At 41.1% G+C, this 243,094-nt stretch overlaps 5 protein-coding genes and 3 long non-coding RNA genes across 20 annotated transcripts; 4 read left to right on the top strand and 4 right to left on the bottom strand.

Annotated features, from left to right (window-relative positions):
• The first annotated feature begins 6,460 nt into the window (after positions 1-6,460).
• STX16 (syntaxin 16) lies at positions 6,461-20,034 on the top strand. 6 transcript variants are annotated; one of them, XR_014573081.1, is made up of 9 exons: positions 6,461-6,774; positions 10,553-10,660; positions 11,811-11,951; positions 12,480-12,642; positions 13,413-13,504; positions 14,666-14,809; positions 15,342-15,422; positions 16,947-17,137; positions 17,665-20,034. XR_014573081.1 is itself a non-coding variant. In XM_083801797.1 (9 exons), exons 1-9 carry the CDS (start codon positions 6,640-6,642, stop codon positions 17,767-17,769), a joined length of 960 nt encoding a protein of 319 aa, XP_083657923.1. In that variant the 5' UTR covers positions 6,463-6,639; the 3' UTR covers positions 17,770-20,034. The 6 variants fall into 6 exon arrangements, 5 of the variants coding, with proteins under 5 accessions (XP_083657923.1, XP_083657921.1, XP_083657922.1 ...); XM_083801797.1 differs by lacking the exon at positions 16,947-17,137 and adding an exon at positions 9,157-9,200 and having other exon boundaries at positions 6,463-6,721; XM_083801795.1 differs by lacking the exon at positions 16,947-17,137 and adding an exon at positions 9,189-9,200 and having other exon boundaries at positions 6,463-6,774.
• A 2,835-nt stretch (positions 20,035-22,869) lies between these two features.
• On the top strand, positions 22,870-36,968 carry NPEPL1 (aminopeptidase like 1). Its single transcript, XM_083801786.1, has 12 exons — positions 22,870-23,120; positions 24,392-24,577; positions 25,723-25,893; positions 28,416-28,505; positions 29,153-29,234; positions 29,422-29,564; positions 30,104-30,181; positions 33,492-33,592; positions 34,237-34,360; positions 34,629-34,805; positions 35,487-35,597; positions 36,075-36,968. Exons 1-12 carry the CDS (start codon positions 22,971-22,973, stop codon positions 36,231-36,233), a joined length of 1,572 nt encoding a protein of 523 aa, XP_083657912.1. The 5' UTR covers positions 22,870-22,970; the 3' UTR covers positions 36,234-36,968.
• A 6,008-nt stretch (positions 36,969-42,976) lies between these two features.
• LOC310882390 lies at positions 42,977-47,108 on the bottom strand. Its single transcript, XR_014572935.1, has 4 exons — positions 46,267-47,108; positions 45,676-45,863; positions 45,048-45,146; positions 42,977-43,125 (listed from the first exon to the last, which is right to left on the bottom strand). It is a non-coding gene; the product is annotated as an uncharacterized lncRNA (long non-coding RNA).
• Positions 47,109-73,733: 26,625 nt separating this feature from the next.
• Positions 73,734-225,721, top strand: GNAS (GNAS complex locus). Of its 5 annotated transcripts, none has more exons than XM_083801792.1 (13): positions 128,586-128,755; positions 129,675-129,772; positions 132,336-132,408; positions 164,927-164,981; positions 165,062-165,181; positions 184,299-184,396; positions 213,565-213,619; positions 216,410-216,483; positions 217,202-217,260; positions 219,097-219,217; positions 219,748-219,878; positions 220,920-220,987; positions 221,875-225,721. In XM_083801792.1, the coding sequence occupies exons 3-13, from the start codon at positions 132,374-132,376 to the stop codon at positions 222,019-222,021; spliced, it is 963 nt and encodes a 320-aa protein (XP_083657918.1). In that variant the 5' UTR covers positions 128,586-128,755; positions 129,675-129,772; positions 132,336-132,373; the 3' UTR covers positions 222,022-225,721. The 5 variants fall into 5 exon arrangements, with proteins under 5 accessions (XP_083657916.1, XP_083657917.1, XP_083657918.1 ...); XM_083801789.1 differs by lacking the exon at positions 128,586-128,755 and adding an exon at positions 128,925-129,199; XM_083801790.1 differs by lacking the exons at positions 128,586-128,755; positions 129,675-129,772 and adding an exon at positions 73,734-74,122.
• On the bottom strand, positions 98,372-125,755 carry LOC310882692 (uncharacterized protein). The gene is made up of 3 exons (XM_083801810.1): positions 103,875-125,755; positions 103,473-103,749; positions 98,372-100,110 (listed from the first exon to the last, which is right to left on the bottom strand). Exons 1-3 carry the CDS (start codon positions 104,058-104,060, stop codon positions 100,046-100,048), a joined length of 528 nt encoding a protein of 175 aa, XP_083657936.1. The 5' UTR covers positions 104,061-125,755; the 3' UTR covers positions 98,372-100,045.
• LOC310882697 lies at positions 192,407-213,558 on the bottom strand. The gene is made up of 2 exons (XR_014573086.1): positions 198,712-213,558; positions 192,407-196,051 (listed from the first exon to the last, which is right to left on the bottom strand). It is a non-coding gene; the product is annotated as an uncharacterized lncRNA (long non-coding RNA).
• Positions 224,742-231,821, bottom strand: LOC310882698. Its single transcript, XR_014573087.1, has 2 exons — positions 231,707-231,821; positions 224,742-229,831 (listed from the first exon to the last, which is right to left on the bottom strand). It is a non-coding gene; the product is annotated as an uncharacterized lncRNA (long non-coding RNA).
• A 112-nt stretch (positions 231,822-231,933) lies between these two features.
• Positions 231,934-241,604, top strand: NELFCD (negative elongation factor complex member C/D). Of its 4 annotated transcripts, none has more exons than XM_083801785.1 (15): positions 231,934-232,326; positions 232,726-232,838; positions 232,998-233,107; positions 233,802-233,911; positions 234,234-234,341; positions 235,402-235,554; positions 236,224-236,354; positions 236,799-236,964; positions 237,564-237,698; positions 238,075-238,214; positions 238,880-238,994; positions 239,319-239,414; positions 239,639-239,779; positions 240,152-240,281; positions 240,681-241,604. In XM_083801785.1, the coding sequence occupies exons 1-15, from the start codon at positions 232,261-232,263 to the stop codon at positions 240,713-240,715; spliced, it is 1,749 nt and encodes a 582-aa protein (XP_083657911.1). In that variant the 5' UTR covers positions 231,934-232,260; the 3' UTR covers positions 240,716-241,604. The 4 variants fall into 4 exon arrangements, with proteins under 4 accessions (XP_083657911.1, XP_083657910.1, XP_083657909.1 ...); XM_083801784.1 differs by having other exon boundaries at positions 232,723-232,838; XM_083801783.1 differs by lacking the exon at positions 240,681-241,604 and having other exon boundaries at positions 240,152-240,666.
• Positions 241,605-243,094: the final 1,490 nt, after the last annotated feature.

Genomic DNA, 243,094 nt, shown 5'->3' with positions numbered 1-243,094 from the left:
ACAAATGGAGCAGTTTCTTTTTTGGAGTTGCTGTTCTTCTGTTCCTTGCAACCTCCCCCCCCACCTTTTTTTTTTTAATTTTATTTCAGGTGTATGGCTTGCTCTTCTTTTTTACTATGATGCTATTTAAGGCAGAAAGGGGATTTCATCATCTCCCCGTAGCCATTCTCAGCTGCAGTTCTTACACCACCACCCCAACCTTGCTCCACTTTGTCTAATAAACATTTTTTTTTTTGCTTGGTCTAGTTTCCTTCCTTGCACTCTTACATCATCTTTGTACTTATCTCAGATTCTAGCATTTCCCATTTCTAAGTACCTCTGAGAATAGCAATAAATACCATGTAAGGCAGTATCTTGGCATAATATGTCAGCTGCAGGCAGCAATCCTAGGGTCAGAAAACCAGTCTGGATATACATTTCCTTCTTTAAAAGATACCCAATTGCTAGCCACTTGGCACCAGTTCATTAAAATATATATATATATATAATGAAAAAAAAAATCAGTATTTACAGTTTCTGATGCTACAGGAAGATCTAGGCCAAAAAAAAAAAAAAAAAAAAAAAAGCGAAGATTTGTTAACTAGGAAATTGTTCTTACGTGCCCTCTGCTGCTTCCAAATGGCATTGAAATTAGCAGGGTCATTCCTTCTTTCCCTCTTGTTTCAGAATGATTTATGGCTAAATGCTCTTCATTATGAAGCAGAGTCAGACTACTTCTGTGCAAGATAATATTCATTATGCAGACTTTCTGAGCAGATTTTATTCAGCATTTCACTGATTATTTTTATGTTTTAATGTGCAAAAACTATTCATGTCTTTATTAGCCTGACTTATTTCCTACATTTATGAATAAGATCTTTCTTTGATAACGGTTGTTATTGCTGGAATGAATGTCAGATCATGGTCTACTGTAATACATCTTTCTGAATTGCCTTCTCTAATTTTATTAGCTAAAAAAAACACCACCTAATTTAAAGAGATAAAACCTTCGGGAAGTGGAACATTGCCACTAATTAGGATAACAAGAACATAGGTATGAGTTGCTGGCAACACTGAAGTGCAAGCTTCTCTTTCTAACACAATCACAGACGTCTTTTTCTGGAACAGTCTCCCTTCTCTCTCTGAAATTCTGCTGCTCTTAGGGAAGCTATTGGCATCAAGCTCCTTATCAGTGATTCCCGTGGGAAAAACACTGACCCGGACACAGCAGCTCTAGATTTGGGTCCTGGGCTTACTATAAATGCCCTGTGCAACCTTGAGCAAGCCAGTATTGTTCGTGACTTGGTTTTTCCATCTGTAAAATGGCAGCAGTGATGAATCCTGTGTTTTGTAGCCAGCTCTTACATTAAAGCATATGTGCAAGGGAACTGCTCACTGAATCTCTTCATAGACTGGTTCCTCCTCTCCATAATATGAATAATAATACTTCCCTAGTCTGCTTATTTTGATTATTATCTCTTTATGTATGCATGTACTTGAAGCACGATGGGACTCTGCCACGATGTGGACATTTCCCTCCTCTCTTACTCCAGACTTGGTACTGTCAGACGCTCGAGGCTGGATTTGCAGACCGTCTCAGGTGAACTCCTGCAGCACTCCAGCATGTCAGCTCTGGCACCCTGACCTCTCAAGGAAAGCTGCTACAGGAATAACTAAACCGATTGTCTTGCTATAAAGCACGTGAGAGGCACTCGCAGAGCATACTGTACCAGGGTAACATCATTGCTATGGTCACAGCCAGCAAACAGCTAGGGGACAGAAACACCTTAAACTCACACTGCCATTTCTGCAGATGGACATCCGATGACTGCCGTACATCCAACCCCAAAACTTTTGCTCAGCTAAACTGTACATCCAGAACAGCTAGGCATCCCATCTTGATCTAAAATTTTTGAATATATATCGTACAAGAAAGGGACCAGTGATTAATTTTGACATTTGATACATCAGTTTAAACACAATATTTTCATCTTCTTCTCCTTACTGGAGAGGTAACTAGGATAAGCAAAGATACAAAAGCCTACAATGAACAACCTTTTATCTTTACTACAGAGGTGACCTGACACTGTGGTGACACAGAAGATTTAATATAGTCCCCAGCTGAGGAAAGGAATTTTGCACAATATTAGATGACAGAGTTGTTCCATTGTATAAGTACCACAGGCATTATTAGCCTGTCACAAGGCTAGGGTAGGAGCTCATAGACTGTAACTCTCGCATCTGCCTTTGCACAAGGTTGTCTGTCTTATTATGTATGTGACACATCTCTGCCTGCAAGCAGCAGTTTTTGCAGCTGAATTTTGATTTAAAAATTCCTCCCACCCCTCCGAGCAGACACAGTAGTCTTCACTGCCTACCCCAGCTTTAAATAAGACTTGGGTCCACCCGAGTTGATTGCATTTCAGTAGCAGGGAAGGAGCACTGATACATTTGCACAATCCATTCTACTGTTTTTGTGCATGCAGAAGAGCAGCTGAACTCAAGGGAACCTCTCAGTGTAGAGCAAAAGATGACAGAGTCCACTTAGATACATGAATTTCTTTCTCCTTATAATGTAAACATCCATTACTTGGGTATCTGTGTGGCCAACAAATTATTTTTTTTCTCAGATGTTCTTCTCTAATTCATTATATTCTACATCCTGTTGTTAAATTTGCAGTAAAGTTAGATCAATATGAAAAGACGGTTTCTTCAATGGTATTTCCAGGAAAAGTACATAATGTGAACAGTTGGAACCCAGAGAAAATAACAGTTCTCCTCTGTTTGTATTCCCACTGGGTGCATTTAGATTATAGCTCAGCAAAACAAAGAAATTATGGGCAACTATGTCTAATTTTCTTTTAAGAAAATTCAAATGCCAGGAGCTGGTAAGAAACCAAGGGACTTAATTTCAAAAATACCTTAGACAATTCTTACTCACATCTCATTGCCTTGTAGCACCACCTACAGAGAGGCTGTCAGAATCACATCCATTGCCAAAATTCAGGAAACTCCCAGTTCAATGGCCAAACAAATCCTGTTCCAGTGATTAAAACACTCCAGACACTGTGAGTTTGACAGCCTTGAAGCCTGAAAATCTTCTGCTACAGGATAAAGGCAATAATATGGCCAATTTTTCCAGAGGCCCCTCAATTCCCATGCAGAAAAAGTTTCTCTAGCAATGACAAAGCTAACCCAGTCACTTTGCTGATTAGTTATTTAGAAACTTTCCTGCAGAACTATTCTAGCAGCCAAGTGTCCCAGCTGCTCAAGGATGGTGGGATTTGCCATGGCAAAATGCATTTAATGGTCCATTAATCCTACCTTTGGCAAAAGCCAATTGTTCGAGCTTCCAAGGACGGCAGTATTTCACCTCCTCCATTTATCTACTCAATTACATAAGATAAAATGTCATGGGGATTGACTTGCATCTGATCACTGAAGCATAAGATTTGTTTGCCCTTGATTCAGCCTGAGTAGCTGGAGTGGGGATACAGACAGCCTTCTGCTAGGAACTGGACAGAGAGAAAGGAGATCGCAAGCACGGTGTAAAAGCTGGCTTTTGAAATATGGCCCTGATTATCTTCCCATTAAAAAGAAATGCTCAGCTATTCGCCTCAAAATAGAATTCTGAAATCTGGAGTGCTTTTGTCTTCCTTCGGAAACTTGATCCAAATGCCACAGTAGCAACCAGAAAGTTCCCTCCATTTTGGATCAGGCCTTAGCTGTGGGAGGCAGTGGCTGCAGGAATGTGTGCATGCACACAGCATTGCTACCTCATTGTTCATTAAGAACAGCAGAAAAGAACATTAAAAAATAAGATAAGAAGTCAAAGGAAAGCACAGCACTCCAAACAGAAGTAATATATATGGCAGTGAACTCTAGCACCAAGAAACAACAGCCCAAAATATTAGCAGTATATGCTTAGAAAGATATATTCAGGGATATGCGATGTTTTAAGATGAGAAAATATGATCCATTTTATTAACGGAGTGCTACTTCATAACATATTTGTTTGCCCTTGCCATGCACATAAGAAGGATATGCCAGTCCTCCAAAGGTTAGACATTTTCTTCTAATTTCTAGCTTGCATTTATTCATTACCAGATAGATTAGATCTACTATCTCTTCTCTGTTTAGAAAACTAATTTTGTCACAGAGTCATCAGGTTAGTCTAACACTATCCACCTTCTGTAAGTGCACGTTGTATTTCAGACCATTTCTATCTGTCATCATGTCTTGTATTATTCTTTCCTGCTAAATTTATCCAAAAGTCTTGTATATTAGTGGGATCAGACTTGAATCATTTTTCCCGTATTTAGATTCTGGAACAATTTTTCCTGCTCTCACATTGTGTTCCGCTGCTCCTGCAGCAATGTTGTTGCATAGCCAGACACATTCTTGACAGGCAAGCACTGTTAGGTGTCTGGGTCAGAAATTATTGTCCCATTTTCATCTTTATGTTTTGTTCCACTTGGATGAGAAAATTTCTATCTCTGTGCCTTCATTTCCTTTATGTACATTTCCACTATATATTAGGCATTCATTTGTGTCCTGCCTCTCCCCCTGTCATCACCCCTACTTCTTCTCTACTTCATCTCCTGGTCTGTATGCCTGAAGAACATTTTGCTATTTGTTTTAATTTCCTTTGCAAGGCCTAACTCAGCTTTACTTCTGGCAAATTTCCCTTTATGCCTACACTTCCTAACTTCTAAGATGTAGTTTTCTTTGATTAATCTTTTTTTCCATTCCTTCTAGTCCCTTTGCTTATTCCTAATATCCACTTTGAAGTGGTTATTCACTGAGTTAGGTCTGGACTCCTTCCTTACAGAGTTTTATCCCTTTGTGTACTGGTCCCAAACACTTTTTACACCCTTTGCTTCAGTTCCCAGCCTTCCCAACATTCAAAACCTTTTAAGCTGTCAAAAATCAGGAAGTAAAAGACGCAAATGGCCAGTGTGCACCAACTTCCAGCACATTAGGGGCGTAAGGCTTCCCATTGGGCACACAGTTGCTAAATGAGATATTCCAACCAGTTTTCTCTGTGTAGGCATCCAGAACCAAAAGATTGCTGGAAGACCTCTGGCTGCATGCAAAATTCCACTCAGCTTATAGCCACAGTAGCGGTGCCAAGAGAAGGCTGGAGGATCATTAGCTGAAACTGTTCTCATAGAATAAAAAATTGTTACAGTAGATTAAAAATTAGCATGAAGAAATGAAGTATATACATATATTTTTAAAGTCTCTGTAAGGCAGCCAAAGTGAAAACACATTTCACCAGACCACGAAAAATGAAATGCATGTGTTGATCCTTGTAAGGCTGGAGTTTATTTCCTTGCTAAATTCCAAGTTTTTGTCTCTCCCACTGAGGCAGAAGGGCTGCTCAAATAAATGCCCAAAATGTCTTGCAACAGAAAAGGGATACTTCTTTCTATTTCTCATTGTACAAATCTGTCCAAGCGGTTAGATAAAATGGGGTAATGTTTCCAGAAAATGTGGTTGTGATTACACTCACTGTTCCTTCCATATGTGTAAATACTAATTTTTGATTTTTCTGGTGAGAATTTAAGCTGGAGATGCTCCTGGTGACCAGCATGCAGCAGCTGCCCTGACAGCCCCAGGGAACAGCTGATGCGATGTCCACAGAGGCCGGGCAGCCATCAGCACAGGCCTGGCGCCGGCAGCAGCGGGAGCTTGTCTCAGGGGTGAACAGCTGCCAGGCTGTCCGGTACTGAGGTGTCAAAAAGCAGAGAAAAAGATAATAATTTCAGCCACAGCCTTATTAAAAAGCCTCTTTTGGAAAGTCAAACCCAGTGCTGTCATTTTAAATGGCATGTTTATTTTGGGAGAATGTCCGGAGTTTTCAATTGTCTGAGCTGACATAAAGACCTGTGTGAGTTTTTTGTTGTTTGTTTGTTCGCTTGTTTGTTTTGGGGAATACAGAATTCACTGAAAGCAAAGCAAATTTGTGGTAATGTTGGGGACTCAGAGGAAAAAAGTGAGGGAAGAGAAGCAAATCAAAATGGTCATGCTACAATATTATGCTTTGAACCAAAATTGTTTCTGTTAGAGATGCATCAAGCAGTGAGATAACTCTGTAAATGTACAGAGTTAACTGGAAACTCTCTGGAAATGTTAGGTCTTTTTTATGCTAAGACATTTTGTGCCATCACCAAGGGAGCCTGGTGATGGGTGCGTAAAGACGGATGCTGCCCTTTGAGACAGCGACCGCCACAAGGCACTAACACCCCTCACCACCACCGCCAAGGCCAGGACCCATAGGGTTTTGGGGTTACGTCAGCCCTGTGAGAGGGGTTATTTCCCAGCTGTTTGGGCTGATCGAGGGGCTTTCTGCTCTTCCTGCCCTAAGAGGGCGGCGGGGGGGGCCGGCAGGGAGGCGGAACGTTAGTGCTGCGGCCTGCGGGCCCGGGCGGAGCGGGGCGGACGGCGGCGGGCGCTGCACAACGCGGAAGCGGGCCGGGCCGCTGCCGGCGGATCCGGGGGCATGGCCGCGGCCGGCGGCCGGGGGCGCCCGGTGCCGGGGGCCTTTCCCCGGGCCCTCTGAGCGGGCCCCGGGCGGGGCTGGGGCCGAGGGCCCGGCGTTGAGGCGCTGAGCGGCCCCGGGGCTGGGGGGGGGGAGTGGCGCCGGCTCGGGAGGCCATGGCCACCCGGCGCCTAACGGACGCGTTCTTGTTGTTGCGGAACAAGGCGGTGCAGAGCCGGCAGCTGCTGGCCGAGCAAGTGAGTAGTTACGGCTCCTCCAGCCCTCTGAGTTCACGTAGCATGGCTGCTGCGGTGAGTCTCCTCCCTTCATCCTACCGTACCGTGCTGAGCCGAGCCGGGTGCCCGCTCCCCAGACCCCACCGAGCCCCCGGTGCTGCTCCCCTCCCCTGTCCCCCCCGTCCCCCCGTGCTCCCCTTTCCCAAAAAGCGAATAGAAGAGGCCTGGCTCTGGGCTCGCCGCGCCTCTGTTTAATTCAGATAACTTCATGGCGGTGTTGACATGAGGTTTTTGTCCATTGCTTATTTTTTTTCTGCTGTCTCCCCAGTGGAAAAAAAAATAATAATTTGTTTCACAGAGCAGAGCTCTTCTATCCGCTGCAGTGTGGGCACCGTTAAATACAGTACTGTAGATTATCCCTGTTGTTGCTTGACTTTTTCCATAGTTTGTTCCTATGTCTGTTGTTTCCCCAAATGCGAGTAATACCCAAAGTCATCTCATCTGCAGCAGGGGGACGTCAGGAGGTTCTAGTGTGATCCCTCTTAACAGAAACTTCGAAAAGCTATTTGTTCTGTGGCACTGTGTGTGGCTTTGTCCAAGTTTTGAGCTGGTCACACTGGGATGGCAATCTTAAAGGTTGCTTTGAAAGGTTCAGAATTTTTGAAATAATTCTTCCCAAAGTAGGTAAAAAAAGGTGTTTATAAACAAGCAGTTTCCTTAGAGCAATTTGAAGGGTGTTTGAAAACTGTTGATTGCAGTAATGAAAGAGCCTGGCAGCTCAGCTTTACCAGTTTTTAAAGCTGATTCTTCAAACTTACCATTTGTAATAGCCTCCAGTAAATATCTTTTGGCACTCCCATCTTCCCATTAAAGATTTTTTTTTTTTTTTTAGGAAAAGCAGTGCTTCATGCTGCAAAACTTATTTCAGCTGATGAGTTGCCACTGAACAGTCTTTGTTCATTTTTAATTTCGTTACATCTGTATCTATACAAGCTATGCATCAAATTGCATTTATAGATCCGGAAATATCACTAGTGATATGTATTATGCGTGCTTCATTAGGCATTGCATTTGGTTCTCAGTAATTTTTCTTGCCAATATCATTTTTTTGATCTTTGAAATTTTTGGATCCTTGAACTTGCCTACAGGCTACCGAGCAGCGAAACTACTTTTACTCAACAGAGAGTGCAATAACACTGAGCACTTGCATAAGATGTTTGTTTACAGTCTTTGTTGATACGAACTGAAGCATTTTCTAGGATGCTGATTCAAATATAACCAAAGTGAAGTGTTTGGAAATTGTTAGGGCCTTGTCAAGCAGATGAGTCAGTGGCTCAGCCGTGATCTGGTGGACAGAGTTCTGTAGCAGCTCCCTGTTACAAGCATGGCAAGAAGTGTACAGGTGGTACTGTGAGCTCTTCACCTTCATGTTTCCAAGGTGTTTATCACTATTAACTAGTTACTTTTTCTTTTGGGTGGTATTCTCAGAGCAGAGCCCCTGTATACAGGGCAGTGTTGCTAATTCTAGCTCATAGTGCTTTGATTTAGCTTCGTTCATTCTCTAGGCTTCTCCTGAAAAGTCCTGTGTTATGAGAGCTGTATGTCAAAACCTGCTTTCTGCCCTGGAAGATGTGTTCATCTGTCAACCACCCCTTAAACTCAGATAATCAAAATAGCATTCTTGACAATATGGTAGTATTTCAAGATCTTGGTATAGGAAAAAAGAGGTCATTGATGGAAGCCTTCTGCTTTGTTAAACCACAAATACGTTGTCCTTGTTATAGATCTCAGTGCTCACGCATACTCCCTACGCTACAAGGAGTGATGAGTTACAAAGGTGCAGATACATTGCAGATGCTAATTTTTGGGGGGTTTGGGGGTGCACATAAAACTAAGGGTATCTGAAACTAGAGCATAATTGAAGTTTATACATAAGTGAGCAGAAACTGTGTTTGCTTTCGCTTTTCGTCATTTGCTGTCTGTTTTAACCTGTGATGACTGGGATGCTTACCAATAAATGTCCTACTGAATTCTGTATGTGGATCCTCCAATCAGAGTCAAACCTAAATCACCAGTGGATGTTAAATACTACAGTCAAATTACCCTTGCTGTCATGCTTCAATATATTGCAGCTTTTCAATTTGAAATTTTAGTAACTAGAAACTTCACTGTGCAGCTAGTATGGAAATCAAACGGGTTCTTAACCTGATCTCTCTGTTAATCAAGCAGCTGAAATACAAAAAAAAAAAAGTTTGTACATCAAGCAAAATGCTTACTCAAATATATCATGATACTGAACTTCTATTGAATAGTGTTTTAAGTCAATTTGTTTTGTTTTTTTGTAAACAATCATGTTTAATAAATAAAAAGCCTAGGATATGGTCAATTGAGAAAATACTATATCTGTCCTATGTCTCTTTGTTTTTTCTTTTATTTTTTTTTGCTGTCTCTAACTGGATGGGGCTGATGGGATCCACAAATTGCTTCAGGAGTTGGATGAGGTATTGTTTTTCACATTTTATTTTGTCACGGTGCATCAAGCATACATAACTGAGCTAAAATGACCCTTTCCTTATTCTGCAAGTTTATTAAATCCCTTTATATAGGATGGGGCATCCTCATATACAGTAGAAGGACGAGCCTGCATGGAGAAGACGAGCATTTTGTGAAATAATGTTATAGTATTTATATGTATATATGTATAAACTAGTCTGACTTACTGTATGCATATGGGACACGGTACAGTGAAACTATTGACAATATTTTATGCTATGCATAAATTATATAAACTTTGCTCAGGAAACAATGTCAGGGATAAAAAAAACCAACAGGCTTTCAGGAGAGAATTGTTAAGGAAGGAATAAATATTGGTTTTTAAAAGGGGTGGGGGACTGCAGAGATTTCAAGTCTGATACAGGAAAAATAGAAATCTGAGAGAACTAGGAAGAGAGCTTTTGTGTGAAATCTTTCCCTGAGAACAAACAGTGAAGTAATTAGGTAGGTTTTAAGCAGTGTCATTTATGATAACACCTTCTTCTGTCTCCAGTAAAGGAAGATATCTAATCTCTGGAATTACAAAGCTTGGTTCAACTGAAAACCTGAAAAAAAAAATCTATACCATCTTCCAATTCCATCCATTTTCCTGCCTTCCCCTCAGAGGAGGAAGATGACTGAACATATGAGGCCCCAGCACTAAATGTTGTGGCACTGGAGTTACTCAAAATTCAGGCTACTATTAATTGTGATTTTATGTTTCTTTTACTCTTTTTTTTTTTCATCTTTTTCCTGTCCCCAACACTGCTGTGAATCTGTGGAAAGCGGTGTGAAAGCTGGCTGGCACTTTGTTTTATTTTACTCTCTGACAATCCCTGGAATTTTTTTTGAGAATTATTCCACCCGTTTTCCTGCAAGTTTATTCTTGTACATACAAAACATCTTTATTTGGAGATTTTCCAAAATGAGATTGTCAGACCTATCTGGCTCAGTATGAACCATGGTAAACCATTGGTAGGGTTCTGTTGGCTGTGAATCACTTCCGAAAATGAATGTACCAGTGCAAGAATTACTCGAATTCTCACTGCAATAACATCTCTTCTCCTTGAAAATCTGTTAAGAATTTACCCTAACTTTCATATCCTGTAGGAAGTGGGAGAATATAGATCATTAGTATGTGGGAGAGCTCGTTAGAAAAAGTGGATCGTGATTATACTTGCATCATGTGCAAACATTTTTGAGGTTTTAATTGGAAGGGAAGGCATACAAGTACCTGTTTTTTTGGTCAAGGATTTGCATCTAGTGTGAGTAAAGTTGATTTGCTGTCTCTTTTTAAGGATATTTCTTGTATCTTTTGTAGCTTGCTGATGATCGTATGGCACTGGTATCAGGAATAAGTCTAGATCCTGAGGCAGCAATTGGAGTAACAAAACGCTTACCTCCCAAATGGGTGGATGGAGCAGACGAAGTAAGTTGTATGGCAAATCCAGCCCTGAGTTTTTCTCATGTAGGAGTTTGTTTGTGTTGTCAGTTGTATTGCCAATGCTGTAACTTTTATGATAGAAGTGGTTTTAGAAGAAAGATTAAAGCAAGCACTTTTTCTAACTCCTGACACCCCTGTTTAGAGAAAATATCAGGCAAGCTGTGATTTATTGTTTTGAAAGATATATTGCAAGTGAAATAAAGGGAGGTTGTCCAAGAGCAGAGATTCCAGAAGACTGGATGTGTATCATCAACGGGAGCCCAGCACTGGCACTGTGTGTACCTGGGCCATTAGGGCAGTCGTGCTATAGCTGAGCATTTAGACTTGAGACTTCAAGAAAGTCCTAAAGCTCTCAGCAAAGAAAAGTTCTCAGATATAAATGCAGAAAGGAGGGTACAAAAAATTCAGCATATTCTTTAGTCTTTTTTTGAACCCATTGAGGAATCCAGTTACATAGATTAGCAGTTTACTATTTGAAAACAAGAAGTGTTAGTGTCTTAACAGGAGAGGTTTTCCTGCTTGTGTAGCACAGATGAGCTGCAAGTTACAGAAGTATTTGGACAAATATGAGGGAATGATTCTGGAGGCATCCAATTAAGAGACTTTTCCAGTATTTGGAGCGTGAAGTTCTTCTTGACTTTCAGAAAATGCTTTTAAAATCTCAAACAGGTCAGCTCATCAGTTTGCGTGTTCAGAAAGACAGTAATCGTCCTTACAGATCTATTGTAATGACTAGTTGGAAAGCAAGTAATTTAACTTAAACTGTAAAGTTTAGTCTGTAGCATGTTTGACAGAGTTGAAGGTGTAACCTGAATTTTCATTTATGTTTTTGGAAGTTTGTTAAACCTTTCTTACTAAATTATATAATGATAAATACATTAACTCCAACTTAATGGAGAATATCTGAAAACAGCAGTCTTCTCTTAGATTAACAAGAGGAGGTTTAAAAATGGCAAACCATACTCTGAGTTTTCAGTTACTAAGACATTAGCTTTTTGTGTGGTTTTTTTTTATGATCTTTGGTACACTTTTTGTTAAAGATTTCTTTCAATATTTTTGTGTAGCATTTGTCCGAACCTTTTCCCCTGAAATATTAGTCACTTCCCTTTCCTTATTGTTGGCTTTGCTGTTTTAGATTCAGTATGATATTGCCAGGGTTAAACAGAAGATGAAAGAATTAGCCAGTCTTCATGATAAACATCTAAACAGACCAACACTGGATGACAGCAGTGACGAAGAACGTGCAATAGAAATAACGACCCAAGAGATCACACAGGTACAGACAGCTTTTGTTTCTAAACCAACATTGACATATCTGTAATGCGTATCATGATAAGGCAGCGGTTTCCTTGGGATAAAGCATTTCTTCTCTTGTCACTATTAGAGTGAGCCAGAAGTCCTGGGCTCTTATGCTAGGTACTGCACTTACCATCTCAGTGAACTTTTCAATGAGTCAATTGCTTGTTTGCTTTTCTATCTTGGAATGGGATTGGAAGACTTAATTAAATCACATTTACAGCTTCCTCACAGAAATCCTCGAGTGTATTATATGACTTCCAGTCCAAACAGTTATGAAGAAGAAAATGCCTTTGATTAGAAGTGCTTGTGTAACTCTATCCTGTTAGATTTAGGTTGTTAATCTATATTCTGTGTTTCTGTGCCTTTTTAAACTTTGCACCGGGCAATAAGAAATTCATTTTAAAATCTAGAGGTCAAAAGTGTTAGTCTTTGGAACTTGGCAATGTGATATTTAAAGCACGTGTGTTGCTGTATCTTTTCTATACTAATGCAATTGTTTTTTCAGTTATTTCACAGATGTCAGAGAGCAGTCCAGGTCTTGCAGAGCAAGTCACGTAGTTGTACAGAACAAGAAGCACGTGTTCTCAGGAATGTAGTGTCTTCCTTAGCACAGTCCCTTCAGGACCTATCCACCAACTTCAGGCATGCACAGTCTGACTATCTCAAACGTAAGCATAAGAGATGCATGGGTACTTTCTGTGGAAAGCACTAATTAAGGTTTACTTATTTTCTTGTTGGGGAAGGTACGGAAAAGTTTGGTTAGTGATGGTCACAGGACCACCAGAATTATATTAGATTGGTAGTTTATGATAGATTAAACTTTAAAAGATGGTCTGTGATAAATTAAAATTGTGCATCAGTAAACAGATTAAGAATGGAATATCCTATTTAAAGTCTAACATTGTGTTCAATTCTATTTTTGGCAAAGTAAAGTAAGCTTATTTATTTAAAAAAAAATCTTCAGATGTAATGCTTCAATTTCTTCCTCCCCTGGTATAAATGGTACAGGTGGAACTGAGGATCACAATTCAGAAGAGGGATGTTCCTGAGAGAATCCGTTAGAAAACAGCCCAGTGATCACACTTTAAGGCTCTTAGCTTGCTCAAAATCTTTTAACTTCATGGAATGTAATGACTTAAAAATGCTGATACAATCAATGTTTTGTAAGTGTGCTAGAATTTGTAATGCTTTGTTAAATAGTAAGCCTATGTGACAATTAGAATTTAGACACTTTGTCATTTATCAGGTAGATTTTTTTCATATGCTTTTCTGTCTAGTGCTTCAGATGTTACTCTTACTCTCCAGTATCTATCATGTTTCCTCCAAAAGCTGTTGGAAAATACTGTCCTACTTGCGCACACTTTTGAAAAGTGCTAGGAAATCTGAATGACATCAGCGTGTGTAAACAACGTGCTCCAACACAGTTTGTCTTTCACAGGCATGAAGAATAGAGAGGAAAGATCCAAACACTTCTTTGACACCTCAGTCCCACTGATGGATGATGGGGAGGATGATACGCTTTATGACAGAGTAAGTTATTATTATGCAAATTCAGTACAAAGAATCATCTAAATTTACTTTTAGTATGAAAATATCAAAATGGTACACTCTGAGTACCAAACTACATGGGAATTCTATTTCTGCAGATTTGTGATGCATTTTCCTAATGAGTATTGCTGTTGATGTTAAGACGAGTGTGCCATTGGCCTTAGTGTTGCAGTGTGAGGGAACTCAGTGCAGCTGCTGAATTCTCATTGTATGACTGACAGGGACTGGAAGGTCTGTAAATACAGTGCAGTCCTTTGTCAGCCTACCTTTCTGGCCATACGCAAGAGTAATTATTTGAGAATTGTGTCGGTGTGATGCTGAGTTTTGGTGGAAGATGGCACTCTATAAAGTGAATTTAAAGCGAAAATCTTCAGTTACAGTATTACAAATTGTTGCAAGTAATGGTGTAAGGATTTGTTTCTGTGCACTTATGTTGAACAGTAGTATGAGGCACCCTCTGTTTTATTTTGTTGCAGAGTTTGTGTATGCTACATTTCTAAGCAACCTTGGAATTTGTTCTGTGGTGTCCCATCCAATAGTGCAGCAAAATACTTGTATCTGTAATGCTTGCTTTTCAACTGAAAAGTTATGGAAAAAGGCAAGACATATCTAGCTAACCTACTGTATAAGACTTTTCACTTGATTTCTAAATAAGAGTGATGGGGATGTGGAGGGGGAGGATAGTGTGCAGTTGTAAATGGCCTTGGGAGACAAACAGTAAGGTCTGTACAGCGTAAAAGAAAAAAAAATCAGAATTGCTGCATGTCTTTACACGTATTAATGATCATTGACATTCTGGGACTTTCTGTAATGCTGATCTATCAGTAGATGTGCCATAAATACAAGACACCTACCTGTATCTGTTTTGTAGATCAATAACAAACATTGTTTTAGGACAGATCTTATTTTAAAACAAGTTGTTTGTGTGATTAGGCAGGATGCAAGATTTAAATTTTCTATGCTAAGACTATAATTAGCTGACCTAAAACTGTTTTAAGAATACAGTAAAATTTTTCTTAAATAGTTGTCTATCGTTGAAATTCCAAAAGGAGCATTGTGTTATTGAGTCATGTAACTGCTATAATTCTTTCTAGAGGTTTCACTCAAGAACACCTGAAAACCACAAATCTGTTATTTTAACAGGGTTTTACAGATGACCAGCTTGCGTTGGTGGAGCAGAACACATTACTGGTGGAAGAGCGGGAAAGAGAAATCCGTCAGATTGTACAGTCAATCTCCGATCTCAATGAAATATTTAGGGACCTGGGAGCAATGATAGTAGAACAGGTACCTCAACACCACAATGTTAGCAAGAGATGGGTGATTCTGTGCAGCATTAAGGTTTCTAGACTCTTCCTGTTGTAATGGCGTATTTTTATGCACTCCTTACTTTTCCAAACACGGTAATTCAGGCGAAGTTTCTTCTGCTTGAAATCTGCAAGAAGTTGAATTAATGAGGAAAAAGTAATAACTCATCTGTTTATTCTGCAGATGTTCTATTAGTTATAGAGTTCCGTTAGTTATTTCTTCTAGACATTCAGCTTAGGTTAAATATGTCAGCCAAAAATACCTGAGCTAGGATTATGGCAATTCCAGGTTGTGATGTGAGATTGTGACAGAGCTGCCAAGTTAGGCATTAAGCAAGGAGGTCCTCTAGAGAAGTCCCAACTAGGTCTTCTAATGAACTATGTAAGCTATGAACATTTCAGGCTGCTTGCTGTGAGCATTGTTTATTACCCTGCTGCTCATAATGGTATTTTTTTCATGTAGTTTGTTTAGGTTTAACTTGGTGCTCATTCTCTCCCTCCATTTCATTTAGGGAACAGTTCTAGATAGAATTGACTACAACGTTGAACAGTCATGTATCAAAACTGAAGAGGGTTTAAAACAGCTACATAAGGTAAGCTGACAGAATATTTAACCTGTTTTGCGTATCTAATTATCTTTTATTCAATAGCCATTATGTTATTCAGTCACTTTTCATTTATATGTAATCCCTGACAGAAGTGATTGCTGTACAGTATGATATGCCCTACTGTGCTGTAGTAGGAACTTTCCATGTAACTTCTGGTAACATCATGCTTGTTAATGTCAAATAGTTTTCTGGGCATCCAGGTAGCGTGCTTTGATCTTGAGTTGCTGACCTGGTGGAATGTATCTACAATTTCTTCTCACTGCACTGTTTGTTTTGAGAGCTCAGCACTTCTGAAAGGGGACTGGTTATTGGATACCTTGCTATTAGGTTTCAGTCACTCAGTTAATGCATTAAAGTTTGAAAATGTTATCTCAATAGCATGAGCAGCAAGAAAAAAAATAATGTTTTCTTTTACCATGTGACATTTGTTAGAAGTTAAGTGCAACCTTTTGCTTTTAATGTGGAGGTTTACTATGAACATCTGAAAAGTTTCAATTGGCAGAACAACACAGATTTCTGTGGTTGTTTTGCTGGCTTTTTTGTTTTGTTCTGATTTTAAGCTAAGTTCTGACTTGTCAGCTCAGTTCAGTCATTCCATTACTGGAAAAATTAGAATGAGAGATTTATGTAAAAACTTCTAAGTAGAACAGTTTGTTTTGGAAATGCGGACATCTTGCTGCTACACATTCAACTTTATATTGTGGCAGACTTGTAAAATATGCACAGGAAAAACTGTCACTTGAGGAAAAGCAAAATAAATTAGTTCTAGGTTTCTTCTTTTTATACGTAAAAGTAAGTTGGGGGTTGCTAAAATAAGGCATTGACCATTAGCAAACAAGGCTTAAAGTAATTGCAAGCAATTTGCACAAACTGAACTGGAAGTAAATGAATCAGTTGGAATCAATGCTATTTCTCATCGAGTGGTAGTTAATGAATTGTCAGCAAACCCCTGCTTGGAATGCTGATGAGAGTATGGATTTTTGATGCAATATATACTGGAGATCAGGTGTTTTCAGCATAGCATAAAAATTCTTTCACCTATCAAGGAAAACATACATGTCTGAATAGTAATATAAAATACAGATACCCCGCTGGTTTTAGTACTGTTGTTAACCCTATTCTGATTTAATAAATGTCAATTTTCTTTTCTATTTTAATTGGCATAATTATTGTAAACTACCTAGATAGCACTTTCATAGAAATTGCATTAATTCATTCCAGAAGTCTGGTGTTGTGAATCACTAGTTATTAATTTCTGCTTCAACTGGAAAATAGGAATTATTAGTGATACTTTGTCAGGCTTTGTGATACTTAAAGCCTGATTAAGTAAAATAACTGCAGTGATTGTGTATTACATCGTTTCAGGTCAAAAATTCCACCTTAGAAGATCTGATAAAAATATCTTTTTTTACAGGGACTAGAAAGGAAAAGAATTAATATCTTTTCCCTTTAAATTTTTAAAGGTTTATTAATTAAAAAAGAATTAAATGCAAGTTTTGTTTTGTTTAGTTTCTATTAGGAGACTTTCATTTGGCTTTAGGAGAATTTTCTCCACGTTTTAATTCCCCTGGGAAAAAGAGGAAAGGGATGAGAAAAGGTGGTTAGAAGAAAGAAGGAATGAAGCAGAAAACTGAGAACCAAAACAAAATGAAAGCTTTCAGTTCTAATTGAAATTAAATGAAAATGCACAGCTGAATCAGGTACAACAAAATGCCTATTAAAAATGAAGTATTGTTGTGAATTTTAATGTCCTCCAGCTATAATATAGAAATGCTCTATTGGCAAAATGATTTAAAACATCTTGCCAATTTTTACTGTTCAGACTTTCGCATACCCTGTTGCTTGATTTTTGTTTCCACAGTCCTCATAGCTAAGAGTTCTTGCAAATAATATCATTCTTCTGTATAGCTCACGTGTCCTGTGGAGGCATAGGACCTTCTTGAGAACTGCTGAGAAGAATTCACAGTAAGGTTGCATAACCAACATGAGGATGCATTCTTTATAGTCTCTTACTTAATATGGATAAATATGACTTCAGTGTATGTTTATTTTCACTGAAGTCTTCGGATTAGAGTTATTTTGTGGGAGTTGCTTGCAATATACTGCACATGAAAAGTCAAATTGCCAAAGGAAATGAGGTACATGTACTTAATTATATTGAACAAGAGTCCATACTTAGAGCTTTGCAGAAATCTAAGTATTAACTCTTTCTTTTCTGTTTCTATAGGCAGAGCAATATCAAAAGAAGAATCGGAAGATGCTTGTTATTTTAATTTTGTTTGTTATAGTAATTGTCCTTATTGTTGTTCTTATTGGTGTAAAGTCACACTAGGTTTCACTTAATTTTCTTATTTTTGGAGTTTATGTGAACTTTTTTCCCCAATGTGAATGGATGGATCTGCACTCCAGAAAGCTGCCTTTGAATGTATAAGCCCTTGTGGTACAAAGTCTGTGCAATGTTTCTGTAGAATTCTTCAAAGTACAAGTTTGGCAATTTGGTGAAGTGTTTGTTTAAAAAAAAAAAAAAAAGTCCGGAAATTTGATGCTTCCAAATGGATAATTTGGTTCTTTGTCCAGGGGTACTTGGAAACATGTTACTTAAATAATTACAAAATTGAAGTTTACCAGTGAGTACAGTAATTTCTTTGTTACTGTGAACAATAATGCATTGTCTTCTATATTATGTCGCAATTGTTATAGGCTTCAAATTTAAACTGTGTTACTGAGTCATGGAACTAGATAACAGAAATTGATCTAGATTTAAAATATGTTTAGACACAAGAATGTTTGACTTAATTTCTTTTCTTCCAGACTCAAACTCCAATGAATTAGGTGAAAAAGAAGGCTTTTAACAACCAGAACCTAGTCCAATCCCTCTGATCTTAATTTAGATATTGCATCATCACTAAGAATCAGAAAGCTATATAGTCTTGTAAATAATAAGATTTAATCACTGGCATAATTTAACACAGTTAATTAATTTTTTTTCTGAGCTTGAGTAATCATGGGAATGTTTTCCCTCACTAGAATGATCATATATATACATGTACATTTTTTTTAAATACAGCCATTACATTAAAGATGCGATGAAGTTAAAACTAAAAAGTAGAGATTCTCCATTTGGCTTTCTACACAATCTGGCCTGCTATAGTGGTCTTGGATGTTTCATACTTTAGTTGTTGTGTAAGATGTTTATTTTACAGTGCATCTGTCCAAATGTTAGTTTTTTATATAAAAGTGATTTCACTACAGTATACATTACATCCATTTTCCCCTGACAGAAGATTATTTTTTTCTAATGCCTGCCTAGAAAAGGACGTGTTTATGGTCTTTTATTGACCATGATAGATGTCATACAAGTGACATGTACTAGGCCTTCAGTAAAGAAGTTTCTTTTTTTCCACTCTTTTTTTGCAGTGGAAAACTTTTGCTGTAGGCCATAAAAGAGAAATTAGAGAAACATCTAAGTAATAGAGTATTCATGTTTTAATTCAGGCCTGAAGTGGTGTGCAATTGTAGAGGCCTTGCCTTAATATTTTTAATATGGCTTTTCTGTATGTACTTTTCCCCAAAGGGACTGTAACTTATATTTCCTTCATTTCTGACTGATGCCGTGCTCCCCATAAAGCTGCATAGATGTTCTGCTCAAATCCCCTGAAGTGCAGTTTAAATAATATTATGATTTTCATGTTGCACATGTGAAACAGGATTCCTCTACCTGCACTGAACTTGTCTTTACTATGTACTAAGGAGGACCTAAGATGTGGGTTTACACTGACTCGGTGCAGGAATGAGCCTGAAAGAAAAGACTACAAAGAAATGAAAGCTGTGGCTTTTGGGCTTATTGTGAAAAGCTTTGTACCACTCCTGTTACCTCTAGACAAAGGGGATGTTGAACTTCCAAAACTGCCAGTTCAAGCCCTTCATTAAATTCATAAAATAAATCATTAAAAGAAAGAATGATGCTTTTAGGTGGGTGTGCAGTTCCCCTGTTCTGGTAATAGATCTTTTCAATGATCGTGAGTAAAACTACTGTCTCCCTAGTGTGCTGTCTACATCAGTTGGTATGAAGCAGCATATTGCTATAATTTAATATACTGTATTTGCAACTTTCTAACATGAGATCGTGTTATTTATTTCTGTCTTGACTGGTGCTTTTGACATTTTATCATGGCTAATGAATTCAAAGAAGTAATAAAACACTTCCAACCTTATTGGTCAATTACTCATTTTTTAAAAAAATAGTATAAACTGAAGCAAATATTTGTGATGTTAATGTCTCGTATATTTTTTGAATTTAAATAAAAGCAGCAGTGACATGAAATACCTGATTTTTTTAAACTTTATGTAGCACTATGTAATTTATATTGTCAAAACAGTGATTTTTTTCCCATGTAGTTGCCATTGAAATGCCAGTGATATCTTAACTCCACTAAGGTAAATGGCTATGTATTTCCTATCCAAATTCTGTGAAAGGAAATGCACTTTTTTAATATGCACTGCACAAGAGGTTGAACTCTGATGTGAATTGTCCTGTGTAACTTGAGCTAGAATTTGAGGCTGAATATTTAAAAAAAAAAAAAAAAGGCAAAACAAACTTCTAGACTTCTGTATCACTTTGGATATCTAATTTGTTACAATTCAGTCTAAATTATTGATAACTAAACCATAAACCCTTATGCAATGCTTTGGAAGAATAACTTTCTATGTAGTGTTATGGAAGGGGTAGCCTCAGTGTCCAAAAAAGCCACTGCAAATGAGGAGAATCTTGGCTTCAATAGTGGCTGCTACCTACTCAGGTGTTACAGGAGCAAAAGCTGTCTGAACCAAGTGACTGCTTCTGTCCAGCCCTGTAATCACCTCTGTGGGCTGCTGCAGAGAAACAGGGTTCTGCGGACTGTGGCCTCTTCATGGTTGCTGGATTCTTCTCAGCTTGTACTGAGGCTCTGCCTGACTGCTTACCGAACGCCACGGGGAACTGCACAACGTTGCTAGAGCATCTCCCAAGAATCTGTGGTTCCCCACTTGATCTGAACGACTTATAAAGCTGTTGGCTTGTACAGACTTTCTCCATGAAAATGTATGCAAGCATACAACAAGAAGCTGCTATTCCTTATTAACAGAAGTTAATTCTAGTGATATCTGAAAATGACAGTATTATAAGCGCTGCAACAGTAAATTAATATCTATTGCGAGCGTTCTCTAGAAACTCTGAAAAGTAAAATGGAAGAATTTTTCTTTTAAGAAACTTTACATTTAAGTTTAATTAAAACAAGGAATCCATTACGCTTTTGCATATTAATTACGGTGGAATATGTAATATTGAATGGCTTAATTCCGTTAATACTTGCAACTTCTTGAGGAGTAACAATTGGAGTGGCCATGGAAGATTAGTCCATGCTGCAACTTCCTTTGAGGCTCCCATGAGTAGAAATGTTTGCAACTACTATTAGTGGAAAATAAGTGTAGTTTCTGTATCATAGATAGAACTGACTTTCCCAATCATTCTGTTGTTTTGATTAGGACGCCCCTCTGCTGTCCCTAACTTAATGATGGAAGGTTCTAGATTTAGATGAGCGTTTCCTACTGCTTTGTTTCTTTTGAATAATACAGATTGGGGCAGTACTGTATTATGAATCTTGCAGTATTAGGAATGGCAGAATCTGTACTAAATGATAAGGAGTTTACCTGGTAGAATCTTCTGAATGTCTCAATTGAGAAATAATAATTGTTCTATTATTCTCTTTCATATTTTGCTCACTGTCCATATGTAATGGAATAATAGTGAATCCCTACACAGCTTATGTTCTTTGGCTCGGTAAAGAGACTCATAAAAGTTGCCTTTCATATCTCTACATGAAGTGTTATCAAGTGTTGGAGTTTGAACTTGTTTATTGGGTTATCCTGTCCAGTCTGTGATGACGCGTGATTGACCTCTGCAATAGATTTTGCTAGATCTTTTATTCAAGCTAATTTTAAGTGTATTGGGCAATAAAGTTTCCATAATGTTCCATCAGGGACCAAGTAAGAGTTACTCTAAGAAAGCCTTTTTTTCTGGAATTCAGCCTAATATGTATTTTTTTCTTAGATGTACTTCCATTATTTGCATCTGCATTTACTTTTCCATTATAAATGGAAGTGCACTCCCTTTGAGATATTTAGACTTTTCACATAGCTGCAGATTAATGAGTATTGATTCCCTCCTGACCTGACATTAATAGGAGGTGCTTGACAAATACAAAAATGTAAGGATAACAATCCTATTATATTTAAAACACAAATTTACTATTAAAGTTGGAGCTCGGAAAACAGTGTTTCCTTTAAGTGACTACCCATATTATAGTTTAGAGTGTATTTTGGCTTTTTCCTCTGTTTCTGTAATGTTTTTAGAAGCACATTTTCTCTGATACTTAGCTTCATGAAGGAAAGAATTTGGCTCTTTCCATTTTTATCCCTGTATGATTCTACACTTTCAAAATGTAGCATTTCCATCCTTAAATGGAGTTATGAGAGGCAAATAAGAGTTCCAGCTTGATTAAAATTGCATGCATTTTAATTGTACATGGAGGTGGCTGGAATTAGTACAAATACCTTTACTGAAGAGGCAGAAAGACTCTACGAGTGTCACACTGTGCACTGCAGTGTTGCAGCATCTTTTTTCCATTGTTGTCTATGAACTGTGAAATTGTAGAAAACCGAAACGATCTACATGTGTGTTTTCTGAAACTCGGGTCAAATACAAAAGGCCTATTAATATCATCTAATAATTCTTCGTTCAGAGGGTGGGGAGGCACTGGAACAGGTTGCCCAGAGAAGCTGTGGGTGCCCCATCCCCGGAGCTGTTCAAGACCAGGCTGGATGAGGCCCTGGGCAACCTGACCTAGCGGGTGGCATCGCTGCCACGGCAGGGGCTTGGAACTGGGTGGTCTTCGAGGTCCCTTCCGACCCGAGCCGTTCTGTGATCTAGCACAAGTGTTGCTTTTTGTTATGTGTAAGGTTCCCAGCAGATGCAAGGGGAACACCACTCCTCTGTGTGTGTGTATTATTTAGTGGCTTCCAAGTAAGAAGGGGAAGAACAAGCTGCAAGATGTGGCGGGGTGGTTATTAGTTAACCATCACCGTACAGTAAACCACGCTTCCTTCACGTTTTATTTACAGCTTATCAGGTTATTTCATGTAGATATTCCACACAAGCAAAGCTTCCAGACGAGCTTAAGCGGCCCGTACCCCTACGCGTATTTACACATCCCCGTCGGGCAGCCCGTGCCCCCCACGCGTCAGGCGGAGGCCCCGGGGCCGGGCTGCTTCCCGGGGCCGAGCGGAGGCCCCGCCGTCGGCCCGGTGCCACCTCCGGGCCCCGACCCACATCCGGGTCCCGCGCCCGCCTGCGGTGCCCGGCGCGGCCGCCGGAGGCCGCCCGCCCCGCCGCGGTGCCCGCCCCGCCGAGCCGGCGCTGGGCGGCGGGGCGGAGCCGTGCGGACGGGCCGGGCCGGGCCGTGCCGAGCCGGGCCGGGCCGGGCGGCGGGCAGGAAGATGGCGAACGTGCAGCTGGAGTTCCAGGCCAGCGCCGGCGAGGCGGACCCGCAGAGCCGCCCGCTGCTCGTCCTGGGCCAGCTCCACAACCTGCACCGCCTGCCCTGGGCCCAGCTGCGGGGCAAGCTGCAGCCGCGGGTCACCGAGGAGGTGAGGCCGGGCTGGGGGAGCGCGGACCCCCCCACATACACACACCACCACCGCCGCCGCCCCTCCATCACCGCCGCCCCGCCGCCGCCTCCCCCGGCTGCCCGCGGCCCCTCCCGAGGCCGCCTCTCCCCGGCCCGGCCCGGCCCGGCCTCGTGGTGCTCCCCGCGCCGTGCCGGGGCTGCGGCCGGGCGGCCTCGGGGCGCTCCCCGGGGGGCTGCGGACCCGTCCCGGGGGCTGGGGACCGCCCGGCTGCGGCTCCGGGGCCTGCCGCGGTGAGGGGCCGGGGCCTGCCGGGCCTCGCTCGGGGGAAACCCGGCTTTGCACGGCCTCGGGAGCGGGAAGGGGCTTTGCTTTACCCGGCTGAGCGGTGCCCTAAAATCACCCCGAGGGGGCCCTTACGGAAAAATGAAAAGCGAAACCCGTCGGGGGCCCGCTCGCCTCGGTGCTGCAGGGTGTCCCCGAGGCCCTGGGGCAGCCGCGGGTTGTGGCCGGAGCCTGTCGCTGGAGCTGTGGGCAGCGCTGCCCCTTAAAGCGTACGGCTCTTACCTTTTACCCGCTTTGACGGGTGAAAAGTGCTTTGCATTCCTCCCAGATGACAAGCTGCTGACTGCAATTAAAATAATTCTCGAAATACACGTTCTTAGGTGGCAGGTGGCAAGCTGGAGACTAAGCCTGGCTGCCTGCAAGGGGTGAAAGATATCGCATCTCTTTCCTCCTCCCCTGCTTTCAGCTACTGCTGGGGAGTATGTGGATCTATTTTTATTTAGATGGTGTTGATGGCTTGTGGCAAAACGATAGATGTTTTGCATCGCGGCTTTTAGGTTGCTAGATGCTTGGCAGTTTTATTTGTTGGGCTCTCGAGTCTCTTATGACAATATCTAGCCTTCTTTTTTGTTTTTAATTAAATTGCTGTATGAAAGAATAACACGGGACCAGTAAATCAGTCCATCTATTTATCAGTAGCAAAATGGTCTTAACTTAAAAGGGTCTGAAGCAGCCTGTGCATTAATGGTGTGTTTTTAAATTATAATTCATGTGGCTTAAGAGACACTTGTAATGGAAAGCACATTTGTATTTTCTGATTAATAAACGGGTTCATCATATTTCCTGCCTCTTTACTGTCGTAGAGGTTATTGCATTTAAAAGGGTGTGCATAATGTCTTTCCGTCTCATTCCAACTATGTTGAGGCATTCTTAAATAAAGGATTTTAAGTATTGGAAACAAAGTCTGATACAGTTCTTTCTTTTTTAATTCTTTTTTTTCTCCTCAGATATGGCAGTCTGCTTTAAGCACTCTGAATCCAAACCCTACCGACAGCTGTCCTCTCTACCTGAATTACGCCACTGTGGCCGCGTTGCCTTCCAGGGTCAGCCGACACAATAGTCCATCTGCAGCTCAGTTCATCACCCGCCTGGTCAGAAACTGTCTTCCAGGAGGTGTCAACAGATGTATTGTTGTAAGTGGCTGTTGGAAAACGCTTCTGGTGAAATGTCTAGTATTTTGTTGACTTTTCAGGATTTTAGCTGTATCCAAGGAGACAAGAGGTGGATGAGTGTTACCAGTATAATTATACCAGCATTTATAAATGGTTTTGCTCTGGAGCATAAACAAGACTTAAGTATAATAGCTTATGCATGCTCAAACAGTTGGAAGGAATTAAGGATGGATATGTATGGAATGTTTTCAACCAGTAACGTCCATGCAAAGGGAACCAGTAGTGGATTTATTTGAAAAAATATTTAAGGCATTAGCACATGGTACATGTCATGCTTTAGAAGATTGACGTGGACTGCATACAGAGTGCTATGTCTATATTGGATAGCCAGTTTTAGGTGACTCAAATTAGTCAATAAGTTTTAGAAATCTTAATGTAAACTAGTACTCCAGCACAAATCCTGTGCAGGAAAAGGTCTTGCACTACTTTGGTCATCTTCTGCATGAGCCTGATGAATTTGGTGGTTTTTCTTTCTATGGCTTCTCCAGATTAATCCAGAGTTCTAGCTTTCTACAGAAAGCTCATATAGTCGGTGTCAATAACAAAATCTAATTATACTCTTCACCTGGAAAACTTATTTGCAAGAATATTAACTCTACTCATATTTTTTCCCTTGTAGTTAAATGTGGAGATGTTTAACTAAAACTTCTTTCCATTGGTAATTTCTGTAATGAACTTCAGAAAAATATTTTATATGTTAAAAAGGTTTGGGTTGATATTAACCACATTCTCATATCATTACTCTCATTGTTTTATTTGTTTTGAACACATACTGATGGTTCCCTTGCTTTTTTGTCTCAATCCATAGGCTAACCAGTGTTAATTAGACAAGTATAATTAAAGCAGTCTAGTTCCCTTATAAGGACAATTAATTCCTACACAGTCAGGTCCAGCAATGTAGTTCATTTCTGTATGGGAACTGAACTGACTGAGTTCAGTTTGGTGCTGTTTGTACTGCTCCCCCACCCAAGCAAAGTGCAACGTGTGAGTGTGTCTCCGTTCAGACATCAGTTCTTTTCCTCTTTCCCAATTAATTAATCTTTCTAAATGTAGTCTTCATGTCCCTGATGTTACCTGACTTGGTTCTCTACTGGCTGTTGTTTCAGATGGTCTGTGAGCGGTCTGAAGTTTTCGCTTCTGCTTGTGCGTTGGCCAGGGCTTTCCCACTGTTTACACATCGGTCAAGTGCATCAAGACGCACAGAGAAGAAAACTGTAACGGTCGAGTTTTTCCTGGTTGGACAAAACAATGGACCAATAGAAGTGGCAACGCTTAAAGTAGGCTTTTGTTCCCCCCTTCCCCTTGTGATCAGTTGTTTTCATTATTCTCTGAAATCTTTTTTTATTTTATTCAGTTTGTTGCATGCACAGATGTGTACCTCAGGCTACGTACAGCGTAGGTGTTGTATCTAAAGTAAGAAATGATTCTAGATCAAGGTTCCTTGAAATTGTTCAGTTCAGAGCATGCGTGAGTAAAAATATTGAACATATTATTGCAGCAAAGGCTGAAGATGTTATTTAGAGTGTACGTTTCAGGGGTGAAAAACACCAAGCAAGTAAAACAGAGATTCCTCTTTTCTCACATTTATCATAGATGCAAATAGTAGGGTTTTAGTGTTTAATATTGTTACCTTCAGTGTGTGGGCTGCTCTCTTTTATTTGGGCACAATCTGTGGTTGTGCAGGTGAGTATCACACTGATGTCACTAAAAACTTGTTTATTCTGGGATCATGTGTGGCTTCTGATATTTGTGTGATGTACCTCTTTGGCTGAGTTTTTATAAAAAAAAAAAAAAAAACTGTAGCCAGAAGGAAAACCCCTGAAGAAATGCTCTAGCTTGGGGATGAGCTATACATAACACTTCAGTGTTTGTCTAAGTCGTCTTTCAGTAGCAGGTAGTCAAAGATCGTTTCCCTTGCACCTGACTACTTTAGAGAGGAAACTACACGTCAGGTAACCTTTACTATTGTAGGCCATTAATCTTCAAGACCCTAACTTAAAAGCTGTTCCAAGTTTTGAACTTGAGCTGTTAGGCAACTTCCAGGTCAGTGCTCCAGATCTGTATTTCAGTGCACGATGACACTGTGATCTGATTGAGGAGACTGTTGCTACATCTGAAATTCGCAGAATTGCAGCTTTAGTGGTTTTTTTCCTTCTGTAACTTTTACTGCATACTTTGCTCTTATTCTACTAAATGAGTTGGATACAGCAAATGATGCCAGACCAGTCTTCAGGAAAGTGAGAGAGATGGATTATGAGTACAACAGTTGATCATTGAATTTTCCCTTACCCCAAAATAATAATAATAAAAAAGATTTCTTTCTTTAAAAAAAAAAAAATTCTTTCTCCCATTCTTCCCTTTGATGTCAATGCCAAAACAACCGCTGGCTTCCTCCAAGCTAAGTTTTCCCCCCTTAAATTCAACCAGCACCAGACAGCTAGTGTAGAGCGTGGAGGAGGCATGTGGTAGCATTTTTTAGCTAAACCTCTCCCTAGGCATGCTGCCATATTCCGCACCTACTGCATTGTCCATGGTATTTTATGGTGAGGTCTAGCAGGGATTGTCACAGTTTTATAGGGCAATTACTAAAGATTGTTGTTTTCCTGGTTCTCTTCAGTAGCCTGGAAGCCAAACGCAGGCACAGCTTATTTCTGTGAGTGTCATATTGATTCCCTTGGACTTGTCGTTTAGGTTAGAGCACCTCCTTTTACCTACATGACCCTAGTGGTGAATCACTCCCAGCTTAGTCTGGCTCCTGAGGAGGTTCTTATCCCTTTAGGGGAAGTAAAGCAATCAAAGTAATTGTAGGGAATCAGGCACCACTCCAAAACAAGCCAAGGTTTATGAGTCTGCTGGGATACAGAATATATAGAGTCCTTAGGCCAGTCTGGCCAAGCCAAACTTCGGATACCTCAGCACAAATAACTAGCCAACACATCAGATTCTTTTGAAACCCATCTTGACTCACCCTTCTGCCGTGTGTGTGGTCTTTGGTGTAGTGTGGCTACTGGAAAACTTGAACAGAGTTCCCTTCCACCTGGTCTTTTTTGCTTCAAGTTGTTGGTTCCCAGGAGCTGAAAGTTAAAGCTTAGCCTCTGGTGCCTCCATTGTCCTTTTTGCCAGGAGGATGCTTCTTTAAGGGAACAGCCTCAGCGTGCTTGCTGTGGGCCATTTTGATTCAGTCCACTCTTGGGTAGGTACGTCTTCTCTCGGTCCAGGCGAAGGGCGGTCAGTTCTGCCACAGGAGCGAGGTAGTCGATGCCTGCATGTTTCACACAGATAGCTCATGTTTCAGCTTCCCCATGTGCCTGCCATATAGAACGTCTTATGGTATTAATCTCTGTTGCACTGAACCATTCTGCCTGCTGTATTAAAACATGTTGTACATTATGTAATTGCTGCAGGTTTCCAGCCCAAGTAGACTACAAGTTCATTGTGGTTTCCTGAATTTGTTTTATCTTGTCTTTCCAGCCCTCCACCTTGCTCTGCATTCTTGGTCTTGCTTTTAAAGTGGAGAACGCTACTAATTTTGCAGAATCAATTCATTGGAAGGAATCCAGTTGCTTAGAAATCAGAGCATAGGAAAAAATATCTTCTGTTTAACACATGTGGAAAATAAGTTAGCTTGGTTGGCATTAGTTAGTACTGCTCAGCTACCTGCGACCAGTTGCAGTTAGGCATTATTGTGCTCCACGGGAATCCTACATCCAGTGTAGGCTGCTTAGGACTAGGTGCAAAGTTATGCAGAAAACCACCTAAACCAAGGCCAGTTCTTAAGTGTCTTCGCTTCTTTTTATAGTGCCTGGCAAGTGCTACAGAAGGAGTCAGACTGGCTGCTCGAATCGTGGACACCCCTTGCAATGAGATGAACACAGATAACTTCCTGGAGGTGGGTAACACAGCTGATGAGCAGGAGTTACATGTCGGAAGTCTTGACTACAGCAATAAAGAACTAGTGTTCCTATCTCTGAGCAAAACCTCTTTGTCAGTGTAGGAGATGCATTAAACAACCTATTCAAGGATGCTCATGCTATTTCTTTAGCCGTTAATATTTAGGACAAGTTACCAAAGTTGGAAGGAGTTAGTGTAATGCTTGGTGTAAGGAACCGGGAGTCAGAAGAGGTGATGACACTGGCTCCTTTGCCAGTGCTAGTGCTTTCTTAAGCCCTATGGTGGTAAGTTTCTGAAATTATGGGACAGAAGTTGACATGCTTGCAAATCAAAATCTGGAAAGCTGTTGAGAGTGAAAATATTTCTGCCCTATTTCATCGTGGTTCAGTAGAGTGAACAGCTGGCTTTTACCTATGAAGATTTCTCTTCCTGGCAGAGCTTAAAGGTCAGATTTGCATTTCATGCAATACTAAATAATCAAGGGTGTCAGTGAAATTAGACCATTGGAAACCAGCATCAGTCCCAAAATAGTGAATGTATGTGTGTACTTGCAAAATCATATAAAACCCGCATGTGGGTTTTATGACACAAATGTGTCCTGATGACTGACTGACTGACATTGTCCTTTTTCTTTTAATGATGAAGGAAATCAAAAAAGTTGGCAAGGATCTTGGGATTACTCCTACCATTATTCGAGATGAGGAGCTGAAGGAGAGAGGCTTTGGAGGTATATCTTGTTGAAAATTCCACTTTTTTCCTAGCAGTTAATAGGAATATTGCATTGTCTCCATTGTGATATTTTATTTATGCATTTCTGAAACAGTTTTATAGCCCACAGTATTCCAAGATATAGCCAGAGATTGCTTTTTGCAGTCTTTCTTGCTTAATTGTGGCTTAATTGTCTTGTTTTCCAGGTATCTACGGGGTTGGCAAGGCAGCTCTGCATCCTCCAGCCCTAGCAGTTCTCAGTCATACTCCAGATGGTGCTACACAGACCATTGCATGGGTGGGCAAAGGTATTGTGTATGATACTGGAGGACTCAGCATTAAGGGAAAGGTACATAAACACTTCTGCTGTCTTTGCTTACTGTGTTGTTTCCTTACGGAAATAATTCTGTTAATGTTCACAGAAACCAAAGAGTATCTGTTTGAGTAAACACTTGATTTACCGTCATCTGTGCAGACACAAAATACCATGAGAAAAGACCATATAGAATTTAAGGAACATTTTACAGAGCTACTGGGTATTTTGCCCTTTAAGTATGGCACACTGCTAGCAGAAAGTGAGAAACAAAGATGTTTCATTTCTGATTTTGGGGAAAGATCCAAAACCCATTTGAGGTGACTTCAATGCATGTCTTGTAATCAATGTTTTTCTTTTTTCTAACAAACTAGCAGTAGAGGTTTAGTATTTTCCAGTTCTAAGGCAAGATCCACTAAAAAGTAGACGTGCATGTGTTCCTTGCGTTTGTTATGGTACTGTCAAAAGCAGAGTTGTAGAAGCATCAGAAATACTAGTTTTATCAGGATGCACTTTGAAACTCAAATCATAAATTTTCTTTTTTTAAAAAAATCTCTCTCTCTCTTTTTAAATAGACTACTATGCCTGGAATGAAGCGAGACTGTGGTGGAGCAGCTGCTATTTTGGGTGCCTTCAAAGCCACTGTAAAGCAAGTAAGTAAAATGTGTTAATTGATATCATGTAGCCCAGCATTGGCAAGGAGCAGGCTGGCTTTTGGATATATTCCCAGATATGGGGGTCAGCCTAATCCTAAAGTTCTGACCTGCCACTGCCTTTAGTGATCTTGGGCCACTCTGCTCTTTGTGCTATTTCAGGAAAGCATTTCAAATCTTTGCTGGTATCTTGGGAATTGTGAGAAGTTGCTCACGTGCTAATTTTTCCTTATGAGTCTTTGTTGAGCTTCAGGGTCTGTTCTGAGGATTGAGTTGACTGTAGTTCCTTGAATCAGATTCATACCTGAGTTATCCAGGTATAAAGCTTTTGTTTAAGCTTTGGGATTTGGGGCAACTGTTGTCCCCTTAGCAAAGAAAGGGATGAGCAACTCAGGGTATGAAGTCTATCCATATTCCACATCCTGTGCCAGTTCTAATATTAACCTACTAGGGAAGTGGCAGTTCTAGTCTCATCAGGAGCTGCTTGTTGGGCTCCTGTGGTCAGAAAGTAGTAGGGGAGCTGAGAAGAAGCCAAGCATTGAAATATGAAGAATTTTTTGAAAGTACGTTATGCTTTAACAATATGAACTGGGGAGATGAAGTAGCTGCTGCCAATAAAACTCTGCCCTCTCCACAAATTCAGTCACTGAGTCTTGCTGACAGAGCAGCTGTTGCCTCCAAGGAGTATCCAAAGTTCAAAGAACTTGCACTGCTGCAGATTAATGCATAGATCTGATGGAAGCTTTGTCCAGGGGATGATCATTGCCAAATTCCCATTTCTCAACAGTTTAGCTCTGTGCCTTGGCCTTAGCAGTATGTTTGATGTGGAAGAATTGTTAACTTCAGTTATCTGCAGAGACTTAAAATTGAAAACACATTTCTGAGCAGCATCATAGGAAAACTGCTAGGTTTTCATAACAAAGTTCTTCAGAAAGTTAGATCACGTGTTTGCAAGGAACAAAAGCTAGAACTTCTACAGTGCTTTGGGAGAGTCTGGGAAAGCCATGCATGTGGTACATTCAGTGATTCAGTCCTTGTTTCAGAAGTATGTGTGCATGTAATTATCTGCACTGACAAGTTGCGTTCACAATCCCAGTAGCTGTGAATGTAAGTCATCAGTTATTTCATATACACGAATGAATAAACTGGTAGTAATATGTTTGGACAAACTGAGCCTGAAGAGGCTGTCATACCTCACAAGAAGTCTGTGCCTTCGAATGTAAAAACAAGAGAATGTTATCACTGCTTAATATTACAACCCCGTGCAAGAAGACTTGTTAATTAAATCCTTGCAGAAAATGTATTCAGGTAGGCAGTGGAAATAATTTGTCTTTGTTACTGTTTCAAGACCTTTTTTTTTTTAATGCTCTTAAGAATAATATAAATCTGGAAGAGGTTTAAATTGGCTGCACTTTGTCAAAAAGACTGAAGCTTAAACTTCTGTTGGATAGAAAGCTCAGTAGGAAGAGGGGCAAAGGTTATTATCCATCTTCAGAAAATATCATCTGCCTACATGCCGTTCAACAATTTTACAATGTGATTTTAAAAGCCTTTGGATAGCAAACACGAGTGAGTGATTTTTTCCTTCAGAAATGCATTTTATCCATTGTGAGCTTTCCAACACAAGGAAGAAGAGAAAATACTCACATTTTCTAAATCCTTTCACCTCCTGCATGTTAACGTAGGGAATCCTGCTTTTAAAAAGCTGCAGGATGAGATTCAGTAAAAGGCAGTTGATAGCAGAAGTAGGTTTATGTTTTTTGACAGTAGATTAACCGCATCTCCCAATTGGAGGAGGAAAATTTGGTGCAATTCAGTAAGAGATTCTTAATAGAGTGTTTTTTTGTTGCAGACAATTTTGGAAAAGGAAAGGATCGTAGATGGAAGGGTATCTCATCTACAATGCTGTTTTCCCACTGGCTGGACTAGCAGCTGTAAAGTTATTTTATGGTTTCTAGAGGTTGCGTGTTATTTTTGAAAGTTTTTGATTGATGCGTTTCTCCTTTGGACTTCAGAACATGGGCTGATTCAGCAAGCCCACATTACTTTGGCTACAGGACTTTTATCAAGAGATTCACAGTAAAACTGAGCCTGTTTTCCCTAGGAGTTTGGTGTTTTTAAGGCTAGCTATCCCAGTTGAGGAGGAACGATGCTTTTATTTGTTAAGTGCTGCTGCCTCCCTTTGTGTTCGTAGGATCTCTCCACATAATACAGTCATTGTACAAACAAAATCTTAACATTTTAAAATATCCATAACTATATAAGTGCTTGATTTTGAACCAAAGCAAACTAGATGGGATCTGGTAGAAAAGAGAAGGTTAAGGGGTAAGAAGAGTTTGAAAATGCTGTGTCCTTCGTAGCAGGAATTTTATATTTATAAAAAAATTAAAAATGGAAAACAACTAATACTAGCCATGGATAATTTTTACTTTCACATGTAAAGAGAGAAGGTAGGTACTGGTAGTATGTATCTTACGTGTGTTCCAGGCTTGATTCTGGGCAGCAAGCTGCGTTGCTGGCAGTTGATAGATCCACTGAGACGTGGAGGAGTACCATGTTCCAGGGTTGCCATGGTCAAAGTTGCTTTCCAGCAAAATTATCAGAGATGGAATCTGTTCATCTGGGGTTGTTTTTTTAGGAAAGTGTAGAGTTCACAAATGGCTGCATATTAGCATTTATTATTTCCATCCTTTTCCATTAGTACTGTAAGCTCTCCTGCAATGCTGAAGAAGTGATGGGAAGGAGCTCAGTTTCTCAGGTGGCCCCAATTGTGTCTTTGTTGTTATTGGAAACTAAATAAAAGCAGTGGAAAAAAACAGGGTTTGGAAAATAATCCCAGGCATCCTGACTGGCTGTGTAACATGCTGTCACAAACCTTTCTAATTGTCATGATCAAAGCATCTGTTACTTGGATCTTTCCTTTCTGACTATGAAAGGTGAAGGGGTTATAAAGTTCACATCTCTGTTGTGAGTCTATGTTGGAGTTGTACTGAAATTAAAGTACCACATCTTTGGAGATGTATTCAGCTGATTTCATTCAGGGGTACTGTAGTTCTGTGACTTAACGGGTGTTTTTGGTGAGCCCAGCAGTTTTCTGGTGAGTTCAGAACTCTAAAGCCAGGATTGCATGTTTTCTCCTTGCCTGCTTTCTGTAACTTTTGTCCTCAGCTACAAGATAAGACATTTATCGTAGATTTCCTATGTAATTAGTGGCATTGCTGCCATAAAATCGTAATCCCATGTTGATTTCAGTCCAAATAAATAAGCTTGGTGTGAATTGAAACCCATTTCTCTCCTATTGTTATTACAGGGTTTTAAAGACAATCTTCATGCTGTTTTTTGTTTGGCCGAGAATGCAGTTGGACCACGTGCAACAAGACCTGATGACATTCATGTTCTTTACTCTGGAAAGTAAGTTTGTGTCTGTATCTTTCCCAGAAACATTGAGAGGAAACAATCTTTGGTTCTATTTGTCTGAGTACTGTATAGATCGTGAACCTCAACAGCTTCCCTAAGGATTGCTAATAGGATTTCAGATGGCCGTAATAGCGAGTTTTCTGTGTGCTTAGAGTGACCTGTGTGGTATGTAAGTGCACATCAAGATACGTATCATCTGTCATGAGATGAAGTTTCCTTAAAGCACTCAGGTTCCTGTGTTTGTTCCAGTACGACCAATTTTCTGTGACCATCTGTAGTCTGTACTGTCTCAGTTGCAGAGGCAGGCTTGGACTGTCTAAGAATCTCTTGTGGTTTTAAACCAAGTGTGGTACTTAGTGGAAAGCAGTAATTAATAAAATTCCAGCCAGACATGCTGGGCATTATACAGGCCTGACAGGTAGTGACAGTACCGTGCCGACAGTACTATTATTACAGTTTTTCAGGTTTGTTCTGTCTGGATGCTTACAACAGTGGAATATGTAGCAGTGCAGTCTTGCAGAGTCAAGTAAGAAAGTACATAAGGTTTGAGTCTGCTTTCTAACCCAGTGTTCTAGTCAGATGTGTCTTAACTTGCAATCTGAAGTATTGTTGTATTAAATGCCCTCTTTTCTTTCTAGAACTGTGGAAATCAATAACACTGATGCAGAAGGGAGGCTGATACTGGCTGATGGAGTAGCTTACGCATGCAAAGATCTTGGAGCTGATATCATTCTTGATATGGCGACTCTTACTGGAGCTCAGGTACTGATACAGACCTGCTAGTGGACAGGGGGTACATCCTTCTAGTGTCTGTGCATTATATGTACAATTTTAAGAGATATAGCCGTAGCTGCAATGTCTTTGTCTCTGTTTGTAGCACTACCTTCTTTTGTCAAGTACTTTTAAGATGTTTTTTTTTTCTTGGTGGTTCTGTTAGATGGAAAGCAGCTATTCATGCCGAGAGTACAGAACTATCCTATGCAGCACTGTCAGGGTGAATCCTTCCTGATTTTGTTGTATATCTCATTAGGGAATTGCTACAGGAAAGTATCATGCTGCTGTCCTTACCAATAACGAGGAGTGGGAAAAAGCATGTGTTAAAGCTGGCAGGAACTGTGGAGACCTGGTCCATCCTCTTGTGTATTGCCCTGAGCTCCACTTCAGTGAATTTACCTCTGCTGTAGCTGATATGAAGAACTCTGTTGCAGTAAGATTTTTTTCTTCACATTTCTGTTATTAGATAAAAATATGCTCCTATGTGTATTCTGGATCACGTATTCATCTGTTGATAGCTGCCTGAAAGTTCTTCCTGTGGGTTGTAATCTTTTAGAAATGGATCATATTAGGACCTCAAAGACCATTTAATAGGGGATTTTGCAAGTTAAATGCCACTCCACTGATATTTAGCATCCATTTTAAACAGGGTAGCCTGCTGCAAAGTTATCTATGGGCTGCTTGCCTTTTAAACATAACCTTAAGATGAATGCTAAATTCCTGGATGGAGACCTTTTAAGAAATAAAATCAAGCATTCCTCAGATCATATATAACCATTGGAGACAGTAACTGGGAATGGAAAAAACAGGAAATTGAGGACAGAGACCTCAGGGATTTCTGCAGCTGCTTTTGCAGAATTTGAGAGTTACAGTGTGCAGTAAGTTCCAAAAACACTGCAGAAATGAGTTTGGGCAGAAGACGAAAAAAGTAGGACCAGATTCCTACCCAGGAATTAACTCCATGCATCTACAGTATACATGACTAAAGACTGGGTTTATAGCCATCCATTAAGCTTTGAATTAGATTTGCACAACTGTCTTTTGTATAGTCAAGAAGACAACATTGACATTTTCTTTTCTTGCAAGACCAACTGTATTTTTACTGTTTCTACAGGACCGAGACAATACTCCAAGTTCCTGTGCTGGGCTCTTCATCGCTTCTCACATCGGTTTCGACTGGCCTGGAGTCTGGGTCCACGTAGACATTGCTGCCCCTGTTCATGCGGTGAGTATGTTCATAGGACTTCTGACATTTTACCTACCTCCCTCACACAAAACATTTATTTGCTCTTGGGGTTGTTCCTCTGTTGGATGGAACATGTGCGATTTTTTCCCCTAAAAAAAATTTGCCAATTTATTCCTCATCCCCCAACCCACCTTTGTTTTAAACCCATCTTATTCAGCTCATGCTCCAAATCCATGGTCCTGTTGGATGGAACATTCTCTGCCTTGAAGAATGCTAGCATAAGTCCATCCTCAAGTCAGTATGAGCTCTGTTTTTGTGAATCAACTGATGTGTTGGTTTAATCTAACAGGGAAAGATTGTAATAGCAGTAAGGATACAGAAGTGTAAGTCAAGCAGGCTTGACAGTGTCTCCAAGTATTTGTTATGGCCATGTGCTGTCAATGCTTTTGATGAGTAGCTAAATTAAACCAGCCCATATTATACAATCTGAAATGTGAATTGTTTTGTGTTTTCCAGGGTGAACGAGCTACTGGCTATGGCGTGGCTTTGTTGCTGTCCCTGTTTGGAGGGGCATCTGAAGACCCTTTGCTAAACATGGTGTCCCCTCTAGGGTGCAATGGAGACTCTCCCCCTGAGGATATGGAGAGGGATTCCAAAAGGCGGCGCCTGATATAATGCGCCCCCAGCCCTATGTGACGGGGTGCATGTGTTACCTCACTTTGCACTGATTTGTTTTCAAGCAATGAAAATGTCACGTCAGAAATTGCCATTTTTTTTTACTATCATGATAAGATTTATTACTTGTTTCTGATAAAAACAGCCTGATTCTTTTTTGTTAGTGTTTTTTTAAATTATTGGTGCAAGCAGTTGCTGAACAGTATCAGTGGTGCAGACTCCAGGCTCAGCTAACTGTACCAGGAGGAAGGCACATCTTCCTCTGAGCACCTCACAAAACCAAACTAAGTGCATTAATGCATGAGAAGCTCTCTCTATTCTGAAGAAGCAACTGCAGTTCTTGCTTACAAAGCCTTCTGAATTACTTATTTTACATGAGGTTTTATCAGATGTTTCTGCAGGCCCCACTACATCTCTGAACACAGGATAAGGAAAAGAAAACTAGTTTTGGTATATTCAATGACAATTTAACTTAGTAAAGGAGATATAATGAGAAAAGGCCTTTAGTCTTAATACGGTGCTGTTTCCGCATGTGTAATGTATTTCTGACCAGTAAAATCTGTAAGTGATCCAGAGCATATCTCTACATAAATCTTTCACGTTCAAATTACAGAATGTATTCATGTTAAATGAGGAAAAAAATGGGGGGCTGTGATTGAGTAAAATCCGTTTACAAAGCAGAGTGGCTTCTTGCCACTTAATAAATTTATTATTATTAAATCATCTTACATATCCCATGTGGTGCTTCATAGTGTTATTTACATTTCTGAGAAAACTGAGTGTTCCAAAGATTTGTGTGCGACTTCATTGCTCCGTTCAAATTCCTTTTGCCAGCACTCACACATCTGAAAACAGACCCTAACACAGTAACAGCTTATACCAATTGGTATGGTGCAGTTCTGAAGAACTTACACTGATTCATTTCATTTGTTTGATTCAACAGTAGTCGGGATGCGTAATATTAGTTTCTGTATAAATTAGTCTCAAAGAGCTTCCAAGTAATAGCTTGGCTTGGGCACACATGGGAAATGACTTGTCCCAATTTATATAATGTCAGCAGCAGAGTTAGGAACAGTGTGACCAACTCTTAATCAGTGCTGGTCCCTGCCTGGTGAATTCAAGCATCAGCCTTTGGAAACATTTCTTGGCTCAAACAGCGTCGATGTTGAAAAAATCCAACCCAGCACACACTTTTGGCTGCTTTGAAGATAAAGTCAAGCCGAGTTGTGACAAATTATACCTTTCCCTGTGTTGGAGGTGATCTCTGGGGAGAACTGGTGCTGGGATTTAGATGGAAGTTCTAACAGTGATGTACACATCTGGTTTTGGCTTTGTTTTTTTCATTAAAGACCTTGTGAAAAGCCTAATGCAGAAGGTAGAAAAAAAATTTCATTTTGTTTTTGTGGCTATATTTGATTTATAGGCAGAGTGTAATTTTTTTTCCTAGAACTTCATTATTTCCTATATTTTCCTATTGCTGTTTCAGTTTCCTTGTCCACTTGAACACAGTTTTAGGAAATCTAGATAGAAGTGAAAGTTCAGGCTTCAGTCATTCTAGACACTCAGTATAAAGCACTACCTGCTACCAAAATCTGTTGTAGGAAATGTGTCAAAGAGCTATTTTCATTTCTGATTCAGTCTGACCACTGAAGCTAATGGCAAAATGTTCTAATTTCAGTGCTCTGAAATCATCTGAAATCTCCATGCTGTAGAAACACACTTCAGATTAATTAGTTCTAACTTAGAAATTTACAGTGTTTTGCCAAATGAGGCAGGTTTTTACATACACAGTAGCCTGCAGTTTTGTGGTGTATAAGATTCTATTATTCACTGAATGCTGCAAGTCTAGATAAAAGAGAAATGAGATTTTAATAACTTACTATGGTATTCTCTTTTGCTGTTTCTCAAAGCACATCATACTGCTGGATTTAATTTGGAAGGCACTTAGTAGAAGCCATCTATTAAAATTAATATTGAAAAAATCTAATAGGAAATACTTGAAAAGGAGTAGAAGAGATAAATATCTAGGAAATCAAAAACTGAAAAAGAGTTTAAATTTGCTTAAGCAGAGTAAAATAAATCAACCCAACACCTAATAAAGAGAAAGAGGTTTGATGCTTTTTGAGAAGGAGCTGTTCCAACGATGAAATAAAAGTCACGTTTTTGTTTTGTTTTAATTAACATCTCTAGCTATTCCCCATGCACATTGTTATTTCCTTTTGTTTAGATAAGGAGTATCCACTACAACAGAACTTAGTACCTATACAGGAAAGCGATTTGTGATCTCTAGATCAAGTTTCAGATTTTCTTTGAGGTTTCAGATCTCATGCTTGTTAAGCTCACAGTCTATCTTAGCCCTCTAATGGACAGAATTTTAGTTCCACTAAGGCATGCTTCTACTACCTCCTGGATTTGCTTACCTACTCTCAGGTGAAGGACAATTTTAGCTTCTGCTGCAGCATTTACCCTGAAGTAGCCTGCTGTGAGGTCTGGAAACAATCTAAGAAAGGGGAGATATCAAAACTGCCTTAGAAGTAGCAGATAACCAGTGTCAGAAATTATACATAGGATAGTTACCAAGCAGAAATAAGCCTGTATCAAACACAACTGGAATTTGCAACTGACACCCATTTCTGCTAATAGCTGAGCAGATTAAAAAGCTGTTTGATGTTCTTACTGCGTCTATTACTGTCCTGACCAAGTGCTTTGTGGTTATGAACATATTTAACTGTGCAGTCCCCTCCATGTGACAAAGCAGTGTGTTACTCATGGGGAACACTTTCAGACAGCAGAGGTTTACCTCAGTGGATTTAGGTGACCACACCTGAAGTATATTCTGGTACCACTTAAGCAGCTTTAAATAGAAGCACTTTATGCTGGGCAGTGCGCACCTATGTAGCTTAACAAAACTTCAGTAGGGCCTATGTCCTCCAGGGTACCCTGGAGCAAGCCATCAAAGATACCAAAGTTCCACAGGGCTCACTGGGTTGTGGAAAATAACTTTAATATCTAAGTAAAGAAGTAAAATTTGGGGGCTCCTAAGCTCCAGGTTCCCAGCTGACCTACTACACCTCTGCTACCTTCTGAGCAAGTGCTAGAGACAGAGCAAGGTTGTGCAGGGCCTGACACCAGGCTCCAGAAGCAGCACAGAGCTAGGGAGGTGTCTCTCTAGATTGTTCTCTAGGAATTAAAGCTTAAATTGCTGCAGATGTAGCAATTGGTGTGGTGGGCCCAGCACTTTCAAAAGGAGATTGGTAATTAAACATAAGCTAGTAGACCTGGGGAGTGCAGGTCACGTCTTCCCGCTGACCTTCGAAAATGGTGTAGGCCTCTTAAGCCTGCTTTTTTCTACAGTGTTAGCTTTCTGCCTATGTGTGTTTTGTAGTGCCTCTCAAAGAAAAATGTGGATGTTGGCTCCTTCCTGGTCTCACACAGCATTACAACAGCTTGCTCCTTATTTCTTTCTCCTTGTTACTTCCTCTGGGCAACGCTGCTGTTAGCTGAGGATTTCCTGGTAGAAGCTGACACAGCCATCGGGTGAGTTAGTGAACTTCTCTGCCATGGCCACCCGGCTCTGGGGGCTGATGAATACTTCTACAACAGATTGGTTCTGCTCTTGGTAGCTTGCTATGAGCTGCATGGCAGATTTGGGGAGGGAGGACAATAGTAAGGAAGGATTGGTGGGATGAACTGCGTGAGCAGAGCTGTCAGAAACCAGGGCCCACTGTGCTTGGGACAGCGGTGGCGGGTTGGAGCCTGGTGCTCTGGTGCACCAGAGCATACAAAAAGAGCTGGAAAGGCTTGCTCTGCTTTCTGCCAGACCCTGGGGTCTCAGCAATAAGCAAGTTAACAGCTGGGTGGAGGACATGCTGCTTGTTCCAGGCTGTTTGAGTCAACGGGAGTTTTGCTGGGCAGTGCTCTGTGGTGCTGCACAGTCACAACAGCTCTTGTAGGAACAGAGCTGCCCACACTGCATTATCACGGATGCAAGTCTGAACCAGCAAAGTTCTGTTTGGTTTTGTGAGCAAGAGGGCTGCCTCCTCGCCAGGAGAGGTGCTGAGCAGGTGATCTGTTGGTTTGCTTGAAGCAAAGAGGAGTTGGTGCTTTAGGGGTTGACCCAGACCAACATGCTCAGTCAGGAAAAATCTCCGTAATGTTTTGATTGACCTTCAGCTGGCAAACCTTGCCACAGATTTTTCTGACTGAGCTTCATTTTGTGTGGAGCAAGTGAAGTCAGCTGCATGTATTACCACTTCTTGGTGCTGCCAAACACTGAATGAGATTAAATGGGACTTGCTACTTCCACGCTTCTCATTCTCCCTTAGCTTTTTTTCCGATCTTTCTCCCTGGCACTTTATACATGGGACTGAACAGCATTCAGCTAACCTGTGAAGTGAAAGGGTTTCCTCCCGTGTTCAAGTCCCTTGGCTATTGAGTTTTGAAATTGTGTCTGTGTCAGCTCTGGTGAGAGGAGCCCCTTACCCTGTAACCACCCATTGCAAGGCTGGCAGAGGCGTCCAGGGACTGGTGGTCACCCCTGGCACTGACTGACGAAGGGGCATAAGGAGCAGGGGGAACCATCCAGTGCAAGTCACTATGAGGATAGTGCAGCCCCACACCATATTTCACAACCGTTTTCCTCTGCTGCCCTGAAGGTTAAGAATATTTCTGCAAAGAAAGAAATCTTTAGTTAATTGGCCACAGCTGTTCCAGAAGTTGTCATGAGAAGGGATTGCACAACAGGAGTCACTCGCCTTCTCAGACTCCCTCCAGCCTTTCGTAAAGAAAATGTTAGCATATAAATCTTCAGCACAGATCCAGCTAGAGAGGCTGTGGGCTCTGCCTGTCCAGAGCCAGCTGGTACCTTTTAGGCTGGAGCATCTGCTGGAGGCTGGAGTCCTGGCTGCAGGCCTTTACCTTTGTTTCCTTGATGGGGCCAAGGTGTGTTGCACTTTTCCTGCGGCTTCTGACCGGAATTCATCTGGGTATCAGAGCTATGGAGGGTGTCCAGGGGCTGAGGTGCTACTGCTGGCTTAGGGTACAGTCTGAGACTGGGAGGTATGGAAATCCCATCCCGTTTGTAAAACTTGGGATAAAATAGCTTTTTGAAAAATGGTCTTTGGGACATCAAGACAAGAGTCTGGATTCCAGGACTGCACTGGGTGAATCAGGACACCTTTTTATCTTCTAGTACCGATACACAAAACTGTCATTAATTGTGTTTTCTACACTAGCGTCTTGGGACTTGTAGAAGAAGGTCCATACAAGAAAAACATCCTTTTGTACTTACACCACACTGAATCAAAAGCTGCACAGGCCCATGCTAGGCACTTTAACTGATATTTTTATTTTTTTCCCCACTTGCACATGTAAGCGACTGAATTAATGTATTTTATTCCTTAGTCCTCATTGTGGTTTGTGTCCTAGAAATCCTGTTGTCTTGCTGTGTGGTGGCTTCTAGGTGCTGAATGGGCAAGCAACAGTTTTCAAAAGTTGGGGTGTGGAGACTTTTTTTTTTTCCTCTCTCTCCCCTTTCATATTTTCTTTCAAACACTTCTCTTACACAAAACCCACAAAGAGAGTTCCGGGCACTGTCTGCCTGTATGAAAACAGACATTTTTCCATATCTTTTTATAGATTTGATAATATTTAACTCAGCATGTATTAAGAATGTATGGAGTACATAAAATTCACTATAAATGTCACCAAGTGGGCCAATGGCTTTTTAATATCACTGCCACAAGACTGCATTTTAACCTATTTCCTGCCTGGAATCATTCCAGTGGCAATTCCAGGAGGGGAATATATTTAGTCTGTATTTACTTAGTCTGTTTAACTTTCTGTTAGTGTCTTTGGCTCATCCCGTGGCCATGCTATTTTGGGATGATTTATACAATATTTACATTAAATTCTGCTAATATTTCCTTGCCTCTTGAAGTCGGATTACACTATTTACATCTAAAAGGCCCAGGCTGGAGGAACAAGCAGCTGTTCCAGGCACCAGAGAGAATTTAGCACGGTGGAGGCTGCCAGAAATGAGACCATGTGTCTGAGATACTTATGGAGGAATTATTTAGAATTGGAGTAGTCTGTGAAGGAAAGAGTAAGGCATGTTAAGTAAGCAAGCATAGTAGTAAGAAGCATGGTTGGTACAGGGACAATAGCATTCAGGCACTGTTCTCATTTCCTGCAAAGGATTTCTGCTGTTCTTCCTACAAATTGTAAATGTCCAGAGCTAAACCACTGTGCTGATGGCCCCTTTCAGGTGGAACTGGGCGTGCAGTTTACATACTCTGTAACAGCTGTGACATTCAGCTTTTCTTACCCAAGAAACTAGAAAGGGTTGATGCAACTGCAGCCCTTTGTCTGAACGTTGCCTGTGACTCAACTGGGCTGGCCATGCTTGGTCTGATGGTCTGACAAACTGAAATAGATGCTTTTGACCAAAGCTAAGAGGTCTGGCTTAAGTTCACCCTCCTATAAATTAGAATATAGGATCTGTTGTTGTCCTTTTCCCCTAAAAATTATTTTAACAAATTAAAATGTGAGTATTTAAAGAGGTCAAATGTGTTATTGTTATAAAAGTTCAGACCAGATTTGAACCCACCAAAACCCAAGATTCAGAGTTGCTTGCCACATGCGAGAGTTGGAAGCCATGCTAAATGCTTATTTCATCTATATTTTCAACAGTAAAAAGTCCAAGAACTTTGGGGTTTACTTATAGAAAACAGCTTTCGGCTAAGCTTAGGTAAATGCTTCTGCTGGGATTTGTCTTTGCCATAGTTCATACATATGCAGATGATGCCTTTTTCTGGTGGAGCTCGGGCCTTCCTATCAGCATCAAACACAGTTAGCACATCCAAGCAGACATATGAACCACAGGCACAACTGTCTGCAGAAAAAAAATGGAAATAATTAATTGTCCATCCTTGCATAGTCATTGCCCAGAACATGCTGTACTTCTCAGTTGTGGATTGCAGCAAAACCTGAAGTTCAGTGTCCACCTACCTCTTTCCAAATACCCCAGTCACAGCATGTCTGCCAAAAGAATATGCTAAGGCTCTATTGATAGCACACACAAAGATCAGTTCTTAGAACCATGGATTCTTTCCCATTTCTTCATAGGAAGCAATGGATGAACTTTAGGGCACAGGAAGTACCTTAAATGACACTGGGCAAAGTAGTACCTTTCAGTCATGCCTGGTAAGATGAAGAATATCCATATCCTTGACCTTGTTTGCTTTTTTTTTTTTTTATATATATATATATATATATATATATATTTGCTAGAACTGTTTTGCAGAGACCCCTCTCATAAGAAATCCATCAATTGTTATTGTCGCCCATCTTCCCAGACTGGTGTCCACATCTCTAATTGAAGCAATCACTTTAACAATAGTTGTGGAAAATGATCCAAACCTAAAATCCTCAGAGTGCCTGTAGGATGCAAACTCCTTTTTACATCCCACTGCAAGGGTTGGCCTAGAAGAGTGCACCACAGTATGCATACAGCAGTGCTGGCAACATTTAAGATTGAGCTGAGAGCTTTTTCCAGAAGTTTATTGCTCCCAGTTGGTATTGAGAGCAGTCTGGAAGTGGAGCTGGCCTCCTTGCTCCAGCCCTGGCAACCAGATCCTGAAAGGACCTCTCTCCTGCCATGGCGGTGCCCTGCATCAGCCCTGCATTTTGATGGAATTGGGATGGCTCGCTTCCTCGAGGAGCCATCCAGGCCCTCTGATTCATTTCTGTTTCATGTGCCTTATCTCCACGATGAAGAGATCTGCTCCTGTCCTGTACAGGACTCCCCTACAATTTGCCCAGAAAAGGAAAATACTTTGGGAAAACCTCAAAGCACGTAGTTTGCTTTTCTTGGGAAGCAGTGATGTTGCCACATCTGCATCCCATTTTCATGGTCTTCTCTGGTGCATTCCCTCTTCCTACTATAATAGTTAGTTATCGTGATACTCATCTGAGTTATGTTTCACTGGAATTAAGACTGGATCAAAAAGCAAGAAAAAAAAAGAATGAGCGGCTGTAGATCATAGGAAATTCCCATCGTGTCCCTAGTGGTAAAGCAAAGCAGTCAGCTAGAGGGAATAAAGTGTATGGCTCGTTCGGGCTTCTGACCATGGACTCCCTGCTTTTTATTAACACAGATCATCTAAGGGCTCTCCTAAAACCGAGCTTCACAAATAAAGTCTTAGCTGAGGCTGTTGAGAGTATATTACGATCCCCAAGAAACAGAAGATTTTGCTCTCCAGCCTGTAGAATAAAATTAACACTTTTGTGCTTATCACAAAAGTTCAGATCCAAAGGTAATGAAGTTGATCAACTAAAAACATCAGAACACAGGCAGCAAACATGAGGCTGTATCTGGTTGAATGATACCATAGAAGAACTGCATGACAGGCTGTTAGACTTGGAGGGTTCTGGGGCTAATTTCTACCATTTTAGTGGACGTTTTCGCTTAAGGAACCTTTAAGCTGTACATATGCATGTCTTTAATGCATGGAGCCTGTGAAGACTGAGATTAACATAACTCTACTGTGTTGAAGTGCATTTTGTTGAGAGATGCCAGAAGTAATATTCTTAAGAAGCTACGTCTTAACTGCCAGTTGTTATACTTTCACTGAATTCTTTCTATCTTGGTTTAAAATAGAACATTGTTCTCTTCAAATGTACAAAAATAGCTTTGAGTCCCATTGCCTCCATTCCCTGGGGCTGTCAGACTTCCTCTGAAGGTGCTCACTGAGGAATTATACCATCTGAAAAGATACCATCTCCCTCACCCAGGTTCCTCTTCCACTGCATTACCTCTGTGCTCCTTTTTCTTTTGCCTTCTAGTCAGTCCTTTCTTCTTGGAATCAGGAACATAACGCGTTCAAACCTCCATAGTCCATGGCATTAAGAGGACTAATTCAGGAAAGCATAATACAATATTGCTTGAGTTATGAAAATCATGAATTGTACGTCAGATGGGGAAAAGAGATGGACAAGGGAATGGCCGTAAAGAGACTCTGTACTAGAGATCTATGTAAGAATTTTATGGTGAATAAATAAACATTTCGGGTTCCTTGAAATAGTGGGAAAACTTATTGAATTTCCCAAAAGGACCAAAATTTTTCCTCCCAAGTCTTTAATTACCATGATATAGGAGCATATTCTATTAAATATGCAGCATTTATACATATCATGTAGCCTGAGAATCTGGGACAGTGGTGCTTAGATGTGGGATTTAGCCTTTTACAAAGCTGCAAGTCAGCTCTTAAATTCACCTTCAAATCAAAGTTTAGCTGCTGAGCAAAACCAAAAAAGTCAATTTTGGATTTATAACAAAAAAACGTAGAACAAAACACATTCAGCAGCACTGGATTTAACTACAAACGTGGATCAGGATTAGAAAAAAAAAAATCATTTTCTCTCCTAATATAGGGAAACTTACCTTCAGGATTGTCCTGGGAAAGAACAAGGCAAGCAGCTGGATGAGATCAAAGTGCGCATAGCCAGCCTTTTTCTCCATCCCAACAATACTTGGCAGAACGAATGGTTCTTCTGCATTGATGGCACAATACAATTTAGTGGTCCGGGGAAAGGATCCAAACTGGGAAAATATTTGACAGCTGCTATTATCTAGAAAGGAGGGGAGAGAAACCAAATTAGCTGGAAGACACAAACCTTTGGAATATAAGCATTCTCAGAGGAATTTGCAGGTCTTTTAAGTACAGGGGATGGTTCCAATAGACATTCTTAATGGTTTAAAACTCGGGAGGAAAAAGTGCTGCCCTGAAAGCCAGTGAAACTTTCTGGTGGATAAATATTTTCTCTTTTTACTCCATTTAGTTCTCATTTTCAAGACAGTGAATTGTCTGCAGTTCATGAACGCTTTTTTTTTTTTTTTAAAGTCTTATGGACTTGCTAATCCACGCAAGCATTGATCTTAAAGGGTATTCATTGTACTTTAAATACATCTTGTTTGCAAAGTTATTCACTTCGATAGTAAGAAAAAACTTCAGCAGTAGTAAGAAAAACATACCTGTGTATAAGCAACAGCTGTCAGCCAGTAGGATTTTGTTGGCATTGGAATGGATAACATGACCCAGAGAAAGAGAGGAAAAAGAAAAGACAAAAAAAAGTGAAAATGGGCAAAACCAAAGCGAGGATTGAAGCAGAAATCATGTTTCAGAATGGAATCAAGAACTCACAAAACAGCAAAACATTTCTGACCTGGATACCAGAGTGTTGTACAAAGCAAAGTCCAACTTTAAAGCGCAAGGCAAACTCTGGTAAAACTTCTCTGACCCTTCCAATTGATTGTCACGAAATATCCCAAACCACGGAAAAAAAAAATCAGCAAATGAATCAATTTTATTTTCTAGGAAAAAGGGTGTGAGAACGTTAAGAGGCATTTTTAACCCAGATGATCAAATAAATCAGGCTGGGGGATGACATAATGGAACATCTTAAGAACTGCAGGTGTGAGGTTGTAACAGCATGTCAACCAAGGCTTTCATAAAAGCTTTTGCTGACTCAATCAGTGATAATCATATTCCAGGACCCTAGGACTGATTTATAGGTATTAAATGGATGCGAGTTAAATCATCTGAACTGCACCTGCTCTGTAATCCCTCCTAAATTACAAGGATGAGTTTACACTTATACATGGAGCAGGACACTAAACAGTTGCCAGAGTACTTTGTCAAAAGTTTAATGGTCTTTAAAAGGCCATAAACGCAGCGCAGAGTGTGAACATGAGCATCAGTTCCTGCAGATGGCATTGCTGATAACACTGGCTAAGTGTGATCCCAGCAGGCAGACACGTGTTCAGAACTGGCACACGTTCTCTGTGAGTGCAGCGATCCTGTCTTAGGACAGCCAATTTACACTGTCCTTTTAGTCCACACATAATTCAAGTCCAGTTTAGAGAAAGTTAAAACAACTGGAAACTATTAAATGTTATTGTATTTTTAAGTTGGTGGGGTTTTTGTTTTTTTTCTCACTGAGCACAAAGATATTGTAACGGGTGGGTTTGGTTTTAGGTTTTTCTTCCCTGTTCAGAAGTGTTCCCAGGTGGTCATTTAACAGGAAATAATCACACTTGCATTAATACATTAAAAATAATACAATTAATTAATTGTATGAATCTTTATGCCATCGTTTTAATTCTGATAACATTTACCTTCTACAGAAATCAGAAAATATTTCTCAATCATACACTCAAAGTATTTGATCTTTCTGTTTTTGAATATTCTGAATTATTCTGTGTTCACTTTGGAGCAGTCTCTGGCTTGCTAAATGAGAGTGCTGCTTATATTGAACCTAGAGAGTAAGGTTGGTCTAGAACTTAGAATTTCAACAAAATTTTCAGATACCCGTGCTTCTAGGTCTTTCCGTTTGAGATGTTGTACTAGTTACGGAGCTTTGTATGTCATTTCAACTACTTTAGTCTTTTCTCCATTTCCTTGTCAGTAGAATAAGAATAATATACTATGCTTTAATCATTAGCACTGTCCGTTCACCTGGATGCGATTGTTTCAGGAGACAGCAGGGTGTTGTCTCTGGAAGTCTGCTGGCAGTCGGATTCTCCTTTGCTAAAGGAACTGATTGTGAGGTATATCCCAAACCGGGAGACCTCTGGGTTCCGTGTGAATTCTCACCTCTAAAACATGCAGCTAGGTTTGATTTTTACTTCCTCTCATTTTGATTTCTCACTGTTAAACAAGGTGTGATTTCCTTCTCCTCGTCTGCTTCAGGAAACAGTGCTGGGCTCTGTCATTGTTCTCTGCACAAATTGAATAGAATTATTTAGCATTCTTTTTTGTCAGATTACTTGGACATTTAAATGGATACCAAGAATATGCAGAGTTGATATTAATATGGAGAAAAGAACAAGTGAGTAAAACTTTAGTTGAAATGGAGTCCTGAGCTGGACAAACTGCTGAAGTTGTGGCCAGTGACAATATTTTGGTTTTCGGATAGTTTTATGTAGGAAAATTAATGCATTATTTTCACATCTGACAATGTTTTCTTTGTGACAATGTTTTCTTTGTAGAAGCAGTTCGGGACAGACCAGGATTTCCAGTCTGTAACAATAAGAATTCAATGAATTCAGACATCCATTCAACGTGGAAAGCTGGAATGCATGTGAACAATGTTCTTACCCAATTTATTTCATGCTCCAGCATACATCTTTCAATTCTGAGTACCTCTGCAATGCCCAGGTTGGTTTTGCAGAGGGAATTCGGTGTTCCTGCAATATCAGATCGCAGTCCTTGAACAAAGATCCTGATTATTCTGTGGATAATCTTTTCTGTTAGCAGGGAAGGAACAAGGCGCATGCATTTACAAACAGGAAATTATTCACCATGATTTTCCACTGCTGTTTCCATTCCTCAGTGCTTGCTGTGGTGGTAACAAATTGTAAAAATCATTTCAAGTTATCTTAACCTTTTTATTGACACCTTGAGTGCAGGGGCTATGGGCTGTTGCTGCAGCCTAGGTAACATCCTGCTTCCTTTAAACTTTCTCTAGGAGCTGATGTTCCCACTTCTTCACAGCATTCAATTCTCACCACTCCTTTGTCATACAGAAATACAAACACAGGCATATAAATTTTGCCTCAACATCTTTCTGTTGCACATCAGTGCTGAGCCCCTTTCACTGTTCACTGAAATGGATGGGCTTTTGCACCGAAATGCAAGTCATCCTCCAGAGCTGTTCTGGAATTCACAACTATTGGGGCAGAGCTGAGGATATTGGGGCAAAAGACATGGGAAGGTTTTATGCAGCATGTGGAATATGTGGAGGATAAAGACATCTTACATTTTTTGTCCCATTTTTGTACCATACAACCCCGGGAATGTTTGCAGCTTGTGTACTGCAGGGCTACATGGATTTAATGCTCCCACAGAGTCTTCTGGGTCCAGACAGCTTGTGCTTGCTGACCTGCTGCTTTCAGTTTTTCTCACTCCCAGGCAGTTCCAATCGGTCTGACTTGGTAAGAAAGTGGCAAAGTGTCTGAGCACATTCCTCAATACCTGCCAGCCGTTGGTGCTCTTTGTCTTCTTTCTTTTTCCATCCTCTGATTTCATCCTGCCCCCTTGTTCTTAGAGCCAGTGTAGAGCAGGTCATCCAAGCTTCAGAGGCAAGCTGCACAGAGCTCTTTTCCAGTCCCTCTGCTCAGGAAGCTGACAGATCCATCCAGCTAGCAGAGCCTGGCGGGTGCTGCTTCTCATGGGCTGCCTTGGATGCACCCGTTCGCTACCCGAGCCTGCTGCTGCTCTCACCCCCAGCCCCGCATCCCTTCGCCCCGGCTCCCAGCAGCAGGTCCCTGACCTTCTTTGCTCCCCGCCAGGCTCAGAGAGCACCACTAGAGGAGCGCAGCAGAGAGAGGCTTGGGGTTTTGATGCTCAGCTGTCATGTGTAAGAGCAGCACTGTGCCATTTTCCTGTAGATCTTGAAATGCTGTACTGAAGAAGTCAGCCTCAGTACCCCCATTTTACAGAGAAATTAATGGCTTGGAAAAAAACAATCATCTTCGATGACTTTTCTATTGGAAGTACATCTTCAACAGCTCCCCGCCTGATGCCCCATCCTCTAGGCTGATGTTTCCAGGAAGAAGTCTTGCACCTAAAGCTCTTTCTTTCTTGTGCTTCTCATTGTGCTCTGCAGCCTCCTTTTCTTTACTGTCAGCCTCAAAGAGGGGGAAAATTCCAGTCTGAATCCCTGAAACAAGTTAAAATGCAGTGGAGTTTAGAGAAGTATATAGGATTTAGAAATGCAATTCTCCTCAGTATCCAAAGGAACCGTGCCTGTAAACCGTGTGTGCTGCTGGAAATCTTGGTGCCTATATTTAACTTCTGTTTAAATAAGATACATATTTTAATAGAAGTTAATGATAGCATAACGGAACATTCTGTTAATGTTTTTATTCTCTTTATTAGTATCTTAATGTAATTTTAATATAGTTTAAGGCAGTTATTGAGATCTAAACAGGAACATCTGGGAAGAAAATAATTTTCCATATACATTAAAGTTTGTTGGGCAGCGGTAGTGTCTGGGAGGGACAGAGCGGAAAATCGTACGCATCTTGCTAAAATACGCATGCTCTTCTTAGATGAGGGTGGCTTTCGGTGCAGCTACTGGAGAGCAGGATTTGTTCCTGCAGGCCATGGTTGTGTGCAAAGCCACGTCTCCAGCAGGACGTGTTGTTTCCACTTCTACACATCGTCTTTTCTGCTAGCAATGGCTTGTTGGATGTTAGCTCACCCAAGGCATGGTCCAGCCAGGGTTGCCACCATTTGTTTTCACCATCATTTTCCTTCCTCTCACCATCCTCCGCATGGGTGATTGTAAAACTAACATAACAGAGCAGACGGACAGATTTTCCTTCCCCTTTAGTTACAAGAATGGCATTCCTTTGCAGAGGGCTGGTCAGGGCTCCACATGATGCCGGAGTTTTACCTGCAGCTGGGATCTGCTGCTCCTTCTCTGGTGGGATCGCAGGGCTAGTGGCTTGTGTCAAACTCTCATATTTTTTCTGTCTTATATTCATAGTTACGTTTCACTGGTTGAAAACAAAATTAAGGTGATCGTTGCTAAAGGTTAGGTATGCATTTTATCTGAATTGAGTGCCTTACTAAAGCTCTTTGTGACAATTCTGTGACATAGAGTCTGCAACTTCAGTGTTATAGAAATAATAGGAAAACTCAGATTTGATTTAGAAATTAAATGAGAAATGTTCATTTTTTAGTGTAAAATGTTGGGCTTTTTTTTTTTTTTTTTACCAAGTCAAACACTTTTATTTTGCCCTATTTTATTTTACAACATTTTTGTGTCTTGTCAAACCAGTTCTAATGAATAAATCCAGACTGCAAATCTGGAAGTATTTTCCCCAAAGATGTAAGGCTAAGACTAAAGAGCCTACTGGCTCTAGGTCTGGTGCTTAAAATACCAGTCATGGCCATTCGCATTCACGAACATGACTTTCTACCTCATCTGACTGTCACACTGCTTCTCATTAGAAGGGGTATCCCACCAACGTTCTCTCTGAATCTCACTTCATAAGCAGTTTCATTACATTAGCCACTCCTCATGTCTGTCTGAAATGCTGCCAGTGACAGCAAAAGAGCATTTCCTTTGTCTTCAGCAAACTGCACAATGAACAAGCTCACAAACCTAATCCAAAGCCCATTCTATGCTTATGAAAAGGGTTGGGTCTTAAATGGATAGTACTTTGAGTTGTAAAATATAAGGCCTGGGAGAGTAACAGAGGTTTTCGTATCGTTAGCCAGCAGGGATTTAGCATATGTCTTTTAAAATTGCCCCCCTCCTATGAACACATGTAAGTTTGCAAGCCAGGAAATAATAGAGAGACAATTATTCATCTGAATATTTGTATTTCTTCTGATATTATTGTTTTTTATTTTTACTGAGCACAGCTTACTTTGGACCTGCCTAGTATTTGGAAGCTCTCCATCCAAAGACCTAATATCCAAAACAGGAAGCAGCTTTGACAGGCACATGCAATACTACAGACGAACACAAAACAACATCATAAACATTGGCTTTGGACCAGCTTTGTATGTGGTGGTAAAACATTTGGTATTCCACTTAAGATTTCTACAAGGAAACATCTGTGAGATTGTGCCGCAGATAACACGAAGCGTTTGATCCATCTTTGTTCATCTAGAAAGGCATTGAGAAGGCTTCATTCACTCGGGCCTGACTGTAAACTGAAAACGAGCCTCGTTGTTCCAGCACGGAAAGCCCACATACTGTATCTAAGCGTGCTCTGCCAAGAAGTGGTGCAGTGTCTAGGCAGACAAGCATGGCAAGGCGATCCTGTTGCATCCCTGCCGGGCTGCTGATCGCTCACCGCGCACATTGGTATCGGACACACTGCCCCCAGTCTTCCAGGGAAGCTCCAGTACTTTGTCCTCTCTTCATCTGCATAAAGACATCTGCAGTGAAGGACTCTCATCAGCTGTTTCTTGTAAGGCTTTCACCGTGGTGTATCTACAAAACACATTGATTGTCTTTGTGCCAGGGGTTTTTTGGAGAGCCTGCGACAGAAAGCACAGGGGTCAGTCCCTGTTTATGCTGGGGCAGTGTGTTTATGCTAGTTGTTTGCACCAGTGCAATTATGGTATCAACTAAAGCCTTAGTGTGCAGATGGCCTCCATCTCACTCTGTCAAATCCAATCACCCGGCCCTTCACCCTTTGCTGTAAAGCAGGCAAGAAGCCACAATCCCACTGAACAGCGTGGACAGGTGTCTCCCAGCAGCAAAGCCCTGCTTTGATGAGCACAGACAGCTCCTCTGAGGCAGCAGCCAGGAGATGGTGTTCTGGCTATTTCCAAACTGTGTAAGACATGAGCACCCTATCGGTTTGTTGATATTTGGACTGCTCTCCGCAGGAGAAACTTGACAGTGCTGGGTTATTTTGTAATTGAAAGCGAACAAAGTCAGATGTTAGAGCAAACTGTCAGGAGAAATGGGAGAGTCTCCCACTTTCTTCAAAGACTTTATGCTGAAGATATAGTTTGGTTAAACATAAGGTAATGACTCAAGTAAACTAGAGTCAGTTTTTGATTTTTTTTTCTAGAAAATGATGTGGTGAGATAGGATAAGCGGGGGGAAGGAGGGGGAGGACAGAACCACTAAACATATGTAAAATTAGCCTAAAAAATGTTATGAGAAAATAAAGAAAGAAGAGTCGGTGATAGTATCTGCTGTGCAGACCAGCAGTCCCTGAGTTAGCCTTGGCTGCATTTGCCTTTCTCTTCTGTAACCTCCTCAGTCAGTATGGGAAGGTCCTGCATTTCCAGCTCCCACAGCTCCCTGGCTCCCACCTGCAGTGCACAAAGCTCGGTGTGGGGCTGCAGTGGCTGAGGGCACCTCGGTCAAAATCACATCTCTGCTTTGTCCCCTGCCCGACTTGCCACTGGAGGGAGGCAGAAAGCAGGAGTCCAAAGTCTTTGAGAAAGGCAGAAGAGCCAGAAATGTCAGTGCACGTACGGATGAGGTTAGTCTGCTGGTATTTGCTGTTACAGCAGGCACCGTTTAGCTCCAGCTGTAGGATGGCACTAGGCTGTTTGTATTTGTGCAAGAAAAAGCTGGAATTACCTCTTTTTGCAAAATGAGGTAGATAGAGACATTTTTCAGGCTAGAAAGGATGGGTCAGTGAAAGCTCCTCCATGGGTATCTGTTAGCAGAGGGGTTGTTGTCATCACATGCAGTGCCTCAAGCCACTTTCCGCACTAGTGATGTAGAAACACAGACAGCTATATAGAGGAAAAAGATGTCTGGTGAGATGTGCAGAGGTAATGTGACTGCCCGTAAACCTGCACCTACCTTCACAGTGCTCCAACAGCAACAACACGGGGTGGGAGATGCTAAGTGAGTTGACTTCAGATGGATGTTCCTAGCTGCATACCCGCTGTCTGGTTCACTGCTCTGCAGCTGGTGAGTTGGGGATATAACAGAAGGAGCTCATCGGGGTCTATTCCAAAACGTTTTCTGGTCTCTTGTCATTATGCAGCACTAGTTGAGCTCTGCCAATTGCTAACTGAGCTCTGAGATATCCCTTCCTCCCTTTTACTTCCTTGTTTTAAATATTTCGTTGCGGTGACCGCCACCTTCCTGGGAGGGTGCTTGAATCCTGGCATCTGGACTGCTCGTGGGCAGGGAGAGAGCCCGGGGACTCAGCTGGGCTGCAGGAGGAGCTCAGTCCCGTGCTCCTCGGTTTGCTGTGTACAGAGAGAAGGGAAAACTTCAGGTGGGAGAATGGCTTACAACAGTGATCACTGTTTTGTATTCTTGGCCTGCAGGTTCTCAAAATGCACCGTGCGTTAGTTGCTTCCAGCAGAATGAAACATGAAAAGAAAATTGTGGTCATGGAGCTGTCAGGAGCATAGTACACTGTGTTGCTAATTCATCTTTGTATGTGGGCCTCAGTCTAACATCTTAGCAGTTGGCTGTCTTTGAATGAAATCTTGGAAATTCTTGATTTGAATGGAGATTTTCTATAATGAGGAATTGACACCTCTTTAGACATGGGTGCTTAGGATGCAGGAGAGAGAAGGAAGAGAGGCTGCTTGAAAGGAAACAGAGAAAAAGCACGTCTTCCTGAGCATGAACAGATTTTGGTGGTTATTGTGCAACTGATCACTGCTTTTCTGACTGTTGGGCGGATAAAAACAAATCTTGAGGAAGTAGCCTTGGAGACCTGAGGCTCGGGTTGCTGTCTGCATCCCCATGTGGGGGCTCTCATGAGCCTACGGAGCACCCAGGGAGAGTCCCAGAGCATCCTGGCAGTGCTGGCTGGGATCCCACCTCCCGTCTGGGTGCCCTCCCCTTGCAGAGCTGGAAGGGCAGGAACCCTCCAGCCCTCCTCTGCTGTGCTTTACCCAGGTCGATCTTAGGTCCTTTCTGTGTTCTCAGTTCCCCAAAGCTTACAACTGTACTGCACAAACCTCTGTAGAAAGTGGGAGAGGGCCAAGACACAGCAAATACTGGAAGGCCATGACAGTGGCCAGGAAACAGCACTGTCTTGGCCAGATTTCAGCCACGGCTTTTCTCTGGCGCCACAGCAGAGAGATTGCCCAACGTACACGGAGCAGCACATAGAAATCCATATGGTGCTGTATAACATTAATGGCAGCAGCAAGGCACATCTGCAAGAACACAGCAATCCAAGTAAACAAGAAGGCATGCTTTGTAGTTTGCAGTGTACTGTCCTTTAGAAAATTACCCTGAGTTGGCTTGTGAAGCTTGAGAACAGTTTTAAGGAACACTTAAAAGAAAAAAAAAAAGAAAAAAACACTCCTGGAATAAGTGTCTTTATACTTGTTGTATGCATGTATAAATACAGCAGTATGACTATACAGACAAAATTTTGCTGTATTAGTAAGTCGTGTGTTTATAGAAGTCAGAAAGCAATGCAATTATTTATGGAGTAAAACATTAAAAGCAATATTCTGTTCTTCTGTGCAAGTGGGTGATAGCCCAAGTAGCTGCTGAGAATCTCTGATACCTTCTGCTATCTTGTGTGGGAGGAAGATGAGGGGGAGAAATGTCCCCATCAGAGCCCAGCGTGCACCTGCAGCATCTGATATCACTGAGACTGTACCAGGAGAGAGCAAAGGAGGTGCAGACATCTGTAGGTCTCTGCTGCTGTTTATGTTTATGGCCTCAGAGAATTGGCCTTACTACAGGTTTTTCAATGCCTCAGCAAACTGTTTCTGGTGCCCAGTTCCCAAGAAGACGCTCCCTGTCCTCATATTTCCTTGCCTCTGATCCAAATTTGTAAAAAAAAAAAAAAAAAAAAAAAAAAAAAAACCTGTAGCTGATGAAATATCTGACAGCTGAGTTGTGCTCCCAAGTAATGCACAGCCCCTGCTGTGGGTGGAGGCAGCTGCTTTCGAACACAGGAGGCAAGCTCATGGTGCTACGCTGTCATCTCTATTGCCTAGCCCCAAAATAACTGGGTGGCTCTCAAGACCAGTTTGAAATGGTCTCGGACATCTGGAAATCCTAAACATGACACTAAGCAAGAAGTACCGAGGAAGCTGAGGACAGACGGTCAAAACTCACAGCATCTAAAATGCTGCTCTGTGTTTCTTACGCTAGGAGACCAGCCTGGGGACGCTTACAGCAATCGTGGCTGCTTTTAGGAACAGGAGTGCAGTGTGACACGAGTCCTGGAGCATGTGCAATACCGGGATGCGTGAAGACTTTCCTCACAGTACTGCAGGAATGGCAGCAGCAGATTCAGGCAGGTGGTAAATTCAAGGGATGCTGCTTCTGGAGTTGTGTAATAACGATCCTAGGGGAGGGGGCCCAGGGCAAAGTGAACAGAGAACTAAGCACTGAGATAGCTGAGAAAATATTTGTTTCATAAATCTCCTCTCTCCTCCGTTTGCTGTCACAAATGTCTAAACAGGATTTTTGTTTTAAAGAATCTTATACCCTGTTTATCCCCAGTAAAGCCATGCAAATAATGGATTATTTAGCCTACTGTCAGAACTAGAAATCACTTAAATAATTTCCACCCAACCAGCACTAAAGTTCCAGGTCTTTTTAAAAGAGAAAAGAAAAATAGAAGGAAAATTCTTACAGCTGATTTAAAAAAAAAAAAAAAAGTGCAAATCCTGCTATCATTGGAGGTATTTTTTTTCTCTTTGTAAACACCACACCTGACATGCCAGCAGAGCCTGGGACTTTTTGGAACTCCCATGACGTTTTTCCTTTGGAAAGCTCCAGCCCGAGGCAGGTAAAGCTGCTGTGGCACCTCCAGGCCCCCGCAGCACCCGCGGGAGCGCGGCGCAGCACAGCAGGTCCCTGCAGCACCTCACCCAGGCTGCTGACCGCTCCAATACTCACCTCGCATTCCCTCAAGCAGGGCACCAAGGATTCCCAAAAGAAGATTGTGGTTTGTGCCCTTCTGTAATAAGAAGAAACAAAATCTGTTGGGCATGATGCTGTCACTGTGCTGTCTTGACACCTTTTTTATAATTATCCATGCCTGTGGTTGCAAACTCGTCTCTTAGTAGGTGGCTTGTCTTGCCTTACGTGATGCCACCTAGCAACTGTTGGCTGAAAAGGCAGAAGAGACTGGCAGACCTCTCAGCTGGTCGCTGCTCAGAGCACGTGTAACAAGCCCTTCTGTTGGATGTGAAAGGCCCCCACCTACCTGTTCAAAATTCACTTATTTGGAGCAACACCTCCCGGAGTGAGCTGGACAATCTGTAGAAACACAGGCATGATCTCGGTGGCAGAAACTTCTGCCTCAGGAGCCACAGATGGTCCTCACAAGGTCCTGGGCTGCTCACAGGATGGCTGCAAGGTCCTTCCTGTGAGCTTCAGCACAGCGCCCATCCCTTCCCTGCACGGTGTTGGGAAGCTTTTGGAACCAGAGAAGGCTGCTTGAACTACAATACTGAGGCAAATGTGTGGTGAGCGGTTTGCAAAACTGCTGGGGCCTGAATTGTACAGTGCTGTGGCTGCCTGCCTCAGGGGTTTGGTGTGTTGGTGCTGCCTTCACTGTCCTGCCTTCCCCACGACTGAGAATTTACAACAAAACCATCTCCATTTTTAACTTGGGGTTGAGTGGTGACTGTGCTTTGGTCTGCGTCACGTTTAGTCCTGTAATTATCACTCGTAGAGGATTGTACCTGGTAAATTAGGGCTGGGTCCTTTGCAGATGTTGGCAGGAACGTTGCAGGAAAGGCTGTGTACAGGCTGTGAAAAGGGACTGTCCTGCCAGCTGCCACTTGAGAAACAAGCTGTCTAAAAGTGAAACACGAGGATATTGTAGATGCAACTTGTCTTCCTGCAGAGTTTCCTAGTGCAGTAGTGCAGGAAGCTGGAACTGCTTCCTAGTGACTCACAATTCCTGCGTATTGACATGGTTATCAAGGTGTTATTTTTCTGAATAGTGTTTTGATTATTAGGAGACTTAAATGGCTGGAAGGAAAAAGCAGGAAAGGAGAAATAGTATCTCTGAAATTCTTTGAATGTGTTCATGGTGATAAGAAAGAATGCTAGCCCACCTCACTCTCTTCTTTCGTGGTCATCGGTAGCACATTATACTATTCCAGACTTCTGCTCTCAGGTGGTGGCAAGAGGACTTCTTGTCTATGCTCCTGCATTAAATATCACACCAGGGTATCGTGTTCCTATAACACAGCTACACGCCGTCCAGTCCCAATGCTACTAGCTGGGAGTAACAGTAGAGTTTCATCAACTTGTAAAGCTTTTTTTCTGTTAACAGCCCTGTAAAAGAACAAGAGCCAAACATCAGTGTAATGTGAAAATCAAGCTATCTGTAAACAGGGCTCAAAATGTCTTTAATGCACTTTCTAATTAGTGTGGATGTGATCCAGTCTGGATGCAGCGATGTGGAGAACTGTACACAGGAGCCTCCGGAAAGGCCAAGGTACCCCTGAGTCTCTAAGTGCTGCATTGAACAGTCACAGCTGGAGTGGGAGAGCCTTTTCTGGGAGATCACTTAGGCTACACAGTGAACTAGACAGAGCAAAACTTTTCTGCAGAACTGTTTCTATAGCTCCTGTATATGCTGCAAACAAATTTTATCTGAGCTCCATGTATTTTTCTGCTATTTGCTGGAGTTTCAGTGCAGGTAGGGGAATGCTACATGCACCTCTTTGTTGTTCTCCACTTCCTCCTCTTGTTCCTGGTCTTCAGAATGAAACTTTGTTTGGGGAACATTGGTCTTTGTCAGTTTTTTTTGTTGTTGTTGTTGTTGTTTTACAAATTCTTGTAATCGTGACGCAGTTCTAACATCAGGAATTGGTAGGCAGAAGATACTACCAGCATCAACTCTGCTGAGCCTGCAAAGCAAAAATAAGTGCTTAAAAATTCAAACTTCATCATTTTCCACATATCCTTTTGAATAATTAACTTGAAGTATCTCTTAGTTCTACCACACAAGAATGTAACTACAGTAATACAGAAAAAAGCATTGCTGTGTGTTAAAAGGTGAATTGCCTCACGTTAATCAAACGTGCAATAAAGTTGCTTCAGTAAATTGTTATCTCTTTCAAGGAAAGATTCAAAGGTTTCTTTCAGAAGGATTATTAGAGTTCTCTGAGAGAGAAGCTCAGATAGCGTCACAGATAGTGCCATTTAATACTTTATTTTGTTGTTTTGTGTGGTTTTTTATATATAGCCAACACTGAGTCTGTTTTAATGTATATAGATACTCCGTTTCTTCTTACTACATTTCAGAAGTAGAGTCATGCTTCAGTATTCCACCCTACAATTCCAAAATGACAAATAATTTTCCCAAACTTCAGTCTAGTAGATAAGAACAAAAAGATGTTTTCGTGAACTGGTGCGTTCTTATTTTCAAATATCCAAACACATCCTTAGCATAGGCTTGTGCCTCCCATTCCTGTCTTAATGCGTTTGTAAAGGAAGCCTGAATTACGATATATCCTGCTATGTGACCATGCAAGCAGTAAGACGAAAATGTTCTTTTCCTTCACACCCCCCAGTGAAGTTTTTCATTGGCTTTGGTCAGATTAGCATATGGGTCCACATTAAAAAAAACCAACAGCAACAACAAAAAAAACCTGATAGAAGTAGGTTCTGATTTTGGGTCAAGGACTGTCAAGAAACTTTTGAAGAACACACTGCTATCTGTGGTCAAAATGATGCATTTGTCTGTCTGCTTTAAAGATGACCAGCAGCTCTGGGATGTCAGTGGAACTGCAGGCTGTGTTTAAATGCCCTGTGAATCAAATCTTTACAGAAACAGCTTCAGCAGTGATTCGAGATGTGATTAGAGACCTCGTCCAGGTAAAAATGCTGTCAGATGAAAAAGTGGGATCAGTATCCAGTCCTTTAACTTGGGGGTGGTTGGAGCGGAGCTACCAGTGATGGAGCTTTGCACCAATAAATGCATTTCTGAAGCCTTTTCCTATCAAATAGCCAATTGCCACAGAAAATGCCCTTACCATTAGGCAGCAGCTTTTTTTCTGCTCAAAATGTAAAACACTTTTATTGATACCAGAGTGGTTCTTGCCTGACCAACAAAAGCAAAATTGGGTTAATAATCTCTAATGAACAAAGCCTGTGTTTTAGAGTAATCAATAACACATGAAAAACCTTGAAATACTGATTTTGTTCCTTCAGATACAAAATTGACAAAATGCCAGGATACAACAAAACAAGAACTGGCACATTTAGTAACATAACACATTTTTATTGATAGTTTTTCTTTCAAGGTGTGAGTCTGTAAAGAATTTGGATTGCTAACTAAACACAGAAGCATGCGTTTCAACTACAGCTTCACTGCAGTAGGCTAATAATGAGGTTACAGGGTGCTACTTTCAATGCTTTTTGTGCCAAAAAAAAGCAATGTTCATCTGTTAGGTCATATATTAATGTTGTCCAATTATTTCACATATAAAGCTGTACTGTTATTTTGTAATGTTTACTAAACTACTACTTTCTTTAAGTGTAAAGAATAACCAAGGGTATATTGTACAGAATACTCTTCAAAACAAATTTCCAAAAATAATAAACACAGACAATCCAGTTCAAATCAGCTAATTAAAACCAAAGTTATTAGAATTTAAAGTAAGTTTGTGAAATTTATTACAATAGAACAATGGAAAAAGTTATCCTTTTCCAGAAGAGCTTTACATGCTAAGTTTCATTCACATGAAGTTTCAGCAGGATAAATGAAGTTGTATGTGATACATTAAATTTTTAACCATGTACATTTTATGAGTAAGACTGTTTTAAGGAGAAGAAATCCTTTATGATAGAGAAATACAACTACTGATGAAGGTGAGGCGAAATTAGTGTCCCTGTGCCAAAACCATGACATTTTTATAGCAGTTTGTCCTTTCCAAGTATCATTCTCTCCCACCCTCTTTCTTTTTCTCTGAAGTTATTATCTACAAGGAAATTCTGTTAAGGTAAAAAATAACTTCTTCCAAGGATCTGAAAAATAAGTATGTCGGTTACTGAGCACAGGAGAGTTTTTGAGACCATCCTCCATCTACTTCTCTCTTCTTCCAGATCTGTCTAGTTCTTTCATCCAGACCATGCCTTATCACTCCATAAAGGGTAATACTCCTGAGATTGTCTTAAGCAAATGTAGCACCTGAAAAATCCTATTAATAAATTTCTGTATTATTTTTTTGATTTGTTTTTCTAGTAACACTCGGTTACTTCTTAAATACATGGTTCAATCTTCATTGAGCTTTGTCCGATCACTTTAGGAATACGTTTAAGTCTACTCTTCCCATCACCTTGCGTTATTTTAGCTGTGAATAAAATTGTTTCATTTGCTATCAAGGCAAATGGCAAAGCTATTCTGAAAATCACCCCATATTTTTAATTAAATTATTCTCCATGATGGTGTTATCATTTCCGTGGTTGGTGTAGCAACCTGTAAGGCTTCCACAAAATCTGGGTCAGTAGTACTCATTTACAGTGCTTACTAAAAGGGAAACAACCCAAGCTGTTCCTGATTTCTCTGCCTTTCTTCAGTTCTCTCAAATGGAAAGCACAAACTGTTAATCAATTTGTTTTGCGCATACTTTTAATGTAACATTTCTAATCATCAACCCAAATGCTGGGATTTGTTTTCTGTCCAATAATCCTTGTTTTCTCTGAAATGGGAACTATTGATCTCTTATGTTGCACTTTACTCTCGTCGGTTTCATGCTGAATAAGTATTCTGAAATGTGTCTGTCAGATCATCCTCTCTAAAATTTCTTTGCTTGGTTTCTTCCCAGGTACAAATAAACAGTCAGAACAGAAGGGTTCTTCACATTTCAAATAAGATTCTCTTTTTCTTTTTTCCTTTATGTTCCGACGTCTAACGCTTGAGTTTAAGGTGAATGCAGGCAGTCTATATACAACACATCCTTAAACGCTTAATAAACCAAGTGAGCATCAACCCAAGCAGCACGGAGGCCCCATACAGCTGCCTGGATTATCCACCAGAAAGATGATTCCAAAGAAAGGCACTGATACAAGTGTTTGTTTGGATTGAAACAGAAAACAGCTGTCTTTGTGGACATGATTTTGTACCCAAATTAACTCAAATACTTTTGATAAATAGATACAGTATGAGATGTTTCAAATCTCTGCCAATTCACCCTATACAGCTGTGTCCACGTCGGAGGAAGAGGAGTTCTTTCTACCAGCTGTAGTCCCAGGTGTGAACTGTGCATTCACGCAGCCCAGAGGTGCACAAAGACACAGACCCAGTTCCAGGCAAACTGGCAATAGCAGAGGTACACCAGCACAGTGCTTCGCCTGAATTTATATTCTTACTAACACTCACAACAGGATTGACTAGCAAGGCAGAACACAATTAAGTTGATAGAGTAATACTGGTGCTGTTGCCTCATGCAGCAAATTCTCTTTCTGTTGTATTAATTATTTACTGAAGCTGTTTACTACTTAAACTATGAAAGCTGAAGCATATCTGTGAATTTTGTTTTTAATCTTTCGTTAATGATTTTGTAGTAGATAACCCAACAGAGAATATGGTGAGTGTGATTTTTGTTGCCAAATTTATCCGTGAATAAACTTAAATGCAGCACTATATAAAATAATCTGAAAAACAAAACAAAAAAAACCACCACATTTACAAGCTCTTTTGAGGCTGGTACTTGTGTGCAGTCTCCTTTTACGTTATCGTAAGCTTTAAAGGAAGTTAATCATAGGGTGAACCGGAGCTCCCATCACAGCGACGAGCCAGGACGCTGTAACATGTCTGTGCTAGTCAGCAAATGGATGCATGTGTTCGGCTGAAATAATGCAGGTGGCCGGACTGTACCCTGAGTCACCGCGGTTCCCAGGGCTTCCTCCAGTGCTGGGCAGCTGCCTGCTACTCCCACATGTAACGGGAGCTCCTTCAGGGGCTGCTGCCTTAATTGCCCCGTCTGTCCAGGGGGCTTTTGCCAACATCTCTGCGGAGCATCAGCCCTGGAGAGGAACAAGTCCTCTTCAAGTCGTTAGTGTGAGTGAGTCAATTAAGGAACTACACTCCGCAGGCTCGGCCTACTCATCTGTTTATGAATTTTATCTCCACGTTATTTCTACTCTCAGCAGAATTTAATTCAGTCCCATAAACCTCTCTGTGTTATGTGAAGTCTGAATGATAGTTAACAGCGCATTCTGCCCTGAAAATCTTGCTGGAAAGACCACAGATCTCCACTCTGGCACTGGCTGCAGAAAGAATTATTTCATAATAGGAGTGTAAGCAAATGCCATCAGCAAAAAAAAAAATAAAGCTCATCAAAACCTCCTTTGCTTTCCAGTGACAAATATCACTTAAGATATGACTGACATCACCACAAGGGAAAGCACATTTCTAAATGGAGCAGAAAACAAACCCTCTTGTATTATATAAACAAAGGAATGACTAAAGCAATAGGAAGATGCTCTAATCCAAAATACAACCGTTTTCTTTTCCTGTATAGCAGTTGTGAGAAATCAGTGGCAACCAGCGGGCTGTTCTGCCTTGCTTGCCTCTGTGTTGTGTGACTGCCTCGTCCTCCTCCTCGCCCTGCAGCTGGGCTCCGTGCAGCCAGGCGCTAAGCTGGGCTCAGGCTGCGAGCAGCGCTGGCAGTGCATCGCACGGGGAGAGCTTCAGGAGCAGCCTCCAGTCAGAGACACCCAATGTGTGCTTGGAAACGTCGTCATGACTTTCACTCGACCCAGAGCCAAACGAGGCTACTCACGATGGGTACTTACGCTATGGAAGGTAAAGGCGTCTTCAAAGCAATTCAGCATTAGGGTGAAATAGTCTGAGCCCATCGCTGGGACCTGAGTCTGTTCAAAAAGGACAACTCATCCTTCCTCAGCTGCACCAAGTGCACTGGTGCTCTTGGGAAATGCCTGTACACAGCTTTCTGCACGACAGCCAGCGAGCACCTCTTAGTTTTAGAGCAGAGAGCACAGCTCCTCATCCATCATCCCTTGCCTGGAAAGTGTAAAACCTGTGCCTGTGTAGAAACCCAGCAAGGCTTTGCACAGAAAGCACATGGCAGGGGGGTGCTCTGCCACTTCTGCAGTGCTGCAGCGGGAAAAGGAGCGCTGCCTGCGCCTTGCCTCCAGGCAGGCGTTATGCTGAGCTCTCGAGTGTCATGGCACAGTTTTTTCATCTGTGGAAGCAGATTAAAGGTTCTCGAATCGTTTAAAAGCAAATGCTGCAGTGATTTATGGGTTGATTTTTATGGCCATGTGGAAGTGAAAAAACTGGGAACTGAAAGAAAGGCACAACCTCTGTGAACTTCAGGTTGCATAAATTCTCAGCAAGGTGTCATCTTTGTGCATCGTGGCTATCAAGTGTCACTGGGATGTTGCAGTGAAACTTGGAGCTAACTGGCTAGGAAATACAGGAAAATACACTCTTGTAAAAAATCTTGTGGGTATGCTTTTTTTCTGACAAAGGCTGACTTTGGACAAAAATGCACATTGTAACAATCTTATTTTCATGTCTTCTGACTACAAAAGACAGCTGAATTCCTAACGTAGATATAGGTTTGGCAAAAATAATCTCCTTGGTGTAGAATATTAAAATTCTGGCTTTCATCTCTGAAAGCAAGAATCCTTTGGCAGTACATGCTTTCACGTTCAGAAAATTATAGGTTTTTGTCTTTTTCCTCTTGTAGCCACTGTACCCATTGCTGATACTATAATGCAGTTGTCTTTGGTGGTTTTTTTTGGTTGGTTGGTTTTGGTTTTGATTTTTTATTTTATTTTTTTTCCAGATGAAACAGTTTCTTGACAAGAGATGACTTCACTGTCTTCATTGTTCCATTCTCTTGTATTTTTTTCACTAGTGATAACAGAAAGAGAAATCAGGAATGCTTCACAACACCAGGAGGGCTTTCTAAATGAGAGACTTGAAGTTTGTTTCCTCACCACCTCTGTATCCCTGTCACCTGGGGCCTCTCATCTCGGTTGAGTGGATACTGCCACTCTCCAGCCCAGCGCAGAAGGACCCTCCTGAGGTGCCATCCCAGCAGATGCAAGGCTTTTGCCTGGGCGCTCCAGCCTGATGTGCTTCAGCTCTATGCCAGCAAACAGTTAATGAGTTCTTTCCCTATGGAAACCAGGGGTGAGTTGAAAAATGTAACGGCTACTGAGATAGCACCAAAATATGTCTTGAGATACATTGAGATGGAGGATGAGAAGGAACACTGCATTTTCCTTTTTTTTTTTTTTTTTAATTGTTCCAGAAGAGGAGAGGTTGTAAATTAACGATTGCTCTCCTTTTGCACCTGCAGCATTAGGTAATACAGGAGACCAGGAGGGCTCTGACTGCGTTAGAAACCAGAGGTGAGAAAGCAAGTAGTGAAGTAACAACCCAGTGAAAAAGAAATGAAGTGGGTTTGTGCTTTTTTTTTTAACTTTTAATGAGGCTGGTGTTAATACACCGAGGCCTCATTAGCGACTTGAAAGGGGCTTTATGGCCATCTCACAGGCAGCCCCTCTGCCCTGGTGGGCACTGGGGGACGCCTGGCTGCAGGAGCAGGCTGTTGCAAGGCTGTGGCAGTGGTGACATCTAGAGGACAGGGGCTCTGCACGCTGCAGCTCTGTGCTGCCGGCAGCTGGCAGGATGCTCTCTCCAGCCAAAGGCCGTTTTCTGCTGCCAGCTAAACTAATTTCCCAGTGATGTAACAGGGGAAAACATTAAAAAACACTCTCTGTGCACGCAGAGCTGCCCCCTGAGAAAACGCTGTGCTTTCTTAATCCTGTAGCCTTCGCTGCAGTTTCAGATTTCATTAGCTAATGGTGTAAGCTGTACTACTGCAAGCAAAGGAAAAAAGGGTGAACTCAGTTCCTTCGGGGCTGTGATTGATTGGCTTATCGGAGGCTGCATCTGGGGGAACTGACACTGTTCCCGGAGCCAGGGTCAAGTGACCGTGTGTAACGCAGAGCAGACGCAGCTGTTGTGCTGCGGGGAGTATTTCCAGTGTCCTCCTCCTGGCCACCGACAGCATCTTGCCCCTGGAAGCAGTGCACAAATAACCAGAATTATGATTACAGCTGCAGCTACGGTGAAAAGACGCCTCTGTTTTCCACAGCCCTAGCAAGAGGTGAGATGCAGGTGTTTAGGCAACAGGAGAATACAAAAAGAAGGTGTGAAGAGGAGTTCAAAGCCCTGGCTTCCCTCAGCCTCCTTGGTCCTGGCAGCGCCAGCTCCTCACGCTGGCTCTTGCATGTCTTGGCACAGAACCCATCAGTGGCAGAGCTGCCCTGGGGCTTGCCGGCAGTGCAGGCACCAGTGTTACCTCCCCTGTCCCGTGTGGCCACGAGTGCTTTCATGTTCACTGCTTTTTTTTTTTTTTTTTTTCCCCAAGAAAGTGGATCCATTGTTTCTCTGCCATTTGCTTCTTTAAAGCTGCATGACAGCAATGAAGTCCAGCAGGCAGAGTGAGCCTGGCCCCGAGCTTCCATGGGAAATATTAAACTGCAGTTCTAAGAGAAATGATGAAATCTTTACTAGTAGGATTTAACAGCCTACTTATTCTGGAGCCAACCAGGAGAGATTTACAATGCTGTAAAATAAGCTAATTCTATTTTAAATTACTCTAAAAACTAAATGGCACAAACTGTCTTTAAAACCAAAGGGCAGATCTGACTTTTTAAAGAGATTACACTTTGTGAGGCCAAAACTAAATGCTGTTGACCCAAACATTTAGCAAATATTTGTGAAGACTAGCAAGGAGAGGGATTTCTGGAATTGTTTCCGCTCCAAAGGGAAACTGATGGTAGTCTCTATCTCCTCGGTGCAGCCTAGGTTGGGTACACAGGACATGCACGGAGCCCTGCTCCCACACGTTCAACAGGTACAAACAGCAGCTGGTAATCTTCTTCAGCAACCCGAGTCTGCCTCTGCAGTCCATATTATCACAACAGTCCTCTTCCGTGTAATTTCCTCCCATGCCCACAGCACCTCTGCAATACTTGTTTGTTCTTTCTTTCTCTCACAAAGCGCTGCTGCCAAATCGGTCCCCGAATCAGCTGTGAACTGAGTTTGCAGGCAGCTTCTCAGAGAACCCCTTGGGCTGCGCAGTCAAACTTGGCACTTGCCAGACTTCTGGCAGCAGTCACTTAAAAAAAGAAAAAGAGGTTTGTAATTGCTTCATCACTGAGCTTGACAGAAGTGAGTAGCACCGGTACCTACTTTGGTTAAGCCGTGTATGAGTTCTGTGAGTAAGAGCCCTGACATATGAGGACAGTATTTGCAGGACGGAGCTTCTAACCAAAGCAGGATGCTGGCTAAATTCCAGGGCGTCCAGTGTTCTGTGCCTGTTGCACTGAACGTAAAGTTATATTATCAAAATCATACATCTGAGTAAGGCTTTGGAAGTTCATGTGAAATGTTTTGCTCAGTTCTTACTTGCTTTTTCCAAAAGGTTGGGTGATCTTTTCAGACTGATTCAGAAATGAGTGTTCGTGTCCTACTGGTTTAATTAGTCACATGGACCGAACAACACGCCTGAAGTGAAACACAGCTTCTTCGAGCAGGCTTCAGCCTTCTTCGGGAAGGCAACTTGTGGTGTTTCAGGATAAGATGTAGGAGCAGCACAGAGCTGGAAGGGCGATTGTTGGGAATTGTGTGTTTCACAGGGAATGTGATACATTGCCAACTGGAGAGCAGGCCCTTAGCTTTAAACTTACTTGACCCTGCCCAGTGGACAGTCCTGTCTATGAATTACTTATCACTCCTGGACGCGAGCCAGTTGCAGGATTGCTCGCCCAGTTATTTGTTTCTGCCAGCGAATGCTATCTCAGTGTATGAAACCAACTGGCTTTGTTTTTTCCTACCTTTGTTGATAAGAGCCAACAGATGTCAGTATAGCCTGAATAACAAGAGGCTGTGTTGCTGCTCAGGGCTCTGCTTCTGCAGAACCTCCCTCGGTGGGAGTTTCGCCACCAGACTCATGTAGCATGCTTGGGAGAGGGGGAGAATGTCGCCAAGAACAGTATCGGTGTGTTAGGGGAGGCTGGAGAGGCTCTCACAGCTAAAAATATCCGCCCAAGTATTTTTAAAAACATATTCGAGCGTCCTTATAAACACACGGGCTTTTGTTGACAGAACAAGACTGCTCATTTATGTTGTGTATTATCCTTGAAAACCTGCTCTGTTTATGCAGGGAGTCCCATGACAACTCCAGTTTGCTAAAGGTGCCACAATGATCTCAACAACAAACACGTTGCTTTATCTCTTAGAAAGAGACAGAGGGGAAACAGGAAGTATCTGCAGTCTGTAGAACAGCCAGTTAAGAAAAGGAAATAAGCTGCTTTATCAAAATATCGCTTTTCTGTTTTCACAAGTGCAATCCCAGTGGCTTTCTAGCCCAGCTCAGGGCACCTCACATGTGGCAGGTTTCCTCTAGAAATATGACTGAAGCCCAGTGAAACCAGTGGAATTAGGTAGGTCATCTGGCTAAGGGATTTCTGAATGGAAGGAATTTTACAATGTGCTCTATTCTTTTGCCACCTGAAGCCATAAATATTTGTTCAGGTGACAGCTCTAGGACCCAGAAAGCCGCTGTTGGGAACTAGGGAACATCACACATGATCTTCAATGGGTAAAACAAAAAAGGGGGGACTGGTGGGGACCATACTTTAATACCCTTGAAGCAAAACTGAGGCATGATGCTGAAAACCAACTAAGCGTCCATAAAGATAGTCAAGGGGAAAGGTAGCAAGTTTTATTGTATTCAATGGAGTGAAAAGCTTGTACTTTGGAATTTGGATGGTGTTACTGGCTGGTTCTGTGCCCAGTGAACCCTACCTGTCAGCGAGCAGTCCGTCTCCCCAGAGCACAGGCTGCCGTTACTGCTGAAAGACAGTTAAATGAGTGCTTTCAGATGTTTGGCAAGAGGAACAGAGCCAGGAGCAGATAGTCACACTTTAATTTATAGTCACAGTGTCAATTTGAACTCACACTGCAGTACTCTCAGATACGAATAGCCAAGAACTTCCATCTTTGAACACCCTTCTTCTTGCCATGGCCTGTCTCCTATCCCTCACCGCGTTGTCAGGACCAAGGAGAAGACAAATGGTGGATGAGGTGATGAAGGATCTCGTGGCAATTGATTTGGAATAGCTAACATCTGCATAAAACCAATCAGGATATTAATAAGTTGGAAGCTCACCGATTCAGCTACTCTACACACAGTGCACAGCTTTGTTCCTGGAGTCCATGACTTCACTCTGCAGCTTCAGGGAATCAATGACGGACTGGAGGGGTGTCAGAACTGGCATTTAGACCAGGATGTCATCACATCCCATAACCATATCTGTGTGCTTCTGTCTCCTCCATAAAGACTTTGCTCTCATTATACATGGAATGGGCTTGAATATCCTCCTAGGTGAAGGTGGTTTTGCTCATCCTATGAGCCCAGGTGGGAAGCTGAAAGCCTGCTGTGCAGTAACAGCGATACAGCGTTTGTTGACCATGTCTTGAGAACACCATCCCATAAATGAAAGCACTAATAACTTCTGTCATTTTATACCTGAAATACAATTCAAAGGCAATGAATTCTGACTGTCATCCCTTATCTGAGTATCATGATTCTTATTTAGCAGGAGAACTGGCTTTTGAATTAAGAGATGTGGCTCTGTGGTTATAGGTATTAGGAACTCCTGGTTCTCAGGGTTTCTGAAAGAAGCCCAAAAGTTAACAGTTTAGACTGATAAATACATAGAGATATAGAAAGTCAAGATTGAAATTAGGCACTTAATCACCAACTTAAATCTAGACTTCAGTGTAGGAAACAGGGAAATAACAGCAGCTACTTATTGACCTGAAACAAAGGATCAAAAGTTGAGACCAGACAGAACCTGCTTCAACGACAATTAATGGAAAATACTCCCAGTTTGGTGTTGTTATTTGGTCATACAGACAGTGAGCAAACTTCATAAATCTAGTTTCCTCACTTTATGCACTAAGTGCCTTGCTTTGCAACTGGGTGGCAAGATGCATTCTTCAGGGGTGCTCAGCACCCTTTGCTCTTCCAGATGCACTGAGTGGCAATTACAGGGTCTCTTCGGAAAGCTGACTCCTTTACTTGAGATGCCTTGGCCTGAGGTGCCAGGCTACAGCCACCTACACTGGAAAACTTGAGTGCGAATCAGTGCACTGGAGAGAGGACAGCCTGTGGGAGGGGAGTGCCAGAAAGCTCATAAGCAGGTCTGACACATTGGTGTTTTGCAACAAGAAATGAACGTTGCATGTATAGATCACTTACGGTAATGAGGGTGGGAGTTTTGCTAGGGTGTCCTGAGTTCAATCAATTAGTTTCCCTCCCAAGGCACAAATTAATGCAAATTTTACTCATTTACATTTCTCTTGCTGACATGTTTCCTGGTATTGATCCAAGTTCTTTTGCTTATGTGTCCATGTCTCTTTTAATGATGCAGTCCGACAGTTATTGCCTCTCTTCTCTCTTCCTTGGTATTTTTTTTGCACTCCCAGGTGGCCCGCTTTGCTTTTTAATCTCTCCTTGTTTTTTTTTTTTTGTTGTTGTTTTACTTCTTTTTTCTCTGTTGCAGATGGTAGAAGCAACGCAATAACAATACAGAGAGATCTGCAGCCCAGCGCTCAGGGAAGGGCAACTCTGTTCCCTTCATTTCCTGAGCAGTCAGGAGGAGGCAGGGTCTTCAGTAATCCCCGCTCCGCTTGCCAGCCAGAGGGGAGGAGATGTAGAGATGTCTGTAGGAGCAGTGAACCCTACAGCCACGCTACATCTGCAGATGCCATGCCTCAGATAGCCCTCTCATATCCCTGATGTGAAGAATTCCTCCTGGGCTGGTGCAGCTGTGCCTTGTCCCACCAGGCAGCTGGACTTTACAAGCTCTCCCTTCGCTATGTGTGGACATCTACTTCTTGTGATGTTTTTTGCTTAAGGAGGTTGAAAGAAGCTGAAACAGTGACATGAGCTATGCAGGCTACCATGCACTGGTAGAGTTGCGTAGATACATAGTGTGTGTCCATGGATATGACCAGCAGCTTTAAGAATCATTTTCTTTAACTGCAAACCACTTTCAAGCCTGAATCTGTTCCCAGTACAAATGCTGTTAGTACTATGTGGATGAACAGTATATGGCAGAAGATGGTTTGTTCTTAGAGGCAATTCCCTCTGCTATCTCTGAAACTGGGTGTGATTTCAAAAAGCTGTCAATGTGTCATACACTCTTTACCCAGAGGAAATATATGACCTTACCCTCGCTGTTACTAAAGTCAATCAGAAATTTTGCTGCTAAGACTGGTGTAAGCTGATGACATTGTGCCTCTGACATTGTTAACAGCTGGAAAGGAGTAACTACAGTTATACAGTAACTATAGGCAGGGCCGTAGCCAGTATACCAGGATGTGCAATTTCTGATTTCCTGAAACGAGTAATTCATAAGTTGTATGAGTTGTTTTGGGGGTTCTGAAATGAAATAGGGTGAGGGAAAGCCTGTCTTCCACTTTGACATTCTGCTTCCCTCTCAGATTTCTACTTCAGATCCTACCTAGGAAAGGATGAATGTTACAGCAAAGATAAGCTCGGAGTGCTCTGCAGCACTCGTCACCTGAACAGGAAAAGTTTTCAAAGTAATGAAACTGAAACAGACTGATTGTAAACTTGTCTTGCTATAAACTGCACAAGCAGGAAAACAGAAAAGGGTTGTATACCTGCAGAGCCATGGGAACAAATTAATAGGCTGAATATTTCCCTTTAGTTTCTCACTTTACCTTCTGGTTTTGTTTAGTTTTTTTTTTTCTCCACAGCACTCACTAGTTCCCTTTCCTTTAGCAGCAGCACATAGATCCCCACAGCACAGCATGCTTCACAGAACTGTCCTGTCTCCAAGTATAACCTTACTCTTGTTCTAGTGCCTCTCCAGAAAGCACTGAAAGAAAAAGAAAACCACTATTAATAATCCTCTAGTCTGACCTTTACATTTTCTTGGTATATTACATTCTCAGGGGTGTGCTCATCAGAAGGATGAACTCTCAGTCACAGAGGAAAAGACATTACAGCAGTGGAGACAGAAAGTGAGTCATGTGGGCATCTCAAGTATAATGCAAGATTGATTAATTTCTGCAACGTGCAGCAACTGTTTCTGAAGCTTGGGCTCATAGTGATGTTTAAAGTGAACTTATCTGCTGGGTAATGATTTAATTTGTACACTTACTAATTGTTGTAACAGCCAGGCAGCAGGGTATTGATTAGGTGCTGTGAATGTTGCATAGGCAACACAATAAATGGAAAGAGGTAGGTGTTCTCTCCCTTGGCTCAGGTGATGCCCTTCGCCAGGAGCAGACCCACTGACTTTCCAGAGCACAGCTTGCAGGAGTGAAGACATAAGAACCTGACCGTAACTACCAGGCCTGGCTGAAAGTCAATTAAATAGGGATAAATGTACTGAAATAACTAACATCCTTCTTATGAGGGACACAAACACACAGTGTCTTCTGATGGAATAGGTGCCAATCTCCCTGGGCCTGTTCCTGTTGCGAAGCATTTGTTCATGACCCTGTCTGAGCCCAGACTCACAGATCATTTAAATACATTTCCTGAACTTTGTTCTGGCATCCCCACTCACCGTCGCTGATTGTTCCTGGAAGCACACTGGGAACAGGATGCCAGAGAGGCGGTTTGCAGAGAAGCCCCAGCTCCCTCCTGCAGGACAGGGCTGAGGGCGAGGAGCGCTGCCGTGGGCTGCGTGGTGTTTGTTGTGGCCTTCCAGCAGCAGCAGGACCTAGAGCGAGGGCTCCTCCTCTGCGTCCCTGCAAACCAAACAGGCTGCTTTAAGCCCGGGTCCCAAGACTAAGAAAAAACTCTCGTGTGGCAAGACACAAAAGATGTGCAGAACTGGCTAGCACACCTGGCTAACAGTGACCTCCGTGGACAGTCTGGGGCAGCTGTCCCCATGCCAAGGCTGCCTTGCTGATTCAGCAGCTGGAGCACCCTGCCTCAGGGCAGGCTCACGGTGTCGGACGTGACCCGCTCGCCCGTTCGGGTGGCAGGAACGAAGAAGGAAGAGGGAGCCACTGCAGCTCATAATGGATGTGTTCTGCTAACATGGACTCATAGGTTTCCAAAGAGAAATTTATATCAAGATGTCTAACTCGTGAGAAAGCGCTGAAAGTGAGATTTCAGTTATAACCACGCAGGCTGTTAGCAGATATGCCACAGCACAGAGAGCTGCTTGGAAAGATCTAACTCCAGAGTGCAGGATGTGTGGCCAGGCCCCAGAGAATATTAGTCATATTATAAGTGAATGCTCAGAGCTGGCCGGAGATGAGTATAAAGTACAGTATGACAAAGTTGGCAGTATGTGCATTGAGTGTGTTGCGGGGGGGGGGGGGGGGGGAATACTGCCACAGCCACAATGATCACTCACAGCCAGGTAAATTGATTGCAACTGAAGTAAAATTGAAGTTTGTTAAAAAACAAAACAAAACAACAAACAGATGTGGTGCTTGCAGAATAGAAGGGGAGAGCGACAGAGCAAGCTTCGACCTTAACGTCTGCGCTGGATGACAGTACTGACGGAGAACACAAGAAGCCACAGGTACGAGTGCACATGGCAGGAAGAAAATCTGGGGCATGAAAATGGGCCATGACTCGGTATCTCCCCCTTAGTTCCAGTGGGTTGAGATCTTGTGGCAGCACACCTCCACGGCAGCGTTCGAGCTGGAGATCAGCTCTCTGACAGAGCAGCGGGCAGCATCCCCCCCGACTCCCCAAAGGCGGGGATGTCACCCCAGCTCCCAGCTTAGCTGGGGGGCGAGTGAGGGGGTAACGGGGGCCGTGAGGCGTGCACCGACCGACATGATGGGGACGGAGAGACGCCGTCCCCTCGCCTCACACCTCATCGCCCGCCCCCCCCCCCCGCAGCACCGGCGGCCGCCTGAGGGCCGCTCCCCTCACAAGATGGTAGCCATGTCGGCATCACGTGCGGGGGCCCGGCCGCCGAGGGGCGGGGAGGGGCGGGCGCGGCGCTCGGCAGCCCCGGCCCCGCGGGGCCGTTTAAGAGCCCGCCGGGCGCCGCCTCGCCCTGCCCGGCCCGGCCCGGCCCCAGCCCGGCGGAGAGCATGCGGTAGGGGCGGGCGGGAGGCCGCGGCACCGGCAGCATGGGGCTGTGCTACAGCCTGCGCTCCCGCCTGGCCGCGGCGCGCCCCTCGGTGCCGTACGGTGGCCGGGGCGAGGCGGACCCCCCCCCGGTGACAGCGGAGCACGGAGACCCGCAGGTGCGGCACCGGCTGCGGCAGGACCTGGTGGCCAAGGAGCGGGCGGACAAGAAGCGGAGCAAGAGCATCGACAAGACGCTGAAGGCGGAGAAGAGGGAGTACAAGCAGACGCACAGGCTGCTGCTGCTCGGTGAGCGGCGGGCGGGACGCGGCCGGCGGCTCCCCCCGTGCCCCCCCGGGGACGGACCGGGGACGGGGGCTCGACATCGCCCGGTGGGGGACGGGGCGGTGGCTGCACCTCGGGGGGAGCCCCAAGGGGTCGGGGGGACCCCCCCCTCCAGCCGTAGGCGGCGCTGGGGGCTGCGGGCGGTTTTTCCCCTTTTGAGTTTTATTTTATTTATTTATTTATTTTTCCGTGTTCGTTCGTGTTTTGGCGTCGCCTCGCCGAGTGCTGGCGGCTGGGGAGGCGTCGGGGCTCCGAGGCTGGTCTCAGCCCCGCGGGGCCGTGCACCTGCCTGTGCTGCACGGCCGGGGGCTGGGCGGCGGGCCCGGGGCGAGCAGCCCCGCGGAAAGGCGGCGGGTGTGCCCCAGGTGCTTGGGGTGACCCCAACACACGGCCGAGCAGAGCCGTGCACTGGCTGTCAGGTAAGTCCAGGGGGCTCGGAAGTTCTTCCACTCCGCTTCCCTCAGCACGCTTCGGCTGGGACACCGACAGCACACACAAGTGGGTTGCAGAGCTCTGAACGTCCTGGGAGAGCAGATGTCACCTCGGGCTTCGGCAGGCGGCTTGGGAGCCTCCTGCCTGCTGAGGCTGGTGTGGTACCCCGTGTGATGAATGGGGAGGCTTGGCCCTGTTGGTTTTACTTTATTTTTTTTTGCTCAATATGTTCGTAGCCTGTATTTGAGGGGCTGAATTGCTGAGAAGCTTTAGAGAGCAGTATTGACGTAGTTTTATAAGTCTCGGTGCTAAAAGTTTTTTGGTCTATAAACGCAGCCCCTTGTGATGTGGCCGCAGCCATAGCGATACGTGCTTGTGAAGGTGGCTCCCCTCTTCCGAGGGGGAGGGCAAGCGATCCTTGTGCACGGGCTCTGAACTCCACATGCTGTGAGTGTATTGGTGAGAAATCACACCTCTGACCAACGTGGCTCTCCTTACAAGAACAGGCTACATCATAGGTATTTTAGATCTTAACTTTTTAATTTATTTCAAGTCTGTTCTGCAGTAAACAAGTGCTTGAAGAAGGAGCTGTGAGAATTGATGTCTTTTTCTTTGTAGATTAAAAGCAAAACAAGAAGACTAATGCTGATGTTAATCTGCTTGCCTGTAAGTCAGGAAGGCTATCTGATGGGCTGCTGCATTTGTGCTAGGCAATATTTCAGTGGCCTGTTTTTTTTAACATTGCTTCTAGCACGTTGTGCCATGGCGCTGCTTTTTGCAGAAGTGACATTAAACTTAGTGGGTTAAACAACGTGTCCTAGCGGTTTGAAGTTATCCATAGCGAAGCCGAAAGAGAGAGTATTCTTTGTCAAAGTACTGATTTATAAATCTGATGGATATGAGTCAGTGTTATGCTGGCAGTGGTTTATTATATTTCAGCCTGGACTTGAATAGCAGGAAGTCACTTCTTGGCCCTCTTGTAAATCTTGGGATGCCTAAGAGACCCATTTCCCTGCGCCTTGCGCAGAGACTGTCAGTTCTCTAGTTAGCTTCCTTCCCTTGTTGCGTCTCCCTGTATCCCACTTGTACTGTTACTCCGTGAATTTTCTATTTCTAAACTGGATCAAGAAGTTTGGAGTGTGGTTGGTTATGCTTTATGCACATCTGCAGGTATTACAGCTGTAGCTGAGCATCTCTGTACTGAGACATAGCATGCATGCTTATGGATTACACCTGCTAATTGTGCAGGGCTGTAAAATTGACCTGCAATTGAATGAGGGGGCAGGAGCTTGGGTTTAAAGCAGTGACTGAGTCTTCTTCCAAGGAATAGAGCTATGGTTGGGGAAAATAAGCTGAAGGAGTGCAGACAAGGGATATTTTCTTACCTGGCACTACAAGCTCAATGGCAAAAGCTTCAAAAGGTACTCATGGTTTCTTGCTTGTGCTCCCAACTCTTTAGGCTGATGTGTTCCTGCAGGCACAGAGCAGTGGTGTGAAGGGCGAAGGACACTGCAGGTGGCTGCTCTTTTTTTGGGGGAGTGACAGAACTTAAATGAAAACTATACCAATGCTTCAGGTCTGGTCTATATCCAAAGCTAACTTATCTTTAAAGTATGCCTGCATTAGCTCACTGCAAACATACTTCAAGAGCTGAAAAGCTGCACAGCAAATCCAGAGTTTACTCCTGTCACATGCTTGGGTATACAGAATGCAGTGAATGCACAGTCAGGTGTGTCTGTGCCTGGGTGTGTTTTGTTTTGTAGTGTGGATAACATACCTTAAAGCTATAAGCTCTGGCCTGTTACACACAGTATTAGAATGCTAGTCAGTGTGACTGATGCTTGATGGTCAGTGTTGCAGGTTTTTTAGACCTACAAGTTCCTCACTTTGTCAGAGCTCTCAGGGATGTGCAGTGCACATGGGTATCCATATGTCCTGTTACTTGATTTTTTTTAAGCTCTTTTTCATTGTTTTTCAACTGTTTTTTGACATCACAGAAATTAGGTGAATTACCAGTTCCTGAAACTTCTCTTAATTTCAGTGGGACAAAGGTTTTACACCTGCTCTATCTTTGAAGCAATAACGTGACTCCATACTTGTGGTAGTATGTGAGGTTTTTTTGCATTGTTTGTGTGAGAGGGAAATGCATAATCAGGTGTAATTTCATTGGGTTTTGTTTAATGTGCTGTACGTGGGTGTACCAAGTCTCAATTTAAGACTCTGCTCATGATTATGATGGCAAGTAGTTCGGGGCTACTATGGTGTATTGGAGGGTGTTTTTCAGAGTGTGGGGGCTTTCTTATTTTTTGGTTTGGGAACAGTCTTGATCCTAAAATTGGAAGTACGCTTATGGGGAAAAGGATTTTAAGCTTTGCTGTAGAACAATTCCACTATGTGTGCGTCCCACTGGTGACTGTAATATGGGTCTTCCTTGGCCTTTTTTAAGACTCGAATTATAATTCATCTTAAATTTTGTTTTTATCATATAACAAATATTATATGAAAACAAAGAATTTTACTCCTGTCTCTGGGGTTTGAATGTTTTTGATCAGTTAGTATTTTTCCAACAACAATAAAAAAAACTGTCAGAAATGCATTCAGCTCTCCTGGTGTATGTGTTGCTTTGCCATGAGCTTCCTTCTGTTGTGTAGCCTGGTCAACTGTAAGAGAAGAACCTGCACTGCTCTGCTTCAGGTGTGCTTCCCCTCTGTGTATGTAGCTTTCCAAGTCCGCTCTCTCAGGCTGAACTCTCACCCATGTGAGAAGTACTTGTAGCTTATTCCCATAGAGAAAAGGGGACTATCTTTGAATGCCAATGTAGATGCATGCACTTGTCATCTGGGGTATTTAACTACAACATATTAAACAGTGTCTGTTCTGAATTTTACCTACATCAGTTCATAAGTAATTGTTAGAAACATTTTTACTTATAGGTACAAATATGAATATAGGCCATGCAAATTTAAAGTTTTTGTAGGGGATATATATTACACAGGGAAAAAAATGCTTTAAGAAGCTAGAAAATATCAGCATGAAGACTAACCGCAGTCACCCTTTCTGTGTGTGTGCTGCATGGTAAGCCCCTGGATAATGTATAATTAAAGACTGGCTTGTATGGTTTACATTGTATTTTCTTCCACAGGGCTTGTACTTCATTGAGTGCACAAGATGGATGTTGTGCAGTGAATGAGTGGCTATTCAATATTCTTATCCTCCTCGTACAATGTGTCACCCCGTGCCCTATTTATGACACGCCATCCGTACCCCGTACTGAATAAAGAACTGTTAAACTCCTCGTGGGCTTTTCTGCAGCCCTGATCACTGCAGGGACTGTAGTCTCCACAAATGTCAGTGACTGTATCCGCATGGCACTGCTGTGAAATGAGGTGGCATCGTTCTCCTGCTTTTATGGATGCTGGGGAGGGAAATAGTACCATAGAAGGACTAAGGCTAAAGCTGTCCGAAGCTGCCATAAAGCTTAAATGACAGATCTTTGCCTAATGCTAACTTTTCTCCATAGTACTTGGCTTCTTTTATTGCACTTCATCTGTTTAGAGCATGGATCTCATGGCCGTGAATGCTCGAGTCAAGCTTTGGATGCTCCAATTGCAATTTTGGAGGCGTGAAGCATGGCTTGGTGCCAGCGATGGGAAGCGTGTGTTGCTCGGTTTGCCGCGGTAGCGCTGCACCAGAATGAAGCTGGTCTGGTTCTGCAGGGCAGCATTTAATGGCATGACCCACAAATATCCTTCCTCATGTCGTGATTGATTCCTTACCTTGCTCGCAGTGAGGCGGTTATCCTGGCGCTGCTCTGCTTCCCTCAGGGACCGGGCAGGTAGGGAAGGCACGGCTGAGAGGAAGGCACCCAGTTGTACAGATAAGTGTCTGTTCAGGTGCTTGAAGAGATTCCCTCTCATAGGAGCTTGCCACTGCACAAAATAGTTTCATTCACTTCTAGATCTCATTTGTTTCCTGTGTCTCATGTTTTGTGAGCTGAAGGGGGTGTAAGCCCTGGAAAAAAACATATGATCCTTGTTGGAAGATATGTGAAAGACAGGAAAAAATAGGCTGAAACTGTAGAGAGGACCTGTATCTTGGCTTTTTCTAATTCTCGAGAACAGGGTTTCTGAACCTTAACATCTTATACCAAGTTTAATTTCCTCTTTAAAAAAGAAGGAATAGGAAAACCAACAAATCCTGGACTCAACCCAATGGGATGCTTGAAAAGCAAGTGTCTTAGAATGGGCTGCTCTGCTGAGCAACCTGGCCTCCTGTATGCTATGAGAGGCTCAGAAGGCAGCAGTACACAACTGTGCTCCAAACGGGCTGTCATTAGTGGTAAAGGAATTACAATTTTTTCCAACAGGGCTCCCAGTAATTACCAGATACTACAAAAACACTTGGACGTGGGAATCTGCGGCTTCCATCCGCTGGGTACTTTCCATTGCAGACATGATGATCCTGCTGTGGACACTGGGAGGTGGTATGCTAATTATGGGTCTGTCTTCATGATGAAGAGCCTCTGCAAGACAAGTCCTACTCAGTTCTCACCACTGTATACAAAATGGGATCTATGGCATAGACTGCTGCCTGTTCAGCAGAGATATTCTGGATGTGGAGTGTGTTCACCCTGAACAAAACACCTGGCAAGCTTTGCACACCTTAACAAGGCTTTACCCAGTATGCAAGCGGTGCTAGCTCTAGGACCTGTGATGCAATTTGGTGAATGTTCAGTGGACCTCGGAGCAATGTACTTTCTTCAGCACTGGCACCTCTATGCTTTAGATAACTTGGTAAAATAGTTTCTCTCCTGTTTACATCTTAAAATTTCATAGAAAGGAGACAGGCAAACTACTCATTGTTCTCTGCCTTTTTTTTTTCCTCCTTGAATGCTCCTGATCTTAACTTTTTTTGTACTATCTACACACAAAAAAAAAAAACAAACATTAGCTTCAGGCAGATACATGGCATGGAAGGCTTCAGCCAGTATATTTAAAATTTGGCAAAGTTAGAGCTGCTTCAAGCAGGGTCTGGCAATGGGAGTTGTTAGGCAACCTACAGCAGCACTGCTATAAAAGTGTCACGATGAAGGACTGCTAATGGATGGCACACTATTGGTGCTAGGATGGTGCGTTCTGTACAGAAAGCCAAACTGCAAAATAATTGCTTTCACAGTTGGAACTAATGCTGAAGGGCTGCTCCATGTACGTGCAAGCATGGATTGTAGTGGGGAAGGGGCTTGAGGGATCTGGGGGATTCCCTGATCCCTAGCACCCACCACAGCAGCATGGGTGTGCATCATCTCTCCTCTTCCCCAGCATGTAGGCAATGTCTGTGTTACTGGTAACCTGTATTTTTACTCATTAAATGCCTGGTGGGATAGAGATGATGATATGTTACTATAGAGAGGCAGCATTCATGTGTAGCCACAGACCTAATTTAAGAGTTGTATCAAAGACTTTTCCTTATGTTTAAGCGAAGACTCTACCCCAGCTGTGCTCTGGCTTTGCCTATTGTTCCATCTGTCCTTCTGAAGGAAGGCAGCAGCTTTTTTCTTCCCTCCTGTAGGAAGGATGGCAATTGTACCTACTGACATCATAAGTTTTCCCAACGCAGAGTAGGTGGCTATACCTCAGCAAACCCCCTACATTTTTTTGCCTGCAGGTAGACTCACTTCGCACACAAGTTGATTGGAGTCAAAAGTGTGTTATTAGGCTCCATCCCATGAATTTTTTTCTTTAGGAGTAGGAAGAGGACTCTTTCACTTGTGGTTTTCAGAGCAGGCAAAATTTCTTGATCACTCCTGCGTAGCTGTTAGCTCCTTTTTGTTCTGCAGCATCTTAAATTGAACTGTCTCCTGTGCTAGGGTTTTTCTAGGTCTGGTGGTGTCATGGCTGGGAGTTGCTGAAGGAGAGCACCAGCAGCGAAGAAATGAGAGAGGAGAACTGAACGCAAACTGGTGCCTCCTAAAAGAGAACGTACTTTGAAAATAAATAAAAAAAAGAGACCAAGCGCTTCCATGTTATTTATAGTTCAAACTTTACTGCTGCAATAAAGTACAAGCAAAGTCCTTTTGTCTGATTCATGACGCACTTGTGAAATTTTTGGAGCTGCATACAATAATGTGGTTCAAACTCTCCCCAGTTTCTCAGCATTTATTTTTATATATATACGTATATGTTGGAGCTGTGTTTGTGTTGTATGCTGCCTGCAAGAGGCACCTGGGGCAGCTCAGGAAGAACTGCCAGGTGCCTGAAGGTACAATACCTGGTCCAGAGAAATTTTTTTTGTCCTTTGAGATAGGTGAAAATATCTGATAGCTGGAAGGATGTAGCTTCCAGCTATGACAACTTTTTCCATACCTGATGTCTAACAATTTTCTTTTGTTAGAAGAATCAACCCTTGTTTGTATAGCTTCCTTAGGAAGGAGAGATGAGAGATGCAAAAATGTAGAGCGCAATCCCACCTTGACTCCAAGTGGATGCTATAACCTCATGGTCGTGCATGCTGTTCACATCCATGCTCTCAGCTTGCTCCAGTGTGGGATTTTGCAAACAGCACACGTTTCTCAGGTAACCTCATTCCTCTTCAGTGGGTCACGGGAGACAAGGTAAAATGTGCAAAATCTTGTTTACTGAGCAGTGGTTTCCAACCCCTTGCTAGTGGTGTGACCTGCTTGGTCCTAGTAACTGGCCGAAGAAGTTAGGGTTTTGTTCATGTGAGCTTGGACCTTCCTCCTCAGATGTTCTGAACCCGCACACTTCAGCAGTAACAGAGGTTTGTGCAGCAACCTGGAATGACACCAGTGCCATCCTGAAATCCTAAAACTGAGGGGGCTTGTGTGTGTTAATGTGCCAGTACAGCTTTGGAGGGTGGGAGTGGTTGGTATTTTGGCTAAAGGTGGTTTTCCCCAAACGGTACTCCTTAGGCTTCCGGCGCATTTTCTGAAGATAGTCTGGGGGCTCTGCTGCCCTGACCTGCAGAGGCTGGTAGTGTAGTGCCTGCGTATTTTAGGTGGTCTCCTCAAGTGCTAGAACTACAAAGCAGTGCCACGGACAGGTGAGAAGTTGGTGGTACATACTCTAGAGTTTGACTGCTGACTGCCTAATGGCATGTTGGTCTTGGTCTGACCAGGACTTGGCCTGTGAATTATGATGTTTGCCATCGTTCTGCCTGCGGCGTTTGGCTTTTCTCCCAGGCTGTATCATAGTATTTTATTGGCATGTTTCTGTAGTGATAGTGCGTTCCCTGATCCCTCTGTGTAATGTCAGTGGTCAGAAACAAATTTAGGAACAAAAATCAATGTTTTTTTCTGAAGAAAATCACTGGGAGGTAGATATCTTTAACCAGTGCTAGGTTTTGGTAACTCCTGATAAAAATGATGGTAATCTTGCAACTTATACTCAGCTACTTACCTTTCTAAAACCACATTTTAATCTGTATCTTTCTTTTATAGAGATATTTTGTATGTGCACACAGATTAATCTGTGTATATATGTATTTCCTAGCCATATTCTCATCTGCTTTAAAACATTACACATCTGTATCTGTAAAATGCCCTCTACTGAAAGGAGGTAGACGATGTTTTAATTTTTAATATTTGGAAGTGTTGTTGCTAAAAGCATATCTATTCGCTGTTTGTGTTCTCCTTCTTTGGCAATTCCTGTAACCTTAACAGAAATTCCCAGAAATAACTGAGTATTTCTGCTCTTTGCAGGGGAAGTGCTTGGGCTCTTTGGGTGGACCTCATAAATAGCTCATCGCTTCTGCAACGTGGTTCAGCAGCATTGGACCTTGCAGTAGGAGCGGGAGATACTGGCACAGCCATCCCAACTACAGCGTTTGAATGGGCTTCAGAGGAGTCTTTGCACCCAACAGAGCTCCTTGTAGGGAACAGCAGCCCTCCTTGGCACAGGCTTCTGTTGTCTTTCCCATGCTGTCTGCTCTTGAACAGCCTCATGCAGGCAGCACCTCAGCTTCTGGTAAGATGCTGAAAAGTGTATTAGCCAGCAGTCCTAGCTTGATCCTAGCTTGATCCAAAACTGTAGTGTCAAAAAGAAGGTAATACTGAGATGGTCATCTCAACAGAAATGTGAATAGTTTGTGTCCCTTCCGTGTGCTGTCAATACCTGCACAGCTCAATAAGGTATATTCATATTCTTGGAAGAGAAACAACAAAGAACAGTTACTTCTAATTACATACAGCTCTTCCCTGTTTCTGTTAAATTTGGGAGTGCACTTATATGCATGATTTCATTGACTTTGTGAATCTTTCTAATTACTACAGTATGAAAAAGGCAAAGGGAAAAAGAGGCAATTCCCTGAAGTGAGGACAAGTCCAGATCTTTGTTATAAGAAAGCCCAGTTGCGGGCTTGTAAATCCATAATATTTTAGATATTTGGGCCTGAAAGGTGTCTTAAGAGAACTTGAACTCCATAAACTTACTGTCATTGTTCCCCTGGTCAATGAGGCATTTGAGAAACAAGCCACTGTATGGCTTATAAATAGCACAGCTGAAGTTTTCTTAACTTCCTCAATTATGTTCCTTCTGCAAAGAAAATCCACAGAATCTGTCTGGGCAGCATTTTATAAGATTTGCATGTCACAAAAATCTTTAAGTGTTCTCTGCATTGAGGAATGTGGGGAAGGTGTTAAACAGATGTCAGAGTTGCTAGTATTTATTTTGCCAAGTAAAGGAAGGGGATGCTGAGGAGGATGGATCGGTTCCTAATTAGGAGAAAGATGCGGATTTACAATCTACAGTCTTAGGAGAACTGGCTAAACAGACTGTCTTCTTGACAGTGTGTTGGAAGTGGGGAAAGTACTAAAATTCCTGGGAAAACCCAGATAAATTCTGCTCCCAAATTGGAGGGGGGCTCTGGGAGGTTTTCTTCCTACTGGAGCACTATTTCTTCTCCTTTCTCCTGTCCTAAGCACAGGTTAACATTCTTGCAAGGAGAGATCTTCATATGAAAATCAGCGAGTGCCCCACACCAGTGCCTCCACACAAGGCTGAGCGTGGCGCTAGGCCGGCAGCGGGCTCGGGGCCTGTTTTTGGGAACTGAACCCAGAGGCCCCTGCCCGAGCGCGGCTTCGCGCAGGCTTGTTTGCACATTGCGGTGCTGCCTCAGCTTCACGACTTTGACCTCCAGGAAGTATATCGGGTTCAGTGGAAAAACAAATGAAGGGAGGGCCCAACCCTTCGCCATTCTCTGTGTGAACGGCCTGCGTGGGGATGGCATTTATCGCAGTCCCAGGGGAAGCAGCTGTGGGAGCTGCTTATGACAGCATCCCTGGGAGCTGCAGGTGATTTATTTGAAGGGTGGAATTCTGCCAGTGTGAGTGGGAAAAGTGGTTTTATGTGGATTTTAATTTTAAAGCAGTTTCAGGTGTGACCAGAGCCCTCACTGCAGAGCTTTCTTCCCCTCTCACCATCCTGCGTGGGGCTGTGTTCCCACCCCTGTGCCCCACACTGGGGCAGTGCACAGATCTCTGCCTACCATGAGCTTTCTCTGCATTAAATTATAGGAACGCTAATCCAAAATAAGTTGCTTTTAAAATCTGAGGCTTGCAATTTGGGAACGTGCATTTGATTCTGATTTTTTTGGATTTCAGTGATACCTTGGCCAAGTGCATTACTGACCACTGAAGGGTAGGTGGCATCAACGAAGGAGCTTTTAAAGCCCAGCACGCGTGGGCCATTCAGCACTGTTATGGGGTGGTCAGGGCAGAGAGAGAGCAAGCACTGACTAGCAGTGCATTTGCAAATCATGGAGCAGACACGGCTGTTGTGTTTGCATGTTTGATGAACTGAGAAAAGCCCAAGAGCAGGTGACTCCAGGTGCAAGCAGGTGCCCCAAGCTCCACCTGTGTATCAGGCAGTAGATGGTAATGTTACCTGAGCCTCCAGTAAGGTTTTTTCTTATGTGCATGTAAGGAGAGTAGGAGGTATATGTTTTTTCCAGAGATTTTGATCTCCCTATTGTACTGCAGCAGTTCTGATCATGGTCTTGCTACCGATGAGCATTTTCTGTGTGCCAGCGTGTGCAGCAACCAAAGGCAGATGGAAGGAATTCTCCAGGCTCCAGCTCTGCTGTTCATAAGAAAATTGTGAAGCTTTTCATCCCAGAGCAGTTAGCAATGTTTGTGGAGAGCCCAGCTCTGTTTTCTCATCAGTGCAAATTAAAATAACTTCAGAACTACATTTTTACTGTAAGTATCCTCTCTTTTTGTCAAGCCAAAAATGGCAGAGTTCCCTGGGGAACTTCTTCCCTGTAGAGCCTGGAAGGGCTCCATTTTCACCTCCTCCATCCTGTTTTGGGTGATGAGTTGCTGTGAGGCAGTGGAGCAGTGGGGCTGATGCCTGGTGGTTGAGCAGGCGAGGTGTAGCTGTTGCTTTCAGTGGGAGATCCAAGCTGCTCTGGTCGGTACCGTAGCAGTGCTGGTGCTGAAACTCCTTGCTTGGGCTCCGTATGGGGAGCGTGGTTTCCATCTATGAGACAGATGAGCTTACTGCAGTTTTGAACTTGTACTATTGCCCTGCACTGTTGGAGATGAGCTTCAGGCATCAAAGGAAGGTAACTCCTTCATGTTCGTTCTTTCTGACTCTTTAATTTTGCTTACAGTAGTTCGACTGGGACACTGACAGCTGTGCAAGCTCATTGTTTCCTTCCTCAGAGCCTGAGTTCTGCTGGCTTCTTGGGCAAAGTGCAGAGAGCCGGCCACCAGCAGCGCTCGTGTGTCCCCGGGATGCACAGACCATGATGTGCTGTGGCTGTGCCCCAGGCCACGCTGGTCGCAGGGGGACCTGAGCAGAGCTGCTGCAGAATGAGAAATAGCTCCTCCGAGCGCTTGTCCTGCTCCCCGGCAGGCTGCCCTCATGCCTTGCACCACAGCCTCTTCCTCTTCCCCTCCCTGCCCCCCCACCAAGCACAGTTTCTAGACTGTGGGCTGCGTTTGTTTGGTTTTGCATTTTTCCTGGTGGCTTTTATGCTGAAATCTCAGGATTGCTGGTTAGCCAGAGGGTTTCTGGAGCGCTGGGGAATTTGTGGGACTTGAGCTTTACAAGGGGAGGAAACGGAGACAGTGAGGAAGAAGGGCATGCTATTGTGAGCTGCCAGTCTGCATTCAGACCCTTTTTTTATATAAATACCAGATAAAACTCTCTGCTTGGAAGAAAAATACTGCATAATATACTCCCTCGATGCTTTCCCTGCCTTCTCCCCACACAGGAAATTCATGATTTGATAGACCCAGTTTTTCCTCTGGTGATTAGAAACATAGAACAAATAAATACCTTTTAGTCTGTAAAAGCTCAAAGATAGTTGTTTTTTTTTTTGCTCTAAACCTGATTCCTTAACGCTACTAGTGTTGTAATTTCTCATTCCTTTCAGCTTCTGTGAAGGTTTATCGCTTGTCCATAGTATTTCATGCTACACCATCTAAAAGGTGGTGAGTGATGTAGGACTGAATTTCCAGGTATTTCAGAAGAATATGCATTTGTTTTAAATACACTGAAAATATTCATAAGGAAAACTTTCCAGTCTGTCTATCCACCAAACCAAAACCTGAGAATTTTTTAGGGGTTAGTCCTTAAACATGTATAAGTTGTTGCATCCAGAAGTGTCATGTGTACTACTATTGAAAAGTCAAAAGCAATTTGCAAAGGCCTGTTTCCTGATCAAATACACGAAATGGGTGAAATTTCATGGGCTTTGGATCAAACCAAAAACTTGTGTTGCAGATCTGAAAGCAGTCACAGTGATTTCAGTGGGCTTATTTGTATGAGTGAGGGCTCTCACCTGTGTGCTGCTGTTACTCTGTCCCCCAGCCAAGGCACGGTGACAGATAGTGAAATCATTCTTAATCCTCAGAGAAATAGCCAATTTAGTGTGAGTATCGCTATCTGGCCCAAACTGTAGTTTTACTGTAAAAAGGAATTTAAGAACATGTTATGTGAAACTTTCTCTGCCATCAAATAATTCTCTATTAGAAGGTTTGAGAATCTGTTGCTTCCAGCAGAGGTCTGAGCAAAAACTAAACACTGCAAGGACATTTACAATTCAGGCTTATTTTGGGAGGGGGACGAGGAAGGGCTTGATAAGTTATGCACTTGACCGCATGTAGTTAAAAATATTATTTGGAATATAAACTTCCTTGTCTGAAGACCAGCTTTATGCACTAAGTCAAAAAGTACAAAAAGCAGTTCTCTTCCTGGCCTCCATAAGTATACCTTAATGCTGCTGAATCCTGGAAATTATGCAGGGCATGCTTTTTAAATGTTGATTTTGACTGCTTGCCTGGGACCAAGTGTAAAGTCTTTCCAAGGAAATACTTAGAAGACTTGCAAAGAAACCCAAAAGCTGCTGCCAAACCTTAGTTTTTGGAAAGGGAGTAGGGGGCAATCTAGACTGTTAAAAACTTCCAGTTGTTTGTAATTAAATCCACTTCTTCTGTGCACAATAAATGTATACTTAGAAAAAGATCATTTTACATAATACTTACGCGGTTTACTGCTGCTCTTCAGCTGCTAAAAATCAAGCAGTAGGCCTGCTATTTCCCATCTTCCAGTAACCTTTCCAGACTGAAACCAGGAACAATGCGGCTGTGCCACCGCAGTGGCGTGTATCTGCTTTACCCAGTGGTGACACGCAAATCAAGCTGGGGAATCCTTTTCTGCTTGTGAACCATCTTTCCCACCTAACTAGCTGAGATTTGTTTTGGATTGACAGGGATGGGAGCGAAGAGGAGATAAAAATATCCCAGCCACACGTCTCTCCTCGCCAGCGGCAGAACCGCTCTGTAGCTTTTGGGGAAGCTCTGGGGCTACAGGAACATCTCATCAGACTGCCGCCTTCCTTCAGGGCTGGCAGGAGGCAGGACCACGAAATCCTCACCGCTCTCCCCACCCTGACTATGGTCTGCCACAGTTCATTCAAGATTGTTTCATTTCCCTGCTGTCTTTCATCGGGAGCACTGGAAGTGTGGGGTGGACACACCAGCAGCTCTTGCTGACAGCTGTCCCTCTTCCCTAGCAGCATTCAGGAGATGCCCCTGAGGCTGAAGCAACTGCCAAACCCACCAGAAAGCTCAGCACAGATAATACCTAGCTAGTGAAGAAAGAGGCCAGAGCTTGAGTGAGGTTTTGTGTGCCCTTGTGCAGGGAAGGAATGCCACCAGGCTGAGGAAATGCAACAGATTCATGATGCCTCTGCTTATGGCCTAGAGAAATGATTCGGTCCAGGCTCCGGAGCAGTCACATCCAGGCTTGTTATTGTTGGTTAATGCCAAACATCAAGTTCTGTTTGTGTATGTACACATTTGTTGTGGCTGCAAAAGTGCCACTGCATCTTTCAGCATAGGCACCTATTTCACTGAGTGCCAAAAACCCTCTGAGTTTCACTATTAATGAAGTTGCATGTAAAGCTAGGTCTTCTCCCTTTGCTCTTCATATTGTGTGTTACATGCACAGACGTGCAGCCCTAACCAGGAGTTGAGTGTGTTTACCCAGGAGATGAATTTTGTATTTATCCTTTATCAAGGAAGGGATTTTTTACTAGGATGGTGTGAAAAAACTGTCACTTACCAGGTAGGTTGCATGAGTATTTGGGCGTTGGGTGCTGTGAAACAACAGATACAAGGAATGGAAAAAGCAGAGAGGAGCAGCTGAGCAGTATTATCTAATAAATGACATAAAAAAACCACGAAGCCCTGCAGAGCAGATTTGTTAGGATTTGAGGTGAAAATCCGTGTTGGTTGCTGAGATTATCCCCCAGCATATGGCAGGGAATGTCACAGAGACGTAGAATTAGCTGCTAATGATCTAGACACCTCTTGAAAACAGATGTCTGTAGTAGTCATAACTATGTGTCATTTAATTCAGCTGAAATCTGGATAACCCCGCAGGCTCCGTGTGGTATTCAAATACTTGGTGTCTCCATTTCCCACTGATCTCACCTGGTACAGACCACTTTTTTCTTAGGAATACTGCTGAAGTAAATCCATTTGAAATTGGAACCCCAAATTTGGGAAATCATGGTAAGAAAGGTGACGTTAAACAGCGCTAATGAAGAGCCCGAGAGGCAGCCTGGGGTGCTACAGTCATCTTTTTGGGCAATCCCACGTGTCTGCTTTGCACCACAACAATATCCTGCTGCTGTTGCTTAAGGATGGGCAGTATTTGTGTGCAGTTTCTTTACAGAGGATGTTTTACTGGTAAATTTCTTGAGGACCATCCAGTTTGGGGGAAGGAGGGACGGGACAGGACACCAGCACACTGTGAAGCCCCCTGTAACCGTTATTTCACAGCACGTGGGTATCTTATGTCTTTGTTAACGTGTTGCTTGATCAGATTCTTGTATGAAATCGATCTGCTAACTGAAGCTGCTTGCAGTAAAGTGGAATTTCCTAACAAAACTGACACCATGTCAGAGGAATCCAAGTGAGAATCATCATGAGGAAAGGTTGGTGAGTATCGGGTCTGCTCAGAATTAATAAGGCTGTCTGTCTTGTGAACTTTCTCTGGATTATACAACAACGAGGAAGTAAATTCCGTAACTGATGCTGCTGCAGTTGAGGAGAAGTTTGCTTGTGGGTTTAAATGCGAACGGAGGCAGAGAAGCAGTGTATTGTTAGTGGTGTGTGCTTGTTTCTTAGCTGATGCCTGGCCTATACACATGCATATGCGTCAGTATTGTCACATGTTGCTGTGGCTAGGGAAGAATGCAGGAGATAGGAGAAAGCCACGTATGAATGGAATACTCTATCCTTATACCTACTTTAATACCAAACTGTAATTTGGGTTTTTTACATGTATAGTGTTAGAAAATTCAACACAGTGGTTCTAAGAGGAACAGTTACTTGACCAGACCGTGGATCATACCTTGCTGTGTCACAGCCTTCGGACTGCTTGGAGTGGGCTAACAGCGATGTGTCGGTGTCCACGGGGGGGCACGTTCACTTCACTGCATGTTTCCAGTCAGGTGGTTTTGGTACACCCTTACTCAGCAGGCCTCTGAGCTGTTCTTTATAAATACCTGACTCGTCCTCTCCGTTGTATAAAGCGTTCAAGTCTCTACCTTAGGGATGTAGTTTCCCCTGGGTTCTCTCTGGGGTTTGCGCATATGCTTAAGATTACTTAAGCAATCTGCTCTGATAACACTTGTGCTCTCCTTACGTTACTTTGAGACCCTAAGAAGCATAACTTAGCACATCACTTACCTCAATTTGTCATTGGAAGACATCTTCCTACATTTGGAAGTCTTTATTGCTCCTGGCGGGGGGGGACTTTATGGTCACTGTTATTCAGTTCAGATCACCTTTTTTCTACCCAGCCCTTCATGTTAAAACTTCCTTTTGGACTTCATCTTTTACAGTAAAAGCAAGACCTCAGTCTCGACCTTTCTTAGTAAGTCAGATCCTTTTGACCTGGCATCATTTGTGTTACAAGGCTTCGCACACTGCAGTACAATAATATTTTTCTTGTGGTGCAGTGATCGACGCTGTAGACACTGTTCCAGATGAGCTCATTTTTCTCTAAATTAGCAACTGTCTTAACATATATTTTCTGTGGCTTCCAAACAATTTAGCAGTACTTGAAAGAAAATGTAATTCTGAGAGACTTCAAGACCAACTTTCAGTGGGCTGCCAGAAACTTTTTTCATTAATTAAATTTACTTGCGCAGACAAAACAAGTTTGTTAGTATACTGCATTTGCATTTTGGAGTTGCATCTTTAGAAACTGATTGAAAATATTAATATTCTCTGCTGTACCTTTCTCACAGAATAGTTTTCACACAGGCTTATTTATTAATGTGGGGCTTAAACTATGGCAAATACTGAAATATTTCATCGCCTCAGGAGCAGAAAGCCCAGTTCTCTGCCACTATAGATACCTCAGTATATCATCCCTTCTAATAAGGTGTCACCTTAAATGGCCTGTGGTTCTGAATTTATGCTTAAGTTGAAGGAAGCTGCCACTTAAAGCGCCTGGAGTTTATGGGAACCCCCCACGGGATAAGGATACAGTTCTTAGTACAGATAGTCTTGCTTGAGTGGCAAGAAAAATTAAATCAGACTGTTATATTGGAAAAAAAAAAAAAAACATGAATGTTGGTCACTTCAAGAAAAGTGAAAATTAGTCTTGTACCACCAGTAGTCAGTACGGAGCCTAGATATAGCTACTTCATTTTTTTTTCTATCCCAGGCTTCTAAACATCTGTAGCTTTGATTTACAATCATTTTATGCAAATTAGTGGCTTTTTTTGTTATCAAATTGCTATTTTGGTAATCCACATGATGATGAAATTGTATTCTCAACTCTAGAGAGCTCCTGTTTTGTTTTCAGAATGTCAGTTTCCAAGTAGTTGGACTTAATTTATTCCAGAGGAATTCCAAAATGTTGAATGGTTGTTCATGTAATACTACTGGCATGGGCAACAGCAACTATTAAACGTGAACCTGGGTTGTTTCAAAGTCTTTTAAGACACTGGGATCTGTCTGCTCTGATTTTAAGGCTGAGTTTACAGTTCGGTCCCATGTTCTTCTCATAGTTGTTTTTTTATAGAAAGTCTTTCTAGGATGGGCAGCTATTGCCTGATTCATGATTACACTGTTTTGATGAAGAGCCTCATACAGGGCAGTATGCAGCAGGTCAAAAATGATAGCAAAAGACCTGGGCAAGGCGCTGGGCAAGATCTGATTCTGAGCAAGAATAGCTCTTTGTGCCTGTGCTGAGCGTGTTTTGTGTTGGAGCACAGAAGTGTCTTACCCTCGTGTTAGTGTGAGGCTGCGAGATGCTGCTGGAGCCGCCGTGTCCCCCGAGGGAGGGGGCTGCTTCTGTGGCTGTGACTTTGGGGTGGGAGGGATGCCCAAGGGAACACGCTGGCGGTGCGTGAATGTTTGCTGTCTGTGGGGCAGTTGGCTTCATTTTAAGATAATTTTTCAATGGAAAATAACTGACTGAACCTACCACAGTAGTGAACTAAATGTGGTGTAAAGTTCACATTTATATTTTTTTATAGCTCACAGGGTCTAATCTTAAAGGTTTTTAATAGGTGCCAAATGTTCTCAATAACTGTCAAAGTAGATTATAGATGAGTTTGGTTCTCTTTTTTTTGTTGTGCTTTTTTTCCTATTCTGTATGGAGCAGGAAACATGAGGCATCTTACTGGCATTGTTCCTAGAAAGTTTGAGCTTAGATACACAAGGTTTTCATATGTATTGGTAAAACGCTAAGTCTGAAGCTCAACAAATGAATATGCTGGCCATTTACAGAAGATTCCAGCTATGCTGGTTCGGCAGGAAACGATACGAGATTGAAAGATTTCCACCCCCGCCAAGCAGAGATCTCGCAGTGCGCACACAGCTGATCCCAGGGAGCAGCTCGGCTGTCGGTCTGCCCGTGGTGCCGGGGAGGTGGCACAGCATCAAGTCGCTCCGAGCCTCCCCATGGCTTCAATGAGCCAAAGCTCGAGCGTAAAATGTGCTCCTCTGGTTTCCAGAGATCAACGCTGAGATCAAGACCATGTCACAGCTAGAGGATCTGTTAAAATTGGATATGCGCTGTTTGTTATTCCTGATTTTTAAAGCTTAACTCTTACTCTTAATTAATCACAGAATGATAGAGAAGAAAGGATTAATTCATCATCTTTGCAGACAAAAAGTACTTTTCTCAGTTACTTTGTACTCTACTTTTTGTTTGCTTATCTTTTGTCGACAACTGTGGATTTATAGGTCAGCTTTCTTGGATTGCTTTCCCTTTGACTTTGCCCTGCCTTTTTACAATTGCAGATGATTTTTGACATGTAATTAGTAGTCCCTATGTGAATGCATTTTTATAGGACTGATGTTATAGTCATCTCTAAGCTCTGGCAAGCTAGTCTGTATACTTCAGGATGTGTTGCCAAGCACACCTGCTTTGCTGTATTTCTGCTTTCTTAACATGATGGTCTGACACTTTCTAAAACACCAATAAGGATGTTTTAAAATATTAAATTCTTAAGGACACAGACAGTTGTTGAATAAAATGATGGGGAAATACAGTGCTGCAGGAACATTAGAAAATGTTATGAACCATCTTTTTAGTCTTCAGTGTTTCCTTTCATTCTTTTTCTGTTAAGCAGTCAGTATTAATAAGAAACTCAAATGTAGCATAGTCTGGTTTCTTTCTTCCCCCTCAAAATATCTATATATTACTTGAGAAAAAGCATGTGATACTTTAAAATCCTGCAATGAAAACTATTGAGCATATTGGCTGAAATGGAGGAAGAGCTAAATATGGAAGTGCTGTGATTAAAAACAGGAATATTATCAAATGCAGCGCTGCACTGGCAGAACTTCTGAACAGAATGTTTTTCTCAGGCTGACAGTTTGTAACTTCAGTCAAAAGACTGTTGTTCCTGTTTTTTGCCTGTTTCATATTGGAGCAGGGTTAAAAAAAAAAAATGGGGAACAAACTTAGTGAGTTCAGAAAGAACTGAAACATGACTAACCGTGGAGCATGTATGTGTCTGATGCTCTCTTGGGGTAGAACTGTATGGCTGGATCTCGGATCTGGCACTGAGCATCCCAAAGTACACAGCAGCAGCCTGCAGGACCCGCAAGAAGGAAGGTGGGAAGGATGCAGTGGAGGAGGTAGCAGGTGGAAGGTGAGGGAGGGATGTGGGTTTCTGTGAGGATCAAAAAGTCTTTGCAAGGAGGATGCTTTTAAAGGCCGGGGAAACAAGAGCAAAAGGCAGTGTAGTCGCCCTGCTCGTAAGGGACTACAGCGACCCATGTTTCTCCTTTGAGACAAGGTGGTGCTTGAATCTTCATCCTTTTTTTTTTTTTAAAGTTTCTAGAAGACATTTTCACGTTTCCAACACTTACTTCCAACACTTCACAGAGAGCAAGTATGTTATATGGAGGAAAAAAATAATCTGAAACTGTTTTCTTGTCCTCTTCCTCCCCTGTCCCCCTTTATCACTTTGTGTGACTATTAGGAAGGACGACTAGGTGCTAACCTTGAATGGTTAATGTTAGGACTAACTTCTGCTCCTTGTTTACCAAAATAGCAGGGCCACAGTGTAACAGCAAAAATATACGTGTCAACATGGGTCAGTGATATTTTAACAGAAGACTTCAACTCCTATCACCGAGTGGAGGATTTTAGGGTGAGTTAAATTTATTGCAGGAGCGCCCTCAAGTGCTACTACAATTTAAAGGTCTGCTGGTCTCTCCCACAGGACACCACTGGGGGTTTATTAGCTGAGGCTTGATTCTTTAGTATGTTTAGCCCTGTAAGAGCATGTGCATTATTTTGGTGTAACTTCTAGTGCTCACCAAAATCTGTGAGATGATTTTAATAGCAGCATGGAGTCAAGTGTGCTGGTTCTGGGGTTTCTTTTTAAACTGCTCTGTGGTCAGGAAGGTTTTGTCAGGACCAGTTCGGTGGAAGTGATGGCAGAAGGAGTGCTGGGTGGAGGAGCTTTCTTCAGGCAGGTTAGTGAAGGCCATGTCCTGCACGATGCTGGTTTGTAGTTTAAGGTGCTAAATGTCAGCAGAGCCACGTGCATAGCTTTATAAACCATTCTTCAGCTCCCATGGCTGATTAGCATAGGCTGTGGACGTAATGGAGCAGAGTCCTCTCCAGTGTGACTTGTTACCTTAACAAGGAGTCTGGATTTAGATGTGGAATTCACTGTCACTAGGTTCTGGCATGACCTTGTCTGATAGGTGGTGGGCTTTCAACCGAAGTGTTATTTGCAATGGTGTAGAACTGTGTGAACGTAACTGAGGCTGTATTACTGTTGGGCAAGGACCCCTAGCCCTTCTTACTGGCCTGCAGGTTTTCTTGCAGGCAGAATTCCTCAACGTGGCTGCAGTAGGGAGCGCTGGTGACAAGCTTGCTCTTCAACTTCTCGGCAGTAAAGCTGCAGTCGTTCCCAAAACTGCAGCATCTGTTTCAGCTGGCTGATAGTGCTGGCTGCGTGATTTCCGTCATTCTCCAGAATCCCTTTCTGTTGAGCTCTCTACCTCTTGTCTCCCAGCATGTATGATCAAAGCAGGTCAAGTCAGCTTTGTTCAAAAGCAAAGGCAGAATTGCTGAGTGATGCCAGGGTGTCTGAACAAGCGAATTTAGTCTGAGAGAATGATTCCGCAGGGGTAATACAATCATAGTGCCTAATAATTGCCCAGATCCACAAAACGAACATTTGAGGCCTTGCTGAGAGCAGAAGACATTGCTTATAATACTCCCACTGTAAAAATAATGCCCTTTCCTCCTAATTCTTAAGGGGTATTTTTGTAAAGATTCTTCGAAGAGTATTTTATTCCTTGCATGTACTATTCAAATCTGTATTTCATGGTGTCCTTTTATGTGGGTTTCTCCAGATCCAGAGGGAACAGTGATTGCAATAGTGATAGCAATCTGTGGAATGAAGAATTGCAACATTTAGGCCATATCCACTCTTAAATATTTGAGTTTTGAATGAGCATTTCTAGAGAAAAGGAAGAAAATAAGAGGTCAGAGGGAAGAGAATGTAGAAATCATTCAATTATTTGACTTAAGAGAAAAATAGTGACACATTTTTAAAATAAACAAATCTAAAAGGTCAATGGCTATGGGGAGCTCCAGTAGCCCAGGAGCACCAGGGCTTTTTTTTTTCCTGGCCATTTAAACAAGGAAGTCTTAAAGCCTTTGTCCCAAGCACTGCTCTCAGCTACACATGTGCAATTTCACACCGCTCCATTGTTAGGTGACCTCGGGCTGGTTTTGATTTGCGCAAAGAAATGACTGCTTTTTTCTTCCTGGAAGCTTCACCACCCTGGAGCAGTGCTGGGAAGGGCTGAGTTACTTGATTCAGTCCCTGTTATGGCTGTCTTGGTGCTCCCTGGTACAGGCTGGAGGAAGATACTCCTAAATATTACAGGTGGATTCCCTGGTGAGACACCCAGCAGTCTCCTTAGGTGTTCTGAACCAAACCACAAAGGTAATGTGTGAAATGCTGTGCATTACCTGTCTGTGTGTAGGCATAAAAGATGCTAAATTTGTGTTCATGGGAAAGCTGTTGTCTTTGTTTCATTTTCCCTAGTATAATTTACTACTTAGTGTACTTTTATCTACATAGACAAGTTTATTTCTGTCTTATTTCATTTTAGTCCATTTAAGGAGCAAAATAACTCCATACCAGAAGGAATTATCCAGCGTAAACGCTGGGATAACAGTTCCATGTACCTGGAATCCTTAACGCTGCCCTGTAATCCTCCATCACAGCTAGAGATGTTAGATTTTGGTCATTTCTGAAGGTGAGGTGCTGAGTCCCATCCTAGCAGGGGACACTGGCACGTGACATCTGGAAGGAGCAATAAATAGCAAATGCAAAGGGGCGCTCCCAGAACGAGAGCATTGGCAGAAAGAGGAAAGTGCAGGGCAGAAACGGTTTCCAGGAACATCTTCCAATGTGGATAGATACAACAGTGTGTAACAGCATGTATTTTCCCATGTATTTTCCCAGGAGTGTGCTCTATTTTTAACTCCCCTTTCCTTATGTCAGGCCATAGTTAGGTATCTGTGAGACATTGACTGAGATCTTGGCAACACAACCCTCTTACATGCCTTACCCCAAGCAGGTACTCCTGACACCAGCAATGGCCATCAGACGTGTGTCGGAGCCAGCACAGCTGCAGAGGACATCACCACCAGCCATCACACCCTGTGTTACAGGGACTGCTTGCAGTGCTGCTTTGTTCTCTTTGCATCTGCCCTGCTGTGGCCCTCCAAAGAAAAAAAAAGTGGCATTTCTACTTGTTGAATACGTGGCAGACCTCCAAGGGGATCATGGCCAGGGAGTTTGGTTTTGTTGGCAGAAGAGGGGGCCAAAGCTGCAAGGACTAGGGGGTGGATGTCAGCTTCAAAATGGAAGATGGTGAGAACGGGAAGGTGCCAGGGAGGGGAAGGAGCAGGGGAAAAGGCTGGTGGTGTTTGCAAGCTGCAGGAGCCCCCCCACAGGGGGGCTGTGGGGCTGCAGCTGCTGGGGTGGGGACCTGCGGGCTCAGCACCTCGTCAGCAAAATAACCCTTGCGGTTGCACTTGGAAGAAGGATGTCCGATGCTGACGAAGGCACCAGTACACGTAGATGTGAGCATGTATGTGGTGTAGTCACAGAGGGGAAATGTAGCCTGAAAGCTCCGGCACAGACGAGATGTCAGGTGATGTGGTTTCCCATAAAGAAACCAAAACCAAGAAGAATGGCAGAAAAGCAGCAAATAGGGCTGTAAAGAATAAATGTAGGTAAGGATGTTGCCAGCTGTTCCAATCAATTGTTCTCCAGGTCCTACCATGATTCTTACATTTTTCCTTGGAGCTGCAATCCATGGCATCCTGCACTGAACTCTTGCTGTCACTCCAAACAAACCGTGTTCCTTGGCTCTAAAGAGTACTGAGAAACATCTAAAGTACCTGAAAGACGCATAACTGGAAGGTGTATTTTCCTTTAGGTCCCATAATTTTGGGAGGGCTTGACTCTTTTTCTAAGCATCTAGGATTTGCATCTTTGTGATAAACTGTGCTAAAACAGTGATGTTTGCCAGCGTAGTCCCACACCGTAGTTTCTGTTAACGCTGCTGGGCGATGTGTGACCTGCCGTCCTGCCTCTGACCTGGGCCTGGTTCTGCGACAAGAGACTAAAAGCAGGAAACGTGTGCCTCAAAGAGGAAACTTTAAAGCATTGAAACTTGTTGATACTAGAAGGGAAGTGGCATTCGTGTGGCACCTGGGCTCTCTAAGGGAAGGTGTGGCTTCCACTGAAACGGGCATTGTGCCTGGCCCTTGTGACTTCTCCTTCAGTTCCCGAGCTGTTTACACTACACGCGCAGCTATGAATCCTTCACAGGTGCTGATGGAAATTTTTAACGTTGGATTCAGAAGATGTTAGTACTGGTGAAAGAAGAAAATCCCCAATTTTTAAAACTTCCTGTGTGAACAATTATTGCAAATAAATCCGTGCATTTCTGCCTCGGGCAGTTGAGGTGCTGCTTCTAGGCCAGCTTCAGGGCTGGTTCTGGAATCGCTCTCCACCCCAAGCCCAAGAACCAGGCCTGGAGTGGTCTACAGACAAACTGGGCACCATTTCCAGCCGCTTTTAGGGCCACCTCCCAAGCCACTTCTGGAGCCATCCCCAGCAACCACCTCTGGGTGCTATCTGAAGGCCGCTTCCAGAATGACCACCCAAGCTGTCCTGAGAGCCGAGCCCGCAGTCGCTCCCATGGCCACCTCTGGTGTGATTTCCAGAGTCATTTCTCGATCGTGTCCCGAGCTGCCTCCACAGCCCCTTTGCCATGGGTTGGGGCACACTCCTGCCCCGTGCCAGGGCCGCCTTCCCCTCCCGCACCTCCCTGCTCCCATGTTCTGCCAAGCAGGGCACGGGGCAGCCTGTAGGGCTTAGTGTGGTTTGTTTTTTTTACGCTATTTTATTTTTTTTTGCACCCCTTATCCTGATCTCCCCTGGAAGCAGCAGAGGTTTCAATGTGTGCTTTGTGGCAGCGGGGTTGTCTGAGCCCTTTAAGCGCGAGATGAGCTCAGGTAGAAGGAACGCAAAGAGCTCCTTTCATCAGCCAGGGCCCCGCCAGCGGCTTCGGGGCATGTCCGGCCAGTTATAAATGGATCATGTGTTGCTATTTTTAGCCAAGAGAGGATTGTAAATATAAAAGGGTATAAAGTGCAAAACTTAGCAACAGTGGCGTTTGTTTACTTTTTCTTTTCTTCTTTTTTTTTTTTCCCCTCTCCCCTCCCGGTTGGCAGGAATGCGTTTGGAGAGGAATGAAGTTGAAGCAGGAGCTTTGCTGGGTGCTGGCGGTTGGACTTTGTACCACGCACCCCCCCCCCAGATATATCCATACAAAGGAGGGGCAGCGGGAGCGGAGTCCAGGCCCTGCTGATACTCTGGAAAGAGCTCCCGAAGTGCTGCACACAACCCAACGCCAGCGCTGGAGGGAGGAGGAGCGGGGGGGAGCAGGGAGCCTGGGGGCCGCCTGGGGGGGGGCCGGGGCGCAGCGCCCCGCAGCCTGCGCGGGGACAGAGTTCAACACATGGAAAACACTGACATTGGTAAAAATAGCAACCGCCGGGTTAAAAATAGCCGCTGGTGAAATACATGTGCGGTAACTTCTGAAACCCTCTGGGGAACTTCTCCCTTCTGATCCGCTCCTGCCCTGCTCCCTCTGCCTTCACCGGCAAGAAATCCCAAAGCAAATCCCTCTGCAGATTGAAAATATTAAAGAGGCACCCTGTACACTGCAGAGGATGAGCTTTGGGTATTTTTTGGCGTTTTTTATGGATTTTTTTTGTTTGTTTGCGCGTGCTGCAACTTTGTGCCAGAGGGGGTGGGGGACAAATTCCTCTTTTGTTGAGCCTCCTGCATAGTCTGGGGACAGACCAGCTAGAAAGCCTTTCAGGGTTGGTTTTCACTTTTTTTTCTATTTCTCTTCATCTTTTTTAGGTGTGGGATTTTTTTTTGGGGGGGGGATGGTTTTATTTGGTTTTTGTGACAGAGGTCCGGCTCTGCTTTGCAAGACCCTCCGTCACTTCCAGGCGTGCAGACCCGAGCGCTGCCGTCCCGCTCCGGCCCCCCGGCTCTGGCAGAGCCGCCAGGCAGCCAGCTGGATTATAAATCTCGCACAGAACCGCAGAGAAGCGGCTCAAGGGCAGCAGCCAGCCGGGGCCCCAGCCCCAGTGGGGCCGCGCTGCTTCCTGCGGCCCGGAAGGTGCAGGCTTTTCTCCAGGGGACCGCGCGATGGCGAAGGGAGGGAGCAGTCAGCTGTGTGATAGGAAAGGACAGGGAGACCTTGAGTGGATTTTTTCTTCCGAGCGGTCCCGTTGCGTATTGGGGTTGGTGATGTTGAGGGGCCCGGTGGTCCTGGCCGGGGAGCAGTGGGGTGAGGCGAGCTGGGTGTCAGGGAGATGCTCGGCTTGCAGGGGGGCTCGCAGAAATCTTGTTTGAAATCTCTTGCAGCTCCGGCTATGAACTTGGCTTGTTTTGACTGGACTAGATAACTGAGGCAGAAACAATTATTGTGACAGACAGGCAGACCTGTTTCCTGAAGCTGCCCCAGCCACTGGGTAGGGAAAAACAGAAAGCTCCTTTAGTGTAGAGGCAACTACGGTTTCAATCAGACTCTCACTTTTAGTTTTATTTTTTGGAACTGAGGATCTGAAGCTCTCCGCCTGGCACTTTGTCACGCAGGTTAGGAGCACCGGGCGTTGCAGGGGAGCGTGCTGTAACATCTCCCCCGATGTCTGGCGGGGTCCGCGGGCTGCCCCTCGCCCTGCGCCCTGGGCTCGTGTCCGTGGGCAGGAGGGGAAGGTGTGAGGAGTGAGCCCGCTGCAGGGTCTGTGTTGGTGTCTTACCAACACAGCTGGAAAGCACGGCGTTATAATGCAGGTGGATGGATGCCTTCCCCCTTTTCCAGGTCTGGGGTCAGCCTCCAAGGTGTTGCGAGTCCTCCTGCCATGGCTGGAGGTGGCCGGGTGAGGGCATTTTATCTGGCAAGGGGAGGAAGGAGGTGGATGTCCGTAACTGTATTTAGTAAGCTAAGCCCTGAGCATTTAATTACTTTTTTTTTTTTTTGAGGATTGGACATTCCACAGCTTGTTTCTCTAGATCATTTTAAATTAGTTTTGATGTTTAAATGTACTTCAGATGAAGCCTGTCTAAATTCTTTAACCAGTATATTTTTGACAGCCCAAATATGCTTTCATTTGATAAAGTAGCGAAGAAAATACTTTTTGTATTTGAGCAAAGCTGTTTTGTTTTTAAATTAGGTTGTTCAAATCCTTCTAATTTGACCACTTCATATTTGATTCAGCTCATAAAAACTATGCAGAAACTCATATTACAAATATAAACTGAACATTCATTTTCTTATCAAAATATTATTATAGAAAAATATTAGTCATTCTTCTTGGCATAGTAAGCAAAGAAACATGTGGATGTGTTAATTTATTCCAGACCCGTCAAAGAAGGATAGTTTATATAAGTAAAATAAATAATTCTTGCCTATTTAATAATTGGATCACTTTAACAATAGTTGACTAATAGTCAGATGTCTGAAACACATCTTGGCCATTTCTGTTCTTCAGGGAATTTAACACATAAAGAATGTTTTTTTCCAGGAATTGTCATTTTAAAATTGTTACCTTTTTACATACTTAATATTTGTTGCCCTCCCTAATTTATTAAATCCAAACCGGGAGAAAACAGCTCAAATGTAACTGAAATTAGTCCCTTGGGAGTCTGCAAAGAAATTAAACTGAGATTATAAATCTTGTGAAGGAGTTTGAGATGGGTATGCACAAGATAAAGTTATTTAAAAAGTCTATTATTTTACTGTCTAGGTAAAAAGATTTTGTTTGTCAGAAATAGTGAAGTATTGGTTAGTCACCTGTTTGTTTTTTGTTTTTTTTTTTGGTGGTGTTAATGGACTGTTGAATACATATGTCTAATTCCAAATTGCCTTAGTGGTGCAAGAATGAAAGTTAAAAAAAATTTTTTAAAAAGTCTCGTGATTATACTGTAAATGTAAATGTGTAGAAAATGTACTATAAATACCTATAGTATATTAAATTCCTGTATTTCCACATAAAGCTCTGTTAACTTGTTAGAGATTAAATTGTTAGCATTATCTTCTGAGTTATTCTGCTCCTGTTCATAACTGCTTTAACATTTTATGTTTTCCCAACTTTGGGAACACAGGTGATGTGTTTCTTCATGTTGGTAATTGATAACAGCTAGTTAAGATTCTCTTAGGATTATGGTTTTTTAAATGACAAAATTCCACGATCATATTTGTTTTTCATTTGCCTGAGCTTTAAAGAAATCAATCCTTTGACTATGTTACCTCTACATAATAAAATTAACTCCCCACTCCTGCCAAAGGTGTTATGGTGAAGATATCATTGCAAACATACACAATAAGGACTGAAACGTTCATGGGTATTTTTACTACCCTCTAAAATAATTTTTAGAAATATGTAAGTATCAGATTCTAGAGTACAGTGATAATTTGCCACGTTATTTGAAAGGGGTAACTTAAGTTATTAAAATGTTAGATAAACTATGTTTGTTTAATATAGATAATATGGTAAGACAGTTTTGAGAACATGTGAAATACTAGTTTTTGATGACAAAGATATTCTACATCTGGACAGTCACAGCTGTGGTCTTGCTTTCCTTGTTTGTTCAGGATGATTTTTACAGAAGCAGAATTTTTGGATGCATGGTAGCCAACCAGTACTGTTCTCTAGAGAGTTAACAGAAGAACTATATTTTGTTAGAAAAAATTAGTAGAGTAATTGCAAAGTAAAACATCTCTAAGATAATTACTGTTTTTCCTGGTAACCTTTTCCTATTGCATGTTATAAAAGGGGGGGGGGGAGGAGTTGAGTCAACCTTTTTGATGCTTACATTTTTCCTTGGAAACATCCCTCTCTTTCTCTCTCTTTTAAAATTATATTTAAAATATCAAATTTAAGATGGGATACATAAAATGTATTAATTACAATTATTGGATTTGCTTCTTCCTTATATTATAGTAACAAATTTTTTATGTAGCCTTAATATAAGCTAAATATTTAAATTTTTGAATTTTAAGAACAAGATGGATATTGTTAATGTTTTTCATAATTTTGTTGTAGGATTTTCTTAATGAATTTATAGTTGATCAGAGTTTTCATGTAAATAATATTACATGATTATCACATTAGTATACTTTATTTTGTCAGTCTTACTGTAAACTCTGTGCTAAAAGCCATAGAAATGCCTGAGAATGGTTAAGATATAGCTGAAGATCATTCTGTACATTTATACTGGCTGAGTGCTAAGGAGTCAGCTTTGTCCTGAATGTGAACTGTAACCGTAGTGCTAAACATTGCAATTGCAACATCTATATTTAAAGGAAAAGTAGGGAATTTGATAGCAGCAACCACAAATAGAAATTTGGGAACCTTAAATGACTGGAGAAAGCGATACCTGATCATTTGGTTTTGAACTTCAAAAATTAAATTTTTTAAATCATGATGAAAATAAATTTTTAACATTTTTCTAAGTGCTAGAAAATGACACATGGAAAACTTGTGTTCTGAGAAGCTGTAGCATAGTATTTCTAAATAAAAGAAGGAATGCAATTAGTAAGATGCCAATTATGACATTTGTTACTTATCCTTAGTGTTTTTTTCCCCTCAGGGAAAGTTAATTAATTAAAACAAGGAAAATGCTGGGTGTCTTTGGTGAAAAAAACACAAACCCAACTTATTCTTGACACGATTCAAATAATAAAAACCTCTAAATGCTGTCTCAAGCCAGAAGACTCCCAGGAGCTGGAGCTGCCTCAGAAGCTCGCTGGAGGTCTGATCCTGCTGCCTCAGTGCTGCACTTTGCTTTCCTGTGAGCAGCAGCGGGAGCAGGCATTTAAATTACTTCTGATTAAAAGGGAGCACATTATCATCAGGAGGCCACGCTGGACAGGGAAACGTATGGCTGTTTTAGCAATGATTTTTGATTAGCTATTTGCAGTACTAGACCTGCAAAACTCTAGTCCCTTTCTGTTTTTTATTTATTTTTCTTAATACTATTTTTAATCATGCTTTTTTTTTTGTGTGTGAGAAATGTCGGGAAAGGGCAGCTTGGCAAAAAACTCTGAGCATTGACTTGCTGTTTGCATATTTGGGAAGGATTCCCTCTGAAATATTCCTAAGGCTTTAGAAATCTGGAAAGGAAAAAGAAACTTACTACAGTAAAACCACTGATGCAATTAACATTTGCTAAAGTGACGCAAGGCTTTCAGATGTAAGAGCTACCTAAAGAGTTTGTTTCCATGCTGCTGCCCGAACCGAGGGACAGTACCAACCTATTATTCCAATTTCTCCCATCAGATTGTGCTGGTTCTGTTGTGGCTTGAGGATGGCCCTCGCTGAAATGCTAGCTTTAGTTCTGGAGCTCCTCCCTCGTCCCCTGTCGCTGCCGAGGATGAGGACGAGGATGAGGACTGACCGGTGCTGGTGCTGGGTTGGTGCTGGGTCGGTGGGCGACGGCTGGGGCAGAGCCCGGGTCTCGTGCAGCTGCAGCTTCACGTGCGGGGCTGCAAGCTGAGGAGTCGTGCGAGATGGGTTTGCTTGCTTGAACAGCTGCGAAAAAAAAAAATGCAGTCATGATTATATGGCGGTTAATAGTGCTTACCCAGATATTTTTTTTTCTCCTCTCTGCAAATCCCTCTGAGTCAGAAATACATAGCCAGGTATCTAGTGCATACCTCCCGTATCTTAAACATCACCTCTACGATCTCTCCCTTGGGCAGCATGTAGCTGCCAAAACAGACTCCTGCCGAGTATGAAAAGGCATCCCCTGTGAAGAAATGAAGCATTTCTCCCAGCATTTTTGACAGAGCAGCTGTCTGGCGTAACCAGAACTGCAGCTGGAGAGCCCCAGTCCTACTCATCCTGCCTTTTTTGCGTGGAGTTTATAAATACGCGCTTCTGCTCATGCCGCTACGACTCTGGGAGCAGATAGGCTGCTCGACTGAGAATCCCTAAATGCACTGTGCATCACCAAACGTGCAGAGGAGGCCGTGCTCTGATGCACAGCCCTGGGCAGTGAAAATCCTCCAGCTGCCGGCAGCGGCTCTGCCTTCCTCGCCCTCCATCCCTGGCACGCGTTTCCGAGCTTCCTATATGTGCAAAACTATGGTATATTCTCCAGTTCCACCCACAGCTGTTGCCAGAGGCCGAGGCAGAGCCCCTGGGAGCTGCGTTCGTGTTACTCAAACGCTTCCGTGCAGCCCGAGGGAGATGCCCGTTAGCGCTCCTCTCGCACACTGCTTCCATGGATTCGTGCATCCCCTGTGAGCCCAATACACAAAGCCCTGCGTTGCCATGAGAGTTGTGTTGGAGAAATGCAACTTTAGATAGGATTTGAAAGTTTCGCTAGCCATATTATGGGTTCAGTCAAGCTGGAAAGTGGATATGGTGCAGAGGCAACACAGCTGCGAGTGCCTCGCAATGCAGCGCTGGTGGCCGATGGCCCCCTGGCAGCAGATCGGCTGCCCCTAAGTGGGAAAACCCAGCTCTGATTTTGAAAGCTACGTGCTGTGGCTGTGTTAAATATGGGAGCTTTATAAGCAAAGCTGAATGCTTGTTGCATTCGCCTGTAGGCCAGCGTCTGGAGCACTGTAGTTGTGGTCGCTGTCGTACAGTACGCCTGCAGTGCTCATGCAGGCATGGTCATGGGGTTTTCCCACATATTGTTGTGTTTTCTAATAAAAAGCGTGAACGATGTGGAAGGTGCGATGCTGAGAAAAGCAAATGAGCAGCCGGCCTCGTACACGGTACATTTTATGTTGGCAGTTTGGTGAAATAGCCAGCAGAGGATAAGCATTGCAATAGCAAGCGTGCTGGTTCAGAGGCATCATGCATTAATACATATTATTTTGGTATTATTTGGATTTACACTGAGCTCATCCCTGTGCTAATCTGAACGCTTTGCTCTTATCCAGGCCGTTCCAGGCTGCCCGTACAGTGAGTAGACAACCAGCCCGTCGTTTCTGTAATTCGTGTAATCTAATTACTGCCTGCCAGAGCAGCGAGTAACTTCTGCTACGAATCCATGATGTACTGCCGTGGTGCAGATGTCTGATCTGGAGTGAAGATCAGCTGAAAATGTACTGAGGGCTCTTCAGTGCATCAGGAGGCTGAGGTGCTTCTGGGGCTGGGACCATGCTTGAATTTGTCTCTTAGTGTCTGCCTGTGTGCACTTCAGAGCATGTGATGATTGACTACAGCAGTTTAAAGACTGAGAAAAATGATGGGAAGGAAACAACCACATCTTCCTCTAGGTCAAGGTAGTTGCTTTGTCCTGTAGGCAATTAATTGTAAGAAAAAGCCTCCCTCCCTGGCGGCCCGGATGGGCAGACCTCCCCTACAGGCAATACAAAGAGTTTTGGCTGCTCTAAATTCACTCGTTTGTTTTTAAGGAAAAAAAATAGAACATTAATTATTATTTGTAAAGGGTTGGATTCTCACTACAGAACAGCCCAAGTAAAATAATCATACCGTAGGTACTTTGCTTAAAGCATTTAATCCATTTAGTTTGCTGTCATTGCCCTGCTGGCCACTGTTTTTGAGCCAGAAGTGGCCAGGAGTGCCTGGTGGTGCTGTTGGTGGCTCCCCTGATGTTTATCCACTGATTTGGAGCGGTGATGAAAACTTCCCTTTGATGCAAGCCTGACTGGTCCAGCAGCATAGTGCCAGCGTGAGCAGGATGTGAATCTAGAATTATTTTTTTTATGAATGCATTTAAAACCAGCCATTTTGCAGCCCTTCCAAAAAGAAAAGAGAAACAAAGCCCACGCTGACAATTCCCTGCATGGTCCTGGTCACCGTTCGTTATTCCCACCGGGTACACTGTTTTAGGGGCCGGCACCTGTGAGAAAGTGCTGGTTTCTCAGTAGCTGGAGAGGAAAACATTACAGGTACTTGCTGGCTGGAAAAGGGAGATGCAGCAAGCAGCAGCTAGTTGCAAAATAGCCGCTTTAAAGCAGAAGCTGCTTGGCTCTGCCAGAGCTAAAGGGCCAGCCCCAGAATGGAATGCTTATAAAAATAAGATGGTAACCATGCAGCGGAGGAGAAGGAGTGGAGACCAGGAAGTTTCAATGTTACATACAACACGATACTCTGCTTGGAAAAATATTGTCACAATTATAGAGATACGGGCATGGGTCCATAGTTAAAAGGCATAACCAAGTACCTATCATTAGGGCGATTTTAATCTCTCATTTCCAATTTCATCTGTGGAAGAAACTCCTTTGGCTTGAAAATTCTCATGTGAAATGTTGAGCCAAAGGAGATGTGTCTCGTTTGGGGAAAAGTTTGAAGTAATTGGTTAAGGCTGTTTTTGAATTATAGAGGAGGAGAAATTTGTCTTATACCATTTCAAAACGTAACAGTGTATTGAGTTATTTAAAAATTTACAGGATGATGGATTTATTTTAGTTTAACCATGTTGATATTTATCTGATGGTTTGTTTTTTTAACAAAATGGAAGAAAATGCTCCTTTCATGGAACCTGATGGGGAAATAAAAACAAGACAGCAACCTATGAAAACATAAATGCTGCAGATCCTCAGTCATCCTGAGTAACCGTGGCATATCTTCATTTTCTATACTTAAGAAATCTTGCAGTCTATACAAATAAGGTTTTTCTCCTTTTTATAATAGTGGAACCTGATCTCTGTCCTTGTGGTTTAAAAGACAGGCTATTCCTTGAGCTCTAATTATATCCAGAGGGCCAACTTTCTGTTGGGTAGGGGCTGTAGATATGCAAGAACTAGCATAAACTCTGACTTCACCCTCCTTCAGTAGTCTCAGAGATGCTGCAGTAGGCCAACGTGGGGTACTGGGGAAGGGACAAATCCGTTCAGAGAACGAGTGCTCTGATGCTTCTCCTTTTCTTTGTGCTGTCAGCTGGAGAGGTGCTATATTGTAGCACTCCTCCGGGTTTAAAAAGTATTTAAGAACACATAGTCAAAATGCTAGAGAGAAGAAGTACTAGAATTCCTGCTAGTCCAGCATCTTAAAAATTTGGATAAAAATGCTGAAGCGCTATTTAAATCATCTCTGTCTCGCATGCTTTGTGTTTTTTTTTCCCCCCCTTCCCTCTCATGAAGCATCAGAATTAAAATACGGACATTGATATTTTATCATCCTTCATTAAGGGCTCAACAAAAAATAACTTCCTGGCTTTATAATGAAGAAGCCACTGCTGAAAACTGAGGTGATGTTCCTCCTTTTGAGCTGTCAGTTTACATGCCTTCTTGTGGCATCCTGTAAAGAAATTAATAAATTACAGACACTTAACCATTGTTCTCATTACAAACGTGTAGGAGCTTTTGCAGTCGGAGAATTGCGATGTGCTACATCTGTTCTGCTGGAGGTTTTGCAGATCATACCAGGCTTGGAAAGCACTGAGAGGACCAATATCTGATGTGGTGCTCTGGGACTCAGCTTGTCCTGGCTTATACCTGGTGTCAGCTCCTGTCCTCGCCTGGTGCCAGCAGGAGATGGTGCAGCATTTCCCCGTGTTGTGTGAGCCTTGGTTGGAGCAGGCAGCACAGAGCCGGGCACAGTCCCCATAGAAAGAGAAATGCTCTGTATGAATTTCCTAAGTGCTAGTATTAATGTTTTAGAAGTCTATTAGTTAATGCTTTGAAAGTGTTTTATTTACTAGAAAGACCTCGGCTGACATGATTCGCCTCAGCAAGCACTAAACTTATGTATATATATGTCACCTTTATGAGGTCTACCAGGGTACTCTGTGGGCACTCCAGGGTGGTGCTTCTGCCAAAGATGTTGGTGTTTACTTAGCAAGCAAGGCAAAACTCTTCAGAACCAGAAAAAAAAAAATATGTCTAACAAAAATAGCTTAAGTAAACAGAGATGTTTCTCATTTGAGAGAAGGTACCATGTGCCTGTGTAAGGACACGATCCCTACAGAATCTGGCCCACCACAGTTTATAAATAAATAAATCCAGAGTGGAAAATTTAGAAGAATGGGAGAAGTACAAAGGCACAGACTGGTCGCTCACCATGGGAGCGTTGATAACACGCTTTGCCCTCAAGGATGCAAGGACCGCACTGTCTTCACTCAAGCTCTTGCTGCTGGGGTAGTGCCGTTCTCCAGCAGCAGGCACTTGTTTATTAGTACTTATTTTTCAATCTGCTGCCCTTTGCTTCTCTTAGCAAAAGCGATGGGATCAGTCTCTGTGAATGGGTAGTTTAATATTTTCTGGTCATTTTAGAAGAACGGGATGTTGGTGATGCCGGTTCATTTTACAGCAGAAAACAAGTCACCAGTAGGAGAGGGCTGCTTGGCGGATGCCGCTGCGGTCTGATGGTGCTTCCCCAATACCACTTTCCTTACTGCATGCCTTGAAAAACAACAACAAATTCCTCTTCTACGCATGTGGCCAAGGGTTTCACTTTTCAACCAAGATTAGTTTCTGTCTAAGTCAGTTCATTTGCAGAAGTAAACCTCGGCGAGCCGCGGGCACTGCCGCTCTGCCTGGGGTCGTGCTCCTTGCGGCCTGGCCTCGCTGAAGGCCGCGGCTTCGTTTTCAGCTGGGGCTGAAAGCAAAAACAGTGGTTTGAGGGCGTTGTGGACCCCGTCAGGGTGAGTGAGCTGTGCTGCGAATCCTCCGAGGACTGGGGGCACATGTAACTGCACTGCGTGAGTGTACAGCAGCATTACAGGGTGCCCCCTCCCCAGACCTGGGTGAATCTGTGCCTGGATTGACCCGACGGGTGGCTCAGCCTGGTTTGTGGATGGAGCTGAAGGCAGGTGACCTTTGCTGTCTCGCAGCTTTATTGTCCTCTGCTCCATCTCAGGTATCGCCTGCATTTCCAGGAAATGCATGAAATGTGCAGGACAGAGTTCATCTTTAAGAGGCATCCTGCGAAGTTTCTTTCCTTAGGAAAGGATTTGTTTCTTGTTAGGAAGATGGTAGCTCTCTCTAAACTTTCTGTAGTCCATAAAAATAGAAGGAAGATGCGTTTACAGCTGTAGCCTAACTGCGTAGCTGGTTTTGTATTGCTTGAAGACAAGTTACTTCCCTTGACCTTGATGAGAGTTTCAATGAAGTTGCAGCAAAGGAATATAGCTTAAAATATAGGGTAGGGATGATGTCTGCCCCCTTTTAAATCTGTGATAACTGATAAGTATGAGTAACTTCATGAAGAGTATTTCAGAAGGAGCTTAAACAGTGGAGGAGACTGGTACTTAAATTTCAGTAGATTATTATCACTTGTCTAGGCAGAAAATTTAATTCATTTCTGCATCAAGCTGTATTTTTGGCTTGTAAGACTGGATGCCTTTAAATATACCAGCCTTTATTTAAAGACTTAAGATGTAACATCACTACTTTGAAATGCAGACAGCAACATTATGTTATTTAAAATAGTAACAGAAAAATGTAATATCTGTGATACTATCAGCATGCTAGATATCATACCACCTGAAGCTTCTTGGGAGGTTTTCTTACAGCCCTGCTAGCTCAGCCCCTGTGTGGATCAACTTTTGCACATTTTTCAAGCCAGTAAGACTGCAAACAAGGATTTAGAGACTGCTAAGTAGTAAAATTGCAAAGGATAGACACCGGAGTTGGAGGAAAGGGACTCTGATATTTAGTTTCTTTTTCTTGGCATTATTTAGACTCCCAAATGACAACTTTCTAGTTTTCTAGCACAAAAGAGGCCTCACACTGTTCAGGATCTGCTGTAAAGTCCTAGTACAGATCATTCTGTTTCCCAAACAATTTATCTCGTTCAATGGTATTTTTATTTCACGGCTACAGTTTATACACCCTAGTTAATAGATGGTATTTTTGGAAACCTCCCATTTATCTAACAATAAAAGCCAGGATGGAATATCAGCTTCCATTTAGATTTTCCTGAATTATCTCCTGTTAAATCAATAACATTTTTTAAAAAAAATCCTTTCCTTTGCTTTTAAGGAAGAAAGAAAAAAAAAAAAGGAAATTAAAATGCTTTTTAAAACAAACACTGAGGGGAAAAAAGAGCATTGATTTCAAATAATTCAAATAGTCTAGGTGCTCTTGCAACATTTACATGATTATAAAATATTTTTTTAATCACAGGGATGTAACTGATTTACAGCATATACTGTGAATGCTAGAAGTAAATGTGTACCGGCCATCATAACTCCTAGTTAGTGCACATCAGTGTCATGTCTTAAATCCTAGCTGCTGGGAGAGAGACCGGGATGTTGGAGAGAGAGAATCAAATCAAAAAACTTTTTGACAAATTGACTTCCAGAAAATAAAAAATGTGCTACCTCTTTTTTTGATTAGACCCAACTACCTGAAAGGAGCTCTATGCACATAGTGAGTCGCAGTAGCACTTTCATTTCTGTCACAGAGGTCTAAATAAATGAATTGGCCATCTGCAATTAATTCGCATTGTACAAATAGTTTGAAGACTGAGTAGTCTGTCTTCTGAACAGAGCAATCTATTTTTAGCTTTTCAAGCAAGCCTGTTTTGTGTTCTTTGTAGAGTCAGCGACATTCTTTCAATTTTTCAGCTTAATTAACACAAAAGAAATTGTAATCTGAGAAGGCAGCAGAAACAAGAACCCCCTGAAAACCATGAATTTGCAAGAGAGCAGATGATGGCAGCTTTGCAAAAGATAGACAACTGGCAAAAAAGGAAGAAAAAGTTCAGAGCAGTTTGTGGGATTTGGGCTGGATATTGTAAGGGCTAATTTTATACATACAGCTTGTTGATTTACAGTTAGCGCTCACGGGTCCTGTAACTAATGGTGAATTCTTTAATCTGAAAATGATAAGGGTCACAGAAAGAACATTTTCACAGCTTTCTGAAAGAGCTGATAGTTACAACAGAAGATTACTGGTGAATAAGGCAGTTTTCTGTAGAATTACGTACAGATGTCTAGCCTGGGTATGAACGTTGGTGCCTGGATGATTGAGGGAACACTGAATCCCCTCTGGCTGGATTCTGTGCTTGCATTTGTGGGTAAATCCTTATTTCAAGCTCACATAATATCATATATATACACACACACACTCATATATTTCTTAGAATCATGCCCTGGTAAATGCAAAAATATACTTGCATAACAAGTTGTATTATAGACTACATTAGTTAGAAGATTTGTAGTGATCATTTAAGAAAAGGAAGGCATAGGTTATTGTGCAGAGGGATTCTAGTTAACATGTTACTTCTAGATACAAAAAAAAAAAAAGGAAGTAAAAAGCTGAATAAACAACAGAATACCAATTGCAATCAGTAAATATTAAGAAATAGTACTTTGAAATAACAAGAAAATTGCTGTGCCTGCTGGCAGGTGCTTTTCTGCTTAGATGTATTAAATATACAGCATTAGCATTGCTGTACATTAATATGTATAGCATGTAAGCTTCCCAATTAAGTATCTTCCCAAGTATCCGTTTGTGGGTGCTCGTTTAAAATATGCAAACAGAAAGAGGAGCAGTTATAAACCTCCCCTCTTTGAATGTATGCAAAGAGCTCGGAAGCCTGAAGTCCGACTCCAAAAAGCATGCCAAGGAGGGACTCAGGCAGCCCCGTCCAGCTGGTTGCCACTGCAGCCCAGAACGTGGGAACACATACGTATTCCTGCATCAACTGCTGCTCCTGTAGCTTTGTGTTCCTGAACAATCTTTTAAAGATAAAATGTAGATCCTGAGTTGTATAACATGGATTTTTTAGAGGTGTTTAGTTGCGTAAAAATACAGAGGAGTTCCTAATGGGATTCTTTTGCAGATACTGTGGTAGGTATGAAAAATAAATAGATCCACCACATAGATCCACCTGGAAGCCCTTTCAGAGGTCTACCTGCATCTTTAGATACCAAGATACCTTTTGAAATCTGGTCTTTAGGTGCTTTTGATTTTTTCTCCAGCTGAGTATCAGCTTAATCTGGTTCCTTCCCAATATTTGTGTATGAAGAAGTCCTGTCACTCATTACAGAAAAAATGTGCACAAAAAAGGGTTTAAGAAGATGAATTTAGTTTTCAGAATTGTTTCAAATACATCAAGTTGAAGTAGAATCCATGTCTGACTTCTGATTAAAATATGATTTTTCAGTTTGTTTCATAAATGTTCTCCTGCAGAGTGCCATTGGCTTGTCCAGCTCTAACCAGTTTTGTAATACAAGAGCCTCACCTCTTAAAATAAGTACTGGGGGAGACTTTCACCGAGGAGGGCTTGCAAGACTGTGTACTCTTTTTTTACTTACTGTAGAAACAGGCTCTGTTTTCTATCTGTAAATGAAAACTGCAGCTGAGCAGCTGGGGGGAAGGGGAACATCGCTGTTCTTAGTAAGAAACAATAAGGAATTTATAAAGCTGTTGCAAAGCTTACATGAAGGATTAAGAAGGTGTGTAACTGGTATGTGGAGTCAACAGACAAGTGATGCTGAAAATAGAAAGAGGAGTTCTGAGCTGTGGTGGGAAGGTTAGTTTGCTCATCTAGAAACTTGGGAAACCTAAGTGAGGTAGCCCATAAGTTTCTTTAAAAGCACTCATTTCAGATTCAAAGTCTGCACAATACCAGATTTGATATGCACTTCTAACTAGAGGTAGTATAAAAGCTGCTGATCAACACTGAAAGTTGGTGATTATATACTATAAAAAAATCAGTTTGCATACTTTTACATGAATTTGCATTGTGAATTTGCCCCACCACACACAGTGCTAAAGGAAGTAGAGGAAAATGCATGTCGGTAAGATCCTTTTCAGAATCTAAAAGCAGGCAGAAGAATGTAACAGACACAACTAATCAATGAACTGGGATTTAATTATTATTTGAGTTTTACTTGCAGAAGTTTTCCATTCTGGGTAATATGCAGACGTGCCTTTTATGTCTGAGGGCTAAATATACTCATAATGCTAATCTGTTAATGTGTTCACTGTTTTGATTTTTATAAAGATTTGTGGGCATTCATTAAACAATTTCAGTGCATTGAAATCAGCAAGATAGATTTCCGTGATCTTCTCCATACTCTTAAAGTTTGATTTTTGGATCTTTATTTAAAGAAAAGTAAATTTCATTCTGAAAGTATAGTTAAATACAGCAAAAAAACAGGAAATGTGTCCTAAAGTATGGGGTTTTTAAGACTTCTAACAAAGTCTATTTAAGGATTCTTCTGCAAGGAAGCAAATTCTGAAATACCCATTTATTTTAACAGTTGTAACATAGGTAGGTAGTCAGTCATACCATTGGCTTTTATACTCAGCCAGTTTACCTGCCAATATGAACAAAGACTTAAAGGCTTACTTTTTATTAGAATTTATTTTCATGCGCATTTCAGACAAAAAACAATGTGAACCTCTCACTTCCTCTATAGTATGCTAAACATTAATTATTTCTGAAAGTAATCAAGCAAAACTGTCACTTCTAAACAGATGTTACCTTGTTGTGGCATCACATGGAAATACAAAGCCAGTCTCGGTGTACTGTATGCACAACGGATCAGATATCTTCAGGATATATTGCACATGATGCACACATTTTGCATAGATAGCCTTCCACCTGACCCGTGGTGTTTGCACTTAGAGTTCTCCACATCCACAGTGGCCCTGTGGTCACATCGCAGGTGAAAAACCCACAAACGTACGGTAGCTCGTCCAGTTGATGTTCCTCACTGTACGGAGAGGATACTACTTGCTCGTCGTCATCGCTGAGAGCCCCGTGAGAGCCCCGACCAGTACTCCAGCAGCGAGCAGCTGCTCTGCTTCACTGTTTGATCTGTAGACAGTGCTGACTCCATGGCTTATTCTCTGTTCCGAGCTTCAGAGCGCTTGATAGGAGCTTCTAATTGCAATTTAAATCTGTCCTCATCGCTTTGATCTGCCTTGCAAGAAGCGGTGGAAAGCGTCCATGTTGTTCATGAAAAGGAATCACCACAGAAGGGGCACCAAGTCTTGCTGTTCCTCCTCCCCTCCTCACTTTTCAGCTGCTTACTGCCAATGTAAAACATGAAGATGCTTTTTCCGTGACAGATGTGGAGTGAGAGCCATGTCAAGCAAAAGCCACAGGTCTGGCTAAGCATAGCACAAATCCCTAGGTCAGGACTTGGAACTCAGCCTCCTGATCTCTTATCGAGGTGTTTTCTAGTCTGATAATCACATTATTAAGGGGCCTGACCTTTTAAAGGGGGGATGTAATTGCAACTTACATTGATTTTGATGGAAGTTAGGACTACGTGGCAGTTCTGAAGTACTTTATCCTGGCTACCATAGTTGCTTCATGAGATTCCTTCATTTCAGTCTGGAGATTCGCAGGAGATCAAGACAAAATGTCTATAATATGTGGAATTCTGGATAGCTGATATGCTAGTTGAAGGTCTGTATGTTTAGGAACTTAATTTTCTATGCATGCATTTTAAGCAAGTTAACATAGTAACTTTTAATGCTGCAGTAAATAATAGATCTTTCTCTCAGAAGAAATTGCAATTTCTTTACGACATTGCTTATGTTCATGCAAAGCAAATGCTGCAAGCAAATCAGACAGTAGAGGGAGCACAAGTTAACAGTCACTTTTCCCAGTGCCATGGGATAGCCGCATTAAATGTGTGTAAAACAGCTAACAGAAATGGAAGAAAGAAAGAAAAGGGGCAAAGCCATGTTGCTTAGTGGCATACTGGATGTGGATGAAAGGGCTGGAGGTAACAGGTTAAATGCCTGAGTATTAGAGAATGGGGCTAAATATGGCATATTAATGCAGCAAATGGCAAGGGGCCAGATATGTTAGTTCATAGATCTTAACGTGCTTCCAATATTTGGGTTTGAGTAGGATTAAAAAACAGAAAGGAGTTTTTTCTGGTTCTGGTTTCAACAGAGATGGAATCTCTGAAGAGCAATTTCAGCACTGTGGAATCCAAACCCAAATTCCAGTCTTATATGACCTTAGGATCCAAGCCACAACCCAACGTCATTTCTTCTGTCCGTCTGTACCAAATATTTGATAACTCTGCTCTATAAAATCACTTGCGTGCAACTACAAAATGTAGTTAGGTGATTGTGGCTCTCTGAAAATAAAACCTAGCTCTTTGACAATTGATACTTACATCAAGAATGGTGTGTGAATTTAGCCTCTACCTCTGGTTTAAAAAATGTAGCATCTCCGAGGTATGATTTTCTTGTGCTGTGTGCTAGACGTGTTTACATTATGCAGTACCACAGCTAGGACTAGTTGCTAAAATATAAGGTTTCTTAGGAATCAGCTGCATTAATGACTTTGTTATAACTGAGGATATAAATGAAAATGACATTTATATAACAGACTTTCCAGTATAAAAGCCAGAGACTGCTGGCTATAAACACTCAGAAAGCTTTACCATGAAAAATTGTAACAATCAGGGGTTAGATGTTACATTTAGAGAAAGTGTAGGGCAAGACACATGAATCGACTGCTTTTTTGTCATCTTTTTCCAAGTGGAATGACTTGAGCTAAAGTTAACTTTTTGCTACTTAAGAAGATTATATGGTTCATAGAAAAATAATTCAAACTGCTTAATTTTTAAAGCTTTTTTAATAAGAAAACTTCAAAGAGGTTCATTTTAGAGTAGCATTCAAGCAATGTAGGTAAGGTAGTTAAATATTCCCCCACCGAAATGTAGTTTGAAAAATAGACTTTCATGGCACCTATACAAGTATTTCTATAGATCCTTATCTGTAAGAACAGCAACATATTTCTTTTTTTTTAATTAAAGATCATTATAATTGCTAATGTATGATTCTTTGGGGGCATATGTGAGTCAAACTGTGGTTTAGAGAACACACACTTTAAGAACACCTTAACCTTCACTGAATCCTTCGTCCTGTGCTGTAACCTCTGTGCTGAATTAAAATATAGGCCTGTATTTGAGATACCCTACATCCTTGCCAAGGAGAGGAGCACCTCCAAGAGGAGAAATGAGAAAGCTGGGAATCATTGAAAATAACTGAGCAACATAATTTTGTAAGATGGTGACCATTTTGCAGAGATGTAGATTAGCACTTTGGGGAGGAAAAAAAAAAAAAAAACCACCATTGAAACCAAAGCAAAGGGGCAGAAGAGGAGTTCAAATTATTTAGGGAAGCAATGCTCTCTCACAAAGAAGCAAAACAGTCTAGAGAGAGGCAGACTCATGGCTCCAACAAAAGGTAATGTCAGGCCAAGAGGTGAATTCAAGCCTGTTTGTTTTTTTAAATTGTATTTTTTCCTTGCTTATATGTTTTTGTTTGCTTTTTGTTGGTGGTGGTTGTTTTTTTTTTTGAGGGGGGAGTAGTTTGTTGTTTTTGTTATTCTAAGACTTAAGTGTTTATGATTAAGAGGTTCCTTTGCTAAGCCTATATTGCTTTCTTTCATAAACCTTTAAGGATGCCACTGGAATACTGAAGTTTCTCACAGGCAGCATACCCTAGGGTAATATACCCAAAGAACTGTCTCCAGAAAATTGGACCATAAGTGTTGATGTGTCCAGATATGTGGCTTACACGATGAAGTGCTCTTCAGCTCGGGTCTTCAAAGCTAGTCAGTAATGATTCATTCGCACTGCATATCTGTCCAGACACGAGAACTTGATGCAATAAAAAGATTTCTTACTCAAGTATTAAGAGACCGTAACAATTACATAATTGTTACTAGGGCAGGAGGTCTCAAGTCATGGTAGATTATTATTGTCATGTCTTGCCCCATCTTCCTGTCTGTATGCAGACCAGTTTGGTATGCTGGGATCCAGCCAGTAGATCTGTGTACTTCTACCACCTCTCACCTGAGTCATCTGCTCATACCTGCAGGTTTCTCATTGGTGCTTATGTAAACAGACCTTGGGTAGGACACTCTTGGGCAGTGAGATTCTGCAGTCCATTTTCTTAGATAGTGAAAGCACTGCTTCAGCATTTCACAGTCTTCATTTCACAATATAATAATTCCTTAGTTTCAGCTCTCTGGTAATGGGAATTCCTTTGTTCATCCCAGGCAAGCCAAGCTGAGACAAGGAATTTCCTAGTCTTTGTCACTTTACTCTTAAACAGTACTTAGCATATACAGATTTCTGAAAAAATAGCATTCTTGCATGTCTTTACTGCACAGTTTGATCTTGTAGCTTGTTTTTGTTAGATGCAGACAGCATCCCTGCACTTTCCGTCCACTTGGCTTGTCCACTGCAGTCTCTTTCATAGAGTCTGAAGCTCATTCTTTCTAACCATTTTTTTTTTTCCTCCAAGCCAGCTTTTAGGGTGGAGAATTAAAAATTATTTCTAGGCTAAGAGCTGGGAGTTGATCTGTGCTGGTAGATCATGGTGGTTCTGTTTCTGCTTTGTGGCTGTAATCATTCAACTGGATACTGAGTCTCTCCAGTAAAACTAATGCTTTAATCCACCATGGAGGGTATGATATAAAATAAATTTAAACAAACCTTATAGTCAGGATGATGTTCACATCAACATAAGACAGAGTTACCGTTTTGATGGGGATATATTTGCAGTGTGTCACAGTGTTTCAGTGTGCCTTTGTCCCTTTTGCCTGTCAGAATTGTGAATGTATGCACTCTCTCACTTGGTTCTTTACTCAAGGAAAGCAAAAACAGGAAGCTTAAACTCCATTTTTCTTTCAAATGAATATTAATGGAAAAACATTATGAGGTACTTGCTCAGTTCTATAATAATACACATGTCCATTCATGAGATGGTCCAGAGCAGAGGATTAGGAATACAGAATTTAAGACTGAATTTGAAAAGGCAGCACAGGAACTTCAGGCCTCAAAATATCATCGGAAAGTTTGGCTTTATTTCACGCTGTCAGCCTGGATTCTCCTTACAGCACCACGATATTCATAATAAAGAAATAAATTAAATCCACCCCTTCCTGTATGCCTCACAACACTCAGCACTGTGCATGCTCAGCACATGTGTAGTTTTGATAAAGAGACATTATCAAGACTGAAATCATTTTAAACAAAACAAATAATGTGGCTGCCCAGCACTTCCTCTGGAAGTAGTTCCTTGGACAAATCTTCCTTAAGGCTCATATGTATGGAGTTAGTATATCCGTCAGTAACACCGATTCACAGAATTTTTGAGGATAAATGTATGGCTGTGTATTTTATATATAGGGTGTGAAATTCAGCCATGCGGGAGGGCCCTGCCTCCAGCTGGGGCTGCGGGTGCCAGGAGGGCTCGGCCTTGCTCCCCGCGCCAGGCCGCGGTGGGCCGGTGGGGGGTTAAGGGTGCACCCCAGCACCCCCGATGCCCATCCCGGGGCTCAGGGTTCCTGGGCATGGTTTGGCAGAGCAGCTGCCGGGGGTTTAGCTGGAGCACCATGGCTTGTGGGGGCCAGCAGTGGTGCAAAGCCATCGGGTTCCCTGCCCCGTGCAGCATCCCTGGCGTAAATCCCATCTCCTCGGCCACTTTGAGGGCAGGGTGAAGTTCCATCTAAGCGCTACGAAACGTCGCAGTGATCCCACCGGGTGAAGCTGGGGGTGTCCACGTGCAGCACTGTGGTCACACAGGCCAGGTTCACAGAGGCTGTGTGGCTCGGGGCTGGCACCCTGCGTGTCCCTTTGAGTCGGAGGGGCTGCGGTGCGCTCCTCACTCGGCGGAGCAAGGCTCAGCTGTGCGACGCGCTCTCTGTTTACACAGCGGAGACGAAGCTGTAAAAAAGCCCATTGCTTCAGAAGCAAATAGGTCACTCTTAGTCAGACAAGAGAGCATGCACGGAGCAATGGAAAAACAAATTCGTTATTGTAACACCGAAGAGCGTAAAGCAAACCTGGAGGTGACCGGCAAAAGAACACACCACTGGGTTTCTGCCCTGGTTGGTACTTTATGGTGTATGAAGAAAGACTGAAAACTGTGCAGGCATTTTAACAAAAAATTTTCAAAATAAAAAATATCTTTGTCTGATACTTTGAATGTAGCAGGCATGCTGGTTCTGGCTTTCCCTGACTTTGCTGGAGGGCCTAGGGCAGAAGGACTCAAAAGAACACTAGCAGCTTTCGTAGCATTTTCATTTCAGAAAAGCAGTGTTTTAAGAGAGCCTACATTTTCATTTAATGTTCCTGAGGACGTCTGAGTTAAAATAGGTGTTAATAAAAAGAAGACAGCCTATTAAAATTGCTTCCTTTCTGAATAATTATTTTATGATGAAATATGTAACAGAAGGGCTTAAAGGTCAGAAGTGAGATCAGGGTCCCTTGGTTCTCGGTTCTGTGCAGACACATCGGAAGCAAGCAGCTTACAACTTATGTGACAAAGGCAGATAAAAGATAGTTGGAAAAAGAGGCACAGAAGGGGGAAGTGGTTTGTCCGAGGTCACGCACAGATCGGTGGCCGTGCTAGATCGAACGGCCCACGTTAGATCAGGTCTCCTGGATCCTGTTCCACTGCCTAATCCCAGAGCTCACCTCTTTCCCATGGACATTTTTGTTGGCTTCTGTGAGCGTTCGAGCAGGCCCGTGAGCAAAGTTAATTCAGACACTATTTGAATAGAAGAGAAGGAATGCTGAAGACATACCCTGTGCTAGGTCTATCAGAGGGCACAATCCTGCATCTCTGCTGGGTTTAACGTGGCAGAGGCAAAGTCCCTGTGTTGGGCCACAGGTTCTGAGCCAGCCTGGGGCTGGAGCAGGGTCTAGAGCCCGGACTCCTGCCTGGTTCCCACAGCCCTGGTGAGAGATGTGCTTGCTTCTGGCTGGTGTCTGAGATGCAGTGACAAGGGGAGTCTTCCATTGCATACCTAAAGGCTTTGAGACAATCGATTGTTTTATATATGTTGCTAAAATCAAAGGGAAAAAAAAAAAAAAACAAAAAACAAACAAAAAAAAACACCGGAAAGACTTACTTAGAGCATTGGGAAAGGGTCTAAATTCTGCAATTGCCCTAGGGTATGTGGGGCACTCTAATTTAACATCAAGGCACTTAAGAAGTAATGATGCTGTTACTTTGCCAGACAGACAGATTCTTCCAGGAAAAATAGGGTACAAAAGACCCCTATTCTATAATTCTGTCTGTATGTAATTTTAGGATCTAGGCTTAACAGTTTTCCATGTAAAGAAAAAAGATGGGAGAAAATACTCTTTTTGAAAGGGAACACTTTCAGGCCTTTAGCAGTGCAGAGAAGGAGGAGCAAAAGCACAGTTCTGTTATTCCTTGCAGATCATCTCTAATAATGGCTCCTGGTATTGAGAGTACTGCGATTTGCTACCACTAAAATATAAAATCATTTTGAGTGTGAAAACCTGAGCGTTGTTCTATTTAAAAAAAAAAAAAAAAAGTTAAAGAGAGGAATGTTTACAGTGCATTAAAACCTGTGTGACAACTTAACAAAAACTATTTTAACAATCCTCTTATTCCCCTTCCTGTTATGCTCCATAAAATGAGAATGCAGTGTCAGTAAGAAGCAAACACCGGTGCAGCGGGCGAGCTCGCCGTGCTGCGGGAGAGCGGAGCAGGCTGGGCTCCGGCTGCGCCTGGCTTGTGCTCAGCCCCCCGCGCCCACCCTGTGCGGCTGGGCCAAGCGCTCGGTGCCAGGACTGCTTGGCGCAGCGTGCTCACGCTGCTGCGCGTGCTGGGGAGGCGAAGCCAGGAGCCTCCCTGCTCTCTGCTAACCTCCACGGTAGAGGAAAGACTCGGGAGCTTGTTGCTTCCTTGCAGGAGCTAGCTGTAACCTGGTATTTAGAAAAACATCAGCTTCTACTACTTCTGTGGGCTTTGTGACCCAAACACAGCAAGAATTAAAACAGAATAATTCTTTACAAAAGAAGTTTGCAGTCAGGGGTAGGTCTGGCGTGAATGTTGACAAATATTGAAACTAAATCTCAGAAACGAGATGTTCCAATTTTTTTTTGTAATCAGCATTCCATATGTGTTATGCGGAGAGCTAGGATGTGCTTGTACTGTTGTTACATAAGAGTTGTTTGTGTTTTGTTTTTTTTTTCTTTACAAAGTACGGTGCAGAATGCATGAGTAGTGAGAAGGAATATCATGAAAAAAAAATGTTAGAAAATAAGAAAGGCTAGTAGGTGAAAAGCTATTACTCAGAGTTTTATTTCCATAATCCCATGAGTTCCTTAAAGTCCCTTTTAATGTTTCTCAGAAAAAGCTTCGAAGTGAGAGGAGGGAGGCAAGTTTTTTTTTTTCTTTGGTTTAAAGGAAGGTCTCGGTTAATTCTGTTAGTAGACTCTGGGCTTGTTTTTATTTAAAAACAAAACAAAAATCCCTCTCAAGTTTAGAATTTCTGTATGGAAACATTCTTCTTCTTTGCCAGGGAGGGAAGTATCTCGTTTTCATTCTGTTTGTTTTGGAGTATCTGTACTTAAATGTTTTGTGTTTGTTCTTTATTGAATACATTAGTGGTGCATTAATTTCTTCCTGACAATGCTCGTTTTATTGCATTCAGATAGGCTCGCTCTTTCCCATATGACAGACAAACTTGTCGTTCTGCTTGATGACCCTGGTTTGCCCTCCCTGGGTTTGATTGATAATGGCTTAATTTCCAATCTTGTTTACCTATTAATACTTTTAAAGTGATTTTTTTCTGGTCACTGCAGAAGGAACAACTGGAAAAAAAAAAAAAAGCATGTTGGATTCTTGCTCCAACTCCAATCTGTTTGCTTTGATTTTCCTTTTTAGATTATTGTTTGGCTTTAATTTGTTTGTTTCTCCTTTAAATGGGCTTGGGATTACTCAAGGGTTCCTTGTTCAGCAGGTCAAAGGGTAACGTGGAGACTTTGAAACTGTCTCCCTTTTTATCACCAAGTTTTGTTCTTCCAAGAGTCCAAAGGATTTTGCAGGCCGATAGCTCGTGGAGGATGCCTCCTTCTAAGGAAGGTGCAAGCAGCAGGCCCGATTCAGTGCGAGGGGCCACGGGGCCACTTCTAGTCTTCAAAGCAGATTTAAAAAAAATGGATCCAAGTCTAAACCATATCCTAAATTAATCCTCATACGAGACTACCTAAAAGACTACGTTTACTGGGGATTAAATGCATTGAGATTGATGGGTCTGACACTCGAGTAGCAGTCACTTCTGTGGCCTACGATGAAGGCCCACAGCTCTGCATTTCTAAAGCTAAAAATATAAAGAGACTTCAAAGCAGAGAAGTATCAATATACAGCATGTGCTACTAAAAAATGTCCTTTAACTGAAAGAGTCCATCTGGCCCAGAGATAATGCCTACTTTTAAAAGAAGGAAGCCTGCTAGCGCTGCCCAGCCACAGCACTGTGAGTATGTAGGACAGCAAAAATGCACTGAGTAGTGCAGGCTGCTTACAAAAAATCACAGCTATTTCTTATTTCTGCAAAAGACTGCAATCCTCAAAGGTGCTTTGTAAGGGGGGGGAACTTTTTCAGCACCTTTCGAATATAAATTCACTCATTGTTTATTTTTTCCCAGTACTTTAAATCCCTTGAAAACCTTAGCAAGAGGAAAAAAAGAAAAAAAAAAAAAAGAAAAAAACCTAACCACTCTAAAATCTTCATTTCTTACAAAGATATGCAAAGATAATGAATTTCAAATAAATCACAGAGTGGGGAAGAACAGATAGTTAAAACAAACAAACAAAATAACAAAAAAAACAAAACATGTGTAGACATTATTCTACAATAGTGTGTGTTTAGCTGAATTATAGGGTTGCAAATGCTCAGTGAAAAATAGATTCAACTATCTTCCCCTTGAGCCTTCACCTTAACATGATTAGCAGCTCTGACCCAAAATCTTAGGAGGGGAACAGGCTCATGGGTGTGAGTTCTGGGTGGAGGAGGTAACTCAGATGCATGGCTATAGCTGCACTTTGAGATTAGTAGTGAAGTGCTGCAAAGTTTGCTGTACACTGACGCCCCTGCTTGATGGCTTTAAATTGGAGAGTGTTTTTTCTTTTTTTTAATTATTTTTTTTCACACACACCTGGCCCTTCATAGGTAAATCCTGATATCACACAGAGTATGGTTACAAAGTTTACAGCCTGGGTTTTCATGTGGAAAGAGTTTAAAGTGGGAGATCAAGTGTTGCTATAAGAACCATTTGTTTCACGTGTTCCCCAGATTAACTGAGCTCTGTATCCTCCCATTAAAAAGGCTTGCTGAAAATAAGCTATACCCTATAAATGGAAACAAAGGAAATCGTATGGTTAAATCACCACTGTTGCTTTTACTTTTTGAGCCAGAAATTTTGTCTTCTCTGCTGTAGCACGAACTGCGACACAGGCTATTCCAGTAGCAGCGAAGGCTGACAGCCTCCTCAAAAGCTGCATTGCCATTTGACTCCGGTTGCTAAGGGATGCTCAAGCGTGATGTAGTCTCTATCTTCCCTTCCAAATGAGCACACTGGTTTGGTCACAACTCCACCCCCGCAGTTCACAGCCAAAAGTTTATGAGGTCATGTTAACTGCGGACAGCGTGATCCCGTAAGGAGCCGTGCAACTGTCCTGCGTGAAAAGTAATTAACTGTTTCTTTTTTTTCTGTAGGCTGGGGCATGCAAAGTGCTCGGCACCTTCAACTTCCTAACAAATGTGAATTGTTTGCAATAGGAAATAAGGGGTTTTGTCATCCTGGAGGGTTTGGGGGGCATCTGTGTTGTAAGATGAACGTCCTGATCTGGAGCTAACAATTGCCTGTGAAAACAAAGGGTGACTAGTGAACTCAGAGCCCAACTCTGATCCACTGGGGCTAACAGTGGTGCTTCGTCAGGGTTGGAAGATGAAAGTTTTATCCATTTAGTTAGGAAAAATAAAAGAATGGAAAGGCATGAAGCGTGTGTGTTAAAAGCATTTTTTCAGCAGTATCAAAATCTCTGTTAAGAAAATTATAAATAAATAACTCCAAGAACAACTGTTGCATCTACATTTTCAAGCCAATGTTTGTGAATTTGTTTGTCTCTTACTCACACATGTGAAGGTCCTCATGCACTGTAAGGGAGATTAACACAGAGAAAATGCATTGAAATAGCTATATGCAATGGTCTGTCAAATATAAAGGGAAAGTATTAAAAGGGAAAAAAGTATTTTCTTTATACCTACAGGTATTGTATGTAAATCTTAAAAGGACAGAAGTTTGTATATACAGGGCAGGGGGAAGCTTAATGGACCATGTACTTTTCTCTCACTTGTTCTGTCATTGATAGTCTAGTTTTACTTTATATCTGAATTTTTCTAACCATTTGTAAATCATGCTATATAGTCGTCCTTGCTTGGAAGAGCAAAGTCTGCATAAATTACAATCAACGGGACTGCACAACTGAAGAGAATAACTTTATTTACAGGATCGGGCTATTGTTGCAAATCTTCCCTCAGTCTCAGATGCCAGAGAATAGTTTTTGTGGTGAAAGCCGTAGAGGGAGAATTCAGGAATGAATTGCACTGAAATTCCTTAAAAAAAAATAATAAAAAATAAGAGATCTGATGATTTTCATTAGAATGTAGAAGTAAGGCCAATCAGACTAAAAATCCAGTAAGTAAAGTTATCAAATAGAATAAAGTGGATTATGGATGTATGCAACTTTCCCCCATAAATATTCCATAAAATGTTATTCACTTTGAGAATATTGTTTCACACAACTAAACTCCCTGTTTGTTGTTGTTGCTGTTTGTTACATTGATTGATTTGTGAAAGCCGTAAACTAGATGCATGTTGGTGTCTTGGAGTCTTTGCATTTACTTTAGACTGGGAAAAAAAATCTGCAACAGAAGCTGAGGCTGCCTGCTGTTCTATTTAGACACCAAAAGATTATCAGAGAATCTAGATTTCATCTGTAAGTGTGCAATGTGCACAATTTTATGGGTGTAAAATCTGATATCCCATTAATTGAAATAGTGCAGACTGAATCAGTAGACATACGTCTTCCAATGTTTCTTTCATCCACGTCCACATTCATGTTGTCTTGCATTTTTGGAAAATATTTCTGCCTAACATGCAGCAGTGTCCTTCAATACACTCTTAAATATTGTCAACCCTCAAGTAGTTGGATTTTTATTATTTAGGCACTATTGCCATACTGACATTGATATCTTCTTTCTGTTTTCCTGTTCCTGAGACCGCAGGTTCTTCAGAAGTGTCTTATGTCTTGTGTCTCACCGTGTTCCAGAAAGACAAAAAAAGTCTGTTGACATGTTTAACAATCTGTGAGGGTTTTTTGTTGTTTATTTCAGCTTTTAAACCTTTCACACTTGAATAACATTTGAAATACAATGAGCTAATTCTCCATTCCATCGTAAGCAGATGGGAGTGTTGTAACTCAGCCGTGTGTCTTCCTTGTTCAACTGCCCTCTGCTTTGTTCACCTAAAAAGACACGGGCACGGATATACCAGGAGGGCAGCAATTCCTCTGCCACAGCGCGGTGGCTGACGGCTGTTAGAGGCCAACCTCGCAGACCCAGACCCGTTTTCTGCTCGGACAGGGATCTGTACGCTGCAGGACACTGGCAGCTACGTAACAGCGACTCGGTTGTCTGTGGATGCTTCGGCACATTTACTGCTCCCCCTTCCCTAAGCTAGCTCTGCTCGCCTCTTGCGGAGATTTTAGCCTTTTGTGCACCTCCAGCAATAATTTTTATCTTGTTTGTGGATTCCTTCGTGAACTGTTTGAAGCCTGAGATCTGCTCCCTTCCCCCACAGCTGGTGACATGGAGGGAAGCACAGCCTGGAGGCTGGGGCAGATTCTCCCTGCTGCGAGAGGTGGCAGATACTGGCAGTTCTGCATTCTCTTCATACCTGCTACCATAAAAAAGTGGTGAGGTTTTATAACTTTCAGTCTGAATTCTGCTTCATTGATTCCTCTATACCTTGTAAATGCCACAGTTAAAATATATTTTAGTAATAAATATTACGTGGAAACAACACAAGTAAATAAAAGACCTGTAAAAGATACAAGGAATTATTAAACTCTGCTTCAGGTTAGCTGGGGCTTCGCTGAGCCAAGTTTCTTTAAGGCCTTTGAAAACTGCCTTGGTGTAGAACAACACTCAGAGAAGTCGATCAGAGTCTCCAGACCTCTTAGGCTCTGTGTACCCCAAACTCATGGCATTTAAAATTACATGGAAAGCCCCAACAAATCCTCAAAGGCTGAGGTTTGGTGATGGAGTTCCCTGTTTCCCTTGAGGTCCACCCCTCTTTCAGCAAGGGCGACTAAACAGATGTATCTGGTGACACTAAACGTGACCTTCTAGTTGTTTGCTCTATTCACATAATTATTTTACTGTAGGTGGCTCTAAATATAGTAACAGGGTGACGTAAGAAGGTGTGTTCGTGGGAATGGCATTGTGGATAATTGAATGCTGCAAATGAGAATAAATTATTTATGTAAAGGGTATTAATGTAAGGGGGGGGGTGAGAGAGACAGCTGTGTATTTTAGGGAAAGGGGTTTTAGGAAGAGTAAAGCACTAATCTTTATTTTTCAAGCATAGGTGAAAAGCTTCTGCAGGAGAACTACCGTGCAATTTATATAAGGTTTCAAAAAAATATTTATAAAATAGCAAGGATGTAAATAGCCTGCAAAGCCATGGGCAGGAGCGGTTGCACGCGAGTTGTGCGGTGCCGGCTCCCGAGCCTAACTCCGGGCTCGTGTGCCTGTCCCACACCCGTGCGGGGCCGGCCCTGAAGGGGGCACCAGCCGGGTCGGTCCGCGCCCCGTGGTGGCTGGAGCTGGGTACGGGGCGGCTGCCCAGCGCTCTGGGGGGGCGGGGGAATTTGCTCAGAAAGGCCCCAATTGGTAAAAAGCCATTCCCGCACCTCGGCTCCCGCAGGATTGTTCTTTAGGGAGCTGGGCAGATGTTCCAAGGCTGACCCCCAGAGCAAGCGTGTACGTGTGAAGGCGCACAGATACAAACATTCAGTGCAGGAACGATTCTGGTGTAACATCAAGCGCCCCCGGGCACCTCTCCGTTAAAACCAACCCCCAAAAAAGTTCCCCGGGCCGCTCCGCTCCCCAAAAACCCCATCTGAAGGATCCTGAGGGGGGCCGGGGCCTCTGAGCGCCGCGAGTCGGCGGCGGAGCCCCCGCGGGCGGCCCCGGGCCGAGGGGCGGCGGGGGGCCGGGGGGTCCCGGGGCTGGGGCCGGGGGTCCCGGGGGTCCCGGGGCCGGTTCGAAGAGGGCGCCGGCGGCGGCGCGGGCTGACGCGGGCCGTCATGTGAGCGGCTCCGCTCCCAGGGTGCAGTGTGGGCCTGCTCGCCCCACCCCGCCGCGCTCCGTGCGGCTCAATAGGGGGAAGAAAAAAAAAAAAAGGGAAAAAAGAGAGAGAGAGAGAGAGCCAGGAGAAATGCAAGAGAGAGCAGGAAAAATAAGGCAGGAAAAAACCCTCCTCCCGTGAAGGGACAGCTTTTGCTCGGGGGAGAGACGAAACGGGATTTTTTTTTTTCCCCTTCTCTTCCCCCCCCCTTCTGTTTGCTGGAGGAAGCCAAGAGGATTCAGCAGCCTGGAAACCTAATGTGAAAAATAAGCAGCAGCAAGGAGGAAAAAAAAAAAAAAAGGAAAAAGAGGGGGGGGCTTGGATTGGAACCCCCCCGGCCCCGCAGCGGCAGCAGGGCGAGGAGGCTCCGGCGCCCGGCGAGGGAAGGGGACCGGGGCTGGCGTGACCCGCTCGGGGGAGAGGCGAAGAGACGATTCCCGATCCTCCCTGCCGAGGCTCCGGGGAGGTTTTCCGCGCCTGGAGCCGGTGCCTTGGATCTAAAGAGGATTATTTTATTATTTTTTATTTTTTCATTATTATTATTATTTTTTTTCGGGGGTGGCACCGAAGCTGGATTTTTCCCCGTGCGTGCGGCGCGGGGGGGGTGATTTCTGTTCCGCCTGACGGAGCCCGGCGGCCCGGCCGGGGGCGCGGAGATCCCCGCGGATCGCCCCGCGGATCGCTCCGCAGCGGGGCCCCCCCGGGGAAAGGTGCGCTGAGGGGATCGGCGCGGGGGGGCGGGGAGGAGGAGAAGCAGCTGCAGCTGCCGGGGAGGAGGAGGAGGAGGAGGAGGAGGAGGAGGCCCGGCGGAGCGGCAGCAAAGTCATCGCCATCGGCCCCCCCTTGGCCGGCTCCGGGCTCGGCTCTCTCCATGTCTCTGGCTCTGGGCAGCGGCCGCCACAGCAGCGAGTAGGGGGGGAGGAGGAGGAGGAGGAGGAGGAGGAGGAGGAGGAGGAAGAAGAAGAAGAAGAAGAAGAAGGGAGCCCGGGAGAGTGCCTCCCTCCCTCCCTCCCTCCCTCCCCCCGGCAGCCCCGGCCGCCTCCCGTCCCCTCGCCCCGCGTCCCCTGCCTCCCCCTGCCCAAGATGGGCTGTTTAGGGAACAGCAAGACGGAGGATCAGCGCAACGAGGAGAAGGCGCAGCGGGAGGCCAACAAGAAAATCGAGAAGCAGCTGCAGAAGGACAAGCAGGTCTATCGGGCCACGCACCGGCTCCTCCTGCTGGGTAAGGGGGCCGGGGGGCCGCCGGGGGGACGGCTCCTTCCCCGCCGGAGGGACACGGAGGGAGGGACGGAGGAGGGCGGCGGGGCCGCTCCCCGGCCCCCTGCCCGGCCACGGCGAGGCCGGGGGGGGCGACGTGGGGCCCGGGGAAGCGGAGCCGCCGGGCCCAGCCGTAACAAGGGGGGGGGGGCTCCGGGGGAGCCCCCTGCGCTCACCCCCGCCGAGGTGGGCGCTGAGGAAGGGGGAGCCCGCCGGGCTCCTCGGCCTGCTGGGGGGCTGCGGTGGTGGTGGTGGTGGTGGGGAAGGTCTCGGGCAGCAGCCGGGGCCGGGAGGGCAGGTACCGGGGGGAAGGCTGCGGGGCTGAGGGCTGCAGGCCGGGGCGGGCCGCGGCGTGAGGAGGGCGGCGGGGATGCCGGGGCGGCGAGGGGGGAAAGCGGGGAGAAGCGGGAGCGGCGGGCCCGAGGGGAACCTGGGAGAGAAACAGGGCAGGGCGCTGACAGGGGCGGCGGGCCCGGGCGGGGAGGGCGGCAGGGAAGGGAAGGGAAAAGGGAAGGGAAAAAGGAAGGGAAGGGAAGGGCGGCCGCCCGCCGCGGGGCCTGCCCGGGGCGCGGAGGTTGGGGCGGCCGCGGCGCTCGCTCGGCAGGCCCGGGGCTGCCCGCGGGGAGCGAGGTGCCGAGAAGGGCGCTGGAAGGCAGGGGAGAGGAGGAGGAGGAGGAGGAAGGAAGCCGGGGAATCCTTGCGGGGGACGGAGGGAGGGTGGCGGTCCCGGAGGGAAGCGGGGCTCGGGGCCGAGAGCGGGCTGTGCCGGCCTGGCCGCGGGCACGGGCTCGTCCCCCCGGTGAGCTCCTCGGGCTCGTTTTGGCGAGCCGTTAATTAATATTAACGCCCGGAGTGCTCGCAGCCTTCGTGGGGTGTCCCGGCGGGCAGGTCGGCTACCTGCCCTCCTGCCTCTCGGGAGGTGCCCGTGGAAATACAGCGTGGGGTTTGGAAAGGGGAAGGTTCAAAATCGGTGTCAAACAGGGAGCAGGAAAACATTTGGCAGGCTGGTTTTGGGGTAGCGTTTCCAAATAAGATGCAGTTATGGGATCTTGGCTGTTTCGGTCGCTCGGAGGGACTGCTTGTGAGTGTTGTGCGGGATTTTCAGTGTGCAGGGGAGGCTAGGCCTCGGTGAACTGACTCACTTCTGCTGTGAGATAACGCCGAAGGAAAAAAAAAAAGAATTCTTGAAGGATGTGAATTTAGGTATGTCCTGTCACCGGTAAAATCTTTTAATTGCTATTTGGAAGAAGGAGGTTGAGCGTAAATGGAGAAGTAACTAGAACTATAGCAGCACCTGCAAGGCTGAAAAGTCCGTCGGTGTTCCAGCAGAAGTCTTTTAACAGGATAACTTGGACTTCGGGTCTCGGGGACTCTCAGACTGTGGGATTTGAGGCTGAACATTGCCTAGATGCAAAGAAACAATTCGTCATCACGTTGGTTGCTTCTGTAAGATAGAAACCTGATGGGCTAAAGTGAAATTTCTCTTTATTTTCTTTAGTTTTGCTGACTAAAAAAATAGTTCAGATACTTGTAAATAAAATTCTGCAGATGTTTAGTGGTGGCTGTAAGATCATCTGTGTGTGTGTGTTAATGTGATAGTTCAGCTGCTGCAGTTTCTGACAGTGGCTGCATGAATCGCGGGCATTCTGTAACAGACTTGTAAAAAGTGAAAGAGCTCACGTCCCTATTATGTTGAGTTTACTGGCTTTATGAGACACGTGGAATGGAAAAAATGCTTTGAAGGTGCAAAGTAGTCTTAATATTTTCACGTCGTGTTCAGATAACACTAAAGAAGAGCTGCTAAATATTCTAGTGGGTTTATAACACCTTGCAGGCCCCACGCCTGGTATCTGTGCTTGCCTCTTCTGCTGTGAGTAGTCTCACTGAAATTAATGGAACTATCCTTGGTGGTGAAGTTAAATGTATGCATAGTTGTTTGCAAGAATAGAGCCATAATAAGCTGCCAATTATAGAAATAGATTTATTCAGAAATTTAGTAGTAACGCTTAATTTTGGTTCACTGATGTTACATCTGATCCAAAGAACCCAGGTGTGTCAATGCCAAGCTATTGGCTTTTGTAGCAAAAGCAATCTCCCCCTCTTTTGGAGTATGTAACGTAAAGATTTTGGCTTCTGATGCTTTTGGTTAAAAGGCATAATTTAAAGTTACATCTGAAATGTTATCGTTAATAGAAATATTAAGATAGCATATACTACTATTCCTCAATAATTAGTAGTTGTGAAGTGGACCCAGTCTCTCTTTTAACTGAGGCTACTCATTCTTGATTAATTTTGCCGCCTGTCTTTATTGCATGGTGCAGTATGCCTGAAAGGGAGAGGAAGAGACAGAGTATGCGCATTATAACAGTAGTTTAAGGGGAAATGGTGCTTGCATAAAGAGTTGTAGACAAAAACTGCTCTCTATGTGCTTATAAACATCAGTCAGCAAGGAGAGGAAAAAGGAGTAACGTTCTGATATTACGGTGGCAAAACATGCGAACAGGTTTTATGGAGAGAAGAGCAGGACTGTTAAGAATCCATGAGGGAGAAAGAAAGGAACGGAGAAAGCAGAGAGGAATGCATCTGTCAGAAAATGAACTTTGAAATATAACTGCTAAAATACAATTTTGAACACGAGGCTCAAAATGGAGGCTTGTGCTGTCAGTGTGTGCTAGCAGAGGCCTGGCATCCTATAAATACAAACTGTACCTCTGTGCCCATTCTGCCTCCGACATACGTGTCTGTTGTTGAGGCATAGGGTAATGAGAGGAATAAACAAGAAGCCAGGAGACGCAGAGAAGAATCTTTGTAAATTCTACCAGGTTTTGATACTACTCTTACAAAAATATGTTTGCTTTATATAGAAAGCTATCTGGCAGTGTGGAGCAGCTCAATGAAATGCTGCTGTTCGGATCTTTTCAGTGTGCGTGGAGAAATGGGTACTATAGGCAGATGAGTTACTTGCCCTGTGCATTGGCATCCGTGCAGCATGGCAGAAATAGAATACGTCTACTTACGGAAAATAGAGGAGAGGGTTTTTTTTTAATTATTATTTTTATTTTTGTACTTAAGGTGTAATGAGGAAATTGGAGGAGAGCTGTGGGGGGCAGTTTGGAGCATGCAGCCACGCAAAGTGGTCTTAGCGTCTCGTTGGGTATGTAATTGATTTAGAGCATGTAGAGGGGGTGGGAGGTTGCTTACAAGACATGGATTAGAGAGGAGACTTCTGTAGCTTTGCGGGTGGAGGCTTAAAGAGGATGCCTTTCTTTTTCAGATGTGAGTAGCCATATATCTTATTTCGTGTGATTTAAGTTACGGTCTTAATGATTGGGAGGTGATAACTGCAGTCAAACGTAAAATATTTTAAGGGTCTAACAAAAATGCTTCTGTTTAATATAGACTTCAGACAGTCTTTCCTTCCATCATAAAGTGGTGACAAGGCAAGAAGATTTTGATGTTTCCTATCTTGTCCCCTATAAAATGTTGAAGTTTTCCTTTTTCCTGCCAGACATAGCAATCTGCTTTTAACGTTGACACTGGAAAAATGGACAGTGAAATGATCCAAGATTCAGATCTGACACATGACTTGAGCTGGGCATTTATTTTTAGCTACAACTGAAGTTTCCAGTGGCAATTATTTCTTTTTCTTTCACTTTTCGCTCTTGCACCGAGAAAACCAACTTTCTCAATTTTTACCGTGAAGAAAAAATGATCTCCCTTCATTACTCATGCTTCCTTCTGAATTTGATTTACTTTCATTTTCTAGGTGCTGGTGAATCCGGTAAAAGCACAATAGTCAAACAGATGAGGATCTTGCATGTGAATGGATTTAATGCTGAGTAAGTGCATTTGTTTCTTTTTCACTTTACACCTCACCATACCTCTGTGTACCACACAATAATCGTTAGTTCTGCTTTATATCTTGGTATATTTTCTTCTTGTTACTGTATCATGGTCTCTAGAATTTGGATGTGTAGTTTTAGATAAGATTAACAGACATTAACTTGAAGAAGTCAAGCACCAATAATAAGTAAGAGCTAATGGCATAAACTGGTTTGTATCAAGGTTCAGTATAGCTGATTTGATTACGGCTTAAGTTTTGTGTTTTGATTTTTTTTTTTTAAACTGCAGTTTCTTTCACAACATGGCTGACACTGATTTACCTCTGCTATAGTACATTGATTTATACTGCTGTAATCTTGCCTCCTGTTAGTGCACAAAATGAATGCAGTTTTCTTTATTTAGAGCAAGTAGGGCTTTTGTTTCTGTATCTTCACAAAATAAGACGGTACTGTGAATTTCTAGGGTAACTGGTCAGATTTTGTTTTCTGTTTGCTTGTTCAGATGTCTGTGATAAAATGTGCTTCTAAAAGTTTTTCTTTTTACGCTTAAAATCTATTTAGGTTTTTGATAATTGTGAGGAGGGGATTGGCATTAATATAAGAAAAATGAAAACCTGTTCTTTGTCTACAAAAGATTTGTTTGCTAACTTCTCATCTAACTTTGCTAGGGAGTGGGAAGAGATTTCCTGGATGTTAGTTTTTGCTTGCAAGCATCTTCATGTGTGTGTGTACCAAAACTTGCTAAAGTAATTCTAACTGAATTAAGGTGTTGATATTTCAGAGTTTATTTTCTTTTTGTAACTTTTTTAGATGATATGACTATTTTTGTCTTTCTCGTTCTCAAACAGTATTTTTGTACTAGCATCTTCTACTTTCTAGTCAGTATGATTTATTTTGTGTCTCTTGTCTCTTTGGGAAGATTAAGCTTTCACTAGCCTTTCAGTAGTTAATTCTGAGCTAAATGTTTAGCTAAGGAGCCTCAACAATACTTCCTAATCCCTAAACACTAGTTCCTGATAAGGTACAGAATCTTTTTGGAAGAAACTTCAGGCTGATTCATAATAAACTACATTGTGTGCTACGTGTTTTTAAGCTCCTCTTTATAGGGAATATTTTCTTTTTCAAGACAGCTCCTTTTCATAAGTGCCTGCTCCTACGTCCTGTCACTTGCGAGTAGTTTTCATTTTTTGGCTGCTCTTGCTAATAAAGACCTCTTAAAAGACTTGCATGACTTAAAAGATTTGTATGAGTTGTCTTTGATATAGCATCTCTCAAAATCTGGTGCTAAGTAAAGCATTCATCAGTAAAAGTGGAAGTCAGGGATCCTTGGCACATTTAAAAATACCAATCGATTTAAGCAACACAGTTCTAAGTTTTCTAAGTATGCAGATGCTGTTAAAGAGGTGATGCTGGTGTTTAGTGAAAGTTGTATTCCATTGGTGGATAACTTTCCCAACTCAGCAAGCTGCATACCAAAATCTGTGTGGCTGGGATCCCAGGGGCCCATTGTACATAGCCTGCAGAGCTGGGGAGGGACTGGGACAGTCTCTGGGATTAGCAGCAGCATTGCATTCCTCGAGTATGTCACTTCTGGGTTGGAGGTTTGGGCTGGGCTGAACGTGCAGCTGGATTCCAGGGCAACATGGCAAATTTGGCCTCAGCAGCCTCTGCTGGCTTCTGTCTTCTCATAGCAAGGGATTTGGATTACCTTGCAGCCCCTATGCCAGCACAGCCCTGCTGCCAATCACGTAGCATACCCCAGTATGGGAGCCACACTTGAACTGCTGGGGAGCTGCACGCAGCTCAGGAGCCACAGGTTGTCCACCCTGTGGTGTATTGTCTTGCAGGCCTTTGTGGGGAGTATATATTCAGGAACATTCAGGTATATTATAATCAAAATTAAGAAGCAGTAAATATAAAATATACAAGTTGTAATTAGTCTACTTTTTGGTTCTCATTGCCAAAAACAATCAGAAGATCATAACATACTCTTTACATAGGAGGAGAGGGCTGTCTTTCAGTGTTTTGAAGTTCTTGCAAGATACACATTAGTCCTTAAATAACTCGCATTTTTCTTCAAAGTAACTAACTGTTCCTGTGCTGTCTTGTTTTCCCTGCTTTTTTTTTTCCTGATTCTTTCCCTTTCTTCCCTACTTATGCGCTGGAAAAATAATGTGGGATTTAGCTAACGTGAGAGAGAGCGTAGAATTGTTTTGGAAGGGTAAGAAAAGTAAAGCATTACTTCTTTTATATTCTAGGACTTTTGACAGAAACATTAAATATGTTCGCATACAGCACCACACGTGATGTGATGCGTAACAGCAGAGAGATTGTAAAGGCTAGTATGCTGGAGGTGAAGATGGTCTTCAGTGTTAGTGTCCATGTACATAAATGTAGTTTTGAATTATTTCTGTTGATGCAGCTTCATCATGTGGCTTGAAAGAAATCTAGTTTAAAGTCCTATCTAAAGCTTGTTTGCCTTTGATTTGGTTGTCCTCTGATAATTGATCTTTGAAGCAGAAAGAGGATACCTGCTATGAAGAATGTCTAACATGCTAAAAACAAGAGAATCAAAAGTTTTTCTTCAGTGTATTTTTCTTCACTATTTCTTCAAATACTCTTAATTTCTGGTGACTGCACAGGATATCCAGTGCTAAATTCACTAGCTTCCTTTAGTGAGTGTGGGGACTTTTTGTTTTCTTCTTAAGGTTCTGCCTGTAAATAGATGAAGGGACGGTTGTCACACACATTTATGTTAATTGGCCTTGTGTAGAGTTGTGGCATTGAGCAAGGCGAAATCTATGTAGTTCTACAAAACCAGAAGAATTTCCTTTGGGATTCCAGTCCTTGATCATTTTACCTAATTAGTTATTTGAGGAAATGTATGGAATCGAGTGTTCCAGGTAATTAATGTGCTTAATAGTTAACAATGCTAAGGTGAATTTGAAGGTGGTTAAAGTTTTAGCTAAGTTAACTACGGTAAAGGCTGGTTTTAAAAAAAAATGTTCCTTTTATAAACCGTAATTGGGCTAGAGGCAGAAATATTTCTTCTGTGTCTGTTCTGAGGGCGGCGCACAGCAGGTAACAGCACTGTGGCACTGGTAAGCAGGGCAGAATATTGGAGAAGCAAGGTGTGGTCTACAGCACACGTTGTTCTGGAGGGAGTTTTTGGAAGGTCTTTGCCCACTTGCAGCACTCGCAGAACAGCTGAAGTTGGCCTTGCTGTTGACTGACGTATTCCTGCAGCAATTTCATAAACGACAGGGATTGTGCTTCCAAGCAGTATTCTTCCGGTGTGCCTAATCTTTAACATGGAAGAGCTGCCTTTTAAGCATGATGAAGACACCGTATCAACCAATTTTTCTACTCTTTGCGTTACTGCCAACAGCAGGGCCCCTCGTGATGTAGAAAAGGTTTAAATTTGGCTCGTAATAGCAGGAAGCCTGTGACTTCCCTTCCTTTCCTTCCCTCCCTCCTCAACACTTCAGCTGTCTTTTCATGAGGCTGTTCCAGGGGGATAGGTCTCTGCTGTCGTGTACTGCATTTTGTTAGCATCCACTGAAAAGGTGGAGCTAAAATTTTTTTTAAACTGTGCAGAAGTTCAGGTGCTAATCTATATGAGCCAGAAAGGATTAATAATGGAAGAGGGAAGGCAGGAGGAGTAAACACTGTAGTTGGTGAAATTAGTGTAAATGCATAATTCAGGTTGAAAAGAGGAAAGAAAAACCTCTTTTCTGTGCTATCTGGGGACTAGGGTTCTTTGCTTCTAAGATGATGGCCTTTCACTGAGTTTTTTTTGTTGTTTTGGTCGTCTTTCCCCTCTGATCACTGTGGGTTTGGCTGACAGGCTCTAAAGATAGAGCGTCATTGTCATGCGTGATTTTAGAAAGTGGGAAATTGGCAAGGGTAATAGACAATTCTGAAGTGTCATGGGAAAATCTGGGACAAACAGAAATATTTAGATAGAAATAAATTGTTGAAATGCAACTTACGAAATTCACTATGGAGACTGACAAATAAGGGGAATATGCCTTTGTGATTAGTAAGTTTGGATAGTATTTAGGATTCAGGAAGTCTTGAGGTTATAGGGGACTTCAAATAACTATCCTGAGCCTCCGTTTCCCAAATGATGATGTATAATGATGACCTTATTTCATAAACTGGTATTATGAACTGCTGAATAGGAGTTTGTGTATTTATGAAATCCATTAATGGTGATGGTAGAGGCAGAACTGAATAACTTTATTTTCAAGACTTGGATGACAAATATATTTGCTTTTCTCATGTACTATTAAAAATTATTTTCTCTTAGTACCAAAATTAAGTAAAGCAAATCAACTCTTAAACTTTTGGAAATTTTCTTCTCCTTTTTCACATAGATTCAATAGTCTGGTGAGGAGGGAAAAGTAGATGTTGATGCTTTCAAATCTTTTCTGTATACATCTGTTCCACTACAAATTGAACTGCAGTACTATTATGTCACATAAACCAGTAAATGACATTAACTAGGGAGATTGGTCTTTATTAATCTCTTTGTGACTGAAATGATTCCTGTCTTAGTAAGTTTGCTTTTTTCTGTCTGATTCTGTGTTTTGTTTTCTAGCTTTAGTCGTTTTGTGTGTGTGAATTTAAAGAAGGGAAGTTAATGTTATGATTGAGGAAAAAAAGAGTATAATATTTATAATTATGTCTTTTAAAATAATGATTTCCCTTCTAATGGTTAATGTTAGTTTGTATACACAAGCATTGTTGCCCTGTTCTTACAGTTCACTTAGATTTGTGTACCAATACTATGTTTTTGGAGTAGTCGCGTCAATTTCTTGCCAAGAAACAGACTTTATTGTATTTTAACCCTACTAGCAAAAAAATATATATTTCTGTTTGTTTGAGTAACACTGAAAAACTGGGGGGGAGGCTTGGTACATATTTTTTTTGCACTGCAATGTGTGTCAGGAGGCTTCTGCAGGCTTGAGTCGGGGAGCATTTCTTTCTCAGCTCCTGTTCCAGGACCCAGATGGGGTGTCACTGTGCTGGAAAAGCTGTGTGTACACGTCCGCTCAGACCACGCAAAGTTCTGATCCAGCTGAATGAGTAGTTGCTGGTTTTGATAGAAATTTGTGCCACAGACCGTAAAGTTAAGGTGTGGGCGGAGGATATGTATTTCAGTCTATTTTAGGTCTTGTCCTAAGAACTGACACAGTTGTGTAATTGAGTTTTGTCAAAAGTCAAGACTGTACCAACAGTGAGTAAATACTGTAATTAAGAACTGAATCCTGCATACATGATTTGGCATGTAAAGGGACTGGCCAAAAATACAGCAGTGGCTTTATTTGTTTTGAGGTTTAGATTTGACAAAAGCTTTTTAAATATGCATAGGCAGCTATCAACATAGTGTAGAAAGCCGTATAGATGGTTTTAGTGAGTTTGGACAGTAATGAGTATGAAGAGTGTAATAAGCATGGGTGATGTAATCTGAGAAGCAAAAGAGAAAGAAGAAAGTTTAGGACTTAACTAAGTGGAAAACATTGTGAATGGATCTGGGAGGATTTGACTTTTGATGGTAGCTGTGGGATTTTACCCATTAGTTTTGGTTTAAAAAAATAAAATAACCCCTCCATTGGCTGTTTACAAAGCTTGCATTTTTTCTTCAACCTTTTCGAAGCAGAAAATAAACTGTTCTGTGGGTAGTGGGTTCTGAGCTCAGTCTGATTTCTATAACGTGTTCCGTCTCTCCCAAATCTTTTCTGCAATAGTCCCAGTCAGCAGTTCTCCCCGTGGTACTAGAGCTGTCAAGGTATCTCCTGTTTCCTCCACCTGATACAGTCCTTGTTCTAATCTATGTCCCTGATGTTCTCTGCAACACTGGTCCTTAAATACTCTTGGATCATGCTGTCCTTTATCTTTTTTTTTTTTCTGCTTTTCCTGCTGCCTGGATGAAAGTCAGCACGTGCTGTGGCTGGTTTAGAACTGCATGCACTCATGCTGCTTTTCCTCACTGGAGCTCTAATTTTGGTCTCTCCTCTACTCAGCCTCTGATTTCCACTATGGGAAATTAATCTCTGCAACAGCAACTCTGTCAAACTTGGTTGAAGTTGGGCAACGGTATCAGAGGGACTGAGAGAAAACAGCTGAAAAACGCTTCTTCTGTTACGATTTTGTAAGCGTCCTTCCAGAGTGCCTTCTAGATGAAGGCAGACATAGCTGATGGTCTGAAGTATAATCCAACAGGCAAATTTATCTCTATCTTTAGTTTTAGATGCATCATGCATTTGTATATTAGAGCTGCCTAAGTCTCATCTCTGATGAAGAAGTGAAATACATAAATTGTTCACCCTAATCTTGGTCGTTCAAAGCTCTCGAGTTGAAATGAAGGAATTTCCACTGATGAGGGATTTTTTTAATGTAACTTTAATCCTTATGTATCAAAAACAATATGCCCTCTGCCTGACAATTGAATCTTGAGTTCTTAGTACATACAAGAGTGTTTAGAATATAGTGCAAGTGTAGCACCAGCTTTTAAACATTATTTCTATAACTGTCCTGTAATGTAAACATATAGTTAATTAGAATTATTTACGAGGAATTTAAATTTAATTTAAGGAAGAGCTCGGTTACGTAGAAACAACAATGCATCAAGGTATGCTCTTGACAGCTAAGGGACAAAATTATCTGCTTTTTTAGGAATGTAGTAGGGGAATGTCATGATGAGACGTTCTGTTTTAAGATGTTTGTTATTACAGAAGTATGAGAAGGCTTGTGACAGTGTCTATTAGCTACTTGTTGCTGACTATATTCTCCAAAGGGCTATTTAATAAGTCATTGTGTTCACTTGTCTTTTTAGTTAAGGCACCAGAAAATAATCATCTCTCCCAGCTGCACCCTTCTAGCCTCCCAGGAGTGCTGAACTAATGGAGCAGGCAGAGGTGTGCAGTATTTCCTTCTGAGGTGCACTGCAGTCCCAGTAGGTGTTACATTTAGCCTTGAATGGCAACTTAACAGCTAGCTGGGGGATTTCCTATTGCCTTCTTAATCACTGTGATTTAAATACTCCAGGCTTCTCTGCCGGTCTATGTGTGTAGATACCATTTTGTTTCCTTCAGGTTAAGATATTTTAATTCTGCTTTGCTATGATTATTTCTAATTAATATTAACATTTATGTTACATGAAATGCTGAAAGGAAGCCAGTATTAGCAAAGCAGGTTTCTTCCTCAAGTTTGTAATGAGAAGGGACACCTCTTGTTTGGTTTTTAATTTTTTTTATTAGGCAAAAAAATGTCTAGTGGGACACTAAGTACAGTAAACACAGCAAACTGGGGAATATCTGTTTTTAACTCTGGTAACTTAACATAAAAATAAATATGCTAGCTAAATTTGAGTTACTGTCATTGCTGTGGAAAAGTTAAACTATTTCATTTCAAGAATTTTAATTTAATTGCGTAACAGTGATTGGCATGGCTTTGGATATTTTGTATTACTTTCACAGTTTAAGACCATTTAAGATAAAGGTGAAAGCTTATAGTGGCAATATTTTTTTTTTTAATAAGCAAAAGATTGTTATCACAAGAACAGCATTTGCTGCAAAAAATTTACTCAGTAAATTTTACTTCATCGTTTTGGTTGTCTGAAATGAGAAAATAACAACAGCACTGTGTTTTTCATGGGAAAAAAACTACGCACAGTGCAAAGCTGAGGAAATGTTTTTCTCATTAAACGAAAGAGAAAAGGGGGAGAAGAAACGCTCCACGAAGTACGAGGGGCTCTCAGGGAGCGAGTAACACCCTGCTGCAGGCGGCTGCACCAGCGCCTGGCTGCGGGGTGCTCAGGGAGAGCAGCCCCAGCTCCGCTGTCCTCACCTGCACTTTCGGAGGTCAGTGTCAGTAAGGAGTTTAAGTTAAATGTTTTTGATATTTTGTTTCATTGTAATTTATGGCAACCCTGTTATGCAACTTACTGGAAGATTTGCTTTATGGGATTTCTTGTTGTTGTTGTTAAATTTCTATGGAGTAGGAAGTTATTAAATTTTCAGTAGTGGTTTTGAAGCCTAGTGCGATCTATGCCTGTAAATTAGATGCAACTTCTTACTTTCGGTATGTAAAAACGCTTAATAATGTTTCAAAATAGTTACTCAAAGGAACACGTTCTGCTTAGCTGAACGTTGTAGATAAAAATACAGTTTATAACTGGAGATACACAATCACGTACATAAAAATAGCAAGCGTAATTATTTTGCCATTTAGTTTCTTGAATTGAAAATGGGAGTGAGCTGTGTCACTGGACTCTAGTTTCAGGGAGCCATTGGGAATACAGGATGCCCCGTACTGCCACTGTGTTTTGCCTTCACCTAATTGGACAGTCTTCATTTTATGTAATTGCATCTTATGCAATCATATGTTTACTTTCCTTATGTTTATCACTGGAGAACTTCATAGTGTCCTGTTACCTCAATATCTTTTTGCTAGCATTAAAACGTAAAGTGCTAGAAGAGAGTATAAAAAAAAAAAAAAGACTGAGTTTGCTAAAGCATTTCTGACTATTTTGTACAATCCTAGGATTTATTACAAAAAAAAAAAAAGGCAGCGTACTAGTTAGCTGTTTTTTCCACATTTTTTTTCAGACTTTAGAAACCTAGGGTTGTCTGAGAGGGGGAGGGTGGCAGGGAGGGAGAAGGGGAAGTAGATGCAAGTGACAGTCGTAGATGATGTTCATAAGTAACATTTAATATGCACATGTTATTTAAAAAAAAAAAAAAAGAAGTGAGGCCTACATAGATTTATCTCCCTTAGACAGAAAAGGAATGTTATACCAATTTGGTCTTAGAATAAAATTTTACATGTCAAATCTTACATTATTACTTCTCTCTGGAGATAGCTGGAACCCACTGAGATCTCTAATTCGTAGATTCCCTTCTGATAGTTTTGGAAAAAACCCATAGGACAATATGAAAACAGTATGAAAAGTTTTACGTCTAATAATTTGGTTGGGCACAGATTTGTTACTGAATGCAGAAAGTAAAATGATGCAAAGTTGTGTAGAGAGGCCAAAAATATTCTATAGGTATTTTATTCCTTACAAACAAAAAAGGAGGATGTATCCATCCTATGCAATGCTGAAAATAGAAAAGGAAGTTTAGAATTTGTGACAAAGGCAAGTATCAGGAGCATCTGTTAGAATATGGATATTTTCAAAACAAGAATAAATAATGGACAAGAATCCCAAAGGAACTGTATGAGAAGCTATGGGAAACACTAATGTTAAATTTTTTATAATTCTTAGAAAAAGGGAAGTGATTCTGTTCCTTGAAGTAAGAGAGTACCTAGATGCTTGGCATCAACTATGGGCAGATATGCTGTTTTTTTTTTCTTTAAATTATGATGGTTTCTTACAACCAGGGTGTATAGGGAGAACACCATTAATAGTCAGCATAGCTGCGTACCTAGGGAGATGTTGTTGAATCGACCTGTGCCTCTTCAGGAAGATGATAGATCTGATTGATTAAAATCAACTTGTTTGATACCATTGTGTTTTTTTTTTCTGCCATTTGATGTAATCGCATTATATTTTAATTTTAAAAACTTCATTGTGTGGAATTACCAATGTATATATTACAGCAATTTAAAAGTTGGCTTACTGATAGATCTCAGTACGGTGGTTAATAGAGGCAGTGAGGGGGACCACTTCTTGGAAAGCCTCCAGGGAACTACTGGTTAAGTATATAAAGTCATTCCTTAGATTGCCAGTCTGATTCAGTCTAAAACCCCTCCCTGCAAACTGGCTGTAGTTAACACTGGGAAGGTCAGGTTACTCTTTATAGGGTGATCTGAATAACATGTTTAAAAGTTGTACTTCATAAATTTGTTTTAATACAGCTGAATGCAAGACAGTCTCACAGGAGTCAGAATGTAGATTTTATCTGTAAAATTGGAAAAGGCCTTGGAAGTCAATTAGTTAGGGGAGTTTGCTTTCTTGTGGCAAAAAGACAAATGTAGGCTTGGATGTATAAAAAAAGGGAAAAGTGAAGCGTAAGTAATAAAGTAGACCTCAACACCGATAAGAACGTTATTAAAATGGTATAGCCCATGTCTGTACTTCATGAAGGATGTGGAACTGCTGGGAAGGATTTAAAAGAAGGACCCCAGGAATTGTACCGGGTTCATAAACAGGATGTTTATACGTGATGTCATTTACATGTAGAGGTACTGCTATGTGAGAAAGATACAAAAAAAAAAAAAAAAAGGTATGAGTGAGATTTAGTTCCTTACCAGTAGAGATACTTTAAGTGAAATAATGTGTTCGGATACGAAAGCCTTGCTTTAGCTCTCTTAGAGAAAGATAAGTCAATATTTTTAAACTGAACTTCAATCCAGTTTATGGAGATGCAGCTTCCCTGCCACAAGTGTGCCTGCTCCTGGTGGCCGTTCTGGCCTTGGAAAACAAGAAGCCTATCAAAGATGAGACAGGATCGGAGGTGATGTTAGAAGATCCTCTTTCGTGACACACGGGTTGATTCTTACTCACATGATCCAGAGAAAATTTATTGAAGAGCTTGAGATAAGAAAGGCCTACTTTTTCTAATCGGTTCTCTGCCATTGTAGGAGTCATGGGTGCTCAATATCATCTAATTTCTTGCTTGTTACTTGTGCATAGCATGTAACAAATTGGGACCTGCAGGTCAAAATTGTTTCATTTGAAATTTCAACTTGATATTAAAGTATATGGAGAAGCACAGCAGCCTGTGGTACACTGAAAGGCAGACTGAAATATGCAGTTACCCTCCCTGGGTTAAAAGTTTCCCAGATGTTTGCTATACGTCAGTGTTCCTTGCTGTACCAAGCCCCTAACACAGGTAAAAGTCATCTTCCATTTAGGCAGACATACATGTGTCTGAGGAGCTGGCTTAATGGATTTAGTGGGACTCTGTGTTTTTGAAAGAAATAGCAAAATTTCACCTTATTGTGGAAAATTCAAATTGGTACGGTTTGAGTGCATCAGTATCTCTTAATGAAACCAAATATAGTTCTCTTCAATTCCATTCATTCTGGACTTTATCTCTCTGATGCATCTCACTAGTTGCCAAGCAACCTCAACAGTAGTTCTGCACATCCAGCAGCATTAAAAAAAAAAAGTGAGTAGTTGTTGCTGAAAATAAGATGCCTTCTGATGACATGAATGAAGAGAGTTAGGAGAGAAGGAAATGGGGAGTGGCAAGTTTGGAGCTGATGTTCTGAAAAAGCTAATAATATTTAGGGCTCAAGCAGTGTTTTTTTATTTTCAAAGCACTACATAATAATCACAAGATTATTTAATAAAGAATATTTTTTTCCTTTCAGTGAGTGAAGTACAATTATGTTTATGCTTCATAGAGCACAGGGCAGGGTTTAGTCCCAAGAGGGTAGGAGTTAGTTTGGTATATGGATTTATTTTTCTGACCTATATTGACTTCAAGTGTTTCTAGTTGGACTGCAAATTAACTGAAAGTTTTGAGAATATTTTTGTTCATGTGTTTGCTGATACATAGACATCACCATCCATTCATTTCATGCTGATGCACCTGCAGCATATTGAATTTCATTAAAATATTTATCACCTAGAAGGCCTTCCAAACAAGAAGTATGATAAATTGTGTGTAGGTCCTTTATTACTTGATAATGCTGCAATGCTTATTGCTTATATATATTGCTTATAGAGCAGTAAATAGAGCTTATTTTTATATTCTGTCTCTTGCGTGAAATGTGATCTGAGCAGCAGACAAACTACCATAGCCAAGGGTATCACAATGAACATGAAATCTGACTTGCAAAAATGATTCTGGTTTTGGATTTTTAAGTTTGCATGATAGCTTCATTTCCATTCAAAAAGAAAACTGTATATTAATTACACATGGACAGACTATAATAACATTGTTGAGGATGCAAAAAAGTTAGAAAGTGCATGGATTAAAATTTCCTTAATCTGAGTTCAGATCAGAATACCGTTGAGTATAACTGCCTATATGGAAAGGTCATTTTCAATTCTGTAAGTAACTCCTAAAAAGCAGTAATTGTAACTTTTTTAAAGCAGATTCTGACATTGAGAACACCCAATTTTCCTTAGACACAGTCTGGAATTTCTGAGTTGCATACCGTTATCACACACAACAGCAAATTAAGCTATCCTACAAGTTTTGGCCAGAGGACTGTTGGTCCCAGTCACAAGCATTAATGCTTTGCCTCCCACTTTTTTTTTTTTTTTTCCTGAAGGTGCTGGTCTTAGAAACAGGCTTGTTTCACTTCTGGATGACAGTAGTAAAAAGGGATGTACTGCAAATGAGTCAGAAATGATGGTATATCAAGTCCCTGGTTTTATTTATATGCAAATGAGGACATATTCTGAATTGCACATTAATTGTCTGTGGAAGAAAAAAACGTGTCAGACATGCTTCGTGCATAGGGAGGCTTTTATATGCAGGGTATTTTGTGCCAAGTCTGTGTTTACACACTGAATGTCCACTTAGGTGTTTTTGTCAAGAGGCTTCCATTTTGCCATCGTTCAGGATGAAACGAACAAGATGAATCAGTGCAATATAGGAGGCATTTTCGCTGTGTGATGCAGATAAACACAACAAATGAACACTCAGCGTGCAAATTCACAGCTTGTCGTTGCAAGGCAGCTTCCTGCTCTCCTGCTTCCGTAGGAGTGTGAGATGTTTTCAAGGTAGTTTGATACTTTAAGCTGTCATTGAGAGGACGTATATATTTGGGATTATAATCTGTATGTTAATTGTCTGCATCACAGACCCGAGTGAGTGCATGCCTGAGAAGAGCTGTTTTTGCCTTACACGAGGTGGGTGGTACATTACCCACCAACTGCAGTCGCAGTAAATTTGAGTCAGCTGGTGATAGGTTACTTGCTGCTTTTCATGTGTGGGCTAAAAACAATACTAGATAATTCTAGGTTAAAGGATAAATTGAATTAATGAAGGCATACAAAAGACATACACTAGGAAGTGTTTAAAACGTAATGAAAAAAACATTCCAGTGTATGTGATATTTTTGCTATGTTAACGCGTAAGGTTTATTTGTGTTGGACTGAAATTTCTTTTGACATGCTCCAGTTAAGAGGTAATTTACAGATAGAAAAGGAGTATGTGTGTGATGTGTATAAATAAACTGTTTTGGTGGTGGTATTTTTATCTTAATCCTCTAAGAGAAAAAGACCGGTCCTAGTTGATGCTTTTTTTTTTTTTTTTAATGCATAAAAAGCATGAATTTTGGCAGCTGTCTTTTGCCTTTAGGCTTCTAAGTAGGTTTGTCTGTGCAAGATGTGTGTAATTACTCTACATATGTGATATATTAGCTGCTGCATCAGTATTGCCATGTAAACTTGGTTACCCCTTTATATATATGTATGTATTCTCTGTATACCTAGTTTTAAAAGGGTAAATATTATAAACTGGTTGCTCAAGAGCAGTATGCTATAAAAAAGGTAATAAGCACGTCAGTAAACGTGTTGGAGGTGGTAATAAAACCGCGCTATAATCCACCTCCCAATTTATTGAACTCTAACTATTGTTATCTGTGACAATTAACTGCTGCATATTGTACATTAACCCTTTGTATAGTAGCTGTACGTGGATGGAGTGGTCCTAACTGGGAATGCAGTGCCTTAAACTTTGGTTCAAGCAAATGTGTCATCTAATTTGATAGGATTCACAGTTTGCTTGTTGCTTGTCTCTTTTTGGCTAGCTTTTTTTTCAACAGAAAAGGACACCCAGTTACTTTGTGGCAAACATCTTTGTCACAAAAGTTAATACTGTTTTGCAAAATAAAAAATAAATATGTGACTTATTTCATGTTTTTCTTCAGTATATTGAAAATAATTATACTGTGTAAAATGATAAGCATTTCATCATTGAAATCTGTTGTTCTTGGATTATATATATTTTTTTGAAATAAGCTTTTAAGAAGCTTTGTTTGACAATATTATAAAAGTGATTGCAGTGGAAGTGTGTGTTAATGTCACTGGACTCCTGAATTCTCAAACTCTGTAGAGGAAATGTAGGGAATTTAGATTTCTTAGAAGACTACATGTAGGATCCATTGCAGTTGGTGCATGTGAACGCAGTTGTTCGATGCATAGCAGTGCAGCTGGAAGAACCAAATAAATCTCCATTCAGTCCTGTTCAGGACCTTGCCACAGCCTGTTTCAGGACTTGGCAGCAGCTTACGTATTGCAGAGGTGAGTTGTGTGTAAGCACAGTCGGAGGCGAGCATCCATGGCACCTCTCATGTACGGGGCCAAGCCAGAGCCGCGCAGGAGAGCAGCAATGGGCCGGTAGGACCAGCAGGCTGCCCTTCCAGCCTCCCTTAGCTCATGCTTCAAAGCATTCGTGCTGTGGGTGGGTGATACTCATCTGGATTTCCTCATGGGTCTCCTGCGTGATGCTGGGTGTCAAAGTGTGGTTTTGATCACTGCTTGGTTGGACCGATCAATTCCTAAAGCAGTTTGTGTGTGCTTAATGTTCACCGAGAGCTGGGTTGTGTAAGCTCAGGAGTGCGGCTGTAAAGAGTTTGGAAAGCTGTGTAGCGGATGTATGATGTTAAGTGAGGTGAAATAGTAAAAGATTACCTTTTCTCAGTAGCTGTAAGGACTCCCTCTTGGTCGAAGGTTTACATTTTCTAAATACATTCCTTCCTCAGTCTTCCAGAAGGTGATTGCTTAGATTCAGAAATGTCCTACCATGTCTTCAAACTGTTGAGGCATTGGAAGTTGTTAAAGAGTACAGCTTGTTGGCTTCAGTTGTCTGTTGCCTTGGCATGGAGTGGATTTTATACATGCTACTGTAGCCAGTGTCCCTTAATTCTGAGGCGATCTTTGAAATGGCAAGCAATTATCTTTTGAAGTTTGGATCTCATGATATCAATGCAGATATGTAGTAAAATATTCCAGGGTGTGGCGATACTTAATTATTAATGACTGAGACTTGGGGCATTTCCTGAATATTAATGCTGGATATGAATGTCAGTTGCTTGTGGTGAAATTACTACCCAGTTACTTATTCTCCCCCTCTCCTTTTTTATTGATTGTTCATGGAGAAATGCTAAATACAGAGTTAAGTCAGGCAAGTATTTGAAGTATTCTGTGAAGCACAGTGTTAGAGACAAATGCTGTCACTGCCTTCATACCTTACACATTGCATAATTATGTAGTGTAAAAATGGTTATTTTAAAACTTTTTTCCCAGAATGACTTAATACATAGTTACACGACTCAAACTGTAAGTTGTCCACTGAGATTTTTCCCTCAGATCGCTTTGTAAAATTAAAGCATTGTCGTAGGCTTGTAGTTTTGAGCGATGAAGCTGACAGAGAATTTGCTCTAATTGTGTAATTGCCACCAAGGGTAAACTGATATGATACCACACCTTGGGTGTACTTTAATACTTAATCTACCTCTTAGGAAAGGTTGAGGATTGGCTAGCTCATGTCACTACAGTGCTTAAAAAAAAAAATCTAGTCATAAACATTTTTATGACTAGGTTTACATGATTTGTGTTTTTAGAGAAATATATCCTTCCTCTGCCAACACCAACTATTAATAACCTACTAAAACACACGACTTGAACATTTCATAAATGCATTTGGAACATACTATGTATGCAGTCAGTTACACTGCGTTCTGTAGGTCTGAACTCCTGAGAAGTCTTGCTTAACCTTTGTATGAGGCATGTAAGGAGATGCCAGTGAGTATCGTTATGCTCTAGGTGGATTGATACAGTTATCTGATTTCCAGGTAGTAGATTCGTACAGCTTTTCTGCATATTGCTTGCATGTGTTGAAAATAGCTTGTGGGAATAAACTTGGCTTCTCTTTCTGTTAAACTTGAGAAAAAGATATTATGTGGTATATAACGAACATTTCGGAGGAAGGCCTTGTCTGTCTTGCTTCATGTTAGCGATCAGTAAAGTAGGACTTATTCTTCACTTTCTTGTTTTCTTGCTGCTTTACAGCAGCTCTCTAATTATGTACCTTCTCCCAGGTACGTTCCAGCTCATTCTTAAAACAGAAATAGGGAGAAACAAAAAAGTTTGAGAGCTGCTGTCTCAGAAAGTTGACGAACAGAGAAAGAAATGTCAGTGAGCTTCACTGTGTTGCTGTAACAACTGAGGTGAGCAGCGTCCCTGACAAGATTGGCAGCTGGTGTTGGTCATATATGTATATAAAAGTGCAAGCCAAGGACAAAGGTATTGGATCTTTACTAAAGCAAGACCTTTCTTTTTAAAAAAGAAAGGCAGGGGACATACTGTATTTCTTCAGTCTTTTTCTCCTTCTCTCTTGCCCTCACCACCCTATCTTGAGTTTTACTGCTTAACTGAGAACCAGTGTCTCTAATTTAAATGTAGAAATGGCTTATGTAGTCCAGCTTATGTATCAGATAAACAATATGTTCTAGAATTTTACAGATATTGATGATCACCCCCAAAGTATTTTCAATTCTTTTAATCAAATGTGTGGCACTAAGCAGACATTTTCTCTAATGTAGTGGCAAAAACATCTCAGTCTGCTGAAAGTTCCAGAAAGAGAATTTCTAAGAATCCATGCTATGCTACATTAGCTGGATGGTTTGCATAGTCCGATATCGTGTCTCAGAAATGGCACTTTAGAAGGTTAGGGAAAAAGCATAAGGGAAAGATTCACATTGCTTCCCATTTGGGTCTGTTGCCAGGTTCTGCCACCGGTGCTTTAGGAACTCTAAGATTCATAACAAGTTTTGAATTTAAGTCACATTCTATGTTTTTTTCTGTTCCTTTTCCCCTTTAATATGAAATAAAAAGACTAATACTTGAATTATCTTAACAAATCTTCTTTTTCCTTTAAGGTTTCTTGTTTTGCCTTTATTTAATTTATTTTTTTTTCCATTTCATTGTCTGTGAATAGAATGCAAATCTTGCAAATCAGTTGTGCTGCCTGGTTAATACCTCTGCATTGGCTGGAATGCCACTGAGGGCAATCACATTCAGATAGGGTCAACTTAACTCCAGTTTCTCAGCACTTCTGGTATGTTTTTGTTGCAGCAAAAGTAGTAGCTGGTTGGGTTAATCATTATGCCCAAGTAATACTGTTTAAGTAATTTGCAATGTAATAACTTCTAGCAGTATATATGTTCTCCTGAGATTATTTTCTTCAGCTGTCTATAAGTTTCTTATTCAAATAGTATTATTAATATTTAAGGGACCATATGTTGTGAAAGTAATTGGACAATTATAGTAGAGCTCTGTATATTCTATGTGATGTGCAAAGTATCCGCAAATTATATCTCACATACCTCTTTTGTCCTAACATTCTAATTTATTATATACTGTCAGTACGAACTATATCTTTTTTTCTTTTTTTTTGTTACCGTTTAGAAATGTCAGGTCAGGGCCAAGACATGATAATTGTGCCATTGTCATAGTTTGACTTAAATTACAGCAGTATAACTTCCCTTTTATCAGGGGAAACGATAATAAATGTGCTTATTCAGGTATAATTAATTTCCAATTTTAAACATAGTAAAAGGTCATTCTTCGTACTAGTTGAGTCCAAATACATGTAGATGTTGAGTACAAGAAAGTGAAACTTTCTTCACTGCCTCTCTTGTGACTTCCAGACTTCTCAGCAAGCGTGGTTTGGAATTTTTCCAGTTAATTTGTGTTTCGTTGGAGAAGGCTAATCTGGATCCACAATGTTTGTCCAAAACCTCATGAGTTAAATGAACCTTCCTGGTACTAAAGGGAGGGTTCCCTGGAAGTCCAGGATGGTGGTAGATTGCTCGGGACAGGAGGTTTTCGGTCGGGCTCCTGGGTGTGCAGGCACTTGCAGCACCTTCCAGCACCATCTCATTCAGTATCCATGGCTTGGGGGGAGTATTCCCGGCATTTAGAAACATAATTTTCCAAGTGGATTTAAAAATAAAAAAGTTGCGTTTTACCTGAAATACTTGTATTCCTTTTTTTCATATCAATATTTCAAACTTTCAATTTGGTGGTCTTTGTTTTCTATGTGTTAACCTGAGCAATTGTTCACGTCTTCTCTAGTTTTATACCTCGTGCTTAGGTTTGCACAAAAGGGACCAAACAGTCAATGAATCGGGTTAAAGATGCTCTGTGCTCAGTTTGAATATAAATAACTCCACAAGAGGGGAAGGCTCAGCTTCTTGTTGTTTGTTGGGAAGTAATCTGCGCAAAGGGAAACTTGTATGGAAAAGCTGCTCTGCCAACTTAAAAATAAATAAATAAATAATAAATAGAATAAAATTGCTTGGAAAGTACTGTCTTGTAAGATCCAAATGCCTGGCACAGAAGTGGATTTTGTAAGACACACGAGGGAAGAATTTGAGAAGCGAGTTTTTCTCGGTATCTACCCATCTGTTTGTTCAGGAGTCGGTCCTAACTGTGTGCCTAAACCGGTTACGTACTGTGTGTGCTGCAGTACACATCCACTTAAGCTTTTGTAACTAAAAATAGTTTGCTGTGACACAATTAAGGAACTGTAAAATTGAATTGTGAAAGTATTGTTCTCTTACTACGCAGTTCAAATGAATGGGCATAATGGGAAATATAATATTGAGGTAAGGGAAGTGTGTATCACGTTTTCAGATTCATTTCTGCAGCTCCTCTGTAATAAAGGAAAGTTTGTCCTGCTTTGTTAAATGTACGGGAGTTGTTAATTTGCCATTTCATCAGTTCACTTGTAGTACAGCTGTAAGTGGGTTGACTTTACAGCAAAATTATTTCAGAAGCATCAGTACCGAAATTTGCACTTCTAAAAATAGACTCCTAACTTACCTGTAAATAAAGACCTAGATTGCTAGAAATAAAATACTGTCAACTAAAGGACATCAAAAAGCATGTATCTCCTAAAGTCAGGCAGGAAAGAAGAACTGGTAGGTGGAACTGCTTGCCCCAAACACTGCTCACTGGCACTGGCTGGAGAATTTCACTACGGGGCTTACTGCGATGACTGCCTCTGTGCTTGGAAGGAAGTGAGGGTATTTTTGTTGTTGTTGCCTGGTAATATTTAAATAATTTATTTATACAAATATTTTTCTTGTATCATCTTGACTTCTAGTAGTGCAAAGCTTTTTAATAACTGGAAAATAAATGAGAAGCTTTCATATCGTATTCAATACGATTATAGGAATCGGCATGATACTTCCAAGGCAGCTGTTGCCTGATATGAGTTGCACTCTGGGCCAAAACTCTTGCTAATCTGCTTTCAAAAAAGCCTTTATGCTGCTGTCGGAAACTATTTATATATTTGATTTTCATTCAATCTTCAGCATTACCTGCCAGTCTAGGTAGAAAATAGAATATAATCTTACAAACTCCAGGGAGAGAACCAACTTGATCGCGTTTTTGTTCGGCTTTTTTTTGTGTGTGTGTGGTTGATGTATGTTTTGAGGTTTGGGGCTTGTTCGTTGTACTTACGGAGTGAGTCTTAGCTTGTTCTGGGCTAGGGCTCTTTAGTCACCTAAAGATACAGATAGAAATAATTCAAAATATGCAATTGGACTAAGACATTAGCAGCAGCTAAAGAGCCTGCAGTGAGTTGTGCACAGCGTAGTGCAGCCGTGCTCAGCTGCAGCTGGGGACTTCCTTTGAATTACAAATGGGCATTTTTTGTCTTTGATTATTTATTAAGGTAAAAAGTAAAGTACGGCTACAAAGGAGAGGTACAGAATGTTCTGAAAGGAAAGGAGGTTGCAGCCTATAAATTTTACCTGCTTCTACTTTTCTCTGATATCTTTTCTATAAATAACCTGATGGCAAGGTTGTTGTAGCTCAGAGCCTCCCTGACGCCCCGGTGAGGGGCTGGCAGCACCTGGCGCCTCCCCAGCCCCACCAGTGAGCCCCAGCCGCGGTGCTGCCTCAACCCTTCAGGCACACCGGTGGTGCTGCTGGCTGCAAATGGGCGGCTGCAGAGGTGGCTAACACTCAGTAGATTTCTGTGCCCTATTTTTTCTAGGCCTCTTCTGCTGAACAGAAATCGGCAAAGCTCGGTTCCATTTAGGTTTGCTGCCTTTTTGTGCTTTGATTGCAATTGCATAGACAAATAAGCATTGCAAAAGTATTTTCCCATGTCCGTGCTTTAAGGAAAAAATAGAGGCACTTACATAACTTGTGCAGAAATAAAAAAATAATAGTAACAATAAAAAAATCCAGACCATCAGAAGTAACCAGTACTAAAAAAGCTGGATGAATTTAAAGTTTAATTTGGATTTAGAAGCCTGTCTATCCTAAGATCATAAATTCTTGCTTGAAGTGATTTTTTCCTCCTGTAGTTTTACAATTTCAGGAGACATACATGTTACTTATAGGAGATTTTAGAATATCAGAAATCAGATTTTAGAGCTTTACTGCCTCTTATATCAGCAGAGAATATGCTGCCTTGACTCCTTTGTTCAAGACTAACAAGCACAAAAGTTTCCACGGGGTTGTGTAGGAGGCATGAATAGTTCAGTTGTTCACGTAACAGATGTAAGATACACCTTTTTCCCTTATATTGAAGGCAGCCTTAAGTATGTTAATGACCCTTAGCTATACAGGGTAGACTTGTGCTAGACTTTCCCAGCTAGACCCCCTGTTACAAGTCCTGTTCAGCCCCTCGGTCCCCAGCAGTCCTGCGTTGTCGGAGCTGCTTGAAGCACACCCCAGCTCTGGTGAGCAATGAAGCCTGCATCTTGTGCAGTCTTCGAGTTTTGGCAGTCTTGTCTCTGCAAAAAAGTAGTAGTAACATAAGTGATATGGGAGATGCTGTGTAAATGGCAAAGCCGTCGGGTTTTTGGAACTGTGTATGCAGGGGGCTTGATTTTATGCTGCAAGTGCTCCTTTAATGTAACTAAGTCCTTGTACTGATTTAATTCTCATTGTCTCTTGTCATGATATAGCTGCTCCTTACTTTGTAAAAATGAACAAGTTATGCGAGTGCGGCATTAACAAGCTGTCCTTTATAAACATGAGTGTTAACCTATGAAGCATCACGTGGGCTCTAAGAACAAACCTCAGTGTTTAGGGGTAGAGGAGCTGGGTGTTTTGTTTCTAGGAATGTTATTAGAGTGCTCAGTTAGGGGTTACCTGCTCGCTGACACTTGTGCGATGTCTAAGGGAAGATGATTTTTTTCAGTGATTGAGACTTTGGAGAAATCATTTTAAAACCTTCTTGTATAAAGAAGAAACTGCTTTGAATTCCATTTTGGAGCAGAAACTGTTTCTGTGTTTACATCTGGCATAGAAGAGTCTAGATTAATCGATGAGTTACTGGATGCTGTGAGTACACGAACGGTGACATTCACAAGATGAAGTACAATTTCTCATTTTAAAGACAGGAGGATGCCTTAGAAGCATTGGACATGTTAACCTCTAATAGGGAGGACTTTAGCTGAGAGTTGTGTGTGATGTTGAAGAATTCACTCAGGGGAGAGTAAAGCTGTCTTTTTTTTTTCTTTTTATGAGGTGTGGGGTTTGTTGTTGTTGGGGGAGTGGGAGTAGAGTTTTGGTTGGTTGGCTTGTTGGAATCTGGCGTATAGGAACCTAGTATGATGCTCTGACCTCTGGAGTAGTTTTTGTAGAAAAGTATATTTTTGTCATAGTTGTTTTGTATCGCCCTTTGGAAACACAGTCTCCCAGCCTCTGTTCCCTTATCCACCTTTGAGAGCAGATATAATTTGATGTTATATTAGAAGCTGTTAAAATTCACTGTAGATTTGGGACGTTATGGCTATATAAGCAAAAATCTTGTGAAACTTTTCTGACTTGCGTTATGAGTGTGGAGAGAAAACTCGTGTCCTCTTGTGTTTTACCATTTAGTGATTTGACCTCCTGGAAAATGTCTGTAAAGGATTTTTCAGGTTGTTCCATTCTCTTCCATTTTTAGAAAACTGTTTTTTAAAACTTGGTAACAATTTTTAGAGCCATATTCAGCTAAAACAAGATCCAGAATTTTCTTGTGACTGGTTTAAAGATCAAGTCAGCCAGCTCTGATCTACAGAGATCGTCCTAGCTAGAAGCTTGAAGAGCAGGTGTTATTTTTTTAACATGCTTAACACTGACTGTACAAAATAATTAGGTTTAAAGAAATCTCATTTTTACTTGAAAGCATCTGAATTTGCCACATGCTGGATGCTCATGAAAGCTCTGAATACACAGAATAAGTGCTAATACGGAGGAGTTCCCGAATGGTTCAGCCAGTGACTGCTGAAACTCTCACACCTGTATCTGCACAGGCAGGCTTACGTTTGAAAGGCTGGAGTGCTAGTGTTTTCAAACCGCAGCTAGTAGGATCTTATGTCAGAAAAGAAGCATAACTAGTAGCTAATTTATTGATCTTTTCTACATCAGACTTCTTAATTGTAAAGCATAGTATGGTGGGCATAGGTGGCATATGGCCCTGAGGCAGAGCTGTAAAGGAAAAGAAGGGTAAACTAAAGATACGTGGACATCATGCACATGAGAACTCACATCATGTTGTGTCTTCAAAAGCTGCAGAGTAACTCACATCTCTGTATTTACATAAAGAGAGCTGTGCTCAACTTACAGTAAATTTTGCTTCCAAAGCTTTTATAACTTAATTGTTCAGTGGAAGAATGCCATTTTTTCTTCCTATAATATAGGCCATGCAGCATTCTTAAAGGTTCTGCGCATTCTGGCCCCCATCCATTGTAGTACTTAAACCATGAGTAGCCCTATTAAAGTTGATAGAATTACTCATGTGCTTAAAATTAAACATGTGCTTAAGTGCTTTGATGGATTAGAGCCAAAGTTGTCAGCACCTTGCTTTGTTACACCTGCCTTGCTGTGAGTCTGGAACTTTAAGGGACACATTTTCAGATCTGCTTGTTCCAATATTTAATTAGCCCATATTCTAAAAATGCAGTTTACATGCACAGTCATAGTAAATTCATACGCTGCCTGGAACTATAAAGGTACAACTATAACTCTTACAATCTAACAGTACTTGACAAATTTCACAATTTTTTTTCTGAGGTTTTCAGTAGGAATGTCCTGCTAATGAGTTCATTTACCTGAAAACATGTAAAATATCCATAATGTGCTTCACAATTCTAGCTTTCTAATGAAACTCAGTTTTAATAAATTTTATAACAAAAATCACTGTTTAGATATGACTTACATTTAAAAGCTGACGAGAAAAGAGCTGTGTGTCATGCTGTTAAGAATGACTGTGAACTTGAACTGCTCAAAAGCTGAAATCAGTATGGGCAGTTCTAGTTTCTATTGATAACACTGTGATACTAAGCATTGAGGCAACTCTTCAAGGCTTGTAATTAGAGCTGCATGTACCTGACAGCGCTTCATCCTTGGAGAGAACTGAGGAAGCCTTCCTTGATTTAGAATTTTGTCAGTGGCAAAAACTCCAGGTTTACAGCTGAAAAGCAAATAGCTGATTCAGTGAAAACAGCCTAGCACGGCCGTAAGAAACACGTGATGAGCAAATCATTTAACACTAATATCCCACCGAAATCTAGGGTCAGCTTTTGGTGACAGCAGGTGCCTGTTGATAACTGTTCCTGATCTGATGGCTCAATGACTCTTTGTATTTGCCCCGATCAGATGTATCTCTATGAATTTTTTTGGTCAAATTGCACATAAATGTGTATCTTTCTGAGCACGTGCATTTGAACATTGGGACAATTTTTTCCCTGATGTTACGCTAGCAAATCTTGATTGCACACCGTGTTTTTTGACAATACGGTGTATGTCCTGATAAGCCCCAAAGTAGCTCTGTCAGTTGTTCTGTCAGTGAAATTGGAAAAACTGTTATCACACTGAAAGCTCTTTGCATATTTTAGTGGCCTTTAATTATGTTAAATTAATAGATAGAAAAGGTTAAATAAGAATAAAAGTAAGTAATTCATATAAAAATTACAATAAATGCTTGTGGAAACCTGCAGAGTCAGGTTTTATAGAATTTTCCATGTTTCTGAGAGGTTACCACACTGTATGAATTTGAACCTTTCCCTTTTCCTGTTTCTGCTGTGCTGTTGTCCTTCTGACATCCCTTTGTTACCTGCTGACCTGCAGGGTTTGGGGATGAAAACCTTGGCTTTTGCACCTTCCAAGTCTCCTGTCTGCAATATCAAATGCCTGAAGTGTTTCAGATGCTAATGGAAAATCATAATCACTTAAAAAATAAAAATTAAAAAAATACATTAAAAAAAAAACTTTTTTTTTTCTGGCTGACCGTCTTCCACCCATCTAATTATTGTCTTCCCTACCACTCTGCATCATGTTTGGGCTGGTCTGTGTGTATACTTGTTTGGCACCCAGTGTTACAGCCATTTTATTTTAGGGCTTCTTTCCATTTAATATTGGCACTTAGCCAGCTGTGTATTTTTTTTTAGTTTAAAGTAGCAGTGAAGTCATTAGCTGGTACAGGAGTTATTCATCTCAGACTTGTATGTGAACCCCTGAAGAGCTCTGGGACGTGATTGCTCTCTTTGGGAAGCTTCATATCCAGCCCCAGTTGAAGAAGCGACTAGGCATTTACAAAATGGTGGCAGAACACGTGAAACTCATAGGGAGCTTGTCAAATGGATCTTTAAAAATTAAAAGTGTTTCGGAAGTGCTGCAAGAACAAGACCCCAGCAATGCTGCCGTTACCAGCCCATGTTCCAAAGCAAAGACTCTGCAGTACCAAGGATGAAGTGACGCACAGCATAGCCAACATCCCGGCTTCAGCAGAAGGTGCTGTTGATCCGTGCGTACCGCGGTATATGGTCAGTACGTACTCACATGGCAGTATTTTTTCTGTAAATGAAGAAGAGATCGATAGACCAGCCAAGTAACTCCAGAGACCTTCGTGGGCTGGATGTGCAGTGAGGGATGGCTGTACAAGCCATCGTACGAGCCAGCTTGGACCAGTGGGGAGAGCATGTAGGGAGAGGTGTTGTGTGCTGTACTTCAGTTCTGTCACGCAGTCGGGCATAAATGTTTTAAAAGGTGATTGCTGATCTGTATGCTTTCCTTTTTTTTTTTTCTGTTAATAATGACCACATTCACAGTGCCAAAAAAAAAAAAAAAAGTGTCTTCAGTGCTTCCTGACAGCGAATGGTTATCGCAGCGAGTTGTACAAGGCAAGATGATTCAGCAGGTTTGACTTGAATCTCCTATTCCGGTGGAGTCTGGTCCTTCGGTACCAGAAACGAATCACAACAGATAGGCTGAAAATTCCAGCCACGTTAATTATTGTATCAAGTATCTTAAGAGAGAATACTAAACTTTTAAGGACATCTTTTATTCTAATATGCCTAATTATCTGTACTTAGAGCAAGAAGAGTAGACTGGTGTGATATCCTTTGTGTGCATGCCTGAAGAAATAGAAATCCAGTCTGCAATTTACACAGGTGTTTAATTGCACAGTGTGAACTAAAGGGTCTTTGTCAATCTCCTCCATCACAGAACTGTTTGTGAACACTTCTATTTTCATTCTTTACCTAAACTATTGCGAGTTAATTAGCTGAGGTAAATGGAGCAGCAGCAGTAGAATTATGCTTCTTAATATTGGGTCTGTGCTGGTCTGCTGGTGCCACTTACAGGTATAAAGGGACTGGAAAGCCAGTTCAGCTGGTTTTAGGGAGGAATTTGCAAAGCCCAAGGGGAGCCCCAAAGTGGCTTAGAGCCAAAACAGCATCCCTGTGCCACCTCCCCTGAGCGTGTGACGTGCCCCAGGGGTACTCCAGGTGCCCCGGGTGTACTCCGACTCTTCCTGCCCGAGTGGCCCCTGGGGACAGAGCTGTCACCTGGCGTGCAGCCATCCTTGAGGGTCCTTGAACATGCTTCAGGAGTGGGACCTGCCCGCAGCCAGGCTGCCTATCAGATGGCCACGGAGGCAGAGTGAAGTTACCTTTTAACCTTTATGCCTAGGATAGTGCAATGAGCACAGGTGAAACAAACCTAACAGTAGGGGGTTAGGTTTATATTTAGAGATGTCTTTATTGAGTTTTGTAGGCATTTCATTATGGCGCTGTTCCCTAAGAAAATAAACAAGTCGCACCCCTAGTACCCTACCACTTCAGCATAAATAATGCTCAAAAGCAGCCTAATTTCTGCTTTCACATTTCTGCTTTTTAAGTTTATTTCTTGACAGTAACTTTTATTGTGACAGCTGCGATGTGTTTTTTATTAATGCTTCAGTAATTTGTGTTTCTTGCTTTGTAACTTAGAGAATGATTCTGGCATTCCAGAAATAGACAGTGTCTGTTTGCTCTTATATTTCTCATGTTTGTCTATTAATGGCCACATACTAAGACGTGCATGTATCTCATGAAAGTAAATATTGTATTGTATTAAAACAAGCAATGGCAAAGTGGTTTGTGGTGCTTTTTGCAACATTTAAAAGAGAATTTGTAGAAGCCCAATATGTGTTGTCTATTGTATATGTTGCATTGTGTGTGTGTGAAAGTCACAATTAGATCTGTGCAACATAATTTTAACTGTGTCTTTAGATCAAAATATATCTTGATCAAATTATTCAACCTGTTGGGTTTTCCTTTGTCCTAAAGATATTGTTCACAGAGAAAGCTAACAGGCTATCCTGATGTCTTTTTGGTGTGTTTGTTCGTAAATTACCTTTGGTAGCCTGGTGGTGCGCTTTGTTGTTAGCTCGAGTCTCGGGAAGTACGACCAAGCATCTCCACAGTGCCGGAGGTGAGTGGCGAGGCGGTGTCAGAGCCCAGCAGGGGGAAGGGGAGGCGCCGCTTCTGCACCCAGCAGCAGCAAGGGTGAACTGCTGCCGGCAAGGTGTCTCGTACGTACGTGGTCAGTGTTACGAGCGTGGCGTTGACTGTCCGGAGGGTTTTAGATTACGTTTTGTCAGCTAGCAACATTTTTGGGTAACTTTATTTCATCTTACAAGGTGACAGAGCTATCAAGAACTAAACAGTTAATGTGGTTAGAAAATCTTTTGATTCTGCTGCAAATGAGGACCCAACTAAATCCTGTTTTTCTATCCAGGGAGGGACGCAGCGTTACTGCTGTTGAGCTGACGCCTGTAGCATCCTACCCCACGGTCCGTTGTGTGCTCATCCTTTCCGATTCTTTCCGATTTCAAGCTGTAAGAACTAGAGAGTTACTGAGCTGTCTCTTTGTTCTCATATACATGATGGATTTGATTTGCAAGATACTCAGCGGTTTTTGCTCTTGGATTTTGGTAGTTTTGTCCGTAAACTGTTACTTTGCCATAGGTCTAAGATGAATTATTTCAGCTTCACCCTGAATACCCTAGGCACCTGATTTCCCCGCCATTTTCAAGTGCCCCCAACTTGGCCTCTACCCGGTTTGCTGTTCTAGCTGTTATATTTTGAGATAATTGTCATGTTGTTCTGCTAGAAATAACCCAGGCTGCTACACCAAGTTTGTCTTATTGTTGAACTGTGAAGTAACCGCAACATTTTTGTAGTGTGGATTGGTAGCAAAGTCTTAATTGAATTTCTTTGCTTGTGGCCTTGTGCCGACAGATTTTGGCTGTGCTGCTCTGCTTCTCTGAGGTAGCTGGACAGGTAAAGCTATGGGCATTTTTGCTAACCTCCTGAAGGTGTAGTAAACAACGATTTGTGTCATGTTTATGAAATCCATGAGCGTGTTTCACTGCGTCAAAGATTCAGATAAATAGCTATATGTAAAGCACATGGATTGTTATGCAGTAAAAAGCCAGCCCTTCCAAGCAGGAGTCCTCGTGTCACCCAGTGCACTCTGTCCGTGCTGTTGTGTGCTCTGCGGGACTGCAGGCAGGCTCCTTTGTGCAGGAATAAGGTGCACATACTGTTAAATTGCAAACCATCACTTGGCGTTATTTATTACGCTAAGGCTGCACATATGAAATAATGTATTAAAAGGCAAACTGAGGAAGAAAATGACATTTTTCAAACATGACTGTTTAGCATTTATATTGTCAATATGCAAAGAGCGTTCAAATATTTTGTATTCACATTGTAAAGTACTCATGTTGCAGGGTAGGTTCCTTTTTTAGGCCTTGTTCATGGCGTGATTAATTGGCAATCATAATTTACCCTCATTAAAAGCCTTTTTCTGTTGCATATTATCTGATCAAAGTCTTTTTACTTTCACTCACATGATGCATCCCGCAGCATTAAGTTCACCTCTTCACAGTGGTCTTTATTTATGCCTAATGCATGCTTCCCAAAATATTCATATGTTTAAATTGTGGAGTTTCCTATATAATCCCCGGATTTTGGGGGAAGGTGATGATTTTCTCATTAACATAGGTAATTGGTGTGTCTTAAAATGATAACGATGTTATGGCTATTTTTCCTTCTAAACGAAAAAAATACGTTTTGTTGTCCTGCAGGCTTTGGATTTCTTTTCCTGCTACCTTACTGTATGTTTGTGGGGTTTGAAGAAATAAATCCCGTTTTTTTTTTTTTTTTTTTGCTTGGGGGAAAAAATAATCTACTACATTCTGATTTAACTTAGATAGTTCTTTGTATTTTTGTTTTCTATCTTGTCAGAACTCTGCAGTAGAAATTTGCAACAAGGTGTACAGCTTCTTAACCTGTCAGATAAATGACATAATGGGGTCACAAGATCTGTGATTAATTTTGTCTTTAAAAGAAAATAGCATGTTTTTGCTTCAACCATTCATTTCACCTTATTTGTATTTTTTTTTCCTTTTCTACCCATGAGCTGAATCCTTGGTTTTCTGGCAAGTTCTTTTTAAAACTTTAAATATTTTTTCCAAGTTCCAAGTAAGGGCTGTTTTTATTATCTGAAGGTAAATCAGAAAGGAACATTAAAATTAAATTAGTTTGCTTTCTGATAACCTGTTTGGTAATGTTTTCATTGCATGAGATTTGATGGTCTGACTGAAAACGCTGTCATTTAAATAGTAAAGCTCAGCCACAGGTGGAATTGTTCTTCACTAAACACTGATTAGGTTTGTTTTCAAGGAATATTTGATTTTCCTGACCTTTTATGTCATTCTAATTTCATGTTACTTGTATTAAAATGTCATCTTTTTTTATAGTGCCTAAAATAGACTTTATTAGTTTTCCTGAAAGCTATGTGCAGCTTTCCTTTGGCCCATTTAAATATTGAAAACAGCAGGATTTGAGATTTTTCTTATAATCCTCAACTAATAGAGTTTAATGCTTTGTTTGGCCTCCCCTACGCAGCCTAAGCAAAAGTTTTAAACAAGATTAAAAATATGACCTTATTAACCTGTGGCATCTACAGATACAGAACAGGCCTGCAGAGCCATCGGGAGCTCATTAGCCGTGATAGCGCGGTGGCATTTCGCATCTATTCAGCCTGTTCCAGAGAAGCACACTGGGGAGAGCAGCTTTTTTTCTCTTCTCGTTTTCGCCATTGTGTGCCAGCACCCGGGAATAAGAAAGGAAAAAGCAAGAATCTGTTTCTAAGATGAACGTTGGGTGTTCATGGTTGGAGAAAATCAAGTTCAATTCCTTCTGGAAATTTAAGGTGCAACCTTAATGTGAAAAGGCAGCAGAGGTGGTGGTTGGCTTTTATTTGCTTTGCCTCATTAGTCCCTGACTAACATCTTTTTCACACACAGCCCCCCCCCCTTTTTTTTTTTGAGAAGTCACAGGTGTAGGTAAGGTGTTGGATGAAGAACATGTTGGGTTTCAGAAGAATAAGGTATCCCATTGTCATGGAAAATTTATGCTTAGTAAACATTACAAAACACAAAATGACATGATACATTCATTGCTGTGTAATAGGATTCCTTGTTTACTCGGCATGCTATAGGGCCATGGCAACAAAACCAGAAATAGGAACTATGAGTATTCTTGTTGTAAAGATGGTGATGGCTAGCAAGCAGTTTGTTAATTGCTGGAGTTGTACATCGCTCCGTATTCATCATCACCTTACGGTGCTGCGGTGAGCTTGCGGTTCTGTGAGGAGGTGTAAATATAAAAGTTTGACCAAAACTTGTAATAAAAATACTGCATTTTTTGTATTATATGGAAGAATGGGAATTTGCACTTAGCTAATGCTTTGAGAAAGTTATCCAAGAGAATTCTAGGGGGGAAAAAAATCTTAACTACAGTTGATGTAAAAATCAGAAGACTTTCTATATGTCTGTTCCTTACTGATGTTCCAAAACAAAGCAAAATGTCTGAATATTAGTTTTTTCCTTAATCCTTCAAAAATGCTAGTACCTTCATTCACTTTGGGCATACCAGTTGTCCTTTTGATCTCAGTGGAACAGAATCCCTGCATGTGTTCATCACGTTCAAGACCTAGTTGAAAACTGGAGGCAAAATCAAGCCAGACAAATTGCTTACACTGTCAATGACAAACATTTCCTGCTTTCATAGCATTATTTATGCTTTTGTTTTGGTTTGGGTTTTGTTTTTTTAATTAAAGGAACGTCATTTTTAAAAACAGCGGCTCTTTGCAGCCATATGTGCACTAACCAAAAGCTATACCTACTGTAAGGCTGGGTGTGTGGAATGAAGAGTTTCCTAAGTACTGGGGTAAGAGAAAGGATTGAAGATGGGAAGGAAGAGGGTGAAAAAGCCTCAGTTTCTCCTCTTTTTTCCTGTCTTATTTATTTTCCTTTGTTCACTGCTTCTGGCCTCTCCTGGCTCTTTGCCTTGTTCCCATCAGCAGTGCCAAATCCCCGAAGCAAAAAACTGGTAGTCTTCAGATAGAGAATATGAGGAATAAGGTGGTGTATAGGGTAGACCAGGAATTCCAGTGAAACCAAGAATTTACGTCCAACTATTGATGATTTTGTTTTCTTTCTGCATCAAGCTTCGCTGACCTTCCTTGCCGTGCCCCAAAGCTTTGAGAATACACATTGTGGTCAGTGACGAGGAGCCGATATTTAAAGATAATCGTGTTTCTGTTCGGTAGGGTTTGGCTGCTGATTCATACGTGTTCTCTAGTACAGCTAAGTCATCCAGAACGAGGTGATTTGATGCTGCTGTTTGCTTTCTGTCTGTAAGACAGGACTTGCATTGCAATCGTGCTTTCGCAGCGGTAGAATGTATAGTGTGATCCTGCAAGCCCACGTCTGAAAGGCAGAGTAGCATGCAGCTGGCACGGTGTTGTTGTCATTGACCGTCTTTTACAGAAGTTGTATTAATCTTTCATTTGATAACCAAAATTTCCACTCCTCTTGGATGTCTGTGTCTGCCTTGTTGTTTAGGCAGTACTTTTTTTTTTTTTTCTGCTCTTCTGCATTCTTGATTGGTGAATGTGCTTTCAGTTTCGTTTTGGTGCTTGTGAATATTTATGGAAAGGAAAAATAATGTAAAGCATTTACAATATGAGGACTTAGTTAACTAATGAAATTGAGAATTTTCAAGCTGTAGTCTGTAAATTGAAAGTGTGAGCACTACCTTTTAAAGGATAAAAAAGAAAGTATACTGTTGTTAGCGTCAGGTCTTTGGGATGCTGTTCTGGAAAATGTTAGTTCTCAAAGTGAAAAATATTAAAAACAGTTGGTATAAATATTCAGGTAATTAAAATGTTTTGTAAAACAGTTTTATGAAGATTAAAAGGTCACTTAGACAATTTAGGGTGGGTTTTTTTGGTAATTACTTGGCTAACTCGGTTTACCTCAAAGCAGTGATTTTATATTGTGTATAGCAAGAAATTAATAATGTAAAAGTTTTGTCATGGTGCTTTACAACTAAGTTACAGTTTACAGACTCAGTGCTAGCTGTACCTTTAGCAAGCTAATTCTTGGTTATACTAAATGTTTGATCAGGCATTTCATTTGATTGCACTATTGAGCATTGAAAATAACTATTGTCAGAATTGCAAATGCCATGCAGTAAAATACCTTACAGATAGACTAGAGGCAATAGTTTGCACTGTAGCTTGCTTGAGCCCATTACACATTTTAATTTGGCTGCAGTCAATCCCATATGATAGTGTGCATATACAGCATTCAGAGTGGTTTTCTAGCCTAATTTAGTGCTTGTAGGTAAAGGTAATTTTACATATTTGAATTAGCCCTTCACTATTGATTTCAGATTTTACGTCCAAACTGTTTGAATGCCTGTGTCGAGTTCTCTGCTCTAGCTTTTTCTGCTATGACATCATTTTCATGCTTTAATTTTTTTGTAACTCGAGGTGCTTTGGTCTGCTTTCATTTGTTTCTACTTTTAATAACTTACTCTTTTTTTTCTATTTGTTTCCTTGTTTCCAATTTATGTTTGCTAAATAACTTTCAGGCATTTCTATTATTTTTCATTAAAATGAATCAGAATCAGATTTTGCAGAATATCTCGGTTCCAGTCAAAGACTGCAGTAAGTTTTTATTTAACCATAATTGAATATTGACTTTTTGAGACAAATAGACGTTTGCTGTTTAAGCAGAAAAGGTATGAGATATTTAATCAAGTCTATCTAGAAAAGTATTCAGTACTGAGAGCAGTTTATTCAATATTAACAATATAGCTTTGATAGAATACTTTTCATGTTCTATTTCAAAAAGATATTCTGCTTCTATGGCCTATAAATTTAGTATGGTTTTTTTTATTATTACAGGGAGAAGAAAATGAAAATTCAGGATATTAAGAACAATATTAAAGAAGCTATAGAGGTAATCTTTCAAGCTATTATTAACTATTGAAGATTAGCTATTTAGACATACTCTGCAATAATTTTATTTTTTCTCTGCAGACGATAGTGACAGCAATGGGCAATTTGGCACCTCCAGTTGAACTAGCCAATCCAGAGAACCAGTTTCGAATCGACTACATCTTAAATTTAGCTAACCAGATAGACTTTGATTTCCCACCGGTAAGTAAATAATTCTAATTGGCTGCAGTCATGCTTTTTTACAAATGATTATTTTTCACTGCACTGTAGTAAATATTTACCAAAAAAAAAAAAATCTGGTCTTTGGGAATTACTACAGTAGCTGTCTTGGGTCAGTGCTAATCAAATAAAGTGTATAGCAACATGGCTGATATATTCAGGCTGATCCTTTATGAACACAGAGATCCGTTCTCCTTCCTTATGCCCTATTGCAATGATCAGTTACAGTTAAGAAGGGCACCATGGGCAGTAATGTTTGGATATTGTTGGGCACTGCCCTGCCCAAAAGGAGGGAAGTTATGCCCAGCAGTTGGTTGATAATTAGCTGGCATTCAGTGATACTGTACTTCTCTCTTTTGGAAGAATAGTAGAGATTTCTTGCTGATTCAGACGTGCTCTCTGACAGCTGTGTCAGCCAGACTTTCTGCAAAGGTTCCACACACTATGTCCTTGCCCCAGCCCTCCCCAGTCCTAGTTAATGATTCAAAATCCCTGCAGCCCCAGACTAAATGCAGAAAGTATAATGATTTGTTTGGTGGTATAACTTGTCTGCTCACCAGGATTAATTTCTACTGTATCTCAACCAGACAAGTAGCAGAAACCCATGAAAATACACTTTGCAACCACTGAACGCTTAAACACTGAGAAGATATTTTTCATTAATTGCCTTGAAGTACTTTATACTTGCAGCAATACAGGAGTGTTTCAAAGCTTCTGTTCACTTTCTATGTAATGTTGCAGAGAGCTGAGAGTAGGAATTATTATAATGTTTCAAACTCATGATCAATTTACTCCAGAATTTTGTTTCTAGCAGTGGTCAGTCCGGGCTGCTTGAAAGAAAAGTGGAAGTGCAAATAGTAGTCAAGTATGGGATACTTTGCAGCACAGCAAGTTTTTCCTAGCTCTGATTTATAAACATTACTGAACAAGCTAGTCTGTGAAAACAGTGAGTTACCTTTTGCAACTGTTGCTGCTTCTGGGAACTTAACAGCTTCTGTCAGCCATTATTAGAAAGAAAAAAAAAATGTGTTTGTGTACAAGGCAAAAGTCGTATGTTATATTGCCAATTAGTTGGAGATACTGTTATTGTCATCTTCAAATCCATTAATTTTCAAAGTTGAGCAGGTGCAGAAAGGTTATGGAGAGTGGAAAGTGTGGTTCTTCTGAAGCACATAGAATGCAAAATTAATCATTTTAGGTTAAAGAAACTTAAATCAATGCATTTTGAGATTTTTAACTTGACACTAATTTTGACAGTTCTCAGTGTTATATTTATATTCTCTTCATTGATTATTTATATTCATATAATATTTATTCCCTTCATTGATGATTTTTTCTGGTAAGGGGACAAAATCTCATACTTTTAAGATAGTTTTAGGAAAATATTCAAGGGAAAAGACAGCAGCTCCTTACTCCACCTCATGTCCTCTTGAATTGGCTGGGTGCCTGCAATTCTCATACTGCCCATTGTTTTGTGATAGTTCAGGTTGTGATCTGTAACAATGCTCTAACAAGTTCCTGTGACCTACCATGTACCGAAGTACTTGATTCTTCTCTTTCTCTCCTCTGTCTCAGAGAAGATTTTTTCTTCCATTGAGTTGGAATATGGTGTTTTATTTTGTTGTTGTTTTTAATTTTCCTCTGAAAGAGGTAGTTGTGTAGCAGTAAGTGAATAAGCCAGGCATGTGTTGCATGTGTGCGCCAAGGTAATTCATACTAAACATGCACTGAAAACAAATGAAGAGTTTTGATGTGATTTCCTATTCAGTTCCAATGTGAAATGCCGCCTTCTTGAATATATCTTCAAGTTAGTGTTGGTTGAATCTAAATTTCCACATAGCGAAAATCTATTATACGTATTTTTCTGAAAGAAAAAAAAAATCTGCCTTTAAAAAGTTTGAGATATTTTTGTTAGATACAACTAGGGAAGCTCTGTTTTTACTTTGACAGCTGTTTTTGATCTAAAAATGAATATTCAATAATCATTATCTCTGGTAAAATACAGGGTAGCGAGCCCTTCCTAATCAATGTGAAGTCCTTTTTGTAGGTGGTATTTGCTAGTACGAAAATGTATGTTAAGGGTCTTGCTTATAGATGTATCTTGTTATAGAAGCGGGCTATTTTACACTAAGTAGTAGTAGGGACGGCAATGATCAACCCCCCGTACTATTGCACTTGTCTGTTCTTTTACGTTTGCAACGCGTTCTGAGATCCTTGGATAGGAGAGACCAGAAAGTGGACTGAGGTTCTGAACGTAAGTGATCAGCTTCTGTGACTAAATAATATCTGGTGGTTTTATGTGCTGTGTTGTTGATGTATAAGTGATAGAGATGTACTTACCAGGTGTATAAATAATTTCAAGTCCAGAGAGGAGTCTTTGGAAATGCAACTTGAAAGAGTAACTGTGAAAGACATGCAACTTGAAGAATAACTGTGCTCCAATAAAACTAGTTTTTCTTTTCCTGAGCAAAGGCATTGTGTTAATTTTTTAAGCCCTGAGTCTACAGAGGTTTACGCATGTGCTTAACTTTGACTAATGGCTAGTTTCATCGATATACTCAAGTATTTCATATGTAAATGTTCATAGGGTTGGGGTTCTAAACACTAGTGACCGATTTTTGAAGGAGTACCATTGGCTCCCTCTGCCCTTGATGATTATATAAGCTCCTTTATGTATCTGATTCCTGGATTTGTCCCTCGGTACATGAAAAAATGAACCTGCATTTTAATTATGTATTTTAAATCAAGTTAAGATTTAGGATGTCCCTGGATGCCAACTCTCAGTGCATAGTATCAGAAATATATGATCTTTAGGTACCTCTATAAAATAATTGCTATAGAGTAATTAAAAGTACTTTGAAGAAAGTATGGTTTTCTGTAAGTGGAAATAGCCTCATTATATCTAAGGAAGTCTTAGTTATCTTCTCTGTCTTCCAGTACTCCAGTGAGAGAATTTCATAAACTGGCAGCTAAAACCTTTCCTATATAGAGTGCTAATGCAGATGGGAGGGGGATTTTTTAGCAGTGTTTAGCGGTGTGTTATGCTATATGTTTTGAGTTGTAGAACTTAGTTTCTCTCTCTTCCGTTTTCTTCATGGGGAATCATGTTTCAGCTGTTACAAAGCTATACTTTCCTCAGTATAATATTTGACACTCATCTGCTCTGCTGTAGGAGAAACATGAAGACAGGGAGAAAGAACACTCATGTACAAAGGAGATGTTGTTATGAGGGCTATGAGTACCTACTGCGATACACTTTTAATACAGAAAGCCTTTTTGATTCCCTTTAAATACCCCTTCATGTTTTCCTAAACATTTAGCAAGCTCTTCAGCAAGCAGTGCACTGAATCAGAATCAATGTTTAGCACGAGTATTCTGTAATTTCTTCTCCAACTAAGGACAGTCTTTAGAACATGAGGCCTCATCCTTCTTACACATGAGGCAGTATTAAATGAAGAATTTTAAAGTAGACACGTAAATCTGTTTATAATCACCTGTTGTACAGCTGGGGCTAGAATTGAAGTTTCCCAGTAGCAAGATTCAGTGTGATGTGAAAGGCAGAAAGTAGTATAAAAGAAACGTAGGAACCTTACAGTGTGGTAATAGTATAGAGGTCTGATTCTAGGATTTAAAGAGCAACTTTAGTAGTCTGATATTCTAATTCTTTTCATCTGTGTCTCCATCTGTTTGCTTTGCAGTTTCTGACTTATAGGAAATGTGTGTCATTTGTGTAGAGCATACAGCATTGAATTAAAAAAAAACTCAAGTTAAAAATAATGTTGGTGCAGTGCAATGGTAGGCTAAACATTCCCTTTAAAGCTGAAAAATTAGTATGTTGGAGACATTAATTCATCCCACTTGGTATTAAGCAATTAGATTTCTTGAATACAAATAATAGCATATGGGGAGAGGAAAAGAGTAGTACTTACTGAAAGGAATTCTGTCCACATAATCATGCTGGTGATTTAAACTATTGCAGTATTTAATAAATCAAATTTGTAGTTCCTTCTGTGTACCTTATGTGCTGTTTCGCCATACTATATATACCACTGGCAAGAGCCTAGAAGCTGATGGACCAAGAGATGGTCCGATTTGTCCTGTCTTCAGTATGTTTTAAACAGTTTCTAAAATGTAAATTGCACAGAAAAAAACAAACTCAAAACTGTGACTGATCCAGTGAAAGTTGGAGAACCTTTTTTACTCAAATAAAACTAGCACAACTCTAGTGTAAGAAATTGCAAGGCTTCTATGCAGTAGCCATAGAAAAATCTCATGAAAAACAAGATGCCTTCAGTCCATGTCTGCAAATTCTAGATTTGAACAATGAGCATATAAAATCCTTTTAGGATATATAAATTCAAAGCAATAAAAGCGTTACAGATACCAGCCGATTAGAAATGTCGTGGGGCTTGCACCCTGTTAAAAGTTCCTCTAAACAACCTGTGTTTTTGTCCTACATTGTGCATGCAGGAGACGTGCCTACCTCAAGGCCTTGAAGGCACTGTAATCTTCTCTGGATTGTATAAGTCTAAGATTTTGCAATCATAGATACCTGGTGAAAACTGTTTCTGAACTGTCCCCTACAAATCATCTAAGGGTTATAGTATTTCTAAGGCTAGGAACATAAGTGTGTTTAAAATGCGTGGAGTGCACTAATTAGTAGTATTCTAGGCAAAACAACTGAATACTAAGCTCATGCTTTTATGTGAAGTATTTTTTTACCTTAGCTCATTGTGGACTTAAAAATAGATTGAGAATGTAATGTATCCATGGGTAATGTACTGTTCTGATTTATTTCGGCAAAATGTTTTTTTGAGGGGGGAGAGTTAAATCTATAAATCTATCCTTCTTATTGCTAGGCTTATTGCATAGACTTTTCTTAAGACAGAGCAGAATGGAAACAACAGAAGTCTAATCAAGTTCATGTAATCTATTGTTAAGATGAATAGCACTGATAAATATTGTATGTAATATGCTATTTGCATCATTGGGAAACATATCGTTGCTAAAAATGACAGGGCATTAAATGGCTGAGCCTTGCCAAAAAAGTCTAGCCCTGCTAGTTTGAATGAGCACTGAGAACAGAGGGCCAGTGCTTTCCGTGGAGAAGTACTGAAAGCTCTTCTTGGCTAAAATGCTACAGTGCCAGTTTTTTTAATGAAAGGTTATCTTTTTAAGGAGGACCAACATCATTGTCTTCATTCAAGTTGAGTTTTATCATGTGACTAAATTGTTACTGGCCAGCACAATTAGCTTAAGCAAGGAAAAAGGAAGTTAAAGGAAAAAACAAAACAAGCAAAAAAAAAAAACCCACTTGAGCATTAAAGCCTTAGAAGTGAGGCTGTGAAAATGTATGGTACAAATCTGAAGGCTCATATGTAATTACTGCTGCTGGGCTTGTATTTTAATATTATACCATGGTAAATAATACTTTAAAGAGGGACAAAATCACAGATGGTTTAGGACTTATGGAATGAACTTTGCTCATCATTGAGACTCTATAATGAAACAAGTAGAAAACTTGGTTTGCTTGAGCAATAAATTTGAAATCTTGCCCGAGTTTGTGCTAGAATTGCTTTTTAAGTTATCGTAAATTTTTAAGATTTAATTTTGGTCTTAATTTTCTGTGAGACCAGAATAATACTTGCTTTACAAGTATTTTAATGATATGGTGTTTAAGAGCAAAGACCAAACAAATCCAAATTTCAGGCTGTTTTTGCAGCTATTCCATTAGTTGAAATATAAAATAAAAACAAATGATAGTTGAGGCTTCCAAATGGCTTTCCTATCACTATTGTACCTTGATACATTTAGCTCACTTCAGGTAAAATACAATTATATTTGTATATTTTCAGTGTCAAAAATCAACCTCAGAAGTATTTTTGATACTCCAACTAGCTGTATATCTGTTTCAAGTATAGGGTGATGTTGGATGGGCTGGCTTATAGAGGTGGTATTTTTATTCCTGTTCTGCATACCAGACAGTGGTTAGGATATTTTCTCCATCCCTAGTACCAACTGCAATAGTGGCCTTTTTTACTCATCCCTTTCTTTTTGCTCTTACTTTTAGGAGAGGAAAGGAAATGCTCTCGTTCTATGCCCATTTTTCTTACCATGCTCAACCCATTTGAATCAAGCTGCCAAATAAAACCTATTTATTCTGGGTCATAATCCCTTAATAAAATATTCAAAATAGCAGAACAGTGTTTACAGCTGCCTATTTTTAATTGATCCGGACTCAGCTGTGGGAGATTTATCCCCTGAAAATACTGTAATCGCTTCAGAAAGATGACATTCAAAAAGAATCACAATGTTCGCTATTGGAATCTGAAATAACTGCGGAACCACTCCAGTGTATCCAGGAAAATGTATCTTTAGAAGAGATGGGATAGTTTTTAGGGTGTTGGTGAAATTGTCTGCAGGTTTTTTGGTCCCTGTTTATTTTTTATTACACTGCTCCATTGTAGTTATTTTGGATCTCCCACTGCCAGTGCTGCTGAATAGTTTTATTATGGTTTCTGAGTGGTGTCTTTGAGGCCTAGCGTTACCACATGCTGGCTTCGGCCTCAAAGCCAGCCTAACATCCCGTCTGCCCACAGCCATCCCTTTCCCTCTCCCGCCACACCATCATGTGCCACTCGCAGTTGTGCCAAAAAAACCTCCATCGCGTCCCTAGAGTAAATCAGACCATTGAACCGGTTCAGGTTAAAAATAACCCCAGTAACCCCTACTCCTTCTCTCGTCTATTTCAGGGAGGTTATTTTTAACGGGAATCAGTTTGGAGGGCTGCCTTACACCATGGCCCATCGACCGTTTGGTACAAATTGTGTAGTATGTTAACATGCAGCAGGGTCAGAGACAAAGGTGGAATCCTTAAAACGGTTTTAACACCAAAATCTGGAAGAAAAATACAAGATAACACAGTCTCAGTAAGATGTGAACTGGGATCTATTTGCTGCCAAAAGCGTTCCTTAATTATGTAGGCAACAGTACAAAATTATCTGTCCCTGTAGGTAATCACCCTGATCTCTGTAATGGTAGATATATTATTATTTCCTGTCTAAATACATCATGGAAGAAGAAGTGAGCTTTTCTGGTTTGACAGCATCACCAGCTTTATAATGTAATGACAAACATTCACCCTAATGGGGGACGTTCCCAGGAGGCCGTATTAAGTGCCGCAGATTTTGGGGTGTGGAAGAAGGCAAAACATTTTCTCTGGTGGGTGTACCCCTGGGAAGCTAGGAAAGTGAGGAGACAGAGCCTGTTTTCTTGGGTGTCTGCATCATATTGTATGGAATTTGGATAGCTATCAGAAAATTGGGGGCTCTTACTCATTCTTGTCCAGACTTGCTTTATTATTTTAAGCGAGTCACCTCACTGTCCTGTATACCTTTTTTTTTTTTTATGTTCTGTATGTCTTGTCTTTTGTAAAATAGTGTTACAAGATGGATCCCAAAGATGTATTTAAGCATCTTGAAGTACTGAAGTGGTAGAAAATGTGGATATCCAAAGCATCTTAACTGAAGAATGTTAACGTTGCTAATAAAAACGAATAGGGAGTGTTACAGACAGTATCAGCAGAGTGCTATGTTATTAGTTCCTCAGAAGTAATCTTTACATATTCTTTTTTTAAATCTCCATTATCTTATCTACACAGAACACGTCCTTCTAAACGGACTTCTGGGTAATCCAGTTGAGTTTACCTCATCAGAGCTGAACAAGACTTAAAGCTAGTTTTCCTTGATTTTTTTTTTCTTTTTAGACAGCCACTTGAATTCATTTCTGTTTCTCACATTTAAAGCATGTGTAATTAGGAATTATTTGCAAATGGATCTCCTGAAATCTCTGATTTTGTCCACATGGGTGGATGCTTGATATGAATGTTCTTTCTTACAAAAGAATAGCAACATCTAGCAAATTCTGACATTACTATGTACTGGAACAACCTATTTATTGGAAGTAGACAGTCAGTAATTCTTAAGTATCAGCATTTCTTCAACTTCAGTGTGCAGTACCGTAGGTTGTACTTATGTGATCTAGCTGTGAACAGTTAGCCCATTGCCTCGTATGAAGAACTACTATGTTGGCACGAAACTTTTTTTCATGAGTAATTGAAATGAAAATATATTGATTATAAGTTTAATATCTGAGTTATTTGATGACTAGACGTTATCTTTAAAAGTAAAAGCAAATATTATTACAGAACTTAGTTTTTAGGTTCACAAACAAATTCTTGGTGGCCATCTTTTCGACAGCAGTCATATAGTGGCTGTTGTTTGGAATGGCAAGTTTTCGGATGTGCAGGAGTTTGCCCCAGTGCTCTCACGTTGATGCTTTAACTGAGCTGCTTACGGCGCGTGGCGGAGAGGAGAGCTCAGGGATGCCTGTCTGGTAGCAGCCCCTAGGTGAATTCAGCGCAAACCACTTTCAAGAACGTGTTTTACTGTTCCTGTTTCTTTTGGTCCATGAATCAATAAAGCTTTGTTATTTTTGTACAATCATTCATAATTTATGGGGAGCTTTTTTCACAATCAAGGAGAATTTGATCTAAAAAAAAAAATTATTTAGTAAATTGTATGATTAGAAACACTGCCATTAATATGGGAAGATCTTTCTTTTTACACCTAAATGTAAAGCTATTTAAATAAATTTGTATATATGTGTGTTACGTGTTTTTTGACTGCTAAAGTTTTCCAGAAAGTCAAAACGCTGATTAGGAATACATACATATTTAGAGCAGTTATTCTGAAGAACAGTAATATTACAGCACTTGGACTTTAAATATAGCCTAAATTATGAGTACCCATGTATTTAAGAAATAAAAGTCTCCCTTCTGACTTCTGTGAACAGAAATGATATTAAATGGAAGAGCTAAGCAGTTTTAATAATAAGCCTTGCTTTCTATATAGCGATTAATCTCTTGGTTTCTTTGCTGCAGTTCTTTCTGCTCTACCTGATTTGGTTCTTAAATGTGGCAGCATCTGCAGAAATGACTTTTCCCACCTTTTGATAATCCAAATTTCCTTGCCTTTAATAGCAATTTCTAACTGCAGTGAAAATGGGTACTCTGTTATTACTTATGCTTCAGTTTTGTGCATCAGATGAAGGTATTATTGGCTAGAAAATTAAAGAAACGTGTCCTTTGAATTCTGCAGTGTTTCAGCTGGGGTGTTCATGTAGTTCAGTTGAAATCTGATGAAGTATTTCCTTAAATTGGAGAATGTACATTCCAGGACTTCCAGATGATATTATCTGCAGATCTTTTCTGTAGTGTAGCCATTTTTATTGTACAAAAATTAAAAAAACAAACACTTTTACTTTATTATTAATTTATTTAATTAGCATTCGAAGTAAATGCTAATGCTTTCTTCTGCATTTGTATTTTTATCAAGTAAATTCCCACCATACCATGTTTGTAGGTTCATAAGTTCACATTTAGAAATTCATTTGAAGAAATCATGACTTAATTTCTATTGATACATCTTCTTTGTTTTCCTCAGAGCAGTCTTAAAGTACAAGAACAGATTAATTCAATTTACGTTGAAAGAGAAGAGCTGTCAGCTGAATTAAACAGGAAATAGGCATAAATTTAATATAGAAATTCTTAAGCATTTTCTGGTTTTAATCACAGTAAGAGACTATCACAAAATACTGGTGTACACATAGATGAAATAAAATTTCACCTGTGAGCCTGGTTGGCATGGCAGTGGCTTGGCAAGGTTTTCTGTGATAGTCTATGTTAAGACAGCAACGTAGCAAATGTGCAAATTACCCCGTGGATATGCTTTTTGGGCATACAATAAAAAATACCTTTGGGCGTCAAATTTCTGTTGCATTCAAAGACTAGGAAATGTGGTGGTAAACATGCTTCTAAAAGTCATGAATTTGGGATTTTAATTTAATTTACGCTGTGTCAGATAAGCCAAGGATAAGCTCAGGCAAGCATGAAAGTAGCTAATGAGAAAAGTGGAAAAGTATTGTAATCCATCTTACGTTTTGATTCCGTCGCGTATTTGTTGCCGTTTTTACACACGTCCCTCAGTGCTAAACTTAGAAGTTGTTTTTATCATTCCAGTACCAAATGCAATATATCGTAGGATGGAAAAGTTGTGCAGTTACCTTTTTACATACAGTCATCAGTGATTTCCCAGCAGGGAGACTTTTATATGGAGCAGAGCTGCAGGGTGTGTGCCCTTAGCTTATGAAGTTATGATGGAATTTAAAGAATCATAATGTCAGGTCCCAGATCTCGAGACAGATCCACAAGCACAGGCCTTTCACCCTGTGAAACTCAAGTGGACATTGGTGAGAGCTCGCCTGGCCGTGAAGGTGTGTGCATGGTGGAGGCAGCCCTGCACGCCTGACCGTTCTGATCCCGCACACGTCTGTTGCTGCCAGGTATGTCGTGTTTTCTAAAGGTATGCGGGCACGCATCGCTTCCAGTAGACTCCTGCTTTTCAGAAAACCCCCAGGTCATCAGGGTTTTCAGCTTGCCTTTGGGGAGGTTACACATTCCAGCTTTCCAGATTTTCTCTTTTCTGCTTGGTAGGACCAATAAAAGCATCTCCAACTGAGAGTAGCTTTCGCCTTTTCTTTTTCATGACCTAATTGTGGTGTTTATCGTTGTCTCCCTATAGGTGTTTCGCTTGGGTTCAGAAAAAAATGATTAGATCTTCATTTATTTGAAATATGAGGTGAAGGATATAAATGAGATTTAAAATAGTTTATGTTCACAAATAATCCTTTTTAAGCACATAGCTGGACTATCCTACAAAGTAGGTAGAACTCTTGGAAAGTCAGGGCTGCTCAAATGATTTCAGTAGTTCTAACAGTGCTCCTGTAGAAAAATAAATACTAAGTTCAGGGTGTAGTTTAGGTACTTACACGAGACATTGTACAGTGTAGTAAAGCATGTGCATTTTTACATGCATGTATTGAATGTCTGTTGTCTTTGATACTAGTGAAAGCATGGAAATATTCCTGACCTGGACTTTTACAAAAGCACATTTCATTTGTTTGTTTCACTTGTAACCTTCCTTACGTATGAGCTACATAACTTCAAGATATTTTATTATCCTAGGACATTTCTTCAGCGTTCCAATAAAAACCAAGATTTCTTAAGCTCTCAGGAAAACTGGGTAGCTTTTACTCTTTTAAAATAAATAAATAAATCAATCCCAGAAAGTAAACAGAAGTTTGATTAATCTCTTGTAAATGTATGCAAGCCTGATCTCCTCACGTAAACAGCATTTGGAGTCTATGAATACTTCTGTAAATACAGATTCTGGTTCTTCAGAACGGTTGTGTGGTGATCAGTGATCGTTCCTTTGGATTTGTCTTGAGAGAGAGTTCCTTCCTATTCTAAATCAACTTCTACCCTTTTCTGTTGGTGGAAGTTTCTGTCAAAAATTGGCTTTTTGTTTCTAACCTGAAAGGGGACAGCAAAGTTGCAGTGTGGTCCCATGTCCAACGCGTTATTCGAAGTGGCGCTGTTCTCAGCAGTTGCATAAGGCAATAAGGTCGTTTGATTTGACTATTTGTTTTAAGTTTATTATATATTCATTACACAAAAAGCAATGAAATGACGTAGTATCAAAGATATTTTCCAAACCCTAATTTAAGGCTCAAAGGAAATTTCTCAGAGTTTTATTAAACCTTCCTTCCTAGCCAGAGGTCTGTAAAAATAGCTCTTGGTTGCAATGCCTCTGTCACAGCTCTCTGCTGCCCCAAGAGAGAGCTGAAATGGTATAGAAGACTTTTTCCTGAGCCTTTTATGCTAGTAGTGGGTTTAATTCGTTAATGAATTACCTTCTCTTCACGTGTAAGTATATCCTGAAGAAGCAGAGGAATATTGATTACTTGGTTTAAAATTACAGCGAAGCCTTGACAAATGGGCAGCCCGCACCTGCCGACCTTCCATCTTGGTGCTCTCACCAAGAGTGAGTTCCTCCTCCCTAACGAGAGCGATGGGTTTTAAATAGGAGCTGTATGAAAGAATTAAATCTGAGTAGTGTTCCAGTATCAACAGATTAAGCTTCTGCGGTGATGAAATATCTCGTGAAAGTAAAAATGAAAGGGAGATGGTGTGCTGATATGCTATTGGAGACTTAACCAAAGGCGCTGTGGTGTATAATGGGTATAGAATCACATTTCGCAAATACTGCGGCCTTTTGAAACGTAACAGAGGGAAAAAATGAAAGTTCAAGCTTGACAGGAATTTCTTAAATAAAATTCCCTTCCTATTATCCCTTCTTGCAGCAACATCCGGTTTTGTTTGTACTACTAGAAACGTGGAGGTAACGTAAACAGACGCCCAAAATATTTTAGCCTTGTTCTTCTTTCTAAACACGAAAAACTATTGATAATGAGGCTGAATGCTTGCTGAAAGTATTTCTGACTCAGTTATGGGAAATGCTGAGTACTCTGGCCTCTCCCAAAGAGTTTTGTATTCGCCTCTGGACATGTGCCAGTAGCTGGAGAATATCTTCAACTATTTGTAGGTATGCGTTTCCTTTGTGATATCATCGGCATGTTTTCCCTAAAATAGCAAGCAATAATTAACACTTGTTCACACCATTAGGAATGCAGATGTTTCCCTATTCAAGTAAGTGCCTTATTAAACTGTCTGATTTGACAAATTTAACACGTTGTAGGATCCCTGCCCAAACGGGGAGAATGACAAGACACCGTTGGCTTCCTTCACTGAGTAGCCTTACAGTCAATAGTAATCGCTTGATTTCAGATACGAGCAATAAAAAAATAAATCAATTTGCTGTGTATTTACCTATCCTGAAAGGAGAAAAATCAACCTGTGCAGTTTGTCTTGGAATACCCCTTGCTGACGTGCCGCCCCGTGATCCCGTGGTGCCCTAATACAGGTCATTAGGGGAATGCAGCACCGCTGCCTGCCCATCCCGAAAGCGGAGTTTGTGTGCCCCCACCATACAGAGCATGTTGGTAAAGAGGGTTGAAACCAATGGTCAGCGTTGTTTTTAAAAGCTTTAATCTTGGAAGCGAATGTCCTCCAAGATACAATTTTACAGTTAGAATCTGATTTAGTTTGACCTTTAATCATTAGGCTTGTAAGTGGCTGACCTATTTAAAACTCTTATTATGAAATGCACAACTCCATGGGACGCTGAACTTTGCCCAGGAATTGAATCCCAGTTTTAACCACAACATTGTGTAATGGCTGTACACACCTTTTAGTAGGTAGTGTGGTTTTTCTTTTTTCAGTGGCATTGACTTTTGCTGGAATTAGTAAATAAGCTATTCTGCTGCCAGATCCGCCCTATATTATGGTTTTACAAAGAAAAAGTAATGTTGCACGTCCATGCTAGGGTTCCTGTGAACATGGTGTCATAGTCGCAATTACTGTGCCAATGTTTTTTCCCTGCCAACATCCTAATGCCTATAAAACATTGCTTCATAAACATTTTTTAAAAGTCTCTTGAGTATTTATATATTTGGAGGGAACAAAACCGTGTAGACAGTATGTCCAGTTTTTCTCTTTCATTTTCTACTAATATTTTATTCTTTCAGAATGCCTCTCAAAAGCCGATCTTGGTTCCTTATTTTTTCCCAGGCCTGGAGCTTCTCTCTTGAGGATTAATTTTTTTTACAACCAAAACACTCGACCTCCAAGTTCTTTAACACTTTCTCTGGTTGACTTTTAATAAAACTGCTGTTTACCTGCTGCCACTTACTCAACTTGTTGAAATTTTGTACTGCAAGTAGGATTTTTACTTGATTAGACTCTGCATTACCCCGTTTTTAATCCAGGATGGTGGTTAGATCTTTCTGGAAGCAAAGTACTGTTCTACAAGCATCCCTTTTACATGATGATTTCCGCTCATGGTTTGTTTGTTTTTTTTTTTCTCCAAAGGTCTGATTGCATTCCTATAAACAAATACAGGCAATATACAATTGTTAGCTGTTTATTTGTTGTATTGGGAATCTTTCAGAAGGTGAAGGTGTCTTCTGCTAAACAAAACATTAATATTTAAACGCATTTCTTTTCACATGACTATGACTGTTAAAACTCTGTAGCGTTATGGTATGATTTCCTGTGAGGCTTCCTACAATCAGCAAGTCATGGTCCTTCATATTTGAGTTATCTAAGTCAGACCAGAGAAGGTTTATCCAGTCAGTGCATTTTCTCCAAGGTTTTATAGCTTCACAGAAGCTTGTAGGGATTGTGCCCAGAATCCAAACTATGCCCCTGTGCAGTTTGAACTCATTCAAAGTCAAACCCTGATTGTTATGTTCATATGTGTGTTACGTTGGCATAATTTTCTCTAAGTGTTCTGCACAAAGATTTTTCTCTTTCGGGTTATGTTAGCACTTTGAAGAGTGTAAAGTCTTGGGAAGAATTCAATTCTCACTTTGCTTGGTGATGCCATGCTGCCTGTCATCAGTTATGTTGACTTTTGTTGCTTTACACAGCTTCAGCTATAGTTTAAACAGGATCTTGGGTGTGTATTGTGTAACTGCAGCTTTTTTTTAAAATGGAAAATGACATAACTTGAATATTTTTTTGGTTTTAAGTACACATAAGGCAAGAATGGTTAATAGAACCATACTTTTCAAATACTGTGGATTGTTTTGAACCTAATGTTTAATTCCTGTTTAAAGTGGAATATCATCTTAAACCAAGATGTTATTTAGTATTATTTGTTTATTTTAGCTGTTTTATTAGGAGTTCCATTATTAGTGCAAGAGAAACCTGTGTTGATGCTGCTGTAGAGTCTGTTATATTAGGACGTGCCAGCAAATGAATCAGTGTTATGGAAACAAGAAGCAGACATGTAAGGACTAGTTTTCTGGCTATTTCTTTTCAGGAAATTTGCCTGCTACTTTTGGTTAATTTGTTTCCTAACTCATTATTTTTAGAGAACTCATACAAATTAGACCTATTTAACTCAAAAAAAAAAAAAAAAAAAAAAAAAACCAACCCTGTTACTGACTTGATTTTTCTGGTGGCCTCTGAAGCCCCTTTTCCACCTAAATGCATAACAAATCTTGTGGTTTTGCTTGTCTTCCCGGAGAGTTACCCCAGGCTACATTCCATGACTCAAAGGGGATGCTGAGGGTTTCTTATGTTATTCTTTTTTTTAAATATTATTTCAGAATTGTGGTTAGTGTAGGTGTATTTTTGGGAGTGGGAGGACAGGGGGAAATCTTTTTTTTTTTTTTTTGTGACTATCTAGTATGTCTTAATCCCAAAATCACTCATTGTGGTATAACTAAGCTTCTAATAAAGCACGAGTTGAACTTTCTAAGCTTGGTTCAAACTTTTCATTGATGAACACCTACATACCTTGTTTACAGTTGTGTAAGTTGGGTTGGCATCAGTCCCTAATTATGTGACGATAGATTTGGTGTGGCCCAAAGACAAAAGGTTGTTTAACAAGGGATCTTCATATTTGGCTGTCACAAGTCATGTAGTTAAAAAGAAAAAAAAATACTTCTTGGTATAATAATCTATTACTTATTACTTTTTGTAGATCCCGATTTTGAAATGCTAATAAAAAGTTCAAAGAATGTGGACTTGAATTCTTTTTCCAGTCCACATGGACAGTTAACAGCCATATTGAAAGGATTGCAAAAGTACTGCTGATTATAGCTCAGATTAGCAGGACAGACATAAAGGCAGTATTAAGTATTTTATTGCTAATTTGACCTAACAAGGCAAAAACATTGATTATTGTTATCCACATACTTTCTGGGAAGTTCAGAACTGTTCTTAAAACACAAGGCGGACTCTGCCGAACAATATGTAACAGTTCTGTCAAACTAAATCCTAGGCTTTTTATTATCAATGTGTTTATGCTAGGGCCAGGAACTGGATTTACTTTTCATCCCACTTAAGAGTCTGATTGCAGAAACTACTCGAAATGTTTTTTTCCACAAGGTATGACGGAGTTGATAAGCTGCTTAAAATAATTGCTTTATTTCAGTTCTCTGCTGGAATATTGTAGTTGAGTGAGGAAGGACTTTGTGTCTCATTTTCGTGGTGGTTAGAAGGTTCGTCTTCCTACAGATTGATAGGTCATTAAAAACTGTGTGATTGCAAGACATTTCAGCCAATCAGTATAAGATCTGAACATTTTTATGTTGTGTTCTTGCCTTTTTCTTAATGCCAACCTGGGTAGATATAGCAAAATTCAAGAGGGGCTATTGGAAAGTGAGGAGGATTGGGTTTAATGTGGGAGGACGAACTGATTATGGCTATTTTTAAATAATATGTAAGAACAATGCTGGAGAAGAGGCACAGGAGAAGCCTATCAGCAAATGACTGCAGAATGAGTAGGCATCCAAGCTCAAGAAGAAACTTTCTAATGAGAGGTCTCTGAATGAGGAGAACATTGGGATACTCCCGTGTCTCAGATTATCATACTGAACAATCCAGGAAATTATCAACTAAATAAGTAGTATGTAGTAAAATGCGAGCATTCCAGGCAATTAATTACACCTCTGCCTGTGTATTAGTGAATTTCACATGGGCTCATTGAGGAAGCCAAAGTCAGATATGTTAGAAGACATGGACAAAAGCCCAAGAGGAGGGAGAACTGTAGTGGAAGGGAAAGGGGATGCAAAAAGATTTTTTGAAACATGAAGTTCGTCTTCTTTCTACTGCCAAGAGAGTTTTACTGTGCCATGATCTTGTTTCATTAACACAGTGTGTCCTTTCACTTTCAATATACATTTGTAGCTGATGAAGAATTATTATGCTTTATTACATTTTTTTATGAACTTATCTTTGCCTAGTTATTTGTTTACTGACTGTAATGCAGGATGAAGGGAGTGTTTTGGGGTATATTTGGAGATAATTGGCTTGGCAGATGCTGACCCCAGTTTGAAGTAGATATCTATTTTAGAAACATATGTCTGCCAAATAGTTCAATTAACTGTCTGAGGTCTGGTGTAAGTTATCTTGATAAGCTGGAAATTTAGATGTTTTATGTCCATCTGAATCAGCTGCTGTTTCAACAACAACAAAATACAATTGCCAATTCAATTTTTCAATTAAGACAACTTCCCAACTTTGTAGTAATAAGTTAAATGAGTCATGAGAGGTTCTGTATTAGTTTTTTGCTGTTAGTTTTAAAAATAAATAAATGAAGCCACCCCAAAATAGTTGTGATTCAAATATGGTGAGATTCCAGATAATACCCTCTCTCTTCCTGACTTTCTCTTCCTGCTCATTTTTTACTTAGGAAAGATATTTTTGTCTCTGTGCTGTGATACAGTTGAAGATTGAAGGTACTTGCCAGTCCCCCCAACTGCCAAAAAATAGGAAACCTTCAAAATGAAAGCGTCCAATGAACATTTCAGTAGTGGGAGAAAGAAAACTGAGGACAGGAATTAATATTGCAATTTATCTTCCTTTAACAATAAATATTTGTACAATCTGTTGATAGTTGAAATCATGTAAAAACTTATCTACATATGAAATAAATTCAGGTTTTCTTTTTGCTCATGAACAACTCATAAAAGCAGGGAACAAACCATAAAGATACATCTAATATAATGTATAAAGTGTGTATTGTCTTTAAAAGAAGTAGGAAGAAAAATTTACCATAAAGATTTTTTTTAGATGAGTAGTGTGCATTGACTGTTCTTTGTGTGTGTGTGTGCATGTGTGTGCATTCAATAGCAATGAAAACAAGATCAAATTTATTATTTGATTGGTTGTTTCCATCATTGGTATTCACAACTGTGTGATCACACAATCATGTATGCATCTTCTACCTGCCAAAACTGTGGTTGGCTTCAAAATCTGCAGCACTGAATTTACTTTTAAGATGCCATTACTTGTCTTGAAGATACCCTTCAAAGCATCTACTGTTGAGATACGGTTAAGGTAGTAGTTAATATCCTGATAGGAAAGGAGGACTTCTTTCTTTGTACTGCGCTGATAGTAAAAGAATGTAAGACACCGATATCCCGAGAGGGAATGATTCCAAAGCTGAGTTAATGGAGGGACCTTGAAGTAGTAAAATGGTTATTTAAAATAATATATCCTTTTTCTGTAACACACCCCTAAGAAAAGGGGCAAGGGTGGGGGCGGCAGAATGTATACAGCAACTACTTTAAAGGTTGTGTGCTCTCCTGGGTGCAGAAAAGCTGATTTGAAATAGGGGAACAGAGCCCATTAAAAATCAAAATTAAAGTGTTTAGTCCCAAACATTTGAAAAGCTCTGAGATATACCCAGGAAAAGTCCATGGTCATTGATAAAAGTAATGCATACAGTGGTGTGTGTATTTAAGTTACAAAGATGCTGTTGTTCTTTCTAGGTCTATTCAAAGTTCTTTGATAGCCAGAAATATAATTAATTATAATACACACCCCCATTAGAGTTAAAGGGCATCTTTTATATGCAAAGAAGGAGGGACTTCTGGTTGTGTTTTGTACTTACGTTACAGGTTCAGCAAAACTAAGGCATTGCACTTCTGGCTGCTTTCATATCTTGGTTTATAATTTTAAGGTTAACACCATCAAAACATGATCTAGTTTTGCATCAGTGTATTTTTTCTGAAGCTCAATATGCTGTTACACTGCAAAAGAACAAATCCGTTGATATAAGCACTAAGATAAAGGTGTCTGTATAGTCCCCAGAAATCCCCACTAACTTGGAAAATGGAAAATTGCGTAAAACCTATTCATAATTTGCTGCTTTTATGGAAGAATTACCGAGAAATAGTGTTTCGGTGAAGAAAAAAATGTTGACAGACAAACATAATATCCGTGAGCTAAAGAGCAGGTGTTACCAAATAGTATTGGTCACTAAAAATGCCTACAGAATTGTCATTAATGAAAAAGTTAGCCCTTCTTCCAGGACTTCCAAATACAGTTGAACTGGGGCAAGATGATCAAGAAGCAATTCTTCAAGTGTTTTAAAGTGTTACAAAGTCAAGACACTAAGAAAGCCAACAGAACAGAACTCATACACAGCTTCTACAAGGATATTTAATGTTTTTTGTTAAATTGCTGCCATTTACCATTTGTTACAGTGCTAACGGTATGTTATTGTTTGCTGCTTCTTAGTATAGAAGTCTTTTTTTGCTGATAGTATTTTTTTTATTCTTTCAGGAATTTTATGAACATACAAAAACGCTTTGGCAAGACGAAGGTGTGAAAGCCTGCTATGAGAGGTCTAATGAATATCAGCTGATTGACTGTGCACAGTAGTAAGTATCGTTTCTGTTCTGCTGCATACTGACAGTGATATTGGATGTTAGTAACAGTGTTTTGGATAGTCCTGATGCTTAGTCTTCCATACCTTGGAAAAGAAGAGGGTGCACTATGGAGTGAATGGCTGATTAACAGCGATTAGGGAGAGCTAGAGAAGCTGGCGTTCAGTTAGACGATAATATTGGTACTGAAAACCTCACTGATACTTTCAGGTGGTCCTAGTACAGGCAGACACCTTCGGCTGACAGCAAATTTCCCGCTTCTTCCTCTTACACCAGTTCCTTTCTAAATGACAGTCAACTTCAGATACTGAGCAAGTTTTAATAAGTTGGAAAGTATGATGGTGTGAAACGTGCCCGTGTTTGCAGCTTTTGGGTTTAGTGCAGTTTATTTGTCTGAAAACAGAGATGGCAGCAACAATCGCAGGCAGCAGCCTGTGATCAGTCACCAAGATTTCTGCTTGTGTACCTTCTGCACATATCAGAGAATGATTCATTCCCCTCTGCTATTTATACCACTGTGATAATTAGTATTGTCATGAGAGAGACTGCTGCATGTTTGCAGTTATTTATCACATATCGCAATAAGGTATGGTTCTGTGGTTTTTTTTTTTGTGAGGTATTTGTGGTAATTGTGACAATTGGTATTTTCATTAATGTAGGCTCAAGAATTGCAGGACTTAAATTTGGAATGTTAATGGTTAAAACTGCTCTTTATTAGTTTACACTCTGTTTCTTCTGGAGAAGCTGAAGTAAGTTTTAATGGTCAAGGAAGTGCAAGCTTCTCATTTCACATAATGGAGGACTGTGGTTTGTGTGCCTACTGCTGAGTCTCTTAAAGAACGTTTGATGAAATAAAATTTGTAAGGTTTTGTTGTTGTTGTTTGTTTAGATAGACTTAAAGGTAAATCAGCAATTAGCTCTGTTTGAAAAGAGACCAGGCAGATGATTTTACTATGACTTGCACAGCTCCAGGTCTCTTGAAGGCTCTTTGAAGTTTTGCCATTGTTTCTAGTGTTTGATGTGTAGCGATGTCTTCCATTAGGTGACTAATGTTTGATCATTTGGCACGGATCTTTTTGCAAGTTCAGTTGCTACAAAAAAAAATAAAAATGTTTTCTATCAATTGTCCACTAAATTTTGTCTTTATAGCATAAAGCTGATAGAAATTGTTAAAAATAGTTTTGTTTCTGATGGTGTTTGGTTATCTGTTAGTGTTTCTGTCTAGTGCTTGTTAATAGTCATTTTCTATCACTGGAAGGCACAAGTATTGCTGGGCACTATGTTTTCTTTTGTGTGTTGCTCTTTTTTTGGAAGAGGATGAAATTTTTTTTCTGCTGTGATTGTACAGAAGAAAGCTAAAATTGCTATCCTCCCTGATTGCTGGACACTGACTTTTTCATGGGTCAGCAAGAGGAATGGCCTTTATGATGGTTTTACCATCCTGCTCCATCTAGTGGAACACTGAATTTTACATCATGGGCTGTGGAACCAAAAATAAACCTTATACATTGCTGACAAATTACTGATTTTTTTTCTAAGATACCATGGCTGTCTCCTTCTAAAAATAGATCATGATTCTTATGTATGTTCAATTTGGTTGTAAAGTGTGTGGCAGTTTCCTTATGGAAGAACCTTTCTAACTGTTAGTACTGGCAGTTCTTGTCCATTCTGGCATTTTTGATCATGCCCTGGTATTGTTTTTAATAGCAGAATAAGCAAATTAAGAGTTTTTTAATGGCAAAATGTTTGCGTGGAAATCTGACATGATTGATACTTCAAAATTAACCCAGTGAGCACGTTCTAAAAAAATGCAGCAGAGGCAGAATACAAAATGCTGCTGAGGTTTTCAAGTAAAGATTTTTAATTTGAACATGCAAGCTGCTCTCATTAGAGCTAATAGGAATTAAAAAAGAAAGTTGAGCACACTGAAGTGTTGGAGATGTCAGCTCTTTCAGAGAAGAGTCCAGGGTCCTAAACATTTTCCGCTTTTGAAGATCCACGTTTAAAACGAGAAAAGCTTACTCAAAATGGAAAGCAGAAAAATGTCTTTTCTCTTTCAAGACTAGTTCAGCTTCAAAAAAAATCCTTTCTTGTTATTAAAAGTTGAATAAATTGTTAAGTATTAATGGAGTCTTAGTTTGGAGAAGTGCTTTAAAATTCTGAAGTGTTTCTTTTTATTGCTGTTTTTAATTTTTTTATTCTTTTTTTTTTTTGAAGTGTGGGTTGCTTAGCGTAAAGCTTGTCTTGCTATGGAGTCATTTAACATTCTACATTTAAAAAAAATTACTCTTGTGAGTTCTATGGTTATATATAGGAAGCTTTGCAAAGTGCACTGCAAATAGTTTGTTCCAAACATACAAATTAATTTTATCCCTTTTGGGATAGTAAAGAGTGTATATTGCACAGGGCTTTGGTTGGCTTTCAGGAATGTTAATATCAAAATGAGATTCATTTCTGTTTCTGCCAAACTGGAATGAAATATATGCAAAGCTTCTTTAGGGCTATGTAAGAGTTTAGGGGCTGGTTTCTGTCATCTGTCGGCAGGGAAGAGCCGTGGCAGGGCTGGTGGTGTTCCCTCGCGTGGCAGCTGTTTGGCCAGGCTGCAGCACCCGCGTCCCGTCTGGCAGCTTTTGGGAAATGGCCCAAGTCCCTTCGTTCCTCTCACTTCCATCTTTGTTAACGGTGTGGTAGTCAGGTACCGAGTGCTGGGGAGAGGTGTGAGGATTTGCTCCGTTCCTTCGTGCTTGATGCTGCTGCTTTTACAGTTCTGCTTTTCATGGATGGGAGCTGGCTCTCCATGTGGAAACTCAGTCCAAAATCAGGTCCTTCCAGAGCTAGGGACTTGTTAACCTATGGCGTAGCTTCAGGACGTTGAAGCATCTTGAAAAGAAAGATACTGAGGAAATGGAGACTTAAACTCTTGCAGAGCTTGTGCTGAGGAAAGAAGCAAACAAGTTGGTTTGTCAACAATTCTCATGGATGAACACAGGAAAAATGCCACTTTGGGCTACTTGTCCTTCCTAGGAGAGTGGGAGCGAAGATAATTCTCATCCAAACGTGTTCTATCTACGTAACACTAACGTAGGTACTAACAGTCTAGCAGTGGTATTTGTCACCTGTTCCTGAGAAGTACCTTTAAACGCTGCAGTTCTTCGTGCTGACTTGCTGAAGTTTTTCGGTGCCTCCCCAGCAGAAGTTCCCGTTAACCCTGTCTGTGAGCTTCTGTCACTGCTCCCTCGAGCTCCTGGCCGCAGTGGCTCAGAGCAGAAGACCTGACGAAAAGCCCCAGGTACCAGCTTCGGGCTTTTCATTTAATTGCATTTGTGAGCTTCGGAGGTGTGAAGCTGGGAGGCCGGGCCAGTAACCTCAGCTGTTGGGGAGCCCTGCTGGTATCCTGCCCTTCCTCCTCAAGCTTACTGACTGAATGAAAGCGTCACTGCAGAGGAGCCCAGTTCGTTTTGAAGGGTAGCTGCTTCTGCTCATCGTGAGCTTTACTGTACTTCCTGCCAGTGCATATTTCACAGTCCGGAGAGAAAGGAAAGGAGGCTGTTTCCCTTTCTTAGCTCCATTTATGAAGTAATTAGTTTCAATTCTGCTTCTAGAACAGCATGGTCTGGGAGGTTGTCACTAGTTTCTCCATGTGGAGAATATTTTTTAGCTGTGAGGAGGGGGCAGTATCTGAGAGGAGACCAGATTTGATTGCTCTCGCATATTTTGGGGATGTATATAGAAGAGAATGAATGTTTTAACTGGAGCGGCCATGTGATACTCCTTTTGGCTAATAATAAACAGAAGAATGCAGAAGTGTCTAGAATATAGAAAATCCCAAATGGCGATGAGTGATTTACCATCCTTCATATTTCTTTCCTGAAGGTGCAGGATTTCGTTTTATTCAGAATATACTACTTAATATTGGGAACCTAGGAGTCGTTTCCACTGTGATGTGCCAAATCCTGCATGTCAAATCTATGTGTCCTGTCAAGTATAAATACACATGATCTCTGTGAAGCATTGATGCTGCTAATACTTCTACCTTGGTTTTCGTTTGGGGATCTCTGTTCTTCACAAATACACTGCAGAGGAGTTGGAATAAGTAGGATCTCTTTCATGCAAATGGGTTATTGGTGGCACGAAGGCTTGGAGGATGCAAGCACAGTCCTGTAAGTCCAAGTTGATGTCAGTAGCTTCTGGATCAGCTTTGTAGCAAATCAAAAGCAAAGCCTGGGTACTTGAGCCTCCCATTGTTTTTTTCTAGTCTTGTTACTATTAGGAAGTGCCCACAAAAACTTGAATTTTTACTTTATCTAGCCTTGGCTCAGCTCGGTTCCTTGGCCACCAGTATGATTTTCGCTTCATTTTATGCTCTGCTTTCTCTGCATATCTCCCAGCTGACGCTTCCTGGTTTTGGCTGGGGTGGAAAAGGAAATAATGTGAGAGACAGTATTTGCAACCCATTTCACACCCTCCGCTATCAGGAAGGGCTGGAAGTAGCATGAGGGAGCCTATTCTCACGCTATTTCCTGCTTGAAAGCCTTGCCGTGTTTTCTCTCGCTGCCTGCCATTTCGGGGAAGGAGAAAGCCCAGGGAGGTTGTGGTGTAGGTGCAGTGAGTTGGATTTCTCCAACTTCAGCACCAGCAGAGCCACTCTGATAGCTTGAAACTGTGCCAGGCTGCTCCAGAAGGGCTTTATGAGAAGTATTTTTGAAGATGTTTGTTTTTAAAATACTTATCAAAGAAAGGGGGAGAGTGCAGCTATTAGCTGACTGCTGTGCAGAGCTGCTAAAGGATCAGCAAATGTGGACGTGCTGTTTTCTTAATATCTGATGTGTTAGGGGTTGTAAATTCTTGATATTTTTATTAAGATTTACGGTGTGTTTCACTTCTGGGTTTGCTGAGTTGTAAGAGCAATTAAGAGCCCCAGTCCGAGTACTTAATGATTTTCTTCCATGTTGATTTCACTTTGTGATGAAGTTACTTTCAGAGAATGTACAGTAAACTGCATTTGCTGAAAGTCTCACCTTTTTTAAATAGCAGCTGATTTATCAGTAGTACTCTTTGGCTAGTTTCTTATTCATGTTATTTCTTACTTTTTTTTTTCTTTTTACTTTCTTTCTAATCAGTGCAATTCTGGCAGAGCAGTTCCTCTTGTATCCTCAAGGTCTGTGAGCTGTGCTGAGTACTGGCATTCGACAGGGCAGGAATTTCCCCAGCCTATATTCCTGGCATACACGAGCTTCTTATGGGCATTAGCAATTATATTGTTAAACATTCCTGTGCGGAAGACCAATATTCATGTCTCGTTTTGCTGATCTAAAGCTGATGAGCTTGCCTACTGCTGTGCAAATTCTTTGGCAAGCCAAGGACCAGGCCCAGATCACCTCATTTCTTATTCTTGGTCTTAATCATAAAACCACCTTGCTTTTGTTCCAGAGCACTTAGAGATCATTGAATTAGGGCCTTGTCCCTATTCTTCTTCATCCTGAAGTACCAGAGGTTTATGTTCTAAACAAAGCTAAATTTCAGGTAAAAGTAAATAAACCCCAGGTTATATTTTCTCCCCAGTCCATGGGGGCATTAGGTGCAGAAAGAGGTTGCTGTAGACAACAGGAAGCACAGTAACTCCTGTGCTTGCATGACTTCACTGAAGTCAGGACCAACAAAATGAGTCCAAATATATAAGTAGCCTGAATTATTCCTAACTACTCCAAGTGTCTGCCCTTTCTTGCTGCCTGTTGATAGCAGGGATGTGCCTGCTGGCAAGTGCTGTGAAAACCAGATTACCTAAATTTAGCCAATAAATGGATTATGAATCCAACACATGTTCCCACTGTTGTCACAGCTAATCATAAATTCATAATTTCAACCTACACTCAACCCCGGATAAACTTCTCTGTCTCTAAAATAAATTACATCACAGTATGAAGCAAGATAAAACAAAAGGTGTCCTGGAGTAGCTTGCTTGAGTTTTCAGAATTAGGAGCACTCAGATGAAAATGTTAAAGTTAGTGAGCCATAATGGCAGAAAGACCTTTACAAGTCCGAAATGTGAGTAGAATAGAGTAGAATAGTTCAGCTGGAAGGGACCTTCAAAGACAATCTAGTCCAACTGCCTGACTTGTTCAGGGCTAACCAAAAGTTAAACGAGGGCATTGACCAAATGCCTTGCACACTGACGGACATGGGGTATCAACCACTGTGGAGCCTGGTTCAGTGGTTGACCACCCTCACAATAAAGAAATTTTTCCTCATGTCCAGTTTAAGAAGCTAAACCACAGGCATCTGAGGTGTGTGTGAAGACCACCACATCGTTCTGAATTGTTCTGAAAGGGTTTAACTCTGCTTGGGGAATCTGATTGCTGTCTCCACTTTCACTCCACCACTTTTACCCCCCGCACCCATCACGTTCATTCATTTGCCACATTTATTTGTCCATTGTTCCACACATCTGTTAAAGTGTCAGTTCCTTTCTGGCGTTTTGCTGCAGATGCAACTTCCTTTCCACATCTTGTTGTAAATTTTAGGGATTAGCCTTCAGCTGAGGGCAGGGAAAGCCTGGTCAGAGACCGGCATGTGAAGGCTGGGCCGGAACTCTTTCCTGACCCAGTCCTGCAGCCAGATAGTGGTGCTTTGCCTTCTATTTTAAGTGTATCATTTGCTCGTGCCTGCAGGAGTTGAGGATAAACCATCCTGCAAGTGTCCGTAGATGCCTGATTTTTGAGAAATGAACTTCCATTTCCACTGTGTGCTGCATTTGCTTTCACATGCAAATGGAGCATTTGCTCGTACAACAGCTGTTTCTGTGTTTTAGTAACAGTATTTACTCAGATTAGGCACGCATTTGCCCTAGCATATTTCTAAAACTTTGGCATGGCTTTTAACATTGTATTTTACAAAAATTGTCAGTAAAATAGTAGGCTTTCTCTGTGATCGTAAGTAGAAAGCAAAGTTCAAGCAAAGAAAGTAAAATTATCTTGAGCTTTTTGAAAGCAAACATCAGATGCATGTTTTTGTAATTGCTTTCATTGGTTTGGTTCAGTAGTACCTGAACTTTTTAGGCAGTGTGTGTCTGATACCTGTCCATGCTTCTGTTTTGTTCCTGTGGCCCTGTCCTCTGCAAGCGTACAAAACCAAATGCAGTGCATTTTTTTGCGGATGAAGGGGAAGAGTCAAAATGCAACCAACAGGAGATGGAATACAAGCCAAAACCTTCTGTTAGCTGAACTTGTAAGGATTTCTGCATTTTAATGGCAACAGGCTTCCCATTCCTTCCCTTCTCCCATCCTCAAAGTTTTTGTTTTGACGTGAATAGTGTGTGAGAGAATATGATAGAAATATGTAGAAAAATGAATCTATTGTCCGCTAAGGCTTGTGGAAGAGATCTTGTGAATATTGTATTGTTCTCTGGTTGATAGGCATAAGTTTGTAATAAAATGAGAATTAGTGAAATACGGTTAACTGTATAACAGCAAGCACCTTGTTAGTATATGATTCGTATACCTGTGTATGCCTGAAGCTAAATTTATTTGGGGTTAGTTGTGCAAAATAGTTTAAAAGCTCCCATCTTGAAAAGTGAGGTTTCTGACTTTTAATCAAGGTGGACTTTGAAATCCCTTTCATATGGTCATTAATTCATAGGCTTTTTGGGGGATGGGGTCAGATCAGTTGCTCAGGGAGATGTGTACAGTTGGTGATTATTTGTTAAGTTCTAAGGCTTCATAAGTCCTTTTGCACTTAATTAAAGTGACCGATACCGTAGAATCACAGAATATCTGAGTTGGAAGGGACCCACAAGGATCATTGAGTCCAACTGCTGGGTCCCCAAAGGACCAACCCCCCCCCCCCCACCACCAAAAAAAAAAAATCAGATCATCTCTGAGAGCGTTGTCCAAACGCTTCTTGAACTCTTGTCAAACAAAACTTGATTTATGCATTCAAAGTCCTGACTAAATATGCAACCCATTTAGAGTGGTTAATCTGTGTTAGTATAGACTCGACACGATACAATTTATTCATGAAATCAGTATGTTGCATTGTTATGCAAGATCATTAAACATGGCTTGTAACATAGCATTACTGCACCAGTTCAATTTTGTTTCATAATAGTAAAGATTGAGACAAATTCAGTAGCTTAGATCCATCCTTACAGGAGCTCCCCTGAAGTAAGTGGAGTTTCAGCCCGTGAGTTAATTCCATTAACAGCTGGGTTCAAACGCTGGTGATTGCATGGATTCAGTGGTGTCCTGTCCAAAAGCCGGTCACCCTTTAAGCGATGCTGTGCGTGCGTGGCCTGAGGTGATCTCAGTGGACACCGTACCCAGCTGCTAGGGGAAAGCTGACAGACACTAAGCACCCACTGGGTGGGTTTGTTGCAGGTTCCTCACATGCACAAAGTCAGGCAACTGGCAGAGCTCCGGGTCTTGTGAGGGCATGGGTTTCTTCAGCTTGGCTTCCCTATATGTGGATCTCATGCGTGGTGTTACTCTGCTGCTTTTGTTTTTTAATTTTATTTTCACTAGACACAGAACAGCCTTGTTCTGGCAAGGGAAGTGTGGCAAAGTTTTGTATGTATTGAATTGACAGTAAAATATCTCTATTTGCCGCAGGTGAAACTTCTCCAATCTCGGTTCTCCAAAAATTGCACATGCCTTAAGTAAATTTGATCCAGTAAAATGGTGGCGCACTGGTAGGGCATTGCATCCACAGTAATCTCAAATCGCCTGTGTGTCGTGGAGAGACACAGGTCGGGGGCTAGAATTAATTACTGATGATAAGCAGTGGTAATTAGAGGGGGAGTTGCATTTATATGAACTCTGTAAAGTGGTCGTGCACTCAGGGCACATTACATTTGTCTATCTCCTGAAGTTTTAACCTTTAATTGTAAAAATGTGCTCAGTTTTAGTAAAATTTTAATTACTGTATTGAAAAACAGAGCAAACAACATCTTGAACTGCTAGCATCAGACTGTGGAGAATTGTACAGGGGGGTTGGATTACTGGGGTGGCAAAAAGGCGTAGCAGTCAAGTCCTGAGAATCATCAAACCGAGCACTAAAATCGCACTGTTAGTTCCTCAGAAGTAATTTCAGTCACCCTTTTGTCCCACGCTTTTGCTACCGGCCTTTGTGCAGACCGAAAAGGCCCCGACCGCGGCTCGGTTTGGGCCGTGGTTCGCTCAGGCAACTTGATCTGCTGCAGAAGCAGCGAGGAGAAGGCTGCCAGAGGGGCTGGAGCCGCCTTCGCTGGGGATCCTGCGGGGGGAAATCCGCAGGCGCCAAGCACGCTGTGGATAAGTGCGGGAGGAGGCGAGCAGGAGCGCGGGGTCCGTGCACCGCTGCCGCCTTACCTGGGTGGCATGCAGCCCGTGGGGCTTCGGTGAGAAGCTCCTGGCCCACGCCGACAGCACGGCTCCTGCGGGCAGGCACCGTCGGGATGCAGGCACCGCCGGGATGCAGCTGTGCCGGCATCGTCAGGGTTTCGCAGTTCGCCCGCCGCCGTGTGCGGGTGGCTGCTGGCCTCGGCGTCTGCCATTTGTGCTGCGTGCCGCCAGCAAGCGCCACGGCTTTGGGAGCGTGGGCTGGGTGTTTCTGTGGGAGCGCTTATCGCTCCTGCTGTGTTGCTGCAGAAAAAGGAACACTTCAAGATTAGAAGATGACAATTAGGAGAATACTTTTATCAAGCTGAGAGCTAAACTGATGTTGTAGGACCTCATTAAAGACTTGCTCTGAGGAAAAAAAAAAAAAGGAATTAAAAATAACAGTTCCAAAAGATAGGAGGCAACAATAGAAAATTTCTGCTACGAGGATGAAATAAGGCCAGTATGTTCACCGGTACAACGTGAAAGCACCAGGTTCGATTCTCAATTATTCCCTGGGCTGAAACACAGCAAATACATCCCTGTGGCCCCAGCAAGGGAGCACTCCCTGTTGCTGACTTGCCCGTTCACCACTTTCCTTTCCTCTTCTGTGAACTCTGGGGCTCGATAATACACTGAAGCCATTCCTTCACCGGGGATTTTAATTTAAATTTCTTTTGTCTGGGTGCTTGCCTGCATTCACAGGTGTTGATGAATTTATTGTCTTTGCGAGACCCCTGACAAAGATGTCTGCATTGCATTTGGTAGAAATTTACCAGCAGGCTCCAAAGTTTATTGAGACCATGTGCTTGCATGCAGAGAACATGGCCATAAAGTCCTAAATGCAGGGGAGGCAGGCTGGAAATAAGAAAATAGATTATCTCATATTAGGTGAACGAATTTAGCAAACTGAAGCTGAATGTAATGTATCACAGGATGTTATTTATTGTAATGCTGCATATTGCACTCCCTGTAGCGCAAATAAAATCAGGATTTTTTAATCTTAGGAAGTATTTCTTACAGCATGTGACTTAGTCCTAAATGAACTCAAAACGTTAACTGATTTTAAGCGTGATTAAGAACATTTTGTAGGCAGGATCTCATTGATAGGTCTTGTGATTTGGAACCGTGCTTTTGAATGGATTGCTCTGTAATACATTATACATCGATTTTTGTATCTGAAACGTTAAAATCAGTTGTTACACTTAACTATAATTGTGTTAACTGTATTTGTATTGTGATACACTAAGTCTCCAAGAAGGATATCTGCAGATAAGGCCAAGTTGCAGCACGCCGTTACGCAGGTGAGGTTTTCAGTACCCGCCCGGCCAGCTCTCTGCGAAGGCTCCTGGCTTCCGTGGATACTCTGCAAGGTTCCCCTGCCCCCAAAGGGCCTTATGTAAACGACAGCCTGAGTAAAAGCTAGCAAAGAGCTATTTTTAGCAAGCCTGTTGCAGCTGGGGGAGGGCAGGAGCCTTGGGTCATGCAGGAGGGTGTAGCAAAGGAGGGCTCCTGGGGGCCGCATCCAGCCCCGCTCGTGTGGCCCGGCAGCGCTGTGTGATCAGTATGGAGACATTTGGGGCTTTGCAATTAAAAAACAGCAAAAAACCTGCTTAAACCTAGGTAGTTTTTGTAAATAAATTGAAAAAAAAAAAGTGATGTGCAAGCAAATTGTGTCAATTTGCTGCTTCTGTTAATACATTGCCAACGCTGATAATACTTGCAAAGATGCTGAAGGCCATGGCTGGAATGCCCTGTCTGCCACATTTGCTACCGTGGCATCTCAGCTGCATTTTACCTATTTCTGATGTTCTAAAAGCAGTGGCAGCTCGGAAGAGTTGGGCATCGTGAAGCCTCATGTCCAGCAAGGCGATCATTTTTTTGGGGTATCTTCATGAAGAGCGTGTCTGGTTTTCTTTGGTATTGTTGGGTCTCAACAGAGAACTGAGCTTTATTCTGTTGAGTCTGCTGGTTGGTATTTTATTTTGGTCTGTTCATTAGCTCTGCCATCAGCACGTGCACCAGGAAGAACAGGTTTTACCTTCTTCAACATCAGTATAGGAGCTCATAGCAGTGAAAAACCCTTGGATGATTTTGGAGAGTGTGAGGTATTAAGTGAAATCAGACGAGTGAAGGATGTTCAGTCTTTCATGGGACTGATGCCACTGTCATCAACAATCTTGGTACAGTGCAATGGTTTTGTAGAAGTGGTGAGAGGACGGACTTAGAGATCCCTTCTCCCATCTCAGCAGATCAGACAATATATTTCCCAAATGGGCATTCCGGACTCTCTACGATCCTGCTAAATGGAAAGTTTGATTTAAAACTAAGGTGTGTGGCATGTTTGAAGCATGAAATAGTACTACGTCTTCTGTGAGATTACAAGTGTAATACACTCAGCATTATCACAGTGCTCTATCAAGGGAACAAGTAATTAAAACATCGCATTTTAAAGAACTACTTAGAGTTTTGGAGAAGAACATGTCAGATTGTAACTCACTTTATTGTGATTTATATGGATAGCTCAGTAAATTTGCAAATATCCATACGCTTCGTGTTATGAATTCCTCTGCGTTCTCTCAGAGTGCTTTTATAGGGTGAGATCCTTGACCCTTGGCCATTGCCCCTGGAGAACCTCACTGTCCACCTCTGTTCCACAGAGCAGAACTCCTCTAAGGGCCGCTCATCTCGTTAGCAAAGAGCGTTTATCATTTCCACAAGCTCTCTTCAGACATCACGAGCTCTGCTTGTGTTTTTCTCTTAGCCTCCTCCTGGTGCCTGCAGGTTGCTAACTGGGAAGCTGTGAGGCGGCATGCCTCCTCCTAAGGTGACCGGAGAGCAGGCAGGGAAGAACAGGGTAAGGCAGGACCGGACAGGTCAGAGCAGAATTGTTTTCGTTTTAAATAAATAAATAATGATAATAATTTTTTAAAATGCCCTAAAAGCCAGTCCTGGCCCTCACCCAGTTTTTAGGATCAGAAATGGCTGAGCCGTTTCCCAGTTTCAACCTGTTTGGAGCCAAGCCTTACCAGACTCTTGTGGAGTTGTGGCTCCACTGCTGCTTAATTGCTTCTTGTTTCGAAAGATAATTAGGAACTTTATTTAAAAATAGTAACTTTAGTATTCAGTCCATTAAATTTGTCACCAAGTTATTTTCATTAAGACTCCCAGCTGTTTTCTTATTGGAATTGTGAACTAAAAATAGGTAGGATTTCTGCCGTTGTGTGCAGAGGCCGGCATCGTACCTCCATTCCAGCCCTGACTTTTCCTAATGATGTGAAATGTGTTTGTTTCCCTCGGCGCTTTCTTCTGGCTGTATTTAAGAAGGTCCTGCTAATTATGCCAAAATTGTGCACTGTGGTTTTCTGATAAAGTCACGTGCCTGTAAAGAATATGAAACTGATTTCCCTCAAGACAAGTCTTACAAATGAAAGATTTGTGCCACACCCAGTACATTTTCTTTTTTCATCAGACTGTAAGAGATGTTTGTAATAAATCAACAAATACCTTTCGAAAAAACACAAACAAACAATAATGAACATGGGGTTGTTACTATTATTATGAGGGGTGCGATTTGCCCTCTCCATTCAGTTCTCATGAGTAGTCCCTTTGTTGTTATAATTGAAATCACAGTGTAGATTGTGAGATAAAGTGACAATTACCATGTTTATAGTGTACAAAACACAGTGGGTTTTGAAACAGAACGCTAATTACCCAAATCTATACAAGCATATGCTACTTTCATGCATGTATGGATTAAAGAGCAAATCAGGTTGTAATATCCTTGCTTTAATAGTATATCTTTTAAATTCTGACTTGTTTCACATTTATACCTAACAGCCGTGCCACAAAGCTTTGTAATGGTTTAATGCTGGACATTCAGAAAACTGAAATGGATATTTACTGTAGGAGAGAGACATACACATTTTGGTATAAATGTGTGGCATTCTTCCTGCATACTTCCTGGAAATCAATCATTAGAAAAGTTGCATTCTTCTATCACTGTGTTAGCTGATAATGTTTTTTAATTCACTGGGATACTTTTTGACTATATGTCCACCAAACTTACAGTAGCTCACACTGATGAAAAGTAATGTAGGTAACAGGAGGAAGCTCTGCTGCAGAGCACTGTGAGTTTTGGGTGGTTGTTTTTCTCCTTTTTAAAGGCTTAGTATTTGGAGCTATAATCATGAAAGTTAGTGACCCAAATGTAAATTGTATCAGCTTTTTGGTGGTGGTGGTTTTTTTTTTTCATTCTGTTGTCTTTAAACAAAGAAACAGAAAATCTCAAGATGTGTTAATAAAACATAGGTCTCTCCAATGGTAGTTGGTTCATTCAAAGTAGGGATTTTTTTTAATAAAATGCAGGATATGCTCGTCTGCAGAAGCACTCCAGTTCTGCTCCCTTAAAAGCTACATTTAGATGCACTGTATAATCCTGGCATGATTGATTAGTGTCACAGATCTTTTTTTAATTTTCTCATCTGCTTGTTGGCAGTCTGTTCCTTGGACTTCCTGTGCATGTGCATTTATACAAAGAAGATAACTGCAGTTTTACAAGCTGAAGCTGTATGATCTAAACATGGGTGGCACAGGGGAAGGGAAAAGTGGCATGCTGAAAGCTCTGCACCTGTCACTAGTCTTGGCTATAACTATCGATACAGGGCAGCTAGCGCGTTCAAGATAATGCAAAAACCTCTTAGGCTGAAAGTTTTAGAAGAAAGAAGAGGAAATCACTGTATTTAATAGATGCATATTAGCTACTGTGTAATGTATCAGTTGCTGCACTTAGCCCCCCCCTTTTTTGTGGTGAATCTAATAATTTGCTGCTAAGCAGAGGAAGTGGAGTTAAAATGCTGTAGCACAATAAAAGCTGTATTTCACATATACACGGTCTTTAAACATTATGACCACATGTAAGCAGGTGATGCAGTGCAGGTAATGGAAGAACACACCTACCTTTCTCCAGAACTACTGTGCTTTCTCGCCAGACTTTCTCCCAGTCTGACCCATCTGATCCGAGGCTCTTCCACCTTGCAGTCCTCGCTGCTGTTCTTAGTGCAAACCAGGAGCCGGAAGCTCTAATTATAGTAGTGCAGAACAAATGGAAATCCTGGAATTGTCTTCGGCACTTTAAATCACACAGCGTCTAGTTACAGGTATCAGAGCAATAGGTGAGCCAGCACAGCCCGGCTGGGTTGTGATCATTCCAGCACCGCTGCTGCGTGCCTCTGCTTCGTAGCACGCTTTGGAATTGCATATTTATTACCAAATCTGCAGGCTGTGAGTGTAAGGTGATCACTATGCTTCAGGCACGTATTTGAACCAAGGCTGCAACACTGAAGGGTGCTGTACATCCTTTAGTGCTGCCTTGCAATAAGACATTATAAGAGGATTCTTTATACAAAATAACAGACTTGATTAATATGCATAGCTTTATACGGGTGGCCAAAGCCCCAGCCTGGTTCTTGTATGTTGATGTGGGAATTAACAGTACATCTGGGGAAGAGGAATACCTTCTTAGTCCCCTTCTCGTCTTCTCCACTGCAGGAACTGAGCCCATGGTTTTTAGCATCCGTTTTTGTTCACTTCTTCCTGTGAGACTGTTTAAATGTTCCTTTCATGTAGAAGAGGAAATTTTTAATCCGTTAATAAATAATTTAGGTTTAAGATTTCAGCCATTTAAAATGCAAACATGAGACACTGCCCTCTGCAGACAAAGAGATTGTCAAGATGTGTGTGTGTTCTCTGCTGGGATCTTAGGGCTTTAATCCTGCTGTGGGATTTGACCTCTGGCAGCTCTGTGGAACCTGCGTGCACACCCTGGGCTCTCCGCTTTGGCTTCCCTTTCCCTCAGGTTCCCTGCTGCCCATCCGTGCCTGAGCTGAGGGGCTGGGGAGGGAGTCCACCCACTCGTGGTGCTAAAATGAGTTGTTATTCATAGCTTTGTGAGACTTTCTTTCCAGCGTAATAAAGTACTTAATGATGTCAACATACAGCAGCAGCACCGCAGTTTCAGAATTAATGCTCGCTGAGATGAAATTATTTTCCACCTCTCAGATGCGCTTGTTTCACACTCCCTACATAGGCAGGTAGACCTCACAGCACCATTTTGTACTTGCCTCAAGACCATAATGGCTAGAATCTTTTTTCCCCTTTATTCTGCCCATCGCCTGAGAAAAGAGGGGCTTACATTGGGGTTTCTGGACAGATGGGCAGTAATTTAGCAGAGGTTTGTTTGGTGTAACACAGAGCAGTGGTTCTTCTCAACCCCAGTGATAGAAGGGTGGGTTTTGGTTCTGCACTGCCCGGACGTGCAGAGAACCATTTCAGAAGAGGAAGATATAAAACTCGGAGCCCAGGCCTTTCTCAGGCCTTGGCCTCTCTAAAATCTCCCAGCAGGGCTGCCAGTTAGGGTGCTGAGACTGCAGCCATGGCTCGGAGGTGTCACTGAGCTGCCACCGGTAGCACCTTCTCAGCCTTAACGGTCTCAGTACAAGGTTCTGTTCCAAGACAGGTATCTATTTCCTAGTGATGGTTTTTAAAGTTACAATGCTTAAATATTTACATTCTATGAATATGGTTAGTAATTGTTCAGGTAATTACAATGTTTCTATTTAACTAACTAGATTCAATAAAACTAGTTTAAAAAAAAAATGTAACTGAAACAACTGTATTACCACTTCCTCATTATAACATCGCCCTAAGTTAGCTGCAGAAGAAGGTATTTTAAAAGTCCTTCAAAAATTTCCCTTCGCCTCCTTTTTCCTGTGCAGCTCGGTTTTGTACACGTGCCCCCGTCAGCCCCAGCTCTGCACACTGACTCCAGCACCGTCTCTGTTCCAGTGTCTGCAGCACCTGACTGCCCGGGCGTGAGTCAGTAGCTACAATAGGAAACCTCTCGGTGCCGAAACCAGCACACACCACTCTTGGCTGGCTAAGAGAGGAAACAGGCTACGGTTGTGCCTTGTCAGGGATTTTACCTTTCCTTCACACACTCTGATTCTACATTCTCTGTTGCTTTGTTCTTAAAAGCACGCGGGTTAGAAAAGTCCATGCTAAAAGTAACGTTTGCAAATGTTAAAATAGGTTTTGCAAAAAGAAAGTATATTCTACTTTCTGTTTTACAGACATTTTAATGATTAGAGCTTTTAACACCATTTTGAAGGTTTTTTATAGCTAGTTTGTTTTGGGAAATGAGATTTATAGGAGTTTATATTTTTATAATGATTAAAATTCTGCTTTAGGATAAACTGAGTAAAGTTAGCAGGTCTGTGGGGAAGAGAGGGGGAAGGGCCACAATATTTTATGTAAATGATTCTAAAATGGCTTATCATGCTAAATTAGTGCTGTTTGTGAGCCTTTTTAAAGCGGGGATATTCTGTGAGGTGTCAATGGAATTGGAAGCTTAAAAATGATAAATATGCAAATACCATTTGGGGAAATATTCCGTAGTCTCTGGCCATGTGTTGATGTTATCACAAACAGCGTTTAAATGAGTGAAGGGTCTGTATTCGTTTTTCCTTTTAGGTGTAGTGAAAGAGGAATCTGAACGTTTAAGCAAAGAGCAAAATAATGAAACAAGATGCCTGGCAGTTCTTGTTGTTTGATGCGTTAAAGTTATACGAGAATAGGCGAGGGCTGTACCTCTGCAGACGTGCGGTCACTCCCTGCCAGTGGCTTTCCCACAGAAGTACTGTGTTCACCTTCAGTGTTTGCCTTTGAATTTGGCATCAAGCTTGGTTTCTTGCTCCTTTTATCTGCCTGCATGTAATGCGTACCAGGGAGAGACGAGCACTTAAATTTGACTTCATTTTATTTTGTGGCAAAAGATATTTGCAGGGAATGATTTTCACAGTAGCCGAAGATCAATAACAGTATAGTCCTCAAAATTAACCGTATAACATTGCTGTGGTAGCTCTGTATCAACTGTTTGTTTTAAAATGAATTTTTTAAAGTACATCTGGTATTAAATTTCATGATCAAGTGAATGTTTCAAGAAGAAAGAAGGGTAACTCTATATTCCCCCTCACTTCAGTGCTGAGAGGTGCGCTGTTACAGATGCTGTAATACTAGATGCCAGTTTGTCTGCCTCCTTTTACAGAGGCCTGGAGTTGTTTTTCCCAAGTTCGAGAGAAAAAAAAAAAAGAAAGCATGCCCTGAGAAAAGTGAAAACTGAAATGTGAGCTGGGCAAATTGCTCCAACTGGCAAGTGCCGAGCAGGTACTGACAGGTAGCTCGGCGAAGGAGCTGCCCGCCGCCCCGGCCAGCAGCGCCTGGAGCGAGCATCACGTGCGGCGCTGGCACAGGGGAAATGGAAGGTTTGAGCTTCCCGTGAGCAGGGTAACTGTCAACATTCCTGCATTGTTGCAGCAGAACCTAACTTCCTAAAATACAGAGCAAAAAGCTCTCGGTTGTGATAGTGCTTAAGTAGGCAAAATTCCAGTGTTGGACTGTATTCTTGCATGTTAAGTGCAGCGAAGTGTTTCTCTGAAGACCTTTGTACAAGTATATTTAAATAAGGCAGCGAAGTCTGCCCTCAGAACAGCGCTCGTTTGTCCTCCCATTGTTCTGGGCTCATCTGGGGCCCATATTCATCCTCTGCAGTATAACTGCTTCCCTGGTTCCTGCGGAAACTCAATCCTGGGAGCAAAATTCCTTTTCTGTCGAGTAAGATCGTATCATCTCCCTCTAGCTCCTTTTCTGAAATCTCTGTTAAAAATGGTGGTGCCTGGTTGTAGATGTTTGGAAGCTGAGGAAGCACCTGGTTTTGTATTTGCAGCACTTAGGGCTCAGAGTATACTAACAACACGAGCAGAAGAACGTAGGGGCTGTCTGATTTGATTTGTCTGGTTTTGCAGGTATCTCCATTTCTTCAAATGGGAAAACCAAGTGGGGTTTTAGTGCATTAATTCTTCTAGCATCTGAAAGACATGGGGCAAATACCAATTGAAAATGCTTGTAAAGCATTTTGTGGTCTTCAGCACAGACCTATTTCAACTCTGGTTTGGTTTTTTTTGACATATATTTTTGTTTGTTTGTTAACTTTCTGGCTATCCTTTTCCATCACAGTCAATGAGAGTACGCTTCTACCAACACCGTCCCAGTGGAAGGAAAGCACTGGGGTTTCGCTGAAATGATGCTCTTGTTGCAGACACCACCAGCTTTTTACCCTTTCAGACCTTTTTCAGTCTACCCTATTTTCCCATTGCCTGATCTAGGTAGCGTTAGTGCTTCATTGGAGACCAGCTTTTCAGCCAGTCTTCTGAGCATTGCTCATGCCTGCATCTCATACTATAAAGTAACAGCTGTCCCATTTGTCTGAATTTTCAGCTTTCTACATGAAAAATGCAAAAGATTGAAGCACTGTATTTTGTGCAAGATAAATTTGTCCCCAAAGGATCCTGTTTTGTTGTTGTTAATATTGTTTGCTAGAAATCCCGATGTCACTAATTTTGTTGGAAATTTTCAATTTTAAAATTTTATATATGTGATGGTCTTTATCAACTGAATGCAATTCTACTGATTTGATGGCACTGGAGGGAGCTAAAGACCATAAGGACAAGGTTCCATGTAAATACTTTGTTGAAACACAATGAAAGGATATCCCATTAGGCTCACCTGTCTTAATTACAGCAGCCTACAGTAGGGGACAGATTTCTGGAAATTGCATAGGTCATTGTCATATTAGAAATGAAATCTGAAATGGAAGCAACTCAAATATAGTGGGGGGCTTTCAAACAAAGTTGTGTTCTGTAAAGGCACTCTGTAGTATCATTTAAAATTATTCCCATTGATTTTTGCTTAAATGATTTTGCCTAAACAGTTTCCTTAGTCCGAGTTAGCGTGAACTATTTTCAAACCTGTACAAGAAGGTTTGTTCCATACTGTACCAGATTCTTTTAATTTGGCTTTTAGAAATTAATAAGTTTAAAATATCCCTCTGTGTTCAGCCCCCACTGTGCATTGGAGTAAAGCAGTCTGTGTTGTTGGTTTCTTCTGCTGTGTTTGGATTTGGTCTGTCACCGTAGTCTACAATTAAAAACAGCTTACAGCAGAAAATCACTGACCTTGTTTGTAGCTAAAGACCTTTTTCTACCTTCCAGAAAACAGGCACAACAAAAATATATTTAGATTATGGATATTTAAGGTGGGGAATTTAATGGGAGAGACATTCACAGTCAACCATACTGGATTTCTCATTATTCCAGCTTGGTGACTTTATTGATAGCTTAAAAAAAAAAAAAAAAAGGAAACAGAATTTATTTTCTTACAATTAGGTATTACCCTTATCTTTCCTTCCTTGTGTAAAGTTAAAAATCACAGACTTACGTGTTCATAGCCCTTCAGGAAATAACAGATAAATGTACAGAACTTGGAGTGCCAAGGAGTTTGGTTCTGCAGGATGATGGTCTTGGAGGGTCTCACGAGGTTAAAACCAGTTTAAAGGGCAGGAAAGGCAGGAATTGCTTCAGGTAAGTCCCAGGCACAGCTTTGTGCCCTTGGCAGCCCAGGCACTGCACTGCAGCTCCCACGTTCTCCATCCCTGGTACCCTGGCGGTGCAGGGCCTGATGTCCTTCAGAGATCCCCAGGCTGAGCCCGCCATCTCCCTTTCGTTCAGTTTCCAGTAATGCATGAATTGTTCAGAGATAACTGGTGCTTTGCCTCCTGATTAATTCAGTTCTTGTTTTCTTTTGAACACCGATCCGTAAATACAGATAGGTGGAAATGGCAACAGGCAAGCAAATTTGTTTCGAACTGTAAAGAAGGGCTAACATCCCCGTGTTTAAAGCAATCCATTTGTCATGGTTTGCAACAAACAGGATCGCCGGTTAGGTCCGAGTCTCTCATTGCTCTGGCCCACTAAAATTTGGGAAGAAAAGTTGTAGAAGAGGTGCAGAAAGGGAAGAAGGGAAGTGAATTGAGAAATTTTGTTGTGTGAATGTTTAGTGGCTTCTTTCCCTTGTTTGTTTTTTGTCTTCTTTGGCAGCCTTTTTTTTTTTCTTCTCCCCTCAAAGAAAGCAGAAGCTAATAGGGATTGCACCATGTTCCTCCCCACTCCCTAGCCGTGTTTCCGCCCCGGGCTTGCCCTGGGATCAAATCCTGGCACAGTGATCTCATTCATACCGTTACCTTTCATTTCTGGACCCAACCTGAGGCTTGGATCAGCTTAAGTTTCCTCCCGGCACGGTGAAGTAATGTGGTGGGGCGGGGTGAGGGGCTGTTGTGAAGCTATGTGACATATACAGGCTTGTATCGCGGGGTGCGCCTTGGGGGCATACGGGAGTAAGTTGTTTTTAACCGGTCTGTTGGTAGTCGTGAGAGGGCGAAAATACCTCTTTTACAGGTTTGAGAAGTACAAGTGAGGGCAGCCGGAAAGGGCTTCAGATTTGGGGCTTGTATCGCGTATTGCTGTGGGGAAGCGATGTGGAGGGGGGTCGTGTGTAAAGCACCCAGCGGCGGTGTGGGGCAGAGCGTGCCCTCGGCTAGTGGAAGCGTAGGGAGGAGATGTCCCCCGGCCCTCGCTGCGGGAAGGGTCAGCAGCCCCAAGGCGAGGTGAGGAGCGGGCAGGCGCTGCCCGGCCCCTCCAAGCGGCCAGGTCAGGCCCCAGGCGGTGCTTTCTGTTTGCCAGCCCTCTGCCTCGCTCTCCCCTCTCCCCCCTACAAAACCAGGAGGTTCGTTCGTTGTGTGACTCAGAGAGAGCCATCTCATAATTATTTATGAATTTGCTTTCTTTAGGAAGAAATATATACGTACTGTTCTTTTTTATATCGTTTAAATCCAAACATGCAGCTGATTATAGGCTCTTAAACTAGCTTGGAGTATCTTTATAAAAACCAATAAATTCTGAATCGCATTACATTACATGTTATAAAGTACGTTTTCCAGAAGTATTTCTGTGAAAACTGCTGTTTTCTGAAATATACATTGTTCGGCTGGCAAATGAGCAAGCTGGATGTGGTGAACGGAAGGGGGAAGGGAAGGGAAGTTTACATACAGATTTGAGCCTGGATGGAAGTTACTCTACAATTTTTAGAAATGAAAATATCCATGTAGGGACCTAAAGGAATCCTGTGGGCTGATGGTGCAGTTTGTGTTGAATGCGTGCACTGGTGCCTTTATGGCATACGGAAGATATTTCACTGTGGCTTCAATGCTTATTATAGTCGCAGTATTTTGATTACCATCTGTAGTCTCTATTGGCTTCTGATAGAGCAGCGAAGATTTTATATTTTGAGAGTTGTGCTCGCTGTGTTATATCACACTGACTACTATTTCCCGTGTCTGAAATTGCCAAGCCGTACAACTTCAGTCTTATTCCTGAACCGTTGCTTTCATACGCTGCAGAAAATATTGAGTCTCCCGATTATACAAATGTCTACTGTTGGGTAATATTGACAAATACGCTGAATAACATTTTTGACATAACATTCTGTTCCCACACAGATAATTTGGATGTAATTGAATGGGTTGATCAAGAGTCTGGGCTAAAAATACTTCATTTTCTCACCCACCGAGGGAAAGCAAGCGCTCGTTCGAAAGGCAGTTCTGCCGAGCGGGGCCGCGGAGCAGGGGCCGGCTCGCGCCGCGCCTCGCCGACCTCCGAAGACAAGGCCCGGGGCTGCCCGGGGCGCGGATCCCTCGCTCTGTAACCTCCTGGTCGCGGCCGTGCCGTGTCCAGGCGAGGAGCGGAGCTGTGTGCCTGCGGCCTGGGGTACGGCTGTGCTGCGGCACGCAACCGCAGCCCTCCGGCTCCGGCCAGGGCGCCTGCCGGCTTCACACGAGCACCGAGCCACGCTGAGGGCAAAATCCCACAGAAACAGTCAGAGGGGGGACTCGTGAGGATCTCTTCTCTTCAGCTTTGCCTTATTTTAATGGCCTCCCGGGCACAACGCTGCACTGTGAGGGGTTCAAAAGCGGTACGGCTCTGCTGCAGACTAGGGGAGAAGAAGGAGAACTGGAAAGGAGGGAAGGGCCGAGCGGTGGGCCCGCCGTGAGGGGCCGCGGGGCCTCGTCCCGGCCCGCCGCCCCTCGGCCCTCGTGCTGGGGAGCGACGGGGCTCGCTCCCCTGCCTGCCGCCCGTCCCCGGGCGCGGGCCGAGCCGCATTGTACCTTTCCAGCCTTTGAAAACCGCCTGTGCCTATTTTTATTTGTCGAGCTGGGGCTGGGCTGGCCCCGTTCCAGATGTGTCTCACAAGATTTGGTGCTGATGAGCTATTTATAGAGCTGTGGTTCCATTGTCATGGCAACCGTGCTAGAGGCCAAGGCGGCTGGGAGCTATTTCTGGACTTGTGCTGTAATGTAAAACTGATTGGGAAAGTTAGTGCATCCTCTAAGCCAGACTAACTTTAGACAGGCAAAGAGGGAAAAAAAAAAAAAGAGACAACTACGATTGCTTTAAATAGATTTTCCTTTTCTCCTACCTTTTCCCCATTTGCGCTTTTCGGTCGCCAGCGATTTTGGAAGGCAGGCTTTGCTTTTGCCGGGGTTTCTCTGAAACTCATTCATGCCTCGCGGCCTCCGGGAGCCCTACGCTGCTTTAATGAGGCAGCTTGGAAAGCGGGGCGCGTAACCGGCCTTGTTTTTAGGGCAAGGTTTGTATTTCGTGGCAACGCGAAACTACGGGGCTTTGCTGCTCGGTCGGTTGGGTGCGTTTAGGGGTTTTTGCAATAGTTGCGCTTCTTTATCCCCCCTAGTTTTAATATTCTATTTTTTATGTGTGCTTCATGTTCTCCACACCATATAAGGAACTGTAACCTTGATTACCACAAGATGATTCCAAATATATGGAGTCATACTTTTCAGCTTTCTCATTATTTGCTTCAAAATGAGAGCCATGGTGCCCCTCCGCCTCCAAGCGGCTGGAATGCGGCAGGTTCAGGCGCTGCGCTGGGCTGGGGCCACGTGAATGCTCTCCACTAGTCCATTCGGAGCTTCACCTCTTCCTTAAACCCCTTCTGTGTGCCTTGCGACTTCGGTAAGGAAGTCCCAATAACCGGTTGACCTGAAGCTGGAAATAAAAAATATTTGCAACTTCTTGGGAAACTTTTCTGAAGAGTTGCCTTTGGGCTTGTATCTGCTGGAGCCTTGTACTACGAATCAGAGTCCATTTGCAATATAAATCTGGTTTCGAATGGTGTCCTTATGTCTGAGAGCTGCCACGCAGAATTTCATTACGAGAACAACGTATCAGAGATATTTTTACATGCGATAACAGTGCTCTCGCAGTTACACCAGTCGTGTTTGTTACAGTACTGGCTGTATATGCCTGTCTCAAAAGGCTGTGATTTCTTAATTTTCTTTGGGAAGTGGTTAAAGTAATTGCAAAAGTTTTGATGGAGTTTTTTTTTTTCCTCCCCTTATCTAGTTTTGCTTAGGGGAAAAAAGAGCTGTGCCTTTCTGAACGTTTTAAATTACCCAGGAACGCGTTCGTGGCATGCCTTCTACCAGCACCTAAACAGCAAACGTTGCAGCTTTGCAGATCATAGCAAATACCAGTGTAGCTTTAAAACCAAAGAAAGTCTATTAATGCCCCAATATTAATTTTAACTGCATTTTGAGGAAAAACCTGACAACTTTGGTTTCATGTAACGTCCATGTTTGCAGGATACCATAAATGCTAGCAGATCAAATGTTTGCTTGTTTTATTTACATTGTTCCTGCAACTCTACCTGCTTTTCTGCTTCTCTTACAAAATAAATCAGCTGAAATGTAGAAGAAATCTTTACGACCAGTTTAAGAAGTAGGACTTTTCTCCCTTAATACCCTGCTTGCTCCCAGGAGTGGAAGGAACGTACAGAACTGAGGGGCAGTCGAGGTGGCCGTGCACGCTTGCAAAGGAAAATAAACCCGCTGCCCTGGGCTTGCGGGCAGCACGTTGGTCTGCATGGGCAGCCATGGGTTTGACGCTGTAGCAGACCTGACTTTCCAGGGTTTGGAAAACGCCTCTGTATTATTACTTTTTTTTTTTTTTTAACTGTGTTCAAGTTACAGTACATACATCACGTATTTCTCGGCTTGAATACCCTTTTAAAGAGAGTATTATATCTTTGTACTAATCCTGTGACTCTGGCTTCTACATGGACAAAACAGCTGAAGAAAGACTTTATCAAACAGTTAACTATTTAGCTCTTAGAAAGCCTTTCCTGAATAGCATGAAGGATTACGGCAAAGACTAAAAAGGGAGTGAAGTAGAACTAAAGCACGATCTGTTCAGAGAAATTAAAAGCACATTATTATTTATAAACACTATTAATGTTAAATTGTATTAAATTTTAGTTTAAAAACTCCCTTGGAGAGCATGGAGTCATTTTTGTAGTCCCTGACAGGGTATTAATAAATAATAAAAATTTCTGGGCATTTGCACAGTTTACTCTTTAGGAAGATGAGCAAACAAATATTAATTTCAGACACAGAAACGTGAATTGTGAAGACTGCTTTAAAGGTGATCGGGGTAGATACAAGTGTGGTTAATTCTTAGTAATATCTTGATAAAAACACATGACTCAGAGGAAATGAAAATTCCATTTCCACTGACTCGAGGGACTCTGGGCAATTAACGTACTCCTCATGTGCCTCGATTTTTTTCCCTACCTTTAAAACAAGGTTAATAAAAGGTGTGTATTTCAGGATGTGGTGGCAGAGACAGGAAATGCAGCGTGAATGGAGGCAGGCAGGACTTGTGAGCATGATTTACTGTCTGTAAAATACCTCGAGGCTTTCAGAGGCAAGAAACTTCACAAAGTTCCCGTACTAGTGTTGAAGGAGCTGAGTTACAAACAAATGTATTTAGTTGGGACTGAATTTTTGAATTCTTGATGTGCAGCATCTTACCAATGCTGAAGATGAGATCTTAGTATGTCATAAGAGAGAGACATTTTGTATACAAATTCAGGTTATGACTTGACAGAAAAAAAAAAGCTAATGGGAATAGAGCTTTTCAAACACAGGTAAGCTGTCAGTTTGAAGAGCCCTTTGCAGTGTTACTGTAGATTGAAAACAAAAGCTTGTCTTGATAGAGCAGGTTTTTTTTCTTGCCTGTCAACCATTTCGTCAAATCACAAAGACTAAAATTTCAAGTTACTGTTTATTGAAAAGACAGTCAGGAAATGCTTAAGGAAAGGCAGCCCGATTTCCCCTCCCCGTTTTTCCCCAAATGGTGAAGTTGTGCTGTTTGTTGAGGTGGAGGCTTTAATGTGTTGCATACCTTTAAGTGGAGACAGCAGTTGTTAGCCTTGCAGCAGCATTGCTCGTTCAGTAAATTCCCCCCAAAGAGGAATAAAGCAAAACCAGAGCAGTTATTTCTGTATGACAGAAGAACTCCAGAACTAATCATAAATTTGCATACATCTCAATGTGAAAATTGAGACACGATTTTGGCATAATAGGCTTGCTAAAAAACTGGGAAAGAATTGGGGTTACGTGTATGACTTAAGTTGTGGGGGAGCTAAAGAAAGCTTCTGTGTGTCTGCATGAAATCTGCTTTCTAAGTACACCCCTTGCTGTTAAAGAAACTGGATTCTTCTCAAAGATGTGTTTAAAACATTTCACATGCATTTTTCCTTCCCCAAGCTGAGGAAAGAAATCCAAGAATAAAAAGTAGTTTTTTTATTTCAGATCGTTTAAATTTTTTATTAATACCTTGCATTTTAATATCCTAGGGACACATCTGCTGCTGTCCTGGAGATGCTTCTTCGCCAGCATTGCTGATTGCAAATGACCTAAAATCTTTTATTTATTTTTTTAATGTGTCATAGCAACGTAGCAGTATTTTTTTTAATAAATAATACAGGCAAAAGTGCCTTATACCGAGTGACAGCATTTTGCAGAGCAATAGCTGTTATTTAGTCATGTCCAGAATTTGGCCCTAAGTGAGAATTGGCAGCAATGCTGAATGGATGATTTGCTTTCTGGAAAATAGCTTTCCCATATAATCTCTGGGAAAATTTTACAGAAGAAAAAAAACCTGACTTTGTAACTTAGTGCAAAACTTACTCTGTCTAAAATTTGGGTTCGTGGTTTGAGAGTTTTATTTGAATTATTTCGCCAGTCATTTTTTTTTTCCGTCTCCCCGTGAAATTCATTGCTGCCATAGCAGATGGGCATATCTCCAATAGACTTAGAACAATCTAACAGCAGTGAGTTCAGCACACAAGGTAGTACTGAAATGGCCTCACTTGTGTTTTGGGTAGAGTATAACAAGAACTAAAAATAAAAATTAATGATGGTGAATTTGTTTTCATTTTGAATTAAGCTTTGTTCTCACCTCACTTGATTATTAGTTCCATTTACTGGATAAATTATTTGGTCTGGACGAACAATGACACAGGCCTCTCTGAACATAGTGTATTGAACTTTTCTGAACTCTCATGTTCCTGCTATTGCTCCTTATTTTAGACCACATTTATTTTGAAGTTGTTCAATTGAAAGAATGATACATGTTTTTTTTTTAATGGTTGTGCGAAAGATCAAACTGTTTTTCATGTCTTTAGCCCATTCTAAAGTTGGTAGAGCAGACTTTTATGAAAAGGGATATATGCACAGGAGGAAATCCTCATTTAACATGCATTAATTTGCATTTAATTTGCTCCATTTTCCTTAAAATGCCACTGGAAGCAGCGTAGGTTTTCTGGTTACTATCACATAGTGAAAGACTTTCTTCTTGAACTCGTATTGTTACGAGTATCAGATGTTAGTGAACGTTGGAACTTATCTGGGGGGGGAGAAGAAATGTTTATTCCATTTGAACTTGTTTTACCTGGCATGAACGTTGCTATTGGAATTCATCTCAAGTACAGTACTGCTGCTCCTATGTGGCTGATGTTTTTCAAGGAAATCATAGGCCTAAAAATAGTCTGCATAAACAACAGTAAGAGGTTTGTACTTTCAGTTCCAGGTTGTAGCAATATCTTGTTGTTATTTTCTAATTGTCAGTTTCCAAAATCCATTAAGCTGATTAGCGGTGTGTTTAAAAAAAAAAAAAAAAAGCCTTTTGTGGAACCTTGCATGAAATGTTATGCTCAGATAAATTCAGTAGAGAAAGGCTGGGACATCGTAGTATTCACTTTAAAATCTTTATGAACGTGTTATGTTCTGAACATTTTTCAAGCATCCTCCAACTTGTGAAATCACCATGTGATTCCGAGGCTGGTGTTAAGAGAGCCCTTTATAATGTGCAAGCATTTGTGCTAGTTGGAATTCATGGTTGTCATCCCTATTTAACATCCCCTGCGTAGGGAACAAAAAGCTTTACTTCTTTTCCTAAGGGTTAAAAAGAAGAGGGTATTATTTACCAGCTTGGAAGAGATGAGGAAAAACTCCAGCTTGTAAATTGCACTACATATTTGGTGATCAGTTTTACCTGTCTGTGTCCACATCATCTTTCATGACAGAAATTGAACTTTACACCTTACTTTTTTAATAGTATGTTTGTTAAGATACATTTTGATGTGTTTTAAATTCAGCAATTCCGACTAAACAAAAGTTATTTTTCATTTGTCTCTGAAACAAGAAGGTAATCTAGTTCCTGGCAAAAATGCCTTTACCCTGAAGCCACTGTTAAAACATTCAATTGTTTTTCCCCTTCCCCTGCACTGCATCTTGTGTATTAGAGAGTCGTTTGGAAGTAGGGGCTGAAACAGAGGGCTAAGATCTTATCCGATTTTAATGGCATTTTGGTTTCTGATCTGTGAAACTGGGACTTTGCTACCTTTTTCCCCCTTGAAATCGTTGAGCATGACCATAGTTAATGCAGTTTCAGCGTCCCTTTCTATGAATAGGAGTCAGAAGGGAAAACTCATATTTTCACTGTGATTTGTGCTTCGTAAGGAGAAGAATTCATGCACAGGAGTTTAAAATGAAACTTAATCAGTCTTAAAACCAATATATTTTAATCATTAATGTTACCAGTAGAGTTAACTGTAGAAGCATTTTGAGGTCTCCTACTAGTACAAAAATAAAAGGTGTCAGGGTCCTGCGTAACCCTGATGCATATGTGATATTAAACAAGGTGGTTGGAGTGATTATAGCGTAACATCTGTGTTCTGAAACTTGGTTTTCTATGTCTTTGAGTCTTGTAGTAACAGCACAGTAAAACAAATTGGTTCCTTGAGATTTTTGCCCTTTGAGTTAAAGTGAAAGATAATTAGGTTACAGCAAGTTGGCAAAAACGTTTTAAAGACTCCAAGATAGCTTTTTTAACTAATGCCTAATGAATTTGAATAAAATAAACGTTTTTATACCTACTTTATAACAGTGCCTACTAGGACTACTTCTTCAGAAAGTAAACTGAAAAGCTTTTCCAACAGGTGACAACAAAATCAGTGTTCCCTTACACTTTACTGAACTTGCAATGAAATCAGTTTAGGGATTTAATTTATTAAAAGACATAGTGACTATACATTTATTTGTAAAAATATTCATCTTACTTTCTGGAATATTACATGTAGGCTGTTTATTTGTCATTGTTTTACTGTTAGCAGGAGCAGACTGTGCTGTACGGTTTCTGTAATATCACCCAAGTTAAACTACGTGCGTGTTTGCTGCCGGAGGGAGCGGAGTGGGAGGGGGCTGGAATGAGATGAGCAGACTTGCTGAATAAAACTTGGGAATTTGGCCCTCTGCTGGGTGCTGCTGGGAGATGCACAATTTAAATGCTAGCACACGTATGTTCAGCAATTTACATGCATTCAACACTTCGTGAATCTGAATGCATTAAAACTTACCAACTGTTACTTGGGAGCTGTCAGTTAATTAAGTACCAGGAAGTTTGTCTAATTTGAGAATGACAAGTTATTCTTTTTTTTTCCTAGTTTTCTAGACAAGATTGACATAGTCAAACAAAATGAGTATACACCGTCTGACCAGGTAGGTAAAACTTATTAAAAATTACACAACTTACCTGCACCCTCTGTCTCTGTATCTCTAATTATCCAATTGCTATTTGTGGCACTAATGTAGGTATTACCATGCACTGAACAAATATAATATTCCAGTAAAAATGACTTTGTCATTTGGATTGTGGTCATGGTCATGCGTATACGTGTACTGTGAAATGAAAATCTGTCTAGATGTAAGACATGTTATACTTCTGCAACACAAAAATTCAGGTATTTGAATAAGTAATTTCTAATGTTCTGCCTTCCTTGCTGAATAACTGCTATGTGCTTCCTTTGATGCAAAGTTGGTTGGTATCTTCTCAGCCCCAATGGCTCCTTCTGTGTGCCAGATTTCCAGAAAAGCAGGAAGACACATTATTCACAATTAAAAATAATGGTGTATTCCTTTTCATATGTGCTTCCTGATAAATAGAAGGACTGGCAACATAAATAGCAAGAGAGTTTTCCAGGTACGAGTATGTCAATACATCTTTTTCTGCAGGATAGATTCTTCTTAGGAATGGTACATCTTGTAATTAAAGACAATTTCAAATAAGACAAACTTTCTTTACAAATTAGACTCATTTTCTAATTAGGATCAGTGCATTCACTGAGCCAACAGTAAATACTGTATGTTCAAAACTAGCAGATTATCCTATTTTTACCACTCGCTAGAAGGACCCAGATGGCATTTTAGTGAGACCATGTGCAGGTCTGGCCTTGTGGCTGGACTGCAGACTCTACAGTTATATTTCAAGGAGCAGAAATGTCCATCTGATGTACAGTGGAAAGGGCACGTTTTGCAAGATCCTGTTTACCTTCAGGGAAGATCAGCTTTTTGAGTTACTAAATAACATACTTGAAAATAAGCTTTCCTGAATGCAGATAGAAATCTGAGTTTTAATTCTTTCTTAGTGTTATCTAGCTCTTACTTGCAGAAAGCATGGTAAATCTAAGCATGCTCCATATTCTTACTCATGCAGATCTTGGTAAATTTCACCTCACAATGAAATGACTCCACAGGCTTTAATAGAAAAGGGATATTGTAAAAATGGCCTTGTTAGAAGTTTTTATTTTGTATCAGAATAGCAATTGTAGTCTTCATTTTGTTACGGAGAATTTGAGGATCTTCTTTAAGACCAAGTCTCTAGTCCAAAATCATGCGCATACTCCTAACTTTCTGCCCATAAAAGAAATGCAGCTAAGCATATAGTGTACTCTTGTAGGATAAATAACCAAAGACGATGTTAATAACCCAAAATTTAGCAGACAATATCGATGAGGAAAATTACTTAACTACTTACCTAAATAAAACAATCCTACTTTTACTTTTGTAAGTAACAGAAAGAACAACACCTTATGGTCCTTCTCTTGGGCCACTGACTGCATTCTATCTCCACACAAACTTTTGGTAAAAGAGGCCCATGTGGATTATCCTCTGGGGTATTATGTGTTTGTCCTAAAAACTATTGAGTATAATATTTGAATTGTTTCCTTTTTTTTTTTTTCTTGAGAAGAGTAGGGTGTTGTTTTGTTTTTTTTCTGTCACACTTTTATTGACTTCTAGGGATGCAGAGCTCCTGAGAACCCAGTTTTCCAAGCTTGTTTCTGTATATCGAGCATTAGAGTTTTCAAATTATTTCAAACACACGGACCAAGTTAGAACAATGTTTAAATGTATACATCTTTCAATATGAGTATTTAAAATACCCAGTCAACAATAATTCGGTATCAAACAACTGATGTTAAAATGTAGCCACTTAGTTTAATGATTGAACAGTGTTGTATAACCTTTGGATTTTCTGTGGATTGGGCTTTCCCTGGCCAGTTTGGTTCTTATATAGTAGGAACATACCTTGTAGCGTGCATGTAAATTTTTTTGCAGTTTGTTCCATTTGTATGATCTTGTCTATGTTCTGCAAATGTTACAATTTAGCTGCTATTTAGATCTCCTGGGAAGAACACCAAAACTTCAAGTCCTAAATTACAAAACCTTTAATTGAATTCGAAGTGGTATTTGGTAGTAAGTTACAGTTGGACTGTGACTTGAACCTGAAGCGTATGCAAAGTAGGTTCTGCAGGCAGATGTTACTTACCTGCGTATGGCTGTTGCTGCTTTGCAGTAGACACTAATAAATTCCAATATAGTTGTTTTTTAACAGTTCTGTAGCTCTTACAAGCATTTCAATTTTTTGTAGCTCTCAAGTTATTGTTTTTGTCTTTACAGGAAATATGAAATTTTATCTTTGAAAAAACTCGTTCTTATAAGATCTAAGTGGTTGAGTTTGTAGTTCTTTTAGGGGGAGAAAAAAAATAAAAAGGAAAAGCCTGAGACTTCAACGCTCCTTTCAATAGCCAAGCACTGAGTAGCTGGGGGGAGAGACCTGTCTTCTGGGGTTGGGAATTGGTTGGCAGTTGCTTAAAGGTCCTATTGTGTGCCACAATCCCACTGAATTCAGTGAAGGCAGATCTCCAGTGATGATTCTGCACTGTTCTGAGCTCTTGCATTTGCTGTGAGTGGCCTTTAAATGTTTCCTTCTCTTCCAAGCTTGGCACTTGCAACTTGCTTGTGAGAATATATGTGCTTTTCAAGTTGAGCACACATATATTTGTGTGCACGTTTTCAAGATTAGAAACTTAAATACAGCTTGATGGTGCTCTTTTCTCTGTTTTTGTAGCACACTCTCAGCACTAAGTAAAAGGTTTTTCTTGCTGTTGCTGGATATGTGAAGAATTATAAAGTATGTGCTGAATCAGTGACTTTTCCTTTATGCTATAGGATCTTCTCAGATGCAGAGTTTTGACATCAGGAATTTTTGAAACCAAATTTCAGGTTGACAAAGTAAATTTTCAGTAAGTATATCCTCCTTTTTTTTTTCCTTTTTTTTCTCTTCTTAATACAGTATAGACAAGAACGAGGCTAAATTGGAGGAAAGAATACCATGTAATCCTTGAGACTATTTTTGTATTTCTCAAGTTGATGTTTAATTGAAAGCAAGTGTTTTCTGATCTTTGAATTTAGTAGACGTATTTTAAAAAGAAATTCAAATTGGCATGCAATTTTCTGCTTTCATTTTAGGCGACAAAGAACAAAATATTTTTAATGTTTTTACTAATGCCTTTTCTATTTGATTCAGTGCAGTTTTATATAGTGAAATATTTTACCAAAAGCTTTGTACAATACCTAATAGCAGAACATATATGCCCTCTTTATTCTGTGTACAGTTTAGAAAGATTGTTTGACCTGTGATACTTCTTTCAGCAAATGACTTGTTGCAGGACCTTTTTTTTTTTATGTTGTCTTAATTTGTAAGGGTGAAAATGAATTTGCAATGTGCATGCACCAGAATTTCTTACTCTTTATTTGTAGGTGTTGGTGGGAGCAAACAATTGCGTTTTGTAATGAAAGCCCTGCTTGCATATGTCAGTGGACTGTTACCTGTTAAGGTTCTCAGAATCCTCAATTTCTTTTAGCTTCTAGGACATGGAAGTCCTAAAATTTCTTACGTGTTCTGTTTGCATTTGGGTGGGGGGAAGTATTGGGACTCATTTTATGCTTTTTTTTTCTTAGTATGTTTGATGTTGGAGGACAACGAGATGAACGCCGAAAATGGATCCAGTGTTTTAATGGTATGATTAGAATTTGTTTTATAAAACAGTTATCCACAAAATCTTCATGTGCACTCTTAGATTATCACCTTGTGAAAGCTATCATCTTTTCCACGTAGCTTGGTAAGGAATTCTCTAAACAGTCACACTGGATGGAATTTTTCTTGTCACGTAAACTTCCCTAACTGTGGTCTTTAGGGAGAATGTCGGTGGAAAGGTATTAAAGCTTGGTAACTTTACAGTTTGTTGATCTTCTTCAGCTTCCCTCCCTTCATTTAAGTAGTTCTTTTGTTGGAGTGTTTGTGCATTATTTGTCAGCCGAGTGAGACGGAGATTCTGCCTTCAAAGTGAAGGTTTACATGTGTTCGTGCATATATAACAAGTGCAATTACAATATAATTAACGTAGGTATGAAATCAGAATGTCATAGTATTGTGCATAATTGCATCCCCATTGTTAGGTCATGGGTGCCTCTTTCCAAATCAGAATCAACACTCTCATGTTGTAAGAGGTTGTAGGGAAAATTTGTCTTTTTAGACACCGTGTAGCACATGGGAAGCAAAACACTAGAGTATTGTGTAGTGTAGCCCCAAAATAACCCTTGTGAAAAAATTATGATGAAGTTTACAAATCTGCACCTTTGTAGGGAGCCACGCATGTTTTGTCATTTCGTGAAAAACAGACATAAGGGGAAGGTCCTTGCTGAAAACATAAATAAATACCCTCAGTTAAATAACCTGCTAGTTTCCTTAGAATGCTAACACAGCACCAAACTAGAAATGGGTAAGGCCTGAAATCTGTGCAAGTATTCTGTGAGCTCCGGAGTCTGAATAGTGATGTTCCAGTCTGTTTATTTTAGATGATTATATTCTTAACTCCCATACAGTTTAAATTAGATAGCTTTGTATGTATCTTAAAGTGTTGCTTGTATTTCACTCTGCATCTCTGCTTAGATTTGAAAACTTTCTACATACAAGTTTTCTTACAGTCAGAGTTGGTGAAAAATATTTTCTTCTTTTTCTCTGTTGTTTGGACAAAATATTTACAAAGCTATGCAAAAGTCTGTCTTTTTCTAGACAAGTTATAATGAGATCCTACAGCAGAGATAAGGTGGAAGGCATCTTAGAACTCATTTCGCTGCAGTTGCTGTCGGAGTACCATCTGAACACTCTCAATATATGTTGAACTACCGTGCAATATTTTCGTCTGTGCTATTTATAACAGACTTGTTTGGTTTTTACCTCTGCTCCTTCCTTTTCCTGTTACCTCACGATCTGACTCATCTCTTCTGCTGTTGATGTCTGAGGCAGATGAGCTTGGAAGTCAGCATAAGAGGTCTGGAGCAGCACAGCCACACAGAAATCAGAATTCTGTTATCCTATGAATATGTCCCAAGACAGAGATCAGAGCCTTTGAGTACACTATACAATGAACCATGAATGTATAGCAACCTACTATTCTTCTTACTACTGTTCACACAGATCAAAAGTGCTGTTGTCCTGGGGTGCAGCCCCACTGGCCTCCGTGTCCTTTCCTGATTGCTCTGAATTGCTTTCTAAATTTCTGTACAGTTTTTTGAGTCTTCTTTAAATTATCATACCTGCCTTCTTCAGTTTTTCTCTCTTGTTTCTGTTCCTTTCATTTCTGTAGTTTCTTTCATTGTTTCAGCTTCTGGTCTGTGGCCTGACTCTTTCCTATCACTAATGGTTTTTTTCAGTACTTAGAAAGTGTAGTCCATAGCTTTCCAGCCCGGTCTCTTAATAAAGCTGAAAGTTCAGCAGCTTTTGGCTGACCTCTAGATTTCTTGGATGTTTCTTCTGAAGTTTGGTATTAACTGATGGATATTTCTTGCTTTAGATGTGACTGCTATCATATTTGTGGTGGCCAGCAGTAGCTACAACATGGTTATACGAGAGGACAATCAGACCAATCGGCTTCAAGAAGCACTAAACCTCTTCAAGAGTATCTGGAACAACAGGTCTGTGAATTGAGGTTTCGTTGTTAATATCACATAAATCAGTAATCCAAGTGAAGACTTGTTACAGAGTAGCCTATATTATTTGCTTCTCCTCACCATCCAAGCTAGTCTTTGATCACAGCTGTGTACTTTTTTCATTAATGGCTCATAGACTCATCTAGCTGAAGAACAGTCTGGAGAGTTACAAATTGGTAGCTGCCCTATAGAGGGTGAAGTAATTAAAGCAGTGGTAACCACTTTTTAATTTACTACTATAAGCTAACCTATTTGTTGTAGTTGGATTAACAGTAGAAAGTGGGCAAATTTAATTGCCCACATTAGAACCGTGTATACCAAACTCGGGGTGTGTACACCCTGAAATACACCACTGGATTAAGGTGTAAAAGAGAAACCTTTCACAATTATTATAGTGTGTCATATGAGTGTGTTGTCTCCAGAACTAGATTGTGTGTTAGTTTTGATGGTTTGTTTGTTTTAATAAATGATCCTAGCTATGCCATCTCAGAGTATCTGGCTTCAATTTTCTATAGGTGGCTACGGACCATTTCAGTAATTCTTTTCCTGAATAAACAAGATTTGCTAGCAGAGAAAGTTTTGGCAGGGAAATCTAAAATTGAAGACTACTTTCCAGAATTTGCTCGCTACACTACACCAGATGATGGTAAGATTTTTAAGTTTTATCAGTAATTTATCATTTTGTTATTAATCACTTTTTTATGTTTTGGTATTTTCAGCTAAGACTTGAAAACTCCAAGTATAAATAGTCCTCACTGTTTCTCAGACAGCCAGTAATGTTAGTTTTAGAATGTGAGAGAATGGCACAAAGCTACACCGGGGAGGTTCAGGACATTAGGAAAAATTTCTTTACTGTGAGGTTGGTCGACACTGGAATAGGCTTCCTTGAGAGGTGGTTGATGCCCCATGCATGGCAGTGTTTGAGAGGCATTTGGATAATGCTCTCAGTAATACTTTTTAACTTTAGGTTAGCCCCGAACTGATCAGGTAATTGGACTAGATGATCTTTGCAGGTCCCTTTTGAACTATTTCCCCTAACCATTCTATTCCATTTTAGGTATTAATAATGTGACAGTCCTCTTTTACGCATGTAATATATTAATGCCAAAATCCCATTTCTTTGCTGGTAGACTACAATATAGCTTATACTAATGCTACTGGAGAGATGCTCTAGTAATCTTTAATGCATACCAACAGAACCACCTTTGACCCTTATGTCAGAGGTAGTTGCCACAAGTCAACAAACTGATCCTTTTTTTAAATAGAAGGCCTATAATGAAGGGCCTTCCTCACAATACTGCACAAATAAGTACATCTATACATGAATGGACCAGTAGTAAATATAGTATATTCATTTGTCATTACAGTTTATCTGTAACATCACTAGTACTGTTCCTAAGCTATTGCAGTGTGAGACGCAGTAGTCACAAGAGTGGACTCGTCTTTGTCATATTTACAGTCATTTTTCTTACCTGACAAATGTCTGATACTATGGACACTGTAATTCTCCTTTGTTCCACTGTAACCTTGCTGTTTTAAATATGTTATGCTTTGTTTTATCTTATAGTCAGTTTTGCAAAATACATTTCTATCACATATGAGCAGAAAACAGAGCAAGTTATGAATTTTAGGCGCTGTTGGCAAAAAACATCTGTTTTAATGAGATGCTTATTTTATTATTAATCAGCAATACCAGAGCCTGTTGAGGATCCCAGAGTTACAAGGGCCAAGTATTTTATTAGAGATGAGTTTCTTGTAAGTATTTCTTTTCCTTTGGTATTTCTTATGTGAGTCTTCTCAAATATAAGCTTGTAGGTACTTTTTAATATTGCAAAATGCTGCTATGTCTTGTGTAATTTATATTTAATGTCTGCACTGCATAAAACAGGTTTAAGAGCTTTACCACTGTTTGTTAGCTGCTCTTCAAATATGTTTGTTGACAGAGTATGTAATTAAATAGCAAAAGCATTGGTGAGAATTAAGGAACTTCAAATGAAGAATAATGAGTGAAACCTTGCTGCTGTTAATGGGGCCAGGCTTTTATTCCATATATCGTTTCTAAAGACAAAGACTAATGAAAATATTTATCATCTGCAAAATATTAATGTTCTTTTCTTGTTATCTTTTCCATTACTAGTCAGCTAAAGCCACACTAGACAGAGGATTTTTAAAGTATTATTAAATTTAGTTGTAATGGTGAGCATAGCAATGAAGTTACTGACTCATTTTAAATTGGAACAAAACAAAATTTGAACAGAGGCTTTTTATAAGTGTAAAACAGGGCTAGAAAGCTTGTACAATGAGGCAAAATCCCACTTTCTATACAGACAAAATTCACTAAGGGTTGTGTGGCTAAATTCACCAAATGTGCATATAAGTAATAGAACTTCCATGAGCTCCATTTCCACTGTGGAATTCCCCCAAACTCAGTGACCTTCTCACCATGTAATTCCGATCATTTTAAATTCAATGTTTTAACTGAGACAGTGAGAAATTGTGGACATTTTGCCACTTAGTTACACCTTTTGAAAGCTCAGCTTACACGTTCCTATCTTAACCTTCATTCATCTGAGGTCTGGGAACATGTTTTTAGTTTTCCCCAGCCTTATTGTAACCCAGTATCTCTCTATTACTTTTAACAGAGAATCAGCACAGCAAGTGGAGATGGAAGGCACTATTGCTATCCTCACTTCACGTGTGCAGTGGATACAGAGAACATCCGGAGGGTTTTCAATGACTGTCGGGACATTATTCAGCGCATGCACCTTCGCCAATACGAGTTGTTGTGATGGAGAGCACTTTTTTCTGTGTTTTGGACTCCTTATTCCTTATTAAAAAAGAAAGAAACACCCTTGCCCACAAAGGGTGGAAGAGAACTGTTTGAATCTCCCATTGATTTGCACCCCTCAACTTTTTCTCCTTGCTGGACAATAGCAGCACTTCTAAGCTTGCTTCTGTACCCCTCGGACAGTTTGAGATGGCCCCTAACACTTAAAAGGCCATTTCCATGAGGACTCCCTAACACTGTTATTAACGAAAAAAGAAAGAAAAAAAAAAAAGAAATAAAAACTAATTAATTAAAAGTCCTGAATGTGGAGCACCTGAAAGAATTGGGGATTAAAATTTAAAGCATAAAACAAAAATTGGGGAGAGAAAACTAGGTAATTTAGCACTGTTGTGGGCATAATCATATAACCCGTGATCTCCACTTTGTATCATTCACTGCATCAGACAAAGAAGGTGCCAAGTCACAGACCAAGTTTGAAGACACACTTGAGTTTGGTTCTCTGACTGTAATGTGGCTTTGAACGGAAATACTGACAATTCTACAACAGACCTAGACAGTGCAAAAACCAACTGCTACCTTTCAGAAGGGTATTTTTAAATCCAGTCTTGGTGGTCTTAAGACAGCCATGGACGTCTATGAATTGAACTGCATATGGCCTGTGATTGCAGAAAGAGTTAACCACACACTGTTTTCAGTTTGTCCACTGATGATCCCGTCTGCTATAAAAATCATTATCTGGACTGTAGTCCTCACAGTCTTTCCCTTCTTTTTCTTCTTCCCTCCCCTCATTTTTTATTTTACTGCTGGATTATTATTCTTGTACAGACTGTAAAATGTATTATTTTGTACAACTTTATTGAAAAAAAAATAACTTGTAGAAGATCTTTGTGCCTTGATTATGGCTGTACCTGTACAATGAGCTAAGATGTAAGTATGTTTGATTGCGCTGTACAGCTTTGTCAACCCTATCTGCAGCATTAGCTCAAGGTAGGGAAAATTTATCTGTAGTTTAGTTTTTCTGGTTTATAAAAGAAGGAAAAATACTGTTTAGTAAAAAAAAGAAAAAAAAGGAAAAAAAAGAAAAAAGGAAAAAAAAAGAAAAAAGTACAAATTGTGCAAACTTAACCACTTTAAAAGTGAGGTCTTCAACAAGTGACCAGATGTTGCAGCATCATGCTTTTTAATTTTAGCTTTAATTCATTTAAATCTCTATCCAAATGCAAAACATGGCTTGTTTCTACATAAACCAAATTTTGCTACAAATTATAAATGTTAGTCTTTGGTCATTCATAGTCCTTTTTGCTGAAGACAAAAACAGAACAATAACAAACACGTAGGGCATCATGCAGGTCTGGTGACCATCTCTAGACTGGGCCAAATACCCCACCAACCTCCACTTACACTGCGTGGGCATGATACTACCAGAATGACAAGGTGTGCACTGCCCTTGAATTTGGCCACTGAATTCCAGTTTCAAATGACATTTTTATTTCTCTTTTAATAAAGAGATACTTTAGAACCTTTTTGTTTTATATTAACTATATAAGTAGCTTAAAGTGAAGATGTGTGGATTTTTCTTAAACTTGAATAATTTATGCAAATTATATGCTTAGAACAACATGTGGTACAGTAAAAAGAAAAAGAGCAAAAATCACTGTAGCAATAAGAGAGCATGTAATTTTAGTAACTACTACACTGCTTTATATTTTATACCTAGGTGTTTTATGTCTCTGTGAGTGTGTTACTTTTTCATGTGTCTAAACCTACGTGTACAATTTGTACAGAGTCAGAAATTACAACTGTAATAACACATCTAGAACAGTGTTAGCCTATATTACTCAAGCATCCCTGTTTCCTCTTCATTTACACCCCTAAACTGATCTGGATCTTAATGCAGTGACTGTAAAAGGAAAACAAACAAACAAACAAAAATACTTGCCTCTTTGCCTTTCACACTAGCTTCCCTCCATCCAAGATCCTATGTTAAGTTTCTTTTTTGGGAAAAGGTCCAGTTTAAATTAAAATTAGGGTGTGGTCAGTGGTGTCTGTGCAGCTAGATTTGCTTCAGGTAGCAGATGCCTTTAATACTAAGAACTGAAACTGTTCAGGATTGTGAGTTTTCATTGCTTTTGTGGCTAAACTTTTAAATGAAAATAAATCACCTCGTCCATTTTCAGATATACAAAGAGCAGTCAGGGACTTGATGGAGTTAATGTCCCAATCTCTCTCAATTCAACATTAGTAGTGATCTTTCAGAAGACACTAAATTTTCTAAAAAATTCAGCTGCAGTTGATACTCATTTTTGAAGAAGGATCTTTCCTGTTCACACGTTTAGGAAGTTGCCGCCTAAACTTCATAGAACTGTGGGAGAGAATGACCGAAAATGGCCCTCTTTGATTTAAGAATGTATCCAGTGCCTGTAGGCTAAGGGCTGGTGTTTCCTATAGGTAAAAATGGGGGACACTTAGTGGAAAGGAAATTCATTGTGAGCCTTAATTTCAGTTACAGAAGCCAAAATCTTTAATTGAGTGCCAACCCTTATTTTCTTAAGCCTAGGAGGAGATGGTGTAAACACCAAATTTATAAATGGGGAAAACCTGTAGTGGTGTAAGAAATGTAATCTCTCATTGAGAGAAACAAAGCATCTCCATTAAAAAATAAAAATAAATCAGCTTCTTCCTCTAATAATGAGAAGGGTACATAATAACAATGAGCTATATAAGAAAGTAACAGTTTAAGAAACCTTCCTATAAAGCTTTATATGAACAGAAATGCTTAGGGGACTTTTTTTCCTTTCTTAAGTGAGGATAAAGGCAATTGTTTTGAATATGGTTGAGTTGCACAAGTATGGAGTGTGTGTGTGTCTTAATGTCTCAGTATTGCCTTTGTTAGTCTCTTTATTAGTCCATGCAGTTTGGTGGCCTGGTAAATGCAAGTCTTATTTTTAACAGCTTTTTTTTTTTTTTTTTTAAATACAAAAAACATAAAGCTTTAATGCTTGCTATTTAATAAGTTACTGTGTTTTCTTATGTCTTTCTAATTTAGTGGCCATAATTTGCAGTTAATTGAACCATTCCAACCTAATGCTTACCCATATTTCCTAGTTTTGTTTTATTTATTTATTTGAACTTCTTGTTTTCATGATTGAGGACTTTCACTTCTGTCTCATTCATCTGTTTGGAAACTTCTGACCTTACAGCCAAAACTTTACTCATTCTACTCAGTATTCATCGTGATGCTGAAGTGTAAGATACCTGCAAATGTAAACACTACCACTTTATTAATAAAAGCAAATACAGTGTTTTAGGGCACATTTGCATCACTATAGTTGAGGTTGTGTCAGTATTTCCATTATAAACCCATAGCGGGTCTATATCTTGGCACTAAATTGCCCTAAGCTATATCTTTGCCATACAAGGCTTCTGCTCAAGCATGATTTGGTGGGTTGGTTTTTAAACAGTTTCCAACACAAACTCTTGTTTCTGTTTTAAGTTATACAACTGTTTTGTTGGATGGGGGTTGGTTTAAGAAAAGAAAAAATACTGGTTCAAGATTGTTTTTGGCACTTCTGTAACTCAGAAATGGTTTTGATTTAAAAACATAACCTTTGGCAAGCCAGTAACCTACAATATGGTCTGATCACTTTGGGTATTTTGTAAAAATAATAATAAATCGTAGAGATGTTGTGGTTTCAAAATCAGCTACTGTGCATTTGCAGTAACTTCTTTCAACCCAAGAACTTTTAGCAATTTGTACATCAGTACACATTCAGCAACCAGTGTGATGCAGCAGATTAGTGATATCTCCTAAAGTTGTTTTTTTTTTTTTAATAATGTAGAGAGATAAATTGACTATAGACTAAAAAAAGGTTCAGCTGCTTCCAAAAGTATTAAAAACTGCTCTCTTAGAGGCTGAAACGGGAGCTCTGAAGTTGTTAGGAGCAGACTTTGATGCAAAAGCATGAAGGCATGCTGGATCAATTGTCAGAGATAGGAGCCCTAAGGGCTTATCTTCATTTATCTAAAAACTATTTTGAATCACGGCATTGAGGATAGGACTTAACCTAGAGTATTGTCATTAGCTCTAGAGGAACTGAAGCTATGTCTGTTCCAGTATGTTGCACATAATTGATACCTGCAACATAATTTACCAGTAAATCTATGCATAGAATATTGATGTTCGTCACTTTAAAATCTGAGCGCCTTGTAATTAGTTGTGGCACAATATTCCTGTAGAAGATGTAGGCTATTTTGTGTTATATCCTATTTTCAAATGTGAAAAATGATGTACCAGGAAAAACAAAAGGTCTAAATATGATTACACAGGACACAGACCACAGCTATGGAGACAGAACCCGTGTCATCTGAGCACCGGGCCAGTGCCTTAGCGATAATACTGTTGGTGATCGGTGCTATGCAAATGTCTAGGACGGATGACGTTGCAACAAAATACAAAATGATGTAACGTATTCTGGAAGAGGCTAAGTTCTCTTCTTTTCCCCAGCTGTATCTAATATGCTGTGTGTGTCTAACAATGCTGGCACTTACAACACCTCTTCCAGGGTGGTCGACGATAAAATTCCTACTAACTGTAGAGTAGGATCAGGGCCATAGATCGCTATCAGTGGAAATCTTGCTCAGGAACAGATCCTCATCCCTAAAAACACGTTCAGTTTGTATAACAGTAAAAATATTTACAAGCAAACATCTGTTTGCAGTCCAAAAACAAAACTGTACCCTTCTTCCTCAGCTGGACGTTTTTGAATATTCATCCACTGGGAAAAAGTCTTTCTAACAATCTTTGAAGTGTCTTTGTAAATAAAATAAGCTACAAAGGGGATTTCTGAACCTCTGCCGATGAAAGCCATGAAAAATCTGAAAAATCTCCTCTCTGCTGACTGACAAGATAGAAATTCCATGAGTGAACCAATTTTAATCCTTGACATAACCAGTTAGTTTAAATACTGGGAGTGGACGTCTCTCAGCTACTAGGTAGATAAAGTGCTCCGGAGTATTTTACTGTATTGCAGAGATTGCTAAAATGTCAGCCATGAGTGCTGGCTTCATAACTACTTGTTTTCAGTCCTGATTCTCATGTTATTAAAAGTTAAAGCTGCTTTTTACTCTGTCTGCTTTTAATGTACTGAGCTGAGCAAAACAGTTTAAAGCACAATTCTTCTGGAAACACCAACTTGGGGAGGAGCTGGCGAGGCCCTCATCTCTTGCTGCATAAATCATATAAAAATAATAAGATTTTTTCTAGCTTCTGGGCTCTACAAACGTAGCATGGTTCTGTGGAAGAAATAGGGAGTTCTTCTCTAGGTAAACAACAAAAACAAGTGATTGCTGATACCTATGCAATAAGGGTAACAGATCAAGTATGTAATATAACTTTTTTTAAAGAAAACATTAAAATAGAATCTACTTTTTTTTCCATTTTTTTTTTCACCAAGGAAATCTACCCCAAGAACCTTTGATTTAATGACAGGAAAAAACAAAGCCTTTAAATGTAGTCCCAAATCCAGAGAGAATCATCATGTTTTGAGGGAGAAGATGCCAATCCTAGGGGTTTTATGTAGCAAAACAAGCTTTCAGAGGCTGGGGTACCAGAGACAAATGTAAACAAATTCAGAATTAAAATGTGAATGCATCTCTTCACTTTAATTTATGCACTTGTTTTATTAAATGAAAGCATAATACCTTTGTACGAAATAAACTAATTCTCCAGTCTGGATAAAGAACGGGCTTAGGACTGAAGTAGTAATCACGGGAGTTCTCTCAGTTCTGTTGTTCTATTATGCAAACTAAGTCATGTTTTTAGGCTGTGGATTTTATACGAATTATAGATAGTGAATAATAGTGTTCCTGTGTATAGTTTTCCTGTATTTGATATGAATTTGGACTTACCATTTTTACAACAAAAATGCTAGAGTGCCAGTAGAGATCAGGCATTGAAAAGAACTGTATAAGGGCTATGAATCACATCATCAGGCTTGTGAAGGAAGGCTACTTGGAAAGGGGTTCCATTCTGGTTGATTTCCAGTACATTATCAGTTTTCTGTTGGCAGTATCAGAAGAGCTTCCATAAAAAGGCAAATGGAGGGGTAGGGTGATAAAACCAAATAGATGTCCATGTAAGACTTCAAAGTATTAATGAAAAGTGTTTTAAACTTGCGTTAACCCTAGATCCAGAGGAGACAGCATCTCTTTCCTGAAGTGTGTGTGTGGTGATTCATATGTATCTCTGCATTTTTAATTTTCGATCACTTTTTACTTGAAGGCACAACATCCAAACTGAAGTAACGGATTTGATGAAGGTTTTGGTGCTAACCTTGAGTTCTGTTTCCCACAGGACAAGCTGTGCTGGGTTACAATGGTTCATCTGTGTAAGGAGTCTGGATGCCCAGTGCTGCTGCAGGCAATGGCTGTTGTTAACCTATTTGTGATTTAAAACAGGAGCCTACAACTTACGGTTCTGCCCAACATCATGGGCCAAAGACTGCTACCTTTCAATTAAGCGACTCTCTACTGTCCCTGTCTCCTCACCCCATCTACTCTTTGTAATATATATGGTTGATAAGCAAGAATAGAGCAGCTGTAAAGAAAAAAAAAAAAAAGTTATGAGACAACCTCATTGTAAGTACAAAGGAACTAGGGAAAGCTAGATAAACAAGGCTCCTAAATTCATCACCTTGGACATTTAAAAATATTTATTTGGGAAATTATTCATTTCCCAGGTACAAGTGACCAAGTTTGGGATCTTTATACAAATTTTCAAGGTCAGAAAATGTATTTATTTAAAAGGCCAGGATGTCCCCAACTAAGGAACTACAAAAAAATACACTTACAGAACAGGCAGAAGTGAAGTGTAAGTTTAGTGTTTCCAATGATCAGTATGCAATTAAACTGTAGAACTTGCTTTAAAACAAGAAAATGTTTCCACTATAAGGTTATGTTGAGAAGTACTCAAAGCATTGCATGGCTATGCTCTTAATCAACCCACAGTGTATAAATAAGCCTTGTTTTGTCTCTGAATACTTCTCAGTTACACAGAAATGTGTCAAGCATTCAATGTCTGGAATAACGCTGCTACCAGGAATTGTCAATGTCAAGGTACTAGAAGAAAAAAAAAAAAAAAAAAAAAAAAGGTTCTGCTTGAAAAGAACTCTTTAGCCAAAACTCATTAGCCTAATTTGATGCTGCTGTACTTTCCTACTGAATTTGAAAGTTATTACCTGATCTCTAGTTGAATGTATTGTCTGATTAGCAAAAGGCTAACAATTACAAAATACAAAAAACATGGATAAAAAGCAAACAGTTTTTGTAGGAGGTCACCTTTTCCATTTGGAATGTCTTTTTGTTCCAGGAAGGAACCAAATGATCACCTGTGTCATATTTAGCACTCCTTTAGGTAGGAAATCTTGAAACAAAGCTGTTAGCAATTTGCTCAAAAATCAAGCAACAGAATTTGATAGCTGGGAAATAAATAGCTTTCCACAGTCTCTAGATGTGGCTCTTTTTCACCCACATCTACTGCCCAGGTTGCCTTTAGAGCTTCTTCAAGGCATGCTGCCGAGTGTCCTAGGCCGGCCTTTATAGAACAGTTATTTGGCTCAAATATGCTGACGGCCTCATCAAAATCTCATTACTTGGGAACTGTGACTCGAGAACATTTTACATACAAAATATAGTCAAATACGTATTCAGTGAGAAATTTGTTACCTGCATTTGCTGGATAATAAAACCTTTCAGGAACACTCAGGTAAGTCTAAGTGCTTTTATTATACGCAGTGGTGAACAATTCACTGAATCTGAAAAACATAAATGCATATGGGAGAACACAGTTAAAACCAAGAGGACAACCAACATTATTTCCATTCAAAGTTGTAAAAGTTTAGTTTACAAAATCGCTTTCTGATACACTTGTTTTTCCAGAGGTTTAACTGATACCTTGAAATTTGTTTCTGTTCTGACTTTGCTTCTTGTTTATTGGCCTGTGGTGGGGAATGCCTGAACATTGCACTTCTTCTGCAAAGGGCCATTCTGCTTATGTCTGGCTCTCGTACAAGTCCCTAGTTTTCTCCTCTAGGAAAGCTGAAAGTAAATGCTTCAAGTATTGTTCATTCTTTATATTAAAATGATAATAATATTAACAATAAGTTTATGTTACTGCAATCAAAACAGATGCAAGTATATAAAGACAACAAAACTTCTGGTTTTGAAAATTAGACACTAAAATTATTAGTAGCATTAATATCTAATACCACTACGTCTCTCAGTGGTATGAAATCCTTTTCCGAAGGATTTTTCAATTGGCTTCCAGCCTCAGCCTGTCACTTCACTCCTAGTTATTTCCTCGTAAAAAATGATCAATGCTTTCATAAGCATTAAAAAGTTACCTTACTGTCCTCTTGGCTGCAGAAAATCAAGGAATCATCCAGCATAGGTAGAGAGCCCATCTGTTGTGCCTCTACTTCAATCCATGCCTTTTGTTCTGAAAAAGTCTCTTTTCCATCCCGTTGACAGAATACAAAGAACATTATCCTGGGCTCACAAAAATGTTGAAGTATTTCAAAAAGGGTCATTTCACCACTGCAAGGCAGTGTACAACAGCACAACTCATGCTGCGCTGCAGTATGAGTTACAGCTCTGGTGGTGTATACTTTCTGTACTGAAATTTAAAGTGTAGTAAGCCCTTTACTTAGCAGTATTGGTATTAGTGGCCACACTTAAACAAGGACTGCATCTCCTGAAGATGCTACAACAGCTGTTCCTGGACAGGTGTTTGTTTGTTCTTTCATACTAAGTGATTTTACAGGCTGCATTGAAGAATATGTAATAACTTTTATTAATTTTCAGTGAGAAACTGAACAAGAATAAACAACCTTTTAAACAATTAATCAGCAACACTCTTGTTTGCCCTCCAAATCCCAGTGCACATCCTCATCCTCCCCTTTCTCGCATTTAAACTCACACAACAGGAGTTGATCTGAACAGAGACAAAGGGACGCTGTGTTTGTCTCACAGGGTCTCAGTTTCAGTAACACCCATCTCCTTGCCCAAGGTCAGGCTGTAAGATCAGCGCCTATTCAGGACTTGGCCCCTTTTTGTTTGTCTGTAACTCCCAGACCCTCCCCGCCTCAGGCCAGCACCCAGGCCCGATGCTCTCCTGCAGGCCTCTCTGGGCAGACCCCAGGAAGGGCAGCACCAAGGCCTGACCTCAGTACAGCCACTGCCCTGAGGATCCAGCTTCGTGGCCGGGGGGAGCCAGTCCTGTTTTCTTTATGTGACAGCCTACTCCTGGTGGGGACACGAGGCTGCAAGAGCCTCAGGAAAGGGGACCCACATGGTGCAGGCCTCTCTGCTGCCTGGAAATGAACCTGTTAACAACCCATATCGTTACTTGTAGGGGCTACAGTTGGTCTCTTGTCTTTTTAGATCAAAGACTCCAGGGTTTTGTCTTCGGCTAGAAGTAACGAATTTTGGTTTGCAATGAGAAAAGGCAGGTTAATTTAATATTATTCTCCAGCAAGTTTAGGGGACACTGTTACACTGATTCTGGTCCTAAAACCTTACAATCTTGACATTTCCATTATACCAAAGGTATCTTCTTTATTCTTTAGAGGGACTGCTTTTTCCTTCTACTTGTTAACATACAATATCATACAATAATATTTAATAATTACCATCAGTTTGTTGTTGCTTTTCTACCATTTTTACAGTATGATGATCCAATTTTTTCTCTTCTTGGGCAGCCTCCATCTGCGTTGCTATGGCTTTGGGAGGCCCGGTGCTATAGGGAAGCTTTTTTTTTTTTTTTTTTTTAACACGGGAGCAGCTTTTAGGTTGTCATATTTCATTGCTATTTGCTGCGTGGTTTCAGCCTTCGTTTACCAGGCAGTGGCTGCACGGCAGCGAACGCCCGCTCCAGGGGGAGCGGCGCTGAGGCGTGAGGTGACGGCCCCGCTCCCCCAGCACAACCGGCTCCCGTAGCCGGCTCCTCGCACCGGCTCTGGGGCAAGAAACTCCCCACGAAGCGGCAGGAGGGTGACGGCTTTCAGGCACAAACCACCCTCACAGCTCCAGAGGCCGCAGCGGCGGCACCTCCCCTCAGCTGAGGCCGGCCCGGAGCCAGGACAGGCTCCGCCCGGCCACCGCCCGCCATTCCGCGCCGCTCCGCCCCGGGGGCCGGTCGCGGCCTGGTTCCGGCCATCGCCGCGGGTTTTTCGGCCGAGGAGCTATGGAGGACGCCGATTACTTCGAAGGGAGCGCGGCGGAGTGGGGCAACGAAGCCGACGGGGGGGCGGTGAGAGCCGGCGGGCGCTGGGCCTGAAGCGGTCGGGGTTGGGGGTCGCCATCCCGCCAGGCTGCTCTGGGGACCGGCGGGCTCCTGTTCCCCTTCTGGGGTCTGGGGGGGCTCCGGGGGGCTCCGGGGCTTCTCCTCTCGCCCTGCCCGGCCGTGGGGGGAGGCCTGGCAGGGACTCGGCGGGGACGGGCCGAGGCGAGAGGTGCCCAGCGTGGGTGTCCGCCCGGGGCTGTGGGACCTGGGTCTTGGGGGGGTTAAAAGGAAATAAAACAATAACAAGGTGCTGTTAGGTTTGCGCCTGCTCTGTTAAATCGTGCTTTTTTCGTGAGTGGGTCGTGTGCTGTGGGTTAAGCAGGGAAGAACTGAGGTGACTGACCTGGCTGTGTTTGCAAACAGCAGGATGATGAGGATGGGGAGGGAGAGGATGATGCTGAAGTCCAGCAAGAATGCCTGAAGAAATTTTCAACTCCTGACTACATAATGGAGCCGTCTATATTTAACACGCTAAAAAGGTGAGTGCAGCTTGCTGTGCAGTGCTACTGTTTTGTATGGAAGTATGCAAAAATAAATGATGCTGTTATTTTCCCTTTATTTAGAGCTCCTTTTTTAATATAGTTTTCAAATTGTTTAAATATTGTTTTCAAATTGTTCTTTTCTAATTCTTTCATCAGATATTTCCAAGCAGGAGGTTCTCCAGAGAATGTCATCCAGCTTCTTTCTGAAAACTATACAGCAGTGGCACAGACTGTAAATTTGCTGGCAGAATGGCTCATTCAAACAGGTAGGATAGGTAATACTATATAATTTGGTTCTGTAGTCTGGCTTTCATCATAAATATGTGAATTAGTGGCAAACTTGATCATAATCAAAAGTGGATCATATTAGAGTTGTTATCCTGTATGTGTACGTGACTAAATTCTTTATGTGAAAGATGTCTTCAGGATGCATATTGCCACTCCTTTCTGTTCTTGTGTAACGTCATAATATGTTGATTCTGTTCAGAGAATAAGTAATCTGTTTGTTTTTGTCAAAACTACCGATACCCAACATATTTAAAGCAGATGGACTCTAGCCTGCAGTAACGTGGGTTTGCGCACCAATCCTGGTAGTCTCTTTTGTGTTTAGGATATTTTGGTATCACACCTAGTGACAGTCTTGTGAGATGACTGGCATTGCTGTCATCATGAGTGATGAAGAGAGCGAGAGAAAAGGGCTAGTGTAACCTGCCTATGATCCTAAGCATAGTTTGCATTTAGGAAAAATGACTGAGAATCTCAAAATCTGTACGTGTCTGTATCTGCATGGCTTGAAAATAGAACTGATGGCTCTTCTCTCATCTTCTGCCTGTGGATAAATTTCTGGTAAATCACAGGGTAGCTTCTGTTCTCATAATAGAACATTGTTGAAAATTTGAAAATTTTGCTGCCATGTTTGACTGGATTGCATCTGCCAAGTTTTTTGTTCCTTCTGTACAGGTGTTGAGCCAGTGCAAGTCCAGGAGACTGTGGAAAACCATTTAAAGAGCTTACTTATCAAGCATTTTGATCCTCGGAAAGCAGATTCCATCTTTACAGAGGAAGGAGAGGTATGCATGGAATCCATGTTGTTGTCTTTACATGACATGAGTGGATCCTCTATAGACGTCTTTGTGTGATGGAGTAGTAGATGGTGGGGGATGGAAAACTGTCTTCTAAGCTGTTTAGTTAAACAACCGTTTTCAGAAAAACAGCTCTGTTTCACTAGAGTTCTCAGGGGCTTAGAGAACTTAGAAAAGTGGAATGCATGCTTTGTTGTAATGAAGTCCTGCATAGCAACTGATTGGACTCCTGAGAGGTAAAAAGCTTACTTTTAATGATATTGACAAGTAGATATTCCTATGTTTATTTCTATTCCTTTAATCTTTTCAGACTCCAGCATGGCTTGAGCAAATGATAGCACACACTACATGGAGAGATCTCTTTTACAAGTTGGCAGAAGCCCATCCAGACTGTTTAATGCTTAATTTTACTGTGAAGGTAGTATGCTCAAGTGTAATAAATGAGACGTTCCATACCAGGTTAATTGTTCTGGCATCAAATGTTGGCTATAGTCTTGCCTGTATCTCATATGTGTTTCTGTTAATACTACTTATTCAAATGTCAGAACAGTACAAGTACAGATTGGTGAGAGGAATTGTCCTACGAATTGTGAATGTAATTTTCCAATTTGACCTACTGCTTTTTGAGATTTTTTTTTTGCTCTGATCTGTGTTCGAAAATTGTGCATCATGTGTTTTTCTAAATTGTATTTTTATGGTTACTGGGTTGTGAATTCAAAGACTTTCAAGTAGGCCTTTGTTTTTATACAACAGTGAAACAAAAACTAGTTTGCTATTTAAGAGAATAATAGCGAGAATGTCTATATCTCTAATTTTATTTTTATTGCCATGTCCGAGTGACTTGTTCTATTTTTGAACATGACTTGCAGTACAGAAAGTCTTAAGCATTGGATACCTTTTATACAAATTATTTGCATTGTTATTGGAATTCCCTTACTTTAGTGCTATAAGAACAGATCTATCTTGTGAGTGCTGGGTAACAGTTGTTTAAAGGTTCTTACACACTTTTTTTTTTCCCAGTGACAGTTATTCTCCTGGGCTTTTTGCACATGCATGCATGTGTGTGCGTAAGACCCTATTACTATATATTGTATTTATTACATATGTACATCCATATATATGTACACAAGTACCAAAGATAACTAATTTTTAATCTTGCTTTGTGGCTCTTGTTGGCATGCATATTTAATCTCATGTTAGGAGATAACATTCTTATATTGGAGGTATAACTCATGTGAATAATTGTCGTTGACATAGGAAACAACAAGTTTATAACAATTTGTGGTGCAGTGGAACACTTCAGATCTTCATTGGCTTCTTTTTCTGTATTCTAAATGATGAACATGAATTCCAGCAAGTGTATGAAGAGGAAAATCTCACGTGTTCTTCTAGGCTTGTTAGGATATCTGAAATATCAACTTGAATAATATAGGTATTTAGTGATTTATTTATTCATTTACTTATTGGTTTTGTTATAGCTTATATCTGATGCTGGATATCAAGGGGAAATAACTAGTGTTTCAACAGCATGTCAGCAATTGGAAGTATTTTCCAGAGTCCTGCGCACATCTCTGGCAACAATTTTAGATGGAGGGGAAGAAAACCTTGAGAAAAACCTCCCTGAGTTTGCTGTAAGTTCTCTGTTCCTTCTTATGTGTGGAAATTTTTTTTTTCCTTTCCATTAAAATATACAAATCATTGTGGGACTGTGGAAAATCTTGACATCTTCTGAAGTCTTAGAGCATTTTATGAAAAGAAGCTATATATGAGTTAAAAAATATAAATTTGGTGATTCTGTCACCAGTCATGTTTTGAACTGTGTATGTAACATTTCCTGTATTTCTTAAATGGATCGTATAAAGGAAAAACTGTCTTCTTTCACACTTAATGCAAGATCTAAGGATCAATCTAATCAGTCCTCTGGCAAATTCTAATAATTGTTTTATCATCCATGTCAGTGTGAAAGTTGCCATCTGAATCAACGTAGCATTTGTTCTTTATTATGAAATAGTGTAATGACTTTTGGATGGCTTTGGACTTGGTTTACTTTTTAAATATTGCCGAGTACGAGTAGACTAAATTTTCCTCTCTAGCATCTAAAAAACATACATTCACAATGTAGTCATTTCTTCTTGCATGGTATCAGTGCACAGTGATAGACTATGCTTTTCTGTACTCTAGTCTTCCTTAACTTCCTTTTGTATTAGTAGATTTCATTGAAATCTTTGCTATTAAAGCAATGTAATCATAAAAACATATTTCTTGTTTTCTGGTAATATTTTTCATGTGCACCTTCACAGAAGATGGTTTGCCATGGAGAGCACACGTATCTTTTCGCACAATCTATGATGTCCATATTAGCTCAAGAAGAGCAAGGAGGGTCAGCTGTCAGACGGATTGCTCAGGAGGTTCAGCGATATGCTCATGAAAAGCAAGTGCCTTTTATATTTATCAGTGAAACATAAGACACCATAATGTATAATCTGCTTCTTTTGCTCATTCCTGATTACCTTATACTGCAAAAGGAGAATTCTTAGTTTTTTATTCATTCTGTGGTAGTGTGAAATCACTTGCAACAGAGCAGTTCTTGTAGCAGGCTTTAATATATAGAACAATAGAAAAGTTCCTTGTCCTGTACTGGGAGAACTGAAGTAGGAATAACAAAGAATTTATGTTTCCATCTATTACAAAAATATTTATTTTTATTATTTGATGCACATTTTAGAAGTAAACCAGAAAAATACAGGCTTGTTTCTGTAATTACCCACGATAAGAGGTTCTGTCATCAGGTATTGCATTACATAGGGTGAGGCTAGAACTAAATTTTCCAAATAACGAAAATAAGTTCCTATGTGTGTTTGTGTTATTCATCTAGAGGCCATGATGCTAGTCAAATCACTTTAGCGTTGGGTACTGCAGCCTCTTATCCTCGTGCGTGTCAAGCTCTTGGTGCAATGCTGTCCAAAGGAGCTCTGAATCCAGCAGATATCACTGTCTTGTTCAAAATGTTTACAAGCATGGACCCACCTCCAGTAGAACTGGTTAGTAGCTGTCTTCTTTTTAACCTCTGTAACTTTCTTCTGTTACTGTAGCACTCAAAAATCTGAGGCCTTATTGTGCTAAATGTATTGACACAAGATAGAATTTATCACTCAGGCTCATCCATCAGTAATTTTAAATAATGTATAAATGTGAGACTACTATTTGTATTGTATTTTGCATTAGCTTCTTTTTTTTATCATTCCAATCTGTCTTTTTACATATAATTGATTAATTTAAAGAACTTTCCAATAGGAAGGAAGTAAAGATGGCAAGGAATTCACTTCCTTCTTTAAAACAAAAAATTATATCAATTTTGCATTTTGTTATAAGCAGTCGTAAATGGCATGTTCTAACATGGGTTCTGGTAACAAATGGTGGCATTTAGATACTTGAGTAATACAGTTTCTCTCTAACTTGCTGCTCTTTTGTGTGCTTTTTGTGTGCCAGTGTCAAAAGTTCAGGTCTCTTTTGAAACCATCTAGCTTATTCCTCAGGAGGAATTTATTAAATCTTGCTCTATGAGAAACACATCAGATGTAAAAAAAATTATATTTTTATCTTAATTCTCAAACTCTAATAAACCATTCATTTTCTTCAGATTCGAGTACCTGCCTTTCTGGACCTCTTCATGCAGTCATTGTTTAAGCCAGGTGCTAAGATCAACCAGGACCACAAGCACAAATATATTCACATACTGGCATATGCAGCTAGCGTAGTAGAGATGTGGAAAAAGGTAATGTTCAGTTCTGTGCGTAACGTTTTCTTTTCACCTATGGTGGTATAACTGTGCTGAAGAAAATGGTTGGTCGTTAAGTGGCTCAGTTTAAAATGGTATGTTCAGCTCGGTTTGTTTATTTTATGAACTGTTTCAGGCTTCATATATGAGTTTTTGGAAGAAAAAAGTATCAATGAGCTGGGAATTAGATAAAGCAAACGTCCTTCTATTGCAGCTCATTGATACTTGTTTCTTCTAAAACTTGCCTGTGAGTCTAACTTTGAGAAATACAATGTAGTCTTAGGGTTATGTCTAGCTACAATTCCTTTCCTTAAGTAAACAAAGACTCCCTGTATATTTGTGTCTCTTGCATTTGAACTTTGTATTTTGTCAGAACAAGAGAGTCAGCATAAACAAGGATGAACTCAAGTCAACTTCAAAAGCCATTGAAACTGTTCACAACCTGTGTTGCAATGAGAACAAAGGAGCATCAGAGTTGGTTGCAGAACTGAGCACTCTCTATCAGTGCATCAGGTAAGCAGGGAGATTGGTCCCAAGTTTCCATTTCTGGAAGGAAATGAGTATTTAGGAGAGAAAGTACTGCTAAAGGGAAGTGCCTTTGTGGGCAGCTCTGTGAGAATGTCCTCACTGTAGAATGGGTGAATATGTGGTCTAAAAGTAGCTTTCAAAACTATACATTTGATTCCTTGGAATCTTTCCCTCATGAGGACAGGAATTCTGGCTTCCATTGCAAACTGCACCTCTTGTGTTGTAGAGCATCTTGGCTCTGCCAAGAAATGGCTCTGCCATTGGAAAAAGGTGACAGATTACTTTGTCTTCCTAATGCAGCTTTCTTAGCAATAGATGCATCCTTTCTTCTCCTCTCGGTAGTATGAAATAGCAGATATTGAATAAACTGGATCAAACGGGGGGTGTATGTGAATTATGTTGCCTGCTTTTAGCATTTTGTGCTGAGCAGGGAGTGTCTTTTGTAGAAAGAATTATTCTTCAGCTTTTTTATTTATATTTTTGGTGAAGACTGCTCTTGATGTATACTGGCAACTCTTCAAGTAAAACTCCTGAAGCTTTATTAATTCTTTTTTAAGTTAAACTATGAGAATCTAGCAATCAGTAGAATATGCTGGAAGATGGTGATTGTTTGGATGCTCCTGTTCTAAAGTGACCTCTTTTTTCTGTAGGTTTCCAGTGGTGGCAATGGGTGTATTAAAGTGGGTGGACTGGACAGTGTCAGAACCACGATACTTCCAGCTGCAGACTGATCATACCCCGGTTCATCTGGCATTACTGGATGAGGTAAAAGTGTACAGATAAACCTGGCTGGAGAGCAAAAGCATTTTTGATCCTTGTTACTAGAATTACATCCAGTTCATGGAATGCCTATCATTTACAGTAAATATACAAAGATGAATCTGTTTCTGTTTAGAGTTAATTGTTTGGTTTTGTCAGCTCAGCATTATTTATATTAGGGAAATTTGGGCATTACAGACAAAAGCGGTGTTATACTTTTCTAAAAGAATTTACATCTGGCAATAAACATCAGTGTAAACTTGTCTAATAAGAGCAGCACATTGGTTTTTAAATTGAAGTTCTGTTGATCTTATTTTATCTTGTTTGCAGATCAGTACGTGCCATCAGCTGCTTCATCCCCAAGTTCTACAACTTCTTGTCAAACTCTTTGAAACAGAACATTCACAGCTTGATGTAATGGAGCAGGTGATTCTCAAAGGATTCAGTATTTGTATTCCTTTGTATTACTTATGCTTTCTTAGGTTAACTGCTGTTATCACAGCAGTTCTAAGAGTTAGGAACATGATCATGACTAATAAGTATCATAGCAGATATTGAATCTATAAGAATGAACAATGAAAACTCTATGCTTTTGAGAGTATGTTTCTAATGCGTTGGTTTGCCTCCTGCTCCCTTCCCCTCCTTATCAGCTGGAATTGAAGAAGACACTCCTGGATAGAATGGTGCACTTACTCAGTCGAGGATATGTCCTGCCTGTTGTCAGCTATATCCGCAAATGCCTGGAGAAGCTAGACACAGATATCTCTCTCATCAGATACTTTGTTACAGAGGTCAGCAGCAAAAAAATGCGTTTACTAACACGTAGAAATAAACTTTAATATCAGTTGTATATGTTTGGGTGGATACCACGTCAGCTTGCCTCAAATTCAAAAATACTTGAAGATAAGAGATGGGTTTCCAAGCAATGTATGTAATATTGGTATTCACAAGGACATGACTTAGTCGTACTGTATCTTGACTTCTGAAAGTATTAAGGTAGCTGTAGAGTACCACAAGAATGCATAATCAATTACTTGTACGGACAATAAAAGGTCTTAAAAGTCCAACTACTTATATGCTTTTGAGACGAGTATTGTGAATTAAGTAATATTTCTACTATACACCTAACGGGAAGAATAATCCAATTTTGTCTACCATTTCAGGTATTGGATGTGATTGCTCCTCCATATACCTCAGACTTCGTACAGCTTTTTCTTCCAATCTTGGAGAATGAAAGTATTGCAGGTACTATTAAAACAGAGGGTGAACATGATCCTGTCACTGAGTTTATAGGTAAGTCATGCTTATCCATTGCACATCTGCTTCCTTGTGTATTTGTTACAGTTTGTAAATAATGTATAGCAGCAGGATTGCTAAAAATAAGAACGCTTGCCAGATACTTTGACAGATTATTTCCCTTTTGTGGGCCTGTGTTTAGCAATTTTTCTTTAATCAAGAATCTCTGGGTAATAGCTGAGGAACTTGAAGACAAATACTGCTTTTGGAGAGCTGACACTGTAGTAAAGAAAAAAGGAAGGAAGTAGTCTTTCATAGTACACTCATTTCCTGGGGGGGAGGGGAAAAGACCTGCTCAGACCCTAAAATCCTAGTTAATTATGTAATGCAGAAATTCACATGCAGACAGATAAATCACAGTAATATACTGAATACTTTTTTTCTTCTTTTTTTAAGCTCACTGCAAATCTAACTTTATTATGGTGAACTAAGCAGTGGAAAAATCAAGAATGCAGAGCACATGATCACTACTTTGACATACTCTCCACCAGTAAGGTTCTATAACTGGGCAACACAGCAACAACAACAACAACAAAAAAACATGAGAAAGAAAGGGCTGAAGGGCATTTGATTGACTTGCATGGTGACCTTGAGGTTTATATCAGAGGACTGTTAATGTAATTTGGAAAACAAAATAACACTGAAGGATTTTCTGTTATTAAACACATTGATATAAATCTGCATATTCTGAAGTGGGTAGCAGGAGACACACAAAGCTGTCTCAAAGAATGCTCTTTTCAGTTACTTGCAAAACTTGTCACTGATTCTTCATGTGTAGTATATAAAACCTGAAGAATGGGGAAGGTAGTTCCTAATTAATACATCTTGCAGGTAGTTCTCTGAAGACTAAAAATCTTGAATGCTATAGGCTTGTGAGTTAGGAAGAAAAAAATGGAAAAAGCATTATTACCTCTGTGCTGCAGAGTCCATGATGCCTCTTTCTCACTTTTGTATTTTAGTAAAATTCTAAATATCCTATATATGTACTGCTATGAGAAAACACGTTTCACGTAATAGAGGTCAAGTTGTAACAATCGAGGTTAGTTTTGTATTAACAGATGGATCCGATGTGTGATATCTTTCAGAATCTATTTTTTTTGTTAAATAGATGCATCAAATGTTACTGGTAAGTTTCATTACCACATCAGAATTCTCTTGCTGTCTAAAAAAACGTGTGTGCAAAAGCTTCATTACTGTGATGTGGCTTGCTTTTTTTTTTTTTATAAATACTTCTCTGTACTCTGTCTGGGTTGATGCTAAACAGTTGGGGATACCCCCAAGTTTACAATGTACCTTTAAATAAAGGTCTTTTCCAGAGACTTCTTTCAGAGACCACTATTTGTTTCTGTTCATCGGCCTGGATTTCTCTTTGTACATAGAAATACTATTTAAAAGGGGTATAGCCAAGACTATTTGCGCTTTTTCAAGCACGTCTACTTCCCGAGGAACCTATTTTCTAAAAGACAAAAGTGACATTTTAAGTCAACTTGCTGTAAAGTTAAAATCTAAATTGCTTTTGCTCTTTTCTGCTGTCACTGATTTATGAAGGGGAACTCTAGGCTACCACGACAATTTGAGACAGAAGTCGATTGTATAGATTCTTCATTCCTTTCTAAAAGGAGTGCATCTTTCCTTTCCTCAGCCAGTCTTTCACTAGACTTTTTTTTTTTCCAAATGAACGTTTAAAGCTCCCCTTCTTTGCACCTCTTTTAAGTGTCTTGCTGCTTAAACTTGCATGAGACCTACTCTTCATAATATTTTCAGTAGGGTTTGCACACAAGTTTGGTTTGTTGTAGACCCTGGCTTCCTTTCTTAGTAGAATTAGTAACTGTAAAAACAACTTACCCTACAGCTCTTCCTTTTTTGTGTGTAACGCTGCCTCATATACTGTCTTCGTGATAATCAAGAGCAGTTTGTTACTGTCTCCATCACAAAGCTGACAGCTGTTCAGACAAAGCAGACTTCTGCTTTTCTCATTGTTCAAGTTTCACATCACTTCCTTTACACAGTCAAGTTCCTCTGCACTCACGGCTTATCATGATATTAAGCTAGTTGAAACTTCCATGATGCTGCTGTCAATACTATTATACTTCCCCGTCCTTCTGCTGACTAGGACTTAACTTACAGTAGGTATTGCAGCTTGGCAGAATTAATCTTATTGTCACTGTGGAGTCATTTTACTATGACAAAGGAAAGCCAAGGAAGTAGCTGGAACTAACCAATGCACAGCATGAGATTCTTCATTACCGTTTGCCTAGAGTTAGGCATCTATTCCAGTCTTCTTTAAAACTGAAGAGGTGAATAGTAGATGATCAGCAGCTAATGATTAGAGTATGATTCTTGTACATAGGAACCCAGAATTAGGGCCAAATCAACCAGATCTAAAACATGTTCTTTGATATCTGATAATCAGAATAGCACAACGACCTTGACTCAATGACTATCAGCACTATTGTTTCATGGATCTTAGCCATTCTGCTAAGCATAACAGTCTCTGATTGTAAGCAGTCTTCTCTTGCTTTCACAGATAAAACCAAGGTAAGTAGGAGAAACTACCTACTAAGAGGCAGCAGTCTTTCCTGAAGCTGTCTCTATCATCTCTCCCCCCGACACACACACTTTGTTATACCACTAAAAAGTTTTAACTTAGAGGCTTGAGTGAGGCATAATTCACAGTAGCATAGCTTTTGGAGACTAATAATTAAAAAAGGTATTCCACACTGTCTTTTCTCCCTTGATCACTACCTTCGAGGTTTCCTCATTGCTTGTATCTCAGTCTCCACTGTGGGTAGAATTAATATAATCTCATT

This window comes from Anser anser (assembly GCF_964211835.1).
Source record: "Anser anser genome assembly, chromosome: 16".
Classification (NCBI taxonomy): domain Eukaryota; kingdom Metazoa; phylum Chordata; class Aves; order Anseriformes; family Anatidae; genus Anser; species Anser anser.
Note: the sequence above shows the minus strand (reverse complement) of the source record. Positions and strands in the feature narration are given on the sequence as shown.

Bases quoted from the DNA above. Each gene is read 5' to 3' on its own strand.
- GNAS (XM_083801789.1), top strand. From the start codon at position 128,940: ATGCCGGGGCGGCGAGGGGGGAAAGCGGGGAGAAGCGGGAGCGGCGGG. The intron at 129,200-129,674 runs GTGCCGAGAAGG...CGGGATTTTCAG, and splicing joins GGCTGCCCGCGGGGAGCGAG to TGTGCAGGGGAGGCTAGGCC. The intron at 165,182-184,298 runs GTAAGTAAATAA...TTATTCTTTCAG, and splicing joins TAGACTTTGATTTCCCACCG to GAATTTTATGAACATACAAA.
- NPEPL1 (XM_083801786.1), top strand. From the start codon at position 22,971: ATGGCGAACGTGCAGCTGGAGTTCCAGGCCAGCGCCGGCGAGGCGGAC. The intron at 23,121-24,391 runs GTGAGGCCGGGC...TTTTCTCCTCAG, and splicing joins AGCCGCGGGTCACCGAGGAG to ATATGGCAGTCTGCTTTAAG. The intron at 29,565-30,103 runs GTACATAAACAC...CTTTTTAAATAG, and splicing joins GACTCAGCATTAAGGGAAAG to ACTACTATGCCTGGAATGAA.
- STX16 (XM_083801795.1), top strand. From the start codon at position 6,640: ATGGCCACCCGGCGCCTAACGGACGCGTTCTTGTTGTTGCGGAACAAG. The intron at 13,505-14,665 runs GTAAGTTATTAT...TTATTTTAACAG, and splicing joins ATGATACGCTTTATGACAGA to GGTTTTACAGATGACCAGCT. The intron at 14,810-15,341 runs GTACCTCAACAC...CATTTCATTTAG, and splicing joins GAGCAATGATAGTAGAACAG to GGAACAGTTCTAGATAGAAT.
- NELFCD (XM_083801782.1), top strand. From the start codon at position 232,261: ATGGAGGACGCCGATTACTTCGAAGGGAGCGCGGCGGAGTGGGGCAAC. The intron at 239,415-239,638 runs GTGATTCTCAAA...CCTCCTTATCAG, and splicing joins AGCTTGATGTAATGGAGCAG to CTGGAATTGAAGAAGACACT. The intron at 239,780-240,151 runs GTCAGCAGCAAA...CTACCATTTCAG, and splicing joins TCAGATACTTTGTTACAGAG to GTATTGGATGTGATTGCTCC.
- LOC310882692 (XM_083801810.1), bottom strand. From the start codon at position 104,060: ATGAGTAGGACTGGGGCTCTCCAGCTGCAGTTCTGGTTACGCCAGACA. The intron at 103,750-103,874 runs GTATGCACTAGA...TTTTTTTCGCAG, and splicing joins TGATGTTTAAGATACGGGAG to CTGTTCAAGCAAGCAAACCC. The intron at 100,111-103,472 runs GTTGGTACTGTC...TCCCCTTGCCAG, and splicing joins GGGAGAAATTGGAATAATAG to ATAAAATGCCCTCACCCGGC.